This window comes from Gorilla gorilla, chromosome 7 (assembly GCF_029281585.2).
Source record: "Gorilla gorilla gorilla isolate KB3781 chromosome 7, NHGRI_mGorGor1-v2.1_pri, whole genome shotgun sequence".
NCBI classification, from domain to species: domain Eukaryota; kingdom Metazoa; phylum Chordata; class Mammalia; order Primates; family Hominidae; genus Gorilla; species Gorilla gorilla.
The window spans coordinates 115,168,478-115,385,309 of NC_073231.2; the positions used below are offsets into that span (position 1 = coordinate 115,168,478).

General features: G+C 35.5%; 2 protein-coding genes and 1 pseudogene across 7 annotated transcripts; all 3 read left to right on the forward strand.

Annotated features, from left to right (window-relative positions):
- Nucleotides 1-10,719: 10,719 nt before the first annotated feature.
- Nucleotides 10,720-182,264, forward strand: PKHD1L1 (PKHD1 like 1). Its single transcript, XM_063709440.1, has 78 exons — nt 10,720-10,843; nt 12,737-12,826; nt 29,499-29,643; nt 30,596-30,704; nt 32,886-32,943; nt 34,364-34,457; nt 37,322-37,375; nt 37,908-37,981; nt 39,278-39,320; nt 43,237-43,307; nt 44,842-44,952; nt 47,274-47,363; nt 48,891-49,159; nt 50,313-50,404; nt 53,366-53,525; nt 53,806-53,941; nt 55,140-55,283; nt 56,852-57,009; nt 58,667-58,780; nt 61,074-61,223; nt 62,235-62,359; nt 67,894-68,057; nt 69,316-69,488; nt 73,874-74,021; nt 75,787-75,941; nt 78,113-78,235; nt 78,705-78,810; nt 81,906-82,016; nt 84,000-84,164; nt 85,154-85,275; nt 87,139-87,271; nt 87,705-87,900; nt 89,516-89,658; nt 90,079-90,183; nt 90,810-90,998; nt 91,750-91,920; nt 92,479-92,705; nt 93,462-94,446; nt 96,931-97,179; nt 98,123-98,272; nt 99,759-99,933; nt 100,900-101,056; nt 101,494-101,650; nt 102,943-103,022; nt 103,495-103,624; nt 105,038-105,167; nt 108,322-108,563; nt 110,513-110,649; nt 112,973-114,002; nt 115,335-115,526; nt 123,886-124,037; nt 125,286-125,445; nt 126,003-126,174; nt 128,332-128,420; nt 128,772-128,920; nt 130,212-130,341; nt 131,770-131,888; nt 133,827-133,956; nt 135,434-135,607; nt 138,751-138,854; nt 139,777-139,906; nt 140,678-140,799; nt 142,469-142,559; nt 145,727-145,875; nt 145,958-146,080; nt 146,959-147,070; nt 147,152-147,268; nt 152,865-153,030; nt 156,196-156,428; nt 156,632-156,799; nt 159,310-159,467; nt 163,703-163,838; nt 166,666-167,007; nt 170,687-170,838; nt 171,245-171,391; nt 171,734-171,887; nt 175,320-175,586; nt 179,207-182,264. Exons 1-78 carry the CDS (start codon nt 10,771-10,773, stop codon nt 179,215-179,217), a joined length of 12,762 nt encoding a protein of 4,253 aa, XP_063565510.1. The 5' UTR covers nt 10,720-10,770; the 3' UTR covers nt 179,218-182,264.
- On the forward strand, nt 118,052-120,978 carry LOC134759094 (mitogen-activated protein kinase 6-like; annotated as a pseudogene).
- Nucleotides 182,265-188,188: 5,924 nt separating the features above from the next.
- Nucleotides 188,189-213,738, forward strand: EBAG9 (estrogen receptor binding site associated antigen 9). 6 transcript variants are annotated; one of them, XM_004047442.5, is made up of 7 exons: nt 188,189-188,468; nt 199,329-199,426; nt 202,394-202,472; nt 203,257-203,415; nt 205,473-205,580; nt 209,393-209,484; nt 213,014-213,738. In XM_004047442.5, the coding sequence occupies exons 2-7, from the start codon at nt 199,344-199,346 to the stop codon at nt 213,132-213,134; spliced, it is 642 nt and encodes a 213-aa protein (XP_004047490.1). In that variant the 5' UTR covers nt 188,189-188,468; nt 199,329-199,343; the 3' UTR covers nt 213,135-213,738. The 6 variants fall into 6 exon arrangements, with proteins under 6 accessions (XP_004047490.1, XP_004047489.1, XP_018888381.1 ...); XM_004047441.5 differs by having other exon boundaries at nt 188,445-189,010; XM_019032836.4 differs by lacking the exon at nt 188,189-188,468 and adding an exon at nt 188,528-188,660.
- Nucleotides 213,739-216,832: the final 3,094 nt, after the last annotated feature.

A 216,832-nucleotide genomic window follows, 5' to 3' on the forward strand; every position in this document is an offset into this window, starting at 1 on the left:
TAAGCCATGAACATGGTTTGAAAAGAAATAATGGTCACAACCTCAAATGAACACTTTTTTCCTGCCCAAGAACTCCAGTACATTTTCCTAGGGTATAGACTTTCCTACTCACCAAAATACCTGTTTCCCACTTCTCTCCAGCACTAATAACACTGCCTCATGCTTATCAAGGCAACAGCAGCAATCTGACAAGAACCTGGCATGATCCCATCACCAAATTTACCAGTCTTCCTGAATCTGGACCCATACATTTAACCTTGCCTCCACTTGTCCCCTGGATTCCAGCACCTCTTTTCTTCTCAATGATCTCTCTCTTACAGTTGTCCCTCCCTCTCTTCCATTAGAATTTTACCCCTCTGCTACATCAGCCATAGCAGCATAGTCACTTGGCCTGGTAACTACAATCTTTTATAAAAACCATGTCTTGATCACGTATCTCCCTCTAGGAACAGCCCCATTCCTCTGCTCCCATTATAAGCAAAAGTTTTTAATTGGATTGTCTCTACTCCTTCACCTCCCACTCAACTCACTCAATTTGGCCTCATGGAAATCACCATTCCATGGAATCTATGTCTAGGTCAAGAGAGATTATCACCCTCTTCAACCTCCCAAAAGCATTGATAACAAGTGATGATTCTACATCCTCAGATGCGTTCTTCTCTTAATTTCTGTACTGCAATAGTGTTCTGCTTCCCCTCTCACCCATGGCTGCTGTCTGTCAGTCTTATTTACTAACGTGTCTTCTGCTAGACCTCTAACTGTTGGAGTTTTCCAAATCCTAATATTATGACCCACTTTCTTTTGTATCTTTACCCTCTGCCTAAATCAGTTGTTCCTAACCTTTTCTGAGTCCCTTTGGAAGTCAAGTGAAGACTATAAACTCTTTCTCAGAATATTATGTTTAAATACACATAATAAAATTTGTAGAATTATACAGGAAACAAATTATATTAAAATTATAGTTATCAAATATTTCAAAATAAATGCATGATATTCATCTTTATTAACACAAAAATAAGACAATATATTTTAAATATGAGTAACTTTAAAATTGTACCTTATTTTAAAAAAATCAGGGTAAAGTTGTTTCTTAACTTGGATAAGAACATTACACTGTAGGGTTGTGATTGACAGGACAACATGCCTGTTACTGTTATGCAGGATATGTTGTCAATTTCAAATTTTGTTTTAATGTTTATAAGTATTGAAACTCTTGATTAGTTAAGATTGTGTGTGTGTGTGTGTGTGTGTATGTTTGTAGCAAAAAGGATATCTTACTTCATTTGGGCTGCTATAACAAAATAGCATAGACTGGGTGGTTTATAAACAACAGAAATGTATTACTTACAAACAGGAAGTTGTTTGTTATAGTTCTGAAGGCTGGGAAATTGGTGATCAAGGTGCCAGCGATTTAGTGTCTGATGAATGCCATCTTCTGGTTCATAGAAAGAATCTTTTCACTGCATCCTCACATGGCAGAAGGCGTGAATGAGGTCCTTTGGGCCTATTTCATAAGGACACTAATCCCATTCATGAGGGCTTTCCATGACCCAATCACCTTTCAAGGGCCCCCACCTCCTAACAACATAACTTTGGTATACCATCACTTTCAATACACAAATTTTGGGAGGATACAAACATTTAGATCATAGCATTAAATTAAAGTTTTTTAAGCTTATTTTACAAGGCCAAGATAAGCTTGCCTCAAAAGATATCAGAATCCTCAAAGGTTTTTTGAGTTATATCCTACCTATAATGTTTTTGAGCCTAAGATCAAAGATTATAGACTAGGACAATGCTTTCAATACAGTTTATATCAGAAAGGAAAGGATTCTGGATTCATAGTTCAACTTTAATACAATTAAGATAGAAGTAACTTCCAAAAGGGTACTAAACAGTTTCCAGATATTTATAGATATCTCTTTCAAAGAAATTGATAGTTAGCTAAGGGTAAAACATTTCAAAGTTTGGCAAAGATGTCCGTTTCTATTTTGATATTCCAAATCAGCTACATATTCTGGAAAGATTATAATATTATTTAAAGTAGAAAGCCTAATGAACTTGAAAATTTTAGCCCATCCATGTGGCTAAAAATAATTGCCAGGTAAGCCAACCCATGCATCAATAGTTTTTTTCGAAGTATTCTGAATGCAGAATTTCTTTTCTTTAAGAAACATTAAGTAGTTGCCCTTAACTTAAACAAGCTCTTAAATCATACCCCTCACTCCCAAAATAAATTCATATATTTATGGTCAAATGATTTTCAAGAAAAATGCCAAGAACAAATGATGAGAAAGGACAGTGCCTTCCAAAAATAAGGCTGGGAAAACTGAATATCTACATGCAGGAGAATGCAATTAGGCCCTCATCTCATACCATAAACAAAAATCGACTAAAACAAAGATATAAATGTAAGACCTGACACCATAAAACCACTAGAAAAAAAAATATTGGGGAAAAGCTTGATGACATTGGTGTGGGCAATACTTCTTTTTGGATATAATTCTAAAAGCACAGGCAACAGAAAAAAAAAAAAGACAAATGGGCTAACATCAAACAAAAAAGCTTCTTCACAGCAAAGGAAACATCAACAGAGTGAAGAGACTATCTATTAAATTGAAGAATATATTTGCAAACTGTATATCTGATAAGGGGTTAATATCCAAAATATATATGAAACTCTTATAACTCAACAGTAAGAAAACAAACAACCAGATTAAAAATAACCAAGGACTTAAATGGACATTTCCCCAAAGAAGACAAACAAATGGCCAACAGGTATACAGCAAGGTGTTCAACATTAAGCCAGTATAGGAAAGAATCTCGGTCCTGGCAGATAAGAGACATAGTAACCCAGATCTCCTCACCCCCACTGCATAGGCCTCAAATGTCTGGGCATTTCCTTGCCATACCTTCTTGCCTCCCTTAACAAGCTGACCAAAGTCAGGGAGTAGAAAGCTGCCTCTTCCTAACTTAGCTGACCTGGCTGAATCCCTAACCATAAAAAGAAGAAACTGACCATTTATATCTTTGAGTGATGTCTTCCAAGGCTACTGAAGTGAGACTCTGGCATTCCCAATAATAAACAGACCAGATCCAGCCAGCCGAAGACAAGATGAATGAATTCCAGCACTGATCTTTCATGAAGTTTTCCTCATTGTAATACTGCAAATCACATCCAGGGGTGGGGATTTAGCATGCTAATGACACATACGACACATGAAGAAATATGTTATCAAACTGCGCAGGTGCTAAAAGTTTCTTGCCTCTATATGCCTACACATAGCTCCTTTTCTCACCTTAGCTCCCTTAAAATGACAAGAGCCAAGCCCTTTGGGGAGCTGGCACTGAGATCCATTTTCTGTACCTTTCTGCTTGCTTTGTGTGACCTGGAAGCCTATTAAAACCTTGCCTAGACAGAGCAAGACTCCGTCTCAAAAAAAAAAAAAAACAAAAACAAACAAACAAAAAAACCTTGCCTAAGAAAAATTTCTGTTTGGCCTGGTGTTCATTTCTATTTACTTGAGAATCAAGAATTCAGAGTCTGAGCTGCAGTAAAAACATCACTAATCATCAGGGAAATGCAAATAAAACCACAATGACATATTACCTCACACTTGTGAGAATAGCTATAATAAAAAAGACAAAAGATAACAACTGTTAACAAGAATCTGGAGTAAAAGGAATCCTGGTGCACTGTTGGTAGCAATGTAATTCAGTACAGCCATTAAGGAAAATGGTATGGAAGTTCCTCAAAAAATTAAAAATGGAACTATCATATGATCCAGCAATCCTACTTCTGGGTATGCATTCAAAGGAATTGAAATAAGGATTTGTTAAGATACATCTGAACTCCCATGTGCATTTCAGAATTATTCACAATAGCCAAGATATGGAATTAATGTAAGTATATATCAGCAAATGAATGAAGAAAATATGGTATGTATACACAAGGGAATACTATTCAGCCATTAAAAGTAGTAAAAAACTGTGATTTGCAACAACAGGGATGAACCTGGAGGACATTATGTTAAGTGAAATAAGCCAGGCACAGAAAGACAAATACTGCATAATCTCACTTATATGTGGAATGCAAAAAGGTCGAACTCATAGAAACAGAGAGTTGAACGTTGGTTACCAAAAGTTGGAGGTGAGGGGCTTTGGGAGATGTTGGTCAATCGATACAACATTTCAGTTAGACCAGAGGAATAGTTTCAAGGGATCTATTGTACAACATGGTGACTACAGTTCAAAACAACATATTGTGTGCTTGGAAATTGATAAGAAAGAAGATTTCAAGTGTTCTCACCACACACACACACACACACACACACACACACACACACACACACACAGATAAACAAGTAATAAATAAATAACTCCTGCTCCCTTGGAAATCAGTGAACTTTTATTTGATAAAATGTACTTTATATTTTGGTTGCCCTATTTCTTGATCATTTTTAAAACATGCAACAATTCAGAGGGTACTTTAAATAATGTCGATGACTTCTATGATTGGTGACAAAGCTTCTCTCAGGATTGTAAAAACAGCATGTATTCCTATTGCATGTCTGTGTAAAAAACAACAAGTAATGACAGCATGAGGTGATTTCATTGTCACTAAGGTAACAATACCAGATACATTGAAAAGCATTGTTGGAACCAATTAAGTAAAGAGTGTATAATGCTTTAATTTTTCCAATCAATGTTTTACTTGGAAAAAGAATATAAAACAAAGCAGAACAATAAAACAATTTTTTACCTTTCCCAAAATGTCACCAGCCTGGTTAGTTTCCAAAAGAGACTCACAAAATCAGAATTTTGCCAGGTGCAATACTGAAGGGCAATGGTGAGAACATCAATCCTTTGATGGCTCATTTTAATGTTAAGATATTTCAATAATTCTACAACGTATCAACATACTGGACAAAAGCACCTCTTCTAGATTTCTCCTCTATTCCAGTGCAAAAACCAGCTTGAGCATCTCCAGTGCACATGGCTGAACTGAAGTCTCTCCAACTTTATAGGATCTTAAGTAAAAGAATTTTGCTGGCCGGGCGCAGTGGCTCAAGCTTGTAATCCCAGCACTTTGGGAGGCCGAGGGGGGCGGATCACGAGGTCAGGAGATGGAGACCATCCTGGCTAACACGGTGAAACCCCGTCTCTACTAAAAATACAAAAAAAAAAAAAAAAAGAAAGAAAAGAAATAAAGAAAAAATTAGCCGGGCTTGGTGGCAGGCGCCTGTAGTCCCAGCTACTCGGGAGGCTGAGGCAGGAAAATGGCGTGAACCCGGGAGGCGGAGCTTGCAGTGAGCCGAGATCACGCCACTGCACTCCAGCCTGGGCGAAAGAGAAAGACTCCGTCTCAAAAAAAAAAGAATTTTGCTAAATGGAGAACTCATGTTTTCAAAGTGTCCTAGCTTTTACACCTTGAGATTTTTCTTGCATAACAAAAATCTACTATTGGCAAGACATTTTATAAATAAAGACACGGTGGCCTTGGTGTCCCACCACATTTATGCAAGCGAAGCTATAATCCAGTCTTCATCATCATCCTTCTCTTCAATATAAACTGAAATAGGTTCTGTAAAAAATATAAGAAATAATGATAAAATAAAACATTTGATTCAAGTGATATTTTGAAACTCTATATTACACGGCTTAAGGCTTTTAAGCAATTTGATAAATGTCATAGAAACAAGTAATTTGGCTGTCAATTAAGTAAATTATAGGATATTCAAGAAATTTGTAAGACAAGTGAAATAAGACAAGTATTTTTTTTCAATTTGTTCATTTTTTAGCGCTTTTTATTACTTTAAACCTCAGGTAGGCACAAGGTTTCAGCAGGAGTTCAGAAGCCATGCCCTTCTAGGAGTGTGAATAGTTTCGAGCGCAGAATTTCACGGCGTTTTGTGTCTATGCCTTACTACAAGTAATCATTCTCATTTCCGATATTCACAGTTTTCACACAGTTATTTTTAAAATACACACTATATTCATGAAGGAGTAATCACAAATACCCATTTTACAACACACCAGATACAAAAAAGGAATTTAAAGGAAATAAATAAGTAAATGAAAGAAACATTGACACTCACAGAAGGTACCAAACTTTGTAAAACCTTTGTTACGGCACAACATGTTAGCAATAATGAATGACTTTAACACACTTGAGTAATTGTCTCAACAGTCAAATATGTTTGACATTACCTGGGCTATGTAACTCCATGAAAATTTGCCAATGGAGAGTTAATGATTTTTATTTGAACCATCCCATATTTGCACCCTTAAGCAATTAGAAACCTTTCATTTCCTTCCAGGCATTAAGCAACAAGGTTACATTGTTTGTTGTCTTCCTTGCTTTAGTATTTTCCGTCTAGCATTTATTAGTTTTGAACATGCTATGTATTTCACTAATTTCTGTATTTATTGTCTATCTCCACCAAGAATGTAAGCTCCACAAGGACAGGGATTTTTCTTAATCGCTGCCATTTTCTTAATGCCTACAATACTGAATATATGTTAAAGGCAAACTATTGTTTTCCAAGTACCTCATTTTGTTCACCATCTTTCACTAATAGGTCTGGTTTTGAAATTAGGCCCGAGTTGAGTGATACATTCACAATTAAATTCCTTATTCCCTCTAGTTCTGCAAGAATTTCTATCAATCCCTTATTATTTTCTTATTGCTTTTAAGTCAAGGGACCAATAAGTTTAAAAACAGTCTCTTTTTTCACCATATGGGCCAGTAGAACAGGCTACATAATTTGTGAGGTCTCATGCAGAATGAAAAGGGGAAGTCCCTTGCTCAAAAAATATTAAGGATCTCAAGATGACAGCAGAGTATTAAACCGAGTATGGGCCCTATGAGATTGCACACAGGTCACACTCACCATCCTGGCCCTTTAGGCAGGGTTTTGTTAGAGCTAGATTTTTGAAAACCTGCAAAAGAAACACGGGCTTTAATGATCAGGATTCTACTTTCATGTTTTCTCGTGTCCATGATGAATCTGTGTTGCAAAGGTTTGAAGATTGTAAAAATGAACACAATTTAAATCATAAATTACATCAACTACATAGCTGCTTTTTCTGGATCCAAGTTGACCTTTTGGTTATATGAATTTCCATCTAGTTACAATTATTTATTGGGACATTATCCCATCCAATTATTTTAATAATTCAAGACCAAAATTCTCACTGGTGTGATCTTTTTTAGGACATTTATTTATCATATAAATAAGCACTACTTAAAGGGAAATATCAGTTAAAGATGCTCATTCATTCCACAAAAATTTATTAAAAATTTATATATGCAAATTACGGGACTTTTTTTTTTTAGGCATTATAAGACAAGAAAGAAGGCTAATTTACCAGAAATCAACTTTCCTGAAGCTAATTGGTCCAATGATCATTTTGCTGAATGACTAATGTGCTAAATTTGCCAACTTAGATGATTGTAGTTTAATAGAAGTATTTACTAGCTTTAATATGATTGTTTAATGTGAGTGACTAATGGTGATACATACAGAAAAAAATTATATATATGTATAATATTGAATACATATGTACGTATATAATATGTATACCTAATACATACTTTATATATATTTTACTTATTCTAAGAAGACTAAGTGTGAAAGAAAGTGAAGCTATCTGAAAGAAACTAGTATAATAAACCATGCAATTAGTATGTGTTAAGTAGAAAAATAAAATAGGACACAATAGAAGTAACCAAATTATATTTTGGATGTTGCATGCCATTTGCTGGTTGATATACTATCTAAAAATTTGGTGAAAAAAATCTTTTAAAAGTTTGGCAAAACAGAAGTCAACATAAAAAATTTGAAGCACTTTATTGATACACTCAATACTTAAGAAAGTTTTCCTCTTTGTTATAAATTATATGAATTCTATCTACAGGAAAGTCTGCCTAATTTAATGGTTTCTCATTAAAAATTACAACTTCAGTATATAATATGGTAAGGATTCCCAACCCCCAGGCCGTGGACTGTTACCGTGGCAAAGTATATACTGTTACATACTTTACCTTTATAGGCACAATTTTCAGTAGCTGATGACATGGAGAGGGATTCCAAAAATTTATGAGATGAATATAACTAGACAGCAAAATTATTTACTTTTCTTTTTCAGTTCTTTTTTTCTTTCTTTCTTTTTTGGACACAAAGTCAGTCTCTGTCTCCCAAGCTGAAGTGCAGTGGCACCATCATGGCTCAGTGCAGCCTCGACCTCTGGGACTCAAGTGATCTGCTCACCTCAGCCTCTTGAGTTTCTGGGACTACAGGAATGCACCACCATGCATGACTAATTTTTAAAAATTATTTACTCTTTTTATTTTTTATAGAGATGGGGGTCTCGCCTTGTTGCCCAGGCTGAAAATTATTTTCTTAACCCCACTAGACAGATATAAACTCCTCAAGAATAAGGGCCTAACTTCACTTACTTTAGGATTCTTTCTTCTATTTCTTCTCTCTTCTTTCCCAACTAGAGTTGTCAGATTTAGTAAATAAAAATATGGAAAGCTGAGTTAAATTTGGATTTCAGATAAACTGAACAATTTTTAGCATATGTATGTTCTAAATCTTGCTTGGACATACTTAAAACTGGAAAAAATAATTTGTTGCTTATTTTAATTTCAAATTTACCTGGGTGGCCTGTATTTTATCTGTCAACCTTACTCCCAACCTCTACCTTTCCTCCATCCCCCAGCAAGTACTTAGAACAGACCCTGGAACACAGATGGCCTTATATAATAGATGAATGAGTAGGTGGACAGTGACCTTGAACAAGGAGTTTACTAAAACAGGCAACTCTTTCAAGAAGTTTAATAACAAGTAAACTAGAGAGTTTGCCTCAATTAAGAAGAAAAGAAAGGATTTTTGGTTTGTGTTTAGTTTTTTAGTAATGAATACTGTATATCTTTGTAGGAAAAGAGGAGAATGGGGAGAGCGAAGTAATTAGAAGTGAGATAACAGGGATGTTGTTAGAATAATAATCAGTAAGATGGGAAGAGAAGAGTTTTCACAAAGAGTTCAAAGAGGAGATTGACCATGTCATGGAAGAAAAATACTTTTTCCCGAAAGAGAGGAACAAAAGGAAAGGAAGGAGGGAAGGAAGGAAGGAAGGGAGGGAACAAAATAAAGAGAATTTAAAATTTTCTACTTATAAAAATTTTTAAACTAATAAAAAAGTGCAAAGGATCATACCTACACTTAAATTCAAACATTGTTTAAAATTTGCCAGATTTTTTTTCAGCAAAACCATTTTGAAGTAAATTCCAGACATAAAGACACTACAACCCCAAATACCTCATCATGCAATTCCATCACTTGAAAACACTCTTTGGCTAAAGTATGATACCACTATTATACCTAATGAAATGAACGCTTCTATAATATCTTTCAATACTTGTTACTTAATCCATACTCACTTTCCCTAATTTGTTCTGCAAACGTCCTTCATAGCTTTATTATTATTATTATTATTTTTAGAAACCAGGATCCAATAGAAGCTTATGCATTGCTATTTGGGTAATAATCTTTTAATATCTTTTAAAAACACATAACATTTTAAAATGTAGAAACTGCAAACTAGGTAGGTGGATCTTCTCATCTTTTTTTGTTGTTTGTTTTTGAGACGGAGTCTCACTATGTCGCCCAGGTTGGAGTGCAGGGGTGTGATCTCAGCTCACTGCAACCTCCGCCTCTCGGCTTCAAGCAATTCTCCTGCCTCAGCATCCCAAGTAGCTGGGATTACAAGGCATGCGCCACCCCACCAGGCTAACTTTTGTATTTTTAGTAGAGATGGTGTTTCACCATGTCAGCCAGTCTGGTCTCGAACTCTTGACCTCAAGCGATCCGCCCACCTCGGCCTCCCAAAGTGGTGGAATTACAGGCTTGAGCCGCTGTGCCCAGCCCCTTCTCACCTTTTAAAGAGTAGGGAGAGGTGGGCAATCAAGAGATCCTGAGGTTAAGATATTAAGAACAGTGAGAGGATTTGGAATTAGCCCCTGCGGAGCATTCAGTGGTGCATAATAAACTGCCTTCTCCAGGGAGGTCAGAGACACTTGCGTTTCATTCATCTGCTATCTGGCATCCCAGAAACAGGTCAGCAGTGCTGGACCTCCCTCCATGCCAACAGTAAGCCTTCGCCCTAAGTCTACTGATTGTCAATTAAAGAGATAGCACATATGAATGTGAAGGGGTAAACACGCGTGGGTTTTGTGTATTAGGTGGACTTATAGGCCCACCTGGGGAGGATTAATGACCAAGGCAGACAGGCAGATGAAAGTACGCGGAGAAAGAAAGAAAAGAGAAAAGAAAAGAAAAGAAAAAAACAAAAAGAAAATAGAGAAGGAGATCTAGGGAGACCTCAATGACCATTGATTCCTTTCGCCAAAAGGAGTAAGGCCCTTCCACCTATGGGGACAGCCTTGGGAAGGCAGCACCCGGGTTTGAGTGTGGAGGTTTGATTATCACGGACTGGCTCGGGGCCGGCTTGGTTCTCCCGCGAAGGTTCCAGGGTGTGTGTGTGTGTGTGTGTGTGTGTGTGTGTGTGTGTCCGCGCGCGCATGCAAATCCCAGAGGAGCAGCCCGACAGCAGGGGCGGGGCAGGCCACGGGAGGGCGGCCCAGTTCCCCAGCTCTCCCGGGACGAAGCGGGAGCGCCAGCGAGTCGCAGTCCCAGGAGCCGAGCTCCAGCACTAGAGCCAGCTGCGAGCGGAGGGCACCAGCTCCGCGGAACTGGCTTTTCAATGGGACACCTGTGGCTCTTGGGTATTTGGGGCCTCTGGGGGCTGCTCCTGTGTGCCGCGGATCCCAGCACAGGTAACCCTTTGGGCACGCTAGGCAGGCAAGCAGGAGAGGCCCGCGTAGACACTACCCCTGCTCCCGCGGTCCTGGGAGAGGCAGGACCACCTGGCACCTGGCTGAGGCTGTGGGTGCGGTTGCATGACGATCCTGGGGACCAGGGGAGCTGGATAGCAGGCCTAGCAAACAGAGACAGACGCAGAGAGAGAGAAACAGAGACAAGGACACAGAGAAAGAGATTGCGAGAGATTGCCTTTTAACTCATCAATGCTGCTACTTGAATGATGAAATCTCCCACCGGCACCCACAAAGTGATACAAGTAGACTGAAATTTGGCGGGGGAGTGGGGACTGGGAAGAGGCAACCTGAGTCCCTTTTCCTCCATTCTTCTTGGGTCTTTTTCCTCACAAAAGAAAGGGCAACAACGCCCAGTAGGACGGGGATGGGACTTCGTGGCAGGTGTCAGTCATTTCCAGGGGCAGCTGCCCTGTGTTTTCAAAGTAATACCCAGAAGAGGGCTGGGAAGAGACTGATAAGATAAGAAATTGGAGTTGTCTGTGGAGATAACAGGAGGATGAACCTGAGATAGGCGAGGAGCAGCACTGTCTGGAGATAGGATCCAGCTTCCCCGCTGGAGTTTCCTACTCTTGGGCTGCCCTGAGATATGAATGTGTGGGAATAAGAACACCTTGGAGCTCTTGGCAAAGACAGACCCGAGGTACAGAGGCACTGGGTCTGGGGCCTTGGACCTGGTCTCCTTTATGTTGGAGAGCTTTTGCTACTATAGGTGAAGTCCACTCTAAACCTTTTTAAGACAGAACTGAACAAGCCAATCATAATTCCCTTAGCCTTTTTATATACATCCATTTTGAGAAATTAATAATTTCTGTGGCCTTTCTTTGTATCATCCCTTAAATTTTTCTACCTACTGTGAAAATTTCTTTTAGGATTCCAGCAATTACTAGATCTGTACAGTGTAAGCAGAAAATAAACACCTCTATCCACTGTGTAGCTTTGAGTTGTTTTAAAGAATTATTTGCAATACTCCAAAGAAGCAGCTCACACAATCCTGTTTGCCTGGGCAGTTCCCTCTATCTAGAACTATCTTTATCTTTCTGACAACTGGTCCAGTCTAATTCATATTTGTCCTTAAAAATGTGGAAGGGGCATGTCTTCTTTATAGAAGCCAGTGTGACACAAGCAGCGTGGGTGAAATGCTCCTTGAGGCACCCATGGCCTCTATGCTCTCCTCTGTCTCTTGGTACTGTCTAACCTAAGCCTTTGGAAAGTTAGGACTGTTACACATTTATGTATCTCCAGGAAGCTAACACAGTTTGTTGAATAAATTAGTGACCTTTATATTAAGAACTCACTATCATCAGGAGGCTAGAAGAATCTCAGAAATTATCTTTCCTGAAGCCACACTCCCTCACAGAAAATAATTTCTTCTTAAAACCAACATTTCTCTTTGTACCTGGTCTAGTCTTTCAAACTACCTAGCATTGCATTTCTTCTGTGCTCTTATAATGACTTATTTCTTCTTGGTGTCTGCTGTTAGGTGAGCTGTTAAGCGTAGTTATAGATCTGCAGTTAGCAGAGCACTACATGAAATTAAGGATTTAATACGTGTTTTATAATATGATAGGTAAGTGAGGAAAATGATCACGTGTTATTTTTGCTCTTGGTAGCACCTAAGATAGTGCTTTGCACAAAGCCAGTGGGTATTAACTAAGTTAATGACTCTGTCAAGTCATTGGCAGAGCCAAAAATAAAACCTGGGTGAATTTTACTTTCAATCCTGTAAACTTCATAATGTTTTCCTTGCAACCTTGTGATATGTGTTACAAATTTTGATGACTGAAATGAAGAACTTGGTGATTTTTACCTCTACTGTATTTTAATATTTTTCAGATGGCTCTCAAATAATCCCCAAAGTCACAGAAATAATACCTAAATATGGCAGCATAAATGGAGCAACAAGGCTGACTATAAGAGGGGAAGGTATCGTTGCTTTTTTTTGCCAAGGTTGAGGTATTTTCAAGCCTATTTCATATTTAGAGCTTTATGGACAAACAAACAAACAAACACCACTGGAGTTGTTTCTTCACTTAGCCAGAATAGTAAAACTCTGTCCTCTTTGATAGCTAGTGAAATCCCCAAGAGTCTTTATCAGCCTGATCATCTGAATTCTTATTATACTGACTTGCTTAACATCAAGATCTGGATTAATGACTGAACTAAAAGGAATGCAATTAACCCAACTCAGCAATTATTTGCTTTATTCTTCATGAGTCTAATAACATTTAATTTATTTTAAGATCAAATAAAACATTTTGTGGGTGTTGGGTAGAACGTTGATAAGAAAGTATAATAGAGAAATAATATGTTAATGAAAGAGGAAAGGCAATAGAAAACAAAACTTTAGATTGCTTCTCCTGCCACCCAACCTCAGGCTTCATAAATGCATGAGTACCGTACATGGTTCCCCTTCTCCTTGCCTGGTCTTAGGATGAAACGTAGAAAGCAATCAGTAAATATATTTAATGCACAGCTTTTCCTAGGTTTAAATAGAAATATGTGTTTCTTTCAGCCATAAGACCTTTGCAATATAAGTGATACCAGTATTCAGATACTTAGGAATTTTTGAACAATAAGAAACATTTAAAAATATTAGCAAAATCTATTATTTGGTCTTTAAGAAATGAAAAGTTTTCATAGCTAACAAAGATATTTAATTATTTTGTTACATAATGTAATGTCTTTTAATGTTTCTAATATTTCTGCAGAATTCAATCTCTCAATGATATGCTTAAAATGGTTTATGCTTCTACATTATAAACAATAGATTTTGGATTAAAGTGTTATTTTTTAGAGTTAAGACCCATGAACAATATAATTGTTAAAGATTATTTTATATTATTCATATATCTTTAACCATATGTTTCTTATATTGTAAATTGCTGATAAGATGGTATGCTTGAAAGTTACTGGGTTTTAAACAGAAATTTAAATGCCACGAGAGAAATGCTCAGATTAAGAAGGAAGAAGGGCTAGGCGCGGTGGCTCAAGCCCGTAATTCCAGCACTTTGGGAGCCCGAGACCGGTGGATCACGAGGTCAGGAGATGGAGAAAATTGTGGCCAACATGGTGAAACCCCGTCTCTACTAAAAATGCAAAAATTAGCTGGGCATGGTGGCGCGCTCATGTAGTCTCAGCTACCCAGGAGCCTGAGGCAGGAGAATCGCTTGAACCCAGGAGGCAGAGGTTGCAGTGAGCCGAGATCGCGCCACTGCACTCCAGCCTGGCGACAGAGCGAGTCTCCATCTCAAAGAAGAAGAAGAAGAAAAAAAGAAAACACCCAGCCATTTTCTTCTGTTTCCAGACCTGAACATTTTCTGATCTAGGAACTATGGCTTCAGTTTAAGCACATAGACCCAGATCATCCCTAGTTTGAAATAAAAAAACTAAAACATTCTATTCTTTGGAAAGGTATCCTTTTAAATCTAGCTAAAATGTGCTCTTTTCTCTTGTGTGGACGTTCTGAGGCAATTAGCCTGAGGACTCTTAATTATAAAGCCCAGAGTGTCATTTGGTAAATTTCTACTTTTCTCATCCGTCCCAGTTTCTGAATGTGTTTGGCATTGCAGATACTTAACAATTCCCGATTTCTCTTACAGTCCCTTGCCTTAACTACATTTTATAGATGACTAAAAACGTGTTTTCATATATCTTTCTCAGAGGCTGAGTCTAAATACTGCCTTATAGAGGCAGAGAATAGAATAGCGGTCATTGAGAACTGGGAAAAGAGGAAGTGGAGGAGGGGTATTGGTCAAAGGGTGCAAAATTTCAGTTATGCAAAATGAATAAATCCTAGAGATCTACTGTACATCATAGAGCATATAGTTAACAAGACTGCATTGTATACCTAAATGTTTGCTAAGAGGGAAAATCTTGTTACATAATCTTATCAAAAAATTTTTTTAATAAATAGAGCAGGAGGAAACTTGGAAGCAAGGGGTCTGTTTATGACCTTTCCTGTGGTTATGATTTTTCTTTTTTTTTTGAGACGGAGTTTCACTCTTGTCGTCCGGGCTGGAGTGCAGTGGCATGATCTTGGTTCACCACAACATCCGCCTCCCAAGTTCAAGCAATTGTCCTGCCTCAGCCTCCCAAGTAGCTGGAATTACAGGTGCCTGCCACCACGTCTGGCTAATTTTTTGTATTTTTAGTAGAGACGGGGTTTCACTATGTTGGCCAGGCTGGTCTTGAACTCCTGACTTCGTGATCTGCCCACCTCAGCCTCCCAAAGTGCTGGGATTACAGGCATGAGCCACTGCACCCTGCCGTGGTTATGGTTTTATGGGTATATACTTATATCCAAGCTCATAAAGTTGTATATATTAAATATATATAGCTTTTATATGTCAATCATAGCTCAATAAAGTGGTTTAAAATAAATTAATAAATGCTATTTTAATGTAGGCTTTTGGGTGCCCATAATATATACAGAATGATATCTACAAAATGATAATGAATTTGCAAAACACACCAGAGCTTCTATAGCTACATGAATGAACTTAAAGTTAATTTGGAGAGACTATATTCATGTAAATCACCAGGGTGTCTCTGATAGATTCTCTGTTTTTAGAATTGCATGCAGTACTTATTTATCGGTTACACAAGAACAATTTCTAAATGGAATTGTAAATTCTAGATGACTACCTAACTATTGGCTTCATATTACTTTTTAAAATGTTTCATTTTTGTAAAAGTCATAATAAAACAGTAAAATATTATAGAAATACTTGACTTAGAAAGTGAGTTCTCTGAAATTCTACCCAGTAGAAAGATCTACTGTTAACATTTTCATGTATCCAAATGACTTTTGGCTATTTCCAAACATAGTATAGTATTGACTTGTAAACATTTGCCACAACATTACTTTGTTTAAAAGGCTGTGGTTGGGCTGGGCACGTTGGTCCATGCCTGTAATCCCAGTGCTTTGGGAAGCTAAGGCAGAAGGATCACCTGAGGCCAGGAGTTTGAGACTAGCCTGGGCAACCAGCCTGGGCAACATAGCAAGACCCTGTCTCTACAAATGAACATTTAAAACATTAGTCCAGCATGATGGCCTGCATGCCTGTAGTCCTAGCTACTTGGGAGGCTAAGGTGAGAGGATTCCTTGAGGCCAGGAGTTTAAGGCTGCAATGAGCTATGATTGTACCACTGCATTCCAGCCTGGGTGATGGAGTGAAACCCTGCTTTAAAAACAAAATAAAACCTCACAAGACTGTGCTTCAGGAGATATAGATACATGATTTTACTCTTATGATACCCAGGCCAAAGTGTTTTGAACAATGGCATGATTGTAGAAATTATTATACCTCCCTCTGAGATGACTAATTTGATTAAGAGCATTATAATTTTGATAAGTTCTGGAGTGTTTGTAATTATATTGGCTTTGTTACTTTATAGTCATACCTTGTATTTCTCAATTGTTTTCTTTGATATTTGTCATGTTGGTTTTTATTTTAAAAAATCAGTAAGATGGGAGGAATAACATTTTACTTTTGGCTCCTTTTTCTAGCTATTTCCCTTACAATTTCTGGTACACACATTTTTGTTGAAGTGTTGAATTATATACTTTCAATAATGTTACAGAAAGCATATGGACTTTGGTTCAGTCTGACTGGCTTTCGATTCACCTTTGCCATTTCATATCACGTGACTGGGGCAAGTTAGTTCGCTGAGTCTCAGCTTACTCATCAGTAAAATGGACTATTAATTCCTACCTCTTGGGACTGTTGTGAATATTGAAAAGGATGATACATCTAAGGTACCCATTATAAATAGTATAAATTCTATCCATTAGAGCTATTTTTGTTTTGTATTATTCTTTGCATTTATGTTATAGGTCTGGTTTAAATCTTTAGGAGTTGTCTTCCATCCATCACGCTGTATCTTTCTTTCCCATTGTTTTGAATGCTACAACTTTTAAGTAGGTGAATACACTTTCAACAGTGCTTTTTTAACTAGAGAAAACAAAACAGCCTGCATTCTTCATGACAAGTGCTGGCTTTAATAACACTGACATTTTCCATGATAGCAGCCCAGGCGTTCCTTTTGGATTGCTGCTATCAGGAGACCCAGGTTTGCGTGCCTGGCAATTCCTGTCTCCAGTTTTTCTGCAAAATTAAAAAAAATACATCAACATGTCAGGAATTTCCATCCGAAGCCTCATCCTTTTCCATTTCCAGGGTACACTCAGCCTTTCCTGTAATCTTTGTGACTTGGAGTACTTCCAGAGATGGTGTTTTTATCTTCAATCATTTGTTTAAAATTATACTTTTTTTTTTTTTTTGAGATGGAGTTTCACTCTTGTTGCCCAGGCTGGAGGGCAATGGCACGATCTCGACTCACTGCAACCTCCGCCTCCTGGGTTCAAACAATTCTCCTGCCTCAGCCTCCCAAGTAGCAGGGTTTACAGGCACCTGCCACTACTCCCGGCTAATTTTTTATATAGTAGAGACAGGGTTTCACCATCTTGGCCAGGTTGGTCTCAAACTCCTGACTTCAGGTGATACACCAGTCTTGGCCTCCCAAAGTACTGGGATTACAGGCGTCAGCCACCGCACCTGGCCTAGAATTATACTTTTAAGTTAAAATTTTTAAAAAGAAGACTCCTTTGTATTTCTTTTTAACTCTTTGGAATTAGTTTAAAAGTCAGAAATATTTATATACTTGTTTTTTCAGCAATATTAATAATAATATTTATGAATTATTGTGGATTTGGTTCATTATTTTCCCATAGATTTTACTTCTAGGACTTTTTCACATATGCTGTATATATTTGACATTATAGTAACTCCTAAGCTGAAAATGATATCATCTTTTGTTGGCATTATTTTTCAGAATGGTAGTTGTCTTGAGAATGCTGAAGAACAGATCCGTGTTACCTATCATTGACATGACATGTACCTGATAGGAAAATATATATATATATATACATATCTCACATCTGGAACCACACCACAAGTAAAACTTTCCATTCTTTAGTTGGTTGCCAGGAGCTCTTCTGTGTGTTCCAAACTCAATGTGAACACCAAAGATAAGCAAAGTTGACAAAAGGGAAGAGTGGGTTTACACGTAACTTGCTTTGCAGTGTTGTCATGTCTTTTCACAGTCCCATTTTAGTAATAACTGCCTTTCTAGATTCAAAATTGCAAAGTCAATGCAAATGTCTCTCACATGTGAAATTGGTATTTATATTGTACTTTAGCTTATGCCGGATGAGTTATTTGGTTAAGCTTAGAGGAATAAAATGATATTTATTAAAATCTCTACCCTTTATTGAGTTTCTGCTTACTTTTCCTACATACTAAAGAAAGAATAGCCTAGCAGCCAAGAACATAAGGGCTGGAGGAAGGCTACAGCCTGGGTTCGAATCCCAGCTACCCACTTACTGATTCTGTATTATTTTTATTTATTTTTATTTTTTTGAGATGGAGTCTCACTCTGTCGCCCAGGCTAGAGTACAATGGCGTGATCTTGGCTCACTGCAACCTCTGTCTCCCAGGTTCAAGTGATTCTCCTGCTTCAACCTCCCGAGTAGCTGGAATTACAGGGCACCACCGCATCTGGCTAATTTTTATATTTTTAGTAGAGACAGAGTTTCACCATGTTGGCCAGGCTGGTCTCCAATTCCTGACCTCAGGTGATCTGCCTGCCTTGGCTTCCTAAAGTGCTGGGATTGCAGGCATGAGCCACCGCACCTGGCCTCTGTGTTATTTTTAAAAAGGGATATTAATGATGAACCTAAATCTCAGGATTTTTTTTATATTTTATTTTATTTATTTTATTTTTTATTTTTTAATTTTATTATTATTATACTTTAAGTTTTAGGGTACATGTGCACAACGTGCAGGTTTGTTACATATGTATACATGTGCCATGTTGGTGTGCTGCACCCATTAAAATGTCATTTAGCATTAGGTATATCTACTAATGCCATCCCTACCCCCTACCACAACCCCACAACAGGCCCCAGTGTGTGATGTTCCCCTTCCTGTGTCCATGTGTTCTCATTGTTTAATTCCCACCTATGAGTGAGAACATGTGGTGTTTGGTTTTTTGCCCTTGCGATAGTTTGCTGAGAATGATGGTTTCCAGCTTCATCCCTGTCCCCACAAAGGACATGAACTCATCAATTTTTATGGCTGCATAGTATTCCATGGTGTATATGTGCCACATTTTCTTAATCCAGTCTATCATTGTTGGACATTTGTGTTGGTTCCAAGTCTTTGCTATTGTGAATAGTGCCGCAATAAACATAACGTGTGCATGTGTCTTTATAAGAGCATGATTTATAATCCTTTGTGTATATACCCAGTAATGGGATGGTTGGATCAAATTTCTAGTTCTAGATCCCTGAGGAATCGCCACACTGACTTCCACAATGGTTGAACTAGTTTACAGTCCCACCAACAGTGTAAAAGTGTTCCTATTTCTCCACATCGTCTCCAGAACCTGTTGTTTCCTGACTTTTTAATGATCACCATTCTAACTGGTGTGAGACGGTATCTCATTGTGGTTTTGATTTGCATTTCTCTAATGGCCAGAGATGGTGAGCATTTTTTCATGTGTTTTTTGACTGAATGAATGTCTTCTTTTGAGAAGTGTCTGTTCACATCCTTTGCCCACTTTTTGATGGGGTTGTTTGTTTTTTTCTTGTAAATTTGTTGGAGTTCATTGTAGATTCTGGATATTAGCCCTTTGTCAGATGAGTAGGTTGCAAAAAGTTTCTCCCATTCTGTAGGTTTCCTGTTCACTTTGATGATAGTTTCTTTTGCTGTGCAGAAGCTCTTTAGTTTAATTAGGTCCCATTTGTCAATTTTGGCTTTTGTTGCCATTGCTTTTGGTATTTTAGACATGAAGTCCTTGCCCATGCCTATGTCCTGAATGGTATTGCCTAGGTTTTCTTCTAGGGTTTTTATGGTTTTAGGTCTAACATTTAAGTCTTTAATCCATCTTGAATTAATTTTTGTGTAAGGTGTAAGGAAGGGATCCAGTTTCAGCTTTCTACATATGGCTCGCCAGCACCATTTATTAAATAGGGAATCCTTTCCCCATTGCTTGTTTTTGTCAGGTTTTTCAAAGATCAGATAGTTCTAGATATGTGGCATTATTTCTGAGGTCTCTGTTCTGTTCCATTGATCTATATCTCTGTTTTGGTACTAGTACCATGCTGTTTTGGTTACTGTAGCCTTGTAGTATAGTTTGAAGTCAGGTAGTGTGATGCCTCCAGCTTTGTTCTTTTGGCTTAGGATTGACTTGGCGATGCAGGCTCTTTTATGGTTCCATATGAACTTCAAAGTAGTTTTTTCCAATTCTGTGAAGAAAGTCATTGGTAGCTTGATGGGGATGGCATTGAATCTATAAATTACCTTGGGCAGTATGGCCATTTTCATGATATTGATTCTTCCTACCCATGAGCATGGAATGTTCTTCCATTTGTTTGTATCCTCTTTTATTTCATTGAGCAGTGGTTTGTAGTTCTCCTTGAAGAGGTCCTTCACATCCCTTGTAAGTTGGATTCCTAGGTATTTTATTCTCTTTGAAGCAATTGTGAATGGGAGTCCACTCATGATTTGGCTCTCTGTTTGTCTGTTATTGGTGTATAAGAATGCTTGTGATTTTTGCACATTGATTTTGTATCCTGAGACTTTGCTGAAGTTGCTTATCAGCTTAAGGAGATTTTGGGCTGAGACGATTGGGTTATCTAGATATACAATCACGTCATCTGCAAACAGGGACAATTTGACTTCCTCTTTTCCTAATTGAATGCCCTTTATTTCCTTCTCCTGCCTGATTGCCCTGGCCAGAACTTCCAACACTATGTTGAATAGGAGTGGTGAGAGAGGGCATCCCTGTCTTGTGCCAGTTTTCAAAGGGAATGCTTCCAGTTTTTGTCCATTCAGTGTGATATTGGCTGTGGGTTTGTCACAGATAGCTCTTATTATTTTGAGATACATCCCATCAATACCTAATTTATTGAGAGTTTTTAGCATGAAGGGTTGTTGAATTTTGTCAAAGGCCTTTTCTGCATCTATTGAGATAATCATGTGGTTTTTGTCTTTGGTTCTGTGTATATGCTGGATTACATTTATTGATTTGCATATATTGAACCAGCCTTGCATCCTAGGGATGAAGCCCACTTGATCATGGTGGATAAGCTTTTTGATGTGCTGCTGGATTCGGTTTGCGAGTATTTTATTGAGGATTTTTGCATCAATGTTCATCAAGGATATTGGTCTAAAATTTTCTTTTTTTGTTGCGTCTCTGCCCAGCTTTGGTATCAGGATGATGCTGGCCTCACAAAATGAGTTAGGGATGATTCCCTCTTTTTCTATTTATTGGAATAGTTTCAGAAGGAATGGTACCAGTTCCTCCTTGTCCTCTGGTAGAATTCGGCTGTGAATCCATCTGGTCCTGGACTTTTTTTGTTTGGTAAGCTATTAATTATTGCCTCAATTTCAGAGCCTGTTATTGGTCTATTCAGAGATTCAACTTCTTCCCGGTTTAGTCTTGGGAGGGTGTATGTGTTGAGGAATTTATCCATTTCTTCTAGATTTTCTAGTTTATTTGTGTAGAGGTGTTTATAGTATTCTCTGATGGTAGTTTGTATTTCTGTGGGATCTGTGGTGATATCCCCTTTGTCATTTTTTATTGCGTCTATTTGATTCTTCTCTCTTTTCTTCTTTATTAGTCCTGCTAGCGGTCTATCAATTTTGTTGATCTTTTCAAAAAACCAGTTCCTGGATTCATTGATTTTTTGAAGGGTTTTTTGTGTCTCTATTTCCTTCAGTTCTGCTCTGATCTTAGTTATTTCTTGCCTTCTGCTAGCTTTTGAATGTTTTTGTTCTTGCTTCTCTAGTTCTTTTAATTGTAATGTTAGGGTGCCAATTTTAGATCTTTCCTGCTTTCTCTTGTGGGCATTTAGTGTTATAAATTTCCCTCTACACACTGCTTTGAATGTGTCCCAGAGATTCTGGTATGTTGTGTCTTTGTCCTCGTTGGTTTCAAAGAACATCTTTATTTCTACCTTCATTTCGTTATGTCCCCAGTAGTCATTCAGGAGCAGGTTGTTCAGTTTCCATGTAGTTGAGCGGTTTTGAGTGAGTTTCTTAACCCTGAGTTCTAGTTTGATTGCAGTGTGGTCTGAGACAGTTTGTTATAATTTCTGTTCTTTTACATTTGCTGAGGAGTGCTTTACTTCAAACAATGTGGTCAATTTTGGAATAGGTGTGGTGTGGTGCTGAAAAAAATGTATATTCTGTTGATTTGGGGTGCAGAGTTCTGTAGATGTCTATTAGGTCTGCTTGGTGCAGAGCTGAGTTCAATTCCTGGATATCCTTGTTAACTTTCTGTCTCGTTGATCTGTCTAATGTTGACAGTGGGGTGTTAGTCTCCCATTATTATTGTGTGGGAGTCTAAGTCTCTTTTTAGGTCTCTCAGGACTTGCTTTATGAATCTGGGTGCTCCTGTATTGGGTGCATATATATTTAGGATAGTTAGCTCTTCTTGTTGAATTGATCCCTTTACCATTCTGTAATGGCCTTGTCTCTTTTGATCTTTGTTGGTTTAAAGTCTGTTTTATCTGAGACTAGGATTGCAATCCCTGCCTTTTTTGTTTTCCATTTGCTTGGTAGATCGTCCTCCATCCCTTTATTTTGAGCCTATGTGTGTCTCTGCACGTGAGATGGGTTTCCTGAATACAGCACACTGATGGGTCTTGACTCTATCCAATTTGCCAGTCTGTGTCTTTTAATTGGAGCATTTAGCCAATTTACATTTAAGGTTAATATTGTTACGTGTGAATTTGATCCTGTCATTATGACGTTAGCTGGTGATTTTGCTCGTTAGTTGATGCAGTTTCTTCCTAGCCTTGATGGTCTTTACAATTTGGCATGTTTTTACAGTGGCTGGTACCGGTTGTTCCTTTCCATGTTTAGTGCTTCCTTCAGGAGCTCTTTTAGGGCAGGCCTGGTGGTGACAAAATCTCTCAGCATTTGCTTGTCTGTAAAGTATTTTATTTCTTCTTCACTTATGAAGCTTAGTTTGGCTGGATATGAAATTCTGGGTTGAAAATTCTTATCTTTAAGAATGTTGAATATTGGTCCCCACTCTCTTCTGGCTTGTAGAGTTTCTACCGAGAGATCAGCTGTTAGTCTGATGGGCTTCCCTTTGAGGGTAACCCGACCTTTCTCTCTGGCTGCCCTTAACATTTTTTCCTTCATTTCAACTTTGGTGAATATGACAATTACGTGTCTTGGAGTTGCTCTTCTCAAGGAGTATCTTTGTGGCATTCTCTGTATTTTCTGAATTTGAATGATGGCCTGCCTTGGTAGATTGGGGAAGTTCTCCTGGATAATATCCTGCAGAGCATTTTCCAACTTGGTTCCATTCTCCCCGTCACTTTCAGGTACACCAATCAGACGTAGATTTGGTCTTTTCACATAGTCCCATATTTCTTGGAGGCTTTGTTCATTTCTTTTTATTCTTTTTTCTCTAAACTTCTCTTCATGCTTCATTTCATTCATTTCATCTTCCATCACTGATACCCTTTCTTCCAGTTGATCGCATCAGCTACTGAGGCTTGTGCATTTGTCATGTAGTTCTTGTGCCATGGTTTTCAGCTCCATCAGGTCCTTTAAGGACTTCTCTGCATTGATTTTTCTAGTTAGCCATTCGTCTAATTTTTTTTCAAGGTTTTTAACTTCTTTGCCATTGGTTCGAACTTCCTCCTTTAGCTTGGAGTGGTTTGATCTTCTGAAGCCTTCTTCTCTCAACTCGTCAAAGTCATTCTCTGTCCAGCTTTGTTCCATTGCTGGTGAGGAGCTGTGTTCCTTTGGAGGAGGAGAGGTGCTCTGATTTTTAGAGTTTCCAGTTTTTCTGCTCTGTTTTTTCCCCATCTTTGTGGTTTTATCTACCTTTGGTCTTTGATGATGGTGACGTACAGATGGGTTTTTGGTGTGGATGTCCTTTCTGTTTGTTAGTTTTCCTTCTAACAGTCAGGACCCTCAGCTGCAGGTCTGTTGGAGTTTGCTGGAGGTCCACTCCAGACTCAGTTTGCCTAGGTATCAGCAGCGGTGGCTGCAGAACAGCAGATATTGGTGAACCGCAGATGCTGCTGCCTGATCATTCCTCTGGAAGTTTTGTCTCAGAGGAGTACCCGGCCATGTGAGGTGTCAGTCTGCCCCTACTGGGGGGTCTTTCCCAGTTAGGCTACTCGGGGGTCACGGACCCACTTGAGGAGGCAGTCTGCCCATTCTCAGATCTCAAGCTGCGTGCTGGGAGAACCACTACTCTCTTCAAAGCTGTCAGACAGGGACATTTAAGTCTGCAGAGGTTACTGCTGCCTTTTGTTTGTCTATGCCCTGTCCCCAAAGGTGGAGCCTACAGAGGCAGGCAGGTCTCCTTGAGCTGTGGTGGGCTCCACCCAGTTCGAGCTTCCTGGCTGCTTTGTTTACCTAAGCAAGCCTGGGCAATGGTGGGCGCCCCTCCCCCAGCCTCGCTGCCGCCTTGCAGTTTGATCTCAGACTGCTGTGCTAGCAATGAGCGAGGCTCTGTGGGCGTAGGACCCTCTGAGCCATGTGCAGGATATAATCTCCTGGTGTGCCATTTGTTAAGCCCATTGGCAAAGCACAGTATTAGGGTGGGAGTGACCCGATTTTCCAGGTGCCATCTGTCACCCCTTTCTTTGACTAGGAAAGTGAATTCCCTGACCCCTTGTGCTTCCCAGGTGAGGTGATGCCTCGCCCTGCTTCGGCTCATGCACGGTGCGCTGCACCCACTGTCCTGCACCCACTGTCCGGCACTCCCCAGTTTGATGAACCTGGTACCTCAGTTGGAAATGCAGAAATCACCCGTCTTCTGCATCGCTCATCCTGGGAGCTGTAGACTAGAGCTGTTCCTATTAGGCCATCTTGACTCCACCCCCCAAATCTCAGCATTTTTGTGACAAATAATAAGAGCAGGTGTCTATTGAGATCTTAGCAGATATCTGATTAAGTCAGGTACCATGTTAAACATTATACAACAATGATCCTTTATTATTCCTAACTATCCATTAAGATAGATTATGGCCATTTTTCTGATGAGGAGACTAGGGTAAGAGGGGTTATATCTTGCCCAAGGTCATAATGGCAAGGGAGTGTTAGAGCTGGGATTCCAGGCCAGAATGTCAAGGTCCAAAGCCTGGGCCTTTTCAATTAAACATCACTGCCACCTGCCACATAGCTTTACCAGAACTGGAGGTGAGAGGCTTTGATATCTGATGAACATCAGGCACAATGAAGTCCTGCTTCCAGGCCTACAAGAAACCACAAGTATTCATGTTGTCTAGCAGAACTTTGTGGAACACCAAAAATGCGTAATAATTTAAAAAGCAGTTGTACCACAGATATCTTCTGGCAACCCCAATTCTGCCACTTCAGCTATTATTTAAGGTGAGCACATATTGTAGTAATGATTGCTTTGTTGAAACATTTTGAAAACTGCTAACATTGTAAGGTAAGTAATAAATATTTATCTTTTTATAATGTTAGTATTATAAATGGAATATATTATAGCACTATTTGTCACATTGTAAATAGTATTATACACAGCATTTAAAGAGTTAAATCTACATCTCTGGGTTTACCTTTTTTTGTTTACTGATGTTATGTTTATTATTGTATTATGGGATAATATGGTCTGTAGGTAATTAAATTCTGAAATTTAAATAGCTTATAAATTTACAATGACATGGATACAAATTTGCTCGTGCAAAAGAAAAATTTTCATAGTTTCAAATATAATACTACTGGTTAATTTGCCTAAAGTAGAGTTTTACTGTTAAGAACCTGTGATAGAGAAAAATAATATTTAAAAATTCACATACTGTTAGAATTCAGAATTTAGGAATTTTAGATATTGAAGTAATCTGGGCAAAAGCTGTTTATTTCCTCATTCAACTTTATTCCAAAGCAGTATAATATATAAAATTCCATAGATGTGTGTAATTTACTTTGTGAACTAGAACAGTGTAAGTACCTTTTTAACATTTTTATTAGGAGAACATTTAATTATAGGATTTAATTAATAGAACACTAATCTTATTCATAGATTTTATTTCTTGGGTTTATTCCAAAAGTGAATATTGTTTCAAAAATATAAAATATTCTTATATGGCATACAAGGCTTAATCTATATTTAATTACTTCCAAATGTAGTTTTGAATTTTCATATGTTTATAGAAAGATTAAAGTAATTTTTGTCTCTGTTTCACATTACCCTTTTGTCTCTTTCTGTTAGATATCCCGTCAGCATGCAAATGTACTGTTATTCTGCCCATCTGAAAAAAAGTAAAAGAAAAATCATCAGCCTTCCCCTTGCTCCACACACCTTTCTAGCTACCAACACATTTCTCTGCTCCTGTTTGTAATTAAACTCCAAAAAATGTTAGCAATATTTGTTCTTTTCACTTTACTGTCCTCTGATCTTCTCTTGAACTCATGCCATTTATCCCATTATTTATCCCATTTTTCACTGAGATAACGTCTTCACTCCTGCCCCTGTTCTATTCTCAGAACAGCAGCTAGTGAATCTTAGACAGTGTGAGTCACATGATGTCACTCCTCATTTGAAAGCCTGCAATTATTCCCCACACTTAAAAATAACCTAAGCGCCTTCATTTCTGGTCTCCTCTCCTACCATTTCTCTTCACCCGTACTTCTTCAACCACACTTGCTATTATTTGAATCCACAAACATGGTCCCACCACAGGGCCTTGGCACATCCTGTTTCTTCTACTAAAAATGCACTTCCCATGGATATCCTCATGGCTTGCTACCTCTGAAAAACTTCCATGACTGTCTATAATACATACATCCTGTGTCCCACTTCACATCTTCACAGTATCACCTCTGACTTCAGTCATAAATGCTGCAAAGTGGCCCTAAGGCTCTTAAGTGACTTTTCACTGTCAGCCTCCCTGGTAGGCAGAGCCATGATCAGTATACACAGTTGCTAACTTTGTAGGCAGGAAAAGTGGTTTGTAGTAAGAATGTACATGGGCTTCTGGGCAGTCGAAGAGGACTTCACTAGTTGGTTAGGAACTGAAGGGAACATGATTGGAATCCAGAAATCAGAATGTCTTAGAAAGAGGCATATGAAGGGACTCATAATAGTGAGCATAAAGCACGCAGATCTATGTGTCTCAACTTAACTCCCGCAAGAGAACATCCCCCACAGAGGAGACGGAATAAACAGATGGATTGGTTGATTCGTCCAGGAGCTTCTCTCTGTGACCACCGCAGTGCTAGTGCATTGGGCCCATGAAGAATGGCCATGGGGTGGAGGCCATGCATGAGCCAACAACACGGACTCCCTTTCACCCAGGCTAAACAACCTACTGCTATTGCTGAATACCGGAACTGCCAGCAGCAGAGACCAACACTGAGCTCTCAATAGGGTACCACTCCTCCAAAAGTCCATCCAGCTTCTCAGTGACAAGTTGATTACAGCACTTTCCTTCTCCCATGGAAAGAACAGAGGTCGACTGCTACTGGAACTGATCTTCCAATTATGGGCTTTGCTTCCTCTTTCCACAGTTCTCTGTCAGCACCATCTTCTGAGAGCTTAGAGAGCCTGATATACTGCCATAGAATTCCGTAAAATATTGCTTCAGAACAAGAAATGTATTTTATAGTGAAAAATTTGTGATAATGGGCACATGACCATGAAATCTGTCACTCAGAAACATGTAGCTTAGTAGAATGATGGAACAGCCTGTTAAAGCTATGGCCAAGATGCGAACTTGGGGAAAAACATCCTGTGGGGTGGGACCCTGGTATCCTCCATAACATGCATTGAACCAGTGACAGACATATGCTGTTGTTTTGTAATAGACAGATGCATGGAGCTGGAGATAAAGGGCTGCTTCCCTTCACCATCACTCCCTGTTATCCAGAAATTGAATTTGTGCTTTCTGCCTTTACAACCTTACATTCTGCTGGATTTGTGGTCTTAGTTTCCAGGTAGAAAATGCTCCCATCATGGGTCGCAATATAGATTCCACTGAACTGAAACTACCACCATGGTCTACTCAGTTTGAATTCATCAAACATATTTAGTATATGACTAGAGATAATCAGTTCTAATTATCATAAAGAAATAGGGTTGCTTTAACTTAATGTAGTTAAGGAGGAGTTGGTCTGGAATTCAGGGTATTCATAGGGATATCTCTTGGCTTCATGTCCAGTGATTACTGAGAACAGGCAAGTGCAGCAACCACCACCTAACAAGAGCAAGGCAGTTAGGGGCTCAGATTTCTCCAGGATGAACATTAGTGTCACCCCATTAGCTACAGTGCTGGCTGCAGGTAAGGGAAATCTACAATGGCTGATAGCAAGGGGGCATGGTGAAAATTAATTATAGTTTTAGGACTAGTTATATAGTAATATAGCCTGTAGCTTGTCCCTCTAACCCTCTTGTATTAAATCTTAGCAGAGATCTCAGCTGGCTACCACCTCGAAAACTTGGTGATGGATTGTGCTTAATATGTAGGCCATGAGTAGCTATGTGTTGTATAGTGGGTAGACTGTATCAGATGCCTTTTACATTCAGCTTTACATCCTCTCTTTCTTACCTCTAACTCTAGTTAGAGCTGTGGCAAATAGTTCCTTATGTACTTTGACTCAACTTATGCTTCCACCTTCTTGACTGAGTTCTAACACCATGTCTTTGTCAGTTATTCAAGGACTTGTCTAGTGCAGTAACTCCGAACTTTGGAACTTATATAGCATATACCTATGTGCAGTGTGAAAGTGCAGAAAAAGTTACTTCCCCCAGGGAGAACCCTCAACCAATGGGGACCAGATTTGATGAATAAATGCTTCTTGCCATTGATTTTTTGATTTGGAAAGACATGCTATATTTTCCTGAGAAATTACCAGCAATATTGAGCCCCAGTTGTCCTCAGTGGTGCCCAGCTTTTCTTTCCTCACATTTTGCTCTCTCTCATACCTGAAATAGCTCATTGCCCAAATAAATTATGTGCTGGCAAATCCTTACCTCAGATTTTGCTTTGTAGAAACTTGAAACAAAGACCTCGTCCTTTATAAGATAGTGTTCTCCTCCTCTACTCTTTTTAGTCCTCTTAGCCTACCTTTTTCATGGTACTTATCACCTCCAGATATAGAATCTGGTGCTATGTAGGCTCACAGTAGGCTCTCTGTAACTTCGAGCCTGTCATCCACAAATCTAACCAACTGCGAATGGGAAATACAGTATTCACCAGATGTGGAATCTGGATACTTGTCCTGCAGGGCTGACTACAGGACTTGAACATTTGTGGATTTTGTTATCCAAGGGGATGATGGAACAAATCCCCATGAATACTAAGAGATGACTCTATCTATCCTCCAGCAATACTTTTATGAGTAAATGAATTAAAGGCTAAATTTTGTGCTTCCAAAGAAGATTACAATCATAAGGATAAATATGAAATAGGGTCACTGCTTCAGTAATGTTTATGAAATCATTTACTGCATGATTTGATACTAGGTGACAAATGTTAGGTCTCTGAAGATAGAATACCATGAATAATAATTAAGTCTTCTTACTTTTCCAGGTTTTTCTCAAGCAAACCAGTTTAACTATGGAGTTGATAACGCTGAGTTGGGAAACAGTGTGCAATTAATTTCTTCTTTCCAGTCAATTACTTGTGATGTAGAGAAAGATGCAAGTCATTCAACTCAAATTACATGCTATACTAGGTCTGTTTTAAAGTATCTTTAATAAAATCATTTTCATCATACCAGAAGTTACAGTTATGAATATTAGTATTATAATAGTTTGATTACCCTGGCTATTATATATAATATTTTTCTGATTATAGGTTAGTATTTTTCGTTTTGTGATGTTTAGACTATTTTATGCATTTATTATATTCAATTTTAATTAGCATGATAAAAACATATTGTATATCTTTTCCCATGTTATTAGAGCTATTACCTTATTGTTGAGCATTTTTAGAAGATAAACGACTATTTAATTGTAATGATGTGCCTTAAAATACCACAATTATGCTTTTTTGTTCAATTTGATTAATTTTGTTCAAAATATTCATATAGTCATTAAGATTAATTATAATCATTTCGTATAGTGACATTTCAAGTTCTTTACTATCAGCCCAAATTCATGTATGTTATTAGCAACTTAGGAAAAATTTTAAAAATCACTTTAAATTGCAACTTTCAATATTGAACTTAGAAACAGATAGCACATATTCTAGAGGATTTCATTTATCTTAGGCTTGTTGGCTGTTCTTCACCAGGAAAAGCTTACTTAGGGGAAACTTGATTAACTAGTCCTTTTTAGGAAGCGAAGCATGGAATAACTGATTGTACCAAGGTGATATGTTACTATTTTAAATGTTTATTATTGCATTTGTTGTTATTATATTTGTTGTCCTTTTTAATAACCACCAATGTGCACAGTCGGAATATGCATTTGCCTGAAGTTCATGAGGTTAGAGTTTGCACTAAAGAGTTCAGGATGGAGATCATTTTTCCATAATATAGAATGGAACTTAACTAGACATCAGTTACGACGTTGGACACTTTCTGTCAAAAATAGCGTGCAGTCTGGGGCAGTATTTTTCATTAATACTATACACTAAATAAGAGAGGAATTGCATGTCTCATATATTCTTCATTTTCTTTATAGAGCAATGCCGGAAGATTCCTACACTGTTAGAGTCAGTGTGGACGGGGTTCCTGTTACAGAAAATAACACCTGCAAAGGTCACATCAACAGCTGGGCATGTACCTTCAACGTATGTAGGAATCTTTTCTTCAGTTTATGTATAGTTGATCTTCTTTCTTTCCTGCAGAACTGAATTTTTACTTTTTAGTTTTAAAGACTATTTCCACATTTAAAAATACATTAGCATGTAACAAAGGATAATTTCCCTCAATTTAAATTATCTTCCATAGTAATTTAATGTCTGTTATTTCTGATTTGTTTCCCCTCCTTTAATTTTACTATTAAATTAAACTTTCATACTTCAAACATGTTTTCTTGTTCATATTTTCCCCTTTATCTCTACTTCTACTCTTAGCGTGATTCTCCTTTTTCCTATTTTCATCGAAGTAACTACCTTTCCTTTCTACGTAATTTCTAACGTAATGAGATAAAATGTGCCTGCATGTGGTGTAAGAGCCACTCAGAATTTAGCTGCCCTAAATAGAAGTATTAGCAGTAATACATTTTCTTCTAAGCATTATCCCATATATATAATTATATTAGCTATATATATAAATAATTATATATAATATATACATAGTTATTATATATAATATATAAATAGTTATATATAATATATAGTTATATATTATTATATATAATATATAGTTATATATTATTATATATAATATATAGTTATATATACTATATATAATAATCTATATTTATATATTATATATAATCTATATTTATATATTATATATATATTTATATATTATATATAATATATATCATATATATTATATATTATATATAAATATATATATAATATATAATATATATTATATATTATATATATAATATATAATATATATATTATATATCATATATATCATATATTTATATATAATATATGATATATATGATATATAATATATATATTATATATTATATATATAATATATAATATATATTATATATTATATATAATATATATTTATATATAATATATAATATATATGATATATAATATATATATTATATATAATATATATATAATATATATTATATATAATATATAATATATATGATATATAATATATATATTATATATAATAATATATATTTATATATCATATATATCATTATATATATCATATATATCATTATATATATCATATATATCATTATATATATCATATATATCATTATATATATCATATATATCATTATATATATCATATATATCATTATATATATCATTATATATATATCATATATATCATTATATATCATATATATCATTATATATATATCATTATATATATCATTATATATATCATTATATATATCATTATATATATATCATTATATGTATATATTATATATATAATATATCATTATATATTATATATAATGATATATTATATATAGTTATATATAACATATATAATATATAATTCTCTATATAATATAATGATATATTATATATAATTATACATTATATATAATATATAATTAATATTATATATAATATATTTTTATATTATATATTATAATATATAGTATGTATATCATATATTATATATTATGTATAATTATATATAATATATAATATATAATATATAATATATATAAATATATTATAGGTATATATAATATATAAATATTTATATATAAAACTATTTATATATAAATATTTATATATAAATAGTTTTTTATATATTAGTTTTAAGCTGTCAATTACTGAGTACTACAATGTTCTAATATAAGATGAAATACTGAAGAAAACAATAATGACATCTGTCTTCAAGAAGCTTCTATGATTCCAAAATATATTGCCAAATACGATTCCCAGATATCTCTGGCTTTCTTCTGTTTCCCCAGACGTGGAACTCTGTTTGGTTTTCTGGTATGTCACACCTAAATGGTCTTAAAGCGACCTAAATTGAGCATCAAACTGCAGTTTTTGTATTCCTCCTTAAATCTACTTTTTCTCTGATTATTTCTCACCATCTCAAGTTAGAAACCTGTTACCATCTTGGTTTCTCCCTCCCTTCTCTTTCATCCCCATAGCTATTAAGAAGCAAAACCACGATGATCCTATCCTCTAAATTAACTCTTAGCTTCATCTTATTTAAATATCTTCTTTCCTACATTACAGTTACCTTATGAATATTGTTGAAATTTAGTAATGTAAGAAATTATCTATTTCACAAAACTAGAAACAAAACAGAGATAAGTTTTCATATTGACATTATTCTTTTTACAGGCAAAAAGTTTTAGAACCCCAACAATAAGAAGCATCACACCTTTATCTGGAACTCCAGGTCTGTTATATGACATCTGAAATAACTTTTGGTTTCATGGTAAATAATGTGTTTATTTTTTAGTATATGAAATTAGTATAATTCCTGCAATTTTTAAATAGCATTTTTTTCATTATGAAAATAACTATCAGCCAGGCGCAGTGGCTCATGCCTGCAATCTCAGCATTTGGGGAGGCCAAAATGCAAGAATTCCTCGAGCCCAAGAATTTGAGACCAGCCTGGGCAACATCATGAGACCCTGTCTCTAAAAAATAAAAATAAATAAATTAGCCAGGCTTGGTTGCAAGCACCTTTAGTCCCAGCTACTCTGGATGCTGAGGCGAGAGGATCACTTGAGCCCAGGAGTGTGAGGCTGCAGTGAAACATGATTGAACTTACATGACAGAGCAAGATCCTATCTGAAAAAAAAAAAGATAAAAAAAGAAAAAAACTACCAATATTTTAAAAAATTGATTTTCAATGGCTATGCCTTCATCTGCTATAATGTATTTATCACCTCCCACCCCCACCACTTATATATTCAACTGGTTTCCAGGGTTTCATTATAATAACTATATTATTCCAGTTTATAATCCCAATGGCAATAAAAGAGAATGTGTAACCTTGACAATTCTAGGTACTATTTTTTCAAGAATTAATATACAAGATACAGTAGTTTTAAATTTTTTTCCAACTCTTTAATTTATGCAATTAAACTTATTTTTTGCCTATTGACCATTTGTATTCCTTCTTTATACATTACCTGTTTATCTCTTTGGCTTAATTTAAAGTTATTCACCATTTTTCTTATTAAGTTACAAGGATTCTTTATATATCCTTAAAAAAGGATATTAACCATTTATACGTTATATGTAAGAAATATATTTTGAATTTATCATTTACTTTTAAAACATATTAATGATTTTTCCGTCATCAGACAACCTTTTATTTTTATTATCACATCTATAGATCTTAACGTTTGTTGTTTTTTCTTCATTTTTAAATAGCATTTAAAAATGGGTGGGAGGCCCTACTAACCTAACTATATAAATATTATATAAATTTTCACCTATTTTTCAATAATTGTTATGGTGTTATTTTTTATATTTCATTTTTATTTCATCTAAGATTTCTCTTACTTTTTGGTACAGAGATCTTTTTTTTTTTTCTCAAATAGTCACCCATTGACCCAAGCAGTACTTGTGGAATACCATCCTGTCTTCTATGCTACACTTCTTTACTCTATGAATATTTACAGATACTCATTCATATTTTATTGTGTTTGCTAGAACTTTCAGAACAATGCTAAACAATAGTGGCAAACATGAGGTATAAGTGTCTGGGTCCTGGTTTTATTGGGAAAATCTCTTATGTTTTCGTATTAAGTGTATGGATAGATTTTCTTACACAGAACCTTTTCGGGGTTTTTGTTTGTTTTCAGGTACACTAATAACAATCCAAGGCAGAATCTTCACTGATGTCTATGGAAGTAACATTGCACTAAGCTCAAATGGGAAAAATGTTAGGATTTTGAGGTAATCTTTTGATGTGGAAATATTTTCTTATAACTCATAAATGAGAAGTAATATTCTAAAAATAATGGGTCCAATGATATTAAATCCCATTACAATGTAATATAACTAACCAGTGTTTTTTTTTCAGCCATATTATAGAAAGTAAAACAGACTATTGGAAGATTCATTGACACGAAAGCAATGGTCGATATGTCTTTCTTTTTTGGTCTGGTGTAATGTCTTATTGTTTTGTAATGGATTTATTAACAGAAGAAACACACAGACAAGTCCAATAGTAATTGAGTTATAGTCATACAACTTTATTACTAGAGGTCTTTATTACTTAATCTAACTGTCTCATTTTGTGTATAAAAACACCTGAGGCCTAGAGGTCACACAGCTTAGTCAGGGTCAGGAGTAGAACACAGTCTTGTAACACAGTTTTGACACCTTTTCTACTGCTTCACGATGTACAGGCAAGTGCTGAAACCAAACATTGTCAATAACTCATTAACAGGCCAAGCTTTGAATACTGTTTTGTCCATTTGCCAGCTGTGAACTAGATAGTAACCTTGGCTAGTTAGCTAATGTCAAAAAAATAATTGTCCACATTTTGGACTGAAAACTAGCATTGTCACTAGAGTTTCCTCCTGTAGCACAGATGGTGTTATTTCAGTCCTGCCTTTAAAGACTGAAAGTCCTGTTTATTTCCTACATAAAAAAGTGTAGACTCATGATTATGGCTTTCAAGATATTTTATGTTTATCAAACTCATGCATAAAACAGGTAAATGGATAAGTTAAACAATTCAGATAGACACTCAGCAATTAGAGAATTTTTTGAATGCTGTAAAGGTGAAGTATATATACACACACATACAAATACATAATTTTGTAAAACAAGCAATTTAAAAGGTTTTAATGAGTGAAATAAAGATTTATCTGGCACTCTATAGAATAGAACCTTTAATTAAATCACATTTGTATGCATCTATAATTTCTGAAAATATTCATACTAATTCCTTATGTGTAATAAAAGAACTTCCAAGTAGAGATATTTAACATTTTATATGTACAGATTAGTAGAAGTAAAAATTTTGTCTGCTTCAACATAGTTGAGTGTTATGAATGGTTTATATTCTAATTCTTAGACAGGTTTTTCTAAGTCATCCTTTCCCATAATGAAGCCAGGAAACAGAAAGTTTAACTTTCAAAAAGAGACTCCTTTTTTCCCCCACTGAAACTGGAATTTATTTCTGCTTAATATAAAGATTTGGATGGAAATTATTCCATGAAATCACAGAATTGCAGTGAGATGGGACACTAGAGGTCGGGCTACCTCATCCTTGTACTCTGGAAATCCTGAGCTATTATATGTAAATATAGAATTTTTTCACACATCTATTAATGTTTGGGCAAGAAAGTCTTGGAGCTGCATTTATCTCATTTCTCCCATGTTAATTATGATGCCAGGGCTCCCAAGGCAATTTATTATGCCTGGATTCTGTTAGCAGGAAGGGAGTTGAGAACAATGGGCTGTGTTCTGGGCAGGAATTCAGGAGACCTGCTTCTCACAAATCTTGTCCATTCAACTAAATCTCCAAATTCAGACCAGGTAGAAATTATAGAGGACATGCAAATGGATAGAGGGATTAGTGCTTACTAAGCAGCTTTTGATCTAAAAGATCAGGTAAAAAGAATTCTAAAAAGTATGTATTAAAGACCAAATAGGGTGGTTTTACTCTAGATACGCATACCCAGATCACTGTGTGGATTACCAACTGTGGTTAAGAACACTGACTGCAGCCAAATTGTCTGAGTTGGAATTCTTGCTCTACCCCTTATTGTCTGCAGGCTTGGGCAATCTGCTTAAGCTTTCTGTTTCAGTTTTTTCATCTGTAAAATTGAAGGATAATAGTTACTAACTCATAAGATGGTTGCAAGGATTAAACATCATAGGAACCTATAAGTGTTAGCTGCTAAATTTATTATTTAGCTAGAATAAGGCAGGAGGTTAGGAGAATTTAAATCCATGAATGTGTATAATGGGTACAATAGTTCAGTTTACTTGCTTTACAATCCTAATGTAATGATCAAATGAAGGGACTTATGTGTAAAAGTATATTAAAAAGTTCAAAATTTTCTGCAAACAAAAGTCCTTATTTTTTATAGTTCAAGTTTGTATCTGGCCTTATTTTGAGTCTGGGATTCGCTGTCCCAAAAGCTGATAGTTTATTCTGGCGTTGCAAAGAATCTAACACCAATCAGTCACCTGCCAGCCTCCAATAGCATCAGGTACTATCAGCTTCAAAGTAATAGGTCAGACCCAATCACCTGAGGAAATATGAAGGCAGATGTTTTCCCTGCAGCTGAACTCTGGCTCTTCTCAGCTTCTTATTTTCATTTATGTGTCACTGATGCTGTTAGACATCCTCTTTCTCATGATAACTTTGTGCTGTCTGTGCTGTTTACCTTGATTCCTGTAGTACAAAACCTATTACAAAATTGTTTTTGAGTTGATTGAACTTCAGATGGATGACTTTATTATCTGTTTCTATGTTGTCTTTTCTTGTAGTATTTAACACCTCTAACACACCAAATATGTTATGATTATCATGTTTTATTCATCTTTCCCAGTTAAAATGTCAGCTCCCCAAGGGCAACAAGGGAACCTTTGTTAAGTTCACTGATGTGTGCCAGTACCTAGAACAGGGACTGCCACATAATAGAGGTTCAGTAGATGTTTTGTTGAATGCATGAGTGAGGGATAATAATAAGTGTTGAGAAAAAAATTTTAAGGGAACCAGTGAGTTGATGGGAGGAGTGCATTTTTGAAACAATTTGTTAAACATAACTTGATTTTTTCTAATAAAAATATTTGTACAGAGTTTACATTGGAGGAATGCCCTGTGACCTTCTCATACCACAATCTGATAATTTGTAAGTAATTCAAATTATTTTCTTTACAAAAACAAATAGCAGATATAAGCATACTAAATTTAAATAGTAATTGCTACCAATACTGCATAGCTAAATGGTTTATAATACAGTATAAATTATAATATTCCACATAGCACATTAGCAATCATTTTTACAGTTAGGTGCTACCTTATATCCTACTTGGTCTCCAAGATAGTATGACATGAACTATTTAGATTTTTATGAAAAAAGATGTTTTGAGCAATATCTTTATCAAGCAATTATTTCATTTGGCAGTATCTCAAAGTCTTTTAAAGGAATATTAAAGGGCATAGTCAAATTAATTATAAAATATTTTATTGTTATATAAAATTTTATGCAAACATCTTCAACAAAGTCTGGGAAATAGTTTTATTTTACAGAAATTTTGGTCGTAGCAACAATTTCTGTCCTGATTCATATTCTGAAATTAATGAGTAGTTTTTAAGGGAAACACAATATTCTAAAATTTTAGTGTCTATTTAAGCTTTGACATTAACTTTTTTTTAATTAGATATGGTCTAAAACTGGATCATCCAAATGGAGATATGGGTTCTATGGTTTGTAAGACGACTGGAACTTTTATTGGCAAGTGTTGGTCATCTTTCTTCATAATGCTCACAGATGCCTTATTCTATTTCCCTGTTTTGTATTCTCCTAGACCTCCCTCCTCTGCCCTTTTGGATCAGGTGTTTTTGTTTGTTTGTTTTTTGTATTTTCTCTTTTCCTTGGCTTCTTTTCACTTTCATGCAAACATGTATGAATCAGTATTTTCTTATGGTTTATATATAAGGTGAACTTCCTCAGGTTTCTCTTTCTTCTTTCTCCCTACAGCATTCCATGTCTAATTTGGCTATTTTGCCTGTTGCCTTAATTTTGCTCTGTTCTTTTCTTCTTGATCTATGTCCTCCAGACACATAGATCTTTTAAGAGTGTGTGTGTGTGTGTGTGTGTGTGTGTGTGTGTGTGTGTTACAGAGTCTTGCTCTGTTGCCCAGGCTGGAGTGCAGTGGCGTGATCTTGGCTTACTGCAAGCTCACTGAAGCTCTGCCTCCCAGCTTCAAGTGATAATTGTGCCTCAGCTTCCCGAGTAGCCGGGATTACAGGCGCGCACCACCATGCCTGGCTAATTTTTGTATTTTTAGTAGAGATGGGGTTTTGCCATATTGGTCAGGCTGGTCTCAAACTCCTGACTTCGGGTGATCCGCCCGCCTCAGCCTCCCAAAGTGCTGGGATTACAGGGGTGAGCCAACGCACCTTGCCTTCTTTTAATTCTTGAATGGGCTTCCCTCTCTTCTGTCTCAGGCCCTTTGCAAACTTCCTATCCTGAACATTTCAGATAAAATCCCATGTTCTCAAAAAGGCCTAGGTCATCACTTGTCTTACATTCTCAAAGCTCATATTACTTTTTTTTTTTAAATAGCATTATCACAAGTTTTAGTTCTCTGTGTCATTGCTCTTGGCTAATTTTTCCTTCCTCTAGACAATATGTTCTGTTAGAAGAAGGACAAGCTGTGTGCTCACCCCACATCTGCTCTCTCAGCCTCTAGCAGAGTGTCTGAACAGTTAAATAGCTGTCAAATAAATAAAAGAAATTTCAGGGCAATATGGTTACATATCTGTTCTTTTATCATTCTTCATTCATGATCATATTTTGTTAGGTGTTTCTGGTTATAACTTCAAGACACCTTATTATGTATATTTTTATATAGTGGCTGCTTTAAGATAGTTCAATTTTTATTTCTTTGATGATGAATAGAAAATTGGATAAATACAATTTTGATTTTGTACTTTTTCTCTGCTTTTAAATCAGCTTTATAATATAGAGTTATTGTTCTTTTGTGATTGGGAATTTAATTGATTGTGTATTTTCAATAAATTCCAGGTCATCACAATGTCAGCTTCATCTTAGATAATGATTATGGAAGGTAGGCTATTTTGTAAATAATAACTTTTATAATTGATTCAACAGGGTAAATAAGATAAAATGTATATTTAGTTTGTGCTGTAGATGCAGAGGTTTAAAAAATTAACTACTTTCTTTCCCCAATTAACAGTTAAAGAGTCTGTACCTTCTTTTCACTCACAATTTATGCTTCATACATAACCTTTCTGTTGTAGGGAAATCTAGCATTAACTAAAATAACATAAAAATCTTTACTTGTGTTATGGAAAAATATTATTTTATGTCCTGCAGCTTTTCTGATTTAATTGTAACTTTTTAAATAACTAAAGTAATTAAATTTAGATTTAAACTAATGGAAGAATAAACAAAACCTCATGGTTAATATTATCTGATAAAGATTTTCTTTTAAGTTATCAAGACATAGAGAGTTGTGAAAGATGGTAGTTATATCTTTCAATTGTTCATCTTAACAGCAATATTAATAACTCATATTTATGACTTCTAATAAAACTAGAACTCATTTCCAGATGTTCTACATTCTAATTTCAATAAGAAAGATCATCATACATTTATAGAAACATCAGAATATGCAAATCTCAATGCATGTTGAAACCCCATATTATAGATAATAATAGTGAACATTTAGCAGCAGGCATGGTATTACGCACTTTACATACATTATCAAGTTTAATCCTCCCAAAGAAGCTCCCAAGGATAAATTGAGTGCTATCATCCACCCTGTGTTACCCACTGGGAAAATGAGACTTAGGAACATTAGATAATTTGCCTAGGGATATTCAGCTAGTAGGAAGCAGCATTAGTGTGCAAACCCATGCCATCTAACTCTAGGACCTGAGCATTTTATTCCAGCGCTTTGCCATGACTGATGGAGCAGTTCAGCAACCAGTACCACATTTCATCACTACTTACCATCCTGATCCAGGATTTCATACCATAGCAGGATTTCCCCACTCTTGGGAGCATTTGCAAATGTGTGGAGAATCCCCTGGCTGTCACAGTAACTGGGTATGTTAATGGCCTTTAGTGGGCAGTATCATGATGTGCCAAACCCAAATTAATTGTTCTGCCCAAGATGTCATAGTGTCTCCCATTGAGAAAGTGAGTTGACAGAAACCCAAATAAATTGCATTATTTAACACTCAATCCTAATATAGCTATAGTAGGTTAATAATAGGAAAGATCCGGTAATTTCTTTTCTGTCTCTGAACAATGATCAGAAGTCTGAAAAAAATGGCAATATTACAATCTAAGTAGATGTTATTCCTAGTAGCACTCACAGACTACAAGTGAAGGATGAGATTTTGTCCCTTCATGTATGGAACTGCAATTGGTTAGTGAACTCAAGTACACTATCATCGTATTTAGAGATCATCTGCTTCTAGACACCTAGAGGCAGTCGGTGTCATTATAACAAGTTGATGCCTGGCTGGACACTTTTTTATAGACCAATATAGGCTAGACCAAAACTAAGAGTAAATCAGAGTGGAAGATATATAAACGATGCTAGGATACACCTTTGTGATTTACGTGGGACACATGACTTAGGGTCCCATAACTTAACAGTTATTCTCCTTAGGGATGACCTACTTACATACGACTTGATAAGACAGGGCAACAGGATTTTGTTGAACATGTTAGAAAACCATGTTAGGAACAATAATTATTGAGTTTTAAATGATTTTTTGAACTGCATATGATTTTTTTAAATGCTCTTAGTAGCAACCTTCCCAAGGTGAAAGAAAAATTAATTCTTAGTTCTGAGTCTGTATGAAAGGCATTAATTGCCAAATCCATCATATGTCTCTCAGAGAAATAATTATCCAAAAATAGAAGGTTTGAGTGATCAAGGTTGAATGTGATTGATAAGTACCCATAAATCAATATGCTGCATTAACATGCCCAGAAACTTTCAATTTAGAAATGCCAGCAAATTCACATATAATATAAGCAAAAATACTGCATTAAATTGTTGATTCTGTGGACTCAATTTATAATTCCACCCCCACCCATTTTTTTTTAAAGCCAACGGCTATCCCTTTGTACAAATGTCTTAGAATTGAGGAAATCTGTGTTTCTGTATAAAATATTCTTATGAATTTAAGATAACAGAAATATGACATTTATGATTTAAAAGCCTAGTTTTAAGATTACATTTAGGTAATCTTACATTAAGATTACCTAAAAAGATAAAAAATCTTGCATTTTGAATCTTACATTCAAAAAATACATTAAAGTATTTTTTGAATGTTAAATCATTCATTAACTTATAAAATTCATATTTCACAAATTTCATGAGCATTGTTGAATATCAAACGAACCAATTAAAGGCCTTTTTGTGGCATCTATTCTGTATTTCTTTTAATAGCCAACCTTCTCTCCTCTATTACCCCAAGTTCAAACAACAGCTGTTCCCAACTGATAAGGTTCAGACGAAGCTGCCTTAATTGAGAAATGCCTAGTCATTATCAATGAATTAGTGAAAATAACCTCAGTGTCATCCAAAATAAATTACGTTCAAATTTTATTTCAGGAGGCAATTTCCCCACTAACTTAAGAAGCAGAGTTAATTTTTGAGATGCAGGATCTGACCAGACACAATATCGCTGGAGCTAGCATGGTTTCAGATCTTTGGGAAATCAGCCAAAAGGCTTCTGACATAAAAATATGAAATCTAGTATGAACTTCTTAAGTAACTAATCTAGCATAAAATATTTCCAGAGACTCTTTAGTCTTGCAAATGAACATGGTAATGCCTGGGTTAGATTTACAGGAGCATTAATTGTTGGTCTCGGTGACAAGATTTACATTATTGTTTTAGATTCTAATTCAGTGTAATTATGATGAATGAGATTTGAGTCTGAATATTTGAATTTCTTAACTTTTCTAATGGAGAACGTCTTGAAGGTAATTAAAGTAACAGCATTTAATTTCCAGAATTATTTTCCTTCTTAATTCTTTAGGTTTATAGAAGTATAAGTGTATATGTATGAATAATGGGCACTATGTTTATTAAGGACAGTTTTAACCCAGTCAATTGTTGCTAATTTGCTGTCATCCATTTGCAGTGTCACACAGATTAGTGGGCAGAGGAGTAGTACTGTGTAATACACACGTGAGGAGCCACAGCTCTGGACTCAAGCTGCCTGGGTCCAGTTCTGTGTCTGCCACTTACTCACTGTGTGATCTTAAGTTAATTCTCTGAAATTCATCTACCTCATGTGGTTGATGTAAAGATCAAATGGCATAATCAATTGAAAGTTCTTAGCATGATCCCACCTCTTAGAACAAAAAAGAGGTTCTAAAAGAAGACAGACTGGGGTGGTCAGCAGAAGATCCCAGCCTTTATAAAGGGTAATCCTTTTGTATGCTTTTTTATGTCAATATAATTTCTTAAAATCAACTGTAGGGCCGGGCGCGGTGGCTCACGCCTGTAATCCCAGCACTTTGGGAGGCCAAGGATGGATCACGAGGTTAAGGGATTGAGACCATCCTGGCCAACAGAGTGAAACCCCGTCTCTACTAAAAATACAAAAAAATTAGCTGGGCGTGGTGGCATGCACCTGTAGTCCCAGCTACTCAGGAGGCTGAGGCAGGAGAATCCCTCGAACCCGGGAGGCAAAGGTTGCAGTGAGCCAGGATTGCACCACTGCACTCCAGCCTGGCAACAGAGCAAGACTTCATCAAAAAAAAAAAAAAAGAAAGAAATCAACTTTATTGAGATATAGTTTGCAATTCAGTAACAAATGTATACACATATGTCACCAACAACCAAATCAAAATAAAGAACATTCTTATCTTCTCCCAAAAGTTCCATCCTGCTCTTTTGCAGATTATGACATAATTTCTATCACTGAAGTTAAAAAAAAGTTCCTAAATTAAAGATCATTTAAAGCAGAAAATTTAATCTTTTTTAACAGGAGTTTTCCACAGAAAATGGCATATTTTGTTTCTTCTCTCAATAAAATTGCAATGTTTCAAACATATGCAGGTATGTGACTTTCACTCTTTTGCGGGGGCGGTGGGAAGGCAGTGTATAATTGATTTAATCAAACCAAAGACAATGAGTGTAAGGTGTATTATATTATTTGATGTACTGCTAGGAAAGGAAAAATGCCTAAGATGGGGAGTCTAACAGGAAGCTACAACATTAAGCAGGACCTCCCCCACAGCAGACAATATTCTTAGTTTAAGATTGATTGAAAAATAAACTCATTACACTAACACAGACAGCAGGGAAATTTGCATGTTTCAACTCTGGCTATTGGTAGAGGAAGGGAAAAAAATCTCCACTGTCAATCTTAACCAAAACCAGTATAGATGCCTCTCAATTTACGATGGGGTAACCCCATCATAAGTTGAAAATACTGTTACATTGAAAATGCATTTAATACACTGAATGTGTATTAGCTTAGCTTAGCTTTCCTTAAACGTGCTGAGAACACTCACATTTGCCTACAATTTGGCTAAATCATCTGACAACACAGTGCTCTGTAGAATACAGGTTGTTTACCCTCATCATTGCATGACTGACTGGGGGCTGCAGCTGGTTGTGCTGCTCAGCATCGGGAGAGAGTATTTACCGCATATCACTAGCCTGGGAAAAGATCAAAATTCAAAATTCTAAGTACTATATGGTTCCTACAAAATTCATTATTTTTGCATCATTGTAAAGTCAAAAAATGTAAAGTCTGACTTTGGTAACTTGGAGACCATTTAAGCTGTCTGAGATTTATGCTCTCAGTGTGGTCCAAAAGAATCCTCAAGATGATCATAATTTAATTTAAAGAGGTTTCAGGTTGATAGTATCCCTTGGAGAATATCAGAACCAACACAAATCATCCTGAAAAAATTGTACGTCATTCCCGGTCAGGAATAATGGAAAGATACGTTTAGATTTCAAAGATGTTAAAAAAGGTGGGTCTTGGAATCAATCAAATGTGATATATCTTGGCTTTTCCTAGAAGTTTATTTAGTGTGAAATTCATATGTAAGAATACATAGATATTTGATAGAGTTAATAAGGATAAATTTTAGTAAGAATCTGCCATATGTCATTTATTGGGCTATTTTACAATATACCTACAACTTATATATACAAAGCCACAAGAAGTTGAATCATAGTTAAATGTATTACTCTAAAAGAAAATTATAAGAGGTTGGTCCATAAACATAGGAAAGATTCATTCTTCAAGAGCGTATGGAAGAAGAGGTGGTTCTACCTGCCTTCCTGCTCAGCTCAGGTTTTCCTTACTTCTCTAATGCTCGCATTACCAATGTTCCTTTAATACCAGTCACCACTAAAGCCTGGTCCTCATGGAATGTAAGTCTCTGTCAATGCCATGTCTATTGTCCTTTTTGCAGGATTGCATCAGAGAAAGTAATGAAACACCTAATTCATGCAGTTGGTAATCTACTACCTGTGTTAGGCACTATGGCTAGGTAATTTGGAATTTTTAAAAAATCAGGCATTTGGGTTTATGTGTAATATTTATGATATTTTATTTAATGCGCTTTTCTCCCAGAGGTCACCATGATTTTCCCTTCACAAGGAAGCATTCGTGGTGGCACCACGCTGACAATAAGTGGGCGTTTCTTTGATCAGACAGATTTCCCCGTCAGAGTTCTAGTTGGAGGTATTTCTCATGGTTTTTGATATATTACCTTATTACCACAAATTCTGCCTGTTCTTTAATAATTTGTAATAATAATAATAGTCTTTTCTCAACTCATGCCTTCAATTGGAAGCTGAGTATTTTCACATAGTCATTTGGTTCTGGGGTTTGATGCTCTTTCCATTGCAATTTTCCAGCAAGGGTCACTCCCTGAAACCTCATGTGAATAGGACCTGAGCCCTAGGGTTGGCACCAACAGGCTTTGTGTAGCAGCATTGTAGCTGCCATCCATGAATTCCTCGCCACAGTTTAAGGACACACCTACCCTTAATTTAGAAGCTCTTAAATGCCTTTTTTGAATGGTCGTTATTTCTCAGCGAGTTAGCTAATTGTGAGGAAATTTAAAGTAATATTTTGGTTATTCTCCTCATACTCTTCTCATATACTGTGCCTCATCTGGACATCAGTAATCACTGAAGATATTGGCCTTGGAAAGAGCAGTAATTTCAATGAGTTATCTGTTTACAAATGCATGTAGGGCTTGGTTCTGTGGTTATGCTTCACTTTTATGTGTCCTGTCCAGATCTGTTCAGAGGTAGGGAGCTATGCAGCTCAAAAGAAGTGAATGTGATTGTGGGAATCTTCCCATTCAGCCATAATGACATCACGTCTATTGCTAGGCAGGGGACAGGATGCCTGCCCATGCAACAAGGCATATGCATTTCCACAGTCCTCTTGCTCAAGTACTTTCTACCTTTTACAGATTCTGCCCACAAGCCAGCCAAAATGTGATTTCAGAAAAAAGAGAAATGGATATTAAGCAACCTCATGTAATATTTATACAGTCTTCTTTCGTATCTGCATGAATCCTTGCTGGTCATTGGCATACATATTAAAACCTGGGCCATAAATATTTAAAATTTGTATAATGTATTAATCTGACCAGATTTTATGTTTTAAACATTAAAACCAGGGCCATAATGTACTTTTAATTTATATACTATGTTTTATAATCTGATCTTATGTTTATTTTGCATACGACTATCATACAGTTGATATGAAAAGAGAACATATTAGTTTTCTATCATCTTTCACTACCATTAATATGGCAACCAGATTCAAGATTTTGAATCCTCAATAATCTCTTGAAAACATGATGTTTATGTGTCTTTCCTTTGCTTCCAATAAAATGGGTGATTGGTTTAATATACTGTTCCTATTTGCTGTTTTCTGGTTCAAATTTCTTGCATCCATAAGACACTCAAAGTAGTGAAACGGCTGGGTGCAGTGGCTCATGCCTGTAATCCCAGCAGTTTGGGAGGCTGAGGCAGGAAGATTACTTGAGCCCAGGAGTTTGATACCTGACTAGGCAATGCAGGGAGATCTGTCTCTACAAAAAAAGAAAGAAAAAAAGAAAAAAAATTAGCTGGCATAGTGGCACATGCCCATAGTTCCAGCTACTTGAGAGGCTGAGATGGGAGGATTGCTTGAACCCAGGAGTTGGAGGCTATGGTGAGCTATGATCATGCCACTGCACTCCAGCCTGGGTGACAGAGCAAGACCCTGACTCAAAAAACACACAAACAATAAAATAGTGAAAAGTATTGTCAAAATTTAAATTTTCCAGGCTATCAAACAAAACTTGGCAAAAATATCTCTCTCCATTTCCCTTGTCCTCACATTTCATGGGCTGCAATTGCCATTTCAGTGAATACTTTCTGAGGGCTGACCATATGTGAGGCATTGTGAGGAACACATGGAGGTTTAAAACATAGACTCTTCTCCTAAGTCTAACTGTGCTTATGTAAAAGTTACAATAGCTATCTTTTAGGCTTTTTTCCTGTTTTGGTTTCAGTCTGTCTGTGAAAATGCCATTTAACAATTATTATCCCCCTTTTTCTTTCATTTGAAGAACTTGGACTAAGCCAGCACTTTTTTCTACCGAAGAGGTCTAGGGTCATCTACCTTTGCAAATTCTGAATCACATGGGTTTATTCAGCAACTTCTCTCCAAGGAACAAAATATAAGTTTTTACTTTGAATTCAGAAGTAATTTTTTGTGCAAAGACATAGTATTATCAAATTTTTTATCTCAGAAATTATGAAATTTTCTATCTCAGTCTTGTGATGTTCCACCAGAAAAAAATGTTGCTTTGTGGAAGTATGACAATTATTATTATGTGAAAAGCTTTAATAGAGAATATGTAAAGGAAATAAAGAGCCCTAATTTTGCCCCTTGTTTATGCAACTTTGTTTTAATTTCAAAAGTGCTTAAAGATACACTGATGTGATTTGCATTCTGAAGTTTCAGTAGTAACGGTTTTGTATCTTGCTTCTCTATAGGTGAACCTTGTGATATTTTGAATGTCACAGAAAATAGTATATGTTGCAAGACACCCCCTAAACCTCATATTCTCAAAACTGTATATCCAGGTAAGTTACCATAAGGGACAATGGCCATTTCTATATTTACATAAAAAGAATATATTAGTAAAAAAATTATTTAAACTTTTTAGAATTTAGAATTTGTAGTAAGAATTGTAAATTTCCTCCAAGTTTTAAAATTTACATTTTCTGGATTAGAAAATATTTCTATTAAAATAGCTGCCACAAAACTGTACTATGGAGAAAAACCCAGCCTAAATTATCAAGACACCCTACTGAAAATAGCACATCTCTACTGACAGAGTTTAATTATGCTTTTATTTCTAATTAAATTATGATAACTAAAACTTGGTATAGTCTACATAGAAATTTTTTAAATGCCTTTTTCTGATTAAAAAAAGATAAATAGGGGAAGTTAAATATTCACTTGTCTAGAATAATGTGGGAGTGAAAACAGGAGATGAGAGAAATGTTACTCTAAATTCTTTTCAGACTTACACCTTGTGGCTCAGTGAAATTGTTTTCCTATCTACACTAATATCATTGAAATGCTGTACATGTGTCTGCGTGTGGTGTGTATCTCATATCTTGTTCGCACAGTGAAAGTTGTTTATAATCGTGTCATTGTTTCACATTTGAAGCCAAATGAATCGTTTATGAACGTCTTAAATTTGTTTGGTTTGAATATTAGAAAAAAATGAACAGTTTAAGAAAATAATTTTGATAATTTATAATTGATGACTTTAAAGAAAATTGTGTATATCACTAGACACTGCTGCTGTGAAAGTTTGAAGTGCTCAAAGCTTGTCTTCAATCAAATTCAGCTGAAGAAGGGTAGCCATTATTTTCCACATACAGAAAAGCTTAAGGCTGCTAAAGGAAGAAATAAGCCTAATTGTTGTTGCAGTTGAAGGAAAAAAAAAAGAGAGATGGCTCCTTTCTGATTAGGAAAAAATTTAATCACAGGGTTTATTCTGGCAAGTATAGGTACAGTTCATTGAGAGTATCCTGTTTTTGATTCTGTCCAAGAAGGAGAAGAAATCCTAGAGTAGAAGTAATGTTTTTTTAAAAAAGTAAAACAAATATTGAGAGAAATCTGAAAGCCAACAATTTCTCTTCTCTGATTAATGGCTATGTAAGCCATTAATTTACTTTTGTTAGAATATTCAAGGCAAAGGTTTTGTAATAAAATGGCATGAATCTTGAAGTTTTGCAACATCAGTTATATCATAAGTAATAATTACTATATATTATCTTACATAAAGCACTTTTTAAATGCCAGCTGTTTTACATGTGTATTATACATAATCTCTATAGCACCCATGCAAATATTATTATTACTCCCATTTTACATATGTGGAAACTGAGGCTCAAATAAGTGAAGTAATAATGAACAAATTACAGACTGCCCTCTGGCTGTAGATTCGTGTAGGGGAATGTGTAATTGTTTTGTCTGCACACATACTAAAAATATGAATTGATATACAGAATCTATAACCAACACCCAAATAGAAAGCCATTGAGACATTGCATTATGATCCTGATGAAAGTCTTATTTTATTTCATTACACTTAGGAGGGAGAGGCCTGAAGCTTGAGGAGTGGAATAATAGCCGTCCAGTACGTTTGGAAGAGATACTGGAATACAATGAAAAAACGCCTGGGTACATGGGTGCCAGTTGGGTAGATTCAGCTTCCTATATTTGGCTCATGGAACAAGACACATTTGTTGCACGCTTTAGTGGATTTTTGGTGGCTCCAGATTCTGATGTTTATAGATTCTACATCAAAGGTGATGATCGTTATGCTATTTATTTTAGCCAGACTGGACTTCCAGAAGATAAGGTAGGGAAGCCTCAGAATACTATTTGATACTGTAAAAACATTATGGTGATATTTATATGTATCTTACTCTAAATCAAAACGAATGAACATATTAAAAATGTATGAGAAATGATGTCATGTGGTTTGGCTCTTGGCTATTATCCTGGATATGATACAAGATATAAGATGATAGAAAACCTATAGCCTACAAGAAAATTTCCCGTACCTGAAAATATTTCATTATTCTACATTAACTTGGTCATGAGATAAAATTCATCTCTCTATTTTTTATAAATAGAATTATACATTTAATTTCATATGTAGTTTTTCACTTATTAGTATTAAATACTAATTTTATTAAATAATTTATGTAATCACTATTTCTAATGACTAAGTAGTATTATTACTTGGGTTTACCAAACTTAGATAACGATCTCCCTACTGATAAGTTTTTATTTGCTTCTGGTGTTTTATGACCACAAATAATACTCTATTGAACATCTATGATCATTAAACTTTTCTGTATTTGGGGTTACTTTGTTAGGACAGTTTCACAAATATGAAACTAACAGATCAAATCAAAGTAACATTTTATGACTCGACTTATGTGGCAAGATTGCTTCCCAAACTGGTTGTGTAAGTTTAAATTGCTATCTGTAATTTATGAATTCTAATTTTTATCATAGTTTGTACTCCAAAGCATGTGTACTCCAAAAGTGGTATAATCATTCCTAATGGGAAGCCCAAAGTCCTCTCACTCTAGTGTGCAGAACCATTTAGCAATCTTTGGCAATCTAATTTGGATTAAATCTCTCAAAGTTCTCCACAGAGCAAAAGAATATTTTATTTGTCAATAACTACCTTTTTCCTGGTAAGTATCTTCTTAGTTTCCACTGCAGTTCTAATTATGGAAAAGCTATGATCTGCGTAGTATACTTGGTACAGTAGTGTTGATGTTAGTGAACGGTAGAAGGAATGAAGTGAACTTTGATAATTTAAAAAAAAAATTATATCATAGTAGATAACAGATCTTTAAAGAAAAATATAAAGTAGTTTTACATTTTTCTACTTATGAAATTTCTAAAACTGAAATAATAAATGATAAATAAATAAATGTTGAAAAGGTCTATTAATAAATTCTCCCTTTTCTCTGTCTCTGTCTCTCTCGGATTAGGTGAGGATTGCATATCATTCTGCTAATGCCAACAGTTATTTTTCCAGTCCAACACAAAGATCAGATGATATTCATCTGCAGAAAGGAAAAGAGTAAGGTTTTTTCCTGTCATTAAATTACTGTGTGATATTTATAAGCTTTAAGTTTATATTTTAAAATATTTTCAATTAATTTTTATTGGTGGAAGTGATATTAGTTTATTGGCTTAATTTATAATTGGTCATTCTCTATAATTTTATTCAAATGTGTTTCTTGATTTTCAAGAATACTGGCATTCAGCCAACCAGGGAAATTTGAAGTCTAGATTAACCCTGTTGCAAAATTACACTTTTGTGACATGTACTTGATCCTGTTCTTAGTTCTTTACTTGGACCTTTCAGTCAATCCACCCATCTAATTTCTCTGTTCCTGCAGCTGAGCTCTTCAGTGTTGCTAGGGAAAAATCACTAAGCCACATAGATTGTTGCCACTGTTAATATGTATTTGTTATTAACTGGTTTATTCCAGGCCCTGAGCCAGGTACTGGAAATTTAAGAATATTAAAATACACTGCCAGAACTGAAAGAGCATATCATTTAGTGTTGAAAGGTCAAGTCCAAGGAGCCAATGAGTGGGATTATCATCCAAATACCAGATAATCCCATTCAAAAAGCCATTCAGAATTCCTAGGAAACAGGAAGATAAAAGACATGATACATTGAAAATGGAGAAGGTGGTGAATGGAGTTACATGAAGAACATCAAAAAATGCATTTGTATCTGCTAGACTTTACTATATAACAAAGCACCTCAGACTGTAGCAACTTCAAACAACAAGTGTGTATTATTTTGCACAATTTTATAGTTGGCTGAGCTGTTCTTTTAGTCCTGGCTAGTTTATTTGGGGATTGGTAACCTAGAATGCCTCACTCACATGTCTAGAGCCTCAGCAGGCATGGTTGAGTCTTAGATATTTGGGGAATCCCATTGCACATGGTCTCTCATTGTCCAGGAGACTAGTCCCGGTTTGTCACATTGTGGATAGCTAATGCATACTGGGCTTAATACCTATGTGATGATGGGTTGATAGGTGCAGTAAAGAGGGGAGTCCTAATGCACACACACTCTGCAATGCTCTGTCTGTGTCATATTTGCTAACATCCCATTGCCCAAAGCAAGTGTCCAAGCCTAGACTCAAGGATGAAGAAATAGACTTTCCTTCTTAATGGGAGGAGTGCTTTTTTCTTTTAAGTTTACCACATCACCCTTTCAGATATTGAAGAAGTTATGCTCAGAGGCAGCATCATGAGGATCTTATGGAATTGGACAGGGAGGGTTGGGATCAATGGAACCTGGGAGCAAATTAATGTTCTCACACTCAATGTTCTTGCTGAGGTCTTAGTAATACTGACATGGGGAAAGAGTTTCATTCCTTTTTTATCCTCTTTCTTCTGCTTTCACTTCTTTAGACATTAAACATTTTCTTCTATAACCATGAAAACAACTGGGCCAGGTCAAGATAAATGGAGTTCTTGATTAATCCCTACTGCAATTAAGTGTCAGTACATTTTCAGACTTTGGCTTGGTTTTGGAAAATGAGTTCAGTCTACCAGCTTGGCAGGAGCACAGAGTTTGAATGAAAGCAACTCCTAATACATCTGCTGCCTGGTATCTGTTCTCCTGCAAAACCAGCTTGGAATTTACGTACTGTGCTTACAATGATGGCTATGAAATCTGAAATTTAGGCCACTCTAGCTGGTTTATTGTAAAGTGGCTCTTCAAGCCTTTCCAAAGGTAGCTCATATTGCTAGATCATTTTACTCAAATATTAAAAATATAGTTTCATCTAGTGCATATCTTTTTGGTCACCTTATTTTGTTTGGAATTCTCCCTCAGTTACTAGTTTAAAAAACTTTGAATCCTTAAAATTCCCTTAGCATTTGTTATTCATATGGATAACGGAATAATATCTATTTTATGAGAATTTTGTGAAGATTAAATATAATAATGTCTGCAAAGTGCTTAGTTTATTGTCTAGCACAAAGAAAGTACCCAATTAATAGTTTTAAGTACCCAATTAATAGTTTATTGGCTTAATTTATAATTGGTCATTCTCTATAATTTTATTCAAATGTGTTTCTTGATTTTCAAGAATACTGGCATTCAGCCAACCAGGGAATATATAATCCCCAAATATCAGTTCCATCGGGCGATGATCCAGAACCCTATCATTCTACACATATGAAACATGATAAATTTCCCTCGTTCAGACTCTTTCATGAACTGTGGATACTTATTCTTCCTATATAAGAATATATGTTGAGTGATGTGAGACAATTTAGGGAAGCTCCCAGCTGTCCTCTCCAAAGATGTGAGCAATGGTGACATTGCTAGAGATTTAGAGGAGAAGTAGTAGTTTTGCACTCTCTTGTTAACAGCTGCTCAGTGAAGGCATTACCTTGGGTACACAGTAGGATGAGAGGCAGGAGACATCAAGAATCAGGAATTCAAAATATAAAGTGAAAATCCCATCCAGCTAATTGGAGGATCATAGTAAATCTGACCGGTAAAAGTTTCCTGAGGCAATGTTTTATTCCCCAAGTTACAAATGGAGCCAAATTTAAGGAACGTGAAAGTAGGAACTTTTATTCCTGACAAATATAACTACTCAGACGTAAAATATATGCTATGTCTAAGCCTGCCATTTTCTTGAACACATTAAAATATTTAACCTCTGCATGTTGTCTGTGTTATATACCAGGGACAGGGTTATTTTTCAGGATCTTGAGTATAAGAAATAGTATTGTCTTCTATAAATATTTATTGACTAAGCTGAATGAATTGGTTATGAATGAGAACAACTTTCTACTAATGCAGATATCTTACAGAATTCATTTTATTTTGGAAAAATGCTATGAAAATTTTAACATTTGAATATTTAAAATATGAGATACTACAATATAAGTCATTTAACAGGCAGGCTTTTAAGATAATGTTAATATTTTATTCATTAAAATAATTTCATGGCAAGTGTTCTGGAAAAAAGTTATATTCATTAGTTACTCTATTTTCCAGATACTATATTGAAATCTTGCTGCAGGAGTATAGATTAAGTGCATTTGTTGATGTTGGACTGTACCAGTATCGAAATGTTTATACTGAACAACAAACAGGAGATGCAGTGAATGAAGAACAAGTTATCAAATCCCAGTCGACAATCATCCAGGAAGTACAGGTTTGCTGTGATTGTCGTTCCACTTATAGAAAGTAAATGTTCGAAGGCAGGATCTCAATTTGATTATTAATTTTCCTGGTAAGATACTGTTTTAGGTGAAAGCAGTCATGGACAATTATTGAATTATGACTTTGAGTATTTGTACGATAAGCCAAAAAGGCTGTTACTTGTCATTTGTAGTGAAATAGAGCAATAAAGTGGCATTGAACAGCTGAATTGTGATGCTTTTAAGATATATATATTTTTCATATATTAAAAATGTTTTTTAATTGGAAAATAGGTTATAACATTGGAAAACTGGGAAACAACTAATGCAATTAATGAAGTTCAGAAGATCAAGGTAACCAGCCCATGTGTGGAAGCTAATTCATGTTCACTTTACCAATATAGATTAATCTATAATATGGAAAAAACTGGTAAGTTATAAATAATAAGGGAGATACTGTTTCTGTTCATGTATAGATGTAGCCATAAAGTATTCACTGTAGTCAAATTATACTGTCTGGAAAATATAGTTTTGATGATATGCTAGACAAAGAAGCAGAAAAATATATTATGGAAAAAAGCCTTCAGACTGGGATAGAAAATGACATCCATACAAATAACTTTGAGGCATATACCATCATTTTCTAATAATAATGATAAATATATATCTAAATGCACATGGAATTTATATATTTGTTACGCATAGGTGTAAGTTAAGAAAATAGGAATTGTGAATAGTCAACCCAAATGCCCATCAATGATAGACTGGATAAAGAAAATGTGGTACACCATAGAATACTATGCAGCCATAAAAAGGGACGAGATCATGTCCTTTTCAGGGACATGGATGGAGCTTAAAGCCATTTCCTCAGCAAACTAACCCAGGAACAGGAAACCAAACACTGCATGTTCTCACTTATAAGTGGGAGCTGAACAATGAGAACACATGGACACGGGGAGGGGAACAACACACACGGGCCTTTTGAGGGGTGGGGTCGGTGCGGGGAGGGCATTAGGTTAGGAAAAATAGCTAATGCATACTGGGCTTAATACCTAGGTGATGATGGGTTGATAGGTGCAGCAAACCACCATGACATATGTTTACCTATGTAACAAACCTGCACATCCTGCACATGTACCCCAGAACTTAAAATAAAAATAAAAAATTTAAAAGGAATTAAATTCATCATTGCACAGAAGTAAACATGTCTTTCAATTTTTTAAATTAAATGATAGGCCTACGGAACACCAATTTATCAGCTAATAAACAACATTGCATTTCTATATTTTACAATACATCCTAAAATACAACTTTTGCTACTACTGTTAATTGTTTTAACCAGTAAATATTGATGATTGCTTATTCTTTGCCAAATCCAATGATTATTACTGTGGGAATATTAAAACAATAAAATATCAGACCTGTCCTCAAAGAGATCACAAATTAATTAAATAGTCAATATTACTGAACTTGAATCAGTTTCAAAATACAATTTCTCTAAGTGGTAACTTACATGGTACAGAGTATAGGTGCTTTAAAAATGTAAATACAAGACATCAGTGTTGGCTGCAGCAGCTCAGAAAGATTTCAACTTTTCTGTTTGTTTGTTTGTTTTAATCCAATCAAAGTCTTCCTATCTGCTGATGCTTCTGAATTCATACTGCAATCAGCCTTGAATGACCTCTGGTCTATAAAACCGGACACAGTTCAAGTAATAAGAACACAGAATCCCCAGAGCTATGTCTACATGGTAACATTCATATCAACTAGAGGTAAGCATGTATTTAATTTTGTACTTCTGTAGGAAACAAATGTATATCCTGTGCCACTCTAAAAGTTCCATAAGATGACAGAGAAAAAGACTTGGTTAATCTTAGGAGAAGCAGAAATTAAATGGTTTTTTCTACGATAATTTAAATTTTAGTTGTATTTCAAGGAATGTACAACTCCAATGCATGAGAAATGCACTATACATACTACAAATGCATTTTCCATATAATAGCCTACTTTATAAATTAGTAAAAACTAGTGAAAATATTCATTCTGAAAATAAAATTTAGGCAAATCACTATTGTCCGGGAGACACTCATCTGGTCAAATCTTGCCTACTGAAAGGATTCTGTGGTCAAAATCACATGGGAGACACTGTATACCATGGGTCTTCCTTGAAGATTGGCAGAGCTCATTGGAATATTAAAATCCCTGAGGAGTCCTGCAGTATTAAAAAAGAAAGGAAAAAGAAAAAAATCAATTTACCTGTGTTCAATGCAAACGTATTTTATATCTCCATCTTTTTTCAAGTAATAGCTATTAACCTCCTATTAATGTTTTACACAAAACACTTTTGGAAATATTGACATAGACATTCTGCCTTCAAGTCAGACTTCGCAACTAGTTTGGCTATTTGGTATATTTAGCTCAGAAAGTAGGTCCCTGAATGTGTGTGTGTTTACTTTTCTTTGGGCAATCATTGTTTTTCAATGTGTAAGTAAAATGTTACTTCAATATTTATGTCTCACTTTATGAAATTGTTTATTTGATTGTTGAGTGGAGGATAAAGAATTTGATTTTACATGAATTTAAGTTTTAAAAAGTGTACAAAATTAGATTGTCAAAATACTCATGAATAAACATATGGATATCCTTTTTGATGTATTTTTATACATCAGAGAGAAATTTTAAGGCTTCAGCAGAAACCTTAAGAAATATGGTGCCCAAATCCTAACTGGGCAAATTTTAAGACTTTACCCAACAAAAAGGGTCAAAAAGATCAATGAGATTCCACTGGTAGAGCATCCTTTCAAAGAAGAGAGACATTTGAGGACAGGCCTTATTCCTCTCAAAGTGGCAAAGCCAATGATTATCATACTAAGTGGCATGGTATGAACAAACCTCACAGATCAGAGATTGTTTCCTGGAATTCAGCTTTGTGCCCTATTCATGTCTAAAGAAAATAGCAATATTCCAGATGAGCATTTGCACTAAAATAATGGTACTAGCACAAAACTAAAAGAATTTTTGGAATATCCTACTACTCATTGATCTTTATTCATGGTCCCAATACATCTGTCTATCTTACAATACTTCCTTTTAAGCCATAGAAACAGCACCTTAAATATATAGCACTTTGTCTGTTTTGCTATTTATGCTATGGATAAATCTGCTCAAATTTAAGGATCTACATCATCCCCATTCTTCCTTCTTTTCTGATAATGGAGCACCAAATGAAACCAATTTGGCTACATTTGAGTGTCTATTAAATATATATAAAATATATAGTTTTATATATAGGCATTTTATTAGTTGACTTCTACAAATTCTGTTTGTCACTTAATTTCAGGAGACTTTGATCTGCTTGGTTATGAAGTAGTTGAAGGGAATAATGTCACACTGGATATTACAGAACAAACCAAAGGAAAACCCAACTTGGAGACATTCACACTGAATTGGGATGGGATCGCTTCTAAGCCGCTCACTCTATGGTCATCAGAGGCTGAAGTATGGTGTAGGAATGTTTCTACCACGCATTTTCCCTGCACCCTCTCACATCATTCATGGGCCATTTGTAGACAGCTGGGAAAGAGACATTACTTCAAAAAAAATCACTGCAAATTATTTATCACCTGATCAACTCACCACAATTTATATACTGTGATACTTTTATCTGAAAGGAGACTAAGAGTCAACCTAGTGCAGCCACCTCTTTTTCCAGACAAGGCATATCTCAAAGGTTCCAAAGCCTTGCCCTGCCTAAGTGTAGAAGCTTTGAGTCCCTCTATGCACACTGGAGTTGTTCTTCACTCAACATCCAATTTGTTATCCTGTAAAATCAGAAATTCCTTGAGAGATGTAGTGCAATAAAAGCTTAGCTATAAAGTATTGGTTAGTTTAAATATCCTATTATTTTATTGATGTATTTTTATACATCAGAGAGAAATTTTAAGGCTTCAGCAGAGACCTTAAGAAATATGGTACCCAAATCCTAACTCAGCAAATTTTAAGACTTTACCCAACAAAAAGGGTCAAAAAGATCAATGAGATTCCACTAGTGGAGCATCCTTTCAAAGAGGAGAGACGTTTAAACAGAACACCATTTAAATGTCAACCTTTTATAAAGAACACTTTAAGGAGGAGTAATACATTCTTCCATTTGGTGTGATAGGTTGGAGCCTACCCGTAGTGAGGAGAGAAGGGAGGAAATATTGCAAAGACAAGAGAAGGAAAGGGAAGTTCTTAGGTCTGTGCCAACAGGGCCTAATGTATCTCCATAGTGGGCAGCCATTCATAAAGAAAGAATGCTTGTGAGTTACAACATTTTGACAACTATCTGGACAATGAATTTAAGTTAATATCTGTTTGCGGATTAAAGAGTATATATTGTCTCAAGCCCTTAATTCTAAGCGACAATTATTTCTGTGCTTTGCTGGAGAAAATGATATGGAAATTTTAGGAGACTTGTGAATATGTACTAATTTCTGCATAATCTGCAATAATTTATTATTTTTTGAATAATTATAAATACAAGCTTACAGTATATGCATGTAATCTTTTTTTTTTTCAAGATGGAGTCTCACTCTGTCACCAGGCTGGAATGCAGTGGTGTGATCTCCACTCACTGCAACCCTCCACCTCCTGGGTTCAAGCGATTCTCCTGCCTCAGCCTCCTGAGTAGCTGGGACTATAGGCGCGTGCCACATGCCCAGCTAATTTTTATATTTTTAAAAGAGACAGAGTTTCACCATGTTGGCCAGAATCCATTGGCGTGTGTAGTTTTTTTTTCCAGTTAATTTTGAGTTATTTGGAAAAAGTACTTATTTGGAATCTATCTAATTGGGTACTAATTAATTTAGGTTTGCTTCATTGCTCTCTTTAAAAAGGTACTAAACAAATATGTCTGCCTTATAACTAAGTATGCTATTATTAGCCAATTGTATGTAACTATTGTTATTCTGGAATAAAAGTCTTGAAAACTCATTAGACACTAAAATTATCACACTAACTTAAAATTATTTAGAAAATTAACTCATAATCATGACTAAAATATGGGAATTATGAAAATGTCCTATTAAAACTAATTAGTAGAATCAGTAGTAGGATTACGAGTGTTCTAACTTTTCATGAAAAGAAGTTACTAATGTTTATATTGTTAATTTAGTTTCAGGGAGCAGTGGAAGAAATGGTTAGCACTAAGTGTCCACCACAAATTGCAAATTTTGAAGAAGGATTTGTTGTGAAATACTTCAGAGACTATGAAACTGATTTTAATCTGGTATGAAATATTTAATGAACTGTGAAACTGACCTAATAAGAATTTATATAATGGTTTGAAATTTTATAATTTCTCTTCTGAAGTAGCATTAACAACTTTGTTATTCACAGTCAAATTGCAAAAATGACTTTGTTATACATTTATTGTAAGGGCTGTTGGTAGGTGATATTGGTACTGCCTTCTATGATTCGTTTGTTAAAAAATTTTTACTACTCATGAATTTTCTTGCTAGAAAGTAGGAAAGCTGATCAAAGGCAAGATTTGCAGTGTTTTTGTTTATTTTGTGTATAGGCCATTGTTGCGTTGCTATAAAGAAATACCTAAGACTGGGTAATTTAGAAAGAAAAGAGGTTTAATTGGCTGACAGTTCTGTAGGCTGTACAGGAAGCATGATGCTGGCATCTGCTCGACATCTTGGAAGGCCTTGGGAAACTCTCAATCATGGTGAAGGCAAAGGGGGGAACAGGCACGTCACTTGGCTTGGTGAAGAGCAAGAGAAGTGAGTGGGGCGGTGAAACACACTTTTAAACAACCAGACCTTGTGAAAACTCACTCACTATCATGAGAACAGCACCGATGGGATGGTGCTAAGCCATTCATGAGAAATCCACCCCCGTGATCAAATCACCTACCAACAGGCTCTACCTCAAACTTTGGGGATTACAATTCAACATGCACTTTGGTGGGGACACAGATCCAAAATCATGTCATTTTGTTGGTATTTTCTTCTTTCTTTTCTTTCTTTCTTTCTTTCTTTCTTTTTTTTTTTTTTTTTTTTTTTGAGACGGAGTCTCACTCTGTCTCCAGGCTGGAGTGCAGTGGCACGATCTCGGCTCACTGCAACCTCTACCTCCCAAGTTCAAGCAATTTTCCTGCCTCAGTCTCCCGAGTAGCTTGGACTACAGGCTTGCGCCACCATGCCCGGCTAATTTTTGTATTTTTAGTAGAGACGGGGTTTCACAATGTTGGCCAGGATGGTCTCGATCTCTTGACCTCGTGATCCGCACGTCTTGGCCTCCCAAAGTGCTGGGATTACAGACGTGAACCACCGCACCCGGCCTTGGTTTTTGTTTTTTTAGCTTGGATGCACAGTATATCCTTTCTCCTCATTGACTTCAGAGATTGTAATTTATGGTGGGGCATTATATGTTTTTATGTATTATGTAGTTTTATATAATTGCTTCTTGACATAACACTCTGGTTAATTAGTACATGGCCCAGTCATTATTTATTTCTTAATGAGATATTTTCTTTAATATAAAGGAAGAAAATTGAATATGTGCTTTCTAATTCTCATTTTCAAGACTTCAGGAAGCCAGCTATTTGCTATTTCCAAGTGAAAAACTATAAGAATAAAAAATGTATACTCTAGTTATTTAATTCAGATTAATACCCTGGATATGAATAGAAATCCTTAAAAATATCTCTCATGATACTTTTCATGAGCAGATTACTAAGAAAAAAACTTTCCATTTAATAGATGAACTTTTCAACTTCATTTAATAAGCATATGTGTATTTATGTTCTATTTTGAACGTAGTACTAGCAGCCATGAGGGTGGTACATGTAATTTACCTCCTACTCCTTTCCTACTTCATTTCTCATCACCACCCTCACATGCATTTCCATGCTGCACCTAACCTTACAGTTTGCATTCCCAGCACCATGCTCTCTCACACCTCTGCTTTTTTGCACACATTTTGGCCTGTCTCTGAAGCCCCTACTTTCTTTTTACCATTTGCACAGTGCCTTTGACACCTCTTTTCCATTCCAACAACTGCTATTTATCTTTAAAGATTTAACTCATTTGTCACTTCCCCTGAGTCGTCTTTCTTGATGCTTTTATGTGAGTTAGATGCCTCCCTTGAGCCTTAGTACGATAATCATTGGCTTCTTTGTCTTAGACGGGGGGCCTCTATCTACAGGGGGATAGGGTTCTTCACCACTTGAATCCTGAAGATTAAACAGCAAACACGCAAACAAGCAGAAACCTGACACACAGTAAACACTGCATAAACACTCATGGAGAGAATGAATAAATACCCGTAAAGAGCTCATAAAGTAAGGAAAAAAATCAAACTTGGGAACTAGTCAAATACTGGTATAAAGGATTATATAATTATGGATCCGAATGAGAGCTTTAGATTTCAGACAAGGAAGAAAACATCTAAAGTTAAAGTAATCAGGGAAACAATGGGATCTGGGTTGAACCTTGAGTGGTTTGGGTGCATACGTTGGGGGAAAACCAGAACAATAAATCATGTTTTCATTTGAAATATTATTGTTTCGGTAGGAACATATTAACAGAGGGCAGAAGACAGCTGAAACCGATGCTTACTGTGGTCGTTATTCCCTGAAAAACCCAGCTGTTCTTTTTGACTCAGCAGATGTTAAACCAAACAGACGACCATATGGAGATATTTTATTGTTTCCTTATAATCAGGTAAGCTCAACAAAATGATATGCTAATTGAATCTGGAAAATACCTTGGTAATAAAATTTCATGAAATTTTAAGACAAGGAAAAATATTTGCCATATAAATAGTATGTCATATTGTAACAGGCACTAAAGTGTACATTCTGGGTGCTTGTGGTTTCCTCTTCTGAGGATTCTCAAAATAATAGATATATTCTATCTATCTATCTATATATATATAGCACCATATATCATGTATTATATTTCTCTTTTAATTTCAGAAAAAATATTTGCACACAAGTTTAAATACTAAAATAATTAAAAATGTATAAGCTTCTTCATTTTTCTTCATTAATTAAGAAGAAAGAAAAATGGCTAGCCATCATAGGATGATCTTGGGTATCCAGTCAGGGAGAAGTGAAACAAAATTAGGAGCAGAGGAGATGGCAGTTTTAGTGAGGGTATTTAACACTGTTAATCATAGATTCACCCTTTCTCTTATTTTAAAACTCTCAAATTGTGGCACCTATCCTAAAATTCAAAGTTCTTAATATATTTGGCATGCTTAAGGACTTGGGGACCATTAAAATTGGTATTTAATTACTATTTTACAGTGACATTCATCTCTCTCTCTAAATGTTCAGTGATATTTACATCCCATTTAATCTGCCTGAATGTTTACCTCTCTTCTTTTCTATGTGCATTGGACTTTTACATTTACTGAGTAGCTTAGAGTTAGTACATAACTCATCTCTACAGAGAGTGAATTGTTTTCAGTTTTAAAGGAAACTATACCTAAAAAGAAATAGAGAATTATAATTAATTGTAAGGTCACCTCAACGTCACTTTGTCTGTAAAATCTTTCGCAATTCTTCTGCATATAACTGGCTGAAATTAATCATTTATTTCTCTGTGTTCTGGTACATTTTATGTAGAAAATGCTCAATAAATATTTATTGACTTTGAATTTATTTGAATTGTTATGAAACAATGTAATGGCAATATATTGTTACCAATGTTTTTCATATTTTTATGTAGTTATGTTTAGCATACAAAGGATTCCTGGCAAATTATATTGGTCTAAAATTCCAGTACCAAGACAATAACAAGATTACTAGAAGCACTGATACACAGTTTACATACAACTTTGCTTATGGAAACAAGTAAGTTACACTATGAATTTGAAAATTACATTATACCATGGTATATAAACTACAAAGATAAGACAAATCCATTTCTTGGGGTTTTTTGTTTTGGTCTGTTTGGGGAGATGAGGGCAAATCACGTGCACAATGGATGTAAATGGCAGTTTTCCTATCCTACACATGTACATCCAACAGAAATAGTCATGTTTTAAAGAAATCTCTAGATTATGAAAATAACAATTGGTAATGACATAGTCACCCATAACCATAAAAAAACAAAACAATGGTAAACTTTAGAATTTAAATTCTGTATTACTTAATCTAATAATGTTCCTAGTTATGCTGGAAGGTAGAAAGAGACAGGCTTATCACAATATAGTCATTATAGTTTGATCACTGAAAAAAAAGGAAGTAGAGAGATTTTGAAATAATGCTTGCTGTGCCAAAAGTTAGGCACAAAGAAATGCAAATAGAGAAACATAAAGGAAGAAACAAAATAAACCTAGAGAAGCTATTTAATGACTACAACTGTCATGCCTTTAAACACAATTTAGTTCTACATAATTATTTTTTGGGTTTTATTAATTTTTATATCTTCTGAAATTTATGTCAGTTGTGACTGCATTTTCATACAGAGTACATACAAAAATTTCATTTATGGTATTTCATTTACAACAGAAGCAATAGTGAAGACATACACAGAGACACATACCTTTCTATTTTATACAGTACTCCCCATAAATTATTGTTGTTTATTAAAGTATAATTTACATAAAGTAAAATTCACTCTTTTTAAGTGCACAGTTTAGTGAGTTTTAACACATGTATACAGTCACGTAACCATCACTCCACTGAAGACATAGAACATTTTCTCTCTACAATTGTAGAAGTTTTTCTTTCATATAAAGTTTTTCTCATAAAAATAACCATGGTGGGATCTCCATATCTTGAAAATATTCCTTTTTTTTTTTTGGTTTTTCTTCTGTTACAGCTACATCACAATTTTTATTTTATATGGGTCTATACAGTTTATATGATACTTTAATACATGCCATGTAAGTTTCCATCATTTTATAAGATATGGAGAGCATTATTCTATTATAATAAGACACAGAGAGCACTATTTTCTTCCCATCATAGAATAGAACTCTGTAACTCAGAACTGCCATGTGTAGAACAAGCAAGAGGGAGAACCAGCTTCTCCTCTTGACACCCAGACAGAGGGAGTGAGAAAATGATCCAAAGTTGGAAATAGAACCAAATGTTGACCATAAACCAAACAAAGACAAGAAATAAAAACAGGCAAGATGTTAATGGAGAGTAGTGTAGTTAGATGGGAAGAAAGGGCAGTCTTGATGGAAGAATAAGTTTCTTGATGCAAAAGCTGCTGCTCAAATCTGCAATTTCAATTGTCCTGTTTTCTACATCATCCCAACATTATTATTATTATTATTATTATTATTATTATTATTATTATTATTTTTGAGACAGGGTCTGATTCTGTCACTGTGGCTGGAGTGCTGTGGGACCATCACAGTTCACTGCAGCCTTCACCTTCTGGGCTCAAGTGATCCTCCCACCCCAGCCTCCCCCCACAAGTAGCTGGGACTGCAGGTGTGCACTACCACGCCCAGCTAATTTTTTTGTTTTTGTAGAGATTGGGTCTTGCCATGTTGCCACAGCTGGTCTTGAACTCCTAGGCTCAAGCAATCCTCCTGCCTAGGCCTCCCTCCCAAAGTCCTGGGATTACAGGCATGAGACACCATGCCTGGCCCCCAACACTATTTTCAAAATGCATCAGCCAGTTCCCAATTCATAACTTTAGAAATTCATATACTCTAAAAATTGTTGACATATGTTGGACTGGAAAGGAAACCTTGTTTGTTAAAAGTTTTAAGAACTATCTTTTAGAGGACAAGAAGTATGAAGTGGGAGACAGCCAGGGTGTAGACCTGGAGGTGCTCCAGCAAAGCTAGGTCCCCGGACTCTACCAGGAGGAAATCAGTTGTGTTCACTGGGACAGTGGCAGAAAGGTGACAAAAGATGGGACCAGGCAGGTGGGTGGGAGCATATCAGAGTTATCCTTCCTGTGGAACTGGAATGATCTTAATTTAAAAAAAGGAGGGGGCTGGGCAACATGGCAACCATCTCTACAAAAAATAGAAAAATTAGCTGGGCATGGTGGTGCACACCTGTGGTCCCAGGTACTCAGGAGGCTGAAGTGGAGGATTGCTTGAGTCCGGGAGATCCAGGCTGCAGTGAGCCAAGATTGTGCCACTGCACTCCAGCCTGGGTGACAGAATGAGACCTTGTCTTAAAAAAAAAAAGGGTGTGTGTGTGTGTGTGTGTGTGTGTATGTGTGTGTGTAGGAAATCATAGTCTTCCGTTTTTAATATAAAACATCAACATCATATTTGAAGTATATATCTCTGGCATCAGATCCTGAGCATATGGACCTAATTCTCTTCAAATACTCTGATCAATCAATGGATAAAGTGAGGGCAACTGTAGACCAAGTTTAAATACAGGTGTCAGTATCTCTTTAGTTATGAGGTAGGAATCCACAGTCCAACAGGTGTTTGTCAGAGGGAAAATCTTTAATAAGGGCATTAAGCTTTTCAAAGGATTCTTCAGGAAACACAAAAGTCATGCTTCATATATTCCTTAGGTTCTTGAAATAAGCATTAAAAAGATAATGATTGATGTCTTGTCCCAAGTATAATATCTACACGTTTCCACAGAATGTAAAGAAAGAGAAATTCTTGTTTACACAAAGTTCATTAGATACTGAAGTGTGGTAGAACTTGAAGTGGACTTCAAAGAAGAGAGAGAGAAAAATGCCTGAAATCTATACTTGCTGTGGATGGTATTTGCACAGAACCATATGATTTTAATAATTAACAATATCAATTCTTCCAATCCATGAACACTGAATATATTTCCATTTATCTGTGTTGAGAGAGATATATTAGTATTGAAAAACATGTTGCATCCCCCAGTGCACAAATATATGCCTTTGAGGCCATTACATAGTTCAATCCTATGTATAAAATGGGACTGAAGCTAGCTCCTGGAATGAATGAAATGAGTGGGGAGAATGCTACCATTCCACAGAGGAATTATTGACTCAGAAGGGCACATCCTTTGTTGGCAGTCACATAGGCAGATGCAATACCAGAAGTCGAGCCAGCCCTGCCTCTGTTAGGTGGCAAGGAGCATGAAAAGTCCATAAGCAGAATGATTATGTACCACTGCTTCATGCCCAATTTGCTACAGTCCATCTTTATGAAGCAGAAATCCTTCTCAAAGGGACATCTGAAGGTACATTTTCAACAGGAAGGAATGATTGAATTAAACAGTGAAATAACAATTTTACTTTTGATGCCTATCGCCCTTATGCTATGCACTCCTCCACTGCCACAGGATTTTGGAACATTTTATTGATCCTTGTTCTTCTGTATCAATCAAGTCATCACTTACCATATCATTAAATAGTTCTCTTTTTAGCCTATAATTTGGGATGGCTGAAGGGAGGTGGGGATGGTTAATGGGTACAAAAAATAGCTAGAAAGAATGAATAAGACCTAGTATTTGATAGCACAACAGGGTGGCTAAAGTCAATAATAATTTAATAGTACATTTAAAAACAATTAAAATATAATTTGATTGTTTATAACAAAGGATAAAGGCTTGCGGGGATGGATACCCCATTTTACATGAAATGATTATTATGCATTGCATGGCTGTATCAAAACATCTCATGTACCCCACAAATATATACACCTAATATGTATCCACAAAAAAAACTAAATATTTTTTAAAAATTAAAAAATTTATCTACTGTGCACTAATTTCAAGATGTATTACATTTGATGGAGTTCATGGATTTTCTTTACCCTAAATGTTACAAGACCTTTTAACAAGAATATCATGATTGTTAAAAATAACAGCGTTCCCTTGATATTACCAGTCAAGACAAAATAAATTTATCTGCTTCTAACAGGTATTTCTTTTTTTCTTTTGAGATGGAGTCTCACTCTGTTGCCAAGGTTGGAGTGCAGTGGTGTGATCTCAGCTCACTGCAACCTCCACCTCCCAGGTTCAAGCAATTCTCCTGCCTCTGCCTCGGCCTCCTGAGTAGCTGGGATTACAGGCGCGTGCCACCCCGCCCAGCTAATTTTTTGTATTTTTAGTTAGAGATGGGGTTTCACCATGTTGGTCAGGCTGGTCTCGAGCTCCTGACCTCGTGATCCACCCACTTTGGCCTCCCAAAGCGCTGGGATTACAGGCGTGAGCCACCGCACCAGGTCTCTAACAAATATTTCTAGATCTGCTTTAATATAGGTCAGACAGTCCACCTGGATCAAGTAGATGTATTAGTATTTGTTATTTTCAGTACACTGTTAGTGTTAAAAGTGCCATTTCCCATCCCCCAAAATTGTTCTACAACCTTCCAAAAAGTGGTTTGTAGCTGTAAATCAAGTTTTAAAATCTAAAAACAGGCTGCCTTTCTCTTCAAAAAATGGAATTATTTAATCACAAAGGCACAGTGTACAGTTCAGTTTTGATATCATTTGCAGTCTCCTTTTCCCTTATAAAAGGTCCTGTTCAGTATGACAAATTTTCTAAGTTGTGGTTTTTAAATTTTTAGAATTGTATAATCAGTTGTACAATTCTATGCTGAGGCCCTAAGTACTTTTTTTTAATTTAAAGAGCACTTTAACTTAATGTTGTTTGCATACAATTTTCTAAAACTGATATGTGTAGTCTAATCTTTGATGAGCTAGAGGTGGATCCCATGATGAGTTTATGAACCCTGAAGAAAATGGGACTATAAGGTACCCAAACAAACTAGTCAGTTAATAACTACAGTGGTAGCTGATGAAAGATTATTGTTAAACTATATTTAATTATTTGAATGGAAATACTTATATATGTGTTACAAACTTATAGCTTTAATGCTTAACTGTAATTTATGGGATTCCAATGCAGTTATGATTTAATGGAAAATCTGAATCTGAGTTATACATTTAAAAGGTACTGTGCAACCATTTATATCTACAAATAACACCCTTCTAGCACTTAGAACAATGGACAATGCTACTCCAGGGAACTTTCCTGGAAGAGTTATAAAGTTCCAGTTTTGCTTCTTAGCAGCGGACTGAACTTACTGTTCTATGCCTGGTATTGTTCACGAAAATTGTTGACTCCATTCTTGTGTCTTGTTTTGTTAATGTGCTCTACACCAATGCCTGTGCTTCTTAGTTTCCTTACTAGTTGTTACACAATGTTATTTTACATTCCTATGGCTACTGCCAAGGCTACAAATAAAAGAAAGCCTATATTTGTATACAATGCTAAATCTTTTACTGCCAATGTAAGTTTCTGCCTGCTGTGCCTTGTTATGGCTGCTTTTCTGTGCTAATAAAGCTCCCCTGATGGTCTTCTTGTGGGAAAAAATATTTTACTCTATAAAATTTTAATGCTTTTAAAGTGTATTTGCTTAAACATTACCACTGATCTATACAACAAATTAATCAACCATATTTCAGCTGGACTTACACTTGCATAGACCTTCTGGATCTCGTAAGAACGAAATACACTGGGACAAATATTTCTCTTCAGAGGATTAGTTTACATAAAGCATCAGAATCACAGTCCTTCTATGTGGATGTAGTGTACATTGGACACACATCTACAATCTCAACATTGGATGGTACGTTGTATCATTTTATCTCTGCTTTAATCTAAATATAGTAAAATCTTACCATGGAAATTATTTTTATATTCTGCAGTATGGATAGAAACATTAATATCTAAATATTAATGAGTCACTCTTTTATCTGAATAATATTATGATTTTATTTTGTAATGAATAGTGCAAGGTGATTATTCCAAGGATAAATGAATCCTTAATGAAAACTTTCTCACAATAGCAAGAATTTGCCTTATAGTCCAGGATTTTGTTTATGGATAAATACACTATGTCAAACATTTTCTTTTTGCTTTGTTTTATTTTTGAGAAACCAACTACCATGAGAGAGATCTATTCCCAAAATGCAACTATTGACATTGACATCTGTCTACTAAGATTGACTTGAAACTTTCCATAGACTTAAGAGTGATAATTAATAATACTACAAATGAAACCTTCATTTCAGTAGTGTTTGCATTGTGTTTCTAGTCATGTTAATAGACATGACATTTATTAGATGTAATAATAATAAAAATTAAACTCTACGATCTTTTAAAAAATTAACCTAACTCCAAACAGTCACCTTAAAAGTGACTTTTCCCATTTTTGAGAGGAACATTAGAATCCTTTTCTTTGGAACTGCTTTCAAGTGCAAGGTGGTGAGTTAACTGATTCTTTTTTTTAATGTAAATGCTACTACTTCATTGTCACTCCTTTTGAATCTGCTGTCACCAGACCTACATTATGATTGGTAGAACATGTATAAGACAGATGGATTGTGCTGGGATAAATGTTGTCGTTCATTAAATGATATTCACTTAGCACCTACTATGTGTCAGGCATTGTGTCAAGTATAAGAAAAGAGCAATGAAGATGGCAATCTTTGTCCTGCCCTCATGAAGCACACATCCTAGTGAGCACCACATTTGGGGGATGTAGAACAGAACAAAGCTAACTAACCACAGAAGGCTGCAGGAAACCCAGGAATTGGTGGCCTTTAAATATTTGGTTTTTACTTGATAGGGTTCATATGTCAAAAGACATAGAGCTTCATAATATAAAAGTGAAAGTTTAGCAAGCTTCATAAACTACCTGCCTTCAGGTCTTCTTTCTAATACTTGATTTTAAATACTTCATGACAATGTTGATATTATTTGATGATTTTATTTTTAGCAACAGAAGCAATGCAATTTTATCTCCTCTCTATTAGGTTAATTTTACATGGCAAAAACCACAGTTACTTTTACACCAACCTAATATTTTTATTTATATTCTTTAGAAATGCCCAAGAGAAGACTTCCTGCATTAGCAAATAAAGGAATATTCTTAGAGCACTTTCAGGTGAATCAGACCAAAACAAATGGGCCAACTATGACAAACCAATATTCTGTTACCATGACTTCATACAATTGCAGTTACAATATACCCATGATGGCTGTGAGCTTTGGGCAGGTAAGCCTAGAATTTTGCATTAATTTTTATGTAGTGAATTTTATTTTTAATTTTTTTAAATAACCAACATACAGATGGAATATTTTAACAGGAAAAGACAACTAACTATTCTAAGGTTATATGAAGATTTGGAGTATGAAAATTGACTTTAAGTATTAAAAAAATTCTTACAGAAATACGTCTATGGGAAGGAAAACAGGGAGAAATATCCTTAAAAAACAAAGTCATATTTAAGTAGAGTTTTCTCTGTGGACGTTAAAGAAAAAATTATGGTCTCTTCCAATAAACATCCTTAAACAGATATTATTGAGAGAAAAATTGAGATTCTGCATTATGCTTTTTAATTGTTTTGTTATAAACACCATTTATTTTTGCTTGTATGAAAATTTATACAAGGGAAGAAAGAAGTGGTTTTTCATAATTCTAGAAGGACCTGAACAATTTTTTGTACATTTGTAATAAGATTAATATTAAATATTACAAATATAATGAAAAATTTAAAATTAAATTTCTATAAAAATATTCAATGAGTTAATATAATTTCCTACCACAAACCAAAAACAAGTATAATAAGCTCAAGATTAAAGATTAAATAATCATTAACCATTGTAATTGGATTAGAGCCTCACAGAAAATTTTTGCAAAGTAAACAATTTTATGATTAAAATTACTGAAAAATTATAAAAACTCCAAAAAAATTGCCTTTATCCCATCCTGGCCCAATGTTTTAGTCTTAATATCTTCAAGATTAGCATCTTACAAATGCTTTTCAGTGCTTTACTCTTAGCTCTATTAGAAAATATAATAACTGGCCGGGCGCGGTGGCTCACGCCTGTAATACCAGCACTTTGGGAGGCCGAGGCGGGCGGATCATGAGGTCAGAAGATCGAGACCATCCAGGCTAACATGGTGAAACCCCATCTCCACTAAAAAATACAAAAAAATTAGCCGGGCGTGGTAGCGGGGGCCTGTAGTCCCAGCTACTTCCCAGGCTGAGACAGGAGAATGGCGTGAACCCGGGAGGCGGAGCTTGCAGTGAGCGGAGATCGCGCCACTGCACTTCAGCCTGGGCGACAGAGAGAGACTCTGTCTCAAAAAAAAGAAAATATAATAACTAATTCAAGGCTCTGTATTCTCGAAGCATCTCTGTCAAAATTCTCCCATTTTTCAAGATTCCTCAATAAACTAATTGGTAACTGTAACCTCTATCTTTAATTATTTATCAAAGTTTACATTGAAGAATACAGGACTTAGATTTTTGTGACCTTTTAAAAAAATTCAAGTGATAGGTACATGTAATAATATGCACATATGTTAAATGTATAGATCAATAAATTGTTTTAAGAACTTTAACTTTGACATAATTGTAGATTCACATGCAGTTGTAAGAAATAGCACAGAACTATTTTTATGTCCTTTACCCATTTTCCCCCAATGATAATTTTTTTTTGTATAATATAGCATAATATCATAACCAGGAAATTGACATGATAAAATCCACTGACCTTATTCAGATTTTTCCAGTGTTGTGTGTTTGTGTGCGTGTTTGTGTAGTTCTTATACAATTTTATCATAGGTGTAGATTCATCTGACCACCACCAGAACAGTTCTATTATGAGCATCTCTTGTGCTACCTTTTTGTAGCCATGCTGTCACAGCCATCTCCCTCGTTCCATTCCTCCTGCACTCACTTATATATGGCAACCACAAATCCATTCTCTCAATAATTTTGTCGTTTCAAGAATGCTACAAAAATGGAATCAGATGTCATATAATCACACAAATACATAGCTTTTGGATACTGGCATTTTTTTAACTCAGCATAATTCCCTTGAGATCCATTCAAATTGTGTTGATCGATTTATTCATTTTAATTGCTGAGTATATTTACTGTTATGGATGTACCAGTTTGTTTACTCACCCGTTGAAGGACATTTGAGTTGTTTCTTGGTTTTGGCTATTATGAATTAAACCGCTATGAACATTCATCTATATAGGCTTTTGTGAGACATAAGTTTCCATTTTTTCTGGGTTAAATTCCCAACAGTGCAATTATAGGGTTGTATGGTAAGAACATGTATAGTTTTTAAAGAAACTACCATTTTTTTTCTGAAGTGGTTGTACCATTTTAGATTCCCACCAGCAGTGTACGATCCAGTTTCTGCACAATCTTGCCAGTGTTTGGTGATGTCACTATTTTTAATTTTAGGCGTTCTGGTAGGGTGTGTAACGATGGTTCATTTTCATTTTAATTGACATTCCCTAATGGCTAATGATGTTGAACATCTTTTTATGAACTTATTTGCCACCTACATATCTTCTACTGTGAAATGTCTAGGTATAATTCTTTTGTCAGATATGTGGTTTGCAAATATTTTCTCCTAGACTGTACCTCACCTTTTCATCTTCTTCATAAGGTCTTTGACAGAACAAAGTTTTAAAAATTTTATGAGGCCAAATTTATCACTTTTTTTTTCTTTTTTGAACGGTGCTTTTGGTTTCAAGTCTAAGAACTTACTTAGCTCTAGGTCCTGAGGATTTTTTTTTTCTAAAAATCCTATAGATTTACACTTTATATTTAAGGGCATGATCCATTTTGTGTTAATTTTTACATGTAAGATGTGATTTTTCGTTGAGGTTCATTTGTTTGCCTATGCCTCCAATTGTTTCAGCACCATTTATTGAAAAGACTATCTTTCTTCCATTTAATTACATTGGAACCTTTGTCAAAAATCATATTTGTGTGGGCATATTTCTGAGTTTTCTATTCTTTCCATTGGTGTATGTGTCAGTCCTTCCACCAATACCACATGTTCTTGACTATCGTATCTGAATAGTTAGACTTAACATTGAGTAGAGTGATTCTTCTCACTATTTTTCTTGTGCAAAATTGTTTTAGCTATTCTAGGTCCTGTGCCTTCCCATATAAATTTTAAAATAAGCTTATTTATGTCTACAAAAAAACTTTGCTGGTATTTTGACAATAATGACATTTAATCTATAGACTGTTTTGGAGAGAATTGACACCATTGTGATATTGAGTCTTCCAATCCATGAACACAGTATGTCTCTCCATTTATTTGTCTTCTTTGTGCTTTACCAGCATATTTAGGTCTTCATTTATTACATTTATCAGCATTTTGCAATTTTCAGTTCAGGTCTAGTACATGTTTTGTGAGATTTATAAACGTGTTTCATTTTCTTCGAGCAGTTGTAAATGGTCTTGTGTTTTTAAATTCGATTTCCACATGCTCGTTATTTGTATATAGAAATGTAATTGATTTTTGTGTCTTTATCTTGTACCTTATAACCTACTGAATTCAACACATTTTTACAAAGTAGATACACTCCTGTAATCACACCCAGATGAAGATAATCATTAGCTCCCCAAGTACCTTCCTTGAACCGCTCTTCTTTCTTAAACTCACTCCTCACCCCAATAACCACTCTTTTGACATCTACTACCCTGAATTATTTTCGATTGTTCTTAAACTTCATATCAATAGAATCATACAGTGTGTACTTCTTTGAATCTAGCTTCTTTCATTCAATTTTGTGAGATTCACATTGCATATACTGTAGTTTCATTCTCTTCGATTGCTGTACATTTTTCCATAGTATAAATATACCATAATTTATCCATTCTATTGAACAACTTTTGCATTATTTCCAGGTTGGGGCTATTATGAATATAGATGCTAGGAATATTCTTGCTTATGTCTTTTAGCACTAATGTTTATTCATTCTGTGGTCTAGAAGGCTTATCATTTTAAATTTTACAGTAGTAACAGATAACTATAAGGTATCAGAAACAGGAGAATGTAATTTTCACTATTAGGGTTACAATCTATGAATTTCTACAGCATGTGCTGCTTCTGTCAATTGATTAGCACTGAACATTAAACAAGTTTATTTTTTTAGCCTGGGTCAGCCACTGTATAAATCATAAATTTTCTTAAATTGTTGGTTAACTTTTCAAGACTCCATCTGCTATTTTTTAAAAAATCATTTTAGTTTTTTAATAGCCAAGACCACATCTCATGCTCCTTTGCCTCTCTGCAGTGATTAGCACTGTACCTTGAACAGAGTGCCTGCTCAATAAATATTTGTTCCTTGAGTGATGGAGGGTGCATTCTGAATTAATGAGGTATTACTGCAGTTTCAGCTGATTGCTGCACAGATGAATGAGTTGACTTTGGCCTCATTATTGCAGCGATATAGGTATGGCCTGTGTTGATTTATGTGACACTCCTTAATGTTCTGAAGAATCCTGAATACATGAGGCTCATTTATGTCATGTCACAGGATTGTACCATGATGAAATAGAAATCATGTAAGCCATTGTTAAGTTTAATCATTTTATCAATATTTATTTTGGAAATTAGATAATCACACATGAGACAGAGAACGAGTTTGTCTACAGAGGAAATAATTGGCCAGGCGAGTCAAAAATTCGTATTCAAAGAATTCAAGCTGCATCTCCACCTCTAAGTGGCAGCTTTGACATTCAAGCTTATGGACATATTCTTAAAGGTATATGAAAAAATTTTAAAATATTGGTGTATACGCACACACATATGTATAACATTATAAAGTGTTAAATGTTGTTTAACTTGAGAATTACTACTTATTGATACATACAAATATATTATTTATTTGATATAAAAGTATATATGTGATATATTAAAGTCACACATGCATATATATTAATATATACCATATTAGGGTCAATTAATAGCCAATCATAAAGGTGTTTCAAATCCTTCTTTTTAATAGATTAGGAAATACTTCACCAATCCAAAGCTAACATTATTTATTTTGATTGTTTTCCCTTAAAAATAATATTTTAAAAAGTCTGCAAAAATTTATAACAATTTTTTATAGCCATTTTTTAAAGGCAGTTGAAATTATGACTTTCATAAGTCAAAACTTTCTATAATACATGCATTTTAAAAAATAAGCATTCATTACCTACTGTGGTAGCCATAAACAATAACAATAATATTAAAATAGAAAAAATGAGAATTGGAATATGATTTTAAAAGTCATCTATAATTGAATTATCTAAGTCTGTCCTATTCAGTATGGTAGCCATGAGTCATATGTGGCTACTGAGCACTTAAAATGTGACTAGTGCCACATGTCAAAATATAACATTTGAATATAAGGGATTATATGCAATTTATTACTATTAAAATATTTTACCTGGTTTTGTTTTCTTTCTAAAATATAGCTACCAGAAAATATACAGTTATGTATCTGGTTCACATTATTTATCAGTTGTACAGGACTAATCTAGACAACTATAATAAACATTTTGGTGTACTCCTTTTTAGTAGTATTTCTCTTATAACTTACATAATTGAGAGTATGTCAGTAACATGAAGCTAAACTATTCAGGGCAAGTGACATTTTTATGTTTTTGTCACTGCTTTATCCACTACACTGGTGACATTCTCAAATGTTTGTTTCTCTTTTATATTCATGACTTATAGGTTATCGGTATTTTCAAAGACATACAAATTAACATTAAGTTATTAATTTAATCAAAATCGATTTTAAAAATAAAAGTATTTCTATATTAAAAGATCATTTTAACACTCAATATACTCTGACACTAAAAGGATTTTATTTTTAATATCGAAATGAATTGATATGAAAACATAGACTGATATTTGATATTTGTGAATTGATATTAAAAATATTTGGTCCAAGGCCTCAGTTTGAGGTACATTACTTATATAATTTTTAAAAATAATTATTTATTATTATTTTGAAATTGATAAAATTGCATATATTTTATTTCCAGGAAATATATAAATTCTTGGCATAAGTAGAATGCAAATTTTATTTTTACTACATGGGAGGGGGACATAGAGTTTGCAAGTGATAATACATAGTACACATTTCATGTGCTTTAAAGATGAAATTGGTTTGTGAATATATTTTATTTTATTATTATTTTTTTTTGAGACGGAGTCTCACTGTCACCAAGGCTGGAGTGCAGTGGCACGATCTTGGACACTACAACCTCCGCCTCCCGGGTTCAAGTGGTTCTCCTGCCTCAGCCTCCCGAGTAGCTGGGATTACAGGCACGCACCACCATGCCCAGCTAATTTTTGTATTTTTAGTAGAGATGGGGTTTTACCATGTTGGCCAGGCTGATCTCAAATGCCTGACCTCAGGTGACCCGCCCGCTTTGGCCTCCCAAAGTGCTGAGATTACAGGCGTGAGCCACCACATCCGGCCGGTTTGTGAATTGTGACTCCTGCTGTTTGCCACCCCTCTGTGAGTGCAGGCCTCCCCGCTGCTGTGTCAGCTGCAGATCTGCAGTTTGCACTCCAGAGTCTGGAGGGAATGGGAAGAATCTCAGTTACACGAGAGGGAACCTGTGCTGGCTACGCGTGGAACATCAAATGGAGAAGCACCTGTGGAAAGCAGAATCTTCTACAGGTTCCCTCATTTGGCTTGGCTTCTCTTTTCTTCTATGTGCTGTTTGCTTATTTGGACCCTGCCTTATTCCAAAAAGAACTGGAGGCTATGTTTATTATAAAAATGCAAACCATAAACTAAAATTTCTTTAAAAGGAAATTAAGGAGAAGGTTTTTTTCTAAATTAAGCTGATCCAGTGTTCTCTTTCATGGAGAATAGCTGTTGGTACTTTACTCCATATCCCACTTAGAAAAAGTCCAGAAATGTGTGTGTTAGAATCCCCTTGACAGGGGCAGGTGGAGCACAGTCAGGACCGGTCTCAGAACTAAACCGAACTAAATCCAGATGTATGCTAAGGGGGTCCCAAAGAGAATCAGCCTCACTATCATTCTACCACGAGAGCTGTATTTTGGGGCCTTGGATACTTTTGTGGTTATAAAGATGATTTTTCCAAGTTCATAAGGGAGTAACACCTTAGGCTGTCATCTAATTACCTTTCTTTAGTTAGAAGGAAGAAGAGAATGGGGGAAAGGAGTCAGGCCCAGAGTATGTGAAGGAGAGGAGTCTAGGGACTCAGATTGTCAAACATTAAAAAGATGATGCTTTCAGCCAGGCACAGTGGCTCATGCCTGTAATCCCAGCATTTTGGGAGGCTGAGGCAGGTGGATCACAGGAGTTCGAGATGAGCCTGACCAACATGGTGAAATCCTGTTTCTACTAAAAATACAAAATTAGCTGGACGTGGTAGTGCACGCCTGTAATCCCAGTTACCTGGGAGGCTGAGGCAGGAGAATCGCTTGAACCTGGGAGATGGAGATTGCAGTGAGCCGAGATTGTGCCATTGCCATTGCACTCCAGCCTGGGCAACAAGAGCAAAACTCTGTCTCAAAAAAAAAAAAAAATGCTTTCTGGTGGTGATGAGAGTGCAAGGAAATAGTTTCTTCTATGCAATGTTGGTGAGAATGAAAATTAGGACAACCTTTTGGGAAGATAACTTAGTAGTATCTTAACACAGAGACCTTATGATTCATCACTATCACTTATATAACTCTATTCTACTGAAATAATAAGATAAATGTGAAATGATATAGGCACAAAGGTAGTCACTGCAGCATTATTTGTAAAAGTAAAACCTAGAAACCTAAATCCCCATCAATAGCAGAAGGGTTGGTATAACTTTCACATTGAACACTATGCAGCCATGTGTAGACCCACATATATTTACCTGGAAAGAAATTCATGACATAAAGTGGAAAAAAATGCAGAACTCTACTTATGAAATCATTTGGGGAAGGAGAAGAAGTGGAGAAGATAAGGAAGTGGGGGCAAAAACAACTATGTAAACATAGAAAACAAGTCTGTATGGTTGTGCAAAATAGTAATAGTCATAAGGATATGGGGGTTATTTTTAAAAAAATACATGGCTGGGAACTGAAATTAGAGGACTCCACAATGAAGATAGGTCTAGTGACTGACCTCCTTTGGTGTCTCTGCTGGTGTCTGTGCATCTACTCTCTTCCATCTTTTCTAATCAGTCTCTTCTGCTTATTCATTGTTTCTGTTCCATATCATTTGGCTCACACATGGCCCAGCATGGAGACTCCTATCTCTTTGCTAGTCCCTGAATACATCAGAAGGTTGCCATATTTGCAGAGGAATTTTGTAAAGAACAAATTGTATATACTGATTTGACTTGGCTTTATTTTTACCATTGGAAGAACATATAATTCCAAAATTGGGTGAAAAACCAGGGTAAAGGTAAAAAAATGATACAAGGAAAAGTTGACTCTCAGATAGAAAGATGACTCAATTTTTCAATTATTTAAGAATAATTTATCAGTTATCACATTCAGAAAAAGCATAGGACATTTTGAGAAAATCAAGTTTAGTAGATTCATTTTCTTTAGATTATTTTTTACTTATAAAAATTCAAGTTAATTTTTATTTTAATTCAAGTTGTAATTGATGCAATGTATGATAATGCAATGGTCTTAATTTTTTTTCTTGGATAGGTTATGTTCATTTTTGAAGAGGCTCCTTTTATTTAAAAAAAGTGACTACAATGGTTTTCAATTTTATTTTACATCCTTTGACTTTTATTCACCTTTGCCTATGCTGAAATTTAAAATGAAAAACTAGTGTCGTCATATTTGTTATAACCTTTCTAGTAAAATAATTGTGTGTAAAAATAGATTAATGATTCCAACATTATTGGAGAAAAGGCTAATATGACAGTTACAAGGATAAAGGAAGGTGGCTTATTCAGACAACATGTACTTGGAGACCTACTTCGTACGCCCAGTCAACAGCCACAGGTATTTTTGAAACTTTTCTCATGATGCTTAATGTAATTTTAATAGTATAACTAGTTTGTAATATGTTAAAGACCTGGTGAAACAGGAGGTTTGACTTCTGTATTTCATGGGAACATTTGTCTTAATATTGATCAACTTGATAATATTATTTTATGATTTTTGGGAAAATTATCTTCCTTATGATAAAATAGTAGATTTTTTTAGCTCTACTATGCCAGAATTTGAAAACAGAGGAATCTTTCCTTCAATCTTTACAGCAGCCCTGTAAAGATGAAGAAATTAAAGTGAAAAGAGATTAGGTGACTTTCCCAAGGGCAAAAATGAATGAAATATCAAAGTACAAAAAATATAGACTAATTTCAGTAAATTAGCAAACCAACAAAATTCCATCACTTTTGTTAAAACCTATTCATATTCTACTGCTGCCTCTTTGCCCATGTTCTGTAGCTTCTTGTTTCTTTACTTGAAGGTTGAAGTCTACGTCAATGGAATTCCAGCTAAATGTTCAGGTGACTGTGGATTTACATGGGATTCCAACATTACTCCCCTAGTCTTGGCGACAAGCCCTTCTCAAGGTAACTTCCTGATTTTTAACCTATACTAGGGTGTGAAAGATAACCAGCAAAATGTAAACTCTGATAATGACTTTTAAAACTATGTTTCTACTAGTGTCACTAGCTAAAGCAAGCAAACAGTTCTACATTGTGAAAATTAAAAACCCCATCAGAGAAAAAAGCTATGGAAAGGGCACTAATTATTTATTTTTGAAAAAAAAATATTTCTTTTGAAGCTGAAATCTTACCTTTGAGGTAGAGGATTTACTAATCTTAAACTTCTCTAGTTTCACCAGTTAGACTCAGTCTCTAAAATTTCACTTGGACACTGAGGAACTTTTGTTCAACTGTACCAGCTAGGGTATTAAGTGGAGTCTTTTATTCTATGAGACCACTTTCTCTAGGAGAGTTAGTATTAAAAGGCTAGTAACAAGACATCTGCTGTTTCATAAAAGAATATAATCGTGTCCTAGATTTGAGAATAAGAGATATAAAAATTATTGCCAGGAACTCAATCTAAGGAACACATTATGCCATTTCTTCATAAATGGTATTATTGCTTCAAAAATGTGATTATGCTTTGTGTCTGAGCAACTAAGGACTGAAATAAAACAGCAAGAATAAGGATAGTAAGGGATGGCTTTTTTCAATGAGAAAAATAAACTCATATGCTATAGTTACATATTTAGTCTTGGTGGATAGTAGGAAAATTTGCCAACTAATTTTATATTGGTACCTCCCAAAAAATTATTAAAATTTTAAAAGTAGTGCATTTTTCTGTTGAAAGTGCATTTTGTCTTGTGTTCTTCAGACTTTTTAAAATAGTGATGATACTAACTTTGGGATAATTCATGTTACATGGGGTTAAAACTCTCAAGAATAAGGATTTGATGAACTTTAATTTGGTTACAGTCCTTTGGTATCCTTATGTTTATATCCACTCTTGCATTTTGTAATGAATTCCCACTTTTTTTTTTTTGAGACTGAGTCTTGCTGTCACCAGGCTGGAGTGCAGTAGTGCGATCTCAGCTCACTGCAACCTCCGCCTCCCGGGTTCAAGCAATTCTCCCACCTCAGCCTCCCAAGTAACTGAGACTACAGGTGCATACTACCACACTCAGATAATTTTTGTATTTTTAGTAAAGACAGAGTTTTACCATGTTGGCCAGGATGGTTGAATTCCCACCTTTACATGCACTTCCTGAAAAACTATTTGTTACCCAGTATAACAATCTGAATTGCCTTTTGCCACATTTGGATCATTTTTAAAATTGTGAAAATTTAAGCATAAAGAAAACTACAAAAATACATATATTTTTCACTGAAAATTAACAGCTGTTAGCATTGTGTCATATTTACTTCCAATCATCAATTTAAGAAAGAAATATTATAGGAACAGCTAAATTTCTCTTTAAGTACCATCCCTAGACCTAGACCCCTACATAACTCTCGAGGGGCAATCACAGTAATTAATTATTGTGTGTGTATTCTTCCATGACATTTTAAATACGTTTTGTATATAACACACACACACACACACACACACACACACACACACACACACACACGGTAATTTTGCCAGCTTTGTAAGCTTACAAATGAAATATTACAATGTAAATGTTATTTTGCATATTACTTTTGTCATTCAGAATTCATTTTGAGATATATTTATGTGGTTTTATGTACACCTAATCAGTCACCTTAAAGTATTTCATGAGTACACCAACTTACTAGTTGCTCTATTGGTGGACATTTAGATTGTTTACAAGTTTTCACTTTTACCAATAAGACTATATAGAACTTTCTTGGACAAACCTCCTATTGCATACGTGTTAGAGCTTCTTTAGAGTATATACCCAGACGTGGTATTACTGGATAACAATTGGTTGTATGAGTATTTGGTTTACTAGATGACCAAATTGCTCTCCCAAGTGGCTATACTACCAGCAAATATAATAGCAACATATCCCCTACATCCTTGCCAATATTGGAAATGATCGGCTTCCTAATTTTAACTATTCCGATGGATGAAAGTTAACACTTTTTAGAAATTTTTCTATTCCCTTATTAGTAATGTACATGATCATCTTCTCATATGTTAATTGGACATTCAGATGATTTCTTCTGCAAAGTGTTAGCATCCTTTTTCCCTTTTTTATTGAATTGTCTTTTTAAAATTTACTTGTAACCATTTACTATATTTTATGTTTACCAATCCTTTGCACATGGCTTCTCTCAGTATATTAGCTGTGCTTTGATTTAGTATCTTGTTTACAAAAACATTTAAGTCATTGATTTATTCTAGGTTATTTATTTATTCCATTATGGTCAACCCCATGACTTCGTGTATCATATTTGAGAAATCCATTTCTACCTCAAAGTCATCAAGATGTTTGATTATATTTACTTATAAAATTTTTGAGTTTTGTTTTCTGTTCTTAGCTATTTGAATCTATGTAGAATCTATATTGTGCATGGTGTTACGTAAGTAGGGTGATCATATATATATGATTTGTTATAGTTAGATATGTAATATCTATCTATATATCTATCTATCCATCTATAATTTGTTGATCAAACCTGGACACTTTTAAGAGGGAATGGAAGAACCTTAAGACGCTGGAACACAGGTGTAAACCAGAACTGTCCCAGGCACTTTGAGATGTGTATCACCATAAACAGAAGAATCTTATTTTCTTTTCAAATGGGAAGTGTCCGTACCACTAATTGCGTGGTTTATCCTTTCCTCATGAATTTGCAATGGCAAGTCCATCATATACTAAGTTACCATATAGAGATGTCTACTTAATTTCTTTGTTATGAGAATAATTTGTTTCTTTATCTTATGCCATATTTTCAATCAGATAGTTCTTTCCACTAGTCTCTGTCAACACACAGATTCAAAATATGAACAGATATAGAGTAATTCAATGGAAATAATGGAAATAAAATGCCATTGACAAATAAATGTGGATTTTTCTCCCTGCTCTCCTGTTAGGCTTATTGTTTATATCTTTTGAAGATAGACTTATTTTTATTTGAGAAATGTCTGATTTCATAACAACAGGTTTTATTTTTCTAACTTTAATATTGTTATTTAAATTGATCATTTTTAGGGTCCTATGAAGAAGGCACAATTCTAACCATAGTGGGTTCTGGATTTTCTCCTAGTTCAGCTGTAACAGTCTCAGTTGGACCAGTAGGTTGTTCTCTTCTTTCTGTGGATGGTAGGTCCTTTTAAAAACTATTAAGTCTAATTGTTATTCTCTAAGATAAAGTGGAATCAAAGGGCAGTATTACAATTATCTTGATCGTGTACAATTATCATGATCCAGTATTACAATTATCATGATCCCTATGGGGTCATGAAATTGGCAACCTGGTCTATATAATGCCTTATCTTTGATTATGATCACAGACTATTTCACTGTTGTACAGTGTCTTTATCCTATAACAGTTTAATTTTATCCTCTTTTCCCCCTTCATTTGGAGGTTACATGAAATCTTTCTTGCATTGGTGTGTCTCTGGGACGCAAAAATGTATGAAATGCTTCTCTTGTGTTCCATGGTCCTGTCTGCCCATGTTTTGACAATGCCATGCAGGAAGAGGACCTGGCCATCTCCTGACTTCCAGTCCCATTGAACCTCTCTCCATTAATGTAGAATTTAAAGATCATTCAAATTTTTTTAACATCTTGAAATAGTGAAGGCCATAGTTATTTATTTCCCTAAAAGTTGTCTTTCATAATTCTAGGAGATTTTTCTTAACTTAAATCAATTGAAATTACATAAGTAAATTCATTTACCAAATCCTTTCTGTTGTTTTTAGTTTAGATCTTTTATGCATTGTTAAGCTGTAAGAGTCAATACTGCACCTGTATTATTGGTGTTCTAAAGAAAAAGAAAATGTGGTACATATACACCATGGAATACTATGCAGCCATAAAAAAGGATGAGTTCATATCCTTTGCAGGGACATGGATGAAGCTGGAAACCATCATTCTCAGTAAACTAACACAAGAATGGAAAACCAAACACCAGATGTTCTCACTCATAAGTGGGAGTTGAACAATGAGAACGAGGGGGAACATCACACACCAGGGCCTGTCGAGGGGTTGGGGGCTAGGGGAGGGATAGCATTAGAAGAAATACCTAATGTAGGTGACGGGTTAATGGGTGCAGCAAACCACCATGATATATATCTATGTATATCTATGTAACAAACCTGCATGTTCTGCACATGTATCCCAGAACTTAAAGTATAATTTTAAAAAAGAGAGAAAAAAATCACTCTTCCTAACTCATGAAATCCTCAATATCAAATTCTCCTATCACCAGTGATAGAAATTATGTTTTGATACATACATCTCTGCTGAGGAATTAAATGGTCACATTTCAAAAAAAAAAAAAAAAGTAAGAAAATGTTTTCATTTACTTTTTTGGTTTTGTTTTTGGTGTTTTGTTTTTTTGTTTTTGTTTTGTTTTGGTTTCTGTGTTTTTGTTTTTTTGAGATGGAATCTCATTCTGTTGCCCAGGCTGGAGTACAGTGGCATGATCTCAGCTCACTGCAACCTCTGCCTCCCGGGTTCAAGTGATTCTTCTGCCTCAGCCTCCCAAGTAGCTGAGATTACAGGTGCCTGCCACCACACCCAGCTATTTTTTGTATTTTTAGTAGAGACAGGGTTTCACCATGTTGGCCAAGCTGGTCTTGAACTCCTGAACTCAGGTGATCCACCCGCCTCAGCCTTCTAAAGTGCTGGGATTACAGGCGTGAGCCACCGCGCCTGCCCTTCATTTAGTTTTTGATCATCTTTCCTGATAAAACGTAGTATTTTGCACAATTTTAGACATAATATGTTTGACCAAAAATTTTAGAATTATTAAATAAATGAGCTTATAAACTAGTTTTTTTTTAAAAAAATTATGACAATAGTCTGTTTTGGGTACAGTAGCATCAGAAGCAGATTGTTTACTTTGCTTTCACTATTGGTTTACCTATTTTCTAGGAGTGTCTGATTCATAGCCTCAGGTAGTTTGTAAGAATTATTCCTCCTAAGATTCCCCCACCCATTAATATATGATTGGTTTTCTTTGGATATACTTCGTGAGATTTAAAAATGAAGGCCAATGTTAGTATTTGCAAGCATAACTCTTATCTCATAAAACCATTTGATTTACCATTTTCTTCATCTTTTTCTTTTTTTCACAAGAAAAAGAGCTCAAGTGCCAGATTCTGAATGGAAGTGCTGGACATGCCCCAGTTGCTGTGTCCATGGCTGATGTTGGACTAGCACAGAATGTAGGGGGTGAAGAGTTCTACTTTGTTTATCAGAGTCAGATCTCACATGTCTGGCCTGATTCTGGAAGCATAGCAGGTAATGGTTAATAGTTTAAACAGAGAGAAAATTGCATGCATTTCCATAAGTTCAATATGCTGTTTCTAGTACAGGGTGAAGGGAGAGGATCCCAAAGCTTCCTCTTATAGAACAAAGGAGAGTCTCCTTCCAGAAGGCACAGTGATTAAATGGCTGACTAATTCTTTTGTTTCTTACAAAGCACAAGTCAGGGTGCTGCTTATACTTACATCTTAGGTTATTGAATTAATATCATCAATTATTACATGTTTCTATAACAAGCACATCAATTATGTCAAGATAAGATTTATTAGTTATTATTCTGCTTACCAGCTGCTTCGTTTGTAACCACAGTCTCAGTGGAGCTCCTTGACCCAGACAAAGTTCTGGGAACAAACTGGGGAAAGGAGGGCTAACACAGAGGATAGAAAGAACATAACACGTTTTTCCTGTCCTGCTTCATTTCCTTTGTACATTTGTTTGTTTTTTTTTTTTTTACCAGGCGTAGTTTAGGGTTTTGTGCTTTGATTTTGATCCTTTTGGTATGCTTTTATTTTACATTATTTCATCGCTTATTTTTAAAGTTTAGTTTTCCTTTTACTTAGAGGTATTAAAATTTGAGATTTGGCGAGAGTCTTAATTAACTCTCCTCTTCCACCCACAGAATGGTTGAGTGAATAGAAGCAGCATAATTATTCGTAGGATGAAGGCACTGTGAAAAATAGCAGATGCTTCTACCAATGCCCCAAAGCAAATGTGTGTTGCAAATCTATGTTATTTCATTAAATCACTTAGCCCAGCTCCTTTATGGTTCTGAGCAAAAGCACCCAGGCTCAGGTGTGTGGTGGGGATTGCACTCATCTCAAGTCTGGTCCTTGATCTATTGGCCAGTCCATCTCTTGGATCATTAGACTATTCTCAAAAGACAATTCTCAAAAAATGTTACTAACGTTTCTTTTTGTTATAGTTGAACTGTTTTGTTGTTGTTTTTGTTTGCTTTTCTTATGAAGGTGGTACTCTACTGACTTTATCTGGATTTGGCTTTAATGAAAATTCAAAGGTATTAGTTGGAAATGAAACCTGCAATGTGATTGAAGGGGATTTGAATAGGATAACCTGCAGGACACCAAAAGTAAGGCCTCTGATTTCAGTCACTTTTTCCTCCTAAGTCTGAAATCTTATAAATTAGGAAACATCTCAGTGGGGCGGGGGGTGAAGCAAGTGGTGTATTTACTTAGGAACTGCAGGGTTTCTATTATGCTCCTTAAAACTTATTTCTTCCACATCTTTCCACTAAGATTCAAAGACAAAATATTATCTCCACATTCAAGATACTTAAAATCATGAAGAAAAGAGACACATAAGCTAATATTAAACAATGTATTTCATTTGAATTAATAGAAGTAGTAACAAAGTAAACATAAAACACAGTGGAGAGAGGGTGTCAGAAACAGTTTCACAGAAAAGTTGATGTCCTATCAGAATTTGAGAATGAATGAGAGTTTACCATGGTAAATTTAAGGATGAAAAAAATGAGTAGTCTAAAGATTTCAGGAAAGTAAATCCAGAAAATAATAGTTTTCAAAAAGGAATACTTTATTTTTCCTGAGACGGAGTCTCACTCTGTCACCAGTCTGTAGTGCAATGGCACGATCTCGCCTCACTGCAACCTCCGCCTCCCGGGTTCAAGCGATTCTCCTGCCTCAACCTCCCAAGTCACTGGGATTACAGGCGTGTACCACCATGCCCAGCTAATTTTTGTATTTTTAGTAGAGACAGGGTTTCACCATATTGGCCAGGATGCTCTCAATCTCTTGACCTTGTGATCCACCCCCCTCAGCCTCCCAAAGTGCTGGGATTACAGACGTGAGCCACCATGCCTGGCCAGGAATACATTTTTAAATGTGTTAAAGTTTTAGTTTAAATGTGTTAAATTTTCAGTTTCACAAAAAAAGTGAAGTTCTCTGTGGAATATTGTATCTTAGAATCAATCATTATTCTTTATTTTTAAAACAGAGTTTTTTATTATTATGCTTTAAGTTTTAGGGTACATGTGCACAACGTGCAGGTTAGTTACATATGTATACATGTGCCATGTTGGTGTGCTGCACCCATTAACTCGTCATTTAACATTAGGTATATCTCCTAATGCTATCCCTCCCCACTCCCCCCACCCCACAACAGGCCCCAGGGACACAGGAAGGGGAACATAAAACATAGTTTTCAAGTTTAAACTGAGACTCTGGTTTCCTTATTACATGCCAAAACGTAATGAATCCTGTCACTGACTTTTTTTAAAAAGTGTAGCAGAGTAAATGGGGGTATTATGTATTTGCAATCTGCAGGAAAAATAAATTTGTTTTTTGGACCAAATGATGGAGATGAGAATTGAGGGGATATGGTAAACTCAAACTTACTTTGTTTACAATATGTCATTCGGTTAAACACTGAGTGTGGATTTAATAAATACTAGATGTGAAAAAATGTTTTTCCTAACTGGGAATTGCGTGGATGCTATATCTGCAAAAGCATCAAATAGTTTTCTTAGGGGGTCCAAGTGCTTAGTCTTGGATTCTGGAGTGAGGTCTTCAAAAGATATAATGATGTGATTTGTCAGAGAAGAGAAATAAGAACTATACCTGTCTATTTTAAAAGCAAAAAGTCAAACTTTAGTGTCTAATGCTTTATCAGAGAATCACTTCTCCAGAGCATCTCAACAATATTGTGGAGCCATCAGAAATCCAATAATATAGATGCATTTAAATTGATCATAAAACCCATAAAACTACTATGTCATGTAACTTTATTTTGAGAACTCAAGCATGTAACCTATATTTGACACCACAACTTTTTAAATATATGAAAACTGACTCTGATCATGACTTTGAAGTAAAACATCTTCAGAAGTTTATTCTGAATAATCTATTTGTTTTCATCCCTTGCATTTCTGTATCTCAACAATTAATATTTTCTAATTTTTTTCCTCTTATTTTAGAAAACTGAGGGTACGGTTGATATTTCAGTTACTACCAATGGATTTCAAGCCACAGCAAGGGATGCTTTTAGTTATAATTGTTTACAGACACCAATTATAACTGATTTTAGTCCAAAAGTACGAACAATACTAGGTAAGAAATTCTTCAATAAGATCGGTCATTTGTCCTACGTATAAAAAACATTTCTAGAAAGGCTTTTGAAGCATAGTTTCTTCTGTAGTTTTGTTTCTTAAAGTGAAACCAGTTATAGTTTTATGTGTGTGTATGTTTTATCATAGATTAATCTATTTATTATTTTATATTGAACATATGCAATAAGGAGAAAAATATTTTTTTTTAAAAAAGGACTTTGTCATCTTTTTTCCTTTTGAGCAATTGAATGTACATTTCATCCCTCTGTGGCTGCTACCAACTCTTTTGTTGTCTTTCCTTTTGCCTCTCAAAGTGTTAGGATTTCCTAAATCCAATGAAAGATGAGAGATGAATTGATTTATTTAATATGCAAATTTCACACTGGATAACAAGTTGAACTTTTTGCATTATTTTTTAAATTTTAAAATACCAGGAGAAGTTAATTTAACAATTAAGGGCTATAATTTTGGAAACGAACTCACACAAAACATGGCAGTGTATGTTGGAGGAAAAACCTGCCAGATTCTTCACTGGAACTTCACAGATATTAGATGCCTTTTGCCCAAGTTGTCTCCTGGAAAACATGATATCTATGTAGAAGTCAGAAACTGGGGTTTTGCATCAACAAGGTATGATAATGAACATAAACTTGATGGAGTTGTGGAACACATGGGGCTAGTGGAATTGGGATAGGAAAAGAAGTGGGCATTAAGCTTTAGGTGTTAATTGTTCTCTTTACCTTTCTATATCTTCTTTGACAAAAGATGCCAAGAATATCTCATACAACTGCAATATGACGCATAGTTTTGAGACCAATACCATTCAGATCAGGTTGTAAAATTCTCTGTACAACTAGCCTTATGTATATGTCACATGATTTTGATTCACTCAGGAAATGCATATCAAGTAGCTTCTAGGGGCTCAGTTTTGCTGGCTGGATTTACAGTGGATTAGAGTGGCATCTCCCCTGCATTAATGGTGCTCACAATTTTCTTGGAGAGAGAGATTTCAAACAGAGGATTACCTCAAGAGTTTAATTGTAAATGTGAAAAATACTGTGAGTTAGAGGTACCAGGTGCAGTAAGAGTCTATAATAGAGAGAGCTAACTTATCCTGAGCATCAGGGAAAAGTTCTCTGAAAAGCTGACAAGCCAAGAAATGGGTAGGAGGTGGCCATCTGAAGGAGATGATGCAGAGAGTCTTTCTCCAACTCAATTTTCTGTCAGGACTTAGTATTTCTTTTTCCCTGAAACTGTTTGTTAACTGATAAAATGTTAGTTCTAGTATGAGGAAGTTATTGGTTTGGAATACTTAGGAAGATACTGAAATTTTATGGATGCAAAAAGGCCAATACAGCTAATGTCAGAGTAGAAGGAGAGATGATTGCAGCAAAATCTTGCAAGAAGTAAATGAAGATGAGCAACATTAAACATAAACCTCAGCACTACATCCATCTCTTGGTTTCACAGGGCAGAGCTCACATGGATTCTATATTGGCTTATGCTGTAGCTTGACCATATAATGGGTGAAATTGACACCATACAAAATTGCTCATTCAGATTTAAGAAATAACAAGGTTACGCTGTGGAAGTTAAAAGTTAACACAATGATTCACGTGAATTTTTCTGCCTTTACGTTTTTCTGCAGTTACGAGGGAAGTTGGGATTTGGAAGTCAAATATGTCATATCAGAAAAGCATTTACATTTTGATGGCCTCCTAGCAGATGCATTATAACCAAGCAGAATAAATTAAAAACTCTCTCATTGAAGTGGTGGGAAGGGAGACCCTGACAAGTTTTCAACAAACATGGAATAATCACTTCAAATTAATTATACAAAACTTTGATTACTCCAATGTGTGAGATTTAATTGCTAGTTTTAAAGCAGAGCTGCCTTTTTGTTTTAGTCTAATGAAAATATAAAATATTTTTAAAAATCTAATGTATTTCTTGTGACCTCAGTTCTCATAAGCATATTTTTCCATAATATTGTAGGATCTTCCATCTCAAATTCTTCAGCCATTAGAATTTTCAGAAATGTAATTTTCATAGTTAGGGAAAATATTGAATATATCATCCAATCAAATCGAGATTATGATAATTGCCAGATTGTCTATCTTGAAAAAGTAATGTACAGTTAAATATCCAGTTATTTCCTCTTTCTAAAGAAGTCATATCCTAGCAAGAGTTTAGCAAGATAAATCAGTAGGAAGCTCATTGAAAAATCTATTCATTTTTTTCTCAGAGACAAATTAAATTCTTCAATACAGTACGTTTTAGAAGTGACCAGCATGTTTCCACAAAGAGGCTCCTTGTTTGGTGGAACTGAAATCACCGTAAGGGGTTTTGGATTCAGCACAATACCAGCTGAGAATACCGTGCTGTTAGGTAAGAGCTTCATTCATAGGAAAGTGATTATCATTTTTCTCAGCTTAAAGGATATACTACAGGTGCTGAGTTATTATATGAATATTCTAAATCACAGCTTTATTTTTCTAGTAGCATAAAAAAGGTAAGTGTATTTGGTTAAAGTGATAAAGAGAAACTGAATAACTACTTTTTATTTCAATAAATAATTACTGTGTATTTAATGTGTATGCAACATATAGAGTGGAGGAGTTTTTCCGCAAATAATTAGTACTCACACATGATTACTATCAGAAAAGAAGTTCTGAAGATCCTGCTATATAAGGCAGAGTTTTTTAGGGTCTTGGCTGTTGATGAATTATGCTTCATCTCTATAATTCACAAAAAAAAATTTGACAAAATGTTTGCTTTTTATAAATATCCAGTATTTATTCTTTCTAGGGTCCATCCCTTGCAATGTTACATCATCATCAGAAAATGTCATAAAATGTATTCTTCATTCAACTGGGAATATATTCAGGATTACCAACAATGGGAAAGATTCAGGTATCAGCCATTTATATACTATGAAATAATGGAAGCACTGAAACCTGAAATTAATTTGATTTTTATTTATTTTATATTTCAAATTATTGAGAGACTAAGTATTGTTATTTCTTTTATAATTTGTCAGCAGTAACTGCTTGATGTAGAGGGTCACATATAGAGCAAATTAGTGGTAGACTTGAGTCTAGAAGGCCATACTTTGCAATTTCCAACTTCAGGAATTACCATTGGTTTTGCTCTAGTACAGAAACTCCCAGATTGTTATAGTTTATTATCAGTCATGGATTTCCAGATGAATATTCCAATTAAAATTGATCATAGCTTTAAAAATATTCTATGTAAGATTTCTAAGCGAACTATTTATTGACTTTCCAATTTTTTTTTCAAATTGTCTGTTGATCATCGCTTTTGGAGTTTTGTGACTTAATTTTTCCTTATCTTCTTATTACCTTGCTTTCCAATATTTCTATTTGTTTTTGTTAAGTGCTTAAATTATGAAGTAATTAAGTTTTAGTGTTGATTAAAATGTTTTCACTACTGACTGTATATAAATTGCCATGTTGTCAAAGATAATTATTAAGAAATTCTCTTTTTCTTTTAAAATATGACTCAATTCTTGCCCCCAGTACATGGATTAGGTTATGCCTGGTCACCATCAGTCCTAAATGTGTCTGTGGGGGACACAGTGGCATGGCACTGGCAAACACATCCATTTCTTAGAGGGATAGGATATAGGATTTTTTCTGTCTCCAGTCCTGGAAGTGTAATTTATGATGGCAAAGGATTCACAAGTGGAAGACAAAAATCTACATCAGGTATGTTTCTGCTTATTGGGTTTTGCATCATGCCACTTTTTCCTAAATGTAATAAAATGACATTTTGTGTAGATTTAATACAGTATTTTTACATAAATAATATACACAAATGCGTAAGGTATTTGGCATTTTATTGCTGCAGTAAAAATGTTACTAATGAGTGTAAGCAAGTTATTTTATACATATTCAAGTGTGTTCTGATATTAGAAATATCTTATATTGATTCTGTGATAATCAACCAATTGAAAAACATATTGAAAAAGCAAAATGCAATAAAATAGGAATATATGTTTAAATCAAACCAATCTGGTAGCAAGCGATGAACTTTGACTGACTGAAATCAATTTAAAATCAGTGTTTCCTACAGGACAGCTCAGTGTAAAATGTGCCTTTTAGATTGTCTGTTTTGTTTTGTACATGTAAGATTTTGAAACTTTCACTCACGAAAAAAAAATTTTCTTTCATTTCATGTTGAATTTTTCTTTAAATTTTGGTGTGTTATGCCAGACTTGCCATGGTTTTCTAGAAAATCAATGCTGGATCTTGTTTTCGTGGAACGTAATTTCGTTACACAAGATAGCTTTTAATAGCGAGTTTTCTTACTACATTCTGTTGACATTTCATACACATGAAAAATAAGAAACTGTCATCTGTATGTGCATTTAAATGATCATTTCAAGTTGTTTTCAGTCTCTTTTCAAATATGCATTAATTGCTTATATTTATTACGTATAATCTCATTTTATGGCAGGTTCATTTTCTTACCAATTTACTTCACCTGGAATCCATTATTATAGCAGCGGGTATGTTGATGAGGCTCACTCCATTTTTCTCCAAGGAGTCATTAATGTTTTACCAGCTGAAACCAGGCACATTCCCTTGCACCTGTTTGTGGGTAGCTCTGAAGCCACATATGCTTATGGTAAGATGGTTAAAGATGGAAACTCTGTTACACAGGTGACCCAGGGTGTATGTGATATTTCTGGAGCAGGTAGCAGATAACTGAGTCTAACTGTGCTTCTATCTTACTAGCCACGTGACCTTGAATAGGTTTGGGCTTCTCTGAGGCTGGAATTTATCCTCTAAAATAAGGATCGCATTAATGTCTTCCTACCAGTCTTTCCCCCAGAATCCTTGTGTGCCTCCAATGAGATGTAATGTAAAAATGTTCGGACACTATGTATGTGCCTGAACATATATTAAACTGTAAGATGATGTTATTATTTTCCCCATGGGGTCTGACCTTCGACAAACTGAAAAATAAATCGATTTTATATTCAGTTTTCTCTATTTACTGTGACATCTTTGATCAGGTCTTTAATACTTTTGTACTGCCTAAGACCCATTTGTCATTTTGTTTTTCAAAAAAGATTTACCAGAATTTAAACCATCATCATCAAAATAAAGAGTAACGCAGTTTGAAAACAGTTATCATTTTGGAATGTTATTCATGACTTACGGGCAGTTCTTTTGTCTAAAGGAGGACCTGAGAATTTGCACTTGGGAAGCTCTGTGGCAGGCTGCCTAGCAACAGAACCCCTGTGCGGCCTGAACAATACCAGGGTTAAAAATTCAAAAAGATTGCTATTTGAGGTTTCAAGTTGTTTTTCACCATCTATAAGCAACATTACTCCATCCTCTGGAACAGTAAATGAACTAATAACAATTATTGGACATGGCTTTAGTAATCTCCCATGTGCTAATAAGGTAAGAATATAAATACCTCCTTTGTACTTCTATTATATGTTCCCAATAAAAGTATTTTGACGATAACCTTGTTATTTAATTTTTACCAGCTTTATTGAGCTATATCACATACCATACAATTCACCCACTTAAAGTGTACAATTCATAAACTTTTAGCATAGGCACAGAGTTGGCATTCATCACACAATCAATTTTAGAACATTTTCATTACCCCCCCCCAAAAAAAAACCCTAAAGCCCTTAGATATCACACCTAACCCCTCCATCGATCCCAGCCTAAGGTGGTCTCTAATCTACTTTCTGTCTATAGATTTGGCTGTTCTGGACATTTCTTGTAAATAGAATCATACAATATGTGGTCCATTGTGACCAAGTTTATTTATTTTTCACTCAACATAATGTTTTCAAGGTTCACCCAAGTTGTACCATGTATCAGTACTTCATTTCTTTTTGTGACCTAATAATATTCTGTTGCGTGTTAAGCAACCTTTTATTTATCCATTCATCAGTTGATGGACATTTGGGTTGTTTTCACCTTTTGATTATTATGAATAATGTAGCAATGCACATTTATGTAAAAATCATAATTTAATCCAAGAGATGTGTTAATCAGCCCCTCCCAAATTAAATTTATGAATAAAAGATATTTATTTGCACATGATTAACTTTTAAAATTTGTAGTTGTTGCTAATACAAAATTTGTTTATACTGGAGGTATGTATTGACTTGTTTTATTTTGTATTCATTTTACTTACAGGTTACAATTGGTAGCTACCCCTGTGTCATAGAAGAAAGTAGTGAGGATTCAATTACATGTCATATTGACCCTCAAAACTCAATGGATGTTGGTATCAGGGAAACTGTCACTTTGACTGTCTACAACCTGGGCATTGCTATCAATACGTTGTCCAATGAATTTGATAGGCGATTTGTACTTTTGCCGAACATTGACCTGGTGTTGCCAAATGCAGGATCAACTACAGGAATGACAAGAGTGACCATAAAAGGCTCTGGATTTGCCGTTTCTTCTGCAGGTGTAAAAGTCCTTATGGGTCATTTCCCATGTAAAGTTCTATCAGTGAATTATACGGCCATTGAATGTGAAACATCCCCTGCTGCCCAACAGCTTGTGGATGTAGATCTTCTAATACATGGAGTGCCTGCCCAGTGCCAGGAAAACTGCACCTTTTCGTACTTAGAAAGCATCACTCCTTATATAACAGGAGTCTTCCCAAACTCTATCATAGGATCTGTAAAAGTTCTTATTGAAGGAGAAGGTTTGGGGACTGTTTTGGAGGACATTGCTGTTTTCATTGGAAATCAACAGTTCAGAGCAATAGAGGTTAATGAAAACAACATCACTGCTCTTGTGACTCCTCTCCCAGTTGGACATCATTCTGTTAGTGTTGTGGTGGGAAGTAAAGGCTTGGCTCTGGGAAAGCTGACTGTCAGCAGCCCCCCAGTAGCATCTCTATCACCAACTTCCGGAAGCATTGGTGGTGGAACTACACTGGTGATCACAGGAAATGGCTTCTATCCAGGCAACACTACAGTCACTATTGGGGATGAACCTTGTCAAATTATTTCCATCAACCCCAATGAAGTCTACTGCCGCACTCCCGCTGGGACCACTGGAATGGTCGATGTTAAAATCTTTGTTAATACAATTGCTTATCCACCTTTGCTTTTTACATATGCCCTGGAGGATACTCCATTTCTCAGAGGAATTATCCCAAGCAGAGGTACTCCAATATCTGCTTTATTATCTTGATATTATAGTATCGATAATATTTATTAGTATGGAATTGGAATGATATTTGTAAATAACTATTAAGGTGTGTTTATAAATGTTCCCACTTACACTTAATACCTGGGATTCAAGCTCTGTGTAGTCTCTATTGTATGATTATTTTTCACACATTTGTGGGATAACAATTTTAGCCAAATTTCAACTTCTATTTAGGAACAAAATTCCCATTAACTTGACCTAAATTTCAAATGAGGAAAAAATAAGTGAAGATAGACCAAAACTGATAATTCATTTATGTTATTGATGTTGATTTGCACTAGAAACTCCAGTTAAAAATCAAAAGTTACAATCTTACTTACATTGAGAGTGTTTCAGAGTACCTTATTTCCATGAAACTACAAATGAGTATTAACTTATTAGCACGCCAGAATTCTTTTTAAGGAGATAATTGGCCCATTCAATGGTGAAAATATTATAAAATACTATTTTCTTAATTACTTAGCATGACTCATTTTTCTAATTTAACAATAGGTTGATATATCTTCTTAGTCCTTTGTCATTATGCTATGCTATTTCTGATTATCTTCGAGCTATTAGAATGCTTATTATATATGTACTGAATTCCGGAGAGGAAGCTATAGCATAATAGTTGAGAGCTTGGCTCTCAAATGGTTCAAATTTTGGTTCCTTTAATTTCCAGCGATGAAATTTTGGACAAGTTTTTTAAAACATCAATTTCCTTATTTATGCAGGTACATACATTATAAAGTTAAGTTTATTCATATAATGTAACTTAGAATAGTACATTTAATGAAGAACTCATTAAATGTTAACCTTTTAGAAAAGTCTTTTTAGGTTACATCACAGGGAAATGTATCAGGTTTGGATAAGTAGTATTTTCTGCCTTCAAGGAGTTTGCTGTCGAAATCTTCTTTAATATGTCAAATTTGCTCATTTTGAAAAATGTGAACAATAACAATGGCACATTTCTTTTCCCATATGGTTGTAATCATTGCAAATAATGGCATATGTTTCTTATTTCCATGGACTGTGTCTCTTCCCATCTCTGCCTTTGAATTTTTTTTTCAAAACAATGTATTCAAAGGTATAAGAGACTTGCAGACATGTTGAGAACTGAGCTGTTTTATTTGCTGAAGAGACAGGTGACAGAGCACACTGAGAACAATGCTGTTCCATTTGAAAGGCAAAATGTCAAGCAAAATTAAATGTTAAGACCTATACAACTTTCTTTAGATTGTATCTTAAAACTATTCTGTCCAGGTGCTGTGGCTCACACCTGTAATCCTAGCACTTTGGGAGGCTGAGGCTGGTGGATTGCCTGAGCTCAGGAGTTCGAGATCAGCCTGGGCAACATGGTGAAACCCCGTCTCTACTAAAATACAAAAAATTAGCCGGGCGTGGCGGCATGCACCTGTAGTCCCAGCTACTTGGGAGGCTGAGGCAGGAGAATCACTTGAATCCAGGAGGCAGAAGTTGCAGTGAGCTGAGATCACACCACTGCACTCCAGCCTGGGCGACAGAGCAAGACTCCATCTCTGAAACAAACAAACAAACAAACAAAAACTTTCCTAACATGAAATATCTCTTTAATATCTGTCACGTTTAAAATAAAATAATTATTTATATTTAAGCAATCCTCACTATGGTCAATTATATGGTAATTCTTTACTATTATCACTTGAATTAAAATCAAATTACTACTTGAGGGCACTGCGTTTGTAAAAAGTTATGTTGACGAATTTTCATTTAAAATTTAGGTATGTGGATATTCATTTGAACAACCTATGAAAAGTTCCACATGTTTAATGCACTTGATGTACATTTGTCAAAAGAGGGAAGCAAGAGAACAGCCAGAATCTAATTATTTGTTCTATGTGCACTTATTCAAGGCATTAACATCAACATTCACCTACAAGTCTTTAAATTAATTCCTTTTTTCTGTATTTACTATCTTACACCCATTTACATATCATAATTTCTTTACCAAGTCATACCTATCAAAAAAAATGTTTGAATTAAGAAAAATGTAGTCTCTCCTCAAAAGAGTTGCTAATGTCAGGAAGGAAGCTACCAAAAATAAAGATAGTAAGCCTTATCCTTAAAATATGCTCTAACCCATGCTGCTCAGACATTCATACTTCCTAACTCTAGACCTGCTCTTTCCTCCTCCTCTATTCTCTATTAGCGTGAATTAATAACTTACAACTCAGTAGAACGGACAGAAGAGCTGGAAAAATACTAAACATTGAGATAAATCACTTATAATTAATATACAGTAGACTGTAGGGTATATTGTAGTCAAAATGTGTTGTATGATATAGCATGTATTGTTAATATTTATATTAGTTTTAAAACACTGGTTATTCTTTTATTTGTAAAAGTAAAGAGGTGTATCTTTAAATGCATGTGTATTAATAGTTAGATATATTTATATTGTGTGCTTTTTTTTTTTAAGGTCCACCAGGAACTGAAATTGAGATCACTGGATCCAACTTTGGCTTTGAGATCTTGGAAATCTCCGTGATGATAAATAACATTCAGTGTAATGTAACCATGGCCAATGATAGTGTGTTGCAGTGCATCGTGGGAGATCATGCTGGGGGCACATTTCCTGTTATGATGCATCATAAGACAAAAGGCTCGGCCATGTCCACAGTTGTATTTGAGTACCCGCTTAATATTCAAAATATTAATCCAAGCCAAGGTAGTCATAAGTATGCAAGAACCTGCAGATATTTTGTTTCCGTAAACACTTATTTAGAAACCTTATTTAGAAAATAATGTGTTACTCAAACACATAAAATTTCCAGTTTTTTTTTTTTTTTTTTTTTTTTGAGACAGAGTCTTGCTCTGTCGCCCAGGCTGGAGTGCAGTGGCGCGATCTCGGCTCACTGCAAGCTCCGCCTCCCGGGTTCACGCCATTCTCCTGCCTCAGCCTCCTGAGCAGCTGGGACTACAGGCGCCCGCCAACATGCCCGGCTAATTTTTTTTTTGTATTTTTAGTAGAGACAGGGTTTCACCATGAAAATTTATAGCACAATACAAATACTTTGCTTTATGTAGCAAATAAATAAGCATGTAAGAGTATAATTATTTATTTCAAAATACTAAACTTTAAAATATAATATCATATTTCTTAGTGATGTATGATTAATTTACTTAAAACTTAATCCTACTTAAAATGACAGTTATACATGAAAATTTTTCTTAAATCATGTTTAGACATCACTGGTATGTAATTATTTCCACATAAATTAGTATCTTTTTTATTTAAAAAATTTTTTGGTTAAAAACCTTAAGAAAGTATAAATAAACCAATATGCTTATAATTAAAATAGTAATTGCATAGTCTATGTTTTGCCTACTCTGAAATCCTTTGTGACATCTTTTTTAAATAAAATTTTAGTTCCTCGAAATAGTTCAAATAAATTACCAGATATGACATTTACTCAGTGAAGATTTTAAAACACTACAATCAAAAGAGATTCAGTTGTATTAATAGAATAATGCACTATAATTTCAGTTCTAAAAAGCTCTTCATTTAATGTAACTTACTTTTAACATTTAAAATAAAGGTAAAAAATATGTACACAGAAGAGGTTTTATTTTAATTAGCTTTGTTTTTCCTTTTTATTTGTCTTCACTAGGGAGCTTTGGTGGGGGTCAAACCATGACTGTGACAGGCGCCGGATTTAATCCACAAAATTCAATTATATTAGTTTGTGGCTCAGAATGTGCAATTGACAGGCTTAGATCTGATTACACAACACTATTATGTGAAATTCCATCTAATAATGGTAAGTTGTCAGAAAAAATAATGGCAGTCTTTGAGAACTAGTTAATTTTATAAAGATCAGTTAATTTCTTTTTTCAAGTTCTTGGATTCCTTGGAGTAATTAAATCACTTTATGACTGTCCTGATTCTAAGCAATTTCTTCAGGACATTTTCTAGATTTAAATGTCTTTTGAGATTCATAAATTGCAGATGGAATTGTTTATAATAAATTGCAGTTTTTCAGTTTCTGGTATAAACTGATGGTTCTTAGTTTATTGCACATACCAAATGGAGAACACATTTTTAGTTCCCATTAGAGTATTAGGCTTCCATTAAAGATAGGAGTTTCATTAATGGCTATGAGTATCAATGCCGATAGTGCATTGCTAAACTCAAACCCTACCTGTGTCACTGAATAAGTTATTTAACCTCTCTATGCCTCAGTTTTTTCCACTATAAAGTGAGATGAATCACAGTAGTCTACTGGATTGTTGTCAGGTTTAATCAGTTAATGTACATAAAGTGGATGGAATGATGTCTAGGGCCATATGTAATTTGCTGTTATTCTTATTCTTACTTATTTATTTTTAGTTAATGGTTAACAGCCTGGGCTCTGAGGAGTCCCTGAATCTCAATTTTGTTACTTACTGTGTAACCCTACCCAAGTAACTTCTCTCTGTTTCAGTTTCTCCATGTATTAAATGGGGATATTATTAACTCTAATTCAATGGATTGTTGTGAAGATTAAATATTTGGTAATTTGGACAACAAATCTTAGTTATTACTTAAAAAAATTTAAGAAGATATTTAAACAATGTGAATATTCTAGAAGAATAAAGGATATGTTTTATGTGAATACATTTTTTAAAACATTAGCAAAATTTGTGAAGCTTTTCTAAATATTGTTGCTTCTTTCTCTGACTTCCTTAACAAAGAATATTGAAAAATGCAATATTTTTATGACTGAGCTTATGTATCATTTCCACACCAGAGTTTGAATCCTGATTAAAAAATATATATATATGTAGCAATGCTTCGAGACTTGTCAAGGTTTTAGGTTGTTTGTCTTAACACTGGCTCTGCATCTTCTCATTATGTTTTTGCATCAGGTTTCTGTAGTCCTTGTCTCTGACCTTGCCTTCAGCTGTCACTCCTTGCTATTGTCAGTGTGCCTGGCTTTAAGCAGTTCTTCCCTCCTTCCTGTTCTAATTTACAAAGTTGGATCCTCTAGAATTGGAAAACTAAGCAGGCAGGTTTGTAGAATGTTCTACAGGAAGAGTCTCCCCGGGAGGGTTGAAGGGCTTTTTCTTCTGTTGATAATGGGCATGAACTTTTGTAATGTTTTTGGCTATTGCTAGAGGCCACTATTATTCACATGTAGCCTAGGTATATTGGAAAAGGAAGTTGATTGTGTGAAAAGGAAGATGTTATTGAAAATGTTTGGAGGTTTTGGAAATGAATCAGGGCCTGATGGCAGAACTGCATTCAGTCTGATCTTCCTTTCATAGGCACGGGAGCTGAGCAAGCCTGTGAAGTGAGTGTGGTTAATGGGAAAGATTTGTCACAGTCCATGACTCCGTTTACATACGCAGTGTCACTGACTCCACTCATCACTGCAGTATCTCCTAAGAGAGGCAGTACAGCAGGGGGCACCAGACTGACAGTCGTGGGATCAGGATTCAGGTACTGTCTCCACACAAACACGCATCATTGTGCATTTCCAGACTTGAGCCATTACTCCTGCTTTCTCCTATGCCCGGACAGTGCAGAAATACAGTCATGCAATGTGTACCTATATGCTCATAACTTAAGCTTAAGGCAAAAATAGTACTAATTGCTAACATTTATTATTTATTTTGTGGCAACCACCTGCCTACCCATAGAGAAGTCCTGCCTTACTTCCTGAGATGTTTTTACCTCATTTTATGGTTAGAAGATAGATTAAACAGGTTAGACAACTTGCCCCCAATCCTAGTATGTAGCATCACAAATATAAATCACCTTCTTGTTATGCTTTCTCCATCATATCTCCAGCCATAATCTGCTTCATTGGATCAAAGAAACATCTTTCCATACAGCAGTTCTATTCCACTGTAATTGGTCAAGTTTCTTTTTCTTAAACATACTCATTATTTGGCTCAAATTTGTGTACTGCATTGTCATCATTATTGAGGTGCGGAAGGCTGAAGTCAAAACACCAGATCGCATACACCATAGAAGCTCATTGTAACTCCTCAAGCAGTTATGATTACCTTGAACTTGCATTTTTACCTGGAGGTTAAGTTCTAAAGTCCACAAACATGATAAAAATGTCACATGGAGAAGTGATCCTTGAAAATCTCTTTTAAAAGTACCTGTTGGGAGATCAACATAGAATCACTGAACAACAACAATCACTGTTTCTTTCCCCAACACTGGAACATCTGCTAGTTACAGTCCTATTTTCTGGAATCTTAACCTCTTTGTTTATTTTTTTCAATAAATATTTTGAAGTCTTAATATTGAAAAAAGCATCAATCTACACTTTGGTGGCTGATAGAATCAGGTCTTTTTTTTTTTTGCAATAATACATAGGAATAAAAGGGTTTGACAGTGTGATCTAGAAATTTGAGAAAAACATACATGTTATGTTTTCCCTCTTTTTTACAGTGAAAATATAGAGGATGTTCATGTCACCATAGCTGAAGCCAAATGTGATGTTGAATATTCCAACAAGACACACATCATCTGCATGACAGATGCCCATACTCTCTCAGGGTGGGCTCCAGTTTGTGTCCACATCAGAGGTGTCGGCATGGCCAAACTGGTAATAGTGTTGTTGGGTATAGTAATCACAGCAATAGAAAACCAGCATTATGGGAGGTGGGCTAACTGGTAATTGTTGTTTTACTTTAATGTCTCCAAAAAAATAACCGAGCTGTGACAATAATAAATCTAAAGTAGCTTACGTTTTTTGTTGCTTTTCCTAAAAGTTTTATTATTTTAGATTTTTGATTTTTCTGAGTTGTGGGGTAATTGGTAATAGATTTTTTAAACTTGATCATTATTGTGAAATAAACCAAGAAGCAATTATGACACATTTTAAGTAGGTTAGATTTTATTATTAATAAAATGCTTATTGTTTATATATATTTACTATATAATATAAATATATTTATATTGTAATAAAATGCTTTTTGAAAAATCGAATGAAAAACTCTGGTAAAATCCCTAAATTTTAAGGTCTCTTATGTTCTATTACAGGATAATGCTGACTTTCTTTATGTTGATGCCTGGTCCTCCAATTTCTCATGGGGGGGAAAATCTCCCCCAGAAGAAGGGTCTCTTGTTGTTATTACAAAAGGACAGACCATTCTGCTGGATCAAAGCACCCCTATTTTGAAAATGTTGCTTATTCAGGGTAAATTTCTGAATATCTGTTCATTGGACTCTGCCTGATAAATATTTCTGTGAAACTGATTTAATCAAAATCCACAATTATGGACATCCATAGTTACATCATCTTTTTAATACACAGTGTAGTCCTGGGCTTTCTAAATTGAGTATTACAATCCATTTGTGATTATGATATTATTTAATGTGTTGCAGCCAGCATTTTAAAAATTAAATAGGTTAGACAGCATCAGAATAGATGGCATGCATATGGGTAAGTACCTTTTAAAGCTAAATGTTGTTTTATGAAACTTTTGGTTCAATAACAATGTGGGGAGGTGTGAGCATGCCCGCCCACTTTCACTAGATCACAACAAAAAAGGTATTTTCCACTTTGAAAAACACTGATGTAGTGGGTCCCAGGAATTAAAAAGTCATAGAGATTTGTTTAGGTCTGTCCTAAATGATCCCCTTGACTCCCTTTGGAAGACAGGTTGTGATTTTCACCTTTGCCTGTGAACCTGTTTCTGTTGTTGCCTGGGTTTGTCTCTGCTGCTGTGTTTTATTTTTTACTATGGAAAACTAAATAACCACAACTGTGATAATTGCATGTAAAAGAATCATTAATTGGTAAGAGTAGACTGCTTGAGGATTTAGTGCACAAACTTTGCCATAACAGGCTTAGCCACCGGAAGACTCCTGCATTGTTATTTACTATTTTTAACTTCTGGGAAAATAGAAAAGTTTCAGGTTTTTGAAGTTATTAAATATTGGACCTTTGGACAAATAAAATTTTACTACTTACAAATTTACAAATTTACACTAGTCTCATAAAAATGTATCTTGGTATGATCTTTAATAATGCTAATCAGGCTATAGCTGTTGAGAGTGCAAATTAATGGGTAAAAGTTCAAAGCTAATGTTGACATTATAATGGTTTTTATAAACATGCTTTTCTTTAATTGCTTTTGTTCTTTATTTATATTTTGAGGTGCTGTGTTTGTACAACTAATTTGCATAGCTGAGCTATTTAGTAGCATCTAAAATAAGCTACTTTCCCAATGTTCAAGGGAAAATAATCTTCCCTGGGATTTGATTTTCTGTAAACTCCCATGGTCTTGTCTGGAGTTTTTATGCTTTTATGTTGCCAAAGAACTGAAATGAAGTTACATGCATAACAACAGCAGAACATGAATGAGGAATTAAATTTTAATTTAATGTATAATTTAATAATTATGTTAAATTGTAATGAATAATTTAATAGGTAACTTTTAACAAGATTTTTCCTTGTGATGTATTTCAAAATTGTATGATTCATAGGTGGAACTCTAATATTTGATGAAGCTGACATTGAACTCCAGGCAGAAAATATTCTAATTACAGATGGAGGTGTTCTTCAGGTATTCAAAAGAACATAATACATATTCATTTCCAACCTGTCTCCATTCATTTTTTTAAATACTATGTGTAAAATGGATAGTTAATTATATCAACCTCTCCTAAGTTTATCTTTGTTTAGGTCTCTGTTATTGGTATAAAATCCTTTATGCAAGGAGAAAAGTTTCCCAGAATCTTGTGTTTTTAATGGGAAGATAGTAGTTTATATTCCCATAGAGCAGAATTTAAAATAGAACAGGAAAGAATTAACTCTGAGATGTGGCTAAAGTCAATCAGTGTACCTTTCAAAGGTCTGGCATAGTGTATTTGGCTGACTAGAAAATTAAAGGTTTATCTTTCAAAAGAAAGATATGAACAACTGAGAAATTAATTCTCAAAAGAGAAGAGAGGATAGAAAAGAACTACTTTTGTGTGATTAGAATTGTGGATTTGGGGTTTTAATTTTCTGAATGGCATTTTTGACATCTTTTGCAGATTGGAACAGAGACATCCCCATTCCAACACAAGGCTGTCATTACCTTGCACGGGCACCTGCGATCTCCTGAGCTCCCTGTCTATGGTGCCAAAACACTGGCTGTGCGGGAGGGAATCCTGGATCTGCACGGTACTGTGGCCAAGTGGCTAAGGGAGTTGGTAGAGGAAGACTCACCAGGACACCAGGGATAATTATCCTGTGATAATTATAATTTATCCTGTGATAAAGTGAAAGTGTGTTAGGCTTCTCATGTCTTTAGATATCCCCTCTTTACCCCTTCCTTCTTTCCCACATCCAAGCCAGGCTAGCCCAGACATCAAGACTCAGAACCAGGCCAGGTGCGGTGGCTCATACCTGTAATCCCAGCACCTGGGGAGGCCAAAGCGGGTGAATCACCTAAGGCCAGGTGTTTGATACCAGCCTGGCCAACATGGCAAAACCCTGTCTCCACTAAAAATACAAAATTTAGCCAGGCATGGTGGTGCACACCTGTAAGCCCAGCTACTTAGGAGGCTGAAGCAGGAGAATCACTTGAACCCAGGAGATGGTGGCTGCAGTGAGCCAAGATCGCACCACTGCGCTCTAGGCTGGGCAACAGAGTGAGACTCTGTCTCTGTGTCAATAAAACAAAACAAACAAACAAACAAACAAAACCAAAAAAACTCAGAACCAAGGTCACACTTGGGAAAGCCTTTCTGGGTCTTGTCTACATTCCTCCTGTTCCCCTTTTCCATGAGCCTCCAGGCTCATCTCATTTCATTTTACACTAACCATAGTACCTGTCTGTGATTGCCTGTTTACTTTATTTATTTATGTATATAAAAAGACTAAGTCTAGAAGCAGAAGAATGTAATTTCTTAAATTTGTATCTGAAAATGGGGCCTCTCTAAAATATAACAAGGGATTTATAGTTGTGGATTTCTATAACTATATCCTAGAACCTTGTCAGCAAGTAAAAATGATTTTGATCATGTTTGAGGTACCAGGGCAACATACTATTTAAAGAAAGCATGGTGTGAATCCTTTTTATATTGAAGTCTTCCACATTGCAATAATCTATCCCCTTTATAAATTTAGAATACCATAAACATGATACCTTATTATCATAAAAGTCCTACATAGGGCTCAATATATATATACTATGTAATTTCTTAGAAAATCTACATTTGACTCTAGATTATTAGTTTAAGAAATTCCTACCAATAATGACAAAGACAATAGACTTTTGCTCATTTTGTCAATATTATCACACCCCATTTACATTGTGTCCCTGTAAAAAACGATAGTTATAAATAGGGTATATCATTGCAGAAGAATATTTTTGAAAAGTTTTATAGTCATATACATGTCATTACAAACACAATTGTTACTTTTATAAAGCAAGCATTCTACATATTTCTTTTTGGAGAAATGTGTGAAATGCTAAGGCAAAATGAGCCTCTCCAACACTGATTCAATTTAGGAAAAGATTAAAATATATAAAGTTCTCAATAACAAATCAAACACATGTAAAGAAATACTCAGTGTGTATGTTGGTTCTAGGTGTGCCTGTTCCTGTGATCTGGACTCGCTTGGCTCATACTGCAAAGGCAGGGGAAAGAATTTTAATTTTACAAGAAGCAGTAACATGGAAACCAGGAGATAACATTGTAATTGCAAGCACAGGACACAGGTATGATATCTTCTGGGCTTAATGATGTGTATTTAGAAAAGAAATTTTTATACTGTATAAAGAGGGACAATTCAGATGGTGCATGACTATTTGGTTTAAACTTGAAATCTCTAATAAAGAAATACGAACAGCCAAATACAGATTTGCCAAGTGTTAACATTAGATTGATCACATTTGTATTGCATTATAATTAATAGATTTACAATAAGAAAAAACATAAATTTGAACCTATGAAATAACTATGTCCTAGTAAAATGTATGTTTTACATGGTTTGGCTCCCATGTAAGAATCTATTTGGAAAAAAGAAGTGTTTGACTACTAAAAGTCATTTGTAAATATCTTAGAGTTTTAAATAAATACCTTAATAAATGCAAAAATGTAAATGAGCTTCTTAGTTTGAGGTCACCAAAGAACATGTTTGAAAGCAGCTAGTGAACTCTCTTATCTTAGAGCCTTAGCAAATGGTTCCCATTGAGCAAAATCGTTAATAATGACTAAATAAAAGAGAAGAAATGATTATACAAAAAGTGATGGTTCACATAACCTTTTAGGTGCCTGTTATTTTAAAACCGAAACTACTTATGACCCTTAATTTCTGTTTAATTACATATTTTAGCAAATAAGATATAAAAGAAAGAAAATTAACATAACACCACCAAGTATCACCTGGGTAGGGGCAAGAGGAGCATTATTTTTGCTTTATTGTTCAAATTATAGATAATAGTAAAATTGAATATGGTTGTGATTATTAGGAAATGAACAGTGATTTATAAGAAACAGCTAAATTGTGTTAAGGCCATGATTCAACTTAAATTTAAAATTCAAGATGGCATTTTGAGTTTGCCATATTCCATGTTAAAAATAGACTTGCAGTTATTAGGAAGAATTAAATATATACTTAGCTTTAGTGCTCATTTTGTTCTGCCCTTGGAAGAAATTTTAATTATATAATGGCAAAATTAAAAAGCAGGAAAATGATAGGGGTTACTAACAGAATAGAAAATCTTCATTTATGGCTTTTTGTATGAAATGAAAGGGTTTAGAATAGGGCTATTTAGTTTTCAGAAACAAGAATTGAGGAGTTTCCCACCAAATCTAATTGTTCACTGTGTCATTGATAAATCCTATTTGAGAGTTTGCAAAGCCAGTGGTTAAGAAAATGCCTTCAAAAGTCAGTTTGTCTCTGTCTAGCTCCCTGCAATACCACTTACTAGTTCTGTAGTTATATTATTTTACCTCTCTGTGCTTCAGTAAAATTGGAATGGTATTAGTAAGGATTACATTAGTTAATAAGTGTAAAGCAGTAAAAGCAGAACTTGGCTCAAACTAAGTGCTTATTACACTTAGTGTTGTTATATTACAACAAAGGAAGGAAAGATGTGTTTAGGTACATACAACATATGAAAATGCTTTTCAAAACTTCTTTTCTAAAGAAATCATTGTATCATCCGAATCCAGGAAAATTCAAGAGAGGCTAATCTAAGGGCTTTTTGCATACTGCCTGTGAGATCTTGTACCACTGGTTCGCCCTTATCTCTAAGCATCCTTAATCTCCACCTCTCCTTGCCGCTCCCCCACAATTTCTTCCCTGTATCTTTTGGAATGATTCTTGTCCCCATCCACTCATTGTCTTGATAAACAGCTTTGTTCTCCTGTCTGCTGTAGCATCTTTCTTTTTTTAATCCTTTATTTTAGAGTTGTAAACTGCTTAAATATTATATGCTCATTTCTTCTATTTTATCCTTACTATCCTTTGTTTTCTTTCTTTAAACACCTGCATTCTAGTTTTCTTCTTCACAGATCTTTTTCAGTGACCTTCTAATTATCATCATTCATTATTTCCTTTGTATCACCAAGTTCTTTTGGTCTGCCCTTGGCATGTCTCTCAGCTTTCTCTGCTCTCAGTTTGATTTAGATTCTCAGCCTCTCACACCTGGAATATTACATCATCTTCCTCTTTGGGCTCCATTCCACTTTCTTCCCCCACGAATTCATTCTGCATTAATTTGTTCAATCTCTAGGTTCAATCTCATGGGTCTCATGCCTAGAAGAGCAGACAAGTCAGTGGAAGGGACAGAAAGGTAGATATCTCATAGGACTGCAGCGTGTTTGCTCTGAGCACTAACAGAGCTTTATGCAGAGTGTATTGAGAATGCAGAAGTAGGGTTGGGAAAGTTGAGAGAGCTGCTTTGAATCTATTTCACATGTGGCACTGTCATCTGAACTGGCATTTAAAGGAGTAAAAGGATTTGCCAAGGGAGGGAAGGGTCAAAAGGAAATGTTGGGAAAACACAGAGGTAACTCCCTTAGGCTTACCTTTGTTAACAGCAGCAATCACACTTTAGTAGATAATATATTATACAATCAAGCATTGACACACTCGTCTCCTTAAAATCAGGGAAACTTTCTACTTGGCATCCCCAGTGCTTAGTTCTATGCCTAAAATGCAGGTTAGACCCTCGATAAATGTTTGTTGAATGACTAAATGCATGAATGTGTACATTATAGGATTGGCAAATCTCTTCTGCTGTGGCTGGAATTTGGGGTATATTTGGAGGAATGGTAAAAACGAGACCTCCTAAACTTCAACTCTATCATTTCTTTTCCTTGTTCAGGAACCTTCAGTGACTCTCCCTTGTAAAGGTTCTCAACTTGTGCATGACTGAAATTTTGGACCAGATAATCTTTGTTATGTTGGGGAAATCCTGTGTATCATGGGATGCTTAGAAACACCCCTGGTCTCTACCTACTAGATGCCGGTAGCAGCCCCCAGTTGTAACAACCAAAAGTGTCTTCAGGCATTGCTAAATGTCCCCTGGGAGGAATAAAATCATCCTCAATTGAGAACCACTGAGTATGATCCTCCAAGTTATAAATGAATAGTTTTCCAAATACTTTTTATAAGCTAATCCAGTTCTAGGAACGAATGTAGACCTTGAAAAATATTTCATTGAATTGAATATATTTGTAAAACTTAGTTAATCAAGCAAGAATAAAATATTTTTTCTAATTTCTGTTCAGAATATTATATGACATAAGAATAGTTTCCTATTTTGCATAGAAGTATTTAAAATGAATAAAACAAATATACCAAAACAATATGTTATGTCAATTTATATTAATTTTAAAATTTTTTTGTTAAAATTTTTACAGACACAGTCAAGGAGAGAATGAAAAAATGACCATTGCATCTGTGTCTCCTGATGGCATAAACATAACACTAAGTAACCCACTAAATTACACACACTTAGGAATTACGGTCACACTCCCTGATGGAACTCTGTTTGAAGCAAGAGCAGAAGTTGGAATTCTTACAAGAAATATTTTAATAAGAGGATCTGATAATGTTGAGTGGAATAACAAAATTCCTGCATGTCCTGATGGATTTGACACAGGTAATTTTAGCAGCTCTCGTGGTTGGTATAATCATGCCATATAGTTTTACAATTTAATTGGTTTATATTGAAATACATTATTTCAATGTATTTCATTGTAAATATCATTAAATATAATTTAATGATATTAATCTTATTATAAGATACCATTAAATATCTTGTAAATATAATTAAATGTGGAAATTTGGAAATGCTGATAGTATTTGTGAGTAACATGAAGATATTTGAATATATTGAAGAAAAGTGGTTAATGCTGACACTATAATGGGAGAAATAAGTGCACTTGGATTCTGTTGATAAATTATCTTCCCATAATTATGATTCATTATTATGTTTAGATTAGACCTTGATGATTAGTTTTAATATTGTCAGCAAGAAACTGCATTATTTAGATTTACTCAGAAAATATGGCGAACTATATTTGATAGTGATACAAAGATTCTGTTTAGCAAATCTTTAACTGTCAGAGCTTTTTTAAATTTCCAGAATTTGCAGTTTATCAGAACAGTGTGAGAGTGGGTTTACTGTAGAAAAATATTTTAATTAATTCCTAGACTGATGATGCATAGACAGACAAATGGATAGATGGAATGATGGGGGGAAAATCTGTAGATATATAGATCTGAGCCAGTGGGGGTAGGCTAAGTCAGAGTTTTTCAAAGTCAGCTCTGTTGGTATTTTGGCCCAGATAATTCTTTGCTGTGGGGCACTGTCCTGTGCATCCCAGGATGTTTGACAGCACACTTGGCATCTACCAGCTAAATTCTAGTAGCCTCCTCCAACAACTGTGACAACCAAAAGTGTTTCCAGACTTTGCAGAAATGTTCCCTGGGGGCAAAATTGGCCTCAGTTAAGAAACACTGGACTGGGTTATAGAGCATAACGCTCTATTTACAAACAAGCCCAAAATGTCAGTGATTTAAAATATAAAAGTCTATTTCCCATTCATGCTACATGTGTCCCATATGGGTCAACAGGTGGGCTCTTCTCATTATAATTGCCTTGGGATCCAGGCTTATGAAGGTTCTATCTTAGCACGGGCTTCTGTGATGTCTGAGGCAGGAGATGAGATTGCTGGAAAGTAAAGCACTAGCAACTCATTGCTTTGGTCTCAAAGTGACAGGTGTCTCTTATACTCAAGGGTCATTGGTCAGAACTGATTCCATGGCTATGCCTAACTTGAAGAGAGTGAGTTAGTGCAAAACCCATATACCCAGAAATAGAAGGGAAATGGATATTAGTGAATTTTAATGATGTTTATATCACAGTTCTCATATCTATAGCAGGAAGCAGAATGCATCTTACATGTCTCTTTTAAATATTTTATGTAATCATTCATATCATTACAATACTATAAGTAGTTGAACAATAACTGATGCAGCTTAAATAATAGTCTTTTCTTCAAAAGGAAGTATAAGACAAAGCTCATGGGATTTTATGTCAAATGAGCTATGTTCTCATTCCAGTTCATCAGTTCATCTGCGTCAATTATCACAATGTACATGAAACCTAGTTTCATCCATTTAAATTAAGAATACTTTCTGTTCTATTTACTATGGTTGTAAAAAAGTAAGTGACATAATGCATATTCTCATGTTCTACAAATATAAAATTGCATTGATTATGTTAATCCTCAAATCTTGGGGAAGGCTTCATAAATAATAAAACTAAATCCCATTATCAATATTCCCTTGATCATTCAAATATTTGTTTAGTATCTTCTCTGAAAAATACTGTATAAGTACTTTAGGGAATACAAAGTTGAACAAGACAAGGTACTTACCTATCTTGCTATCTAAAAGAGGAAATGATGTGAATGCAAATAACTATGTTCTAGGATGAGGTTGAGATCATACGTGAATCAAATGATACACTTAGTTATGAGAAAATCTTCAATATAAGAGGATTCCGACATTTTTTTAAATGATGCTTTAAAAACTGTTTTGAAGGAGAATTTGCTACACAGACCTGTCTCCAAGGAAAGTTTGGAGAAGAAATAGGAAGTGACCAATTTGGAGGCTGCGTTATGTTTCATGCTCCTGTACCTGGTGCTAACATGGTAACTGGGAGAATAGAATATGTAGAGGTGAGAGGCATTATTACTAAATCACAGTGGTTTGCTCAAGGTTATCCATACAAGAAATGTGTGTTGAACTCCTGCTGTTTGTCAATGCTACTTATAATCTGGTAGGGGAGACAGATACATAAGTAAACAATTTTAATACACCCATTTGATCATGCCAAAATTTTGTTTCTCAAATTTTCTCACACCTCGAATCGAATTAATCAGCATTTCTATCTTCTCTACCCACAAAATGCTGTATCCAGAATCCAGTCTCTTTCCATGCCTCCACCTGATCCTGTGCCTGAGCCACTATCTCCTCCCACCTGGACTGCTGTGATTTTCTCCTACCTGGTCTTCCTGCTCCCACGTTGCTCTAATAGAGTTTCCACACTTCAGTTAAAGTAAAATTTTAAAACCATATATCAGATCTTGTTACACCCCTCTTCAAAATCCTTCAGTGGCTTCATGGTATACGTAAAACAACAGGTCCAAGTCCATCCCATAGGAACCATGTGATCTGACCCAGAGATACCCTCTGATTTATCTCCTACGACCCTATGCCTTTCTCGTGCCATGCTAGTCATAGAGGACTCCTTATGTGATCATGTCAAGCACATTCCTATCTCAGGTCCTTTGTACTTGCTTTTCATTATTTATTTATTTATTTATTGTTGAGATGGAGTCTCACTCTGTTACCAGGCTGGAGTGTAGTGGCGCAATCTCGGCTCACTGCAACTTCCGCCTCCGGGGTTCAAGCAATTCTCCTGCCTCAGCCTCCCGAGTAGCTGGGACTACAGGTGCATGCCACCACACCCAGCTAATTTTTGTGTTTTTAGTAGAGACGGAGTTTCACCATGTTGGCCAGAATGGTCTTGATCCCCTGACCTTGTGATCCACCTGCCTCAGTCTCCCAAAGTGCTGGGATTACAGGCATGAGCCACGGCGCCTGGCCTGTACTTGCTTTTCATTCTGCTTGGAATCCTCCTCCACCAAATACTTGCATGGCTGACACCCTAATTTCAGTCAGATCTTTTGACAAGGGTTATCGCTCCAGAGAGAACTTTCCTCACCACTTTTATTTAAAATTGCCACCCAAACTCCTGTTTACTTTATTTATACATAACTCCTAATAGGATATCTGTTTTTATTTATTTTCAACCTCTTCCTCTAGAACATAAGCTCTATTATTTTACAGATGTTGTCTTTATGGTTCTCTGCTGATTCCCTGGAACAATGCATGGCATATAGTAGATTCTCAGTTGATTATAAATTAAACAAATACATAAATATGCATGTTATCCCTATGACACTAGGAACTCCTGTGTATCTTATTTATATTCAGGCTGTATAATCACGGTTTGGTATAGTTCTTATCATGTATTCAGCAGAAGGAAGGAAGGGAGGGAGGAAGGGATAATAAAATCCGTAAATCCATTAAACCAGGCACACCTCGACTGCGTTGATGGTGACAGAGTCAGCACCTCCATTTTGTAAACTTCCCTCCTCCTGAGATATGTTACATGTGACATCTCAAATATGGACTAAGTGAGATTGCTAGGTTGATCTGGATATTGAATATTAATAATGGTTAATTTTTAGCTTTAGATGGACAACAAAAATAGAGGAACCAACGTTTTATTTCCTTACCCCATGAGATTATATGACACACCTGTGCATGCTCACATGCATGCACACACGCACATACACACACACACAGACACACTGGTATCCTCTGTATTAAATTATTAAATCATAGACCATTTGAAAGAATGCACAACAGGGTAATTAAGAGCACCAGCTCTAGAGTTAGACCAACTTGGGTTTAAATGGAACTTTGTAACCATAAACAAGATGCTCAGCCTTTCTAAACTTCCATTTATTAATCTGTAAAATGAAGTCAATGGTAAGTGCCTACTTTAGGGGATTATGGCAAAGACTAGGATCATGCATACAAAAGAGCACAACATCTGGCACACATAAAACATTCAAGAAATGTTTCTTGTTACTACATAAGAAGCAAAGTAAAGTAAAAGAGGAAAAGAAGTCTTTCAAGATGTTTTATTTCCTAAAACACAAAAGTTTACTAATATACCAAGGCAAAAAGCAGAAGAGTCAAAGATGGCTTTTTATATTCTTTCATTCATTTTGTAATAAGTGCGGTCTGCTATACATTGTATAAAACATGGTGGGTTGGAGGTTCAATAACATTTTCAAATAATAAACATGAAAAATTTGGAAGAAATAAATATATTAATAATAATATAAAATTAGATATTTTTTGAAACAAAATATGAGCTCAACATCTGAGCTATTACTAAATAACTGTGATTTCTGGGCTTAACAGGTATTCCACGCTGGCCAGGCTTTCCGGTTGGGGCGATATCCAATACATTGGCACCTGCTTGGAGATTTACAGTTTAAATCTTATGTAAGAGGCTGTGCAATTCACCAGGCCTATAACAGAGCTGTTACTATTCATAACACACACCATCTTCTGGTTGAGAGGAATATTATATATGATATTAAGGGAGGAGCATTTTTTATAGAAGATGGTATTGAACATGGCAATATCCTCCAGTATAACTTGGCAGTATTTGTACAGCAAAGTACCAGTCTTCTGAATGATGATGTGACCCCGGCTGCATTTTGGGTCACCAACCCGAACAATACCATACGACACAATGCTGTTGCTGGTGGCACTCACTTTGGCTTTTGGTACCGGATGAACAACCACCCTGATGGGCCATCCTATGACAGAAACATTTGTCAAAAAAGAGTTCCCCTTGGCGAATTTTTTAACAATACTGTCCATTCTCAAGGTTGGTTTGGAATGTGGATCTTTGAGGAATATTTCCCCATGCAAACGGGATCTTGTACATCTACAGTGCCTGCGCCTGCAATATTTAACTCATTTACTACTTGGAATTGTCAAAAAGGAGCTGAATGGGTCAATGGAGGTGCCCTTCAGTTCCATAACTTTGTGATGGTGAATAACTATGAAGCTGGAATTGAGACTAAGAGGATCCTGGCTCCTTATGTTGGAGGGTGGGGTGAAACCAATGGAGCAGTGATTAAAAATGCCAAAATAGTCGGCCATCTTGATGAACTGGGAATGGGGTCTGCATTTTGCACAGCAAAAGGCCTGGTTCTCCCATTTAGTGAAGGTTTGACTGTCTCTTCTGTGCACTTTATGAACTTTGACCGTCCCAACTGTGTAGCTTTGGGAGTGACATCCATCTCTGGAGTTTGTAATGACAGATGTGGGGGTTGGAGTGCAAAGTTTGTTGACGTCCAGTATTCTCACACACCGAACAAGGCTGGCTTTCGCTGGGAACATGAAATGGTAATGATTGATGTTGATGGCTCACTTACAGGTAATGTTATTTTTTAATTTGTGATAAAAATCCATTGGAAATATGTTTGTGTTAGCACAGAATTGAATTGTTAAAGCAGACTTAGGTGCATTACAGATCTTACCCAATAGCAAACTTTACTAATAATTTAAATGATAGAGGCAAGCACCAGGCACAGATGAGACATTCTTTTCTGGAAGAGCCCCAATCTGTCAGAGACAGCCTCCAAATATGTCCCTTTTCTCCTGCTTTGGCACATTGATTTTAAATTAACAGAAAATTTTGGGCAATATTCATGGAAACATTGATCACAAAAGGAAACCATTTCAGTTTTAGAATGCCTCCATTTTATACTCAGTTAATTGCACAGATAAGAAACTGCTTACATCACTACCCTAATTTTTCAGCCAGTCATTCTCCAGAAACATATAAATTGCAGGCTTATTTACAAAAGCAATATAGACAGACTGTATCTATCCTTGTGAAAATACTTTTAAGAGAAGAAATAAGTCACAAACCAGCTGTGAACCCTTTTATTCCAATCTAAATCCTAAATTTGTAATTTATTCAAAGAATACCAAAAGAACAAAATTCCATATACATTGTAGGTTAAATTTTTTTAGCATTTCAAGTTCAGAGTATGTCACATTTTCAATATTTCATAAACATTCATGATTTCTAGAATTTAGCATCTTTACAAATTGTAAATGATAAAAAATCTGTCTAAATAAGATAGCGAGGATATGTGCCTCATACTTTGTGAGTCAATCGACAGGTAAACCTATAGATGGTAATGATTTACTTTTGAAAGACTCTGAAGGATGAAGGAAGATTCATCTCAAAATTCAAACGCAAAAGTTGAGTTTTCAACCACAGTTGTTAACTTCTGTTTCAAGTATAATCGTAACTTTAAAGAGGGAGAATGTTTGGATGCCTTTGATATATAAACCTTTGTGTAATGTTTATTGATTTACTTAATTCAGTTTAAGTTTTTAATGTTAATTGGTAGTCTACCAGTTTCAAGTAAAGGCTTTATGGTCATAACACCTGGATTTAAATCCTCTGTGTCCTTGAATAGGCTACTCATCCCACTTCCCATTTCCAAGTTTGACTCTTATGGGTGCTTCAGACCCTGTGTTTCAGCTAAATCCACAATAACATTCCTGACCAAAGAGCCACTGCAAAGCTTCTGTATGAGATCCTCTTGCTCCATGCAAACAAGCAAACAAACAAAACTACCCAGACCTTTAGACTGTATTAGTGGTACTATGGGTCACAATTCTGTATATTGTAGACCTTTTTTATGTTTCTTAATGTGAAATAAAAAACATATTTTGTTTGTTTGTTTCCCAGGGCACAAAGGACATACCGTCATTCCACACAGCTCATTGCTAGACCCTTCTCATTGTACTCAGGAAGCTGAGTGGAGCATTGGGTTCCCTGGATCAGTCTGTGATGCTTCAGTCAGCTTTCACCGTTTAGCGTTCAACCAGCCTTCTCCAGCATCTCTGCTTGAAAAGGATGTGGTTCTTTCAGACTCTTTTGGTAAGTGGAATATATTAGTTTAAACAACTAATTTAAATATATCTTCCTAAACTTTTGTCATCATCTTCTTGCATTGTTACTTGGTTGTTCAAACATTGCAAAAAGTATAATATTTATATTAGAGTCCAAGCAGGAAACAAATAATACTCTCGAAGTAGGTGTTTGAGAAGCATTTTATAAATGCAGAGGCTAGCAAAATATTCTGCTGATCAAGAAACCTCCAGACAATATTATGACAGAGAGAGGGAGCGTTGGCATAGCCCTTGGAGCAAGTAAAAATGTACCAGTGTTCCTGCCACTCAAAGCAAATGTTTTTGATTGTCCTTGCTGATTGAGATGAGATGGGGGAGCATTTACTAGGTTAATAGCTGCCTACCTGGCAGGGATTGTGGATTTACTGATTTGTTCCGGTAAAGGTACAATACCTGGAACACCAGATATGCTTGACATCATTACCTGATTATGTTGCATTAATTTACTGTCATTGTTCATAATCCATCTGGCATTTGCACCAGCCAAACGAGCAAGCTAACTAAATGGCGATGTGGTGAAAATCCTGAATCTCACGTTTCTTAAATCTTCAATCATGGCACTAATCTCTACATTCCGCCCCCGCCCCGCCCCCCTTCCCCCCACCGCCCCACCCCAACTCAAGGATTTAAACTTGCTTTTATTTGATTAAGGAGGTGGCAAAATGGTTTCTAGAGTATGGAGTATCCACATAGTTCCTCCTACTATATTTGACCCTACTCCATTAGTTGGGGAACCAGTGTGGGAATTCTTCCAGTTATTAAGTCTGCCTAGTCTCACTCTACCTGACCTAACCTACCCTGACTGGCTCAGATCTGTATCTCTATCTCTTTATCATTCCATCCATCATCTCTCTAGAAATTATTAGTTAAAATATCTATTTATAATGAATCCACTCTCACAAAATATACTGTTCTGGGGACTGCAGATTCTGAAAAATGGAAAAAGCATTGATGAATCAAAGATTTGCTAAACAAAATCTTTATATCATCATCAAATATGGTTTTTTACATTTTCTGGGTAAATCTAAATGATGCAGCTTCTTGACAGCAATATGGAAAACTGTAATCATCAAGGTCTAAACACATAATAAGGAATCGTAAGTATAGAAAAAGAGTTTAATAACAGAATCCAAGTGCACTTATTTTTTCTCTTATAGTGTGAATATTTACCATTTCTCATCAGTATTGCAAATACTTTCATGTTACTTTAAAATGCTATCAATATTGTTGAATTTCCCCCATTTAATGATATTTACAAAGTAGAGACTTGCCATTTAAAAATTTTAAACCATGTATCTCAATATAAACCAATTAAGATTTGAAAGTGTTTAGCATAATTATACCAGCCACATGACAGCTGCTAAAATTACTTATGTCAAATCCATCAGGACATGCTGGAATTTTGTTATTACACTCCACGTTGTCAGCTTCTCTTATTAAGATATTTCTTAGAAGAATTTCAACTCCTGCCCTCATTTCAAATGGAGCCAGTCTTTTAGATTTTATATATGATTCAGGAAGGCAGGTATTTCTGCATTTATGACATAATAGCTTTCTTGTTAAGTCTCTCTGTGCCCTTTAAGAATTAAGATTTTTTATTTAGTTACTAAACTGTGAATACCTAGAGGGCAATATCTACAAACTTACATTTCTGATACCGTAAGACTCATCACAGAACATTGTAAATAGTAAGTACTCGGCAAGTGTTGAATTAAATGGAATTAGTTGCAATACTCGGACCATATTGCAAATACTCAAACCAGATTTTATATGTCTGTTTCCACTGTACATTCTGGAACTGGAGAAATAACCATAATATGTCCCCATGACCCTACTGGTCTCACTGTGAGACTAAGTGAAGACTCATCCATCACTTACCCTTGATAAGCCCCCATTCTGGCTGGTGGGCCATGTTAGCATGTTAGCATTGGTGACTTCGAGGATTATTAGCATCAGTTTAGAGCCAGGATCTAATAATATGGAAGGTCTGGTTATTTTTCTTTCCTTAGTATAATCGGCCACATATCTCTTTCACTCAGTGGTGGGGCTTTTGGTCTGTGAATTGGCTTGGATGTAGAAAATAGGTAAGAAGCAGTGAATTTCTACCTAGGTAATTTGAGTTAGACTTCTGTCATCTTAATACCTCTGTTAGTTTTCTTCCTATATGCAAACCAAATATCACCTTAATATACTACTCATCTAATCTTTGGAATCTCAAGATCAATCAATCAGCTATCACAGATTCCTGCAGTTCAGAACACTCTGATTCCTCTGCCCAGTGACTATTGTGCTAATTAAACCTACCTTTATATCTAATGGTTAAGCACTGACTCCTGCCACTTTTAGATTCCGTTATTCCTACTGGGATCAAAAAACCCAATCCCATGGCACCATCCCCTACCAGCATTTCTGGCATTGAGAGAACAGCTGCCATAGAACTCTTCAAAGGGCTAGTAAGGGAAAAATGCTATTACCATTACTGGCCCTGTAAAGATGAAGGGAAGGAACAGTTATATGGACCCAGAGACAGAGCTGTATGAAGAAGGCTGCCTGAAAGAAGCTGTGGCCCTTGGTTGAGAGATACAAGAGCCCACCAAGATCCCCCTACATTCCCTAAGGGTGAGAATCAGGGCAATAAATACCTCTCTTTCACCTTTCTCCTTCCCTCTCTTCTCTTTACTGTGTTTCTTACTGTCCAAACCCAACCAGAAGCTAGAAGGCAAAGGAGCAGGGTAGAGAAGGGTGAAAAGTGGATCTACAGGAGAAAACATAAGTGTGCAGTGCCACTTCCATCATTCATTATGATGATATAAGTTATTACACTTAATTTTAAAACATTTTTTCTAGGTTTTTTCCCCCCTGTGAATTAAAAGGGTCATGTACCTACTATCTGAGTAATAGCTATACCCACTGTCACAGTGCCTTAATAATATAAACCCAGAAACCTTTGCTTTTCTTCTGATAAATAGATGTCCAGAATGGAATGATGTTACTTAAACTTTTAAAGTCTGTGGTGCAATAAAATATTTTAAACAAAATATCTATGAATGTTTCTTCCAAATAAAAACTGAAACAAAAGGTAACCAAAACATCAAAAGCAAATGAAATTATTTTATCTAATGAAGTGATATTTTAGTATTTCCCATTACTGTATCATAGAATAGTTTCTTGTTTAATCATCCTTTTACATACTTTATGGCATACCTGTGAGTAAACTGAACATTAGTACTTTATTAAAACATGATTTAAGATACACTTTTTCAGAAACACAGAGATGTGCAACCTTCCTAAGTAAATTATTTTAAATATACAACATAATAAAGTATATATTACTTACAAGTTGATCCCCGAAAATATTTGGATGAAGATCGGGAAAAGTATCTGGAGGATCCTGCTTTTGATACCAGTTACTCTACTGAGCCTTGTTGGCAATACTCAGATCATCATGAAAACAAATACTGTGATCTGGAGTGTAGCCATACTTGTAACTGCAAAACAAGGTCATCATCATATTTAGACAACTTAGTTTGGAGAGAGAGTGAAGTTAACCATTACTATGAACCCAAGCTTATTATAGATCTTTCCAGTTGGAGAGAACAAAGCAAAGAAAAATCTGATAAGAAAGGCAAATCAAAATGTGAAAGGAATGGATTGGTTAAAGCCCAGGTAGTGCTAGAGGAAGCATCACAGCAACTGGCTGGAAAAGAAGGGGAAAAGAAGCAGGGATTTGATTTTGATTCCTTTATTGCAGGAACTATTCAGCTTAGTTCCCAGCATGAGCCTACTGATGTTGTTGATAAATTAAATGACTTGAATAGCTCAGTGTCCCAACTAGAATTGAAAAGTTTGATATCAAAGTCAGTAAGCCGAGAAAAACAGGAAAAAGGAATGGCAAATCTGGTTCAATTAGAAGCCTTGTACCAATCTTCTTGGGACAGCCAGTTTCTGAGTGGTAGGGAGGACTGTTTTTTCATAAATCAGTTTTGTGAGGTAAGGAAGGACAAACAAGTTGAAAAGGAAAACACACTAGTTACTTGGACAAGTTCTTTAGCAGGAAAGAAGATCCTGAAATGCTAGAAACTGAGCCAGTAGAGGATGGGAAGCTTGGGGAGAGAGAAATGAGGAAGGATTTCTGAACAACAGTGGGGAGTTCCTCTTTAACAAGCAGCTCGAGTCCATAGGCATCCCGCAGTTTCACAGTCCAGTTGGGTCACCACTTAAGTCAATACAGGCCACATTAACACCTTCTGCTATGAAATCTTCTCCTCAAATTCCTCATCAAACATACAGCAGCATCTGAAACATCTAAACTAAAACACTCAGCATTTATCTTTGTATTCTTCATGAAATGTGTTTTGTCTTTTTTTATTACTAGTGTTTAAGTCATTTTTTACTTGAATCAGACGGTGTCATTTAGTAAGGGTTTTATGAGTTCTTGTTTTTTAAAATCCAGACTTTCTTTTTCTACATGTGAGATCGTTTTCATTTTAACTGGCATGTCATTTGCACACAAAAATAAAGACTAGAGCAAAATAATGCAACGCAGTAGGAGAAAAGAAATGCACAAAGACAAGTAAAGAACATTCTCTCATAGAACAATGATCTGTTTTACAGGAAACAGACCTTGCCTTGAAATTTACACAGTGAGACTGTACATAATTGCATGAAAATAGCTATTTTTTTCCTAAGACATTTTTCATTCATGAGTATTTCCAAGTATTTCGTACTGTACACGTTTCTTAAAACACATGATACCAGCAGCAACTGAAAATGAATGCCGAATTTGGTTCACATGTGTTATCTACCTCAAGGTAACAAGAGTATGTGGCAAAACATATACCACCCATAGTGCTTCACAAAATGTACTTCTATTTAGCCAGCCTTTATTGTAGTAAACTGTTCTTAATAAAACTTAAAAATTCACTGTTTATAAATGTTCTGGTATGCATTCTTTATAGTGAAGTGTTAATACATCACATCTTGTTTATTTTAGCAAATCAGCATATCTTCTGTATTTAATTATAAAAATTAACTTAGTTTTTAAAATTTATTCGCAAATACACTTTTTCCATTTGACACTATGGTTTGTTGCCTACCTAGCTGAATCTATAATGTCAGCTTATCCTAAGGCTGTCCACATACTTAATTTACTTAAGTGTTCATTTTAAGTAACGTGCTCACTGTGTATAGGAATTTGTATTTTGGAGGTGCTTGATCTACAGAGAAAAATTAATTAGGAATTACTTTATTATAAAATGCTCCTAGAAGTCTTAATTGTGTTTATTTTTTTTTAAAAAAAAGAATGTTAGACTTGTGTGCATGGAAGTAATTAAGGTACATCATTATTGTAGTTTAAAAGTTGTACATGATAAGACATTTTGTTTTTACTGTATGTTTTTACTGAATGATCTATCCCCCATCCCAAGGTAAGCATGAATAAAATTAGGTTAAACGTAAAAAAAATAAAATAAAGTATATATTCCTTTAACTATTAATTTTTAAGCACTAATATTCAAACATCTAAGCTTTCAAATCTCTAAGCTTTCTTTTTGTGGTTATTTTTAGTGGTGGTGAGGATTTTAGAAAGGAGCTTTTGTTTGCTTATTTCTTTATATTCTGGTTTTTTGATTCAGGGAATCTGGTATTTCTGAATTTATAACATTATAGCTTTCTTGTCACGTTTCTCTGCACCCTTTGGTCTATTCCCTTCAAGAATTAAGATTTTTTATTGAGTTACTAAACTGTGAATACCTAGAGGGCCAGATCTACAAACTTATCTTTCTGACGCCACAAGGCTCAACGCAGGACATTGCAAATAGTAACTACTCATCAAGTGTTGAATTAAATGGAATTAGTTGCAATACTCAGACCAGATTGCAAATTAGAGAAAACACTACACTAGGCATTTTACTTCTGTGTGTGAAAAAAAAATCAACTGTATAGTAAAGTACATTTGGCTACTTTGATCTCCATTAAAGTCAAATAAAATTATTTACTTCTAAAAATTAAAAACAGAAAAAGATGACTTGTCCTGATTGTATATGTATGCTGAGTGAAACAAAAGTTTAAAAAGTGTACTAGATTAGTGGGAAGTAAGGGTTTGCTATAATTTTACACATGTCCGTATATATCTTTATCAAAGCATCTCATGCATGATGGTATATCTTTATGTAAATATATGTATAAAGTTATACCAGATGGCAAATTAATTTGAGACACTAACTCTTAATGATCCTATTTTTAGAAAATATCAACTTCAAAGAGTTTATATTTCAGTCCAAGACACTTAAAACCAACATACTTGAAATGAGTGCAGCTTAAAAAATTAGGAAAAACACAACTTAGAAAAATGGAAATTTGTTTCACTTGTGAAACTGAATTATTAAGAAATGTCAGGTTAAAATGCAATCCCAAGCATCAGAAAACTTCACTGGAGGCTGGGTGCGGTGGCTCATGCCAGTAATCCTAGCCCTTTGGGGGGCAAAGGTGGGCAGATCACTTGAGGTCAGGAGTTCGAAACCAGCCTGGCCAACATGGTGAAACCCTGCCTCTACTAAAACTACCAGAAAAATTAGCCAGGTGTGGTGGCACATGCCTGTAATCCCAGCTACTCAGGAGGTTGAGGCAGGAGAATTGCTTGAATCCAGGAGGCGGAGTTTGCAGTGAGCCGAGATCATACCACTGGACTCCAGCCTGGGTGACAGATACTCCATCTCAAGAAAAAAAAAAAAAAAAGAAAAGAAAAGAAAAAGAAATAAAAGAACTCAATTCAGTGGAATTCCACTGAATTGAGTTCTGCAAATCCAGGAGCAAATTCTAGAGGTTTTGGATGATTTTAATCAGCTCTTCTATGTTAACCATTGCTTCACAACAGACTATCTCAAAACTCAATAGCTTAAGCCTACAATCATTTATTCTTAGGTGTCCAGGGGTTAGGTTGATTGATCTAGGCTGGGCTCTGCTGGAAGTCTCTGCTTCAATATAAGGCTTTGCTTCTCACCAAGGGCTGAGCTCGGGTAACTCCACGTGTACTCGTTCCAGGTGTCAGGCAAAGGGAGAGCAGTTACCTAGGGGAGGCTCTTCTCTTTGTGAAGATAGAGGCTTAAGAAGTCAAGCGTCACTGAGCAAGCACTTTTCAAGCATTTACTAGTGTCAGTTCCACTAATGTCCCATTGGCCAAGATCAATGAAGCAGGGAAGTCTACTTTGCCCTCAAGGAGAAGAAAGGAGTGGATATTTGCTGAACAATAATCCAACTAGTCACAGTTCTTTTCATACTTTACGGGATTTTCTGGTAGTGAAAGTTTTTGGTGTCTCTGGTCATGAATCTTTTAAAATTAATACTAACTCATAAAGCATAGAAAATCATGAATTTGTTCTTTCATGGCATTGGAATTTTGTTGAGCCTTATTTTAGACAGATTATTTTATAATCTTGCTTCTAGCTTCTTCCTCCTAAATTTTTAAAATAAGAGGTTGTTAATTTAATATAAAATCCAATCTGAGATGAAAAGTAAAGGAAGGGGGAGAAAAATAGAGGCAGTTAATGAAAGACCTTTCCTTTATATTGTAAGAGAACTTTTCAAATCTTCTATTAAAGCTATCAGGCACTCTCTTGTGACCAAAGCATTACTAAATTATATAGTTTTTCCTATAACAGGTAGTTCAGGTTCAAGGTTTGTATTCCTAAAATGTATATATCTTCATCAGTGTTAAGTTATAGGTCTAGTTGTAGCCTTGTTCTTTAAGAACTCTAAATCAAAACACCATTAAAGTCAAACAAAATTATTTACTAGTAAACATTAATATGTGTTGTACAGATTTTAATTAGCTCAACAGACATAGAAAACTCTAGTAAAGAATCAGAGCTTATGTTTTTATATATTCTACATCAAGGATTCTGAATAACTAAGTTCTTAAAGAATAAAAATGAAATTATGTTTAGATCAATGACCTTTAAATAATTATATTAATATATTTAGGCACTTTCATTTTAGCAGTTGTAATTTCACAATGTTTCAAGTGTATCTTTCCCTAAGGAATAAAGGCTCCATCTCAATTCAAAATTCCAGGTTTGAAAGCATTTTACTTTCCAGTTAAATATAATATTAATCATTTCAGTTCTTCAGTCAAACGAAGACATTTAGAACATAAGTAATGAAATGCCATATTAATCTTTTTAAAGACTGTCATAGACTAAACCAATATTTGCTAAACCAACATTTGCTAAACCAACCAAACTAAACTAACTTTTGCACTTGTTTACAAAAGGAGGAGTTTATTAGAGGTAGAGATTACTATTATTTGCTTGTTCTATGTTCTCCTATAGGCACAAGCATTATTCCATTTCAGAAGAAACGACTGACTCATATGTCTGGATGGATGGCTCTGATTCCAAATGCAAATCACATTAACTGGTATTTTAAAGGTGTGGATCACATAACCAACATTTCATATACATCGACATTCTATGGATTCAAGGTAAAAATATTTATCTTCTAATGATTATAATTGTGTATTACCCAAACACAGCCTACATCCTCATACTTACTCACAGACATTGTCAGGCCAGAGGGACCTTTCATCACAAATTGAGCTATTGAAATCCTGCACATTCTTTATGAGCCACTCTGAATCTAAGAAGTAAGCCAAAAAAATCTCATTTGAGAATCAGAAGTAAGCAATCTTTCTGCCACATTGCTGTAGTACTAAGCTTATTCCCCTGTCATTATTACCGTGATAATAACTTACCTTTACTGAGAGTTTATGATATCTCAGGGACCAGCAGTTAAGGACTTTATTTTTTATATCATAAAATATATCAAACATACCTGAGGTCAAGAGTTTGAGACCAGCCTGGCCAACATGGAGAAACCTCATCTCTATTAAAAATACAAAAAAAAAAAAAAAAAAGATTAGCCGGGTGTGGTGGTGGGCATCTGTAGTCCCAGCTACTTGGGGAGACTGGGGCAGGAGAATCGCTTGAACCCAAGAGGCAGAGGTTGCAGTGAACCAAGATCGCCCCACTGTACTCCAGCCTGGGCGACAGAGGGAGACTCCATCTCAAAAAAAAAAAAAAAAAAAAAAAAAGCCACTACCTAACTCTATCTAAATCTAACATTCTGTGAATATTTACTTTCTAATTTATAAAAAAAAGTAAAATATGGTAGATAAAGTGGAAGCCTTCTGTATTATTTACTCTCATGTTATTCCCCATTCTCCACCTCTAATGGTAGCCAGTATCCTGAATTGGATGTTTTCCATCTTATACATGTTCTTCCACTTATACTACACATTTGTGCAGCATTGTTTTAAATATTTTTAAACATTATAGAAATAAAATATTGTCTACAATTTTATCTGTCAGTTTTTAAAATAAAATATTTTCTAAATATATGCATATATACACACATACACACATCACATATATATGTGTGTATGCATATATACTATACATGTGTATACTTAATGTATATGTATTTATATATACATACACACACACAGGAGAGAGAGAGAAATCCTTTCGTTGCCTTAGTGACAGAACTAGCATTATTGTCATAGACATGTAAAACGTTAATAAACAAAATAGAAATTCAAGACAAAAAACAAACTAAAGCCAAAACTTTTAAATCTTAACATAATATAGGGGCTAATTATATGTCATTAAAATTAATGTGTTATATGAAGAATATTGACATACAAGTCACATTTTTCTATAAACTTTTATAGGAAGAAGACTATGTAATTATATCACATAACTTCACTCAAAATCCTGACATGTTTAATATTATTGATACGAGGAATGGTTCCTCAAATCCATTGAATTGGAATACTAGCAAGAATGGAGACTGGCACCTTGAAGCAAACACTAGTACTCTATATTACTTGGGTATGTGTCATTAGGCAGAAATGATAGTTTATCTAATGCTTTGTCTAAAAGATGAGAAAAATTGCTTAATAAGCAAATGTGTTGTGCAGTGCTTAATATATACAGGATCCAATAAATGTTTGCTGAATGGAAAAACTGGAGACAAAATTTATTCTTGAAAAGGTTTTGAGTTGAATTAAGAACTTTCATTTTATGTTGAAGGTGACACCAGCATGCTTACACATTGACAGTTTTATTTCATGGGCTTAGAGAAAATGAATACAATGGAAGCTGGCATATATTTTGTTTCCATTTTTATTATTTAATTATTTGGAAAATTAAAATATTTAAGAATAAGTTTTAATTAAATTCTAAAGCATTCATTTTTATCAAGATATTTTGACCGTGTATATCTTTATAATACATACATTATCAGAATTTCTCCATACCTCTTCCATACATGTGAATTATAATTCAAGTTACTACCTAAAGAACATTTTCAAAAATGCCATAATTTTGTTTACATTCAAGTACTTTGGTCACTATGTTCATTTAACCCACTTTTACTTCACTTTCAGTGTCAGGAAGAAATGACCTTCATCAGAGTCAGCTCATTTCTGGGAACCTGGATCCTGATGTGAAAGACGTTGTTATTAATTTCCAAGCTTACTGTTGTATTCTCCAGGATTGCTTTCCTGTACATCCCCCATCAAGAAAACCAATTCCCAAGGAGCGACCAGCCACATATAAGTACATAGGCCTTTTGTAGTTGATACCCTTCAATATCTCTTAACATAATCCTTTTCACATGTCACTCCTGGGTGAAATAATAATGCTTTACTCTTGCACAATGTCTTGTAGGTTACAAAGTACTTTCACATTCACTGCTTTGCTTGAGCCTTACAAAAACCTTCGTGAGAAAATGAAAATGTCTTACAAAAATTATGTGTGAAAGTTACTGGTAACCTCACAGTTGCAGAATGTTAGATTTAGATTATTAGACCTGGCCCAACTCCCTTATCATATAGACGAGAAAGCTGACACCCAGTGAACATAGGTGCATTACCTGAGATCACAGAGCTCACTGATGGCATATCCAGTACAGCACCTGAAACTAAGTCTCCTCGTGAATCCAATGCTTTCTTAGCAGATGCTGTCTCTAGAATAACCATCGTGGTCAAATCTCATAATAAAACTTAGTTAATTTTCTTTCAAATATATTTTAATTCTTTTAGTTAAAAACAATATTTCTATCTTTGTAACTTATATAGCTCTTTACCTTTATTTCTCGTGAAGCATCACTTTCTACCTTGTATTAGAGTAATTACTGGACGTGATGGTACTAGCACATTCAGTATTAGTCTTTAAGATGCTGAAAGGCGTGATCCTGATTTGATGTATATTTGCATCCCTTATGGACAATACTACTGACAAAACATGATGATGATGCTAAAAACTAACATTTAGTGGGCACTGAATAGCCCAGTACTGTGTAACAAGTACAACTCAATGATAATTATTAGATGAATTACATTTCAAAATAAATAGATACTGTAGTGGTTATTGTACAAAAGAACAAAAATTGAATTTGTTTATATATTCATTCAACCACTAAAAAAAATTTACTGAGTATCCACTATGTGCCAGGCATTTTGGATTCAATTATAAACAACATAGATGTGATCTCTGATCTCATTACACTCATACTCAATCCAAAGAGATGACAAAACAAGCAAACAAACAAAAAAGTAAACAGAGGATAAAGTATGTAAGTGTGAGTTGTGATAAATGTTACAAAAAAATGGATATGGGGCTGGGACAGAGAGCAATATGGCAGGGACAGCCTTTGGGTGGGGTGGTTAGGAACACCCTCAGGGAGGGGTTATTCCAACTGCAACCCAAAGGATAAGGAAGAGCTCGCTGCGTGAAGGGTGGGAGAAACCTAGGGAGCAACTTGTGCAAGTGCCATAACATAGAAAGGGTGTGGCATGTCAAACAATGGAGAGAGAATCATCAAGGCCCTTATGCATTCTGAGGTAGATATAATTATTAAATATTTAATTAACATTTATTATGACTACTATAACAGATTTAGATTGCTCTAGGCCAGAATGTGATAAAGGTAAACTACGATAAACTACATGTATATGCCATGGTATAGTTTTTCTTTCTTCCCACAGTATGAATTTTCATCACTGGAAATAGTTATAATTGGATTGATTTATTTGTTTTATTCAGCTAGCTGTGAATAATACAAGACAAAACAGAATCTTGACCCAGAAGTGCTACCTCAGGATTAGAACAGAAGGCTCAAGCTATATAACTTAATGCCTAGTTTTAGAGGGCTTTGTTGATCGTAACAATGGCAAATAAGAAGGGGAATGCATAACATGATTATTGATAGTGAGTGATGGTATTAATAAGAATGAAGGGCTATGATTGTGCATATTTTCCAGTGGGAAAATATCACCAATTTTATAATAATATCCTTCATAAAAATTTGCATTAAAAGGTATTTTCTAGAAGGCATAGTGATGAAAACTGAAGACCGTCTGTCCTCCCATACACTTTATGAAATTATTTCAATTTAACCTAGCTTTCACTTTGGATACAGACCTGCCACCCCCATCCCAGCCCAGGGGCTTAATGGCGTTGGTGCATCCTCGTCAACTCAGAGACCATCCTTCTACCCCTTTCTTCACAGAATCTAGCCAACTATATCCTCTACCCCTACTCCCCATGAAATAGCACCATGTGTCAAGGGTCTTTAAAAGGACAAAGCGTGCATTTCTTTTTTCTTCTCTACCATGTAAAATCTTATAGGGAAATGGAACAGTTTACATTTTAGACAAAATTAGGGAATATCACAAGTAGTAATTCATGGAAGTATTTCTCTTCTCTTTTCAGTTTATGGTCAAATGATTCTTTTTGGCAATCATCACGAGAAAATAATTATACTGTACCTCACCCAGGGGCAAATGTGATTATACCTGAAGGTAAATGCTCAAACACAAATGAATACAATGTTTGTTTTATGTAATATTAACACTATGGCAGGGTAGATGTCACAGTTTTATCAGCACACCTTGGGGAAAGAGCAAGTGTGGAGAAGTGGACTCTATTAATGCATCCCGGATACTAAACCCAGCCTTCTGGGGTTTCTGTGGATTTAAACCTGACCATTAATTAACAAGAGCAGATTTTCTGGGAGAGATAGGAATCAGGTATTATATGAAAAGACATGTCATAAACATTCAAAACTAGGACTCACTGATAAGCTTGTCAATGTTTTGCTATAAGTTGTAGTTTATGGATTATGTTATATTTCTTAAAGTATTGTTTTATAGGAACATGGATTGTAGCTGACATAGATATGCCATCAATGGAAAGACTCATTATTTGGGGGGTTCTAGAACTGGAAGATAAATACAATGTAGGAGCTGCAGAATCTTCTTACAGAGAAGTTATTTTGAATGCTACCTACATATCACTGCAGGTAAGAGTGAGGGCCTTGTAGTTTATATCTTTATTAATCTAATTCTAAAATGTATATTTACTCAAATAATAAGAAAGAAGCATATTCAATTGGTGTGAATAAAAACACAACTGGCTCTAGCCCATTAAATGCAAGTCTCAGTTAAGTCCAATATATATCTGTTCTCCTTTAAATTATGGACTAAACGTTTCTTAGGAGTAGTTACTATAGGATTCTTGAGTCTGCAGTTGGCCCAGTTTCCATTGTGTATAGAATATCTATGTCATTATGAGGTCAGGCTAAACCAACAGCTTGTTCCAACAAAGAGTCCTAGGAGTTCTGAAAAAAGTAAAAGAATTTAAGTCTTTTGTTCTTTAAATAAAACAAACAGTATTTTTAAAAAAACCAAAGGGACATAGATGGAATTGTGAAAGCAAGAGACAATAAATCAAAATGTTACAGTTATTCGGAACAATCCCCACATTCCTTGTAAACCCCAGATGGTCTTGAACCTGTACCAGCTTAATCAGCTCGATTGTCCTGTCAGTCTTGTAACATTGTTCATGAAAAAGAATTGCTTAGCCAAAAAGCTATTAAGCAGCATTAAAATAATAAGTAGTTAGCATTATTATTATTTCTTTGAGAAAAGGAATAAAGTCCAGAAACTTGGTTATTAATATTTTAAAAGTGCATTGTATTTTGATTAGACATATGGCTTTAAGGTAAATTAAAATTACAACTGAATTTTACCTTATTGTTTTTTAGTTGGGTAACCATGGGTAAGTTATTTGACCTCTTTCACCATTAGTTTTCTCACCTGTGAAATAAGGATAATAATACTAATTCATGAATTTGGTGTAAAGAAAGGTTAAAGGATATATGTGAAGCCTTACACATTATGCATGATGGAAATAGCAAGCATTTAATGATAGCTATTAACTATTAGTATTAACAATGATGGCTCATAAATTGCATAGCTTGGGTGTAAGCGTAAAGAGTATATTTTACATATAGGATATTACTTTCAAATACATTATGGTCTGTTCAAACACCACTAGTTTAGGTCTTATCAAATCTCAGTTTTAGGTTTAGTTCTGTCAGTAAGTAGATATTGAATTTGACCTTTGAAAAATCATTTAAACTGCTTATCCAAAAGTGAAATTAAAGTCACTTCCAGTTATAATGCTGTTCTTTATATAACAAAACTCATTCCTTTTTACTAGGCTTCCAGTGACTTCTGAATTCCTTTTTTATGGGTGGATTTTTTTCCTGGTCAATTTTTAAGTATTAACAATTTTCTGCTTCATTTCAGGGAGGTAGATTAATCGGTGGCTGGGAAGATAATCCTTTTAAAGGAGACTTAAAGATTGTTCTTAGAGGAAATCATACTACACCAGACTGGGCTCTTCCAGAAGGACCAAATCAAGGGGCAAAGGTCTTAGGTGTGTGTCTACAGGTACCAAAAGTGTCATATCTGTTTTAAGAATCTACTTTAAAATATATGGCACTAAAGTACATATCAGTTCATAACGATAACTACTTTATCATAAAAAGTACTTCTGATACAAAAGTATCAGAAGTTTTTACAGAAATTTATTTATTGTAAAGGGTTATAGAAGTAGCAGAGATTTTAGAATTAAATAACATCACATTTCACCAGGTAAAAACAGATATAAATGTGTGTATTTTAAACCAAAATGTAATTTATTACAAAACTAATATTAACAAATCTCTTTGTATGTATATTATTTTTCCAATCTGGTTTTCTTCATACAGTTTTCTTTATGTAAGCAATACTATGTTTCACATTTTGGTACCTTCCTTAAAAGGTAACTTTCCTACACATTATTCCATTTATAGTATTAATAAATAATCTGTGGGTCAGTTGACTCTGCAATCAATTACCCAATCACAGCTGTTGCTGAGATTTAATTTCCCAGTTGCATTAGTATACTGTGGATATTCTTATTTGAGCTCAGAAAGCAAATGGCTTGAAAGAGTTTAACCTGGTCACAATTAAGAACTGCTTTTATGAATGGTACTGCATATTTATTTAGGAGACGCATATAAGTATGTGCTACCATTGTTTTACTGTACAATTTCTAAAACTGACACCAAGTAAATAAGGGGCTAAACAATTGCTTGAGATTGAATTAGCTCACCATTCACAAATGTCCTGAGGCAGACAAATTCAATCTTAAAAAAAAGTATGTGCTTTTTATTTCAAAAGTAACACTTTAAACAACATAGAACAGTATGAAGAAAACATATCTGTAAAGAATACACATCTTTCTAATTCTCTTTTAAGGACACTAGAATTAGTTAAAAATTTTTTGTGTGTTTTCCTATGTTTTTTATCTATGCCTATATTCATATTACATATACTGATTTGTGGTGATAGTATTGTTCCTTTCATAAAACACGGTCACATTAAGTATATTATTATGCAGTTTTCTTTTCTCAGTGAACATATTGTGAAAATCTTTCCTGATTGAAACTTACAGATAAAACTCTTTTTTATAGCCTATTATTTTACAGTATTAGTATATTAAACTTTATTCCATGCTTTTCCTATTGATGTATATTTGGATTAATTCCAGTTTCCTCGTGCTTCTAAATATTGCTGTGGTAAGCATCTTCATTCATGTACTCTTGTATACTGGCTTTAATGTCTATGAGCCAGATTTCCGGAAGTGGGTTAAAGGGCCACGTCTTCTTACATGGTTCCAAGCAGAGAGCACCAATTCATTCCTTTTGTTCTAAAATGTTTAATCACATAATAAAATATATCAATGAACATTTTCATTTTATACTAGCACCTAACTCAGTACTGTGTGGTGAATAAGTAGGAGTGTGCTTATCTTCTTTAGGGGTGTTTGGTGAGCTGGATCTTCATGGAATTCCACGTTCAATATATAAAACTAAGCTCTCAGAAACTGCACTTGCAGGTTCCAAAGTCCTGTCTCTGATGGATGCTGTGGATTGGCAGGTAGACAAAATAATTATGTAATGGAAAATGAATATACACAGTGGGTCAGTTGAAAAAAGTTTCTATTCTACTCTCATGGGCATTCATTTTCTCATGTGATTAACCAGATGAAAAATGTGTATTTTGCAATAAGCTTGCAAAAATGTATCCGATAGGAGGCATTTAAAAATTGTGGCTTAAATGGTCCTTTAAAATAAATAGAGAACATTATGTGTGTGTGCATATAATACATAGGTATGTATATTGTATTTATATATATTTTATGACTATATATTATGTATATATATTTTATGACATATATGACTATAGATTAGTCATACAATATATGAATAATATATATTATGTATATACAAGCTAATATATGTAATATATGTCATTAAAATGTATATACATAATATAAATTAGTCATATTATTTTATATTAATATATATGTAAGTCATAAGAAAAATATGAATATTTTTGGATAAAATTAAAATATGACTATTAGTCACAAAAATGTATATACATCATATATTAGTGATATTAGTCATATTTTATACCAATGTATATTAGTCATAAAAGAAAAATATGAACATTTTTGGGTAAAATTATTTATTATAAATTCTTGCAAAACAAAAAATTGAATTATTTAAAATATATTTTATTATCTTGGTTACCTCTTCACTTCTAATTTATGATTTTACATGTTAAGAATTTGAAAAGAAAACAAATTCTGACACCCAATGACATCCAAATACTGGCTGTGTTAAATGCGATATTTTAATAAAGTATAAATGGTAGCAATTCTCATCTCTACTGTGCTCATAAACTATGCACAAGTCATAGAGTCCACATGTTTTACAAATACATTTTTTAATGCCAAGAAAAATTAGAGAAATGGATGGATTTCATCTCCAAGCTCTCAGATCTCAGCCAGTTCCTTTCTGGTGAGAACAAGCTTTAGACTCACAGAACAGAGAGAGCCTTAGTTTGAGCAAATCAATGCAAATCATCAAAACATATGGGTTTGCTCTCTTAGTGTAGTTTATAATTGGTAAATAGAAAGAGGGTTTATTGAGAAGTATTATCATCTACTTACAATATGTTTTTATTTGTGATAGTTCTGGTATGATTACTTTTTGAAGAGAGTAATTAAGTGATTTTGATATCCCTATTATTTATCCAATTAATACTGTCTGCAAATTTTGTGTCAGAGTAATATTTAACCAAGTGTCACACACTTTTCTAGGCATTGGGGATTTAGTGGTGAAGAAATTTGTCCAAGCTATCATGGAACTTCCATTGGAGTGGGAGAGTCAGATAGTAAATGAACAAATAAATATCTATTGATTTCAAATAATGTGCATAATGAAGGAAATAAAACAGGTAGTGTGATAGAGACTGCCATGGCAAAGAGTAGCAGATAACACTGAATATTCCAAAGATGGTCTTTGTCAAGGGTACATCTGAGCAGAGATTTGGATGACAAGGAGGAGCTCAATATACAAAGTTCTAGGACTCAGCCTTGCCCTTTAACTTTCCTCGGGCTTTTCTGCCTTTCAGGAATAACAAGTGATAGTTAATTGTACTAAACAAACAAACAAAAAACTAGGGAAAAAAATTCAACTCTTAATAATATTGTCCTGAGCAGTTTTTAATAAAAATGTGAGTATGTTTGCTTTGATGTCTTTGCTTTTTTAAAAAAGGTATATTGCTGTGGTTTTACTAAATGGCTGAATTAAAGTTAAGAAAATGCTCAGATAATTCAAAATTTATAATTCTTAATATCAAACACAAGCATCTATGCTTTTAGAGACTTCAATGTACTGTTTATTCTTTCTGATAATACCATAATTGCCAATGAGATATACATTAAATTTGAATGATTTAATAATGATATCAGAAATATAAACCTATTTTTAAAATTGTTCTTAAATTTGGCACTTGAATTTTTCTAAGGAGGGAGAAGAGATTGTGATAACAACCACAAGCTATGATTTCCACCAGACAGAAACAAGAAGTATCGTTAAAATCCTGCATGATCATAAAATTCTCATTCTTAATGATAGCCTTTCCTATACTCACTTTGGTAAGTGGATGCTTTCTAACCAAATAGATATATAATTGTGTTGAAAGATTCACATTTACTCTGTAATTATAATTCTTTGATAAAACATGTCACAAATATGTTAAAGGAGCATTTTATTCAGATTGGCAATGATACCCAGTGAGTGCTGCTCTTTCTGTGTTGGTTACCGATAGTCCCCGCTATGTGCTTTCATTCATTCAGCAAATATTCAGCAAAGACTTACTGTTTGACACTTTATAGGGTAAGGCTCAACACTTTCTGTTTAAAGTAAGCTTCCAGGTGATTCTTGTGCACGCTGAAATTTGAGGATCCTTGATCCAAAAGCCTTGTTGTCCTAAACTGTTTCATGGATATAGTCTTTAGTGGTAAATGCATTTAGACAAGTAATAATGGAAGGATAAAACTATAATTGTTGAGGAAAGAAGGAATAAGCATGATCTGAAGATGAGTTTTCCACTTACAGGAGCAGGGCCTTCCCAGCATTCTAGCCTTTCCCCATTTGGCATGGTACCTTCATCCAAATCTCAGGAAGTGGGAGCAGACAGTAGTGTAAAGTTAGAAAATCCTTTCAGATGCCCATGATGCTCATGGGAACTCCAGATGCAAGACAGCATGATAGACTAGCAGACATTTGACCTGCATGAAAAAGAAATTGAAAAGAACTTCTCAAAGCAGTACTTTAATAGAAGCGCATGTGTCTATAATTCTGTATCATATATTTTTCTTTAAATCATAAAGAAAAGTTTTATTTGAAAAATGTTTCATTGTAATTAGTTGTAAAACATTTGGTTTTTGAAGTTTGACATTATAGATTCTTTCATTTAAAATATCAAGCATTTTTCTCTGTTTGAAATGCACCTGCTTGTCTTAAAGTTTTGAGTAACATTTCTTAAAATGTAGCGTGTAATCTACGTTATGTTTTACAAATTGTTAAGATGTAAATGTACAGATGGTGTTGGATATGCTACTACCTATTGATGAAGACTTGTGGTTGACATAAAATATGCCACAGAAAAAGTGGAACAAACCAAGGTTTAGGTGGCAGGAGTGTTAATAGCTATGTGTTGTTGATTCTCCTCCTAGCTTTGGGCAAATTCTTTTACTTCTCTACCTTATTTCCTCATCTATTAAAATTACAATACACTTCTCAATTTGCCACACAACAGGGCTTTCATGTGTAATTTGAAGTGATTATATACTACCTTCAAGATTTGTTAAGGAGTAACTTTATACTTGCTGATTATAATAATCATTTTGATGTAAATAGAGGAAATATTTTTGATTATATTTCATTTTATAAATACGAATATCATAATATCAGACTGCCATCTATATATGTTTAACATGTAAATGTAATCATGCATTCATGTTCATTTTTGGCTTATTAGAAGGCTGTTTAGCATATGAACTGCAAAGGAACTAGTAAAGACAGATACTTCTCAGCATTGGCAATAATCTAGCTGCCTTTATGCTGCAGCTGAAAAATACCATGTCCCTGGAACTGGTGAGAGCTACACGTTAGCAGCTGATGTTGGGATACTGAGTAGGAACATCAAAATAGTTGGTGAAGATTACCCTGGTTGGTCTGAGGACTCTTTTGGAGCACGCGTACTGGTTGGCTCATTCACTGAAAATATGATGACATTTAAAGGTTGGTATCAATTCAGTTTATTTTTCTAAATGAGCTATAACATTATCTCATCTATATGTAGTCAGCTCTTACATAATTCTCACTTTTTAATAAGATTATGTGGGAAAATAAAGCATTAAAAGTGATTATGTAGCCCAGTTTTTACCTTCCAAGTAAATTCTCTTAAATTACTGCTTTTAATTTTATCTTCACAGACAAAATGAATTATCAAATTAACAATGACCTTAGGTAACAGTTAGACCAGTCTTTCACCTAACAGAGATAATTTTATAATAAGTGCCACAGATCATTTGTTGTTTTTGTTTTGTTTTAAGGAAAATTTCAAGCATACACCAAAAACAGAGAAAACAGTATAATGAATCCCAATGTACTAATCACCAGCTTCAACAATGATCAACTTTGGCCAATCTTGTTTCACCTACACCTCCATCCACTTTCTTCATGCTCCTGGATTGTATTGAAGTAACCACATATTATATCATCTAGAAATATTTTAGTATGCAACTCTAAGACATTTTAGAAAACATCAACAAATATCAGACCTAAAAATGTTAATTTCTTAATAATAATTTCTTATCATCAAATGATAGTTCAAATTTTCCCAGTATCCTCCCTCCCTCCCTCCCTCCCTTCCTCCCTCCCTCCCTTCCTTCCATCCACCCTCTTGTTTCAAATAAGGATCTAAATAAGATCCACATTGCAACTGATTATGAATCTTAAATCTCTGATTCATTCCTCTCTCCTTGCAATTTATCTATAAAAGAAGTTGGTCCTCTAATTCTGTGGAGTTTCCAACAGTCTGGAATTGAGTGATTGCATTCCTGGAATTTAACTTGTTCTTGTCCCCCTGTATTCCCTATGCCTAGGTGATTTAAAACTAGAGATTTCAGGCTCAATTTTTAGTCAAGAATTATGCCAGACAGGGTGTCTCAGGCCTGTAATTCCAGCACTTTGGGAGGCCAAGGTGGGATGACTACTTGAGGCCAGGAGTTTGAAATCAGCCTGGGCAATATAGTGAGACCCAGCCAAAAGAAAGAAAGAGAGAAAGACAGAGAGAAAGAGAGAGAGAGAGACAGGGAGGAAGGAAGGAAGGAAGGAAGGAAGGAAGGAAGGAAGGAAGGAAGGAAGGAAGGAAGGAAGGAAGGAAGGAAGGAAGGGAGAAAAGGTACAGTTGGTAGTGTATTTTTCCATCAGTAGGTACATAATGTATGATTGTTTCTCTTCTTACAATGTTAATAGCTACTAATTAACATTGCCTAGATTCATTAAATCATTAAGGTTTAAAATTTCCTTCTCATTTATAATAAAGAAAATCTCCCCTAAACAACTATTTGACTGCACTGAAAAATAGTTCGTATAGGAAACACAGGAAAAAATGCTTGATTTTTCCTCATATTGACTAGGTTTCAAGATAATGTGTTGGTTCCCAAGTGTCCTCCAAAGGTGACAGGGAGTTTTTATTGTTTTGTTTTTAGTATCATTATGTGCTCCTGGATCAAAACATATTTGACCTGTTCAAATCCATTGTGATTGTTAATCTGATTAATACTCAGAATGCTCCATTATTGACCTTCAGAACCTTTTCATGTTGATGCCTGTCCTCTTGACATGACTTAGTTTTCTAAGCCTCTTTACTTTCTGATACGGCAAGCACATATTGTAATTTTTTTCTAAGACTGGAACTCATTGTTCCTCCAAGTAATTCTGGTTCTTTTTATTGGAAGATGTTATTTGGATCCCACAATCTGGGTACTAGGAGTAGACCATCCATTCTTGATTTGAACTGTTTCTGCAGGTACTCATTTGTTCAAACACTGCCTATTTCGTTTTGCAACAGATCTATTTTAGAAAATCTTTATATTGAGCAAACAGCAGTCTCACTATAGCCTCTATTTGTTGGTCATAATCTGCCAGAGGAAGCTTACCTGATGATGATGGTGCTGCTGCTGCTGATAATGATGGTGATGGTAATGACGAACATGACACAAGATCACAGGCACTGTGCTAAGCATTAAACACATACGATCTTATTTAATCCTCATAATGTTATGGCATAAATATTACCCCTCTTTTAAAGATGAAGAAACAGATGATTAAAGGGGTAAAGTTGCTTTGATCTTTAATATTAATTTGTGTCTTTCTCACTTCAAATTCAGCGATGAACCCTATTCCTATGACAATCTTTCCTTGCTCCTATAAATTGTTTTGTGACGTGAGTAAAGACAACACATCTATGGCTTTTGTAAGCCCAGGTGGCTTGTAGTAATCATGTCTTCTCTATCATTATCTCAATTATTCATATCTTCTCAACCATGTATAGAAGAATTGCCTCATGGATTTTAAGGTAGGCTTTCCTTTCTAATACAAAATAACTTTTCTCCAACACATCCTATTAAGTATCAGTTTTTGAACAAATAATATTCTCTTTTGTTATTTTCCAGCCATGAGTTCCTGTGCCTCAGTTTTTTTTAACTAGATGATAGAGATATAAAAGTTCCTAACCCACAGGGTGCTTTATGGGAATTAAACCCCATATTGCCTGTTATGCATTTAGTACAGCACTTGAGAAAGAGCAATCTCTCATGGATTGTTATTGCTGTTATTAGTAGTCTGTAAAATTACCCTTTGTCACCTCGATGGTACTTACGATAAGCTGACCAGCAGATAATTGGCAATACATATTCTGAAAGAGATTATAAAAGGTAATGCCCTTAAAAGCTCTTTATGGCATCGAAAGGGAAATGTCAGGTAAATTATATTTTATGCCTTATGCCATACATTCTCAATTCGAAAATATCACCCCCCAGGAGGAAAAACTTAGTTCTTGAGGTGGGGGCAAAAAACGTAGGTATTACAATGGTTTGTGGTCCTCCAAAGGGCTACTGTATACTAACAGATATATGGTATATATGCGTTATTAAAATTTTGCGGGAGAGTGCAGGCTATTAGGAAAAAAATTGTTGAAAAAGGCTATTTGTGAGTACAATGAAAAGAGGTCTGAGAAATACTACCTCTTCTGGATTAAAGGAGCAAAGAATAATGATTTTTTCATGAAAAATTTGAACAACTTTGTGTAGCTTTTCAAAAATGTTTTATTCCAACTGTTTTAAAAAAAACAAATTTTAAATCTTTCCCTACCTTAGGAAATGCAAGAATAAGTAATGTGGAATTTTATCACAGTGGTCAAGAAGGCTTCAGGGATAGCACAGATCCAAGATATGCTGTAACGTTTCTTAACCTAGGACAGGTTTGTGCTTTATTTTTAATTTTGTGTATATTAAAAATATGCAAAATATTTTTATTTTCATTTGACTTCTAAATAGCCACATCTTATATTAGCTAAAATTATAATCTAATATAATAAAACTTTCTTGGCCCATTAACTTTTTAGACCTATATAAGCAGGATTTTATTCCACCCATATTGTGCATTTATTTAAGGCCAGTAAAAACCATAGGAAAAATAGTACAGAGGGTGAAAGAATCAAAGATCTATAATAGTGGTTTATATATCCACTTTATTTTGCAATGACCAAAAACATTTTTCCAAATGGTTTCTAGTAAACAAAGAGAGTATTGCTTAAATTTCTCAAATGAAATGCATGTCTGATCTACACCTCCATCAAAAGTGGGAAAGTGGGAAAATAAATATTCTGAGGGGGGAGTGATTTAAGAAAAATGAGAGACAGCATATTTCTTAGTAGAAATACAAAATAATCTGTAGGTTTAAATTGAAACCCCTAACCTGTTCACTGAATGGTTCTTATAGACATTTGAATGGTAACTCCTTGACTAAAGTATTATTTTTTGTAATTAAAAAAAATCCCTGTCATCATAAACTATTCTGAAAAAATAATTTTTAGCACCTTAGCATTTTATAAGTGATAATAGGAATATAAATGCATAGAAAAGAACTGGAGAATTTTGAAATCTGCATTTAAAGTAAGCATATATATTCAATATATCTAATAATAAATTCAGACATATGGAAATTTCCATATTTTATATGTGGATATATTAAAGACTTATGAAGAAATCATCTTTAAGAGAAAGTGAATTGAGTATTGATTATTGATAAAGGTTTGTTTACTGAAAATCATTTACTTCAATTTTTACAAATATATTGTAATTTTATTTTAAAAATGTTCTCTGTATCCCAATGTTGTATAGATTCAAGAACATGGCTCATCTTATATTCGAGGCTGTGCTTTTCACCATGGCTTCTCTCCAGCAATTGGTGTATTTGGGACAGATGGATTGGACATAGATGACAACATCATTCACTTTACAGTGGGGGAAGGTAATATAATAATATTTTGGTTCAAATTACACATCCTGTGGAGGCTTTCTTATCTATATACTCTAGAGCTACACTGCCCAATTGATCTTTCTATGAGGATGGAAATGGTCTATATTTCTGCTGTCTAATATAGTAATTACTAAGTCATATGTGTCTATTGAGCACTTGAATTATGGCTAGGAGCTGAATTATGACTGAGGAACTGAATTTTTAATTTTAATGGTACATAATTTAATTGTACTTAATATACATTTAAATAGCCACATATGGCTATGGTTATCATATTAGACACTATAGCCCTATAAAATGGAAGAATTTTTACCACATCACGTTCTTATATGAGTTATCTAATCACTAATTATTTAAATTTAATACTCCTCACTTATCAATCACAAATATTATTACAAATAAAGGTTATATACAACTTTAGGCATATTATATTGATTTTTGTCAATATGAAGTATAATAAACTTATTTAATGTATATGAAAGCTGTGGGTGTGTTTGTTAAATAAAATCTGAGATGGACTCTGTGAACTCACTTATTTAACAAGCATCCCAGAAGATTCTAATTCAGGTAGTCTATTAAAGAGGTAGAGTTCATTATCAAAGAGTTCAGAGGACTCCTGCGAAACTCTAAGAGGATTGTTTGTCAGGCTCAAAGTAGAAAAATAATTTTATGGAAAAATCAAAAGACATTATTCCTAATAGTCATTGCAAATTGACTTATGTTTTTTGGGGATTTTCTTTCTTTTTTTCTTTTTTTAAACAGGCATAAGAATATGGGGGAATGCCAACCGAGTCCGAGGGAATTTGATTGCACTTTCGGTTTGGCCAGGAACCTATCAGAACAGAAAAGATTTAAGTTCAACTCTCTGGCATGCAGCAATTGAGGTAGTGAAAACAAACTTATAATTATACTAATTTATAATTATATCAGTTATTGAAAAATATCTAATAAAATGAGCTAACTAAAGGAGTGAATGCACTTTTAAAAAGATGATGTAAGTTTCGATGGCCATTGGTATATTTTTTTTTTTCTGTCAATGTCTATTGGTTTAAATAGTTCTCTTACCTCATTTCTTTTCCAACATTATTTCAAGTTCCAGTACAGGGCCTCTTTGCTGCTGCTCGACTGAGTGCTTTAGGTGTATTGCTACTTAATTCTGGATTTAGTCTCCTCCCTAAAAATGAAAATAGACAATGGAATCTCTAAAATTATTTTCTCATCTAAAATTGTCATGATTCTACATGCAAGGTTATTATACTTATCTGATATTACTAATTGGAACCTTCTTGTTTCCCATGAAGTTTCTTCAATTACTATAGGTGTTTGTTGAGATATAGAGTAAGATTACAAACAAGAAAAGAGAAAGTAGAGGAGATAACTTCCTCCTGTCTTTACCTATGACATACAATCAAAGGAAATTTAAAATAGTTATCTTTGAAAGATGGGATAAGGATTGAGTTTTTTTATGTGCAACTATTAATACCTTAAGGTAAAATCTGAAAGCTGAAATTTAGTATACATTTATGAGGTAAAAAATATTCTCTTTTTATCTGTTTATACATATTGAATATCAATTCCAAATCTTTAAGGCTATCTATGGCTTTTGAAGGAAAAGGTACTTGACATTTATGAATTCATGTGACTCTATTTTTATCAAAATATTTAAAAATAAGTGTGTTTGATATGATCGCAACTTTTGACTGTTTTGCTGACACCATAGGGAAGAACGAAATGTGTGCTCTATGCTTCCATTTTTTATTACTTTGACTTGGGTTATAAAATAAAATTGTTTAGTAATTACCTAACACTCATGCTAACCTACTTTGTGATTATAGCAAACATTATATAAACTAGTCAATGTCTCCACTGAATCTTATGATCCACTCTCATTGCCTTAGTTGTCCTTTTTTAAATAAATTAATCAAATTGGTAACAAAATGTAACTAAAAAGAGCTTGCACCTGTAATCCTAGCTACTTGGGAGGTTGAGTTAAGAGGATTGCTTAAGCTTAGGAGTTTGAGATCTACCTGGGCAACATAGCGAGACCCTGTCTCTCTCTCTCTCTCTATATATATATATATGTTATATATATTCTATATATGCATACTTTTATATAAATATATATTTATATTAAACATATATAAATATAATACATAAACATATATTTATCGCTTTTTCAGTGATCACAACTTCCTGAAAAAAGTGTTAACATTCTCCTTACCTTCTTATAATACTGGAATTTGTTCTGTGCCTTGTAAATTTTAAACCACATTCAGTGAATTTTGTGACTGAAATGAGAAATAATCTCTTTAACGTAGTTTTTAAATGAAGTCCAGGCTGTAGTACTTAATGATGGCTTTACACCAAGAACCTAGTGTAATTTCATCATTTGTAATTAAGTTTGAATGGGGTAAATAATAAATAAAAATTTTCCTCCTGAAAATGTAGTCATAATTAAAGGTTTTCATAAGTGTATTGTCATATACTTACTCTCGATTTATATAAATGTTTACTAGCCTGATGCACAGTATTTTTTTTTAATCATTGCACTAGATAAATAGAGGGACCAATACAGTTTTACAGAATAATGTAGTGGCTGGATTTGGAAGAGCAGGATACCGCATTGATGGTGAACCTTGCCCAGGTAAGTCTTTTAAACCAGGAATCGCTAAAACTAGGAAATAACTTGTACAAAATTGTTAAAATAAATAATTATTGTTTGTTAATTCAATATGTGATATCTTTTCCTTCTGGGCACTGAAATAACTCAACAAGATAAATTATTTCAAGATAACATTGGATCTAAAAAAATAAATAAATAGGTTTCTAAGGAAAACTTTATTTTCCCAAGTTTATGATCCCAAAACTCCAATGACAACTTGAGTTCTTGATTTGGTTGGTATTGGGACAGTAAGTACCTCATCCCACCACCATTTTTTAAAAAACAGCACTTATTATAGAGGTATATGTTGACATACGCCATTATTTTAACTTCTGCTTTGATAGAATAAATGCTCACTATTCATATGTTAAACCTGCATGCATCAAAAAGTCAACAAACATGAACAGACACTTCTCAAATATAGATTTCTCTATATTGGATTAGTAAAAATTAAGAGGTAACTGAGCATCTACTCTTTTGGCAAGGCTGTAGGGAAAGCGAAACATTTACACCTTGCTGGTTGAAGGACAAAACAATATAATCTCTACTTAGGGTAACATGACAACATCTACCAAAATCACATGTGCGTTTACCTTTACTCAGTATTTCCACTTCTATGAATCTAGCTAACAGTTGCCTTTACAAACTTAGAAAATTATTTATGAACAAGGTTATTCATCACAGCATTGTCTGTACTAGCAGAAAACCGAAAGCCACTTTGTGTCCCGCAATGGTAGAATAGTTATATAAAGCCAGACGATGGAACACTAGACTACTCGAAGAAAGAAGGCAGAAGAGTTCAATGTATTGATATGAAGAAATCTCTAGAATATTCTTAAGTGCTTACTGGAGAGTGCAAAATAGTTTATATAATACTATTTTAGGTATAATACCTATAAAATATGTTTTGTGGAAGAAAGGGAAGGAATCAGAATGTATATGGTATTTGTATTTACATAAGGAAAGTATAAAAATCATAGAAAGTAATTGGGAACAAGGAGACTCAGTACTTATAATTGCATACTTTTTAAATAAGCTCTATATTTTCAACCAATAATTTATAATAAATAATTACCAGATCAAAAAAGTAAAATACATAATAAATCTGCGGACTTTACCCCTCAAGAAATTTAAAGAAATTTAAAGAAAATGGGACTTTCTTTGAGAAATGTATGTCCCTCCCAGAGTTGATTTTAAAAGAAAAATCTCAGTATAGTTACTTTTTAACAGCTTAATTTGGCATGATTTATATAGCATAAATTTCACCTTTTAAAAAATATACTAGTTAAAAGTGTATTTATTTTTAAGATTCTTTGAATCCGCATTTTTTTTCTGTCAATTCAAACATTTTTAGACTTAAGCTGGTTTTATTCTTGTGCAAAATACATTCTGAAGGAACAAAAACTACTTTGTCAACATATTTAAGTGATTCCTTGATATATGCTCTTGTTAAATATTTTAGTTCCCAACCACTTAAAGTGGCTTTTCTTTGACTTAAAAATTTAAAATATGTAATTTCTTTACAACTTCAATAAAGTTATCCTTATGGATTTTTCAACATCAAAATATCTTTGAATATGAATATTTACTAGTATGTATAATGCTATGTAATGCATTTTTCACTGACTATGTTGATATTCCTAAATAATTGAGACTATTTATAAGGAGATTTTGGAGTTATAGCAACTGAAATATGAAACATCACAGAGGAATGAAGAGTTTACGTTCCTGTAATGGTACGTCAATTTATTCAATCCATCTTCCAGACAAGAGTCTGGGAAACTGGAGATAGTGATATACACTGGGTTCAGGGGTCAAACCCTATTTGTCCATGCATCTATATTGTGTGATTCTAAGGGGGGGAAATGTAAACATCTTCTTTTAATAATAATAATTTTAATAATGCAGGAAAATTATCAAAACCAGGAAAATTATAAATAAAATGTAAAACCCAATGGACTAGGAAGAAGGGAAAATCAGCAGAAGATAAAAGGAAACAGATACCAGGGAACCTGAACAGGAGAGCTGGTATTAAGTACAATTTAGGAGGTGGTGCTGCTCTTTATAGACAATCCTCCAATTCATGCCTGTGTGGGGAGGGAGTTATTAAGGTTATTGAACTGACTTGGACATAAGTAAAACTTTCATGAAAATCCCCTTTGTTGTATATATTAATAATGAGTATAGTTGCCATTTATTGAGAGTATTTGCTAGGCACTGTATGTGGGTTATTTCATTTTATTTTGAAACAATTCTGAATTAATCATTAAAACTTTTTACATATGAGGAAACTAAGTTCCTGAAAGCTTAAACAACTTTCCCAAGATAATGCATACACCAATTGTTAAAATATTTAAAGACCACCTATCTCTGTACTACCTTCTAGGCTCCAAGAAATGATGGTGAATGAGCTAGGCGCAATGTCTTCTGTCATGAAGCTTACGTCTTAGTAGGAGAGAAGAGATGGATAATTCACAAATAATTAATAATAAAAATATCAAGTGAAAGGAATTTTAATTGTAATGTAAAGTGACTGAGGTGTTATTTTGTATCAGGTATTTAGGGAAGGTCTTTTAAGGAAGTGACATTTGACTTGAAAATGGGATGACCAGAAGGACATAGCAATGGAAAGATGTTCAGGGGAAGCATTTCACAGACAGTAAGCTCTACCAAGTTTAGGCTTATTTGTATCTAAATCCCACGCTCTTTCTCATTAAATTAATCTTTAATCAGATAAAATAATGTAAGTGTGTTAACACTAAACTTTTGCAAATAAGTATACAGTTATTTTAATTAACAGTGAAGAGACTAGTTAGACAAAAGTAAATACTAATTAGAATAAACCAGGCGAGGTGGGGCATGCCTGTAGTCCCAGCTACTCAGGAGGCCAAGGCAGGAAGATGGCTTGAGTTTGAGACGAGTTTGAGTAACATAGTGAGACTCCATCTCGAGAACATTAAAAGAAAAACACTAAATAGAGTGAACCATAAATGGCAGAGCCATAAAAATATTTGATCATATTAAAGCTGATATCAGAATTATGTATGTAATTTTGAAAAGAATTTTGTTAACTTTAACTGATACTGCTTATTAAAACTATATGACATGAAATGTAGTGTTCAATCTCTGGTTCTATATTTCCCTCCAAGGCCAGTTTAATCCTGTGGAAAAGTGGTTTGACAATGAAGCCCATGGAGGTTTATATGGGATCTATATGAACCAAGATGGCCTTCCTGGATGTTCTCTTATACAAGGATTTACCATTTGGACATGCTGGGATTATGGAATTTATTTTCAGGTAATTATGATTAAAGATGGTGATTGTTTATTTTCTTTTATGATTGTCCTTAGTATTATGTAACCTGCAAATTCTATTGCAGACCACAGAGAGCGTGCACATTTATAATGTGACCCTGGTTGACAATGGAATGGCCATTTTTCCAATGATTTACATGCCAGCTGCTATATCACACAAAATTTCCAGTAAAAATGTACAAATTAAGGTAAGAAATTAATACAGCCACACCATGGAGAAAAAAATAACTTGGAGAAGGGTGGAATTTCTGAAGGACTAATAAGAATAATCTCCTTAACTTCTATCTCTGCCTCACCCACACCTCCCTGCCTTTGTTCCCACTGCCCTCTGCCTAAAAAACTGTTCTTTTTTTTTTTTTTTTTTTTTTTTTTGAGATGGAGTCTCGCTCCGTAGCCCAGGCTGGAGTGCAGTGGCACAATTTCGGCTCACTGCAAACTCCGCCTCCCGGGTTCACATCCTGCCTCAGCCTCCCGAGTAGCTAGGACTACAGGCGCCCGCCACCACGCCTGGCTAATTTTTTATATTTTTAGTAGAGATGGGATTTCACTGTGTTAGCCAGGATGGTCTTGATCTCCTGACCTCGTGATCCGCCCACATGGGCCTCCCAAAGTGTTGGGATTACAGGCGTGAGCCACCGCGCCCAGCAAAAAAGCTGTTCATTCTTATCTCTCCTCCTCCCTTCCCTCTTCTTGCTTATCACCTGCTAATCTTGCAATAGTTAGTTAAATTTTCACTCCCTCTATGAAGTTTTTTTCTGAGCCAGTTTGGGTGGTAATGACACTTCCTCCACTTTTTTGTGCCTACTGTTCCCTGGATGTATTTATCACAGAAACATAACATGTCCTTATATGTAATAATTTACATGTCTGTCTTCCCTTTCCTATTCTCAGTGTTTTTCCAGTTGGGGTAGCAACCTTTTTCATCTTTGTTTAATGAATGATCCACTTTTTGAATTTATAGTTTGTGTTTTATTTACTACAGTAGAATTTAGTACTATTCATTATCATGTTTTCTTTTAGTAAGAGCTATTATTAATGCTATATTGTTTGGTTTATTTCCAAACAGAGCTCATTAATTGTTGGAAGTAGCCCTGGGTTTAATTGCTCTGATGTCCTAACTAATGATGATCCCAATATTGAACTCACTGCTGCTCATCGGAGTCCTAGATCTCCATCAGGTGAAAAATTTGAAACTTTAATGTTGTTGTTCATACGAGTGCATATTCAATTTTCATTAACTTTTTTTTTTTTGGTAAAAGGTGGGAGAAGTGGGATTTGTTGGCCTACCTTTGCTTCAGCTCATAACATGGCACCCCGAAAGCCCCATGCAGGGATCATGAGTTACAATGCCATCAGTGGCCTTTTGGACATCTCAGGCAAGTACACAGTCTTTTACAAATCTTCTCAATTAATTTCTGTAAAGAATATGTAGAGGAAAACTAATAATGTTTCATTGTTAGTAAAAATGATTTAAGTGAATTTTTATAGCAATCTGCTCAATATGACGAAGAAATCAGACATCAGAGTCAATTTTGAGAATGGTTTCTTGGCAGGATTCTTATACTGTATGTTGAAGAATTGATGTTAAATTTTCCTTCTAAAACAACAACAACAAAACACTGGCATTTGTGATTTAATATTAATTAATTTGTATAATTTGTAAATGCCCTTTCATGTAAGTAGGCTTATATATTATCATCCCCTTTTAAAATTGAAGAACCTTAAGCTCAAAGAACTTAGTACCTGGCCAAATTCCCACAGCTATTGGCACAGCTAGGATTAGAATCAAAATCTTCTGATTCAAACTCCACTGCTCTTTCACTGAACCAGGATGGCTGCTTAGAAATGTAAAATAATTATATATAAATTAATGTAGTAAACACATCAATTATTTTCATTTGGCCTATTAAATAGCACTGTGCATTTCCTGTTTTAATGGAGCAAGTGTCCCTTCCAGGATGATTTTAACCAGTGTCTCTTTGAAGAAAGTAGTTCAGTAAGTTAGACATCTAAGTTTTAACATATTCTTTCTCACAACTTTAGATCCCAGAAATGTGAAACAAATGAGCAACATTTTTAAGTGTTAATTGCAATGCTCATACCCTTGGAGGAAATTGTATAACATGCTACATAGGTTGTAACTGAACATATATGGCTTTTAATAAATAATATGCTCCAGAATATTATAAATATCATGTGACAATGAAACTGCCCTTATGAAATGAAGCCTTAAGATTGAAATTTATTGAAAGAACATTAATAACTATTATTCTTTCATAAGATATAGTCTTTTAAAATAACATATAAAAGTTGGTTGACTGAGATTCCCTAGAAACAGCCTTAGATGAGGACTTTTATATTAGTGGCTTCTTGGAACACCTAGTAGAAAGGGAAGGAAGAGAACAGGGCAAGGGAAGTTGCTAAGCAAGGATGTGATATGAGCTGAAGGGCAGCTATACTTGATGCCACTGGGAAACTCTAGAGTGTAAGTTAAAATTGCCACGGAGTTGATCCCACATCTGGTGAGGTGGGCAGGGGACGGAAGTCATTTGTATCCCCATGTTAGTTTTTGGTTACAGCTGCCCCTATGGGGAGGACCTTGATTTCCCGGGTGTGTGGCTCCTTTTTGGCTAAGCTAATTGTCTGGGAAAAGGGAGATTTGTTAACAGCCAGTATTCAAAGAGATGAGAGATGGGTGTACCAGCCTGTATCCACTTTAGTCCTCTCTTGGGACTACTGGGATCTACTTGCTTTCTTCATTGTTAGTTATATTAAGTTATATATGATTTCTCCAAGATTCTGCATTGTCACAATTTCTGGGAAAAACTTTAAGAAGAGGTTTGGTGGTCACACTGCCATAGCTGGTCCCTAAACTATAAATGATACTCATCATCTCTCTCATCCATCACCCTTTCTAAATTTCTGTCTTCCTTGGTTAACACTTCTGCTTGTCAAGATGGCTTGCCTGGTAGAATGTCTCAGACCCTCATCCCTGTTATAAATAGGCCCCTGGTCCATGGTGGCTCATGCCTGTAATCCCAGCACTTTGGAAGGCCAAGGTGGATGAATCATGAGGTCAGGAGTTCAAGACCAGTTTGGCCAACATGGTGAAACCCCGACTCTACTAAAAATACAAAAAAAAAAAAAAAAAAAAAAAACTAGCTGGGCATAATCCCAGCTACTTGTAAGGCTGAGGCAGGAGAATTGCTTGAAACTGGGAGGCGGAGGTTGCAGTGAGCCGAGATCACACAACTGTACTCCAGCCTGGGCAACAGAGTAAAACTCTGTCTCAAAAAAAAAAAAAAAAAAAAGTCCCTGGTTTCTGTGCCCTTATGAAGCCATGACTTCTGTACTTGCCATTTTACAACTAACAGTGGGCATATACCCCAGTGGATCATGTGAGTGCATCCTGCCTTCATTCTATAGAATAGGCCTACCTCTGCATGGTGATCAGGATCAGTTACTTCTGCCAGATGGTAAATGCCTTCTTTGTCTGATGAGAAGCCTGAAGTGACAATGAGGTAGGTATAACTTTATTTTTATTGAGTCACTTACTGTATGTCCTGCTGAAACACTTCTCATCTGGGAACTATGACCTCCAGACTCATAGAACCTAAAATTTTAGTATTGGAAGCACAAGTTTCCCAAGTGAACTTCCAGGGATAATGGTGAAAACAGTTACTCCTACTTCTTGCCTTTGGTACCAGCACCCATGTATTCTATATTTTTGATATTTACCACCATATAATGCCTTTTGTTTTAGGTTAATAACACATTTTTTGCAGGTTGTCATTTCCAAAGTTGACACCTCAGCTGTGCCTTCAAGAATCTATTCCACCAGTCTTTAGGGGTGACATTCTCCAGATGCTATATTGTATGATTGGAGCAATTCTTCCATGGTGATTCCATTGTCTTATGCTCACCCCTGTACCTATTTTGTCGAACGTGAGTTCTTTAGTCCAGGGTGATGTTATGCAGGAGCCCGTGCCATTAGATCACTTTGTGAGTCCTAGTATGGTGGTGCTAACTGAAGCCCTATAAGAAAGGAAAACTCACACCAGGAATACATGTCAGTACTACTCAGCATGAATTGTTACCTTTTCCAGGGTGGAATAAATCTGATGTCACCAACTTTAATTTAAGTAATTGTTTGATTTCCTGAGGAATGGTAGTATACTGAAGACTACATTTTAATTTCTGTGCCAGGCAATTTGGGTCAGACATTATGTAGAAGAAGTAGCTCCACTAACATTGGAAAGAAGGTGTCCATACTGTTGGATCCACGCATAGCCTCCATCTTCACCAAAAAAGCTACTCAGTTCATAAGCTGATTTTGTAAGGGCTGGGGTGGCTGAGGACAGAGATTAACTGATATTTGTTGGACAAATCATCCTGACCATTTGGTTTTTCAGGTACTCTTCTGTATTGAATGCTTATTGGTGGAAAATAGCATGCATTTTGTACCCATTTTGACGTGTCTATCCACATGTTTTTTCCTGAACATCCAGTCTACTTCCTTCCAGGCCCCTTACCAACCAGCTAAGCCACTCATCACTACCCAGGAGTCCATATTTATCTTTACCTTAGATCAGTTCTCTCTCCACAAAAAGTAGGTGACCCTGTGTACTACCCAAATTTCTTTTAATTGGAAAGATCTTCCCACACCACACCACACCACACCACACCACACCATACCACACCACACTCATTCAAGGCCACCTCTGAGTTGGGCTGAAATGCATTGGAATTATATAATACATCCAATATAATACATCCAATTTCAACATTCCCATTTTTGAGCCTTTGACCTGCATTTTTCTCACAACATGTCATGGAAATTTGGGCATTTCTACTTAATGTGGGCCATCACTATTTCCAAGCTTCTAAAAGTAATTCCAGCAACGTATTAAAACTGGCCATACTAGTGTATAATTCCCTTGGAACAGGTCCTGTGGAAGATAAGATTTGTCTTTTAAGGCTCTGTTGAGGTCCCTGATGATTTCAAGCAAGCAGAGCAGGAAGTTACTTTCTAATAAGAAGGAATATACCATTTATACACATCCAGAGCATTCAGCACATTCTGAGACTTCAAGGTCCAAGTGGCTCTTCCCACATATCTCCAACTAACTTAGCATCCCACTTTGTTTCTGTCAGGGCCTTTGATGTAGGGGATTTGGTAGGGCTCAGAACCCAGCCATCTCTTAAGTTGTAAGGTTCCTCTGATCTTACACTTAGATCCTGAGATTTGCTTTGAATGTGTGAATAACCACCATAGTTTCCTTTTCTTTCTTCAAAGCATTAATAAAGTAGAAGCAGAAATGGAATTCTTATGCAAGTGGCTTATTGAAGGTATGCTCTCCATCTCAGGAGAAAGGGAGTGAAAGAAGTATTAGAATAGGGCAGAGGAAGGAGCTAAGCAAAGATATGACCTCAACTGAAGTTCAGCTTCTTCTACCTGAAACTTCAGAGAGCTGTGGAGTATAAATTGTGCCAAATATTTTCCCCACATTGAGGCAAAAGGTTCTTCCATATCTCTTGTCAGTTAGGCATAGCTACTTAGCTACTTGTGGTAATGGACGGGAGTACATAATCTCTCAGGTGAGGGAACTCTCAAGTGGCTAAAGGCAATTCTTTAGAGAAGACAGCAGCTGGCCAGGTGCAGTGGCTCACGCCTGTAATTCCAGCACTTTGGGAGGCCAAGGAGAGTGGATCACTTGAGGTCAGGAGTTTGATGCCAGCCTGCTCAACATGGTGAAACCCCATCTCTACTGAAAAAATACAAAAATTAGCCAGTCATGGTGGCAGGCACCTGTAATCCCAGTTACTCAGGAGGCTAAGGCAGAATTGCTTGAACCCAGGAGGCGGAGGTTGCAAGGAGCCATGATGACACCACTGGACTCCAGCCTGGGCTACAGAGACTCCATCTCAAAAAACAAAAAACAAAAACAAGAACAAAAACAAACAAAGAAAACAGAAGACCGCAGCTATGAGTGGTTTGCAGCCAATACTTATAGGAGGAACTAGGGGTTGGGTGCACTGGCCCAGTAAAGGAGATCTGGGCAGGGCACAAACAGCATCTGCTACTGTGATATTTTCTTAATACTAATCTACAGGTTTGTATTCCTGTATATAGACTGTTCTTAGGAGAAAATATAATTAAGAAGGGGCATAGATAAAACATAACTGATTTAAGAATTTTAGAGGTCACCTTTTGCTTTTCTGTTTAGAGTTATTGGATTTCAAGTATAATGGAGATTAAGTTTTTGGATCCAATCAATTTTCTCTTTTAGCCACGTAATATATACAAAGAAGCCAAGGGAAAAATAGTGGTTCATTTATCTTAGCTGGATAACAAACAACCCCCCAAATTTAGAGACTTTAAACAACCATTTAGCTCATGATTCTGTGGATTGTCAATTTGGGCTTTGTTTAGCTGGATGGTTTTTCTACTGGTCTCACCTGGTCTTGTCCATTAGGTGCCATCAGTTTACAGGATGGCTATGGGCTGGTTAGTCTAGGATAGCCTTACTTCCATGTCTGGAGGTTGGTGCTTGCTGACAGTTGGTGCTGGCCATTAGCTGGGGCGATAGGAGTGATAGAGCCACATGTATCCCAGGCTTACTCATATGTTGGAAGTCACAGAATTCCCTGGAACACTAAGAAAGAGCAAGCTCCAATATGCAAGCACTCTCCAGATCTCTGTTTATGCCATGATTGCTATTGTCCCATTGGCCAAACCAAGTTACATGGCCAAGGCCGGAGAAAATATGGGAGATCATTACCCAGTGATATGGATATTGATATTGGGAGGCAACAGGCTACAACAAATAGTGGTAGACTTATTTACCATATCAGGCAAGAGCTCCATGTTTAAGGTAGTGACAAAAGATGTGTTTGGCAGAATGTGCATTAAATCTGATTTTATCACTTTCTTTAGAGAAAATAATCACTTATCTATTATTTATGTTTTAGGTTCAACATTTGTTGGATTTAAGAATGTTTGTTCAGGGGAAACTAATGTTATATTCATTACTAACCCTTTAAATGAGGATTTACAGCATCCAATCCATGTGAAGAATATAAAACTGGTTGATACCACTGAACAATCAAAAATATTTATACATAGGCCTGATATAAGGTAAAATACATAAAAATTGTGGTTTTTCTATCTTTATAGTTTTTCATTCTCACTTCCTCCTGCTCAAGATCTGAGAAAGTTGGCATATTAAAATAACTGCCAGTTTTTATGATACTTTAATGAGCATTATGAAAATTAAGACCATTTAATAATGTAAATCTAAATGTTCTCAGATGAGTTTTTAAAACTGGGCTTTAATATATATGTTTTCTCCCATTGCTTTTTTTGTGTGTGAATCATCAATAACATCATCATTGTTAAATATGAAAGCTATAGATGGGGTCTGAAGTGTGTTATACATTAATATCTTTCCATTTAGAGCAGGCATAATGTGCCTGTAGTTCTACCTACTCAGGAGGTTGAAGCAAGAGGATTTCTTGAGCCCAGGAGTTTGAGGACATCCTGGAAAATAACTCTGCCACTCAGGCTGGAGTGCGATGGTGCTATCATGGCTCACTGCAGCCTCAAACTCTTGAGTTCAAGCAATACTTCCACCTCAGACTCCCAAGCAGCTGAGACTACAAGCACAAGCCACTATGTCTGGCTTAATTATTATTATTATTATCATTATTATTTTTGTAGAGACAGGGTCTTTCTATGTTTCCCAGGCTGGTCTTGAACTCCTGGCCTCAAGGGTTCCTTCTGCTTTGACCTCCCAAAGCACTGGGATTACAGGCAAGAGCCACACACACAATTTTTTTGTTTGTTTCTCCAATAACAGTCATTAATAGATAAGAGATATCTCTTATTATTTCTTCCATTTTTCTTACCCTTTTTGGTTACCTATTGCTTCCAAAATATCCTATCACAGGTACCCCAAATGTACTTGGAAATTAAATGTCAGCCATTGTAATCACTGTGATTATAAATACACATAAACTTAGAACAATGATTTTCTGATCACAAAGGTCAGTTGGTGTCAGGACATTTCCAGAAGCGATCATTTAGATTCTAAGTCATAGAATAATATATCTAATAATTCCTACTTTTTATTAGAAGTACAGACCAGGAATTTAGATATAAGACAATACTGGAGGCAGAAAAAATTTTATTACTGATCTTTGACCATTTTCAGCTTAGGGGAAGAGAAAAGGAATTATGTTCTGTATTTAAATAGGCATCTTAGCCAGTCATTGTGGCTAGTGCCTGTAATCTCAGAATTTTGGGAGGCTGAGGCAGGAGGATTGCTTGAGCCCAGGAGTTTGAGGCCAGCCTGGGCAACATAGGGAGATACCATCTCTACAAAAAATTAAAAAATAAAAATTAGCTGGGTGTGGTGGTGTACACCTGTGGTCCTAGCTACTCAGGAGGCTGAGGCAGGAGGATTGCTTGAGCCCAGGAGGTTGAGGCTGCAGTCAGCTGTGATCACACCACTGCACTCCAGCTTGGGCAACACAGTGAGACCCTGTCTCAGAAAAAAAGTAGGCACCTCTTCAGATAAATATAATATTTCATAAATTGTTTTACTTCATCTGATTTTGCTTTGCTGACAGCCCAACGCTTACTCATTTAATTATTGTTGAATTCAGTGTTTGGGGGGTCAATAGAGCCCCTCTTCAGTAGGCAGTTATTAGCTCTTATTTAGTTGTCACTGAATCTTTCAGATTCAACATATAATTTTAGTTTCTAAGTCCTGAAGAAAATACCACGTTTTCAAATATGATTTTTCTGAGTTCTGTGCTTGCAGGTGATGCCATCAGTGCTCTCCCAGATCTTTAGGGGCAGTGTACCCAGCCCCCAAATGTTCTCAGTGTTGGCAAATAACAACCCATGGCTTTTCAGAACTTTGCTCTTAGCCAAATAAAACTAGCCGTAGGAGTCCAAAGTGCTCCCTCCCACCAGCCTGTAGTCCCTGTAAAATGACTGACTGATTCAGGAGTACAAGACTGGCTGCTTTGTCTTAAGGTGGCAACAACTCTGCTGTGCGGTTCATATGCCAGAGGTTTTCATGGGATCAGATTAAAGCTAGTGGATAAACCACTTCTCTTCTCCCCCTTTTGAGAGGATTCTTTTGCTAATTTGCTTGAACAAAAATCCATATCTCAGGCTTTATTTCTTGGGAACCTAGACTAAGAGCCCAAAGCCACAACATAAAAGACTGCCACTGAGCACTCTACTCACAGACTTGCTTACAAAAGTACATTGCACATATTTGAATACAACGAACACATGAACTACAAAAATATTTATTAAAATCCTTCTCTAAAACTTGTATATTATGTAAGGAATAACTTGTATTAATAGCTTCATATCTTTCTCATAGCAAAAAGGGAGAGCTATTCTAGATACTATTTAATAGATCTGAGCTGTCCACTATTATTTTGTTACTATAACTCTGCCCATGGTATATATCACGGTATTCTGTGAGTATATTGTATGCATACCATTTGAATGTATAGTACCTCACACATTAAGTAGCTATTTTATTATTATAATCAGGTAACAATCAATCAACACTCCAGGTAACTCAAGATGAGGCCAAAATACCATCTACATTTGAACTGCATGATGAGTTTATCTTACCTCTTACTTTTATCTATAGAATGGTTACTAAAATATGTAGCATAATAAACACAATCCAAGTATATCTATATATCCATAAACAAAGGTCTATAAGAATATATACTAATCTGCAATTGGTGATGAGCCTAAAAGATTAGTATAGGAAGGTGATAGGGATTGAGCTTTTAATAAATCTTTAGATTATTTTATAGTAAGCAATACTTTCATAATTTTTAAAGACAAGAAAGGAAAGGAAATAATAATAAAGACTTCCCTGCCAACACAGGAATTTTATATGTCCTGTATAACAGTAATCATTCACCTACTCTCTGGAGCAATGTTAGTATGTTGTGAACAATGCACAAATAAGAAATCTATCATTCAACAATATATAGAAAAGTGGAATTCTGATTTTATATCCCACAGGTATGACTTGTCGTTTTGAAATGTTAATGAATTCATAATCATAGACCAAATCAACACAATGGAAATGCAGACCTCATTATAATGCAAATTACATAGGCTACTTGGTCCCACTTTGAAATCTCTCTGAAATAAAATTCAATAGATCAATTTTTTTGGATACCCTCTAAGTAAATATTCAAGTATATTCATATTGCTCTCTAGAAACAATGAACTGAATAATTCAAGTTTTCTCCACAGTAAGGTCAATCCATCTGATTGTGTAGACATGGTTTGTGATGCCAAGAGGAAATCTTTTCTTAGAGACATAGATGGCTCCTTTCTGGGGAATGCTGGTTCTGTGATACCTCAAGCAGAATATGAATGGGACGGAAACAGCCAAGTAGGAATTGGAGACTACAGAATTCCTAAGGCGATGCTCACATTCTTGAATGGAAGTAGAATTCCTGTCACTGAGAAAGCACCTCATAAAGGTTTGTTGGATCTTGCTTATTCTGTCGTTAGGCCTTAAACTCATGAAACAAAATATGTGTTTTATTTTTAATGACTTGTCTACTCAACCAATAACTTATATTTTCTACTTCTTAAACTAGCATAACAAGAAAAAGATGTTATAAGGATTTTTTTGCAAAGAGATTCTGTATTATTGCTAAAATATATATACATATGTTTCTAGGAATTATTAGAGATTCAACCTGTAAGTACCTTCCAGAGTGGCAGAGCTATCAATGCTTTGGGATGGAATATGCAATGATGGTTATTGAAAGTCTGGATCCTGACACAGAAACTCGAAGACTTTCCCCAGTGGCTATAATGGGCAACGGTTATGTTGATCTTATTAATGGTAGGTATTCAATATGAGTAAACTACAGTTACTCAAAACATTGCTTGTTATTAAATGCATGAAGCCATCTCATAAATTATTTACCCCACACAACTAGCAAACATCAGGCCTTGTTTGCCTTCCATTTGTAACAATGAGCAATGTGCAGGGGAGAGACTTGATCCTGCAGTACCTCATCCAGGAAAGCAAGGACAGTTATTTAAAATTGGGCATTAAAATAAAAAGAAGGAGGGGAAGAGGGATGGAGAGGAGGGCAAGAAGTAGGGGAAAAGTTATTTATGGAGTGATCTTCATACTTTATTGATAAGGTGGTATAAATATTTTAAAGAAAAAAAGGTCCAAGTATCTCCAAAAAATACAATTCACCTAACGTATATTAAAAACTGATAATGTGTTATTTGGAATACCTGACAAGCAGTATTCTCAGCCTGCTCATGTTTTATGCTCATGAATCTTTGGAAGACTTATCTTGCTATCAACATGTTTTTTCGTCTCTAATTCCTTTGACTGTCAAGACCAGCTGGTCAAGCTCTAGCATCAGGTTTCTTCCATTCTGGTCTTAGGAGGCTGTAGCAGAGAAGGAAGGTAATGGCCTCCATGAGGATGCAGATCAGCTTAGGAGACCAAGGCTTTTTGAATAAGATGAACTTCTAAAAGGTACTGAAAACACAGGACAGGGATTCATCGTATATCCTTGAAATGACACCAGGGGCTCAAAACTTAGTCCCTAAACAGGCTTAGATTAGGATCTTTCATGTGCTGAAAGTGTACATAGCTTGGATTAGATAGATTTATGTGCCCTTGTAGTGTCATAACATGTACTAAAATATTCTAGAAATCAATAAAATATAACAGAATGAACTAAATCAGGAGTATTCCAAAGTTTCATGATTTTAGGACTCTCCTCACTTCTCCCACCCCAATGTGTGCTATGCCTGGTTTCTGTGACCTGCAGTTAACCCAATTTTAGATGCTGCTTTTCGGATTGTATGAAGCAGAGATCATGAGAACAACTTTAGAACTGTCAATGAATAATGGAGTAATAGAAGAGATCTTTCCCAATAGCTCTGTTTTATATGGTGAAAAAGATTTCATTGTCTTATTTTTACATTTCCCTTTTCTGGCAAGCAATACAAGTTTTCCATTTATGACAATGACAAGACATATTTCTTCAATATGAATTTAAATTTTAAAAAGTGACTATCAATTTAAAGGAGTCTTATGTAAATGATAGCAGCACAGAAAAATCATGAAGGTGTTAGAAGAATCACTGAAGCTTGGGATGTGCTATACTAGATGGGAAAAAATTCCCCAAGATAAAAGTTACAGAAAATCACTGAAGTTTCCTTTTGAATATTAATATTAAATTTTATTTATTTTAAAAATATGACTTTTGTCTCTAAATTTTTATGTTATACATAGATATTTCTTTATGTTTGTTTTCAAAACCCACAAAGAAAGTATATTTAAAAGTAGGATTTATATTTTGTATGCTAAGGAAAAGGTTAGGCTCTACATGAACTTTAGAAATTTATATTGATTTAAAATTTGATTGAGGTGTAGTTATAAATATTGATAATACTTCCAAGTAAGCTAGGAAATTCAGAAAACCTAATGAATAAATACATCAATACAATCATTCCATATTTCACTCAATGTTTTATATATGTATAATCTCAGCCACTTTAAGTGAAATAGAGAAGTTTGTTATAAAAGTCATTTTAAACCTGCTCAGAAAATGTTTGGATTCAGGTAGAAAAGCATTCACTATCTCTTGGCTTTCTAGAGGGTTTGATAGAGTGTTATTTCTTAGGTGGCTTCAGTTCATTAATGATGTCAACACTCTAATAGTCATAACTGTCAACAAAAATTTCTTAAAATTAAAATGGAGGAAAATTAATTACTTGATTAGACGAATGTGTTTGTTGAATTTACAAATTAACTATTTTTTAAAAACAAGTGCATGAGTGAAAGAACAAATTAATGAATCAATGGTTCAGGCATTCAAATGTCCATGTTTTCCAGGTACAGAGCCTATTGTTAACAAATTAACTCTATTATAGCACATTTCCTAACAAAGAGCCTGAGAAAGTTCAATTCCCACTCAAGCTTATATTTGGTAGAGAGGAGAAAGGATCGAGCATTTTCTTCCTCACCATGTGGCCTAGGCTTGAATATTATCATTAAAGAAGAGATATATGGAAATCTACTATTTCTATCAGTGATCTTCCAATACAAATTCTTATTAACACATTAATGTACCCTTCTTGCCCAGGGCAATGTAAAAGTAGGGTGATAGGAAGAAGTTTCTTCCCTGCCTTCCTTTTTAAGCCAAGGTTTGAGAAATAGCTTAGCTGGCTGGGTAACGGTGGATGGGTAATAGGTATAAATGCTGAACTTGCATTTGAACTTGACCACTGCAATTTATTTTTAATACAATTACTCTTCAGATTTTATACTAATAAAATGCATGATATAGGAGTATGCACTTTCATTTTGCATGGATTTAGGCCCACAGGATCATGGCTGGTGTGCTGGATATACATGCCAGAGAAGGCTGTCCCTGTTTCACAGCATTGTGGCTCTGAACAAATCTTATGAAGTTTACTTCACTGGCACCAGTCCTCAGAATCTTCGACTGATGTTGCTCAATGTTGATCATAACAAGGTAGGGCAAGATGTCTTAAGAGTAATTGCTGTTGATTATTTGCATGTTATTTCTATCTGCTAAGGCTTGTACCTCCTCCCCTGTTCTAACATTGTCAGCCTTACAGCTCATTTCCAAGGGTGCATCAGGGTACCACTGAAATTATTATTAGCCTAGACAGTTTTCATCAACCTGAAGGTACAAGTACCAAGCATCACCATCATCCCCTTGCCATATGCACTTGATTCTGGTACTCCATACGTGAGGCAAACCTAAATTTTTATTTTTTTATTATTATACTTTAAGTTTTAGGGTACATGTGCACAATGTGTAGGCCAGTCACACATGTATACATGTGCCATGCCGGTGCGCTGCACCCATTAACCCGTCATTTAGCATTAGGTATATCTCCTAAAGCTATCCCTCCCCCCTCCCCCCACCCCACGACAGTCCCCAGAGTGTGATGTTCCCCTTCCTGTGTCCATGTGTTCTCATTGTTCAATTCCCACCTATGAGTGAGAATATGTGGTGTTTGGTTTTTTGTTCTTGCGATAGTTTACTGAGAATGATGATTTCCAATTTCATCCATGTCCCTACAAAGGACATGAACTCATCATTTTTTATGGCTGCATAGTATTCCATGGTGTATATGTGCCACATTTTCTTAATCCAGTCTATCATTGTTGGACATTTGGGTTGGTTCCAAGTCTTTGCTATTGTGAATAGTGCCACAATAAACATACGTGTGCATGTGTCTTTATAGCAGCATGATTTATAGTCCTTTGGGTATATACCCAGTAATGGGATGGCTGGGTCAAATGGTGTTTCTAGTTCTAGATCCCTGAGGAATCGCCACACTGACTTCCACAAGGGTTGAACTAGTTTACAGCCCCACCAACAGTGTAAAAGTGTTCCTATTTCACCACAACCTCTCCAGCACCTATTGTTTCCTGACTTTTTAATGATTGCCATTCTAACTGGTGTGAGATGGTATCTCATTGTGGTTTGATTTGCATTTCTCTGATGGCCAGTGATGGTAAGCATTTTTTCATGCGTTTTTTTGGCTGCATAAATGTCTTCTTTTGAGAAGTGTCTGTTCATGTCCTTTGCCCACTTTTTGATGGGGTTGTTTGTTTTTTTCTAGTAAATTTGTTTGAGTTCATTGTAGATTCTGGATATTAGCCCTTTGTCAGATGAGTAGGTTGCAAAAATTTTCTCCCATTTTGTAGGTTGCCTGTTCACTCTGATGGTAGTTTCTTTTGTTGTGCAGAAGCTTTTTAATTTAATTAGATCCCATTTGTCAATTTTGGCTTTTGTTGCCATTGCTTTTGATGTTTTAGACATGAAGTCCTTGCCCATGTCTATGTCCTGAATGGTAATGCCTAGGTTTTCTTCTAGGGTTTTTATGGTTTTAGGTCTAACGTTTAAGTCTTTAATCCATCTTGAATTAATTTTTGTATAAGGTGTAAGGAAGGGATCCAGTTTCAGCTTTCTACATATGGCTAGCCAGTGTTCCCAGCACCATTTATTAAATAGGGAATCCTTTCCCCATTGCTTGTTTCTCTTGGGTTTGTCAAAGATCAGATAGTTGTAGATATGCGGCGTTATTTCTGAGGGCTCTGTTCTGTTCCATTGATCTATATCTCTGTTTTGGTACCAGTACCATGCTGTTTTGGTTACTGTAGCCTTGTAGTATAGTTTGAAGTCAGGTAGTGTGATACCTCCAGCTTTGTTCTTTTGGCTTAGGATTGACTTGACGATGCGAGCTCTTTTTTGGTTCCATATGAACTTTAAAGTAGTTTTTTCCAATTCTGTGAAGAAAGTCATTGGCAGCTTGATGGGGATGGCATTGAATCTATAAATTACCTTGGGCAGTATGGCCATTTTCATGATATTGATTCTTCCTACCCATGAGCATGGAATGTTCTTCCATTTGTTTGTATCCTCTTTTATTTCCTTGAGCAGTGGTTTGTAGTTCTCCTTGAAGAGGTCCTTCACATCCCTTGTAAGTTGGATTCCTAGGTATTTTATTTTCTTTGAAGCAATTGTGAATGGGAGTTCACTCATGATTTGGCTCTCTGTTTGTCTGTTATTGGTGTATAAGAATGCTTGTGATTTTTGTACATTGATTTTGCATCCTGAGACTTTGCTGAAGTTGCTTATCAGCTTAAGGAGATTTTGGGCTGAGACAATGGGGTTTTCTAGATATACAATCATGTCGTCTGCAAACAGGGACAATTTCACTTCCTCTTTTCCTAATTGAATACCTTTTATTTCCTTCTGCTGCCTAATTGCCCTGGCCAGAACTTCCAACACTATGTTGAATAGGAGTGGTGAGAGAGGGCATCCCTGTCTTGTGCCAGTTTTCAAAGGGAATGCTTCCAGTTTTTGCCCTAAATTTTTACATAAAAATAATGTACATCCAAAACTGATCACTTGGAATTATATACTTAGTCTTCAATGCTGCTATTACTTATACATTTATCAGAAATACACCTTTGGAATTTACTTCAGAGACTGCAGCATGTTATTTTTAATATCTTCAATAATGTCAAGTCTTTGCTAGAAACTGAACTCAGCCAGGATCATTAAATTTATATTTAATAAGTATGAAAAGAGTATGAGTTTAACCAGTAGTGTCATCACTCAGATTTTCTTTTCTAAGAATATGAGACTTTAAAGTCCCAGGGTGTTTAATGTGAAGAAAGAATGCTGATAAGGTGAAGCAGAGAAAGGAATAAGGAAAGGAGGCACCAGCCCCTTTCCAGGAGACAGCAGTTCCATCCCTTCGCTCCAGACAAAACCTTGGAACCACTCTTGACTCCTCTCTTTTGCTCACATTCCTCATCCAACCCATCTGCAAGTTGTTTTGAGTCTGTCTTCAAAATACCAGAATCTGCCCACTTCTCACCACCTCCACTGCTACTATCCAGTTTGAGCCTTTCCTGGATCATGGTAATTGCCTCCTAATTCCTCTTTCTACTTCCACCTTTGCCCTTCTATAGTCTGTTCTCAACTTAGTAGCCAGATACCGTGAAAATATGTCAGATCACGTCTCTCCCATGCCCCAAACCCTGTAACAATTTCCCTATCGGTCTCTGTCCAAGAGTCAGAATCCTCACCATGGCCTATGAGGCCCTATGGGAATCTCTCCCATCCCTGAGCTCTCTGGCTTCTTCTACTCCTCCAGCCCCACTGAGCTCCTTGCTGTTCCTACAGACACCAAACATGCTACCCTCCCGGGCCTATGTTTCTGATGTTGCCTCAGTCTAAAACATTCTTCCCTAAGTGGCTAAAGTTCCGCTCTCCTCAGATTCCACTTTCTCAATAGGCCTCCAAGATCACGCCTCCTTGCTTGGCTCTCCCAAGTTACATGCACCCTGATTTACTTTTTTCTTTTCTCCACAGGATTCATCACCATCTAACATGTTTCCTACTTTACCTTTTATTATTTCTATTTTTTGTTTCTCATCACTCTTGAATATAAGCTCAGAGAAGCCAGTGGCTCTGCCAGCACTTAGAATACCACATGGCTGAAATAGGAACTCAAAATTTTCTTTTGTAAAAAATTAGAAGAGAATATTTTACCTCTAAAAATGAGAATGGTGACTACAAAGTAATGTGACTGTTAATATTCTGAGCCTCTGAAGATAATATCCAAAGAAGATTCCAGAACTAATGTATAGCTTATTAAGCTCCATATTAATCCTTCCCTGCTCTTGGAAAAGCCAGTCTCTTTATGATCATAGCTGAGAGCATGAAATGTAAGCAATATAAACATGAAAAATGAATAAAATTGAATCAGAGAGGATAGTTATTTTGACATTTATTAGTCTTCCTACCAAATTTTTCTCAGAGATAATCATTTTTTTTCCAACATTAAGTACCTAATTTTGTGTGGCTGCATTATATAGAGTATAGCTAAGTCCCTCTTTCCCTGCTCCTGATATTGAAAGCCTGTATTGTTCTTTGTTGTCTTTTAAATGAATCTTTCTTTAAACTTAGAGATACTCCTCTAATAATTTCTCTTATTGTACTTTTCTACTAAGAATAGTCAATTAAGGGTTAAGTTGTACTATCTGTATGAATGGTTGAATGTAAGCCCATTTTAAAATTTTAGTTCATCCCTTATCCCAAATCCATAAAACTTAGTTTTAATAGTTTGCAGAAAGTATACAATATTGAAGGACGGTTTAAGTTCTAAATTACAAATATTCTATTTTGTTGCTTTCTTAAAACTTTTTTTTCTTTAATAGGCTGTTCTAGTAGGAATTTTCTTTTCCACACTTCAACGTTTGGATGTCTATGTGAACAACTTATTGGTCTGTCCAAAAACTACAATATGGAATGCCCAGCAGAAACACTGTGAACTTAATAACCATCTGTACAAAGGTATTGTCTCAGAAAAAATAAGTACACATGGAATATGTACTTATTTATGATATTTTAAGTGTCTGATTATTAGTATTTTTAATTCCTTATCTATTGATGATGCAGAAGAAAACAAGTTTTTAGCCATAGTCCACCAAATACTAAGATGTGTTCATTTGTAACATGAGTGTCTTGAAAGATCACTCCTAATGGAACTTATTTATCTGTGCACATGCAGATATGAGTTTTTGTTTATCATGGACATTCTTTTGCTTCCTAAGAATGTTTTCATTCTGCATACATTGAGTTCAGTTCTTCCTATGTCTAGAAGAGATTTTGCTTAAAAGTTTCACCTTATCTTGGCTTTACTTCTATTTCATAGAAGTTAGAACCTAAATTAATTGGCAGTCATAAGAATTATTGCCAAGAAAGCTAATATAACATCAACTGAAGGTTGTGAAGTAAATATGATAAAATAAACTTGTGTTAAATGAAACATATGGAAGAGGCTAAACTTATTCATTGACCGATATTTGTAAAACCAGCATTTATCTCTGCTTATGTAAGTCTTTTTGTTAAACAGGGTTCTAATGAGGCCAATAGCATACATTCCATTCCACATGGGCTACTCATCGTCATTTTCTGATGTGATCCATATTCTTGGCTAACCATTATATAGATGTGTGTGGTAGATCATAATATGAGCTAGACTTGAAAATATGAATGGGTAATCTGTTTGCTTTACCATTTATAGAAGAAGTCATATTCCTACTAATAACATGAACTGCTAATGTTTCCAGAGACATTACTATATTTCAGGCACAGCTCTACATGCTTTATATGTAACTCATTGTTACTATATCATAGTAACTCTATGAGGTAGGCACAGATGAGTAAATTGAGACACAGGAAGTAATTTGCCAAGATAGTGGTCTTAGTTCAGTCTGCCATAACAAAATACCACAGATTGAGTGGCTCAAACAACAGAAATTTATTTTCTCTGGATCTCTGAAAGTCTGAGATCAGGGTGCCATGATGGTCATGTTCTGCTGAGGGTTCTTTGCTCGGCTTGCAGATGGCCACTTTCTTGCTGTGTCCTGACATGGCTGAGAGAGTGCAAGCAAGCTCCCTGGTGTCTCCTTTTAGAAGGGCACTAATTCCATCATGAGGTCTCCCCCTTCACAATCTCATCTAAACCCTATTTCTTCCCAAAGGCTCTCATCTCCAAATATCATCACCTTGAAGATTAGGGCTTCAACATGTAAAATTTGGGGACACAATTCAGTCCATAGCAGTCTCAAGCTGGTATGGTGCACAGCAAGAACTCAAAAACAGTCTAGCTGTAAAACCCATGCACTTAACCATTATGCTATATTTCCTTCTTTTAAATTAAGAGAGTCAGCGTTACTACTTTTTATATATAAATAGTTGTGTCATGAATCAAATGGCATTTATAGCTTAATTTTAATAAATTGTTCACTCTTTTCAAATAACAGATATGGTACCAAGCACAATATCATTCAGAGTTAGGAAAATAGGAACTATCTTCATAGGCAGAGAGTTCCACTAACATATATTGAACCCAGACAAATGCTGAATTGTATAATTAATAGTGGAATAAGGCACTTAGCTTCTTATCACATTTCATTGTGAGGCTTATTAGGAAAAAGAAATTAAAATTTTAAAAGGAGGAGGGCATTTCACAGTAATGGAAAAGAGCAGACATAGATATTAATAAAACATTTCCAAAACCGCAAAATATGTATAGATCCACAACACAGGGATATTATTTTGTTCTCCATAGACAGAACGTAATGTAAAGAATTGATAATGTAGGTGCTGAAGAGCCAGAAAACAACTCCACCACTGCCCTCTTACAGATAAATGTGTGTTTTATGGTAGTGGTAGTGGTGTTTTTCTGAAACAGCATTGCTTTTAAGTGAACGTTTTGCTTTGGCACTTGGCATGCAAAATAATATCCCTGTGTTATGAACCTATACATATTTTGGGAGTTACCCAAATGTTTATGATCTTTGTCTCTGCTCCTTTCATTACTGTGAAATTCCTTCTTCTTCCTAAAATTTTAATTTCTTTTTCCTAGTAAGCCTCACAATGAAATGTAGTAAGAAGCTACATATCTCATTGTCTGGGCTCAATAAGTGTTAGTGGGTTTATTAGCTCTTAGAAATTGTTGATACTCTGCCATAAAATCATACATATATTCATTCATTATAATGATCTCAATCACTTTTGTAAAATTCAGTTTCCTAGCAGAATTTGTCTTGCATTAGCCAAACATTTTTCAGGCTGAAATGTAAGCCTGTTTAGTTGGTATGAGATTCTTCTGAGATGTTTTAATATATACTTCATTTTTATTACACAGTTTTGTCCTTAGTTAAAATAGAAACACTGAATTGTAAATGCTCTTTTAAGAGTTGGCATATAGCACTGTATAAATTAGATAGCTAGTAAAGTTAAATTTATATTTTTAAATTACCAAATGCCTTCAGTCAAGGCTTTAAAATTATGAGCATGTGAATAGTGTACAGTATAGGCTCCTGGGATCATAACTTGATTTGTTTCTCATTTATACTGCATCTATATAGCTAATTTTTTAAAAACAAACAATGTGTAATGATTATTTGTGGTATTTTTTAAAGGAGTGGCTTTAATTTCGCAGGTCAGTTCTGTAAGTGTTTTTGTTTTTAAAAAGGTATGCTTTCTTACGAAAGAATGATAAAGTTGAATTTGGGGGACTTTCTAAATTCAAACAAACATTAAGTAACGCATGTTGATTGTGATAATATAAAATACTTAGCTGTGATGTTCTGGCTTTTTTCCTTCATAGACCAATTCCTTCCTAACCTGGATTCCACTGTCCTTGGTGAAAACTACTTTGATGGAACCTACCAGATGCTTTATCTTTTGGTTAAAGGAACTATACCTGTTGAAATTCACACTGCCACAGTGATATTTGTTTCTTTCCAATTACCTGTTGCAACAGAAGATGACTTTTATACCTCTCACAATCTGGTTAAAAATCTTGCCTTGTTCCTAAAGATACCAAGTGACAAAATCCGTATCAGCAAAATAAGAGGGAAGAGTCTAAGGAGGAAGAGATCCATGGGATTCATAATTGAAATAGAGATTGGAGACCCTCCTATTCAGTTCTTAAGCAATGGCACCACAGGTATGAATAACAGGTGTTTGAGATGGAGGAATGCAATTACCAAATCCATATCCATAAATAACCTGATCAGGGCTTGGTGAGCCTGGCCTCAGGAAATCCCATCAACCCCACATCCTGAACCCTCTAAGTGCCCAGAGACCCTTTTTCCTTCTTTGCTCCTGTACTACCAAACTGTTTTAGAATTGGAAGGAGTTTGAATCTCTGTTTTGTTATTGTGATGATTAACAAATTCAACAAAAGAATTTGATCTAATATAAAAAGATCTGGGAAGACCTACTTAAGCAAGTGACCTTATAGATGAGAGATTAAGGATGAAGATAGTCAATGAAAAGACAGAGGAAAAAGAGTGTTCAGGCTATGGAAACTGTTGGTGAGAGTTTGGTGCATTTGAAGAGAGGAAACAGGTCCAATTGGTCTGGTGTGGAAGGAGCCAGGAAGGACAAGCTGCTGGAGGTGTAGCCGAGGGGTAGACAGGTGCTAGATGTGGAAAGCTTTGGAAGTCAAAGGAAGGACTGTGGATGTTTTCTTAAGAAAAAGAGTAAATATTCTTGGATATTCTGAGCAGTAGATTGGTGGGTTAGATTTCCACAGAAAAGTCACAGATTCACCCCAAAAAGGGCAGATGTGCAAGTACATAATCTGTCTTTATTTCCTGTGACTGAGCGAATCATCCTCACATGCCATCATCCCCTCTCTGTGTCCCTCACTTCCTATTTTTTATCAGAGATAAAAAATAAGCTCAAATGTCCCATCAGAGAAATCTCTGCTGGCTGAAATCATTTCCTTAGGGTCACTCAGTTTGGGCACTTGAGTAAATGCTCAGCTCTTCAAATTTTCTCTATCCATCTGCTCCTTTCAAGTTGGGGTCTGAATACCAAGGGGCTGTTCTGGCCTCCGTCCTCATGTTATCATCTTGTCTTCACAGCCTCTGGTACAGAGTGGGTCATCTTCTCTGCTCTACATATGCATCTCTTGAGGTACTACTGAACTTTCCTGGTCTTCTGGGATGCAATAATATCCCCCACTGCTAACCTGCAACCATGCCTTTGTCTTCAGTGGTCAAGCACAAGTACTCTGATCTAGGTGTACCCCTCCCCAAGAACAGGAAAGGCAGGTATCTGTCAGAGGAAGATCTACCATCCAGTTAATGAAGCTTACACTTCAAGCCCCCACACTGATACAAGTCCTGGGAGGGGCTTTCACTTTCAATACCTTAGGAGAGGTCCTCATAATGTGGTCAAATCATTGAATGTTATTATGAAAGCTACAAAGGTATGATTTTTCTGCATTCCTTTTCCTAAAGAGATCCTCCAGACATATATAAACTGCAGCCCCACTAGGTTGGGATCTACCCTATCTACCTGTGTTCAGTCACTTTATCATTAAACTCCCAGACTCTGTGTAAACCTGGGTACTGGGTGAAGTTCTTACTTTATGCCACTAGAGATCTTCACTCGTTTTCCCAAGAGGTTTGCTTCTAGGCATTGACCCTATGCACCTACCACATTATCACTCTGGAATTCTATCAGCTAAGCACGCGGAAGTTTCTTCCACTGGGGGGATAAGCCTGTGGGAAGGCTTGCCTGCGTGGAGGGAGGTGTTTATAAACTCTTGGTTAGAAGAGCGTAGGAAGCCTAGGCTTGTGTTGCAACCAGATCTCCCACGATGTTCTCTGCCCAGAGTAATAGTTGACTTTCCTTCGTCAGTTCTGTACTTACTTGGGCTTACAGGCTCAGGGTTTGGACTCAGCATGACTTTGCCTGTTACTTTAGGAGTTGTAAAGGGCCCATGGCACATATACAGATTACTCACCTACTCTTAGAAATCGCTGGTGAGCCCTTACGTGTCGTGAGGTCCAAAATTTACCACACTAGCCACTAGATATCCAAAGAAACTGGGATTTATTTCTTACATGTGACATACATTTCCCCACATACAATCCCTCCTACATCCATCCCCTTAAAGCAGTTTTAGCTTGTTAGATTTATCCAGACAGGTATAAGACCACTGAAGAATGTAGAAGTTAGGGATGGTGGGAGGGACAGGCTAATGGCACATTTTCTAGACATAGACTGCGATAGTGTTTCAAGTCTCAAGGAGAACCCTACAACTTGGTGAATCACAGCAAAATGTTGAGAAGTGGCAAGAAAGATGTTCATGTAGTTATACTCCTGGCTCCTTATAGCTTTTATATAGTATCAGGATATCCAGAAATTCCCAGATGTCCTAGAAAGGGGTTACCTATGTATTAAAGGCATTTATGAGCAGACAGAGTCCTACAGCCAGGAATAAGAGGCCTTCAAGTTAAGGTCTTTGGTTTCTAGATGGCAATCAGCAGAAATGAATGCCCTCACATGTCGAACGGTCAGCGAGAACCTGTTAACAGTGCAGACTGCATCAGACCTGCCACTCCATGCCAAAAACCAGTGAAGACAAAGTAGTAATAGTAGTGCATGGACCTGAAGCAGTTCTGTACTGCTACAGCTAGATATACAAGCCCTCAGACGTGGGAGACCTCCTTGGAGAAGGCTGTTTCTGGAGGGAGTATGAGGAGAGGGATGAATCTGAAAGACTGAGCCTTTTTCCAAAAGAGTCTGAGTCATTCAAAAGAGTCCTTTTAAACTGACAAGGACTGAAATAGCTCAGGACTGTGGGGTTCATAGTGTCATGTCAGACCTGCTGGCCCAAGACGTTACCTCCTTCTTCCTGAGCACTCTAAGCCTTATGGCTTAACTTTAATAGAAGAAACTCAGTGATTTGATTCCTTAAGGCATGACTCTGAATATAGAAGGTACAGGATACCTAGGAACAAGGGGTTAGCAAGGCCTGCAACACACCAAAACATTATCCTGGTTTACAGTTGTTTCTTAAAAGATCAGTCTGACTCCAGAGGCCAGTTTAAAAGTGATTTTAGTAACCCTGCTGATGTGGCTTTAATTAGGATTTTAACAACAGGGACAGAGAGAGTTAGAAATTGGTAATGGATTAGATGTGGTGTAGTGGAGAGGTGAAGGAGCAGGGATTAGGCAAAACTACTAGGCTTCTGAAAAAAGAAATATGGTGCATTAAGGTACCACTTTTTAAGGTAAGGAGCACTGTGGGGGCAGAAGGTTTAAGAGGAAACCCCAGACCTGCCATGCTAGAAAAGGGGAACAGAAACTATATGTAGTGTTAAAAGTAACTGAAAATTGTCAAATGTCCAAAGCAAGTAACAATTGGTTAGTAATTTAATAACTTTAGCAACTAATATATTAATACATACACATAATATGATCGATTCTAACAATCCTTCCATTCCAAAATTAACACTTTATTTTTTAAAATGACACATGATCATAGAAATGCATGATAATGCTTCATTGGTAAACAAAGATTGGTAGGAGAAAGTATTAAATTAAGAGACATATATTCTCCCACTATGTTTTCATTCGTTTTTCTTGTATCTGTTTTATCTACCTTTGTTTTTCCTTTAATTCCAACTTAAAATATATTCTCCTGAGTTCTTCCTTTTCCTCCCCTCATTAATATGACTGCTGTGTTTTTCTCAGGTAAGACTAGAAAGCCTTAGAATTCTATAATGTGATGGAGCAATGCAAAGAAAGCTAAAGTGAAAAACTCTCATGTGTTCTCACAGTTCTATACTTTTATAATCCAAATGTCATAATACTTTTCCCTATAGGTCAGATGCAATTATCTGAACTCCAGGAAATTGCTGGTTCTCTTGGACAAGCTGTAATTTTAGGAAACATCAGTAGTATCCTTGGATTTAACATTTCGTCCATGTCTATTACTAATCCCCTCCCCAGCCCAAGTGACTCTGGGTGGATTAAGGTAAGAAAATGCAACTAGAAAAAATGCATTTTTGGGGACTTAAAATATCATTACTTATTTCTTATTTTAACTCTCTGTTTCTATTTCAAAACAATAATTTAGCAGGCATGTCTTTCTTATTTATTGTTGACTTTTTATAGGCTCGCTAAAATGATAATAAAGTTGTTTGAACAAAGGAGCATATCTTCCAAAAGTTGTGTATTGGTTACAAATTTGCTTTGCTTTGCATATTTATAACAATGCTTCATAAATTTAATAGAGGAAATATTGTAATTATATTAATTTTCCATATTGAACATATTCCAAAATAAATAATGAATATTTTATACTCAGCCTGGCTAAAATGAGTTTGCTGCTGAATGTAGTTTATCATGAAGAAACCAGTTCATCCCTTGTGCATTCACAGGTGACTGCCCAGCCAGTTGAAAGGTCTGCATTTCCTGTTCATCACGTGGCCTTCGTGTCCTCACTCTTAGTGATCACTCAGCCGGTGGCAGCACAGCCGGGACAGCCATTTCCTCAGCAGCCTTCGGTAAAGGCAACAGATTCTGACGTAAGTCACAACTCAAAATTTTACTTAAGTGAAGGAATTAAGCTACAAATTCTGAAGGATGAGCCAGTTTCACTCATCCTGGTGTGCTGGCAGCCTGAGGATCACACGGCCCTTTTAGAAGTTGGACTAATATCCAAGGATACCATCTTGTAATGTCTTAAAAATGTTTATGTTAAACGAACTTCTGCTGCTCAGGTTTATGAACTCTTTGTGTGGAATAAGGAGCTTCTGCAGATTTTCAATTTATAATGAGGCATTTTTAAAAATAAAGTTTTGCATATATTTTTAAAAGCATGGAAACAGGACAATTGTTATAATTATCTACTTTTTTTTTTTTTTTAGGGTAACTGTGTATCAGTTGGAATTACTGCACTAACTTTGAGGGCCATACTCAAGGACTCCAATAATAACCAAGTCAATGGCCTTAGTGGAAATACAACAATTCCATTTAGCAGCTGTTGGGCCAACTACACAGACCTTACTCCCCTTAGAACAGGTGGGTGCACTATTTTGGATCCTCACATATATAGCCATAAATAGAGACAATTATAATGTTCTTTTAATGAACAAAGCATTCTGTAAAACTCTGGTCAATAAATTATAGACATCAGAATGCTATATTTTGCCTTGTTTCAGAAAATATTTAGTCTAGCTTAAGAGTAGATTTAATATGTGAAATAAATAGAAATTAAAATAAAAATTAAGGAAATCAAATTATATCATGATTTATCCATTTGTATACTTTCCTAAATTTGCTCACTAAAGATGTATTACATTTATAGTAAGAAAAATTAACATACAGATTTTCAAATTCAATAAAAGAAAGGATAAGGTAGGCTCATATAACTTTAATGTCTTAAGGAGGAGTTCAGAGTTGGGCTAGAAAGTTGGCTATGGTCTTTCTGAAAGCCAAAGCAAGAGAGAAAATGAGCATTATCATAATTTACAGTACCCATCAACTAAACAGATCAGTTGCTGTGAGAATTATAATATTCTCTGAGAACAGAACAAATGTCTCCTGTTATTTTTCAGAAAGTGTGCACAATTAATCTGTATTAAGTGATATCTTCAACATCGGTGCAGTAAATACAGCCATCACTGCCACAATTATGTTTTTTTATACTATCTTCATATAGGTTGATGACACAACTCTGATTGGTAAAAACCATTCTACCAGGGTCCAGATGATATATCCCCGAACAGATCTCTCTTGGTGATAGAATGTAGAGTATCTAAAAGAATGAAATGGATAAACCGCTTACATTTGAGAAAGGCCTCCATTGTTCTGTTTGTCCCAACTCAGGGCCTATTTAAGATAGTTAGAGGCCTTAACTTCTGAAAAGGCTATGTAGTGGCACCCCTCTCCCCAATTTTTTCCCTGAATTTTTGTTTCTCCATGCTTTAATAATGCCCTAAGCCAGATATGTTCAGTCTGCCTACTGGGCAGCAATATCTCAGCCTAATGTTTGATAATAATTAAATGACAATTAGTTCAGTGGTATGCTCCTAGACAAGTACCTTGTGTCCCACTGCTTTCTGGTTTAGAACAGAGCTAAATTCTTTTAACTATCAGCCCAAATGGAATTTTTTTTTATGGGAAATGAGGCAGCTGGCAAGAATCCTACCTGAAAAGAAGTTTGCTCACCTCCTCATGAGGGTGGACCCAATAAGTATCCAGTGGAAAAGAACCAACCTTGTGACTAAGGTCTTCAAACTACAATGTTCCAAAAGTACCCAGGATCACTGGAGCACTAAAGCACTAAAATAGGTTTTGGCATTTTACTGTGGCAACAAAATAATAATTTAAGCATTTTTCTTTCATACATTAAGTTTTTTTCAGAATTCAAAGCTTCCCTTGGGAGGGTCTGTCTTACTTGCCAAGGAGAAATGCCAGTGCTCTTCACCTATGTGTTTCCTTTTCCTCCTTTCCTTCCTTCCCTCCCTCCATCCCTCCTTCCTTCCTTCCTTCCTCCCTCCCTCCTTCTGTCCTTCCTTCCATTCCTCCTTCCCTCCCCCTCTGTCCTCTCTGTTACCCTCTCCTTCTCCCCTCCCCTCTTCCTCTCTCTCTCCTCTTTTCTTCATCAAGTGTGGCATCCCTGGTTATGTACAATAAGGAAAGCCAAGTATAGGAATCTCTTCATTATTTTTAAATCAATTAGCCAGTTGTAGATTAACCACAGTAAAATTAGAATAACAACAAAGCATTAGTGAGAAAATTAACAAAATATCTTTCACTGACTCTTTCTAGCAGTTAACCCCCACAGTCACTGCACTGAAGGAAATCCCCTTGCTGATCGGACTGCGGCCTGACAGCACAGCACCCCTCTTCTACATATAGCTCCGTAAAGAGCAAAGCAGGGTACTTGGGTAGAGGAGATACAGGTTGTGGTTTCTAACACAGAAAATGGTGATGTGAGAAATGGGTGGGAGAAAAAGGATCTGCATCTTTAACCAACCTAGATAAGGAGAGTATTACTAACAGACACTGGGACATATTTGTTTAGCGTCCTATGTAATGTTTAGTGTTTGTTTCAGTTTCTGTTGCTATGAAACAAACCAGCCCCAAATCTAATAACACCATTTCATTTGCTCACAATTGTGTGTGTCAGAAATTTGGGCCAGGATAGCTCACCACTGCTCCAATGTCTGCAGCTTCAGCTGGGAATTTCTATTAGCTAGAGCTGGCTAAGATGGCTTGATTGAGGTCATATCTCTATGGACCTGATTCTGGATTTTGGTTGGGTTCTTCAATTCTCCTCTATGTGGTCTTTCCATAAGGCTAGCTTGGGCTTCTTCACAGTACTTCAGGAGGAGAAAAACAAAATAAAAGAACTACCCTAAATTATTTGCTCATCAAAAAAATTAATAAAAAAATTCACCTGCCACAAAAATTCAGATTTTTTAATGCAAAAAGAAAAAAATTTTAATACACCATTGTCAGGAATTGTCAGTGACAGAAAATTCTATAGTACAGTGCCCATATATCCTGAAAGTTATATAATGAATTGCAATTGTTCATGAAACCACAGATGTGATCAAGATCTAATTATATTCTTTTCCTAAAAAAGAATGAAAACAGGAATGACTTTTTAAAAACAATACAGAAAACAGATGAGTAAAAACTTACAGGGCTGTACAAGTATTAGAAACGCTATTCTGTGTGGTGACTATTATTAATGATAGCATAGACCCAAAAGAAATTATAGGAAGGAAAAATATATTGGTTATCTCCTATTCAAAACTGTGGGAAGATTTAACCTGGAGATTAAATAATATTGGATGAGCTCTTTAACATTTTTACATTCTAAACACAAGTAACAATGTTTCTAAAATGTCTACCTGGAATAAGGAAAAAGGGTCACAGCCTTGTAATACAAAAATAGCATCTAACTTCAAACAAATGTGAAACATGGTAAAAGTTTTTTGAATCTTAATGGAAGGCATATGGTTGTTTGCTGTATTATTCTTTCAACTCTTTTCTTGTTTGAAATTTTTCAAAATAAAAAGTTCAGTATCCATCCCCACCTCCCCCAACTGAGACTGATGCTTCTCTACTGCTAGGTCAAGTACGAAGGGATGAAACTGAGATTCAACACCCTCACCTCTCTTCCCTATTGTCCCTCATTTCCAACAGTTTTTGTCCAGTCCTGGGCACTAGGAAGGGGCTCTAAGAAGCAGGTACTGCTGCTGCAGAAAGAAGATCTACCCAGCTTCCCTGTTGTTCAGTTAATGGGCAGATATAACTCTTCTAACTCTGAGACCCTGTCTATACTTGTCTGTACTTAAACTAATTTATTTGACTCAACTTTCAAAAATATTTCATCAGGATCTATATAGTGTTTTACAGTCAATGAAAATCAAATGTGAACTGTATGAAAACAAGTAAAACATAAAGGAAATCAAACACTATGATGCTTTTTTTTTCCAGGAAAAAATTATAAGATTGAATTTATACTGGATAATGTTGTTGGGGTAGAATCCAGAACTTTCAGCCTGCTGGCAGAGTCTGTCTCTAGCAGTGGCAGCAGCAGCAGTAGTAGCAGCAGCAGTGGCAGCAGCAGCAGCAGCAACAGCAAAGCATCAACTGTGGGTACATATGCCCAGATAATGACTGTAGTAATTAGCTGCCTGATTGGAAGAATGTGGGTCTTGGAAATATTTATGGCTGCAGTTTCAACTTTGAATATAACTTTAAGTAAGTACAGTCCATTAATACATTATTTCTCCACATGTTGAAGTACCAGTGTTTACTGGATAAAGGCTGTGTGCACAGCTCTTGTGCATGATATCACTGTGTGCACAAAGAGAAAGTAACAGCCTCAATGGCAGAGACAAGACAACCTATGGAAAATGTTATTCACTACATGTTGGTCTATAAGAATGTGGCGAAACAAGGTTGGGCACAGTGGCTCATACTTGTAATCCCAGCATTTTGGGTGGCTGAGGCAGGTGGATCACCTGAGGTCAGGAGTTGGAGACCAGCCTGGCCAACATGGCAAAACCCCAGCTCTACTAAAAATATAAAAAAATTAGCCGGGCATGGTAGTGCGCAACTGTAATCCTAGCTACTCAGGTGGCTGAGGCAGGAGAATCGCTTGAGCATGGGAGGTGGAGGCTGCAGTGAACTGAGATCCCACCACTGCACTCCAGCCTGCGTGACAGAACAAGACTCTGTCAAAATAAATAAATAAATACGTACATAAATAAATAAATAAATAAATAAATAAATAATGTGAAACAAAAGTGCAGGTCATATCAGAACTCTTTTTGAGTTGCAAGATGCAGATTCTTAGCTTGAATTGATCTAGCTAGTAAAGTGATCACTTAGAAGTCCAGAAGTTGTCTGGTTTCTCAAACAGTTGGATCTAAGGACTCAGATGATATCTTCTAGAACCTCTGTCTCTTCTTCTCTTGGCTCCTCTCTCTTTGGTGTTAGCTTCACTCCCAGGCTGACTCCTCACCACCCCAATCTTCATTACAAAGGTACACACCAACATCTTCTACCAGCCCATCAACCAATACAGAAAGAGCTAACAACCTCTTTCCCAACAGTTCCAGAGAAAAGCCCCAAAGCTATGTCATTGACCTGGCTTGGGTCACATGCCCATTCCTGAACAAATCACTGTGGCCACAGCTTTCTAATTAGCTTGGCCTGGTCACATGGGGTAAGGTACTGAGAATGGCAGAGGTATAGTTTCACTAAGGATAATAAAGGTGCTAGTACCAGGAATGACAGGCAGACAGAGACATTGAATATTAGAGAGATTGATAAAAGGGAGACGTCCCTATATGATTAGAGAAGACTGCAAATATCACTGCATTAGCAACACATGAAAGTTGGGACTGTATAAAATGTATAAGATTTGGAAAGGGAGGAAAAAGGCACTCAAGAACAGGGACATGATAGGAGCAAGGAAAAAATGGCAGTGGAATAAAACATCTTCAGTTATACATGTTTAGCACAGAATTCCTCATCATCTCCTTACAAACATACTTCTCCACCCGCAGTTAATGCCAGTGCCATTTTTGCCTATCCTCCACATTGCTGTCAGATTTAAGGTCGTGTAATGCTAACAGGAATCTCAAATCCTCAACTATTCCTCACTACATGCAAAAAATATAATCAACATCAAAGATCTTGAAAACAGATTTGAAGACTCCCTCCTTTTACCAAATCATTTCCAGAAAGAATTCTCTCCACCCTACATATTCCCTATATCTATACCTAGGCTGCCAGCCTCTACTCACCAAGGTTACCTCTCACAGCATCCTTCTAGGTCTTGCTGAAATTCCACCTCATCCAGCAGGTTTCCCTTCTTCCTTCCCACTCTACATTTAATTCTCCTCTCCCTTGGTCTCCAATTGCACTTTGTGTTTATATAATTATTATAGTCCTTTCTGTAATATACTTGTATTAAGCTTATATTCAAATCTATCTTCATCACCAAATTGTGAGCACTTATGTATGCCTTACATATTATAAGTACGAAAAATATGGTTTAATTGATTTTAAATCTTGAAAGTGAAAGTTGAGTCTTTACCTCTGACTTAAGGGGAAATGTTGAGTAGGGGTATTGTGGGCAAATTGTAAAGAGCTTTGATTGGAACATATTAATCAGTTTGCAATTCATTTGATGGGGGAGAGTTTCTGACACGTTAGTGAAAAACATCACATAAGAGATACTGTATAATAAAGTCGAGGAAGAATTTGAGGTGGGGTAACAATTTAGAAGAATACTAAAGCATATTGAGCAATAAAAGCCAAGACTAGATTTTAAATTTAAATATAAAGGATCAGAGGACATAGTAAGGCTGGGTCTGGAAGTGACAAAACAAACTGGAGGCTGAAACAATCTACTGGGGTCTCATGAATAGCCAGAAAACAAGAAGAAGGAAATCCTTTCTTCTCTCCTAATGGAAGAAATTAATTGGAGTCCAGCGGTCAAGGGAGAAGCATAGTTTGCAGAGACCTTGTCCTGGCCTCTTATAGCTGAATATAGACAAGGGGGTTTATGTTATTTTTATGCCAGTTTTCTTGTCTCCAGAATAGTAATAAAAGTAAGACCAATTGTTTATTTTATAATAGGATGACAAGCATTTCTTTAATTCATTTTATTTTTTTCTCAGAAGCATTAAAATATAAGGTCTAATTGGCTAAATATTGCTCAATATATATTTGTGCATTTTGCATTGCCTCATTAAGTGCAAAAACCTTTATTGACTCTCATCCTGCTTACTCCTGACAACTTCGGTACTTTACCAAATTAATATAATTCTATTCTCAAATAATTAGTAAATCATATAGCTCCTGAGTTTTTTCCAGGAACTTTTCCAGATAAGAAGATTAATCAATGGCTTCTTCTTTGCTACTAAATAAACTACCATTTTTCAATTAGAATATAAGAAATTTAAACACCATTAATAGATTAAAATGCCGGGTTCTTTTATAACTTTGCATTCTGAATGAATAATATATTACTTTTAAGAGGATCATGAAGTTTCACTAAATAAAATACCTTATATTTTAAATGTGTATTTTTGAATGTGAAAAATAAAAAATAAAACAATCTTGTATAAGCACCACAATCTATAAGTTTCTACAAAAAAACCATTACTGATTCTAACATTAAATGGGTAAACTTGGAAATACTGCTAACTATACCATAAAAATGAGAAAAGTTAAAATTAATGAAATATATTTTAAATTATACTATATGCTATTGCTACTTAAAAATTGTTTTGTGTTGTTTTCATTTTTCAGGAAGCTACTAAAGTGCTGTTCTGAAGAATAGGCTGAAAACAAAAATATAAGAATTATTAGCTATTTTGTTGGGCAATAGGCAAAAGTCTACAGCATTTTCATGAAAATATACTAAAAATATTTTTATGATATATAAAATGTACTAATTAGCTTTAAACACTAAAATCAGATTTCTTCAAAATATAAATTTGTTTTGATTCTTTATATTTGTATGTTTTTATTTCATTTCAATAAACTTCCAGAAATTTGTCATTTGGAAGTAGATATGACACCTCTAAGTTATTGTACCAACAAATCATAGAATCCTTTAAATAATGGAAAGAGCTTGTCTAGTTCCAACTTAAGCTCTTTACATCAGATTGGAAGCATTTTAAGTATTCTTTTTAATACTTGAGGGGGGGGTTCTTATTTTCTCTATCCATTTACAAGGTTTTGATTTCCAATAATCTAAGCCATTCTAGTTTCTAAGGATTTTGGAGAGACGAGATTGTCTTCACACAATCTGAGATGACAATCTCATCTCAGATTTTTCACACTGAGTTCCTGTCTTTCAGATTCACAGTAATCCCAGGAATTCTAGACTGTCCTGTATTTCTGGATCTGCCCAACTCTGGCCAATATTGGGAAAAGTTTTCTTGTCCTTGGAATGAACTTTTGGAACAAGTCCAAACTCCTTCTCTGCCTACCCCTCCTTCCCACTCAAAACTGCCACTACTAAGAGCATGACTCCCCTCAACCCCGGGCACGAGTTGAGGGTTGAGGGGTTCCCTTAACTGGTGGGTGCTTATTCACTGTTTACTGGATGAATGAAGTATAAAGTGTGGGAAGTCAACAACAGAACAGAACTTATTTTCAAGAAGATAAATTAGAGAATGCAAAAAAGCTACAGACTAAGGTAGCTAAGTTAACCGAACTCTCTAACAGTATTGAAAATAGCAATTCTTTACTCAGAAAATTCTAAAGGGAATACTTAATTTGACAGAACTCCTAATAAAGACATTGTAGCCAGATCCAGAGCCTTCCAGCAAGTGACACTCAGCAAACATTTGGGACAGCTGAGAGAATTCAACAAAGCCCATACCGTTGTCTCTTGTATAACATCTCCTAGTACATTCACCTCAGATCATTGTTAATCTTACTTAGCAGAAAATGTATAAACACTTACCAGGTAGTAAAATCAAATATCTTGGTATAAATGTGGCATTTCATTAATTTGAGCAGTATCTGTTGGGTGTTCTAGTAAGTAGGAAGGCTACAAGAAATAAGATGCTATGCCTTCCCTTGAAGAGTTTTCAGGACATTTGGGGAAAGAATGGAAACAGACCATTTCAATACAACATGATCACTGTCTCAGGGAGAGAGAGACAGAGAAAGACAGAGAGATAGAGACAGAGACAGAGAGGGAGGGGGAGGGAGAGATAGATAGATAGAGAGAGAAAGCATGAGGTTGCTAGCAATATGGAGGCCTTAAGCCTTGTTCAGGAGGGCTACCTAGAAGAGCAGTGGAAGAAAACTGGGAGAGGACCACTGAAGGCCTAGGGGCTACAGAAAAAATTCAAATGAACAGCTGGAATGGAAATAGTCACAATTTTAAGGGAATTGCAGGTAAGAGGTCCCTGACAAGGTAGTCTTCAAAGTATACATGAAAGCCCCTTCATGAGGAACATTTGCCATGTCCAGAGAGCATTGATACTTCATTGTACAGCACCAGGTAACAGAGCACTTTTATACTCCCCTCAGTTCCAACCCTGGTGGGGTGAAAAACCTCTGTTCCTGGGATAGGGAGGGGGAAAGAGACCCAACATGGGCCATTTCACGCTGAGACTTAAAAATCAGTCTTCCTAAGGCAAATCTAGTTTACTGTTCATTCTGTGATACTTCCTTTCTGTTGGAAAACTAAATTCCAAAAACTGCAATTCCAGCATCTATGGAACAAATTCCTACATTTGGGTTCTGGAAGAGATACAAAAATATTCTTCACACCAGAACATTGTAAAAGCCATAAAATTGTCCACCATCTGTATTCTTTTCTTACCTAAAGGTTTAATTCAGCCCACTGGAGTTTTTTGTCAAGATTTTTTCTGTCGGTTTTTAATAAGGAAATTTTCTAATACAAGTTATATGGCAGTAAAAGGAATTTCTAAAAATTGCTTCTTAGCCACAGACTTTGTTAAAAAGTTCCTGTTTTAACTGCTTTAGGCTTCTAGCTGTCTGCTTTTTAAGAACTTTCTAGAATTATCATAATAATTGCTTATTCCAGATAAATTACAATTTAATTACTACTTTTAAAAATGCTTGAATTATTGGAATCCATGGGCAATACGGCTTCACATATCCCTTATTCATATGCTAAGCAACTTTTATTTTTGCTTTTTTGCATTTAAATAATATTTCTCTGAACATTCCTGTCTCAGAAATTGATGTTTAAATTCTTAAAAATAATTTGTATTGTAAGAAGTGGCTATCTAGCTCTTGAACAAGTCATAAAAATCCTTTGATGTGTGAATATTCTTCTACCTAAGACCTGAAATGTTGGCAAAGTAAATATGTTGTTCCAATTTTGGTCAAAGTAAGAAACAGAGAATAAAAAGTTAATAAGAATAGCTTCTTGTATTTCTCATAGTAAGTGAAATGTTTATATCTTGTACTACTGTCTCTACTCATTCCTAAATTCCATCACCTTGTGATCATTGCAATGACTTCTAGATGGTCCATCTGTTTTTACCTTTTATCCATTTTATCCCCAAAAGTGCTATTTAAAATACCCCTAGCACTAATAATAACAATAATCAATAATAAAGTAAAGGTTTATCACATGTTCACTACATGCCAGACACTATGCTGTGTGTTCTACATGGACCCTTTCCTTACAGCAATCCTATGAGGATAACCTTATTCCCTTCTCCAAATGAGGAAACTTGAAATGTTGAAGGGTTAGGTTAAATTCCCAAGTTCACAGAGCTACTAATGGTAAAGCTGGGATTCAAACACAGACAATTTAACTCCAGAGCCCAAATTCCAACATTTAATTGCTTCCCACTTTTCCTCAAGCATGGGCAAGTGCTTCATTGGGAAGAGTTTTTAATCCAAATTCCTGTTCAAATTCTTGGTTTCTACTTTACCACTTCTATGCCCTCAGGCAAGTTCTTAGTTTCCCTTATTCTCAGTTTCTTCAACTATAAAATGTGGAAAGTGTGGCATCTGAAGACTGATGGTATCATATATATGACATGTAACACAGTGCCTAACAGGCGGTAAAATGATAGCCACTCTTGTTTTTATTTCCATAATGTGGCCTATATCATGTCAATCCCTGGCCCAGTAAACCATTAGCCTTCTTATTACACTGGAACAGTGCCTGGCATGTAATAAGCACCATGTGAGTGCTAATTATTAGAATTATTGGCTGGGCACTGGGCCACCTAGAACAAAGACAATTTCCCAGCTTCACTTGCAGTGAGACTGATCAACTTCTGTGCAGTGGGTTACAAAAACAGACATTATCTCGTGGCATATTCTAGAAACTGACCTTAAAACATAGCTATTATGCATCCCTTTGCCTTTTCTTCATCCCTTTCTGTTTTTCCTGCTACGTGGAGCAAGATGGCTCCTGAGACCTGGAGGATAAAGGCCAGTGCCTTTTATTGCTCCATAACTTGTGTTAGAAAATCTCCTTACTAAAAATCTACAGAAAAATCTTGACAAAAAAAAAAAATTCCAGTGGATTGAATTAAAACTTTAGGTAAGAAAAGACTAAGATGGTGGACAATTTTATGGCTTTTACAATGTCCTTGTGTGAAGAATATTTTCATACCTCTTCCAGAACCCAGAGAGCTCAGCTGAAAGGAGTTTGGGTTCCTGACATTGTGGTGCTCTATACCAGCCCTTGCTCCTTTAGGGTTTCATTGTTATTTGGTGGTTATCCTAAATCTCCTGCTTTCATCAGATGTCTGAGATGGCAAAATTTGAAAGGATCAAGAGAACAGAGAGTTAATCCTTCCTAATGGGAAAGGTGGACAATGCCAAGGTTAAAATACCACATGCATCTTCGAGTTACTACTATACCCTCCCCAATGGAAATGCTTAAACTTTAATCTGAGGCCAGGCGCCGTGGCTCACGCCTGTAATCCCAGCACTCTGGGAGGCCGAGGCAGGTGGATCACGAGGTCAGGAGATCGAGACTATCCTGGCTAACACAGTGAAATCCTGTCTCTACTAAAAATACAAAAAAATTAGCCAGGCATGGTGGCGGGCACCTGTAGTCTCAGCTAGTTGGGAGGCTGAGGCAGGAGAATGGTGTGAACCCAGGAGGCAGAGCTTGCAGTGAGCTGAGATCGCGCCACTGCACTCCAGCCTGAGTGACAGAGCGAGACACATCTCAAAAAAAAAACCCAAAAAACTTTAATCTGAATCCATTATGTGTTGGGTTGGGTTAGGGAACCTACCAAAACAGTGGGAGGGTCTTGCCCTTTTTCTAAGATCATTAGTGGGCATTTTCAGCTTCCCCATTATGGTAGTAGCTGCAAGGAGTGTTCAGTCTCCAGTGAAAGAAATATTAAGATTTATTCCCCCAATTTCCCCTCCCCAGAGAGTAGCTACAGACACACTGGGTAAGACCAAATAGGAAAAGTCTGCCACAGGGGACACAGTAGGTACTTGAATACTTGTGGGCAGTCTAACCAGCTACAAACCTCTTGTTGCCATACTTGCAAGTCCTAATACACTACTGTAGTTATTATAATTCCATCATTCTGAAATTAGAAAGATGGTCATGGAGAAACTGTTCTAAGAATGCCATTCACCCATGAATGTGACTTTATTAGAGGTTTTTTTTTAGGTTAAGGACTATGTATTCTTTCAATTTCTCTAAAGTGCTTAGCACACACTCTGCCCATGGTAAGTGTTAAATAAACTTTCTGATAAACCAATGATTGGGTAGCATGATGAAACTTTTCCTATCCTAGCTTTTTGAGATTAAGAAATCTTTTAAAAATATTACAGAAACTGCACTTTATCCTGACTTACAGCCTTAATGTTTGAAGTAGCAGTGTATAAAATTCACACCCAGTTATAGACTGAGTAATTATGGTTGCTATGGTAATGGGCTCTGTGCCTATGAGCAAAAAAAAAAATTCCTTTTGTGCAAGATATTTATGACTGTGCCTGGCTACATGGCAATAGTATTTTCCTTTGGTTTTTCATTACAGTAATTTATGCATTTAGGCAGATGATCCTTTATATATGTAAACGCTATAAATTCTTAGGAAGAAAATAAATTTATTAAGTTTTTCACATCAAAAATTTCTAGTATGATTATGAGTTCAATTTTCAAGTGAAAATAATCCTTAAAGGATTTAATTTCAAATAAGAACTACGTACAAAATATAGATTTAAGTTAATTTTCACTGTATGAAATGTACAGTATACATAGACCAACTCCTTTAACAAGATTTTCTGGTATGTCTTAAAGGGCCATGGGTGGTTAGAGGGAGATCCCCAAACAAACAATTCAAAATTAAGAGTTTAAAAAGCAACAATCAAGACACATATCCTCCTAAGTGAATTTGAATTGGACACTGGAAAATTTAAAAAGGTCAGTTACTATGAAGAAGGTATAACAATATTTATATTAATCAGACAGCAAAGTAACAAACTGACTTAGAGGAAGGAAAATAGTAAAATACAAAAGACTAAGTTAGCAGATCATTTTGATATCCAGATGTGCTGAAATGATGGACACTGAGAAGAAAGAATAGACAAAACTTGGCAACAGATCTTGGTATGAGATAAATATCCCATGAGTAGTACATAAAAGCCTGGAGAGAGAGGGGAAGGATTGTAAGTGTCCTAGTTCTGACAGCTGCTCTTTCATCCTATGCCTTTAAAACAAAGGGAACAAAGAAGGTAGAAGCGGGGGTATGGAGGGTTGACTTCTGGCTTTCCCTCCCTGTTTCCCTTTGTTAATGTATTGCTAGTAGACATGTCTACTTCTGGTTGCTGATGACATAAAATTCACCTCTATTTCTTGGAAGCACTATTCCATGTTGTGAGCTAAAGGGGATTGTACTGATCTTGAAGATAATAAATCTGTTTGCTTCAAAGCTTTCACCGATTTTATTGCTGTATTTCCAACACATTTCCACATATGGTATGATATTTAATTTGCAAAATAAATCCGTAAAGCAGGAATTACTAACCTAATTTTGCAGATGAGAAAACTGAGGCTTAAACTTGTTCAAGGTCAAAGTCACGATGTCCATCATGCTGTAGCTCAATGAATGAGTCTCCCATTGTTTCATGTTGTTTTATTTCTACTTTCTCAATCCATGTACAAGATAGATTTACAAACTACTGTTTTATGTTGGTTGTATGAATTTCAATACATTTACTGTTAGAAATAACAAAAGGTCTTAGACTGCCAGATGCTGTTCCCATCAACTCTACTTAATTCATAATATAGCTGAACTCTATCATAAATCTAATAACGATGTGGACATTAGCCAGAAGTATGATGTGGCTGAACCTCACCACTGAACACAAAATGAGAATTCATCTTATCTTTTCATTTGAATTTATTTCTACTAAAATATATGTATTATTTTTCTTGATTTCTAACCAGGCCCCTTCTGAAGAAACCTGGTTAACTCTAAATTGTTACTAAATTTTGAATCTTCCTGTATTTAGCAATAAAAGTTACTGCTAATTGTAATAACAATTATGAGGAAAAATTTATTTAAATGCTTCATAGAAAGTTAATTTTCATTTAATAGAAAAGAAATAAAAAATCTGCTTCAGACTGTTTGATTTCTCTGTTAGGCAATTGACCCTACCTAGTATATGGTGATTTTGAGTATTAAAAAAGAAGTTATAATTTTCCAGAATATTAATGTTTATTATTTTGAAAGCAAGTAAAATTCTCCAGTAGGAAGATTAATAAAACAATTCATTAAAATTCTCATCAGAAAATCCTATGCTTTCAAATGTATCTGCTCAAAGATGTCACTCTATGTGCGGCAAAGCTTTGTTTTACTTGATCAAGAAATGAATGTGACTTTATGATCTTGTATTCAACTGTGAACAGCTGCTCATTAATAAAAAGCCATTAAAGTCCAAGTCAGAACAGCAGGTCTAAAATTGTGTTTGAGGGAAAAAAAACCCACCCTTTGGTGAAATGCCAGGGAACTGGGTTGGGAAAGATCTGGAAGCAGAGGGCTGTGTTTGCAGTCTGCTCCTACCTCCTGGGCCAGGTCAGGTGACAAGGCCAGAGTTAGCCCCAGCTGGAGAAGTCAGAACAAAGCCTATGTAGGCTTTGAAAGGGGAGAGTAAGTGGTGGGCTGGAGGTTGATAGTGTGAATAAATCAAGCTGGTAATTGGGCAGAGGCTGATCAGAAGCGTTAAAGTGAGCAAAATGGTTTGGACACAGAGCAGACAGAATTTACTATATTCCATTGAGTAAAAGAAATTCATATACCAGGTTCTATCCCTTATGTTCCTCCCATTTGACATTTGGTGGTTTCCTACCCCCGTCCCACACAAGCTTTGGGGAGAGGACAGGACTTAAAGTTGCCTGTTCCCAAGAGGTGGTCCCTAAACCCAATCCCAAATTATTGACTTGTGATCCCAATTATGGGCTTACTATTTAACAAGCAAAGATGATTTTTAAAATATTATTTTATAGGTATTACTAAAGTAAATTTTAAATTTGCAGTCTTTAGCGAGCTTTGTTTTCTGTTTTGCTATTGTGTTGGGAAACAAGTACTCAGTAACTAGCTGTTTCTGGAAAAGTATATACCTTTCGTTTTGTTTCATTTGGAAATGGCAAATTTAATAAAGAAAACTGAAGAATCAGGAAAAAGAAGAAAATATCCTGGGGCATAATAAATTGTTTAAAGCAATCAACTCTTTAAGAAAAAAAAATTTAAACACGTTTATATCCGAATATAGGTTATTTTGGATTTTTTTTTTTTTTTTTTGAGTCAGGGTCCTGCTCTGTCTCCCAGGCTGGAGTGCAGGGCCCAATCATGGCTCACTGTAGTCTCGACCTCCCAGGCTCAGGTGATTCTTCCCACCTCAGCCTTCTGAGTAACTGGGACTACAGGCACGCGCCACCAAACCTGGCTAATTTTTAAATTATTTGTAGAAACAGAGTTTCGCCCGTTGCCTGGGCTGGTCTTAAATTCCTGGGCTCAAGCGTTCCTCCTGCCTCGGCCTCCCAAAGTGCTGAGATTACAGGCATGAGTTACCGTGCCCAGCTAGATAACTCGATTTTTTAAACCCAAAAAAAATTTAGAAATTTTATATTGAAATTTAGGCATTAGAATTCTAGAGATTAAAGTTAGAGCAGGTGTTTAAGGGACTGACAGGGGTTGCATGGCCTTTGGGAAATGCAATTACCGGAAATGATACTGTAGTAATGCAATAGTAATGCAGTAGCAGTAGTAGCTGCAGCAACAACTGTTATCTATGAATGTTTGCTATGTGCCAGGCTCTGTGCTAAGAGAGCTTTGCAAGCATTACTACTGCATGAAGTAGGCACTATTATGGCCATTTTACTGATGAGGAAATTGAGGTGAAGAGATTAAATAATTTTACCCAACTTTACACAGAACCATTCCAGAGCACGAGCCATAAACACATCTTTCCCGTCTTGGAAATTAAATTATTAATAAAAAACGTGGTGCAAATTGGAAAGAGGACGGTTGTGGTAGATTATCACAAAGTTAAGTGGGTAGGTGGTTGCTGGGTCAGGGTGGGAGAACAAAGGCAGCTGTAGTAAAAAAAAAATAATAATAAAGGCATATAAAGAAAAAGGCTGGTCGAGGAACAATTTGCATAAACTGATTTTGGCCTTAGACCCTATTCACTTTTCCCTCACCAGTCACTTTGCAACTGTGGAGCATAGTATTCTGAGGGTCCCCTGCACATAACAACCCTTTTCATAGCATACAAGATAAAAAGAAGAATCAGGCTGCAAAGAAAGAGGCACTGAAGGAAAGAACATCTCAGGTTGAAAGAAGGGCAAGTCCAGGGTGCATGTGAGGAACAAATGCATGTACACGGTGAAGTGCCACTTCTTCATTTCTAGTTCAACACAATTCAATTAAAAATTACGTCTTGAATTAAACTCAGCATTCCACATCTTTGAGGTGGCGGAATGACTGAGGGGAGGGGGTCTGTCTAGCCACATCCAAATCTTCCTGAGACAGAGGGAGATCCCTCATTTGTTGCAGTGTATTTTCCTTGGTCGCATCTGATACAGGGGTTCTGTGGGTTGAACAGAAAGGGACTCGGCTGGAGGGGAGGCACTCTGCATAGAAGGAAAGTAGGGACATCTGGCAGAAGCAGGCGCTCCGAGAATAAACAGTCAAAGCAGCTCGCAATAGTCCCAAAAAGCTACCCCTCACCGAACCTGGCGTGCCTGTCGCCGCTTGCCCCGCTCCCAGGGCTCATTGGCTCCCAGTCTCGACGTCAGACCCGTAGCCTCTCACCTATTGGGCCAGCCAGGACCTGAGGCGGAGGGCAGAAGCGACGGCCTGGAGACAGCCGAGAGCCGCCTTCAAGGAGGGCTGGGGGCGGGGCTAGAGGAGGGGCTGGGGGCGTGTTTCCCGATGATGGGGCGGCCACGGCAGCTGCGCAGAGGCAACGCAGGCTGCTACGGAGCGCGCGCCCGGCTTTGAATGAGCGGGGCTGGGAGTGAACGGGCGGAGCGCGAGCTCGAGGAAGAGACAGGCAGCGCGCGTGAGCGCGCCTTGTGTGCGCGCGCGGCCCGCGGCAGCTCGGAGCCTCCGCCGGGCGGGCGGGGAGGGGGAGGGGCAGGTGAGTGTGTGCGGTTCGCGCGTGCCTGGGAGGGGCTTTCCTCTCCCTACCCCCATCCCGACCCCAGCCCTAGCCTCTGGGGCATCGTCTGCCCTTCGCCGTCGGCCCTCCGCCTAGCCGCGCACTTCCCGCCCTCCCACCTTCCTTTCGCCCTTCCACCGGACCTCCCTCGACGCCCGACAGCTGCTCTGGGTACTGTTTCCGGGTCAGGGTGACCTCTGGGGTGAGGAAACTGCGACTGGGAGCGGGACCCAGGCGTGCAGCATTCGCCATGCTCCGCTCACGCGTGGGAGACTGGGCTGAGGGGTACCGGCCCAGAAAGCACGCTGCCTCCAAAGCCGCCTTCCTCAGGGAAATTTGCGTGACCTTACTGCCCTCCGTCTACAGGCCTTGTACCTCTCCAGGCCGATTTTTCCACAATTTAAATCCCAGTTCACCTGGTATCCAGCTCCAGCAACTTAGAGCGTTTCACGTCACGCCGGGCGCCAGGCGTCGGCTTGTATAACCTGAAAACGCTCCTGTTTTTCTCATCTGTGCAGTGGGTATGATATTTTTTCCATCAACAAATTTCACGTGGGTAATCTGAAATGAAACCACTTAAGTTATGAAACTCTTTCCTTTTGAGTTATTCTGGAGACCTTACTCCGCCTTCGGAACCGCCCCAGTGGTGTCACATACTTGAGGGCCTGACTCTCGGTTGCCAGACATGGCACAGAATGTTCGATTTTACTACCAGCTCTCACACTCCGCTTCTGTTTCCCCTTCTCTTACGGGCCGCTGCTCAAACCTTTATCAAATTTAAGTGAGTTCAGGTAAATTTTATTTTGGGAGCTTTGTAATATTTTCTAACCCACTTCAGAGAGTTATAGTTTGAGGATATTCTGGACTGTACTAGATCATATGGTTTTCAAATTTTGGTATGAAAAGATTCGGAAATAGAGTTTTAGAAATACAGCACCTGTTTAGTATGTACCGAACACAGATTTTTGGCTTTGCTTGTTTTGTGAATTGTGATGTATTGAGGCTACTTGAAAGGACCTCTAGCAGTTTACCGAGAATTTCAACAAGAAAAGATATAATACATTTGATCTATCAGTTTCTAATGTAGCATTCTTTTTTTTTAATTGTAGTAATTTTTTTTCCGTTAACATGGCAGAGCTCTCATTCCTGATTTCCTGGAGTTGTCATTTCTTCAAAAAGCCTTAATGAGGATACATTGCCTCATAGTTTTGAATCTCATTCTGATATACCTCAAATTTTTGTCTTTGTAATTTTTAAGGAAATTTAATGTTAAGATTAGATTATATTAACATTGTTCCGTTCTAGAAAGTGTTTTAAAGCAACTAAAGTGTAAAGTAGCTTAAGATACTTATCAAATTGGTGATCTAGAGGGCATTTCAAAAATCGCACTGAGGCAATGTGCACACAGTTAAAAGGTTTCTTAAGTAGGATATGATGTAGGGAGAGCCTTGGGCTTTCGGGTCAGTCCCTTTAAATCCTAGGTGAGTGAATCTAAGTCTGTCAACCTCATCTATTAAACGGGAGTAGTGAAAAACCTACCTTTTTTGGTTGTCCTTAGGATTCCAGTGAGGTGATCGAACATTGTCTTGAGCGTTCAAGTGCTCAAGGAATGTTAGTTTCCTTCCATTCAACAAATATTTGAGTACCTACTATGTGCCCGGCTTTGACTGAGACCTATAAATACCAGAATGAGCAAGACTGATGGACGTCCTGCCTCCTTAGTTTCTTGCATTCCTCAGGGATAAGTTTATGGGCAAGCTCATGACAACTGGGAGTGAACGCAGAGTTTCCCCATGCGGAGTTGGTAGTATTTCCCAGCTTCCAAATCCAAAGTAGCGACTGAAACATAGTAGGTGCTAATATATATTCATTTAGATGAATCGGGACATTAAGTAAATACAGGTCTCAAAGGATATTCCTGCCTGCCAGTCAGTGTAATTGATAAAATCAAAGTGTGGCTTGATCGCATTTTCCCTATTTTAGTGCAACTGGTTGGAAAATTTATCTTGGAAGTGGTAGTATCACTGAATTATTAAGAATGTTCCTTGTTCATGAGATGTTCTTGGCTTTTGAATTAAATATACCTAGGTTTGAATGGAGTCACTGGATGTGCTTACTCTGTGTTTAATTCAATGAAACAAGGACAATAGTATCTATGTCATAAGATGGCTTTTTGAGTTGTGTGTTAACATTTCGATAGTGCATGGTTCGTAGTAGACAGTCAATGAGTATCAGTTCTCCTCTTTTATTAATCACAAAAGAAAATTTTCCGCAGAATGAGGATATTCTTGATTGCTAGGGACAGAATTCTATTCTGTAATCACTAAAAGACCCAGTTTCTATTTTTTATTGGGAAAAAAAAAACAACCTTTAAATTTTACCTCCAGTTAGCATTGAAGTTATTCAAGTTGGCGAATATTTATTAAACAATGACACTAACAATATTTGGAAAGGTGATGGCTGTGGTTACCAGGGCTCTTTATGAAATTTATTCTCAACTTTTATTCATGTATATCCTAAAACTGACAGTCCCAAATGGTAAATATCATTTTTCTTCACAACATACTGATAGAGTATCTCCTTGATTCTATTTCCTTCCCTCCAAGTACCACACGTTCTGTAGTCTCTTTTCTGGCTCTTTTTTCTTATAATTTTTCAGAAAATTTAGGCTAATTTTCATTTGAGAAAGTTTTCTTTTGATTGAGAGTTTTGTTCTTGACAAATCAGCTTTAAATGAAGTGATTGTTCACCATCATAATTTTTCAGATCATTCTACTCATAATGAAGCAATCAAACTTTTTTTTCAAGTCTTACTTTGCAAATGGTAACTAAAGGTACCAAATGAATAAAATACTCTAGAGAAGGGTTGTACAGGGCAAAGTAAGGTATAGAAATAACCATAATACAAAATAAAAAATGTTGTTTCTCGGGAAGAGTAAAATACTAGAATTAAGAAGACTTTACAGTACTCCAGCAAGAGGTAGTAAAGGCTTATGCTAGATAGATTACAGTGGAAATAGGAAAGAATATGGGCAGTACTGGGAAATTGAATAGGGTCTTTTTGGCAATTAGGTGTAAGGAGAAAGAAAGGAGGAGTCAGCATTGTTGCATGATTTGAACTTGAGTAAACCACTGGTTGGGATGTTTTTGACAGAAGTATTTAAATAACTCGAGTACAATTTTTAATATTCTGGTTCATTTTTTTTTTTTTTTTAACAGTCACTGTTCTTTTCATCCTGTCAATTAGTAGGCCACTTCCAGGTTAGGCATTCAGTAAATCTTTCAGCTTATATGGAGAGACAGCCTCCATATGTACAAAACTACTTGAGTATTGCTAAGGTAACATTTTGGAGCCCTGTCTTTGTACCTTAATAGCCTACAAGCCCCTTCTGACCCTAGAAATAGAAAAGACTAGTGCGCGTTTTGCCTTTCCTTAGAAGAAATTGGCAATGATGCCTTTACAGAGCAATCAAGATCAGATACTATGAGAGTTAAGTATGTTTTTCTGGCTTTCTGATTTTGTTTTGTTCTTATTTTTTATGTGTTTGTTTGGAACTTTCGTATTGAGGTATAGCATACAAACAGTACATACAGTCAAGTATGTGGTGTTACTACTCAGATTGAGATACTAGATCTTAGCTCTCTAATGCTTCAGTATACCCTATCAGAGATGACCATTATTTTTTTACTATATAATTTTTAACCTATTCAATGTAATATTTTATTAGGTAAAAAGCTGCTTTTTTCAAGACTTTAGGAGTCTTGAATCCCCATGAAATGCATTTTTAAAAAGCATGGGCTGGGCATGGTAGCTCACACCTATAATCCCAGCACTTTTGGGAGGCTGAGGCAGGCAGATCACTTGAGGCCAGGAGTTCGAGACCAGCCTAGCCAACATGGCGAAACCCCGTCTCTAGTAAAAATACAAAAATTAGCGGGTGTGGTGGCATGTGCCAGTAGTCTCAGATTTGGGGGTGGCTGAGGCACGAGAATAGCTTGAACCCAGGAGACAGAGGTTGCAGTGAGCCAAGATTGTACTGCCACACTCCAGCCTGGGTGACACAGCAAGACTCTATCTCAATTAAAAAAAAAAAAAAAGTATGTTGTAGTACAGGGATGGTGTATTTATCCAGGATGATTTTACTCCTTATGTTTCTAAATGTTATTGCTTATCTTATGCTCATGTAAGGTAATTTAAAAACTAATTAACATTTCAATTTTAAAAAGGTGTATATAGCTGTCCCTTTAATGTGGTCACATGATAATTATTACTTAAGTTAGGTTTTATCCCCTTTTAAGTAAGTATGTGTAGAACTGAAGTCCAAATATACTGCTTATGCTTTTTTATTCTGGGAAAAAGAACTATCAAATTACTGTATGTTTTTTCTTTTTGTTTTAAGAAGTCAGCACTCTAAATAATTGTATTAATCAAGTGTTGTGATTGTTTCTAAAGGTGTTACTAATGGATTGAGAGGCCAGTCTGTTTTAGTTGTGATTTTGTTATTACCTGGTTGTTTCACCTTGAGCAGAACCGTTAACTTCAGTGTATCTTAGTTTCCTCATTTAGAAAATTTAAGAAGTTGGATGACGTATTCTCCAGCTGTTCCAATGACAGGAATCGTGATTCTGAATACATAGTAATTCTCCTCCTCTGACAAAGAGAAGGCAGGGAAAAGCTAAGACATGAGATTCCATTATCAGTAATGTTATTCCTGTAAGTGTGTGCACATATGCACACACATATGTATGTTTGCCTGTGTATTTCTTGAGACTTGATTTAACATGTGGTCTGTTCTACCTCTCAACAGTGGAAAAATGACTATCTCTCATGGATTAACAGATTTTTTTCCCTCTTTCGTGTGTATTTTGAGGCTCTTAGTCGGGACATTGTCATAGTTACTTAAGTTTTCAACTTTAACTTGTGCCAAAACTCATCTTAAGAAATTTTTAAAATTAAATAGTGATTATTAGGGTAAATATATGCAGTACATATATAGTATACAATATATGCGATACATATATAGTATAGGTGACTAAGATGTATAAGAAAAATTTGGAAATTAAGAACCGTGTTTAAAAAGGATACAGACCGGGCGTGGTGGCCCACACCTGTAATTTCAGCACTTTGGGAGGCCGAGGGGGTGGATCACTTGAGGTCAAGAGTTCGAGATTAGCCTGGCCAACATGGTGAAACCCTGTCTCTACTAAAAATACAAAAATTAACCTGGTGTGGTGGCAGGCACCTGTGGTCCCAGCTGCTCAGGAGGCTGAGACAGGAGAATTGCTTGAACCCGGGAAGCAGAAGTTGTGGTGAGCTGAGATTGCACCATGGCACTCCAGCCTGGGCAACAGAGCGAGACTGTGTCTCAAAAAAAAAAGAAAAAAGGCTACCAAAATAATACCAGTTTTACCTTTTTTTTTTTTTGAAACGGAGTCTCACTGTGTTGCCCAGGCTGGAATGCAGTCATGTGATCTCGGCTCACTGCAACCTCCACCTCCCAGGTTCAAGTGATTGTCCTGCCTCAGCCTCCTGAGTAGCTGGAACTACAGGCATGTGCCACCGCACCTGGCTAATTTTTGTATTATTAGTAGACGCGGGATTTCACCATATTGGCCAGGCTGGTCTCGAACTCCTGACCTCGTGATCTGCCCGCCTCAGCCTCCCAAAGCGCTGGGACTACAGACGTGAGCCACCACGCCCAGCATAGTTTTATCATTTTTAGAATCTTTATTCCTATCATTGCTATGGCTGTAGTTTTCAATTCCTATATCATCTCTTTCATAAAGACATATAGCTTGTTATTTAATCATAGGGAGGCAGTATGAGTGTGATATTTAAGGACTGAAACACTACAACCAGACTCTTTGGGTTCAAATTCCAGTTCTATAACTTATCAGTTCTGTATCTTTGGCAGCTTACTTAACCCCGCTGTGCCTTAGTTTTCTTATCTGAAGTAGAGACAAAATAGTACTTGCTTCAAGTCCTTCCCAGGGTTGTTGTGAGCATAGAATGAGTTATTACATGTTAATCACTAAGAAGAATGCTTTTTATGAAATATAAAGTAAGCTATTACAGTATATTGAAATGCTATTGTGAAATCAGATTTCTGTTTTTAGAGAAGTTCTGAAATAATGTTTCTTTTCACTAATTGTCCTAGTTTCCTAATGGAAGTTGGCTTTCTAGAAAGTAACAAATAATTGATACAAGATTATGATGGTGTTAATGAGTTTTTAAAATAGTATTCTAACCAGAATATGAACACTGTTCTAATTTAAGTGACATAATATTGTTCAAAAATGTCTTCGTGTAGATTGTTTTAACAGCTCTTTTGAGCTCTAATTGAAATACAGTAAACTGTATATAATTAAAGTATACAATTTGATTAGTTTTGATGAATATATATACACTCACCTATGAAACCACCACAACTGAAACAGTAAGTATATCCATTACCTCCAAAAGTTTCGTCATGTCTGTCAGTGATCCTTCCTTCCCACTTCTCCCTGCCTCATTACAAGGCACTGCTGATATTTTCTGTCACTCTATATTTGTTTATAATTTCTCGAGCAAGCTTGTCCAGTCTGCTGCCTGTGGGCCTCATATAGCCCAGGATGGCTTTGACTGCAGCCCAATGCAAATTAGTAAACTTTCTTAAAACATTATGAGATTTTTTTGCAATTTTTTTAGGCTTATCAGCTCTGGTTAGTGTTAGTGTATTTTATGTGTAGCCCAAGACAATTCTTTTTCCAGTGTGGCCCAGGGAAGCCAAAAGATTGGACACCCCTGTTCTAGAGCTTAAAAAATACTATATATGGAATCATACAGTGTATATTTTTTTGGTGGTCTGACTCTTTTCATTCAGTATAATTATTCTGAGATATACTCATGCTATTACTTGTAACAATAGTTCATTCCTTTTTATTGCTGAGTAGTAGTCTGTTGTATTTATATACTACAATTTGTTTATCCACTCACCTGTTGATATACATTTGTGTTGTTTCCAGTTTGGAGCTATTAAATAAAAATAAAGCTGCTATTCAAATACAAGTCTTTTATTTATTTATTTCAATTTTTTTTTGAGACGGAGTCCTGCTCTGTCACCAGGCTGAAGTGCAGTAGCTCAATCTCAGCTCACTGCAACCTCCACGTCCTGCATTCAAGGTATTCTCCTGCCTCAGCCTTCAAATACAAGTCTTTATATGGCTATATACTTTTCTTTATCTTGGGTAAATTACTAGGAGTAGAATGGCTGGGGTCATATGGTAGATGTTTGTTAAACTTTGTAAGAAACTACCAAATTGTTTTTCAAAGTGGTTGTACATTTTACTTTCCCACTACCAAAGTATGAGCATGCCAGTTGTTCCAAATCCTCACCAGTACTTGCTATGGTCATTATGTTTAGTTTGAATCATCCCAGTAGGTATGTAATAATTTCTCACTGTGGCTTTAATTTGCATTTTTCTAATGATTAAAGATGTTGACTATCATTTAATGTACTTATTTACCATTGTATATGTTCTTTTTTTTTTTTCGAGATGGAGTCTCACTCTGTTGCCCAGGCTGGAATGCAGTGGCGTGATCTCGGCTTACTTCAAGCCCTGCCTGCCAGGTTCACGCCATTCTCCTGCCTCAGCCTCCTGAGTAGCTGGGACTACAGGTGCCCGCGACCATGCCCGGCTAATTTTTTGTATTTTTAGTAGAGACAGGGTTTCACCGTGTTGGCCAGGATGGTCTTGATCTCCTGACCTCGTGATCCGCCCGCCTCGGCCTCCCAAAGTGCTGGGATTACAGGTGTGAGCCACCACGCCCGGCCTTGTATATGTTTTTTGATGAAATGTCTAGTTAGACCTTTTGCTCGTTTTTAAATTGAGTTTTTAAAAATTATTTTTGAATTTTGAGAGGTTCTTATATATTCTGGGTTTAAGTCCCTTATTAGACATATGCTTTGCAAGGATTTTTCTCTCAGTCTGTGATTTGTCTTTTCATTCCATTAATAGTGTTTTTGAATTGTAGTTTTTAATTTTGATAAAGTCCAATTGACTAATCTTTTATTTTATGGATTGTGCTTTTGTTGTACTACCTAAAAATCTTTGCCTAACCCAGGGTCACAAAGTTTTTTTTTTTTTTCTTGCAAATTTTGTAGTTTCAGACTACATTTAGGTCTATAATCTATTTTTAATTACTTTTAACTGGTGCCAGATATATATTGAAGGTTTTTGTTTGATTTTTTCCATATGGATATGGATATCCAGTTTAACCAGCACTTTTTTTTCTTAATAACTATTCTTTTCTCTCTGAATTACCTTTGCATCTTTATCAGATTTCAGTTTTTGTATATACGTGGGTCTATTCGTATACTTTCCATTGATCTGTTCGTGTATTTTGATTCCAATACTACACAGTTTTGATTACTGAAGCTTTATAACAAGCCTTGAAACCAGATAGTGCTAGCTGTTTTACCTTGTTGTTTTTCAATGTTGTTTTGGCTGTTATATACGTTCTTTGCATTTCCATTTGAATTTTAGAAATTAGCTTGTCAAGTTTTAAAGAAAAAACCTGCCCAGATTTTGGTTGAGATTGCCTGGAATCTATAACTCATTTTGGGAAATGTTGATATCTTAATAAAAATATTCTGTCTCAGAAAAAGTCTTTTTAAATTAATATAGGCCTTTTAACTGTCTCAGCAATATTTGATAGTTTTCAGTAATCAAGTCCTTAATTAGATTTGTCCTCAAGTATCATTTTTTATGCCTATATAAATTTTTTTAATGTTTCAATTTCTTATTGATTGTTGTTAACGTATAGAAATACAATTAATGGTAGATCCCATTGAATTTTCCACATAGAGTATCACACTTTTATTTCTGCCTTTCCATTCTGGATGCCTTTTATTTCTTTTCTATTTTTTTCTTTTTTCTTTTTTTTTTTTTTTTTTTTGCTGGATTGCATTGGCCAGAACTTCCACTACGATGTTGACTAAAAGTAGAAAAAGCAGACATGCTTGTGTTGTTCATGATCTTAGGGAGAAATTATCAAATTTTTTTACCATTAAGTCTCATATTACTGTAGGTTTTTCATAGATGTTTTTGATCAGGTTGAGAAAGTTCCCTTATACTTTGCTGCAATTTTTTTTTTTAACAGGAATGGATGTTGAGTTTTGTCAAAGGCTTTTTCTGTCTCTATTGAGATGTTTATATGGTTTTTTGTTTTTAGTTTGCTAATATAGTGAATGACATTTGATTTTTAAATGTTAGACCAATCCAACATTTCCAAACTAAGCACCAGTTTTTCACAATGTAGTATCCATTTATATATTGTTGGATTTAATTTACTAATATTTGGCTAAGGAGATTTGTGTCTAGATTCATAGAATATTAATAGTTTTCTTTTCTAGTAATATCTTTGGATTAGTATCAGTGTAATACTGGCCTCAAATAATGAGTTGGGGAAATATTCCTTCTTCAGTTTTTTGGCAGTTTGTATAGAATTGGTATTATTCCTTCCTAAGTGTTTTGTAGAATTTACCAGTGAGGCCATCTGTGTCTGGGAGATTTTTATAACTACAAGTATAATTTCTTTAATAGATATATAGATTTTCAGGTTGTTGTTCTTATGCTTTAGTAATTTGTGTCTTTCAGGGAAGTTGTCCATTTCATCTCACTTGTCAAGTAAATACAGGCACAAAGGTGTTTGTAATAGTTCTTCAGTATCCTTTAATATCTGCAGACTCTAACAATGTTATCTGTCTTGTTTATGATATTGGCAAAAGTCTGTTATTAAGGACATGTGTTTTAGATTGTTATGTACTTTTTATTAATTGACCCCTTTATCACTGTGAAATGACCACTTTTATACCTGGTAATGTTATTTTTCCTATAATCTGTCTAACATTGAAATAGTCACTTCATCTTTCTTTTGATTAGTGCTAGCATAGTATATTTTCTCCTATCCTTTTACTTTTAACCTATTTGTGTCTTTATTTAAAATGCATTTCTCATTGGCAACATGGAGTGGGGTGGTCTTTCTTTCTTATTCAATCTAACAATCTCTGCTTTTCAATGGGAATGCTATACAATTTGCATTTAATGAGATTATTGATATGCTTAGATTTACATCTGTCATCTTATTTGTTTTTGGCTTGTCCCATGTGTTATTTGTTCTCTTTTCTTTGTTTCCTGCTGCCTTTTCAATTGAGTAGTTTTTATCTCCCTGCTTGTCTTATTGGTTATGACCAGTCCTTGCCCCTCAGAATATATGATTAATGGATTTACTAGAGGTAGTCCTAGGTATTGGCATTTCTTTAATAGATTCCCAGATTTGTGAACCACTGGACTAAATGAGCTCCATGGTAACTTTCAATTTACTAGCTATGTGACTTTGGTCAAGTTATTTGACCTCTCTTAATTCAATTTCCTCATCTATAAAATGGATATAAGGAAATATATTCATCTGCAAGTTAAAAATATTTAAAGTATTTTAAATAGTATTATGTTCATGTGGTTCAAACTTTAAAAGGTACACAGAGATTTAATATATTCTATTTTATACTTTTTTATTTTTTGAATTGTAGATTTTTGTATTAATAGATTTAGGTAAAATTATTTTCAAAAACTCAGAATGAAGGGTTTTATCCTTACAACCATTGAAAACTCGAAAACCTGGTTTTTGACTTGTTAATATGATTTAAATTATAATTTTAAAATTTACTGTGTTATAGTTTCTAGAGAAAGGTAAAAAATATCTTAGATTTTTCTTAGTGCATAATAGGTCTTTTCAGGACAGGAGTATGACTTTTGAAATCAATTTAATGCATTTTTTGTTTTGTGCCTCTTCCACAGGTTTTGATTCCCACCATGGCCATCACCCAGTTTCGGTTATTTAAATTTTGTACCTGCCTAGCAACCGTATTCTCATTCCTAAAGAGATTAATATGCAGGTAAATAAGTTTTGTGTTCAAACTAACCTGTTTATCTCCTCGCTGGTTTTGGATACCTTCAAAACTTCAAATTTCGTGGACAGGACAGGTTATATTTAAGCTGAATATCTTGATTGCAGTATTTATTCATTAATTCCTAGTCATTTTTAAATACTTTTTCTCTACTTCAGATCTAGAAAATAGAGGTTCAGTTGTTTTGTTCATTCAAATTCTTACACTTTCCACTAAAATAACATGCTTAATACTATTTAGGAATAGACAGACCAACTTTCATTATTATAATCATCACAGAACTTTGATGTATTCGTTTCATTATGGGAATGTTTTAAAGTGGTTAGGTGAAATTCGGAATAGGTATTTGTATCTATACTACAATAGTGTTGTTTTTATATTTAAAAAAAATCCTAAAAAAAAAAATTTTTTTTTTCTGTTTGAGTAACATTCTAGAATATGCAGGAAGTCAAGGGCAGGTAAGTCATTTGCTTTAGGACATCGTCTGTAGACTTCAGTTCCTTCTGTTTTGTCACACAATCATACCCAAGAGCTATGATGTCTAAAATGTGTGCTGAGGCACCTCAGGGCTTTACATGAAATTCGCAGGGATGCCATAGAGTATTTTAAATTTTGCAGTGAAACATAGTGATAGCATCTGTTGAATACCTCAACTCAAAGTAGTTCACATTTGCAACATTAAATCCTGCAGTATTTTTTTATGATGGTGTTCTTTAATGTTTGAGATAAGTTTTTGTTTACTTATATTTTTGGTGACATCTCGTTGCAAAGCCAGGATTTTAGGTTGTAATTAAAAGCGAGTACTGCACCAAAATTAATGTAGAACTGAAAACAAGAATGATGGTCTCCAGTCTTATTCTAAGGCATAAGAAGCTGTGCAGTGTTCAACAGGCACACAAATTTCATTAATAAGTTCAGTGATTGTGGTTATTTAAGAATAAAATAAAAATATTACTTTTTCTTTAAATGTGTATTTTTTACAATGGCTACTAAGCAGTTAGGATATACTTAAGTTTTTTGGGTGTAACTACCTTATTCAGTGGAATCGTTAGGTGTTTCTGTGGCCTAAGGGTACTGTGAAAAAGTTACTTACATACTAAGAGGAGGGTATAGTAAAAGAGGAAATGGACAGCGATCAGCTCTTTTTTTAATATATATAGACATGACTTAGAGGTTACACACAACAATTTTTGCACTGCCTGCTTTCCAGAGCTTAGTCATATGGCCCCCTAGCTGCAAGGAAGGATAGGAACTGCAGTCTCTGGCTATATGACCATTTGATAGCTGCTAAAACTCTGAGACTTAAGTGCCATTGAACTTATTGCTAGAAGTAGAGTGGTCTGGGATTTAAAAAAAAAAAAAAAAAAAGTCCAGGGTATTGCAAGAGAACAAGTGGGTGAAATGATCATCTCTGGATGATCACTGGGGCAGAAGTGAAGAAAGAAATGGAAAATTTAGGTGGTTGACTTGAAATCACCCAAGAGGATAGGATTTGGGAAGTAGAAAAAGGAGCAAACTAAGTGTTCAAATTACCAGAGAATGAGGAAGAGAATGGCCAGAAATTCACCAGGTAAAGCAACATTAAAAATGGGTATTAATTGCCAGAAGGCAGGAAGTTAAAAGAAGCATTGTGTTAACAGTGGTGATGAAATATAGATGTTTTCTTCTTGTACTTCTATTTTTTAAAATTTTCATTAAATATAGATTACTTCTAGGATAAGAAATTTTCTGGATGTAAAAATATTAAGGACATTCCTATTGGCACTATAAATTTCTATTGTAAATGTATACATATTTAGAATTGATTGTATGTTCAGTTTTAAAGAAAACTGACCATATGTTAGGATAAGCTTCTCTTTGGTGTCTGAAGGAAACTTAGACCATGTATTTTAAAATACTAGACTTGGCTAGGCATGGTAGCTCATGCGCCTGTAATCCCAATGCTTTGGGAGGCCGAGGGGGTAGGATAGCTTGAGGCCAGGAGTTCAAGACCAGCCTGGGCAACACAACAGGACCTCATCTCTATGGAAAGGAAAAACACGCTTATATCATAAATTTCATGAAGGACTATATTACTTTTCTGTTCACCCTTTAAACAAATATAGCTTTGAATCTGTAATAAAAATAGCTGACTTTATCGTTCTTAGTTCTTAGTTGATGCTTTTTTTTATAGATTATTTGAAGTGAAATAAATGACTAATTATCTCTATTACCTGCCATTTTTTGTATGTTGTGCTATGTAGCAGGCACACACTGTCTAGGGTTTTTAAATATGTCACTTAATTAAATCCAAACAACCCTGCAAAAGTGGGTTTGAATACCTGCATTTTATAGATGAGGCTGTTGAGGCTGAGAAGTAGGTAATTCTAACTAGACATAATAGAAGTAACATTGAAAACTGTGGTTTACACAGATTCCACAGCCCACGTTCTTAACAACTGAGTTATAGTACGTCCTGTTTAATGTGGTACTTTTCCTACTAATCCTTAAAAGTAAGTTACCGTTTGGTTCAAACTAGTGATTTTTAAACTTCTTCATTGTTAATCTTATCAAGAAACCCCATGTGTAAAACATAAAAGCCAAGCCACCCTGTTTAAAACAGCAAAGGTGGCCCAGAACTTCACCCACAGAACCCACAGCACTCCAAGGAACATGCTCTGAGACCGTCTTGCATTTTTATTTTTGACTTTATATTCCTCTTGAGTTTGTTTATAATTCTGAGTCCTAAGCCTAAAAGCAGTTGTGTTGTTCTGTCCAAGATTTAAAAAACATTCACAGGATGTCTGATTTATGACTTTTTTTTACCATAAATTAGTGAGTAACTGTTACTAAAATCAATAATCATAAAATTGAGAAAGATCTTGTTTTATAAGCCTTAAATTACCTTACATAATAGTGCTTTTACTTTGCTTGTTTTGGTGGTTCTTGAAATAAATTATTTCATTTTTGTTTCAGATCTGGCAGAGGACGGAAATTAAGTGGAGACCAAATAACTTTGCCAACTACAGTTGATTATTCATCAGTTCCTAAGCAGGTAGGTTTTTTTGTGTGTTCTTTTGTTTTGCTTTGTTTTGAAAGATTGAATAAGTGTCCTAGAACAATATTTTAAAAACTGGATTGCAGATCATTAATAGAAATTAATTTTTGTTGTGTTGTTAAATTTATCTGGTCTGAAAATTCTATTTGGTTCTACATTTTATCTTCTGTTTCTTTGTTGACATTTTCTATTGTGTTTTCATTGGTTTCAAGTGTTTGCTATTGTTTGTTGGAGCATTTTTATAATAGCTATTTTAAAGCCTTAGAGAATTCCAACATATCATTTTGGTGTTGGTATCTGTTGATTAACTTGCCTTGCAAATTTAGATGTATTGTTTTTATATGCTGAATAATTCTGGGTTGTTTCATGAACATTTTGAATACTGTGTTTTGAGACTTCATCTTATTTAAATCCTGTGGAGAAGCTTGGTATTTTTTATCAGATGATCAATCTGGTTAGGCTTGGGTGAAAATGTCCAGCCCTTCTATGGGTTGTAGTTTTAATGTCAGTTCAGTTTTCAGAGCATTTGCTTTTGTTTTACTTTGTTTTTTGTTTTTTGATGGACATAACAGAATAAAATAGAACAGAATATATCAGAATGTCTTGTATTTTTTGAACTTTTGATCAAGTTTTGATCTGTGATATGAAATGTATGTTTTCCCATGGGTTAAAAAAGTTTGAAAACCAGTGTTTTAGAAAGCCCATTTTTCTAATAAATCATCAATGATGTGTTCATTAAGTTGCCCCTTTGTGGCTGATAATGTTGATCAATTAAATTTAGACAGATGTTGAAGAGTGGACTTCCTGGGATGAAGATGCACCCACCAGTGTAAAGATCGAAGGAGGGAATGGGAATGTGGCAACACAACAAAATTCTTTGGAACAACTGGAACCTGACTATTTTAAGGACATGACACCAACTATTAGGAAAACTCAGAAAGTATGTTAAGATTTATGCTTTTGGAGATTAAACTACTTTTTAGATTCCTATAGTTAAAATTAGGATACAATTCACATTTATTAGAAAGCCTATTTCTTTTTTTTTTTTTTTTTAATACTTTAAGTTTTAGGGTACGTGTGCACAACATGCAGGTTAGTTACATATGTATACATGTGCCATGTTGGTGTGCTGCACCCATCAACTCGTCATTTAACATTAGGTATGTCTCCTAATGCTATCCCTCTCCCCTCCCCCAACCCCACAACAGGCCCCGGTGTATGATGTTCCCCTTCCTATGTCCATGTGTTCTCATTGTTCAATTCCCACCTATGAGTGACAACATGCAGTGTTTGGTTTTTTGTCCTTGCGATAGTTTGCTGAGAATGATGGTTTCCATCTTCATCCATGTCCCTACGGAGGACATGAACTCATCCTTTTTTATGGCTGCATAGTATTCTATGGTGTATATGTGCCACATTTTCTTAATCCAGTCTATCAGCCTATTTTTAATTATCAGTTGTTTGTTTTCTGTCATGTTAAGTAAGAATTTTATATGTTCAAATGACCTAGACATAGTTCTAGTAAGTTGTACCCCAAGTCTTTTAAAATTATATTTATATATGTATCGAAATCCTACTATATGTCAGATTCTAGACTCCAATCTCTGCCATGGAGACTAAGGTGAATTGGATAAGAGTTCTAACAAGTTCGTACTTCAGTAATATCTACAAACTGATAGGTAGAGTTTATTGTTTGTAACCATTATAAAACTGATGCAGGACTCTAAGAACTTAAGAGTAATTGTGAGTTTGTATTAGTCATCCATACATTATTTAATCCCTCTTGAATTGAATATGGAAGATCATTTAGAGATGCAGGGAATTACTGGAAAAAACAGAATGCTTGAGTATTTTCCTTTTTATTTATCAAAATAGTACATGTACTTTTTTTAAATCAAAAACTGTAGAAGAACTTATAATGAAAAGTGAGACTTCTGACCCATCACTCTTAGCCAGTTCTTCCAAGAAACAGCCACTCAATAATTTTCTGTTTGGATTTCTTCAAGTGTTTGTCATCGTATCTATCTATAATATGGTTATATTGCCATTTCTTGTTTACCAGTAACAGACATTGTCCACTGACATTCATACTATGGTAAATGAAGATTTATTTCTTACTACCATTCCGTCTCCTTTATTCCAGTCTACCTCACTAATCACTCTGCTACATCAGAAAAACACACTTAAAGCTCACTTTCTTATTCAAACATAAAAAATATTTTTATCATATATATATAAACCCACACACACATACACACTTCATAAAAATTAGGACATTATTTCACATTTTCTAATACAGTTGTTCCTCACCTTCTTTCTCTTAGCTGATTTCAGCTATACATTTATATTTACATTGTCTAGGTTGATAACATTTACATTCTTTGTTGTTGAGTTGTCCAAATGTCTCAATGCTAAAACACATTAAATTGTGTATTTTTAAAGGATCCTTTAAGTGAGTTTCTTAATAGACGAATACCTTGCATTGTGGAAGTATATTGCTGCTCTCAGTAGGAACCTAGTAGTATATTACTATAGTGCCTTATTAAATTAGTTAGAATAGAAATGCTTTAAATGAGGCTACCAACATATCATATAAGTGTATTTTGATGCTACTGGCCTGAATGAGTTAATGTATTCATAGGTATCTCACATGCTGAGAGAGTTGTTATTACTATTGGCAGGATATGATACCTGTTGTTATTTAATACAGTAACTAAAAGTGATTGATTATATTTTGAGGTCTGGGGAAAGTAGGATAGAAAGAAAGAAAATGGGCCTGTATTAATTTTTAAAAGTGAAATACAATTTTTCTTAGTATGTAACTGATTTGTGCAACAATTCCCTGGGAAATTGGTATTTACAGACTTTTTTTTTTAGTTTTTACATTATAAATTTTAAGAAGAAATATTTTAAGTAATTAGAAAATGTTTTGTTTGTCTATTTTTATGTAGTGATTTGTAAAAGATCCCTATAATTCTTTTTCAATTAATCTTTCAGATTGTTATTAAGAAGAGAGAACCATTGAATTTTGGCATCCCAGATGGGAGCACAGGTTTCTCTAGTAGATTAGCAGCTACACAAGATCTGCCTTTTATTCATCAGTCTGTAAGTATGTTAATGGTTCTAGGGAAAGGTTTTGTTTTATTTCTGTTTTCTTTAAAGCAGAGGAATAAAATCTAAATGAGTTTAACATAGTATTTATATTTTTGTAACTTTGAAACAGGTTTAGCAGTTTGATAGAAGTTAATCTGGAGTTTTACCAATCCTAACCTTTTATGAGATTGTAAATTACATTAGATACTAAGATCAGGGTCTCATTGTACACATGAAAGATAGAGATACAATGTTATTTAAAAATATAAACATCAGAGAGATTACCATTAAAATGAGAGATTAACCCTAATGGTAGATTATTTTAAAGTGAGTTATGAATTGTTTTCTTCATAGAGTGTATTTTCATTCAAAGTATGACTTAATTTTAAATGGTTTGACTTAAATGAAACTTTTTAAAGGAAAAATTTTTGAAACAAGTAGACAGCTGAGGTTCTCAACCTTGGGAGCATATCAGAATCAGCTTTGGAGGTTTTTTAAAAGCACAAATGTCCAGACCCCTCCCTACCTAAGCTTTAAGCATGCTTTGATTGATTGATTATATTATCTATTGTTGTGTAACAACTCCAAATTCAGTGACTTAAAATAATTACAAATATTAATGTAACACAGTTTCTGTGGATTGGGAATCCAGGTGACTAAACTGGGTGGTTCTAACTCAGAATTTCTCATGAGTTTGCAGACAAGTCATTGGGTTGGGGCTACAATCATCTGAAGGCTTGACTGTGGTCGAAGGATTCATTTCAAAGACAGCTCACTTCTACACCTGACAAATTAATGCTGTTTGTTTGCACAAAGCCTCAGTTCCTTGCTGTGCACCTCTCCAAGGAGCTGCTTGAATTTCTTTATGATGTAACTCCTGATTTTCCCAGTAAGTTATAAGATGGTGAGAGCATTTGCTCATGGGTGAGGGTGACACCACAATGCCTTTTTGTGATGTGGTTTTATAAGTGATACACTGTCACTTCCACATTATTTCATTAGAAGCCACTAAATCCAGCCCACATGCAAGCCTCCACCTCTTGAAGGAAGGAATGTCAAGGAATTTGTGGACATATTTTTAAATTACATCTGTCTGTTAATCTATGTATTTTATTTGTTTGTTTAAACTGCATAGTTGCTTCTGAGGTCCGTCTTCCCAGGGGACCCATGTATATGTATGTTTTTAATTCATTGAGTAAAAACACTGTTTTTACTAAAGCCAGGCCCTGTGGCATTAAAGGGTCTTTGCCTCAGAAAAATGCATTCTAGTAGGGGAGACATGATATTAAATGAGTGATCACACACGTCAATATAATTACAAACTTTGATAATTCCTATGCAGTTACACGATGCTATGAACACATAACACCATAAATACTTAGCTGAATAACATAGCATTATAATGTTTTTTATTTTATATATCTCAAAATTAAATTTTATTCATAAATGTTTGATCCATATTGGTGAAATGCTTTAATCCCACCCACTAAATTAGCAATATTTGCCACCTAAATATAATTATAATACTATTATAGCTCATTGTAAAGTTTTAAATATACAACTACTTATAGAGTTGAGAAGGGGTAAATAGGGTAGATGGAGAATGTCTCCACTGCTATTTCCACGTATTTTCCTCCCAAGCAGACAGAATAAAGGGGCATTGCATAGGAGAGGATGGTAACCTATTGGACTTTGTTTTCTATACCAAACATATCTTACCATTCAGTCTACAAATTAGATTCTTCTTTTAAACTACACATTTTATTCTTTTCTAGAATTCATCATTCGTATTGTTGTGAGAGTTCTTTTATACTAAAAATAAATGTCATGTTTTATACTTTTTTAGTTTGTTAATTGGTTTGGATATTTTTGTTGGGCAGGTGTATTTAGTTTTTATGTAGACAAATCTATCAATGGTTTCCCCCTTTTCCTTTTTACTAAGGCCATCTCTACTAAAGGATCAGATACCACCCTTTTTAATGGTCTCTATAGTTTTACTTTTTAAAAAAATCTAAATATTTTATGTACTCTAACAGTCAAATACCTTAGTGGAAGAATAGATAATATGAATGGGAAATTTACAAATAAGAAATAGACATAACCTAATTTGAAGAAAAGCTTGATCTTATTAGTGCTCAAAGTAGGCCCAGTGAGGTGTTACATGCCTGTAATCTCAGCACTTTGGGAGGCCAAGGCGGGCAGGTCACTTGAGCTCAGGAATTCGAGATCAGCCTAGGCAACATGGCGAAATCCCCCCTCTGCAAAAATTAAAAAGTTAGCTGTGTGTGGTGGTGCGTGTCTGTAGTCCCCGCTACTTGGGAGGGACTGGGGTAAGAGGATTGCTTGAACCCAAGAGGTCGAGGCTTCTGTGAGCTGTGATCACACCACTACACTCCAGCCTAGGTGACAGAGTGAGACCTTGTCTCAAACAAAACAAAGTAAAATAACAAGATACAATTTTAAATCTTGTCAAATTAGTAAAGATAGAAAAGAAAGCCAGCCGAGTGCAGTGGCTCACACTTGTAATCCCAGCAATTTGGGAAATTGAGGCAGGAGGATCACTTGAGTTCAGGAGTTCAAGACCAACCTGAGCAACATAGCTAGACCTCATCTCTAAAAAAATGTAAAAAACAATCAGCCAGGTGTGGTGGCATGTGCCTATAGTCCCAGCTACTAGGGCAGCCGAGGTGGGAGGATCCCTTGAGCCCGGGAGTTTGAAGCTGCAGTGAACCATGATCACACCATGCACTCCAGCCTGGGCAACAAAGTGAAACGCTGATTCCTAAAAAAAAAAAAAAAAAAAAAAAAAGCGGGGGAGAAGAAAAGGCAGGATTTCTACCTACTGCGGTCAAGAGGATAACTTGGTACTTTTCAAGGCTGTCATTTGCACTTTGTTTCAGTAGCTTTAAAAATCCTCCTTTCAGAAATGTATATTAAATAATTAGAAATATTTTAAGAATTTTTAACAGAGTATGGTATTACATATATTCTCAGGAGAAGAAAACTCAGAACATTCTATTTCATTTTTAGGGGTAAGTATTTAAAACAATATGATATTAAATAAATGTGTTCACAGATTGGTACCAGTTATTTTACACACAGTCACTTCCACACCTACCTAAACAGTCCAGCATGACCATTTTCATTGGTTATTGAAAGAAAACAGTGAACTTTTAGAGGTCTGGCTTGGGAAATAGAGGTAGGGACCAGTAGATGATACCAGGTAAGAAAGACTGGAAAAAGGAAGCATGACCTAGAAGTATTTCATTAAAGATAAATTTTGCATGATTTGTCATTTTTGCCTAGGATTGAGACAGTAAGTGCCAATAAAAAATCTCCAGTAAGTTACATATGCTTAAATGAAGAATGACTGTGCTAGTTTTTGAACTTCAGCTCGCAGTTCTTCTCAGCACAGATTAGTCCAGTCAAGGATTTCTAATTCAGTCTGGGATCAGTCAGTTTCTTGTCACTCTATCCCCAGCTCCCTCATCTTACTGAGGAGAGAAAGAAACAAAAGACATGTTCTGTTCTTGTTCCTTCCAAAATAAAGTACAGCAAAGAAGAGAATTTAAGAGAGTATCCCATGAAACATAAAGAAGAAAGCTGGCCTTGCCTAGGACTGTTGAGCACTGAAAATTATACATCAGTTCTAGGCAAGCCAAAAGCAAGATCATCTGTGCCTTGTATAGGACAGGGTAAGGAAACTGAGAAGACACAGGAGAATGACAGGTTCTGAGTTATGTGTTAAAAGATACTCTTTTTAACGGCTATGTGGAGAAAGGATGGCTTTTACTCTCTTAATTTTGTTTTACTTTTCATTGTAGTCTGAATTAGGTGACTTAGATACCTGGCAGGAAAATACCAATGCATGGGAAGAAGAAGAAGATGCAGCCTGGCAAGCAGAAGAAGTTCTGAGGTATTTGAGTGGCATTTATATTGCAACCTGAGTAGAAGAACTAGATTTCTTCCCTACTGTGTTTCAAGTCAAGGGAGCCTGTTTTGCCAAATATTATATTTTTCTTCATTTGATCCTTAGATGATAAGGACTTTTTTTTTTGTATTTCAGACTGCAGATACTATTTTATATGATTAAAACCTCACAGAAACCAAGAATTTTAAGCTCTATAGGAACAAAATAACTTTATTAATGGCAAATGGAGTGTTATATATACGTGTATATAAAAGGTTTTATATATATGTTTTTTATATATATATAAGGTTATATACATATACATACCATATTACAAGCTTGATATTCCTCTAGGTCAGAAGTTACAACTTTATTTCCATTTCCTCATGATCTAGCATAGTGCCCAGTACTGCTCATTTGAATGAAAATAACTTATGTGACACTCTGCATTTGTACATATATCTTAAATGATGTCCATGAAAGCCCTATGTGTTAGATGAACTACCCATTCTGCAAAAAAATACTATTCTGGAAGTTTTAAAGTTCATTTTTATTGGTTGTTCTTTTTTGTGTGTGAGCAGCAAACATATTTCTTAGTATTGCTACATTAGGTCAAAGAGTAAAGAGAAAATTTATCTTAAGGGAGAGCTAGTGACTGATTACTGCTTTTTAAAAGTCAGATATTTAAATGCATCTAAAGAATTCATACATTTTTTAAATTGTGTAGTAAGATACAGCAATATAAATTTTTTTATTTTAAAATTGAGATTGTTTTTACCATAGGAATAGCAAACAAATTATTCTTTATCTGACTCTCAACAAAAAAACTGATTTCGTTTTTGTGTTTTCCTTTCTTGGCTTTGTCAATAAATTACAGTTACTATGAACAACCAGCAGAGGGTGCAGCTAAATAACTGGGAATTTTGTTTGAAGTTTTTGTTTTTTTCCTTTGAAATATATCAAGCCCTTTTTTTTTTTTTTTTTTTTTTTTTTGCTGGTTAGGGGATGTCACATTTCAAAATTCAGTCAGTAAAATTGTAAGAGTTTTTACAATTTAGTTCTTATTTAGTCAGTATAGCTTATCTTTTATAAAGGGAATATTTTTTAAATTGTGAACTATAACACTTAGGATATTGCATGGATCATCAAAAAAGATAAATCACCTCTTTAAAATTCTGTGTTATTTTAAAAAACAAATAATAGATACAGATGTCTGAGTATTTTAAGACATTTTGGGGATTCTAGTAATTATTAGTGCCATTAACCACAAAGACAAAGGAAGGGGGCTGTCCTTTTTAAATACAGTAATCTCACTGTAGAGTTCAAGCCATGAGTTCACAAGTATTTTAATACTGTACAAAAACCTTTTCTTTTTCATTCTAGCCTCTTAACCCCTAAGCAAAACAAATGAAAAAATGTACTTAAAAACTTAATGTTTTACCCTTTAAGGACAGCTTGGGAGAGTGAGATTGTTAATCCGTAATAGACATGCTTCATGCCACAAGTACATAGGTAGAGCCAAAGAGAAATGGAGGTGTCAGTACATTGTTACTGCCCCTGAATAGACATTGAGCATTTTAAAAGTGTATCCACATTCCGTGTCGTCTAACTCTGAGCTTTTTTCCTGTTGCCACTATAAATACTGCCAGTACTGTGATCAGTATTGCTAAGAATGAAGATTCTGGTACTTTAATAATTCCCAGCATGAATCTGGATAGGTAAAATGTATTTTTGTCTGCAGCTATCTCGTAAGTTGTCTCTTTTATACTTTAGTTTTTGATACAGATTGGGTATCCCTTTCCAAAATGCTTGGGACCAGAAGTGTTTCAGATTTTGAAATTTTTGAGAGTTTAGAATATTTGTGTTCTGCTGCTAGTTCGTCATCCCAAATATGAAAATCTAAAATCTGAAATGCTCCAGTGAGAATTTCCTTTGAGCATCAGGTAGGCCCTCAGAAAGTTTCAGATTTTGGAGCATTTCAGATTTTGGATTTTTGTATTTGGGATGCTCAGCCCTTATATTATTTCAGCTAGTAACCAGGTCAAAACTTCGTTATCTTACTTGTTTATAACCTAGCCAGCCCTTTATAATTTTTTCTCTACCTCCCTTTTTTCTTCTGGTTTGACATTTTTAGTTCAGATTATTAGTTTTTATTGAACATGAGCAGAGTGATGAAAAACAGATTTTTTAAAACTATTCTTCAGAAATTGATAGCAAAAGTCAAAATGTTGCCAAAAATAGTTTCTTTACTTTCTTGAATTTTGGTCATCCATAACTCTGCCTACTCCTGTTTATGATTGAGAACTGTACATACATTTCACTCACTGTAGTTAATATTGAGCTCCCCCAGACATAGATAATCCACTTTGGATTTTTCTGCATATAACCTAATGTTGCCTATTCCATGCCCAATTGTGACCTGTAGCTTCCTTCCTCAACGTTGCATACTTGAATGATTTTCTCACACCCTAACCCTTCAGATCCAGGACCAACGTATGTTTACTCTGCTCTCTCCTGTTTCATCATCCCACTCCTACCTCCACTCCCTACATTAACCAATCAATAAAGATAGAGAGAGTGAGTCTGGGTCAGTGGAGTTATGGAAAGAGTAAGGAAGAGGTATGTATTTCACAAAGTATGATTAGTAAATACCTACCACTCTTTTTTTTTTTTTTTAAACTTTTAAGTTCAGGGGGACATGTGCAGGATGTGCAGGTTTGTTACATAGGTAAACATGTGTCAAGGGGGTTTGTCGTACAGATATTTCATCAGCCAGGTATTAAACCTAGTATCCATTAGTTATTTTTCCTGATCCTCTCCCTCCGTCTAACCTCAGCCCTTCTGGTAGGCCCCAGTATGCATTGTTCTCCTGTGTTCATGTGTTCATGAGTTCATGTGTTCTCATCATTTAGCGCCCACTTATAAGTGAGAACATGCAGTATTTGATTAAATACCCACCACTCTTCTCTTTGGTAGAGTTAGTCACATGTTAATCCTGAAATTTACTTGGTGGAAGGTGTATCTTAAGTTTCCATTTTCTTTTTGGAGCGTGTGTTCTGTTCAGCTGTGTTCATCATGCACTTTAAAAACTGGCTGTTTGTAACTACTATAATAACAGGAGATTATCAAGCTCAATATCAAGCTTTTCTGAATGGTATCCCCAGAAAAAGATGTGGTTCAATGGAAGTATTGTTTTACAAAATGGAGATAATCTAAATAAGAAGTGTCAGAAGATGTGGGTTCTTATCCCTGTACTTAATCCTATGACTTCGGGCAAGTCACTTAGCCTTTATGCCTCATTTTACTTATTTGTAAAATAGAGATAATATTTCTTCTATTTCACAAGTCACATTCTAAGGACTAAGAGAAATCCTGTTTTTGAAAATATTTGGAATTTTCAAATTAGTGAGAAAATTTTAAGACTTTCAACATTTTATTTGGTGGTAATAAAAAGGCACTGCTATTTCTTTCTAGAATTTATTTGCCATTTTACCTGTGTGGTATTTTCTAAAAGTAAAAATATGTTTCTTTTCAGACAGCAGAAACTAGCAGACAGAGAAAAGAGAGCAGCCGAACAACAAAGGAAGAAAATGGAAAAGGAAGCACAACGGCTAATGAAGAAGGAACAAAACAAAATTGGTGTGAAACTTTCATAACACATGTTCTTCAAATTTTATCATGCCAGTAGGAGAAATCTCAGCTCCACAACCCAAGCAACATTTGTATGGATTTAAGAGTATTTTAAGAATACACACTGCTTGATTTTAATACATTGATCAGGCCATCCAGGACACCGCGATTCTCCCAAAGTACCTTGAACTCTTAGTGATTGAGACTCAAAAAAACAAAAAAGACTTGAGACAATGTTTTCTTCAACATGCTCCAAATATAAGACATTTGTTTGCTGTACAGAAAGTATCACAAATGGAATATATCAGTACCTCTCAAGCTAGTGTTTCTAGCTAAATAAATGGGTGTATATAATTTTATGGTGGAAAAGAACTGTACTGTCTGTTATGATTTCCTTCAATGTGCATAATGATAAAATAAATAATTTTAATATTCTTTTGTTTCCATGGTTACCTGACCTAAATTAGATAAATTGTAGGGCTTTAGCTTTCTTATTTTTGTCAAAAGTTGGTGTTGACATATATTCCCTCTAATTTGAACTGGTATTGTTTACGTTTGATACAACATTAAGGAATTTGATGATTTTCATTTCATGAAAATGACATTAAATGCAATAATTTTACTTATAAACATTTTGTACATCATTGTTTTCTTTTGGATTAGTGTCATACGTGTAATTTATATCATGTATAAACATTGAAAATCAACTAAAATGACATTCGTTTTACATTATAACTTGTGAGTTTTAAGAACTAGTATTAGTAGTTTTTTCCTTTCATTATAGATTGTAAGATGTTGTGGTATCTTTGAGTGCCTTAGTTCTTCCTTCCTCCCAAAAGCCATTAATTTACAAATGCTTAAAGCCATCAGGTCAAATATTTCAAAGCCTTTAGATGATTTCTGTACTAGCTTTAGATGTCTGACGTTATGTAGGTTACCTGTGTTCTTGGCTAGGAAAACATTATTGATTCATTAAATCATAAAGGTAGGAATAATAATCTTTTATTTATGATGTTGATTGGCTCCAAAATAGTCTTAAGGAAATAAATACTGGGTCTGTAGGGGAAAAGTAGACTTCATAGTTTAAAATCCCATTAACCTTTTCACCGCAGTTGAAATGCATCCAGCCTGATTTTCCTATCATTTTGGAATTTTTAAAGATTTTTACTTTCTTAAGTTACTGCCTAGAATCAACATTCTGTGAGATTTTGAAATGTCATAGATACTGTACAGGCCAAACCTTGCTAATCTATTTTACTTAAAGTGATATTTTATAGAAAAATCATAAGTTGTACAATGAGAACCCTTTAAGCCCTTAGCCTAAGCTTCCAGACTAAATGTGATTATAGAATAAGATGAAAGTTAACTTTGGTACAGAGCTTTTTATAGCCCCAAATTATATTTCCAGTTATTATATTCATTAGAATTTCTGCTAATAAACTCCCAACTTAAATAGAATTGGGCTCAAAGTTTTAATAATGTATTCTCTTCCTTCTTTGTATTTATAGTTAGTTATTATGGGAATACAACATATCTTCTCTAAATTTGGAATTCATAAAGGATAACTTCCTTTAGCTCAATTACTTGTATTGCTTTTCCCTAGTAGCTGAAAAGTATTTAAGTTTGCTTTGGTCATGATTTTCATGTGTTTGAGGTTTTTGTTGTTGTTGTTGTTTGGCTTTTTGGTTTTTGATTATTTAAAAGTAAAGACAGTAGAAATTATAGTTAGTATGATTAGGAAGAAATAGATTTTTCTTGTGGAAAGAATAGATAACAATTCTGGAATTTATTTTATCTCTATTGATGTGTAAACTAAATTCCTGTATTAACTTGGGTATATTTTGGTCCCAAAAGTAGTCACTGAGTTAAATGCATATGACAAACAATTCATGGTAGCATACTGTCTCTTTTAGCTACTAAATTTATGGTTTCTATTTTTTGTTTTCTTGATTTCAATAAAGAATTGTCAGTTTTAGATGCTTATTAGAAATAATAAGAAATACCGGTAGGCATAGATAGAATTAGTGAAGTTTTAACCATTACCAAAATCGTGCATTTCATGTACTGAAATAACAAGTAATCAAAGACATGGGAAACTTACCTTGTGGTTTTTTGTTTTGTTTTGTTTTTTATGTAGTAATTTCATGGTTTCTAGCCATTTCCTCTTCTTAAGCTTTACCTAGGGATATTCTCTACTTGGCTCTTCTTTTAGTATAGCATCTTTAATTGAGTTGACATTTTAGAACTGAAAATTTGAAATTCTGCATCCGAATTTCTCAGTTTTGACATGCACTCGCCTCTCCGTGATTATTTCTAGGTTGTTTCTACATGAAGATTGGTGATTGGGTAGAAGGTACCTACAGAAACCAGCATCTGGATCGAGCTTCCAACACCACTCTACAAGCTACCACCGTGGCGTAAACCTAACCATAGTCAGTGTTCCAAAAAGCCTGAATTTTGTTGAGAATGGTATGTTTACTAAAGGATGGTTTGAACCAGACAGAGCTAACATACTCATCTTGTTTGATCCTATGAAGTTCAGATTTGGAATAACCAACGATGGTTTTCATACTCCTTAAACCCCTTGCTCAAAGGAAATCTTTAGGCGTGTAAGCAAACATGACAGGGTTCCAAATGGATCCCTGCTGGGATGTTGGGAGTGGGCTAGAGCCTACAGATTGTTCCAGGGAAGGAGCTAATACCGTCTCAGGTGAACTGGAGGGCTGAAGAAGATAGTGGGTTCATGAAGAGCATATTTAGTAGCTAATAACTTAAACTTGTTTTTGTCATTTGCATAGATTTTTTTTTTAAATTTGAACTGCTCTGTCCTAATACAATACGAAGAGATTTATTTTTTTCTTTGTGTAATTCGTTTCACTTTTCTTTAACCAAAACTATCCCAAGCTTACAGCAACAGCTAGGTACTCTTTTTATACTCAACTGTTTTTTGTTTTTTTTACATTGCCTTCTGCTTTTTATCTTCCATCCCTCTTGGTCATGACCATTGGGCATACTCAATAACCAGAGTAAGTTTTGAGAGCTAGTAAAATGCTTTTTCACCAGACACCTTCGATCTTCTATAGCTTGAAAGAAACACTCCATTCTAGGGACCTCCTTGACCATCTTTTACCTTCAACAACAGATTTGTTTCTATCCTTTCATACCTCCTGCTGACACTGCTAGTTCACCAGCGGAAACTTTTGCAGAGAAGCTCACTGAAAGTCTGCGGCCAGTCCAAGATAATCCCAGCCTTCCCTTTCAGGGGACTTCTTTTCAGGGGATCTTTCTGTAGATGCTTTCCTTATATACATTGATCAGATCACCCCGGCTCTGAGAGGTTCCCAGAGTTCTCAGAGCTTCTGTAGAGATAGTACAGCATTAAACAAATTGCCAGAGTTTGCAAGTCTTTTAAATGGAAATGGTGGTTGTAAGGATTGAGACTGTACATAAGTGTTCAGTATAAGCACTCAATAATTGGAAGTTGGTATGAGGCCCTGTATACTTCCCACATCTCACCATGCAGTGGTATTGGCAGCCCCTTCCCTGCAAAGAGTGGGAGAAGTTGCCTAATCTTGCAGTATTTTATACACCTTTAAATTGAACTTGAAATTTAGCAAGAAAGAAAACATTTATTGTAAGTCTGAGTCTTTGACTAATTATATCAATGACTCTTAGCAATCCTGTAAGAGAGATACTACCCTTATTTCACATATAAGGAAACCAA

Coding starts and splice junctions, on each gene's coding strand:
- PKHD1L1 (XM_063709440.1), top strand. CDS start 10,771: ATGGGACACCTGTGGCTCTTGGGTATTTGGGGCCTCTGGGGGCTGCTC. Junction 156,800..159,309: donor TTATGTTGATCTTATTAATG/GTAGGTATTCAA, acceptor GCATGGATTTAG/GCCCACAGGATCATGGCTGG. Junction 159,468..163,702: donor TCAATGTTGATCATAACAAG/GTAGGGCAAGAT, acceptor TTTCTTTAATAG/GCTGTTCTAGTAGGAATTTT.
- EBAG9 (XM_004047442.5), top strand. CDS start 199,344: ATGGCCATCACCCAGTTTCGGTTATTTAAATTTTGTACCTGCCTAGCA. Junction 203,416..205,472: donor CTATTAGGAAAACTCAGAAA/GTATGTTAAGAT, acceptor TTAATCTTTCAG/ATTGTTATTAAGAAGAGAGA. Junction 209,485..213,013: donor CAAGCAGAAGAAGTTCTGAG/GTATTTGAGTGG, acceptor GTTTCTTTTCAG/ACAGCAGAAACTAGCAGACA.